Source organism: Talpa occidentalis, unplaced genomic scaffold (genome assembly GCF_014898055.3).
Source record: "Talpa occidentalis isolate TD23 unplaced genomic scaffold, MPIMG_talOcc4v2.1 talOcc4.4, whole genome shotgun sequence".
Lineage (NCBI taxonomy): Eukaryota > Metazoa > Chordata > Mammalia > Eulipotyphla > Talpidae > Talpa > Talpa occidentalis.
Window position 1 is genome coordinate 110202040 of NW_023604295.1, and position 262455 is coordinate 110464494.

General features: G+C 36.3%; 2 protein-coding genes across 11 annotated transcripts; both read left to right on the forward strand.

Moving 5' to 3' along the window:
* Positions 1–12798: 12798 nt before the first annotated feature.
* On the forward strand, positions 12799–222170 carry LOC119257792 (pro-neuregulin-1, membrane-bound isoform). 10 transcript variants are annotated; one of them, XM_054700846.1, is made up of 13 exons: positions 12799–13103; positions 54727–54904; positions 65636–65757; positions 75661–75711; positions 77945–77995; positions 190313–190442; positions 202682–202740; positions 209273–209296; positions 213951–214053; positions 215639–215765; positions 217643–217773; positions 218477–218683; positions 221365–222170. In XM_054700846.1, the coding sequence occupies exons 1-13, from the start codon at positions 13016–13018 to the stop codon at positions 222014–222016; spliced, it is 1923 nt and encodes a 640-aa protein (XP_054556821.1). In that variant the 5' UTR covers positions 12799–13015; the 3' UTR covers positions 222017–222170. The 10 variants fall into 10 exon arrangements, with proteins under 10 accessions (XP_054556821.1, XP_054556825.1, XP_054556826.1 ...); XM_054700850.1 differs by lacking the exons at positions 202682–202740; positions 209273–209296 and adding exons at positions 202014–202081; positions 220839–220980 and having other exon boundaries at positions 221365–221404; XM_054700851.1 differs by lacking the exon at positions 209273–209296 and adding an exon at positions 220839–220980 and having other exon boundaries at positions 221365–221404.
* LOC129146771 (uncharacterized) lies at positions 109297–109860 on the forward strand. Its single transcript, XM_054700852.1, has one exon. It carries the CDS (start codon positions 109569–109571, stop codon positions 109752–109754), a length of 186 nt encoding a protein of 61 aa, XP_054556827.1. The 5' UTR covers positions 109297–109568; the 3' UTR covers positions 109755–109860.
* Positions 222171–262455: the final 40285 nt, after the last annotated feature.

Here is a 262455-nt window from a genome sequence, read left to right on the forward strand (position 1 = left end):
CTGTATTTGTATTATCCTTCAAACAGAAGTGAATTTTTGGACCACTTAAAAAAATAGAAATTTAATAATGCAAAATTAGCTAGTCCCAAGAAGTGACTCTTCCCAGTGTGGAGCACTGAAGCTTTTATTGGATTTACTGTAATTCTACCGTAGTTCAGTTAATGTTAAAATCTAGAAGTGTGATTGAAGATACACAAGTCTAATTAAACTTTAGTTCCATCATCACAGAATGTTGATGTTAAAACATCTAGTGGTATTTATTTATAGGTTTTTATCCATGTCTAAAGGAATATTAATGTTTGACCACATAGAGAATTTCATCAATATATCAATCAATCTGGAAATTTCAGACCACAATCCAACCATGTCCTTCAGAATCAGGGGTCAATTTGAGAAGATTTGGCTCATTATAGTCTTTCATTATTTATTATTTTTTTATTATTCATTTCCCCTTGCCTATATAGCTAGCCTTGGGTTGAGTTAATGCATTAACATGTTGTATTTTAATGAGTATTCTGAGATTTTTTTAAATGACTTTGGTTTCTTGGAATTAGTTAATGTATACCACAACTTTTCTTGAAAAACTCGTTTTAGCCAAAGTCGCTTTAGGGATGTGTTTAATGTTTTAATGAGGTTGGGGAAAAGGAGATAAGTTCATCTAGTTACAGTAGATGAAATCTTGTTGAGAGGAAACTCTTCTAAATGGCTGGCTATAATTTCATTCCAACTGATTTTGTGAACTAGAAATATTTTACTCTGCTGTTCTATCTCCTAAAGAAGTTTCCATTTCAGTTTATTTATACAGATCAACAGGGTGGAAAAAAAAAGAGCAAAAACAGCACAGTTAAACACATCTGTAGATCCATGCCAAAAATGTTGCTGCTTCAGGACCATGGACCTTCCTTAGGAACATGTACACATTTCCCTAATGAATCTTCAGACTGTGATATATTTTTTAGCTCAATTGTTATTATTTATGTCTGCCATGAATGAGTATCAACATTTATATAACATTCATCTCCATGGCAGGTGCTTTATCTAACTGATTATTTTGGCAGAAAATGTATACAAAAATATCCCTGTGAGAAGTAAAAACAGGCTTCCAACCTCCAAAGACAGAAAAACCCACAACTATTCAGATCCCCCCTGGACCTCTGGACAAGGATCATAAACCACCTTGGAGTGTCTGTGAGTCTGGCTGAAGCTCAGAGAGACTTCAAGACAGGAAAGTCCACAAATAGAGGAGTAGATTTCTAAATTTGGTTTGATTTCCCCTACTTGTGAAAATTTCCATGTTACTTCCCTTATGCTTTGTTTTATCCTTTCAAAGAAATAAGAGCTTTATAACCTAAGAATGTAAAATATATTGTAAGAGAACTTTTAGAAACTGGAAAGCAACTTGGAGGCAACTTGTCCATTATTCAGCACTGCATTTAACATGAACAGTGTAAAGGCTTGGAAAGTATAAGTGACTTCCAAATCCATAGAACTAGGAAGTGGCAAATCTGGGAGAGTCATTCCAGATTCCAAACGTTTTTCTGTTTGTCATTCCCACCTAACTACTACTAAAAATCGTGTTGTCTGAAGCACTGCATAAATTAAAATATTTTCATTACTGCATTAGCTTACTTTTGCTGTGTAACAAATTGTCCCAAATTTAGTGCCTCCACTCAATTATTAGCTCCCAGTTCATTGGACAGAAGGCTGGATATGCCATAACTGGGTCCTCAGCTTAGACTGAAATCAAGGTGTTAACTGAATTGTATTCTTATCTGGAGCTCAGATCCTCTTTCAGGCTTATTCAAGTTGTTGGAGGGATTCAATTCCTTGTTGTGGGATGGAATCTTGTTCCTTATTAGCTGTCAGCCAGGGTCACTTTAAGCTCCTAGTAGCCACCTTCAATTCTCAGGTGTGTGATGCTCTCATTACTACTTCAAAAGCTGCAGGATGATCTTTCTCTTCAAGAAAGCCTCAGTGCTCCTTGAAAGAACTCACCTGATTAGGTCAGACCCACCTAGTAGAACCTCCTTTTGATTAGCTCAGAGTTAGCTGATAGCCTAGACACTGGAGTGGTATCCCTTATTATTCATAGGACCAACACATGCTCAGTGGGAGGGGGTCATACGAGGTGTGCACACCAGAGACAAGTGTCTTGTGATTAGAACCAGAATTCTGCTTACCGAATTGGTAATATTCCACTCATTCGTGTACTATCTTTCCTTGTTACCTCCTTTTCCCTTATGCTGCTTCCCACTAGACCATTCTAGTTATATTTCCTACAGAAAACCCACAAGGGAATGATAAGAGGTAGTGAATTTGGAGTAGTGAGGTGAAAACTTCAAACCCATAAAGATGTATGATTTTTACTGGCTTATGTATTCTTTGTTCTCTTAAGTATGAATGGAGTGGGATAATTCTGAATTATCTAATCAATGATGACTGAACTGTGAAATGAACTACCTATTTTTTGGTCATAAAGTTCCATTTAGCAAAGCTGGCCAGGATTCAGTGATGGCTGGGCAAACGGGCTGGGTTGGTATGCAAAGGGGCAGCTGGAAGTCAGGGCATAGTGGCCACCAAAAGAGCTGCCATAGCCACAGTGCCCACTGGAAGCTGGGCTCTGTGGCTATGGTGAGTTCTTTTAATCCTACAATGACCTGCTGCAATAGATATTATAATCCCCATTTTACAGGAGAAGAGACAGCTGTGAAGTAGCAGGGTAAGAATTCAAAGCTCTACCTGACTTATCAGTTCTTTCTTAAAGATAGGTATCTCTGCCACACTTCCAGCCAAGTACCTGGCAAAGATTGTGACCCTCCGAGGCTCTGAGGACATATGGGAAGAAACAGGGAGATGATAGGTGAGGCTGGTAAGTGACATGCATCTGCTGGGAGGGAAATATCTCAAAAAATCTAAAAAGAATATCAACTACTTTACTTCTCCCTTCCAGAGTTTTAAGTTCAGTTTTCAGGAACCAAAATGAAAGCTATACCAAATACTTTTCTTTATAGAGGAATTTACAAATGAGGAATTAATTGAACATTGTAATACCTCATTATGATCATTCATGAGTAATAACTGTTGGTATTCTATCAGTTTTTTTAAACATGCGGAAATAAGGCATAGAGTAGGTAAAGGGACTAAAGTGGACTTAACCTAGTCTTGTTCTTGAACCCTGCTAACTGTATCTTTGATGAACAAATCAATTAAGATACAGATAATACAACTGATGAGCTTGGAAAAGTCATGGTTACTTTGTGACAGTACGGTTTGCCTTGGCATAAAATGTTAAATTTGGAAAGATTTCAAATCCCTTCAACTGAGGTTCAATCACTCTGAAGTTGAATTAAATGCAAATTGTGAATTCTTTGAGTATGCTGATGTCTACTTTAAGGTGATAAGCGATGATTGTTGAGGCATCATTGCTGCATAGCAGGGGGACTGACTTGAAAAGAAATAATTATAAAATGTAGGTGCTAAATTGGAGATACATATAAAGAGGACACATATGTAGCAGCAATTGTTTCTATTGGGCGCATCAAGGAAAAATAAAAGAGGTAAGTTTTGTGTTAGGTCCAGAAGGAAGGGTAAAATTCTATGAGGCAGAAAGGGGGAAGAAAATTCTAGACAGAGTTAAAGGTATAGAAGTAAGAAAATATATAGTTTATTGTGACCAGAGTACATGGATTGCCCAGGCGGAGATAAAAAGAGGTTGGATATTTATGCAGCACTTAAATTGGGGAGGACCTGGCTATCCTTTAAAGAGCATCTTCAACTGTATAGAAACAGGAATCCAATAGAGGTATTATGTAAGGAATGACAAGATAATAGCTGTATTTCAGAAGATTAATTCTGATAGCAGGAGGGAAGGCTGAACCAAAACTAAAACAAGAGGATAACTTACAAAAGTCCAGTTAAAGAATGAATGACAGCGGCCCCAGATTGGAGGAGCAGCAATAGAGACAGGTGCTGAGGGTACAAGCTGTCTGAACTAAATGTGCTCACATTGGGACACCAAATGGCTGGAATTGAGGGAAGAAAGGAAGATGTGATAAAGGATGATACAGAATTTCAGATCTTGAACTATATCTGGGTTTTTTCCTTTTTTTTTTTTTTTGGAGGGAAAGGAGGCATGGATATTAACAAACAATATTTTGAACATTCTCAGTTTCAGATAGTTGGAAATAGAGACCTGGTATTGAGAAAAGTGTCAGGTGTTGATAGTTCATACATGAATGAATTATGTACATTTGCGGTAGTGGCAGTGAGTGACTGTCAGAGGATTATCATGCAGTTAAGGAGAAAATAATTTTAAATACTGGATTATAAGTCAGCATTTAGAGACAGGTAGAAACAAAGAATTAAAAATAATTGGGAAAAAGATAGAGAGAAAGGCTGTGAGATATAACTGAGTTGCAGGAAGAGGTTTCAAGATGATATGTGTTCCCATGTTCCTAGGCATAAGAATTAAAAAGAATACTTCCTATGACAGGAAGGCACTGATGGAGTTGTGAGCAGTTTCTTTAGATTGGTGGTAAATTGGGAGATAAGATGGATTCCTTAATCTGATAAATGAAAAAGCACTGAGTGGTAGTAAAAGGAAAAGTCACAAGAAAGTTGGTTTTTAGTTTGTTTTGTTTTGTTTTTGACATCACTTCTTAGTTAGAATGGGGGAAAGTAATGTTCATAAAGAAAATTGGGTCATCAGGTTGACCCGGTATTAGAGATTGGCAGGGCAGTAACAGCAGTAATGAGGTGGGGAAAGAATTGAAAATATTTTCACAAAAATTTCTTACCTAAGAGAAAAAAATAGGGGACTTTAAAAGAAAAAAATGAATTGAGAAAACATGTATTAGGTTCTTTGCACTTCTGAGATAAAACTATAACATTGATACCCCTACTAAATCCATACTGGTATAAATCCTAGTACATAGCTGCTCTCCTCAATCTGCTTATTATCATGAAAATAAGTGAGAGTGGATTTCTCCTTTATCATGTTAGACTATCTTAGAAAAAATAGTAACAATGTTGATAAACTTGCATTTCCAAAGGAAGATAAATGCCACCTAAGTAAAAGTGATTCTTCTTCCTACCTCCAAAAGCAGGCCTGATTTTGTTTGTCTAGAAGACACAAGTCTTCACTGGACTGACAGAATCTTTTGTGCCAGACTGTATCTGCTTTATGGGAACCCAGAGATTTCTGTCCACTCTAGAACTGAACAGAAATCACTCACAAATGCTAACACAGACATATTCCTAGACAGTTGAATATCTAAGTTCCAGGATCACACCCCAGAAATTTTCAGGCCCCAGATTTCCCACACATTGAGTAAGACCCGAGACAAAACCAGAGTTCCCTGCATCATTAGAATAAGGTGGTTTCCATCTTGTTATCTATGGGAAAGAGTTGGAACAAACCCAATCTTTATGATTAAGCAGAAAATACAACATTTTCCATAAGACTGTAATCTTCTGCATGGTTGGTCACCAGTTATTTTTTGGAAAGTCATGTGGTTTCCTTCAAGTTAGCTAATTGTTTTGCTAAATCATCTTTTAAAGAAGACTTGACTTCTTGAGTTGTTAATACTTATGAAATTCTTTCCCCCAATGAATGAGAATTGAAAGATATATACTTTTAAGCACACACATACACAAACATTCCCAAACAGAGTGTGTTGAAAGTTGGTCTGTTGCAAAGTAACTTGGATTCTAGGACTGGGTCCAGGGGTGGGGATGGCTGCAACATTCCGCTGAGAACTTCACTCTTGGCTCTTTGCTCAAAACTAAAAATCCCTAGTCAAGTCAGATATATGAAGCATTGGGATCTAATAGAGGAGGAACTGAAAAAAAAAGTGGGGGGGCATTCATAAAGATTTAGTAGGAAAGTTAGAAGGAATTATGTGGAAAAAAAGGAAAAAGAATAATTGTGGTGTTAGTATGTGTCAGGCTAGGGACAGAATATCATAGGTCAGAGTTTAATTTCATACAGCCCAGTTATCATGATAACATTATGAAGTAATTTCCTATATACTAAGATCTGTTTTGGAGATGCTATTTACCAGGTGTCTCTTATGGGACATACAGAAGAAAAGAGTTGATCTGTTAAATTACTCTCCCTGTTCAAATATTTGAAGTACTAATTCATCACCCATGGCATTAAATTTGTATTTTAACATCGTTATAAGTTTAACAGGGGTGAATCATTTCACAGTAATGGATAAAGTGCCTCTGGAAGGGAAAGATGATGTTAACTTTGGAGAGGATATTGGGGAATGATTCTTAAAATACATGGAAGCATCTGAGTCTCTCGCTAGTTGTACATTAAATGTACACAGAATCTGAATTCCAAGTATGTGCAGAAAAATCCCTTTCTATCTGCTGTATGGTTATGGATAACAGGAAGGGAAAAATATTAAAGGAATTAAGTCCAAAATAATTCTAAGGTGGTTATTATGGGCAACTTGCTAAATAACTATTTGCAGATGTACTACTAGAATGTGAAGTGAAAAATGATCTTCTGGGGAGAGGAAACTTACACTGTATCCAGGTTAGGAAAGGTGTTTGTTTGTTTTTAACTCTATTAAAAAACAATTCTTTACTTTGTTGTTTTCACCCATTATCACTCTGTCAGAAAATTCTTGTTAAAACCCAACTATTTCATGGGTCTCTCTGATACCTCACAAAAATCCACAGGAGGAAATGGAGCTCATAAATGTAAATTACAAGTGAAACTTGTAGAAATGATTTAGGAAAAAGCATAATTATTTTTCTTGGGATTTTACCATTTCACAAAATATAGCACCTCATCTCTAAAGTACTGAGAGATGATATTCATTAGTCAATATTTTTATTTTATATCTTTGTTCTTTGAGAGACTTATTTCAATAGAATATTTTGTTTTAGTATCATAAATGTCAATTTAAAATTTGATTAAATAGAAGTAAGCACACCATATGTATTGCCTTATATACATATGAAAGTAATTCTTTTTATTTCCAATTATTCACCAATTAAAAGGTAATGGCTATAATGAGATAGGCACAGCGCTAGAGATAAAACATAGAACATGAAATATTCACTATCTTTGTCCTCCAAGGGATGACCGCCCAATGGAAACAGATTATTGTAAAGGAAAAAAAAAACCACAATGACAATTACATAATTACAAACTAGAAGGCATGTTAAAATGGGAATGCAAAAGTGTGATGGGAGATTAAAAATTTTTTTCTAAGGTGATGGAAAGCTTTCCTAAACAACTGAAAGTCAATTAGAGTCTGAGTGATAAGTGAAATCAAACAAAGTATGGTAGATGTGGAAAAATCCAGGCAGAAAAATCAGCATGGGCAAAAGCTCTTAGGTGCAAAGAATGAAGAGCTTTAGATGCATGTTGTAAAGAGGTCTCCATTCAGGCAGCAGAGAGAGTGAGAGATGAAACAGCCAGAGGAAGCTAGCGTCTGGCACAACCTACCCCTTCAAGGGCACTGGATGTGGTTCTGGGAAGCTAAGGGTGACTGGTTGTGATTTGCATTTCAAAATGACTCCTCTGACTGCTGTCTGGCAAAATGAGGGAGGGAGCAAGAGTCCAGAAAAAAAACTTTACTATGATCAAAGCAAAGAACGAAGGCTCAGTTTTTGGTTTTGGGTGGTACTTAGTGAAGAGGGATTAAAAGAGTCTGAAACAAAAATGACAGGGCTCGCACTTGGGCTGGATGCAGAAAAGGAGTCAAAAATGCTTGTTAGAAAGGTAATTAGTAATTTATTGATATAAAATGGCAACATTAGAAGCAGACTTTTTATATTCATCTTTTCTAATTAGATCATTCTATGCAAAACTACACAGTGCTTGCCAGGTGCAAAGCATGGTGCTGGGAATTCTGATGGATAGCTATATGAAAAAAGAGGGTTAAAGGATAATTTCTCTCTTTTATAGGGTCACATTTAAATATAGACAATGAGTCTCATTTCCATTAGAGGAAAGAAAGACAACTATATACCCACACATGTATGGCTATATATGTGTGTATATATGTGTGTATATATGTGTGTGTGTATGTGTGTATATATATATATATATGAGGTATTCGTGCCACATATGCATCTGAATTAAGTATGTGTTGTGAAGAAATTGAGCAAGACAGGATAATTAATGTGGAGGTGAGGAAAATAAAAGGTTGTATGAAACTATATTCTTCTTAAAAGAAATTAAACATAAAACTATTATGTCCTATATCTCTAACTTATTACAGAAGACACTTAAGATGCTGGCCCTGCTTATCAGATAGTGCCCATAAAAAGAAATTAGATACTGTTATCCAGTTTAAATCCACTTTATTTTTTTTAAAGATTCATTTTATTTATTTATGCATACAAGAGCTGGGGTGTAGGCCAGAGGTGTATGTGTGGGGTGAGAGGCAGTGAAAGGATTCACCAGAGACAGAGTGGGGAGCAGAACAGGCAGACTGACGGAAACACACTACTGAGGGGAGCAGTGGGTGAGACAGGACAGGTCTGCTGTGCCATGTGGGTTAGCTCCCTGGCCAGGGATCAAACTCATGCTGCAGTGGCTGCTGATAGCTTCATAGTGCTGAGACTTAACCCCTTAGGCCACCAGGAAGGTCCACAATCCACTTTAAATCTATGAAGTATACCTACATTCATGATTAAGCTAATCATTAATAATGAGAAAAAATAAAAATAATAATCATCGCTGTGTAGTAATTTTTAAAAATCACACAAGCTGGGAAACAGATTTAATTTTAATGTTATTTGGCATTACCTTTTTAGTTTTTTTTCCTTTGTCTTTTTTAACTTACAATTTTGTTACCCAACTCTCTTTGTAACAGAGTATGCATAATTTGTAATTTTGTTAAATACTTGCCAAATGTCACAGAGGACACCATTTCCAGTTTGCCAGGGTACCTTGTTGACAAGTCCTTTGTTTAATAAACTCAACTTGTATGTTATTCTGGTCTAACTAAACATACACAGTAATTGCTAATCTGCAAATTATTAAGGCACTTACCATCTCAATTTCCTCGTACCAGTTTTGGTTTGTTTCAATTTTGTATGTATTCCTTTTGATCACTTGTTAATGCCTCCTATTTATAGTGAACGTATATGAGAATATTACTGAATCTCTAAGATAGTATGTAATTGTTGCTTACCATTACTATAATTGTGCAGTGGACTATGCAGGAGGCTAATGAAGCTTACTCTTCAGAGCCACTCGGTTCCAAATACCTCTTTAGCATTCTTGGACCTAAATTTGTATTATAACTTTGTGTTCTTTTTCTTAACAAAGATCCCCCAAATTTAGGAGCTTCAGACATGAGAAAATATATCTGGTCCTATTTTTCATTTGTGCTGTACTAGTTAGCTTTTAAATCTTTCTTGCAATATTTTAGCTTCACAAGAATCAGAGCATTTTTTCTCCCTGTTTCTCTACTATCCAGCCTTTAGTTCAGTAAGTGCTTGATGAGTGAAGTGGTTGTTTTGGAACAGGCTCTGCAAACACACGTGCATCTTAACTAATGCCAAATTTGCTGCAAAATTTTTTAGAAGGAATCTTTATTGAAATTATCTTAAACTACTTCATCCATAAAGTTAAAATTAACTATTTCCAGAATTCTTAATTCCCATTACTGTCAATATGCACAATAGTTTGCAAAAATGCAATCGATCTTCACATTAATGTTCTTTCATTTAAATATTTTTTCTTTCCTTTAAAAAAATTTCTTGGGAGTATTTTCCAAATGGGAATTACTGAGAAAAAGAATATATTTGGCCAGCGTTTTAGATTCCAGGCATACTTCTAAAATTTAAGTCTAGTCAAAGAAAAAAAATGTTATGGCATATGATTGCATTTATTTTAAACTGTCATTTAATATAAGCTCTACATTTTGTCTTTATTTCTCAAGCTGCTTATTTTTCAATCTTCACTCTAATTTTTAGATATTGACATTTGTTGATAGATTGACATAAGATGTTACCCAAGAACTGATATACCTCTGTGATGCATGCTCTATGAACTGAATAATACACAAATTAGTGAAATTATACCATGAAGAAGTGTCATCAATTGAGGTTCATATTTGGATTTGCAAGAAAGCAAAAATATTTTTCATCCTTTCGCCATCCCTTTTTTGGATCATTTCCAAGGTTTTTTTAAAAATGAAAAAAAAAAAAAAATCGTTTGCCACTTTCTGACCAGAGATGAATAATTTAGGAACAATCTCAAACTCTTGATATACTTTATAAATGTTTTAACCATTGTAGAAAGGGACAATTTATTTGCTTAATATTTTAGCCAGTCATAAATTACGTAATAAAATAACCCTCTGAAAAAATAACATTAAATAGTACTACAATAGAGTCCTTCAAATGGAAAATTTGTAGGCTCTTAGAAAAGTGTAGGTTTTTCCATTGTCCTCACTGAAAAATTACTGAAATAAAGAATTAAGTTGTTTTGTGAAGTAAAACATCTAAATACAAAGTAACTGAAATGTAATTGATTTATTATTTTTGGGGGTGGTTCTTAAATCTTCTTTGAATTGCAACATACACTGTTGTTTTATATCCTTGAATTCCAAAATATGATGTACGTTAAGATGTAGCTCTTGTAATGCTAAGCCCTTACAAGGTTTCATATCCTGGAGATAAAATGTCCTTGTTGGAAAGCTCCTCTTCTCTGAATTTTGCTGTTGCCTGCTTGCTGAGCAGTGGCCCCTCCTGGGAAAGCACAGTTATGTCAGCCAACATTCAGGCTCCATTCTATATTAGACTATGTGGAATATTATAGTGCTATTCAGGTATATTCAGAATTTTTTCCTGATTTTGCTGTTTTTATGGCCCAGTAAAACTTATATGTGAGACTCCATTTTACATTTGACTCTATGAATTATTATAGCGTTTTCCAACTATATTCATAATCCTTTTCCTGATTTTGCTATTTTTATGACCCAGTAAAATTTATATTTGGTGTTTACTGGAAGGTTAGAAAATATCTGGAATCAAACTTAAAAAAAAAAAAAACTAATGGTGGCAATACTGCTAAGATATCTTTTAATAATTAAACCGTCAATGCAATTGAGAATAAAGTTATACTTCTTTTAGGACAGTTTTAAAAATGGGTATTTTTGCTACTCCATGCCTACATACATAGCAAGGAGGCACCCCAGATTTCACCTCTATTTAAATTGTGGCAATTAGGAACCTTAATGAGAAGGCTATGCTCAGGAAACAGACCAGTCATCTTCACCCACACAGAATGGAAAATCAAGAGCAAATCACTTTTAAAGAGGAGCAAGTAAAACCATACATGGATTGTCCTTCCTCATGTTGTAATAATCACAGAAATTTATCACTGCAAATTAACACATTAAGTTAGCCACAAGGGTGACATAACTGTAAGAATGTTTTCTCTACATGAGTCTGGATATTCAGTGGTGGGGATTACTCTGGCCCTTAACTTTTGTCCTCTGCAGCGGGTGCCAAGGTTTTCTGGATTTCACTGCTCTTTAGAATTCTCCACCAGAGGGAGGACAAGCGAAGGAGATGCAGATTTTCCCCGCAGTTTGAAGAAAGTTTGAATTCGACAAAACTAGCATTAATGATCCTTAGATCTAGTGCTGTCTCTCCATTGTACCTCTCCCTAGCTGCTTTCTCACTCGGGAAGAGTGACTCCTCGCTACCGCAGTAATAGTCCTGTCACCTTCTAATGGGGGGAGGGGGGGAGGTTATAAGTTCCTTTGAAAATTAGGTTGTAGTGGGAGATACGTTCACAATACCCCCTTTGAAGCGACCCGGTTTTTATTTATTTTAAGAAAAGGTGAAGAATTGAAATCTGACAGGAATATTGTTGGTAAACAAAAGGCACATTTTCCAGAAGCAAATCTACGATGCTGGAACCATTAACCATCTTTGGGGTTTTCCGAGTCCTTTCAGTGTACCCAGACTGTCTTGCACTCGCTTGCACACAAAGTTTCTTGCTGCCCTGTGTGCGCGTGGGGTTTTTCACTATAGTAAGAATGGAATGAACCCCAAACTCTCCTGGGAAGACGGCAAACGTTCCTGTCCTTCCCAAGGGTTTGCAACCCTTCACTTTGGGGACAGGTGTGAGAGTTCCAAGCTTTTTCTACAACATTTCTTCCCATTAAAGGAAACAGACCCGCACTCTGGGCGCAGCCGGGCAGCGCAGGAGAGCCGGGAGTCAGAGCCCTTGGGCGCCTCCCTAGGTCTTTGAATCTCCCGCGGCCGCAGTAACTGCTGCGTCTCGGCGCAGCTTCCAGCGACCCCTGTCGGGGGTTCCCGGCAGCCGCTCCGCGCGCCGCGGTCCCCCGCCCGGCGGGGCTCGGGGAGGGAAAGGGGCTGCGTCCAGGAGCGCCGAGCCCTGGCTCCTCCCGTTGGCGTGTCCGCGCCTCGGGGTGGGGGTGTGGTGGGGTAGAGAGTGGGGGCGCGGCGAAGGGAGGGTGAGAAGGAGGCGCCAGACTCCAACCTGCGGGCGGGAGGTGGGTGGTAGTACGGCAATTGAAAAAGAGCCGGCGAGGAGTTCCCCAAAACTTGTTGGAACTCCTGGCTCGCGCAGAGCGCAGGAGCGGAGAGGAGCGGAGCGGCGGAGGCTGCCTGGGTGCTGCGAGCGCGGACCCGACGGTGAACGTCTCTCCCTCCTCGGGCTGCGAGCGCGCCGACGCGGACACGGCGGGAGCCCGCGCGGCGGGACCCGAGGACTTGCCTAGGGGACGGGAGCCGCCCGGAGGACCGGGACGAGCGCCTGACGGGGAGCGCCCGTCCGTCCTAGGTGGCCCGGACCGCACGCCGCGTCCTCGCCACTCCCCGCAGGCGACAGGAGCCGCCCCCGCGCAGCGCGAGCGCCGCAGCCCGGCCACTCGCTCTCCCCTCGAGGAACAAACTTTTCCCAAACCCGGTCCAAGCCTTAGGACCAAACTTGTCACGCGTCCCCTTCGCCGGCAGAGCGTGCACCTTCGCCGTCCGCGTAGAGGTGCACTTCTCGGGCGAGATGTCTGAGCGCAAAGGCAGAGGCAAGGAGAAGGGCAAGAAGGACCGAGGCTCGGGGAAGAAGGCTGCGGCGCGCGGCCCGAGCCCAGGTGAGTGCGCGCAGCGGCCAGGGAGCCGGGACCCTCCTCCATCGCTGCGGTCGCCTCTCCCTCGCCCGCCCGCCCCTGCGCGCGGGACCCTTGGCTCTGCCCCCGGGCGTCCGCGGAGCCGGGCGCTTCTAGCCCGCTCTGGGGCCGCCCCTCACCTGAGCGCTGACCCCACTGCGGCGCCTGCACCCCGCGCAGAGTGAACTCCGGCCGCCCAGGCCGGTACCCTCCGGGGGGTCCAGGCGCCCCGAGCTCCCTGCGCGCCCTGCCTTTTCCCAGCGCCTCTCAGCTGAAGCAGCCTGGGAGGCTGACCCGGAGTGGCGGAGCCGCGGCTGGGTGCGCGCGTGTGGGGAGCCTGGAGGGCTTTGCATGAGTCCCGGCTGCCCTCTAGCGAGAAAAGCCAGAACGGGGCTCCCTGCGGTGTGCCTGGCTGGGAAAAACCGGGTGGTCGAGAGAGGAAGGCCGTGAGGGCAGCCGCAGCGCATCAGTATTTTGGGTGGAGGGAAGCGGTGTGGGGTCGCCCTGCGTGCGTCGGTTTACCCAGATGCAGCCCTGCGGCGCTGGAACTCCGCTCAGCTGAGAGGGATTCCTAGCGGTCAGCGAAGCTTGTAAAAGTCTAGTGCAGTGCCAGGAATCAGGTCTGTCCCAAATAAGTTTTCAAACTTTCGGCCTAGCCGTTCTATTTGTCAGGAACTCTGAATGAATAGGGGAGACTAAATAGGGTTAGATTATGTTCCCGAAAAGTAACCTCCATAAAAGTTAATGTGAATTCTCAATTCAGTAGCTTACGGGTTATATAATAAATAGAATGAAATGGCAGCTGAGGCTTTGTAGAGACAAATCTTATGTTTGATAATCAGACTATAGACAGACATGAATGACAGTTTCACCTTAGATTACCCTAAGAAGGGCTGATGCTTTAGATATTGCCTGAGAGAGAGGAGGCATCCCAAATAAATGTTTATGAGTGATTGAGAGGAGATGCTAAATAAAAAAGAGAGGGAATGGAAGAGTATGAGAGCTTTCTGTCGGCCTCTAAAATTCACAATTGTTAATTGACTCACATGCCCTAAGTCACTAGGGTCATCCCCCCAACAATTTTTGTAAAGCACTTCTGAAAACTATGGCTGAAGAAGATAAGTATTTGCCTGCTCCTTGCAGGAAGAAAACAACGTTTGCCTAGTCCTCTTTATTGGCATCACTGATAGCCTTTTAGAACCTCGCTTATTGGCAGAGACCTTAAGCAGGTTTTGAGCAAAACAGAGATTGAACAGAGGGTAATTGTTTGGCCACTAACATTCACGTGTTTTCTTCTATAATAAGATACTGCTGATCAGATTCACCTTAATTACCTTTCAACAGCCCTCATGAAAGTGTATTGAAATTTCCTTACTTTTACCCTATGTTTTGGAGATAACATATAAAACATTTCATTCAACAAGATATAAAACAGGGAGCTGGATTAGCATCCTCCCTAGAGAAAAGTGATTTTGTCACCTCTCCTTTTGAAGGTCATCATAGTAAATAAAAGAGATCATTGACTAACACAAACTTAAAGTCCCAAGAGAGTTATCGGGGGACCCCTTGTTGCATTTGTGATGGTGTTGTGTCCTGCCTGCAGAAGTTTCTTGTCCTCTGTAGGTGGTCTGATGGATCAAGGAGGAGGCAGTGGTTTGAAATAGCATCCCTTGCTGGTAACAGGTTTGCGTTTTGTCAAGGGTTCAGAATAGCAATGTCTTAACACAGGCATTTCAGATAAGTCTGTAGTTCTGTGGGGGCGAGATCTATGAACAAGCAAGCATTTCTGTGCCATGCAGATCTTATCTCCTAGGTAGGCAGCTGTGTTGTGACTACCTAATGTTCCCTCTTGACACACAGTTCCAGAGCTTTCTTGGGGACTCTCACTTTGTCCTCTAGTTCCACAACTGTAATTCCCTGTAAATCAAGAAAGATTGACATTGTCTCTACTGTCCTCTGGAAAAATGGGGCATACTTGTCTCTAGGTTAGTTTTTAGTATATTTGTTTCTATTTTCTGTCAGGTAGTAATCTTCTTTGGGGGAGGGATTTTAACTCCTCCAGAGCACCTGGCCCTTGTTAAACCATATAAGAATATTTGCTTTTCATTTGAATCAAAAGGAATGGTCAACTTGAAACCAGTTTTATAGAAAAACATTAAGCAGTATTACTTTGAAATCAGTGTTTCCTTCCTTCCTTGTCATTTTCCTTGTAATGGTAAGTTCCAGTGTACTTTTCCCTATCTTAGGGGAATAAATAACTGATAGTCATCATAATTTGTGGGAGAAGGATATATTTCTTTTTCAACCTTTTTGAACTCTAATTTGCAGCCATCTGAAAAGGAACAACCTCTAGAATCACTTCTGATACTACCTAAAATATTGCTACTCGCCATGCCAGGCCAAAATAAGACTTGAAAGTTCACCCATAACTGGAATAGCTCCTGTGGTAGTGCTCTTCCATCCAAAGTTTTACCCCTTTCTTAGAACAGCCACTGAAACTCTGTGTCCTTAATGGTACGCATGCAACAGCCAAGCCTCTTTGGAAGTTATAACATGACTTCTTCACGACAGTCAGGGGAGGCAGAGTGCTGGGACTGCTCAGCCCCTCAGCCCTGCTGTGTGCTTTCATTACATGAAGAGGTATAAACACATCTGTTGGAGGGAAATTTTCAGGGGAAAAAGACTTCTTTAACTTACATGTGATATGTATGACTGATACATGATACATATATGGTTATGTTTCATAGCATCCACATTTTTGTACAATTAACTGAATATCAAATTGCACACTCTTGGGACTACAGATGTTCAACAGAATTATCTATTCCATAATAATGCCTCTAATAGGTCCCAAGTCCTTGGGCTCATTGATTCTTCTTTGCTCAAAATAAGCGGCCTCAGCATAACTTTGGATTTTGTAACACCCATCCATGTACCGAGGGCCCTGTAACATTCTGGGCCGGACCTCCCATATTCCAGATTCTTCGTATTGATCCAGCTCAACACTTTTTCCATTGAAACCTGAATTACAAAACCAGGGCTGATTTTATTTTTATTTTTACTTTTTCCATTTAGTGTTTGTCTGTAAGCTTCCATTATAAATCTGTTTTTTGATATATTTTTTTCTTGCACAAAAATATTGCAAAGGATACTTTTTCCTCTTAAATGACCTGAAACAACCCAGTTATCAAGTCTAACCCAGTTCTGTTATGTTTTCAGAAAAATGTTGTATTTTTTCTATGTTTTTGTTGCAAAAATACATCATGACTTTTCTAACAACCCAATAGAAGTATTGGGTCTCCCTTACTCCCAGCAAAAGAGGCATTCATGAGTATAAGTAATGGAAACATGGAGAAAGTTTAGTATCCCAAGTGGTCAGAAGCTTGCCATGGGCTGCCCAGATGACATCATTCACCTGTTTTGTTAACAACATGGCCCCACAGGTTGAAGTGCTTATAAACATTCTTGGATATAAAGTGCCCTGTCACTAACAGGGAAGTGTTTGTTTACAGAACAAGAAGAATGTCCAGTGATCTTTTTCAACTTGGTTACTTGTAACCACTCATCTTATGTAATTATTTAAAAACATTAAATATTATTTATAGAATGAAAAAGGCCTTATTTTGAAAAGTTATTTTGAAGCAGAATGAGGTGGAGAAACTTGGGATACATTCTCATATCTGCAAAATGATAAAATAACACAGATGGCAGAAAGGGGAGGAAAAATATAATTCTATATCAGAAAATATTGAACTAGCATGAGGACAGTGAACACCATACTAAATCTCAGACATTCTGCTGCATATTTTTATATTTATTAATAAGGGAGCTCCTTTTATTGACTATCTCACCATGTTCCAGGCAGGATGATAGATGACTTGTGTATTTTACCACCTGTAAAATACAGGTGGTACAAAATACAAAATGCCCCACTGTTAGGCAATAAGAGGGAGGATAGTCTAGTTCTTAGCTTTGTGGTCAGATTGGCTGGGTTTAAATCCTAGATCTGCTCCTTGGACTGTATTCATCAGAAAGTTGCTTAATGTTTCCATGCCTAAATCTCCTTATTTGTAAAACTGGAATAATAATACTATCATTATTATTATCACGACTTTATGATGAAGTTTAAAGGAGATAATCCATGGAGGCTTTCTAAACATTGTCCAACATGTAATAAATACCCAATAAATAGTAGCTCTCTTTACAAAATTACTTAAGAAACAAATTGTCCATCTTTGCAAATACTTGACGTAGTTTTCAAAAATTTACCTTTTATGGTAGAAAATAATTCAGAGTTGGCCTTAGATTAGAGTAAGTATAAATATTAATATCTACTACCTGTAAATGTAGAGAAAAGTGGATAAGTATGTCAAATACCATAACTGCATGTATGTATTATGAAAACAGTCCTGAATTCAGTCTAAATATTGAAAGTAGAGTGAGGTGCAACATAATTTTATCTCTGGCAGAAAAATGTTGAGGTTTCAAGCTATGAGAAGATTTTGAAACATGACTCTTTTCCTGGCAACACTCAAGAGTTGGTGCTTGAAACTCACTTTAATATATAGAATGCAGAATCTTCTCTTTGAGGACTAGTACAAATTGCAGAATTGAAAAGTTAATTGTATATTATCATGCTCTTTGTTATCATTTTATCCAGTATAACAATACATTGTTATACAATATAGGTTCACAATATATGTTCACAAAATCGAGTGCATGTGTCTCTAAATATAAACATAATACTTAATATAGTAAATCCACATTTCTCATCATATTCTTTGCTCTCCCTCACTAGAATCATTATATCCAGTAAAGTCCTAGGGATGTGATTCTTACCAAATCAGTGTTCTGTTGACATTCTTAAAGTAGTACGAAGTTAAATTTGACTTCAGCAGTTAAATTTGACTGATAATTTATCATATTCTGTTGTGACAGAAAAAAGTAAACCAAGTATTTTGGGAATATAATTTCATTTGCTCACAGAAGCAGATAAATGGAATGCCAATATTTAATCAATTCTAAAACTCTTGTCTTGACAAACAGAAAGTACACAAACCTAAGTCAGAGAGTATTAACATAAAAAATGGATTTATTTTAACCAAAGGAAAATAATGTCTATGAAATATGCCACTCGGGACTTAAATGAAATTTCCCCAAAGGAACAAGTAGTGTCTTGGATTCATCCTAATCGTCTACACCTTGTGTGTCCTTACATTAGTTTTATTAGTTAAAAAAAAGTAAGCTACCAAAATGCCAATAGATGTCAGTATTTGTTGCTTTAGTAAAAGTGAGGTGTTTAAAAAAAAGACAGCTTCATGTATTCTCGGTTTTAATAAGCATAAAGCTGGCTCTTTTCAAAAGTTTGACAATAATATCTTGTATTACCTTGTCTACCTATATTTTATTAATGAAAATATATTGTCATATTCCACTCTTCTAAATAATTAAAAGGTGCCTCTAGTGCATCTGTAGCAGTGGATTCAGAACATAAGCTGAAAGTGCACTTAACCAGTATTTTTTACTTTTTTAAAAATAAAGAAACAATCATTTGTGAATATTGTTAAACCTTGGGTTTATTTTGCATTTTTAAACTATAAAATTTAATTATTCATGTTCCTTATATCTCCTTGATTAATATTGCACAAATGTATTTTTCTGTCTAACTCATGTGAGATCTGTGGAGACCTGCCCCTGGAAGGCCAGGAGGATCAAGCTTTTCTTCTTACCAGCTTTCTCTGGCCTCCAGAGGGTGCTCCAAGTGCATCACACTGCTATTCCCCAAAGTATGACTCCTTTTTGCTTTTCTTTTTTTAAAGTTAATGCACTATTCTGGACAATCTATAGGAAGAATAGGGTCCTGATTTCATCAGAATTAACTGCCTCAGCTTGACCAACTAGCACAAATTTGTTCAGAATTCTAAGTCAGCATGTTCTAAAACATTCTGATGATGAAAATACTGTATCAGTTTGCTAGGAGATGTCTGTGAGGTCAGTTTTTTTTTGAAGACTTATTTTATATGTTTATGCACACAAGAACTGGGGTGCAGGCCAGAGGTACGGGGCATGAGAGGATTCACCAGAGACAGAGTGGGGAGTAGAACACGCGGATCTACCGAAATACACTGCTGAGGGGAGCAGAGGGCAAGACAGGAGAGGTCTGCTAGGCCGTGTGGGTTACCTCCCTGGCTGGATAGCATCATAGTGCTGAGACTTAACCCCGTGCTCCATCAGGGAGGCCCACTGTGAAATTAAATTTAACCAGCGCCTCTGCAGAAGCCAGCATCTTTTAAGCACTGTTCAGTTGCCCCCTTACAGCAATTTCTTCAAATAAATTTAGGGTACCCACAAAGAGATTTAGTCATATTTAAAAGTCCTACTCTGGCATTGCAAAATTCCACGTGAAAGCATCAACATTGAACAGAGGGTCTTTACTAACATATGCCTTTTCATTTCCACACTGTTCCCTCAACCTCTGGCTAAAATGTTCAACAACCCTGCTTTGATTGACTCACAATTTTGAAGATGAGTTTGAATTACTTATTTTTTTTTGAATCATGGGCTAATATTGTACTACTGTCACATAGACCCTGTTATATGCCTATGATTTATACCTCCCCACACTTGCCATTTTCACTGTGGGTTTCTCCCATCATCATACTCTCCTCATTATAAAGTGTAATATTGTTCACACAGTTCCTTGGACCAAGAGAAGTATTACTGACGGGAAGTAGCTTTTGCTCTGCAGAGTGTCCCAAACCTTTCATTTCACAGGTTCAATAGGCAGCAGCTGGCTCCTCTGGGCAGCTGTTTGGTTTTAGTTTCAAGGATATGAGAGTCAGAAATGTTTTATTGGGCTGAATATGAAACTGTTGATTTTGTAGGTCATACATGACTGAATATTGTTAGTCATATAGTTTAATATTTGGATTCACTTTAGTAGTTTGACTTTATGCTTTATGTGTTATTTAAAATAATATAGTCATGACAACTTTAACAAAATTCTTAAAAGTTCAATTATATAAGGTTAATGTACTGTATATTATATATCATATATAGTATATATTATATACTGTGTGTTTTATATTATGATATATATTTATTGTGTAGTATATATATTATATATATAATGTGTATATATATCATATCTATATGCATGTGGAGTCTGGTCTAGGGAGCCATTGAACCAGTGGCATATTTTCCAATAAATAGAGTGGTCATGTGCTTTTCATGTAAAATGAATTCAGTATAAAGTTAGATAGTTGCCAGCGGACTTGTATTTTCCTTTAGAGAAAAGTAGTACATTTTTATCACAATATAAAACTTTTAATTTTATTTTACCTGTTAGCAAATTGATGTAAAGTTTTATTTAATGTATTTCTACAGAGATTACAGAGATCTGAATAAGAAATATTGGTGATTGGTGACTAGTTCTGGCTTTTTTGGTGGAATAAAATATTTAAAATGATCTGTCCTCAATTTAACAATACTCTATCAACTTTTTTTTAAATAGTTTTAATAATGAAAGTGCATGTCATTATGAATGGGCCTGTATTTATTGATAAAATTAAAATTTAGTTACCACCATTTCTTTGAAAGCCTCTGTGTTTATATTTGTGATTTTTTTTTTTTAAAGATTTATTTATTTATTTATACAAGTACTGGGTATAGTCAGAAGCTCGGGAGGGTGAAAGAATTCACCAGTGCCAGAGCGGGCAGCAGAACGGGCAGACTGACGAAACACACTGCTGAGGGGAGCAGTGGGCACGGCAGGAGAGGTTTGAGCGCCATGTGGGACCCTCGTCAGTGGCTGGGCATTAAACCAGTGCTACAGAGACTGCGGGCAGCTTCGCAGCCCAGCACTCAACCGCTGTGCCCCTGGGGAGGCCCTGTATTTGTGATCTTAACTCATCTGTTGTTACATATAATCTCACAATTATAGACACAGATTGCATTTTAAAAGATATGGCTGTCTCCTTAGCTACTATTTAGATTTAGTGACTCTAAGACCAATCTTTAAAATGAAATGTCTAAATGCCAATTTTGGAATTTTTTTTAAGAAAAAATACATTTTACAAATGAAATGTTTTGAAGACTGAATGTCTTCTTTTTAAGGACTCCAGAACTGGAAGTTAAATTCCGATGTCTTTCGTGAGTTTTCAAAAAAATGTATTTCAACCTTGTGTTAAGGAACCATTTGAATATTATGCATAGAAAACATTTCTCCATTATATGTAAATTATTATCATGTTGTCAGCCATACATATTATTTATTTATTTAGCATAGATTCCATAGCTTTAGACCTCTGGTGAGAGTTGGGTATCAGATATGTAACACATTTATAAAAAGTTTAGCTGGACCTTCTCAACCTGTGATAAATCTTGAACTTCGGCTAAAAGATAATCTCATTTTTGGAGACTAGGGGAACACTGGCAGTGATGATCTAAAAAGTGGTGCAACAGTAGGTGATATTTACTTGTATTTTGAGTAACACACACACTATGCTCTTAATGCCAATTAATTAACCTTAATTAATGCCAATTAATCCTCTAGCTGTAACTTTCTCATTCCTTTTCTCCCATGTCTTTAGAGCAAAGGTAACTTTATTGCATGTAGTTCTAGTAGAGAACTTTGAATATGGATATTTATAGAATAAATGAGTAAAAATCATCTCCATGCACCTTTGCTGACTATTTTGTTACCTGAGTTACAGGGATAGAAAATTGTTGTTTATGAATTGATTTAATTGAAGCATTGTACTGTGATAAACTTACTATAAGTTTATTGTCTGGCAGAAATTTTCATTCATTCATTAAGTAGATGTTATTTTGTACACATGGGTCAAACCTGCTTTTTTTTTTCTTTTGAGATATCCTCTCTTCTCTGCCCACAGAGTGACAGTATTTGTGTTATGCACAACATATCACTGTTTAAAATTACCATTTTCTTTGCATTCTTCTCTTTAAATTGTTTTCAATAAAAATGGGGGACTTCCTTTGAAGTTCATAAAACCTAGATTTTTATGAAGTTATAATAGCAGTAATATTGAAAATTATTGTCATCTCTTTCTGAGAAAATGAAAAGTGGTATATTTCCTCCAGTGGGATTAGTTCAAATACAGAAATAAGTTGTGATTATAATTTGCTTTAGTGAAGCCACCTTGCTTGTATATTTGGAATCTTCCCTGGAGCAAGAGGTAGGGAAGGGAGTGAACTGCTCAGCATTATCCATTTTGGAATATATATACAGGGATGATGGAAATGAGCTAGTGGGTTTGTCAAGAGAAAACCAACTATTTGAATATGGAGCAGAATAGAAATGAGAGACTTATGTCTTAAGGGCTGGGGTTTTTTGATTTGGTTTGGGTTTTTACATGTTGATTATTTGTGTGTTCTCAGTTGTCTTTAACCTACCTTGGAGGAGAAATGTTGATTGAAGTAGTTCTCTTTATATATTTTGGTATTTGAAAGCAGCGCTAGAGTTTTAAATGTTATGTATTTTTTTTAAGATTTATTTATTTATGCATACAAGAGCTGGGTACAGGCCAGAGGTGTGGGGGGTGAGAGGATTCACCAGAAACAGAGTGGGGAGCAGAACAGGCAGATCTACCGAAATACACTGCTGAGGGGAGTAGCAGGCAAGTCAGGAGAGGTCTGCTGCACCATGTGGGTTGCTCCCTGGCCAGCCTGGGATCGAACTACGGCTGCAGAGGCTGAGGATTTCTTCATAGTGTGGTGCTTAACCCCTTGTGCCACCAGAGAGGCCCCAATGTTATGCATATTATTTACACCCCATCAACAAAAACCGAGATCCACTGCCAGATGGTAGGTAAGAGAAAGGTTCTTAGCTTTCCTCAGGAATTACCAAAGAAAGGAACAGTATAAAGAGTATAGTCCCTGAGATCTCTGTGGATTCATTGTCCTCTCAGATGGAACCTACGTAATACTCCATTTACCCAGAGTGCCTCTAAATTGGACCATGCCTAGGAAAAATACCACCTACAATAACCACAATAAAAGTTCAGTGAAAACCTTACCTCTGAATTTGGTGACAGTGGTTACTCTCTGTAAAGTAGACATGATTCAGTGTGGCCCTCCACCCTCAAGTAGGGTAGGCTTACTTTATTCTACCTGTTGGAATAATGATGAAAAGGCATTCATCTTAACTGCCTTGCCATATGCACACCAGTTTGGGACTAAAATACCCTGTAGTCAGAAGTTGTAGTAGCAACCGATTTCCAGGACCCTGCATCTAAATGAATACCTTGTTGGGGAAACTTGAGACATTATAGGAATCTATGAGAGAGACAGCTGTGGAAGATCTGATGCTTTTTTGTTTATCATTTTAGATATGTGATTTTATAAAGTTAACAATGACTTCAATGCAGATGCCTTTTGGGATTTGTTCTGAGAAACACATGAGCAGCTGGATGGCACAACTCCAGTATAAGGCAGTTGCTCTTGATCAACGTAAGTTACAATTGTAGCAAGAAAACACTCATCCCTTATGATAAATAAATGGTCTTGCACTCCTTAAGTTAATTCTCAAAGAGAATTTGGAAGATTTGGTGTTAGTGCTAGTATGTTAATTTGCTATAAAATACAAAAGATATTACCTAATGCCAAAGTTATAAGGATCTAGTTTTTGATTATGAATGTAGCAGCTTTTTGTTGAAAACTCCTTTGATAAATTCAGCAAATAATAGCTATCCTTAGAATTGCCATGTTTTGGGGGCCTCCCCTGGTGGCGCGGTTGAACGCTGGGCTGCGAAGCTGCTTGCAGCCTCTGCAGCGCCGGTTCGATCCCCAGTCAGTCTGTCTGTTCTGGTCCCCGCTCTGACTCTGGTGAATTCTCTCACCCTCCCACCTTCTGACTGTACCCAGTGCTTGTATAAATAATAAATAAATCTTTAAAAATCTTTAAAAAAAAAACTTGCCATGTTTTTGTAGTACATTCGTAAGTAAAAGCCTCCTCTTCAGGTAATCACTGGTGGTTTCATGGGAGAAGTCACTATTTCTGATCATGGTCACACAAAGAAATAAGAAATGGAAAATGTACATATTGATGTACATAGTCAAAGTTTTAAGGACTCAATTTGCATATCGCCTGAATGTGTGGTTATTCTGTTTTTTCAATTACTTTCAAAAAGTATTAGTAATTAATAATAATGTCTAAAGTTACCTTTTAAATGTTGAGATTAATTTATTTTTTAACATTTATTTATTTATGCATACAAGAGCTGGGGTACAGGCCAGAGGTGCAGGGGGTGAGAGGATTCATCAGAGACAGAGTGGGCATCAGAACAGGCAGATTGACCAAAGTACACTGCTGAGGGGAGTAGTAGGCGAGTCAGGAGAAGTCTGCTGCGCCATGGGGGTTGCTTCCTGGCTGGCCTGGAATCAAACTTGTGCTGCAGTGGCTGCGGATAGCTTCATAGGTTGTGTCTTAACCCTTGCACCACCAGGAAGGCCCCGAGATAAATTTATTTTTGATGTATAATCAATTTTATTTTAATGTATTTCTTTTGGGTTACTAGTCCCATATATTTCAAGAGCCCGTATCAATGCTGAACCATTAAACTAAAGTTATCAACGAATGTGTATAAATAAATAAAAAGGTGACTGTTTATATCCTACCACCTTATTTTCTATAATTCAGAAAGTATTTTGTTAATTTGAATATTTTACTTATTGGAAATTTATCCTTTTGTTTTTATTTGTAGGATTTGGGTAAAACAATATTCTATTTGAAACATTTTAGGAAGTCATTATCTATTGTAATTTTTAGAACACAAAGCATTGTCCTTACCCAGAGGAATTTTTGAGTGGTCATCTATGTACTTTTTAACATTTTATATCTTTAGACTATAAATTGCACAAAGTCATGGCTGTCTTGTCCATTACTAGGGGTAGGTCCAGTGTGGGGAATATAGCTGTTACTCTTAAAAATGTATTCAGGACCTCCCCTGGTGGCACAGGTAGTTGAGTGCAGCGCTGTGAAGCTGCCTGCAGCCTCTGTAGTGCGGGTTTGATCCCAATCGGCCGGCAAGGGTCCCACATGGTGCAACAAACCTCTCCTGTCGCGCCCACTACTCCCCTCAGCAGTGTATTTCATCGGTCTGCCTGTTCTGTTCCCTTTCTGTCTCTGGTGAATCCTCTCACCCTCCTGTGCATCTGGCCTATACCCTGGTTCTTGTATAAATAAATAAATCTTTAAAAAAAAAAGTATTCAGTGATTCAATAAGTGACAGTATTGCCAATCTGCTTAAAACAATGAGTTGTGGGATTTAAGGATAGCAGTTTAGTTATTATGTTGCTATTAGTTAATAAGACAGTACAAATCACTAGTACCAACATTTTATGGGTTTACTCCTAAATTGACCATTCATTGTTTTTTTCTGGCATATATCTGCACAATTTATCTTAATGCTCAAAGTAAATAACAATCAGCGCTCAGTTAGTCAGACTAATGAATAGAAATTATTTCAATTTACAGTTCTTGCTAACCCTATAGTATCTGTCTTACATTTTATCTTAAGTACATGGAGGCAGTTAAGAAATTAAATGGATGCCAATTAAGGAGTTAATATTTATGAATTCTTAAGACCATTGCCTGGAACATAATGTTCGTTATGTTAAGAGTTTGCTATATAAATAAATAACAGCTGTTCCTGGTAAGTAATGAAAATAATCTCAAGCAAGCTTAGTACTACCTAAAAAGTGAAATCTTAAGTATGACTGCATTAGTCTTGGGAAAAGTCATATAGTATTAGAATTGAAAGGGTTATTTTAGAGGTCATCTGCTCAACTCACAACTTTTTAGATGAGGAAAATCACAAGGTCCAACAAGAGCATCAGTCCTAACACTAGACCCTAGACATCCAGATTGCAGTGTCAGGATCTTAAGTCATGATCTACACTTTCAGAATGGCCCTGTGTGTGAATTCAACTGTGTTTGGGTATGGCTATTCAGTCAAGTGAAAAAACAGTATATCTCCATGCCAACAAATAGCAGCTTGGGTACAGCATTCATATGATTTTAATTATTTTTGGGGTTGCAACAAATTTAAATCCTCCAATCCTTTCTACTTGTTCCTTGTTACCATATCTTGTATCCAAGTGGGAACAATAAATACTGACTGAGGAGGGCCTCCCCGGTGGCGCAGTGGTTGAGCTCTGGGTTGCGAAGCTGCCCACAGCCTCTGCAGCGCCTGTTCGATCCCCCGCCACCAGTGAGGGTCCCACATGGCTCGCAGACCTCTCCTGCCGCCCGCCGCTGCTCCCCTCAGCAGTGTATTTTGTCAGTCTGCCTGTTCTGCTTTCCGTGCTCTTAAACTCTGTTAGTACTGACATTTGAATGCAAGAGGACCTAATAACAAGAAAGATCTCTGTGAGCTGACTGCGTTCCCTTTGTTGAAATGATAGGTGTGCAAGGAAAAAAATAAAGAATCTTGAACACTTGTGCCTTGCCAGCTGCTCTGACACCAAGTCACTCACTAGTATTTGTGAGCCACTGAGTAGTCACTGATCATGGTGACATTTTATCACTAACAACCTGAATTATCTTTGACCCAGAGGCTTAGGGGTCAAAGGCCTTCTAGTCCATATTAAATTTGCAGGTTGGTAGTTCAATTTGTGTTAGGGAGTTTATGTATGTGTGTGTGTGTGTGTATTTGGGGAAGGGGGAGGTATGTAGAATATATATATAGAATATATATTCTATATGTAGAATATATATGTATGTAGAATGTATGTATAGAATATATAGACGTAGAATATATATTTGGGAAATATATGTATTTATGTATGTAGAATATATATAGAATATATATGTATGTAGAATATATATATAGAATTTTGTATACATATATATTTATATTTGGGGAAGGGGGAGGTATGTAGAAGAAAAGAGAGATGTGGTGCATTTCCCGTAATCCTTATATAGGATTACGACGACTTAGTCTAGATGTTTATTTGTAGGATTTTTTGTTAGCATCCTAAAAGAAAGAAAGGTTGCCACACTCAACACCCTGTGGTTTTTGTCTGGGCCTCGCATGATGTGTCCTAAAGGTTACAGGGAACCATCAGTAAACCAGAGCTTCACAGGAGAATGACTCCACAGGTTGTAGCAGGTAGGAGCTTTGCCTTGAGGAAAATGAAGATCCTTTGAGGGTAGTAGAAACTCATAAAGTTTGCTGATTCATTTCACCTGGACCCATTAATGAGGGACTTACATCGTAGCTACAAAGGGACTGCAGAGTTCATTTGGAGCTTATTCAGACAACTGTGGATTCCCAGCCAGTCAGGGATTGAAAGGCTCTTCCAGATCATAGCCAGGAAGCACTCCCAGGCTGGGAGAATGGAAGGGTTTGGAAGCCTGTGAGAGAGAGACAGAGACAGAGAGACTAACAAACAGTCTTTGGGGAGGAAGTGGTAAGCAAGAACCTTGGTGAAGGAGCTCCAATGTGCTGGTGTGGAAAGGGCACTATTCAGAGTGGTGGTAAAGAACGAGGGGGACGAACTCCATATGGTATTGTCCATCATTTACAATGGTGTGGGCTTTATATCTTTGGCTAATAGTTAAAATTAATTTATGATGAGTTGTACAAAAGGAAAACTGTGATTCAAAGTTTGCAAAATTTTGAGTAATGCTTTCTTGTTATGTTTTCACTCAGAGGCATTCATAGTGAATGCTTTTCTAGAACCCTAAGATATTTGCAAAAGAATATCCCTATCAAGTCTAGGCAAGTAATAAACTTATTTTTGGGAAACAATCTTCTACAGAATAATTTTTGATGGGTGATTAATGAGTTGGTTTACTTATCTTGGAAAACACTTAGATTAACCCACCTACATAAGGTGCTTATAAAAAATCCCAATAAGAACTGGGTATTGGGTGTGAATTGTAATCTCTCATATACTTTTAATTTAGTGGTTTCTTTAATGGTGTATAATGCAGTTAAAGTGATGGTATTAATATTACTAAGGAGAAGAAGTGTATGAAGAAGTAGTAAAAAGATAAAGACTACACAAAGTTTTTGAGAAGTTCTTACCATATTTGCGTAAAAGAATTATAAAATTATGTAGTTCACTCCTTAGTGGTTTATATTTTTCAGATTTAGTGTTAGTTCCTCTCCATCCATATTTCTCTCAGTATGATACTCTCCTTTATTTGTTGCTATGAGTTCTGTTTGTTTTCCAAAGATGACCTCCTGCACTAAAATTTTTAAATTTTTTTCATTTTGCTGATCAACTTAATGAAGGATCATAATATTGTTAATTAATACATTTTATTGTTTTCACTGTAGCAAGGCTGAATTTTCATCATGGTGTTCATTGCCCATATTTGTCTATTCTCCTCTTGCTCAAGCACATAATTTATTAGAAAAACAACACACTCTTAAGTGTATTCGGCAACTGTGATTATTATTGTGAACATGTATGATAAATAACCTTAATTGTTTTTTTCACGTGAAAAATCACCATTATCCACATATAGAAAAATAAAATACATTGTAGCATTTCACAATTGTAATTAAAGATTTACAGATTAGGTGTAATGTACAAATGAAGCATATGGAGAAGAATATGAAAGGAAAACTTTATTTCTGAAAAACTTCATCTAAAAGAAAAATTATTGAGCCAGCATCAGGCGTTTCATCCATGACCTAGAAATATATTTAAGTGTATCATCTAGAGGTCCATTTATTAGTAGGAAAGAATCAATCCCACTTATTCTCTTTCTTTGTGGCACAGCTCCAGAAAGGTATTTTAATTGATTGGTGGGAAGATTTTAACACAGACAAAACTTATAAGCCAAGCGCCATTATTTCTAGTACAGTGACTTTACCACATTATTGGGTAATAAAGCTAAAAGCTGCCAAATGTTTTAGAATTATTTTCAGAAATTTATATCTTCTTTGTTCCCATTACCTTGAGAAAGAGTTCAGAGAAAGGGCTTAGTCAGCATTCAATTATGGTATTAGATAAAATATACAGGTTGGTCTAACACCAAGATGCAACTAGTTGTCTGTGTACTTTAATCAATCAAGAACTATTGACAAGTTAGTTGTCATTCTAATTGCCACTTCTTTGAAGGTAATGTGCCTTTCTTCTCTGGATGCTTTCAAGATTTTTGTCTTTTCCCTTCCCCTTAGTTTCTGTATGATGTATTTAGGAGTGGGTTTCTTTTTATTTATCCTGTTCAGGATTCACTGGACTTCTTGAACCTGTAAATTTTCCTTATTCTGGGAAATTCTCGCCCATAGTTCTTCAAAGATTTCCTCTCTCCCATTTCTTTCCTCCTTCTAAAATTTTAACTCAAAAATATATGTTACATATGTTTGTCCTTCTTATGCTAATCATTTCTCTTGACCTCTCTTTTAAATTTGCTCTCATCTGTCTCACTTTGCTGCTCTGCTTTTTCTGATTTATTTTCCTCCTCATTTGTCTCTTTGGCTATCTGTATCAGTCTCCTTCTAAGACTGTGCATTAAAGTTGGTTCTTTTTCATTTCTAGCACTTCTATTTGGTCCCTTTTCAAATTTTCTAAGTTGCATCTTCTATTTTCTGGTCGCCCCAAATATTTTCATGTTGGTCATTTATTTCATTTAGCTGAGTGAGCATAATTGTTTTATAATTTGAGTGTACTGATTCAGCATGTGCTGGTTCTCACTCAGTGCCTTATTTCTGTCTGTGCTTAACTGTCTCTAACTCTGTTGGTATTGTTTTGAGGCATTCTCAAGGCATAGGATGAAAGTACTCCCCCAGTGACCTCTTCTTGCCATCATTCATGAAAGTATCTTAGAATGTTTTAAGGGCCGTGTACGATAGACTAAAATAGTTAGCAAAAATGTCCTCACATTTGAATGCCAATAGAAGAAATTCTTATTCCCCTTGAACTGGCAATAATTACTTTTGCTGCTGTTAGAGTTCTGGACAAAGTAGATGTGACACTTATGAAGGGAGGATGGGGGAAAGACAGCTGCTGGATGGGGGGAGTGACTGGGCTCTGGTAATCCTATTTGGCAGGTTGGGATTTAGATTTATCATGATGAGATTTGGACTATATCCTGGGCTAACAAAGTAGTGTTAAAGTTAGCTCCAGGTGTTTCCATTATTCTTAATGCCTGTGTATTATTAAAGCAAAAAATAATATGCTTTAGGATATGAAGGAGAGGGATTTGGTCACTAACTGCTCAGAATCACTTATGTGTTGTCTCTTGACAATTGCTCCTGCATGTTTAAAACACACCATATGTCTCCAAGTGCTTGTTTCAATAGTAAAGATTCCCCCAAGCAAGCTGTTATCACTTTTGTCTTCAAGAGAATGCTAACTCAGTGAATCTCTCAGTGCTTTGTATTATGCTGCAGAATTTGGACTTTGTGTTGGCATATCCACAAGTTTCTAAGTTAAACTCGAGTTGAAGAAATTTTAAATCATTATGCTGGTTTTAAAAATCTCAAGTTCTACCAAATTATGGATGATGGAAATACACTTTAGAAATATGTCCAAATAATACATGATGAAAATTGGAGCACAATGATACAGTACATACAAGGTACTCCTGATTGTTGGAATGATGGTTCAGAACTTTTGGAATCAGGGTCAAAAAAGATGAAGGGTAATTGTTAATACCATTTAGGTCAGGTTTTTATAATGCCTTCTGCTCATATTTTCTTAATCCAGTGCTGTAGAATTTTATAGGTGACTTGCCCTCTTTTTTAAACCTCTACCACCAGGCCTTGTTGGTTGAAGCTCAATGTTGGTATGAAGTTGTTATGTGAGTAAGAGGAAGCTATTATTATTCTATGAAGTAGTTAAGCATTTTTTATTCCTGGAGGAGAGGTTATATATTTTCTTGGACATGTAATTGTTGCATTTGGTGGGGTCTACAGATGCCCCATGACTGACTCATCCTTGTCCTCTTTCAAGTTCTCCTTACCCCTGCCCAAACACAAAATCAAAGGGTACATACTTCATTGAACTTTGTAATCATCTCTGCAGAATGCTGTTGGGCCAGATTGTAAACTCTTGGATAATTTTTTCTGAGAATAAGTTCCTTTCTGGGCAAGAATATGACTACAAGTTAAAGTGAAATTGAACTGTAAGCATCTTCGTGGCAGAGAGTGTGTTTTAAAGAGCTATCCTAGAATCATGCCTTTTATATAGTTAGAGCTCAATCAATATCAAACAGCAAAGGATTGTAAAATTGAATAGATTAAATGAATGAAGTTAGAAGTTGTGGAGAGAAGTGAATCCCTGCTCTACTTTCTGCTGCACTCCACATGTCTGACTCTTGGCCAAGTCTTCTCCATGATACCTTTCAAGGAAAACCTTTGCTCTCCACCTTTACCACCTCTGCTTTACTACTTGCTTGACTCTTTGAAAACTGGCTGTTTTCCTTCAGCATTTACCTCTAACCATCCGCACTTACAGTTCACTCAATGCTTCTGAGAGAGTTAGTATCTAAAATTTGACACTACCACCAGACCTGAGAAAGTTAGTGCCTAAATTTGAATTTGACCATGATGATCCCTCTGTTTTACAGAACAGTACTCTCTTCCTTTATCTGTAGATCTGAATTTCCTATTCCTGAGGTTTACATTGTAGCGCCCCTCAAATCGTAATCTCACTGCAGAGTTACTGGCCTTTCTTTGCCACTCTCTCCAAACTCACACTGTGCTTCACTGTCCCCCTAACAGCATGGTGTGGTCATTCTTCTGCACCACTGATCTAGTTCTTACTTTTCTTTAAAATTCAACTTATAAAAACTATAAAACCTATCTAGACTCTTTTGCACAATTACATCTTCCTCTGTGTTTTCTTAGAGAAGGCCCTATCTCTTTCTTCTCTACCTCTGTTGTGATGCTTTTTGAAAAGTTGTTTTTTTTTTTTTAAATCTATTACCCAAGCCCTCTCCTGATTAGATCTTTCAGTACCTTAACACAGTATCAGCATGAAGAAGATTCCCCATAAATATTGAAAGAATGAAAGTATCAAAGTAGTGGTTGTTTTGTGAACCACTTGTCCTCTTTGCTAAAAGTTAACCTTGACGATTACTCATGCAGTCCACTCTACTATTTATAATCTATTGCTCAGATTCCAATAATATACACGTTGTAAGACCCACATCAAAGTCACCTGAAAAAGCCTCTCTCATTCTGCAAAATGCAAGTGTTCTCCTGGTAAGGAAATCTATGTCAAGTAGCATTTTTGGTTTGGCTATTTGTGCCCAAGATTCTGTTAAAGGATATTGTTATATCCTTCAGATCTTTTGACATCATCCTCAATTCTTTGTTCTGTAGTTTTAGGAAATTAAAATTAGGTGTCGTTCTGTTAGTAATCTTAGGTACTTTTAATACCAGTTGTTCTCTACAGGTCACCATCAGTTCTGTGTTATCTGTTGTATTGTTATTCCTCTGGGCACATACAATCCTATGTGGCCTCTGGACCAGTAGTATCTCCTAGTGTCTTGTTGGCAATGCACATTCTCTGGTTTCACCCCTGACCTCCCGTCAGAAATTCTGGAAGGAGGCCTACAAATCTGTGTTGTAAAAAACACATCATGTGATTTCAGACTTCACCAAAGTTTGAGGATTATCCTTGTGTAGACTCATATTCAGTATAAAAGTTCACATGTCTGAATAAATCAAAAGTATTCTTTGAAATTAATATCTATGTCTGAGAGACTGCTATGATTATATAGTTTCAGCAAATGGGTTCAAACTGATTGTCACATACAGGCAGTATCTTGTTAGTACAGGGAATGAAAAGAAAACAAACCAAGGATAAATATGCATGTGAGTAAACCATCCAACAGCCACATAACATAAAGCAGAAATGAAAATCCTTGACAAGGAAAAAAAAAGCCTTTAGATGGTATCTCATGAAAGTGCTAAAATTATATGAAAGACCAGGGTGTTCTTTAAGTATGTGTGTGCCAGACATATATGTGTACACAGCCATGTACTGTTTTTTTCATGATTCACTTACTTTAGCAATACTAAAGGGATAATGGGATGTCTAGGTCAAAACTGCTTCAGTGGAAAACTATAGTCTTATTGTTTTATTTTCTGTCTAGTTTCCTCTTTAAAAAATAAAGTTTTTACGGAAATTCATCATATTTGATATCTGTCAGAAACAATATATGGACTGTTGTTATTGCAAGTGAAGCACTTACCCTTCCTTTTTTTATATTCTCTTTTTCAATACATTGATATTGTAGTTCTCAGGGTCATTTTCTCCTGCCTTATAATTCTTCAGGAAGACACGTTTAGAATCTCTTAATTACAGATTAATTATAGGACATTTATACATTTGTTCAGATAATTATTCAGCACCTATTATGTTCTTTGCACTGTGTAGATGCTGGAAATAAACACTTCTTACCAATGAGGAGTTTATATTTTAATGATATTCTGAAGTACTTTTAAACAAAACTCTTAGTTACAGACATAAACTCTAAGAAGAGGAATTCTTCCCCTTTAATTTTTTTTTTTTTTTTTGTGTGTGTGTGTGTGTTACCTGGCTTGAACCTCATTCAGCTCATCAGAAAAAATTTAAGAGGTAATTTCCAAATAAGTATTTTGCTCCACTCTATTATTAAGCTTTTTAAGATGAATAAATCTCAACCAGCATATTTTCAAATATAACATCATTGCTAATTAAATTTCCCAGTTAACTTAAGAATTAGTCAGAGAGCCCCGAGTATCAACTTTTGACTTGAAAGAACATTTTTTTTTAAGATAAAGTATCACATGCAGTAACTGAACAATTGATGATTTTAAATCTTTCAGTAATCAATGATAAAGCAATTAGACTAATGTGAATTATGATTATAGGGTATTGGTAAAGGACAGGAATGTAGGTGGTTAATATCAATGTGCATCCAGTTCATCATACCCAGAAAGTTAATCTTTGAAACATATCCCTAAAATGTGCTTTGCTTATGCCTTACTTCATACGCAAGAAGAGTATAATTTATATGTGAACATATACGTACATATAGAGATAAACACGTGAGCTGTGACTGTTTAACTCTATGGTGAGAAAATTGAGTTAGGGTTATTGAAGGTAAGAATGATCTTGTCATAACCTTTATAAATATTTTTATAGGCAATAAAATAAAACAATAAAGACAGTACTCCTAATTAAAGATACATCAATGACATCTGTATTTGAAACTAGTAATAATGGGTGCTGGGCTCTATTATTAATTTCTGTTTGGCATCCCTTACTCACTAGAAATATTTTAGAATCTTAGTTACTTTGTAGTTTGAGATGCCTGTAAATACATTATGCTCTGTTGTAAATAATGTGCATAAAAGGAGATTTTCAGCACCACCTCATTTATGGTCTGGTCCTATATCCAAGTAGTAGTGTCATCATGACTTTACAGCTTGGATAAACAGATACTGACTAGTTGCAAGGTTTTGATTTGCATTTTCTTCATCAGTTCTACCTCAGTGTCTCCCCACCTTCTCAGTTCTAACTTTTTATACAAGTTTTAGATTATTTCATCTTCACACAAGTCAACAAAGTTCTTTGAAAAGAACTCCTAATTAGTAAATAACCACATATGCCAATAACCATATATGTCCCTTTATTTAAATTATAAATGTATGTGACCATAAAAATAGGCAGACAGTGAGCTGGAATTCAGTCCCTGAACTGATTCCAAAACCCATGAATGGATCTCCTCTTTATGACTTGCCCTTTTCCTTCATCTTGTTTTTTTCTATATTCTTAATGTTACCTCCATTTCAAAATTTATCTCTTTTCTGACTTCTTACCTAAAGTATTTCATCCTAGTTCATTTCTATAATTCTTATTTCCCCTTTTCAAAGAAACCCTGTAACATTTTAGAAATACAACTTGTAATACTTCCTGAGTTTTCTAAAATTTACAAAACTAAACTAACTCCTCAATTTTTGATTTTTGAAATCATTAACCTTTTCCCTGAAAATCCTCTTTACAAAAACTCAGTGTAATTTTGTAAATAATCTCAGAGTGCGTGAAGGAACAAATTGGGCAAAATGTTCTCCATACGTCGTAAGTAAGGTACAGAAGTCTAAAATAATAGCTTAAGGAGTCTCCTAATATAGTTTCTGTCAAGATTTGATTCATTAAGTCAATTTCATTCTTTCCAAAATAATAATCCATTGTCACAGTTCCAATCCTGGTATAATTCCTGCTTAACTACAGTGCACTAACCCATTGTACACCTAAGACTTATCCCAGGTATTCTGACTATAGTTGACAGTCTATTTGGGGCATAATGACTTAATCTCTCAAATTTGAACAGGATAGATTTTATAAATGACTAAACCAGTAATAGCAAAATTTCCCCTGTTGGGGAGATGCAGTTGTTAAGGTTCCAAATGGGTGAGACATTTTATGATTATGTCTCTAATTTTGCAATCTACAGCTCTCATTTCTTCTTGGTAAGTACTCTCATCCATGGGTTATCAGTCAAGGTTTGAATGAAACAGTTCTCTTTTCTGAGGAAAATCATCATCAGATAAAAATATATTTATATATATTTATCAAAGAAAGTGGTCATTCACAACTCTGTGATGTATTTTTTTTTCTTACTTTGAGGTTAATTTTCTCACCTACCTATATTTCTAGCCTATATATCCCACCCTCACTTGCAAGCAATTTTTTTTGTCTGAATTTGGTAATTCTAGCATTTATCACAAGCATATCATAGCTTCCTCTGCTTATCTGGCTGGGGTTCCTTTCACGTTTACAGATCATATTTGGTCATTTGTGTAATATACTTCATTCTTGGACCTCCGAGCCCACATATATTATACCCGTTGTATATTCTGTCTTTATGAAACCAACCAAGTCTCATTGCTAGGTGAAATTCTATAACACTCTGTGATAAACTTATTAATACTCCAAAATAGGGGCCTGCAAACATTTTTGTAAAGAACCAACTTTGCAGTTTACTATGAAAGCAGCATTGACAACTTATGAACAAGTATGTGTGCCAGTGTTCCAATAAAATATTATTTATAAAAACAGATGGTGAGCAGGGTTTAGCCTGAGGGTAATATTTTGCCTACCTCTGCTCTGTAATATCCCTTGAAAAGTTATTATCTTTTCAATATCCTGCCATAAAGTATATGTCCTTGTTATTTACTGTAGCAGTTATTTTCTGTTTTTCCTTAACTGACATTGCTTATATTCTCCACCCAGTTCTGTCATTTTACTAGAACACAGGGTCCTCTTAAGATTTTCATCAGGCCTTTCAAAGGCCTTTGATAAATTGGCTCAAATATAGTTCCCAGAAATCTCAAATTCAGTAATCGATCAGATCACAGAGTAATCTTTATTGTAGACAGTTTATATTCTCACATCTGCCATCCACCTATTGACATTTGTACATAGAATTGCTGGACTCCAATTCTGTTCAGAGTGCCAAGTTGGAGGTCTCCCCGGTGGCGCAGCAGTTGAGCTCTGGGCTGCGAAGCTGCCCTCAGCCTCTGCAGCACTGGTTCAATCCCCGACCGCCAGTGAGGGTCCCACATGGTGAGCAGACCTCTCCTGCCGCGTCCACTGCTCCCCTCAGCAGTGTATTTCATCACCCTGCCTGTTCTGTTCCCTGCTCTGGCTCTGGTGAATTCTTTCACCCTCCCGCGCTTCTGACTGTACCCAGTGCTTGTATAAATAAATAAATAAATCTTTAAAAAAAAAAAAAAAAAAAAAAAAAAGAATGCCAAGTTGTTGTCAGAAGACCAATTATGCTTCTACCTTAAAGGAATGGAGTTTTGAGCTATTAGGGAAGACCAGATGTCTCAGGAACAGTGATGAACACTATACTAATTGAACTCTACACAGCAGATTATAAATTCTTTTCCTTGCTTCCCAACCAGGAGCACCTCTAAGTCTAGCTCATGATCCTTCCCCAGGTTTCACAATTGACCCTTGTCTTATGCCCATTCTGGTTAGACATACCTCTCTGACGTGGACTTCCATACTGGGCATTGCAATCCCTCATGAGGACTGTTCTTTTCTCTTTCTTCTTCCTTTCCTAAGATGCATGTTTTAACTCAGATCATATATAATTGCCCCTGTGGTTGACCTACTTCTTTCCTACACTTATGACTGATTTATAGGAGACTAGTTTCAGGATCACTGACTCTGTTTATTGCCTAATTTCTACTTTAAAATGTCTCTTCTAGGAGGGTTGGGAATGGGGCTGGCTGCTGGGATGGAGGTAAAATTGCATTTTGTAGTGGACTGATTGAACATGGGTAGAGAGAAAATAAAATACTGGATTTATTCAACTAAATGAATAAATGGATGTTTGCGCTCTTTTTTCAAAGATAGTTAGTTCTCACAAAAGCCTAGACCTCAAAGGCAAGATCTAGACTAGAGATACCTAATATCTAATAATAATCTAATAATATCCCCGGTTGCCTAGGAAGTAAGAAGAGTGAAAAGTAATATTCTTGCAAAGGTTGAATGGTAACACTAAGGTAGGCCTTGGATATCCTAATGAAGGTTAAACTGGTTCTGATGATAAGTACTGACACCTTTTTATAATTCTACATAGCATTCTATTATAATTCTAGTATACCATTTATAAAACTACCATTTCTAGATCTAGCCATTCATATCCAAAGACAGGCATATACTAATTTTATAGAAATCACAAATATTAAAATTGTCTCTTCCTTTGTGTTAAACCGCTTTAAAAATCAGGGGAAAGTATTTTTAAGGAACCTCTATATGAGGTTTTAAAACAAATATAGTCCTGATTAATATAGTGTTCTTTGAATTAGTCATTTAAATAGTATGAATGTACTCTTACATAGAGAATAGTTTACTTCTCTTAACACATAAAGATGGATACAGGTATTTGTTTAGGAGATACTTTTTGGAATATCTTAATCTTTTTGTTTCATTTTATCTCCTTTTTTATTTTTTTTAATTTTTTGAAGTGGGGTATGGGCCAGAGTCATGGGGAGGTGGGGTCAGTGAGAAGATTCACCAGAGAGAGCGGGGAGCAGAGCAGACAGATGTACTGAAATACACTGTTGAGGGGAGCAGTGGGTCAGATAGGAGAGGTCTGCTGTGCCATGTGGGTTGCTCCCCAGCTGGCCTGCCAGGGATCGAACTTGTGCTGCAAAGGCCGCGGACAGTCTCGCAGTGCTGCACTCAACCCCCTGCGCCACCAGGGAGCACATATCTCTTCTTTTTTAAAAAAAAAAAAAATTTAGAAACCCAACACTGACTCTTGGTTAATTATTATTTTGGATATAAAGAGTTAGAATTAGAGCCTTGTAGGTAGCTAGGCAGATACAACCCATTATAGTCTTTGCATAAGAATTAAAAAATTCTACTGATTTACAGTTGTCTTTTTTTGGGAAATTCTGAATGTTTTCAGAATATAAATTATGTTTTTACTTTAATTTATCTAGGACAGTAAACTTTTAAGCAGTTAAAAAAAAGTCTTTACTAGAAAGACTCAATAGAGTAGGTATTAACTCAAATTCAAAGCCACTTTTGGAGAAGACTGTTGCCCAACAGCATTTAACATTTCTGAAAACGCTGTACTCAGACCACCTATGTCAGAACCACCTGGGTCCCATTTGAAAGAGCCAATTCTTAGGCTTTTCTCTAGAACTAAATCTGAATCTGTTGACGGGGCCTATGAATTTTCATATTCATTTTGGTAAATTTGTCTAATTGACCTATAACTACACAAGGTTTGAGCACCTCTGCCTAGGGCAGGGGTCTGTAGGACTATTGAGAGAGCCCTGTCCTACTTACAGATGTATCTGCTGTAAATCCATGCTTGCATTCCTTAAGAATTCATTTTGCAAAGTCACACCCTAAAAATAACGGGGCTTCTGTGGAAAGTAGGACTAGGTGAAGAGAACTCAAAACTTATGGATCTATAATTGGAACACCATCCAGAATAATAATAATAATCTTATTTTTAAAAAAACTACAGCACAGTTACAGTTCCAATAATACTTATTCTTAACAATTTGGTTGACTCTTTATACTCTTATGCCTTAGGCTGTGCTCATTTTGCAGACCTTCATCTGCACTTTCTTCTAGCAGAGGTCAGTATTTATTTCATAAGCTTTTTTTTTTTTGACTAGTACATGGTATAATAACATTTATTACAAAAAATGGGGAAATGTCTTTGAAGTTCTTATCTGTACCATAAATTTCCCCAGATTCTTGAAGCCACTGAAACCATGATTTGCACTGAGAAAAGCATGTATATAGGGTATCAGTTTTCCCCCCTAATATGTTCAGCCATTAATTACTAAGCTGTCCCTTAAATTGGATGAAAGTTTGTCCCTCAGTGCTTCGAATCATTAATGTACTGGTATCAGGACTCTGTAGAGGGTCTGCTTACTACATAAACACTGCTGTAGCAGAACCACTATAGAAATTTTCTCTCTCTCTCTCTCTCTCTCTCTCTCTGCCATCATGGTAAAAATCTTGGTTTGAGTTCTCACAGATACTTTATAATGGTTAAATTAAATAAAAGCAGGCCACTGCCTTGCTGGGAGACCTTTTTTTTTTTTTTTTCAGAGAGTGCTGCTACTATAGTTGTTTAGAAGTGTGGCCATCGTGACCTGTCTATAAACTTGTTCTAGGCTAGATTCTTAAATGTGATGTTTCTATGGCTTTTAACTTATTTCGGAATGATTGTGTACTCTTACGGATGGATCCTTGTTCAGCATATTTGCTACCTGCTTTTGTTCCATTCCACAAATTGCCTCTGTGCTATGTTAGATATTTGAGGCATACCAGAGTTCTTCAAGAAATAGCTTTCTTTAGAAATAGATGAAACAAAATTAGGTTAAGATGTAGTAGGGATCTCTCTGGTGGCACAGGGGGTAAGTCTCAGCACTACCATGCTATTGCCACTGCCACCTGAGTTGGATCCCCAGCCAGGGAGCTACCCACATAGCACAGCAGACCTCTCCTGTCTTGCCTGCCGCTCCCCTCAACAGTATATTTCAGTTGATCTGCCTGTTCTCCTCCCAACTCTGTCTCTAATGATTCCTCTTAGCCCCTGCCCCTGTGGCCTACACCCCAGTTCTTGTATGCATAAATAAAATAAATCTTTAAGTAAAAAAAGAATTAAGATGTATTATTCTGAAGGAATAGATTTCATTAAATATCAATCCAGAAGTCAGTGAATGTAATGTTAATCTATAAAGCCTTCTTTTGAAAACTTTATTTGTTAAAACTCCTAAATTATTATATTTTCCAACTATCAAAAAATACCGCGACTGAAATAGTAAAGTCACTAGAAAAATACTTTAACTGCCAAATCTAAGTATATTTCTACCATTATTTTGGTTTGGTTTTGGAAAATTTTATAAAAGTCCTTTCTTCTCCCCCCTCCTCTTTTTTTGGTATATCCTTGCCATTGACATGTAAGTATTCATAAATCATGTTTAACTATAAAATTTGTTCAGTGACTCTCTGCTCATAAATTCTTGGAATACAACATACAAAAAGAAGACAGGAGCTTCCTGACTCATTTTGGAACTTAACAGCACTAAGAGATGATCTCACCTCTTCATTTTATGAACAGGAAACTGAGGCCAGAGACAAGAACAGGCGTCTGGGTCATAACTATGTGGGGTCAGTCTTGGGGGTGAACTTTAGTTCCTAACCTTCTAATGTTTTCAAGTCTCTGTGCCTCAGTCCATTCTCTGGTGTGAGACTCTCTCTTGGACCCTGAGAAGAAGATGAAGGTGGGTGAGGTGAGGTCCAGTGAGTGATCCTGCTCACCCAGCCCTATCTGTTTTTATGTACTGAAATCCTATATACCATTGCATGAGATAGAGTTCCACACTTGTTAATATTGAAAATCAACACAGTTAATCTCTTTGGTGACTCTATTAATTTTCTAAAGCTGCTGTAACTAATTACCACAAACTTAAAAGCTTAATACAATACACTTATTATCTTAGAGTTCTATAATGTAGACTTTCATGATGGGTCTTACTGAACTAAAATCAAAATGTCCGCAGCGCTGTGTTCCTTTCTGGAGGCTCTAAAAGGGAATCCATTTCTTGCCATTTTTCCTGCTTGCATTCTGCCTATATTCCTTGACACAAACCCCCTTCTTCTGACCTTAAGTATAGCAACATTACAACTCTGACCTTTCTTATTTGACTGACCTCATCAAGGAAAAATTGCCTCTAAAAGAATTCACATGATTAGATTGTGTGGCCCAGATAGCAGCACAATCTTCCCATCTGAAGGGGAAGATTAATCTTAATCTCATATGTAAGATCCTTTTTGCTACATGGCAACATATTCACAGGTCTTAGGAAATAGGATTAGATATATTTGGGAATCATTTAGACATCTTTAGAAATTTATTCTGCCTGCTGCAGGAATGAATATGTGCTTTCATTGGTCTCAGCTCTAACTAGGCAGTCACTTTAAAAGCTTTATATTAATTTAGGAAACTTCATAAACTGCTAAAACATACAAGGACTTACTTAACATGTCATAAGATTAACTACCAACATTGTTGAATGTTTGCAATGTGACACATGCTGACTGCTAAACGCTTTGTCTTTTCTTTTTAAATTGTTTTAACAGCCATATGAGGTAGGTTATATTATAATCTCATCTTACAATTTAGGAAACTGAGGCCTGTAGACTTTAATAATTTGTCCAAGGTTGCACAGCTAATATACAGCAGAGGAGGACTTGAAATTTAGTTCTGTCTGACTCGGGGTTTTAACCAATATACTTTGATACTTAATTTAGCCCTAAAGTTGTAAAAGTATAACATAGTAAAATGAAGTATTGCCAATACAATTTATGCAGAGTGCTTATCTATTAAATAGTTGTTTTTACTGAGAAAAATAGAGTTACCATGAATAAAAGCTTTCAAAATGACATAATAGCAAGTGAATAATGTTTCACTGATTAATATTTGTTGGTTATATGTAAATTTAGTGATCAATTCCCAACTTAGTGATCAATCCTTCTTTTAATAGAAAAGAAGGCAAATTGAAATGGAAATGGAATCATATTATATTCTAATTGGTTGAAAGAATCTCTGTGTTCTTCCCCACCCCATAACATGAACACCAGAAGGATAGGGACCTTGTTTGTCTTACTCATGTCTATATCTTGAGTACTTACAGCTGTGGTAGGCATATAATAGACATACAATAATATTTGTAGAAATAATGGAAATAAGGAATGTCTATAAGAATCTAAAGCCTGTTATCTATATGAATGAGGCAGGATCTGGATACTGGTTGGATTCCAGAAGAAGGTCTTTTTAATCAAGATTATTCTAATGTGTTTTACTAAGAACATATCATATAAATAGGTTACTATTCTATAAATAAGAAAGGTAATGATAACCTTGGCAGTATTTTTTTAAATACATCTTGTGCATTAGAGAGAAAAGCTTTTGATGTGGAGATTTTGAATCACAGATTACTTATTTCTTTGTTCATTCTTCTATTCAGCAAACATTATAGAGCGTTGTGCTAGTTAGTAGGATAGGTGAACAATTTAAAAAAATGTTCCTGACTTCAAGGAGCCATCTGTCTCCTGAATGAAATAAATACCTACAAAGATATAATGCATTATATTTAATAATTATATTTAATAGAACAATGATGGCTTTATGAGAACACAGAAGAAGAACACAATATACTCTTCAAAAATACATAAACTGAGCTCATCACTTTGCCTTTTTTTTTTTTTTGAGGAGGGGGTAATTTTTTTTTAAAGATTTATTTATTTATTCATACAAGCACTGGATACAGTCAGAAGCACGGGAGGGTGAGAGAATTCACCAGAGCCAGAACGGGGAACAGAACAGGTAGACTGACAAAATACACTGCTGAGGGGAGCAGCGGACGCGGCAGGAGAGGACTGTCGTGACATGTGGGACCCTCGCCAGTGGCCGGGTATCAAACCGGCGCTGCAGAGGCTGCGGACAGCTTCCCAGCCCAGCGCTTAACCGCTACGTCACCAAGGGAGGCCCCGAGAGGGGTAATTTTTATCTAAGGAGAGTTGCAAAGATAAGATATAGAATTCCCATCTGCCCTTCATTCTGCTCCTCATTCCCTTGATATATTGATCAAAATTTAAGAAGTTAACTGTTGTAAAATACTATCTCCTGAACTGCAGACTTTATTTCAGGCTTCACTATCTTGAATTCACCTTTTAGTTTATGAGTATGAATATGTTTTATACATAATAGGCTAAATAGTAGTAGTAGAAGAAATGAGTAAGCCCAGGGTAGGTCATTGGTGGTCAAAGTTGCTTTCTCTGAAGGCAACTCTAACAATTTAATCATGAGCTCTGATATTTGTACCTTCCTTTATCGATATGTTCATTTCCATCTATGAATGTAATTAACTCTTTTTTAATCTGCTATATATTTAGAGAAAAGCTAATCAACATAGTACTTTGTATGTGCTTAACAGTGTCCCATTCAAAGTGTAGGCAGTGCCCTTATTCTGTGCTCCATCCTTTGTAAGAAAGACTATCTTATATAGGAAGGACTGAGACTCAATTGGGTTGATTGAGTCAAGTTGAAATTGGAACCCAGGCCTGCATAACTCCAAAGCTGCTGTTTTCCTCCAATATGCTGTGTCCCTAGTCATTTTCCTGTGCAACTTCTTAAGATAAGAACTTCCCAAATTATACTTCTTATTGTGCAAAACTTCATTTCTTTTTTATTCTAAAATCACTTGCTTTATGCTTCAAGGATTTTCCAGGCATTGTGGTATTCTGCAGTTCTGAAAGAATGCTTTTGCTCTCTATAAGACTTTATGACTTTAAAGACCTAATGATTTCCTTTCTTGTACTTCCTTTTATCAGTCTTCGGGATTCTATAATGTTTATTCTGTTCCTTTATACTGGCAGCCCTTCCCTTTGAACATTTTAGTCACCTTCTTGATAGTTTCTGACTGCTTTATTTTTCCTTGTTTAATGGCCAAAGCTATTTGCAGTTTTTCAGGTGTCCATTGTGTAAATTTGTGCCATCAGATTTATATGATTTAATATTTTGTAACTTTTCATATGGGTTTTAGAAAATGGCAATCAAGTCAGCATTAAGTAATTATAACTAATTTTTGTAAGTTGCAAAATTTTTCCACCGCAATCAATTGTTGATTCAATTTCCACAACTTTGTGAAATAAATAAGGCAAATACTCTCTCCTTCACCCTTTTATGCATAAGATTGTTGAAGTTCAGAGTAATTATGTGACTCTCTAGTCTTACAAACCAAACAAGCACTAGACCCTTGGTTTCTGAGTCCCCATTCTTATAAGCAGAGACTGCTAAAAGCTTGAGACTGAAGTATAGTGTGTTATGTGTCAAGTTTAGTAATTTAAATTCATGGACTAGAAACTATTAGCATAGAATCTAATTAAACTTCCTTCTAAATAAAAACAAGCAAAATGTATTTCTAGTCGCATGCCAGTGTCCCTGTGGAGGCAATGAAAGCCAGATTTTGACATGTTATGTAAGCTTCATTTACGTTTCCTTTGTGTTAATATTTGTGAATCTTTGCTTAGAAAAATTTATTGCAGTTTAGAAATCAGTGGGCTATCTCTCAGACCATGTGGGAAATAGTCCATTTTCAACCTTAAACAATAATTTCATATATTAATTTTTATGGAAATAAGGGAAGCAAACTGTGAATTCTTAAGTTCTTCTTATTGTGATTTCTTTTAGTGAGTGGTCTGAAATCAGACAGTTGTTGGATTCTACTCTTAGAACTTGACTTCCAAGGAAACTATATAGAAAAGTATAGTCTTGTAGTGCTGTCAGATAGGTCACAAAATTAGATTACTTAGATGATCTATAGTCTAACAAAGATCTTCTTGAACAACTTCAATTTGGCTGTTCACTTTCTTCAAATTCATGACTCTGGACACCCTAGGGTGCGAAATTTGCCTTCCCTGGTCTTTCCTGTGGGATAGAAAGAAAACAATAAGGATCTAATTGCTAGGTTATCCTTGGGCCTGCTTTAAAATGCAAGGAGCTACACAAGCTTTAAAAGCATCAGAAAGTCAAAGTTAAGAGTGTATGCAAGGCTGGTTATTTTAAAGCTTAGTAAACAAAGAAGAGAGTTTTAGCTTTGATCTCTGGCCTCAGTGAGTCCAGAAGGCTCCTGTTCTTCCTGGCTTGTACCTTTTAGTGTCATTCGGTTTAATAAGTAAGTTATCTCTGAATAGAAATGAAAAATCAGAAACCTGTGGTTTCTAGGAAGGTTTATCTGCCTAAAAAAGTAGTAATTATTAGAGATCCTGAAAGGACACCTTTGTTTCATGATTAGCTCTGCTAAATTTTCTTCTTTTTCACAGAAGAAGTAAGTTTTAGATGGCTATTTGAAAAATAGATCATGGGACCTATTATTGGTAGATCATTCTGGAACGTTAACTTATATGCAGTGCTTAAAGGTTTTCATGTAGCTGTCATTATTTAAAACTAATTATAATCAAGTACTAATTTGTCTTACCTACCTAGGAGTATTATCCAGTTTAAAACATCTAAATAAATTTCTTTTAAATGAAAAGAGAGAATTTTAGCGCTATCGATTAATTAAATGATTATAATTCAATATGAACAAAGAAATAAAGGTTACAAAGACAGATATTAACACCTCAACATCATGGTAAACGCAAATTTACTTAAGAAATCAATACAACAGAAGGGGAAAAAACCCATTATAATAAGAAAATAAATAGATATCAAATTTTCAGTAACTAGATATTTCTCCTTTTCTCTGTTTAAGTGATATATTCCCATATGGCAGCTGTGTATAACAGATGAAGGGAGGAAACCCTGCTTTTTGACAATAGAAAATATCACATTTATAAAGCCATGTGAAATGAAATTTGCTATACATCAAGTAGGTCAAAGAGTAGTAGATCCATTTTTAACCCTGAGTATTGATAGCCTTAAATGAAGCTTGTGGGACATCTTCATGTCTCTGAGTAAGATGGTCTTATAATTGGAGGCAGCTGTGGTGACAGCATTAATTAGGCTGTCCTGTTGAACATTTACCTTAAAGCTGCTGGTGACGGCACTGTGATTTACTCCAACATTCGTTTCACGGTGCATTGCATTTACACCTTGAAAGCACACTGCTAATCTGTTAAGACCCTCTTGTGATTGTGTCCACACTTGGGGGCTCTCACATTTCAGTCAACACCAGAGTGAGATACAGTGCAGTTCACCTTGTGGCATTTACTGGATGACAGACAAATGTGCAGTTCAAAAATATTTTTAACCAAGTTCAAATATTCTGCCTGAGATTATTTTCCCAAAAACAATCAAAGTAGCTCAGAAAATTTGACAATTTTTATATATACTTTCTCTCTCAGGTATTTTATTTGCACTTGGAATATACATAGAAGTGATCTGTCACATGTTGTATGCCAGGTTTTATCAGGAAAATGTGATCACTATTGATATACCAAAAAATTAAATCTCATCTTTGAACTAACTGTAAACATATCCAGCATAGCAAAGAATTCAATTTATTGCCTACTAGCTACGCTCATGAGTCATACTTCCTGGTCCAGATACTGACTCCACACTATGCCAGATGTGTGACTGTCAGAGGGTTGTATTCTCTTTCTGTTTCATTATCTGTAAATTGGGAATACGGATAGTTAACATATCTCCTGGAATTGTACTCAAACTTAAAGGAGTTCATGAACATAAGTGTTCTTAGAACAGTAGCTGAGATCAAGTGGACTAGAGGAGACAGGAAGGAGCATGACTCTGCTTACTGGGACCTCAGCTAAAGCAGGGTTCAAGTGCAGAACACTCTAGCTTTGATGACTAGATAAGAGAAATACAGGATCACCTGAAAATTTCAAAGTCAAGTCAATACTCCTTATTTGACAGTCTTCCAATTAGGTGTACATTTCCATTTCATTTGCATTATATCACAGAGCATTATCAGAGCCTTAACCCACTGAAATTCATAGAAACATAACAATGTCACAGTGTCCTGTCATCTCAAATAATAAAAAGTCCTTTGAGAAGCTAAGTGGCTTCTAGGATATTTTTTTTTTGTGTGTGTATCTGGATTTCTTCTTTGGTTTACCGGTATCTTCTATATCCTTCTTTATAATTATTCATTCAGTGAATACTTGAGGTCCCTGCACTACTATGATCACCTCTATCACCATCAGCACTAGTCTAAGCCCAAATAGGGACCATGATGATTAGCTAATAATTGCTCCTATCCCTTCTTTGATTCAGCAGGCATAAATTCCTTAAATAGCCCTCTTTGTGCGCCTTTGCTTTTTAAATGCATCTATTGAATAATGTACTTAGATGTAGATTGGTTATTTCCTATAGTCTTAGAATATATATATAGTTTTTTTTTTTTTTAAACTGGACTAACTGTGGCTCATGCCTCAAACAGAGCATTTAAAACAATCTTACTGTTAGTCAACTGTGAGAAGATTAACTGATCAACTCCATGTGTAAAAATCTCCACCAATACAAACTGCTGTGTTTGGGGAATCAAAGTTAGCACTGGTGAGAAGCTGACTCTGACTGCAGAGGCATCAGCATAGTGAATAACAGAAGTAAAATGCTGAAATATTGCCCCCAGTTTCATTGTTTTATGTTGTATAATATGTTTTATGCATATGTTATGAGGATTTTCGGTATGCTCATAAAGGGATTATTCAGTAGTAAACATACACATAAATTTCATAAGGAGTTGGACATGGAACTGCTAAAATGGTATTTCTGGAGTTCAGCTATCTTAAATATACAAAATATATTCCCAGAGCACTTACTAGTTGTTTCGTTTGCTGCCAGTGATAGTCAGCTTGAGAATATTTTATAATAAATTTCTGAATTTATAGTGACTCTCACAAATGAAGGCACCCACGTATTTTATCTCATCCTCCAAATATTCATGATGAATACACAGGAATAAATAGCATTTTAGCACACATCAAACCAGAATAGAACAATCTATCTGAAGGATGATTTAGCTGGAGCGTGGGGCAGTGTGAGCATTAAGTCACCACAAGTGGTGACCTTGTTGGATGTTTCTTAACTTGGGATCACTCACCGTATCAGTAGCAGTGATTTTCTTGTAGGGAGTATTCTGAATTACTATTGCCCCTAGAATGTGCTGCCTTCTACATGGCTATGTTTGCAAATTTAAGTCTGATAAGTACCCTTTTGTACTCAAATTTGTGAGTGAGCTTGAAAGAGATGATCAGATGGCAACGCATAAACTTTTTCTCTGTCTGTGACCATAATATTCTTTTTAAGATGGTGCAATGAGGGAAAAATATGATCAGTAAAAGAGTTTGGGAGACTTAGCTCAATAATTTATTTACCTTTAACATGACTGTAAAAATAGGACATCCTTCTTCATGGAAGACTGATTGATGATATTCATGTGGCTTTCATTAACTGACATAGTTGTCAGTCACCAGTTTTCACATGTGTGATGGCAAATTTTTAAAGGTTTTATTTAGGGAAGAAAGATTTCACTGGGCTCACAGCTGAAAGTTCACTGTTACCTGATAATATTTTTCAGCTTTCCTGTTTAATTTGTTCAATGTGGTTAGGCTCATGAGATTAACTACATACTCAAACATGGATTGTTAACGATATGAGCCAAACTTTGCATTGTCAAAGAACAGAAACAGCTTATCTGGTGTCATGCACTATCAGCCCATCTCAGCAGCAAGCATATGCTAAAATTTGTTTCCTGTTCTTAACAATGCAGAACAATATTTGATATAGGAGCCCTGAATATATTTGAAAAATAAGTGCACAGTGGCAATTGCAAGAGGAGTGCTTAGACAAATAATCTTTTTTACAAATTGGCTTTCCTCTGTCACAAATATGTAGTCCCACATTAAATTATTGGAATAAATTAACATACTGCCTTAAATTTTGTGGTCAGAATGTAAAATAAATAATTTTGGGTTACAGCCACAATTTTTCTACATCGAATGAGATATCAAATAAAATATAGACTTTTTAAATATACCTGGTATACTCACTTGTGTTGAGTTAGTTTGAAGAGTATTGTTTGTGATCTTTTAAAAGCCTCTCAAATACTTAAAGGCTGTAAAAAGAAGCACCTGTAAAATGTGTGGTATTGCTCTGAGGGCTGTTGAGTTTCTATTTTAAAAGGTTGATCTTTTTTGCACTTTACTGTCTGTCTCTGTTGATACATTTCTGAGGGTGTGGATACATTCATATTAATGTCAAGCATGTTTGAAATAGAATTAGGCAAAGACTACTTAAAACTGGCTCTATCATTAAATTGTTCCAGGGTGTGGAACTACTCCCTCTGTAGAAACACACTGAAAGCAAAATTATGAACTGTGGTAGACCTAATTCAATTAGATCATGCTAAAGCCTCAGAACACTTACAGTATTTGAAGCATTAACTTAGCATTGTTTGTCTTCAACCAATTTTTAATTAACTGACTATTAACTCTTAGGCAAGAAAGAAAAGCAAGCAAAATTGTTTTGTACTTTTAAAATTCAAGTACTCACTTAAAAAAAAAAAATCCCAAGTTTTGAAACTACCCTAGGCTTACAGAGTTATACCTGAGTATTGGAAAATACTTATAGTGAAGTAATTAGATTTTTTCCCATTAACTAAATGAGATTATTTCATGTGAAAAAACCTTATGTCAGCAAAATATACATATTTGAAAAATGTATTTCATTAATATACAATTCTTACCTGATAATCAAATGAAAGAAAATTTAATCTCTTGAAAATTATCTCATTATGAATAGATAAGAAAAATCACACAAACCATATGTGCTTAATTTCAGTTTGTATTTTTATGAAGAACTTGCGAAATATCCAGGTCTATTCCATTATTTTTGTTAAATGAGAAGACCAAGAATTCATGTCACTGCCAGGTCTTCTGTAGTCTTGAATCCACAGGGGTGACAACAGATGTTTGCATGGTCCTCTCTAAAATGTACCATTGACAGAGGACCTCCCTTGGTAGCACAAGAGGTTAAGACGCAACCTATGAAGCAATTTGCAGCCCCTGCAGCACGAGTTTGATCCCCAGCCAGGAGCTATCCACATGGCGCAGCAGACCTCTCCTGTCTCGCCTGCTGCTCCCCTCAGCAGTGTATTTCAGTCAGTCTACCTGTTCTGTTCCCCACTCTGTCTCTGGTGAATCCTCTCACCCCTTCCCCCGCCGCACCTCTGACCTATACCCCAGTTCTTGTATGCATAAATAAATAAATCTTAAAAAAATGAAATAAAATGTACCACTGACAGCAGAACACCCATTGGCCAAGAATGAAGTTATGCGACTCTTGGTGGTCTTTCCCCATTTATGCTATAGTGAATGTTGAGTTATTCCTTGGAAGAGCTGTTCTCTAAAAAGATGGCTATCCTTATGTCATAGATGCTTAACCCGGAACTACACAGCAAGAATATTATCAGAATTAGACTTCTGGGGATACAAAGTCAGAGTAAATGTGAACTTCTGACAAAATTGAAACTATGTATAAGAGTGAGAAAATCAAGCTTTTCAATATAGATCCATCAGGACCCCAAACATCAAGTAATGTTTATGATGGGCTCAGATTAAGGAGTGACTGTTTCAGCTAAGAAAGACCTTACATCTGAAGATGTCCGCCTCATTGCAACACTTCATATCTTTTTTTTTGGTAAATGATTTTTTTTTATTTATTTAATGTTATTTTATATATTTTTACATAATTTTTCATTTTTGCACAATGTATGCATTTTCATCTTGATTATAGTCCCCAAGCAATTCCCACCCCCCTTGTTTTGATCCTACTCCCTTCTCCCCCTCCCCTGTAGTATGTCTCTGGCTTATAGTTGCTTGGTGATTTTGATTTTTACTTTATTATAATTAGCCAAAGGACACAGAAACTTAATTCAAAAGGGCACCAGCACATCATATCTTAAGAACAAAGGACGTATTGACACATGCACCCTCAGAGGAAAAGGATAGCTGTTGACTTGCCAGATAAATGGTTGTGGGTTTTTTTTCTGCCAAAGGACCTAGTGGAATTGATCCCCAAAGTCAAGATTGTGAGGTTAAACCATATGAGGATTTCAGTAACGTACCACTCACAGAATTTAAATAGAGGATATAATCTTAAGAGCTACATTTGTAATTTATAACTCAAATATACCTGAGACTCTTCTTCATGACTACAACCTTAATGAGACTTTTAAGTACATAGTGAAAACTCAAGACTTTTATTCAACTACAGAAAAACTAGATGAAAAATGCAGGAATACAAAATACAGGCTCCTTTTTTCTGTCTGTGTATATGTATATGCATACATGTATTTCCATATTTGCTGAATCATTAGACATTTAGTTGTAGACATCATGACATTGCATCCTAGATACTAAAGCAGATACCACCAAAGAACGAGGATATTCTTCTATGGAAACACAATGTAATGATGACACCTAAGAAATTTATTTTGATATAATACCTTTATTTAGATTTCTCTGATAGTTTCAATAGCATCTCTAAAACTGTTTTTCCCGTGAAATAGGTTCCCATTGATAGCTATTCATTTTACTTATTTGCTCTCTTTAATCTCCTTTAATCTTGATCAGTTTCAGTCTTCTTATAACATTTTAAAGCCAAGACCATCTGTTTTGTAGTTTATCTCTTAATTCATATTTTCTGATTATTTCCTCCTCTTTGAAATCAAGATTCTTAATAAAGAAATAAAATTAAATAAAGGAGGAAAGGAGAAGGAGAAGACAGAAAGGGGGAAGGAATGAGAGAAAGAAAGGAAAAGAGATGTAAGCAGAATTTATGAAAATGGAATATTACTCAGCTGAGATAAACTCTTGCCATTTGTAAGAGCTGTTTTGTCTCTCCCAGCATGGAATTGGAGGGGATTATGTTAAATGACCTAAGTTGGAAGGAGGAAGACAAATGCCAGAGACACAAAAAGGAACAAACAAAACCAAAGCAAACAAATGCTAGAAATCTGACTACACAATAGAGGCTACCAGAGGGGTAGGAGTAGAGAGTGAAAGTAAAATGGGGAGGGGGCACAGTGGACAATGATGAGGAACTTTGCATATCTTGGTGGTAGGTGTGATGTGGTAACACACACCTGAAGAGTGTGATTCTCTACCTCTAAACCAAAATTATCCCAATTAAAGAAAAAGAGGCAGAACTACAAAAAGAATGTTTACTTAAAGTAAAGAAAACAAAGTCTGGTAAATTTATAATCAGACTATTAATAAGAAAATTTATAGAGTTGTACTTTTGGGGAGTTAAAGGCACTTGAAATACTGTGTTTAGAACATTTTGCTGAGAAGCAAGGGAATAAACAGTTGGAGTTTTGGTTGTGTGCCTAGTTAAATGTAAAATTCAGCAAAAATAAAATTTCAAGCTAGTTATTTTGATCTATATATAAAATGATAGACAATTTATTTTTCTTAATATAGGTAAACCAGTTGCTTTGGTACCATTTAGCTCCAGCAAATTTGTTTCTTTAAAACCCTTCACCAGACTTAAAAAATTGAAACATGATCTTAAATAGTTAATAGGAACATATAGACACTACTCTAGATAGATGAGAATTTAGTTTGTTTTTAAAAACCTCCAGATTCATGAATCTCATGGTTAAAAAGAGGAGTCCTATGAAAGCTGTTCAGAAAGTAAATCTTATTTTCAAGCTGTCAAAAAAAAAGAACCAGACAAAATCACCAGGTATCAAAGGCTAAGAACAGCTGAAATAAGTTTTCTAACTTGCCACTGAATCTCCACATTAAATTCTTGCTCCTCCACCTCATCGCTCAGTTCCAAATAAATAAAAAGGGGGACAGGTAATTGTAGGAGCACTGCTAAGAAATCACAAGGCGTAGATGGTTTTGTTATAATTTATTGGAACCTTCACATGCTCATTTCTGACATTTTTTTGATTTATTTGGTCAGGGCAGAGTTGTAAAATAACAAACACACCCTGAGTAGGAAAGGTACTCCATTTCCTGTCCGTGCCTAACGTGGTTCTGATGGCTGTCCTTGGAGTGTTAGTTGCCATACTCAGTGAATAATTGCACACAGGATCAGGGAGGTGCAGCCTCATTGCCTGGGTTTATGTTCACTGACAGACTTCCTGTTAATTCCCTTCTGCAGCAGAAGTAAACTTTGTAGTTGACTTTTCTAAGACCCAGTGGAAACAGCTTTCTTGAGATCTTGGGTTCTTTGATGGTGGCTATTAAGTAAAATGTTGTCTTCATTATGCCTTTTAGTTTTTATTATTTTTTTTAAAGATTTATTTGTTTATTTATGCAAACTACTGGGTACAGTCAGAAGCGCAGAAGGGTGAGAGGATTCACCAGAGCCAGAGCGGGGAGCAGAGCAGGCAGAAGGACCGAAGTACACTGCTGAGGGGAGCAGTGGACGGCAGGAGAGGTCTGCGCGCCATGTGGGACCCTCGCCTGTCAGCCGGGGATCAAACTGGTGCTGCAGAGGCTGTGAGCAGCTTTGCATCCCAGCACTTAACCGCTGCGCCTTTTATTTAAAAAAAAAAAAAAACTTTCATTATAAAAAAAACTGCACATACTATATAGAAATTTATATTAAATTATCCTGTGTTCCTTATTGCTTGACTTTGACAAAGATCAGCTTCTTGGTAGTTTTGTTTCATCTCTTTCATTCTCCATCCATATTTTATTTTGAAAGAAATTTCAGATGTTCTATACCTTTTGTCCATTGTATTTCGGTAGAGAATAGACACTCTTTTAATCAGTCTTCCATGAAATAAAAATGATGTATAGGTGTTTTTGTAAAGTATTCTAGAAGTTAATGCACAATTTAAATACTCCCAGTCTCTGCTGAAATTTAAAAGAGCTAACTCCTATCAAATTCATAATTTGACCAGAGTGTGGTAGTCATCTGGAATGGTCATTCATTGTCCATGGGCTAGCAGCTTTTGGTCCCATAAAAGTGAAGTTACCATAGAATTTCTGTCTTCAAGCAAGGAATGTTGTTCAAGAACATGAGTTCTCTTTGTTCTTTGGGCTACCTTTGATTATGCTAGGATACTCAAATTCTGACTTTCCATTTATATAACATGAACAAGTTAGTGACTTCTCTGTTCCTGAAATTAAATTTCCCCACATAAAAAATGGGCATGATGACTGTGGTGCCTGTGCAAAGAGCTTTGATGAAGATAAATTGTGATCTGGAATGTGGAAATGTTTTAGAAGCAATAGTCTGGTTACTCCTTGAGTGTAGGATTTTGGTTCTTTGACATGATCAATCTTCAGGATTTTAATGGTATCAGATAATGTAAAGAGAGGACCTGTCTAGAATAATATTTAAAGAATAGTTTTTATAATTTAGCTCCCACTTTCTCCCTAAGTACTTTCTATTTGGGCTTTTTATTTTCTCCAAGTTGAGATCCATTTTGGCCAGACCCCAGCCCCCCTCCCCAACCACTCCCCCCACCCACCCCTCCCTGACAGCAAAGCCTTTGGGAGTGGTCTTAATTCGGCTCACATAAAATTAATGTTTCTCTGAAAAATTACTGGCTGATCGGAAATTTTTCTTTTTCTTTTCTTTCTTTTTTTTTTTTAGCTTTGCCTCCCCGATTGAAAGAGATGAGAAGCCAGGAGTCTACTACGGGCTCTAAACTAGTCCTGCGATGTGAGACCAGTTCCGAATACTCCTCCCTCAAATTCAAGTGGTACAAGGATGGGAAGGAAATAAACAAAAAGAACAAACCATCAAACATCAAGATACAGAAAAAACCAGGGTGAGTATAATTAATGCATATAATGGCAGAGACAGTGTTTAGCAATAAAATGATTTAAAATAAAAACATGGAGCCTGGGCCTCCCCGGTGGCGCAGCGGTTGAGCGCTGGGTTGCGAAGCTGCCCGCAGCCTCTGCAGCGCCGGTTCAATCCCCGGCTGCTCCCCGGCCACCAGAGGAGGGTCCCACATGGCGCGCAGACCTCTCCTGCCACCCGCTGCTCCCCTCAGCAGTGTACTTCGGTCCTTCTGCCTGCTCTGCTCCCCACTCTGGCTCTGGTGAATTCTCTCACCCTCCCGTGCTTCTGACTGTACCCAGTGCTTGTATAAATAAATAAATAAATCTTAAAAAAAAAAAAATACAACATGGTTATTTAAAAAATAAATAAATAAATAAATAAATAAAAACATGGAGCCTACTACATAAATTTGTCCTCAGAAAACATGCTATATTGTAAATGAAAAGGATTTTTATTACATAATTAACAGAAATTGTGTCATAGGAAAAAAATTGAAGTTTCTGAGTCTTACAATTTCTGGATGAGGAAAGGAAGTTGGGGAGTTAGGGACGGGGAAGGGGAAGAGAGAAAGGGTAGGAAAACAGCACTTCTGTTAGCCATTTGTAATCGTGACAGGTTAGATCCTAAAATTAATTTTTTTAAATAAGACAGATGCCGTTTAGAATACCAGTGCCTTATATAATAAAAATCTTGACTTCATTGTAAAACTCAACAAATAACTAAATTTCCAGAAAGAGAATAAAATTGTCGAATTTGAACTATTTTCAAGTAAGAGGTTAATACATATAATTACACCAAATCAGAGTTTTTAACTGACAGTTCATTAAACTACATCACCACTTCAGCAGTTTAAAAAGTCAGGTATGAATGGATAATAACACTCTTAAATTTCCCTGCCCTCTGAGGTTCCCCTTTTAAAAGGCTTCATGTGATTACTGTGACATTTTTCATAGGTGCATCCTATACCTACTCTGAAATGATGCTCCTATCTGACATGCTTTACTTTTTATTTCCTTATTTAAGAAATTATTGTAATATCAAACTACCTTTTGAGATAAAGAGAGAGATAAGCATTTTGGATTTTGTAAATAGTCCTTTCATCAGTGGGACATGGATAATAGAGGCTCCAAGCGCAAAGATTATATTTTCTTTACTTACACTTCAGAGGATTCTTGTGAAATCCCAGAAATGGTAACAGCAGCAACAACAAAAGAATCTCCTCTTGTACTTTGATTTTATAGTACTTCCATCAAAAAGTTGTCAAACATTTGTGAGCAAAGAAGACAAAGTGACTCTAATGGAAATTCAGTTTAACCTTATCAAAGTGTTTAATTGCTATAATAACCATAATTAGGGATTTTTCCTACTTTCCCTGTTTAACTGCTTTGCTATTCTTGCTATTGATTGTGTCACAAGACCTGTGGAAGAATAATAAAGTGTGAGGGAAAGACTGGGTATCACTTTCTATAGCAGGTGGTACCTCAAAGACACAGAAAATAATGCTATAAGGTAACTTGCCATTTTTTTCCATAATCTTATTTATTTTTTACAATACTCCCATAGGTAATGATGGTAGTTGAACTGATATGATGACTGTGTAATTTTGCATATTAAGAATCTAAGGGTCAAAAAGCAAAAAGACACACAACTAATGGGAAATTAAGCTGGAATATAAATTTATTTCTTGGATTTTTTAATCCCTCATTCCTCCTTAAAACTGCGAAACATATATGCTTAATAACCTATGTGCATGTGGGAAGGGAAGGAAATAAAGTGGGTGAATTGAAAAAGTAAGTACAATTCTTATACAGAAGTTTAAAAAGAAAAAAATTAGATATTGGGTTGAAAAATTGTGGGTTTTTTTCCATCATTTAATCAAGTTAGTAAGAAACTAAATTATATGTATATTCAGACAAGTGACTCATTTATTTCTAATTGGCTGTCAAATTATATCAATAATACTTAGTTCCCAAAAAGGTCTTATGCTAAGAATATAGAGCAATGGCTAAAGCATAGGATTATATATACAGTATCTAGTTCAGTTTCATATAAAACTGTGCTAGAACACTCTTAGAGATAGAGAGCTTCAGGATTTTTTTAAAGCATGCCACAAATTATATTTTATTATAGAGCAATCTAATTTAGATATCTATATACAAAGAACATATTTAAGCATCATAAAAGAATACATAGAGGGACCTCTCTGGTGGCACAGGGGTTAAAGTCTCAGCACTATCAAGCTGTTGCCAACCACTGTGGCATGAGTTCAATCCCTGGCCAGGGGGCTAACCCACATGACAAAGCAGACCTTTCCTGTCTCCCTTACTGTTCCCCTCAGCAGTTTATCTTAGTAAATCTGCCTACTCTGCTCCCCACTCTGTGTCTGGTGAATCTTCTCACCCCCTGCACCTCTGGCTTGTATGCACCCCAGCTCTTGTATGCATAAATAAATAAAAATAAATCTTTAAAAAGCAAAGAATACATAGAGAGAAAAAACTCAGTGTGCAAATTCAAATTTCCAGCAGGAAAATAATTGTGGAGACTTATTTTTGGACCATGTGGATATTGCTGTACCACATACAAAATAAATCTTATCCACATGCAGATATGTAGCAGAGAGAGCTTCAGGATTTTTAAGCAGCTCATGTATTAATATTTGTAAATAGTGGTCTTTGAGATGTTACTATTTATATTGAGGAAATTCTGCTTTATTTAATTCAGGAGATAAAACAACTTGCACTTTATACATAAAATACAACTAAGTATTAAATTGTATGTTACTGACACTAAGTGACATGAGAGTTGAAAAGGGTTGGGGGGTGGGGAGCTTGAGAGCTTAAGGAGGAGCTGGGAGGTGGATTTGACTCTACTAGAGAGAGAATCCCCCTGTGGCTGTGTGGGTGAGATGGGCTAGGCAGTAACCGCAAAGGAGCAGAAGCAGCAATCAGTAGCAGCCTCTGTTGGAGAGCAGTAAGGCCAGTGGTCTGGGCATTGGTGAGCCTTTACTAAACAAGCTGCTCAGACCCTCAGCTAATGGGTGCACAGAGATGAACAAGTCATGCTCTTTGCTCTCTAGAGGCTTGGTCTAGAGGGGAGAGATGTGTCAACAGTTAAAATAATTTCAAATTATCTGATAATGATAAAAAGAAGATGAAGGAGGGAACCCAGGTAAGAACTAAGGAGATGGGGTCTCCCTGGTGGCACAAGAGATTACAACAGCTTATGAAGCTGTCCATAGCCACTGCAGCATGAGTTTGATCTAAGACCAGGGAGCTACCCACATGGCACAGAAGACCTCTCCTGTCTCACCTGCTGCTCCCCTCAGCAGTGTATTTCAGTCAGTCTGCCTGTTCTGCTCCCCACTCTGTCTCTGGTGAGTCCTTTCACCCCCTGCATCTCTGGCCTGTACCTTATATGCATAAATAAATAAACCTTTGGGGAAAAAAAAGAACTAAGGAGACTTTCTTGATAGAAGGGGAGGAGGAGCACAGGACAAAGCACAAAGGAGCAGAATAAGAATGTCCAGAGAGAAGTGGGTGGATTTGGTAGAAAAGAAGCAAAAGAGGCACAGTAGGACTCTGGTATAGGACTGTGGGTGCGATGGATGTGGTTACACATCTGTGAAGATGGGATTCTGTATTTCTGAATTATATACAGTGTTGTAAATCACTGTGTCCTTAATTTTTTAAAAATGGGTTAAAAAGCAGGAACAATAAAAAGTGAGTTGCCTAGAATGAATGATTTTGAAAGAGTAAGACTTTTTACATAAAGTGGGCAGCTGCTTGTTCCATGATCAGCTTATGAGGTTTTAGAACTGGATATATAGTCATTCCTGAAGTTTCATCTTTTTAAAAAAATATTTTGTCAACTTTTTGTAAGACTAAAGGACCAACCTTAATCTAAATTAATTAACATTTACAAGGTGCTTTATTATTTCAACTTATCAATATTATGAGCATGAATGTTATTACTATACCCATTTTTTAAAAAATTAATGTTTTGAGAATGAAGGAAGTTTAGTTTCTTAGTGTAAAGCTAATGTTAATGAATGGTAAAAGCTGAATTTGAAATAAATCTGATTGTGTCTTTTCATAACTACTTGCAGTTTTGCTCATAACGCATATTTAGGCCTAGGGTAATGTCTATGATAAAAAATTGGTATTTTTCAGTTTAATCTTCATATTGATGTTTTTGATTACTAAGATATTCAGACTTTAATGGTTTTTTTAGTGGTTACTTAGTTCATTGATCACCATTCCGAGGTGAATTTTGTGAAGTTTAAGATTTTACTGGGATTCTCTTTTTTTAAGGTAAAACATTAATTCTTTTCAAATCCCTAGTCCAGGTTTCCTTTTTACACTTTATAATCTAGATTTTACATAGCAGATAAAATTTCCTATTCATCCCTTATTGTTTTGAGAAGATTCCCCACCAATATGCAATTGCTATTATTTTGTAAAGTTTTAATCCCTCGTTTTACCCCAGCTCCTACTCATAAACTACATTCTACATGTTATTACTGTGATTTTGAATTCACATTTGAGTCTCTGTTTGTTTTATTTGGCTAAGCAATGAGTGGGACCAATTAAAAGAAATGGAAACTACCCTGGTGTTATGTGTCTGCTTATACTTTTTTTCCTGTTTCCTTTGCCTGGTAGATGATTTTGATCAAGAAAACTAGCTAAAAAGCTTGGTGTGTGACAGGTTCATATTTTGTGGCTGTCAAACTGACCTCATTTAAATATCTGTTCTAAATTTGCCTTATCAAAAGCTGACTTCCGATTTACTGGCATGTGCATGCACTTTTAGATGCTCTCGGTTTTGTCTGAGTTCTTATTTTCAGTTCTAATATATTTTAATTTTGTTTAGTATTGGGTGGGTGGAATGGTGTACATCTGAGGAGATGTGACCCTAATCATATACAGTGAAGTAAACTGATATTACCTCAAAAAAAAAAAAAAAAAAAAAGGAAAAGAAAAGAAAAGAAGGAAAACTAAAGAAAAGGAAAGCAAATTAAAAAACCAGGGATAGGGCCTCCCTGGTGGTGCAGGTGGTTGAGCGCTGCACTGTGAATCTGTCTGCAGCCTCTGCAGCACAAGTTTGACCCCGCCAGCTGGGGAGAAACCCACATGTTGCAGCAGACCTCTCCTGACTCGCCCGCTGCTCCCCTCAGCAGTGTATTTCATCAGTCTGCCTGCTCTGTTCCCCACTCTGTCTCTGGTGAATCCTCTCACCCTTCCGCACATCTGACCAGTACCCCGGTTCTTGTATAAATAAATAAATCTTAAAAAAAAACCAGGGATAATAAGATAAATCTCTAAATAAATAAATAAACAAACAAATAAATAAATAAAATGGGCCTTAATTGTTTTTTTAAATTTTCAGAAAGAATTTAAAGGAATTTTCTCTTCTGTTGTTAACTGTTGCTGTTGTTTTTAACTCAGTGATAGAAAAGTTCAATACACTTTCCTATTCCTTATTAGCTGAGCAGCTCTGGCAGGTCATTTTAACTTTAGATGTGAGAATAATTACCCTAGATTGAAAATGGAAATACCGAGGGTATATTCAATTTCTTTAGACATTAATTTCCTTAGATATAAAATGGGAATGCCCAAGATCTATTTCATATGGTTTATATGAGACAAATGTTGTAGTATGTTGCGTCGAGTAACACCACACTGATAAAGACACCGGAGTCGTGGAGCAGGCTGCGCAAGGCAGGGTGCTGCTGAGAGCAAGATCCTGGCTGTTTTTATTGATGGAATAATCACAGAGCATCATCCACGTGTGTTAGGAGGACAAGGAGAAAAGGATGGGTAAAACTAAGGAATGTCATATAGGGCTTGGGGGGACATGAGTCTGCTGACCATGTTATCAGCTTGATGACCAAGTGTTGTCATCGAAACTACACCGCAGACCCCCAGTCATGGTCCTAATCTTATCAACAAGGCATTCCACTGATCAGCTTCTGGGGCCCCTTGTCATACATTGATCCTCGGCCCCCCAGGAATTCCTGGTCATACCTCCTGATGTATAAGAGTCGGAAGTAAATTTATGCATCCATCCTCAGCCCCCCGGGCATTCCCAGTCATACCTCTTGATGCATACCTTTCACAGAGTGAGCAAGCTTTCTGCTCTTGATTGATATGAAGGGCACCTTGTAAGATTTGGCTCATATGGCTGATTGACCAGTTCTGAAGGGCAGTTCTGACCTTGTATAGGAATGCAGAACTGCAGGTAATAACCATAATGATGGCTGAGCAGGTCGCTTAAGTCTAGCAGACCCATAGCAGTACCTGGTTGTGTAGCATGTGACAGTTGCCTAAGAAGTCCCAGTGCCCTTCTTTGCCTTTCTCATTATTGGCTGTACAAGAGTATCTGAAGCAATATTGAGTACACACACACACACACACACACACACCCATGTAGGATTCCTTAGAATTCAAAGGAATGGAATTATATAAATGAAAAAGATCTTCCCTTTATGCATGTAAGTTCCTTTGCTTTATAAACTGTGGTAAAAGAATGAAGCTAAATAAGAAAAACAAATAGTAGCTATTGGAATCTTGAATCTATCTTGTAAGGGAGCTATAATTGTAAAAACAGTTTGCTTTTATTGATATAAAAAAAGAAATTAACATTTAGAGCTTTAATTTATAAATGCTCAATTTATTTTTGCTTTTATTATTGTTTCTTATTCTCAAAGTAGTGCCTGCTTATTGTAAGAAATCAAAATATTTCAGGAATATAGAATGTATTTATAATAATAGCTAGCACTTATTGGGAACTTACTATATTTCAAGCACTGCTTGAAGCACTCTACATAAATTAACTTTCAATACTTAAAGAAAATGAAAATCCACTGAAACGTTTTAATCCTTACCAGATTCCCAGATAACTTATCAACTGAAGAACTAAAAGTTAATTTTATGATTGGAAAAGGGGTCAATCATTTTTCAAATTTAATGTGGTGCCTCAAAGGAATAAAATAAGACTATTGTATCCATATTTGTTAAAGCCCCAAATCTTGTCGCAATATATAATTTTCAAGAAAGGGCTGTCTATTTCTACTCTCTTCATATTTCTCTTTCCTACTGGGGGACCCAAGAATTGTAGAACTCTTAAATTATTGTTTGAGGAGCTTTAATGATAATCTAGATCATTGTGTCCTGAAGAATCTTCAGTTTCTATTGAATTGCAGAAAGAGTTGCCAACACCTTTGACCTGAATACTTTCTCTCTTTGTGATTTTAAATATGAAGCTCTGATTTAAGCTTTCATTTTAAAACAGGATTGTTTTTTGCAAGAGTAGTTGAATCTGTTACAGGGCAGGGAGAGGGACACCCCAGACCCGGCAAACCTGACTGCTCGAAATAGGTTCTGCCATCCGCCACATCAACACAAAACATATGAGACTTTAATGGGAAGGAAATTTAATACAACTAGGAAACAATACAGGAAAGGCAAAGAATCTAGTTTCTAAATCAAGCACCGAAAGTTACCCGTCCCCCCGTGGGTAAAACTCCATCCAAATGGGACTGGCCCAGAGCAAGGCTCCAAAGCCTGCCACAAGTCTAAGGCATCTTCCAGTGGGGACCCACAGAAAAGCATCAGAAACAACCAAACAAGTCTGGAGGGAAAAGAGCAAAATCAAAATTAAGACAAAAACTGCCATTGTCACCTCCCCACGGGTCTCTCACCCACATCTGTGTCACCCCGACCACGACCAAAAGGCAAGCACAGTTTTTTCACGTGTCTCTCGGCTCCAAGTGCCTCCTCCAGGTCTCCTTCTGGCTCCATCCTGCTTCCTTCCTTCCTCAGTCTCCTCTGCAGCTTCTTCTTTTCCTGCTCAGCTCCACCCTCCCTTGGGTGGGGCAGGGAACCTGGAACCTCCCCCTTTCCTGGGGACCACCCTGTTACAAAATCATTGCTCTAATTGTATCTTTGTATAGAGATTTCTTTAAATTAAAAGTAGCTCTCTAAAGTGAAAAGTTAACTTTTCCACATGATACCCTATCCATTTTTGAAAGCTCAAAAAGTTCTACCTTATAATATCATCTCAATGCTTTTTTCCCTGTAAGCTATAGCTATAGTTTTAAGAGCCTTGTCAAATAATTTCCTTTTCCTTATGACAACCAGGAAAAGTATTTAAATAGCAGCCTATGTCTTTTTCATAGCTGCCTGCAAGTAGGACCCCTGATTCTTTAACAGTCTTCTCTCTCTCTTTTTAAATTCTTTTTTTAAGATTTATTTGTTTGTTTGTTTATTTATTTATTTATTATTTATGCATAGGAGAACTGGGGTGTAAGCCAGAGGTGCAGGAGGTAATAGGATTCACCAGAGAGAGTAGGGAGCAGAACAGGTAGATCTACTGAAATAAAGGGTGACACTGGAGAGGTCTGCTGTGCCATTTGTGAGTTAGCCACCTGGCCTAGGATCCAACTCAGTCTGCAGCGGTGATAGTGCTGAGACTTAACCCCTATGCCACTAGGGAGGCCCCAGAGTCTTTTCTTGTGGTAAGATTTGTAGATCTGTTCAATTCTGATCACCCTTTTCTAAAGCCCTCAGATTATTGATATTTTTTCTATCAAATGCCACTTCCAAACATAATTCAGTATTCTAGATGTAATCTAGCTGGTAAGCAGTGTATCGAGACTTTTATCCAATTTGATTATATACTGTTTTAATATTAATTTGGCAAAACAGTGCATCAATTTCTTTTTTCTGTGTTGTATGTAATAGTTGTTTAAATGGAGCAATATTAAACTCAGTTTACTGAAATCCTTTTATCTGCATTTATTATTGTCAAGTCATGTCTCTACCCCATCCTGTATTTCTGCTACTGATTTTTGAGCTTGGATGCATTTGTTACGCTTATCTTGATTAAATTGAATCCTAGGCCTGGACCATTGATTTTCAGTCCTAAAATTCCCAAGGGTGTACTCTACAGAATGTATTCAGTAGGCTCATATCATGTTTGCTTTAGTACATGTTTGCATAAAAACCACTAAGAAGAAATCTACTTCACTTTGTTTAATGCAGCATTTATTTAAGCATAGAATTTTCTCTTTTGTGTGTGTGTTCTCTCTCAGCATATTTTTTTTTTTAAATCCGGATGCTTGAGTTCTTTTTTTTTTTTTTAAAGATTTATTTATTTATGCATACAAGAGCTGGGGTACAGGCAAGAGGTCTGGGTGGGGGTGGGGGTGGGGGTGGTGAGAGGATTCACCAGAGACAGAGTGGGGAACACAACAGGCAGACTGACTGAAATACACAGCAGAGGGGAGCAGCAGGCTAGTCAGGAGAGGTCTGCGTCATGTGGGTTTCTCCCTGGCCGGCCAGGGATTGAATTCGTGCTGCAGAGGCTTTGGATTGCTTCATAGTGTGATGCTTAACCCCTTGCACCACCAGGGAGGCCCCATAAATGTTTACTATATTAGGTCGAGTAGTATTATAGGGAACACTTTTCAGATCTACTAGGATAATTTTGATTTTCAGAACTATTCTTTCAAGACTATGTTAACTGTATTTTGATTGCCATGTTTCTTATAGTTCAATCTTGTTCCATATTTAAAATACTATTTGCACTGGATCAGGAAAGAACTCTGTACATATTATCAAAGACTCTTCCTAGATTTAGATAAATAGGGGAAAAAAGTATATTCTTGGAGAATTGTAATAATCTTAGGGTGTTGTACATTCTTGGGATAATTTTGAGGCTTAGCAATTAATCTGACTTGGTAATAGTATTATATGACAAGACACTAGAAAATTCATGTAAAAGCTAAGTAGGTATAATTTCTAGTAGGGTTCACATAATTCTGAGTTGTAATCTGCTTCCTGCCTTCTTTTTTTCTTCTTGTCACCTCACAAGAACCCAGGCAGTCAGTATCAGGCTACAACTTAGGAGGAAACTTTCAAGAGATTTTAGTATCTGCTAAACCAATTCCAGTAGTTCTGAGTTTCTAAATCCCAAATACTACTTAAATTATAGGCTATGTGCAACAGTAAAACATAGACATATGCAAATTACAGTGATGCCTGTGTTCAAAAACAGCACTGAATATTGATTTAATATTCACAGTTTTATAAAGGCGTATGCTGTTGCACTAATATTTATTTCATTATTAAGAACCATTTGTGTCACACTGTGCTGTTAGCAATGAGAATCTTAAGGAGAGACAAATTCCCTTTCTTTTGGAAGTGATAAATCCTCTTCATTCAAAATTAATATAGTTCCTTATGTTACTCTACTGAGAAAGAAGTATAGAGCATTCTTATCAATTCTAGCCTTCATTAAGTGTCTGTCATTACCAGTTTGGTAAGAAATGATTTTACCCTTTTTTATCTTCCTCAACCCTAGTGACTGATGACATTTAAGTGTAGAGAGGAAAGAAATTTTTCAATTGGATTGAAAAAATATTTGAGACATAATGTGGTTAGTGGCGGTGATAAAACAATGAAATTTCCTTTAAATTATTAATATGTGTGAAATAATTAAGACCTTTCATGGTAAAATTTAAATGATGCATTCCACTTTTAGTCATGGTAAAATCATACAATTAAATCTATGTACTAGTAAGCTGTGTTTCAACATAGTATGTATAGAGTGGGGATGGTGAGTTTGAGAATTCTGAAACTAGAGGGAAATATATTTTGATGTTTGTTGTTTTTCTGTGAAATGTACTTATACCAGTTTGGTCATAATCTTATAGGAAGTCAGAGCTTCGCATAAACAAAGCATCACTGGCTGATTCTGGAGAATATGTGTGCCAAGTGACCAGCAAATTAGGAAATGACAGTGCCTCTGCCAATATCACCATTGTGAATTCAAATGGTAAGAGATACCCACTACATCCTATTTCTCAATCTGCAAGAGTAATAGTCAAGATATGTGTAAAGATACAATAAATTTCATTGTAACAAAATAACAATGAAGGGAAAACATGTATTTCAAGAATTTTGTGTGTACTCCATAAAGCTCTTGACTCCATGAAGGGCATAGACCTGAAATATATATATATATTTATGTGGGTTTTTTCTTTATAAAAAGGATTTGAATAAAGTCATAAATAGCAGAGACAGAATGGGTTGCTAAAAAAAGATTATACCTTCCCTTTATGTTATTCAAGGAGGACAATTAGACCTTTTGCTCTGTCATTAGTGGATATGTGGATATTTATGTGTGTGTGTTTATATATAGAATACATATGTATATAAGAATATATGTATAATGTACTTGGTTATCAGAAAAGACATGATGCATATTTTTCTGTTTCTCAAAGAAAAAATGTGTCATGACTTTTCCGACAACCTAATATATATTTACATATATGTGTATACTATGTTTGGATATATGTACATTGTGTGTTATGTGTATGCATAAACAAAATTCAACCCTGGATATTTTTATATTTCTATATGTTTTTAATATATCTAATTAATTTTTAATATATCTAATTAATTATTATATTAACATTTAATATATCTAATGTTTTTAATATATCTAATTGTACATAGTAGACAGTTAGGCCCATTAATTTTTTTAGGCCTACTAATTTTCAAAATAACAAAGCCTTGGAGGTAAAGAATTTCCTACTTAGCAGCTTCTGCTTTTCTAAGTATAGTGCCAGTTTTTGTGACACTAAAGATGGACTTGGAGATAGAAAATTCCAAGCTGCTTTGTGTTATCTCAAGAAAGTAAAAGAACCCACCTGGTGGTTCTCTGTTGCATAGTACCCCAATGCTCCCTAATTTGGAGTTATCTATAGTTACAATGAGCAGTTTGAAATAATAAAATACTATTGCATGCTTCTTTTCTTTTCTGAATTATGGCACGTAACTACTGGCTTCAAAAGCCCCATCATCTATTATAAAACCAAGCCCAATTGCAGTGCTTCTAGTCGGAGTTGAGAAAGAATGTCCAATACAAAGGTCTGACTTACTAAAGTGATAGGTTAAAAAATGAGGTCAAAAAGGGAAGATTAAAAGTAATTAAAGGGTTAAATCCATAAGAGTTTGATTTAATAGATGAGGGAGAAGAGAGCGAGATCAAAATATGGAGCAGGATTGGGAATATCCAGGCTAATTCCTAGTTTTCCCAGGACTCCCCCACATTCTGCTTCATTGCAGTTAATCAAAGTTCATTACTTTCACTTTAAACACCTCCATCCATGGGGAGTAAAGGACAACCGTGAAAAGTAGTAACCATTACTTTTTTTAGGAGCTATGTTTTCAGTTTAAAATGTAAAAATCACTTAAAGTTTATATGAGTAAGCATGACCTCCCCCTACTCTTTAATCAGTACAGATTAAGCAATTTTGTATTTTGCTAGTGTCCTTTTACCCCAAATGGATTTTTTTGTACCGTGTTTAAAACTTTGTACCATTATTGTATTGTACCATGTCAGTTGTCACAGGCTTGGTTCAGTGCATCTCATGGTTAATAGTATTAAATTAGGATTTTTGACACTGGATTGGATTTGTGTAGCTATGCATACTATACAGTCCCAGTTAGTTGTCATGGTCTCACCGAGTGCTTATAGTGGTATTATATTGATTCTTCCATGTTTTCTGATTTATAGAACTAGGCAGTGAATTATTTATCACTATGTTGTTTCTGGTAAATGCCCATAGGGTTTTTTTAAATTAACTTTGGGGTGCCAAAAGTTTGATTATATGACTTTCACATTTCTCACAGGTGAAACATCCACTTCATTTTTCTGTATTAAGTGATTCAAGTCTTGGTTTAAGGACTCAAAGTTGAATGGACAGTATTGACCCATTAAAGTATACAGAGATAAAAGAGATGCCTTTGATAATGAATCTTTTTTTACCTGACAAGAATAAAAAGAAATTTATGGAATATTGTAACAAAGTCATTCTTTAGGGAAGGGGCTGTTATTGACTTATTGAAAGCATCTGAAGGAATGAGGAATCTCAACAACATTGCAAAGTGGTCTTGCTTCTTAGTTCCTTCTTAGTGTTAGAAATAGATCATTCTTATCCTGTCTTCTCATTGTATTTAAAAAGAAACTGCGACCTAGATTGTGTCTTAAAACAGATACAGTGGAACTCACAAGAGAAAGGGCACAGGAACCTAGGTTTCTTTCATTCCTGGTCCAGTATAACTGCTCCATGTGTGATAGTGTTTGCAAATGTTTACAGTAAGATTGTTGATTTGTGAAAAATAGAAACTGAAGAAATGGTGTGAGGCATGAGGAGAGAAGGATTCTATGGGGAAGAATTAGACTTACCTTCATTATAACTGGGTCTCAAGAAGATGGCACTATACCCAGGACATCTCCAAGAATTTAATACACAAAGGGAGTTGGTGACTCTTCTAACGACTAACCTTTGAATGGTTCTCAAATACATTTTGACTCTTCTACTACTTCTTTCACTTCTGCTTTTAAGTATGCTTCTTTATTATTTCCAATTTTGACCTAACGTGGCCATAGTCTTATTCATGACTCTTTTTAAGGCAATCTTTAAGTTTTAATTCCTACTATATGATTGTCTCCTTAGTTTCCAAATCAGATTCCCCAAGCAAGAATCTGGTTGGCAGAGTTTATTGTGCCACACGACATGGAGAGATCTAGAAAACTTACAAATCATCTGCTTCTGTTAGATGACCCCCATGGGCTCAACCAGAGAGAGTGAAGCCAGAGAAAACATGGTAACCTAGAAACGCCCTGTCTCAGAGGCTGTTGGTGGGACATGCTGCTTATTGGAGCCTGTGGCTCCCCAGGCACCAGGATTAGCAAAACCAGTGTACTGTGCTTACTGGGAGATTCTATTTTCTCCCTGCACCTGAAGCTTTCATTATAATTCAGTTGACAGGAAAATATGTAATCATTCTGATCCTTCACCTCTTCCATGGCTATCAGTAAGTTTGCTGTGTTGCCATATGATCGTTAAAGAAGTCGTAGCCTGAGTCCTGAGCTCTGGGGGCTCAGATACACTACCTTTATGTTGTCATACCTGTTTCCCTAGGAATTTGGGCAAAGGATTCAAAGAAACATTCTTTCAGAGAGAAAAAGAACATCCACTGTGATAGTAAACTGCCATATAATTAAATCATTTCTTATTTCTTCCTAAATGTTTATTGAGCTGAGAGAATGGAAATCTCAAGAATATCTCTCCCCCCTCCACACACTCCTATAGGGCCCTAGGGGAAAAAAGTCTTAAAAATAAGAAGTGTTATCAAAATATTATATTATGTGGAACTCCCCTTGAGATTTGAATTTATGTTTTCTATGAAGTGTCAGTAATTTTATTTCTATTGCATGGTCTCAGTCCTATCTCCCATATTTCTGTAAGAAGTACACAGTTGTGGTTTGATCATTTATATAACAGGTTTCCTTGATGAATGAACCTGATATGTTGCTGCAAGCTAATTATCTTGATCATCCTATGCAAAAAGGTTCCTTTTGATTTACTTAAATTCTCACAGTTGCCTTCTTCATGCTAAGATATTTAGAATATTTAGATATTTAGAAGAGATAGCAAGAGTTAGGGGAGACATGTACAGAATATTTTTCTTTTCTCCGGAAAAAAAATAAGAAAGAAAAATTCACAAGATGACCTTGCTATTTGACACCATGTTTAATTCTGTTAAGCCAGCTCTATAATTATTAGAATGAAATTAGCTTAGATAATAAGTCTTCTCTCCAATATCATGAACTTTCTGCAATGAAACGCATTGTTTAAATTTTCTTAGATTAGCAAGATATAAATGACTAAAGAGCTAAAAAAAATTCCCCTAGAATCACGTGCATGAGTAAAACAATTGTCATATTTCCACTGTTTTCAAGCATTTAGAAAAAAATCACACGCTTAGCTGGTCACTTTTTTAAGCTGCATTTTAAAATTTATAGGTTTTCAAATGCTTTTTAATTCCTACCATAGTTGGAAAAAATAATTTGTCATGTAATGGACAGATATAAATCTGTGCAATCTACTAATTACTTCTGGGACCATGTAAGTCTAATAATGTCCAGTTAGGTTTGCATGTAAAGACAGCTTTCATAGGCAACAATCATTACATGACAGATTACAAATGCATTCCTTTCATGAATTCAAACACGACAGCTTAAAAGGCCGAATAGACAATATGTACCCAATTCATATACTGTATGTTCATTTTTTATTTGTATTTTATTTGACTTGGTCTTTATATAGGAAACCTTAATTTAGCAATTAATTCTTAGTTAAGAAGCTCCATGAAAACTCCTGGGCATCAGACTAGGGAAGAGAAAAATAGACCTAACTCGTTTTCAAATAAATTAAGTACTGCTGTGTTTTAAAAGATTAATACAGGATAATATACAGCTAATCAATCATATCTTCTACTAGGTTCTCTTTTTTAATCAGGAGAAAAATTATTTGAGTGAGATTCAAGATCCCAAAGGAGCTATTGGACTCATAGCAATAAAATAGCTGTTTCATTTAAGATGAGCAGAAAATATTATTTCCATAAGATTTGATTAATAGAGCAATTGATCCTTTAAAAAAATTGGCTCCTTTGGGTAACAGACTTAATCTCACTGTCTCTTCCAAATTGACAATGCTGGTGAAAGTGCCGCAATATTGGTGGCCATCCTATAGTTATACGTAGAAGCATGTGAAAATATGTTTTATAATTTATACAGCATTCTCCATTGATGGTGTATTATATAGGACTATATATTATATAGACTAATAAGGAAAAGCAGTATGAGGGAATAATCTTATGTTTTCAGTGCATAGTATCCACTGACAACATTTATTTATTTATTTATTTATTTATTTAAAGATTTATTTATTTATACAAGCACTGGGATACAGGCCAGAGTTGGGGCAGAGTGAGAGAATTCACCAGAGACAGAGCAGGGAGCAGAAGAGGCAGAAGGACCGAAATACACTGCTGAGGGGAGCAGCAGGGGACAGGAGAGGTATGTCATGCCATGTGGGATTCTCGCTGGCTGGGATCGAACCCGCGCTGCAGAGGCTGTGGACAGCTTCACAGCGCTGCGCTCAACCCACTGTGCCACCAGGGAGGCCCGACACCATTTATTAATTAAAAAAATTCTCAGCTGTTGGGCCTTCCCGGTGGCACAGCGGTTGAGCGCTGGGTTGCGAAGCTGCCCGCAGCCTCTGCAGCGCCGGTTCGATCCCCGGCCGATCCCCAGCCGATCCCCGGCCGCCGCGAGGGCCCCACATGGTGTGCAGACCTCTCCTACCGCCCGCTGCTCCCCTCAGCAGTGTATTTTGTCCGTCTGCCTGTTCTGCTCCCTGCTTTGGCTCTGGTGAATTCTGTCACCCTCCCGCACTTCTGACTGTACCCAGTTTTTGTATTTACTATTTACATAGTAAATAAATAAATAAATCTTTTAAAAAAATTCTCAGGGCTTCCCCCGGTGGCGCAGCGGTTGAGCGCTGGGTTTCTAAGCTGCCCGCAGCCTCTGCAGTGCCGGTTCGATTCCCGGTTGCTCCCAGGCCACTGGAGGAGGGTCCCACATGGCTCGCAGACCTCTCCTGCCACCCGCTGCTCCCCTCAGCAGTGTACTTCGGTCCTTCTGCCTGCTCTGCTCCCCGCTCTGGCTCTGGTGAATTCTCTCACCCTCCCACGCTTCTGACTGTACCCAGTGCTTGTATAAATAAATAAATCTTTTAAAAAAAAATTCTCAGCTGTTATCGAGTAAGCACTCATTTTGTGCAAGGATTCAGACACTCAGTGATGTTCCTGAAGTCATCTTTACAGAACTAATAAGTAAATATGCCCATTGTCTTTTTTTAAGATTTATTTTTATTTATTTATGCATATAAGAACTGGGATGTAGGCTGGAGGTGCAGGAGGCCAGAGGATTCATCAGAGACAGAGTGGGGAACAGAACTGGCGGATCTACTGAAATACACTGCTGAGGGGAGCAGCGAGTGAGACAAGAGAGGTCTGCTGTGCCAGATGAGTTAGCTCCCTGGCCAGGGATCAAACTCATGCTGCAGTGGCTAGCACTAGCTTGATAGCTCTGAAACTTTATCCCCTGCACCACAAGGGAGGCCCCTAAATATGCCCATTTTTAATTTAAAAAATGACTTAGGACACAGAAACATTAATTCAAAAGGGCACCTGCACCCCTATGTTTATAGCCACACTATTTACAACAGGTAAGCTATGGAAACAACCCAAATGCCTGAAAATAGATGACTGGATCAATAAGTTGTGATACATATATGCAATGGAATATTACTCAGCAATCATAAAAGATAAACTCATGCAATGTGCAGCAACATGGATGGAGCTGGAAGGGATCATGCTCAGTGAAATAAGCCAGAAAGAAAAAGAAAAATACTGAATTTAGGAAACCTAAATAGGGGACCAGGAAAAAGACTAATTACAACAAAGTGAAAATCAAAATCAGCAAGCAACTATAAACCAGAGACACACCACAGGGGGGCGGAGAAGGGAGTAGGATCAAAACAAGGAAGGGTGGGAATTGTATGGGGAGTATAACAAAGATGAAAATGCATACATTGTGCAAAAATGAAAAAATGATGTTAAAAATATATAAAATAAAATTTAAAAAATGACCTAGTCAAACTTTTGTATGCAAGATAATGACCTATAATTTTAGAATAACAGAGTCACATAATTGAATGCTTAAGTACATACAAACACATTACATATATGTTTGTATGTATACTTGTATGTATTTGTTAGTTATATTCAGTATATTACACTCATAGTAAATCTCATTTACTCCTGTATTCATAATAATTAGAAAAATTCTTTTCCAGAAGTTATTATTTTTCAGACACTGCAATTTTTTTCTTGAGTCAAGATCCAGTTTACTGAAAAAAGCATTCAAACATTACAAATTTATTGATATTCCTTATGTTTATATGCCTACTCAGCATAAGTTGCTCAGCTGTGTTCAATTCCTGATGATCTAAATCCTCTTTATTTTGTGCTAATGAAGGGAACAATCCATTATAAACTAACAAATTTTATACATCAAGTTACTGCTGGAAAAATAATTTGCTGAAATAAATATCAATGAGATTACAAGATTTATTAATCTATAATTATAAAATTATATGCAAAATTATTTTTAATCACCCAACAAAAGTTATTTTCTTTTAATTTATGGATCATCCTAAAACATACATAAAAATACTCATTGAGTGATTTTAATTAAGAAAATATACTTTTCTTATTAGCAGGATTTTTGGTATGCATTTCAGTTATTTTTATTAATTTATTTTTTTCTTGGTGCAAGATTCTTCTAGTATAAAAGTGTATAATGTCTGAGTTTGTATTTCCACCAGGTAATTCAGAAGGTTTTAGTTCAGAAACATAATCATTAAAGATATTTTAAGGTCTCCAGGATAAATATCTAATTTTAGGAAGAGAGGTTATTTTAAGTTATCTCTGTGTAGATACATCTTTGTACTAACCTCCTGTCCTGGTATTTTTATGTCCTATTCAATTAAAAAGGAAACATTATGGTTTACCTTTCCTCTAATCTGAGCTCTTTTGAGCTAGAGATAGAAAAGCTCTGATTTTTTTTAGGAGGGGGAGAGTGAGGATGTGGGAAGGTCAATGTCAACCACTACTTAGTCTATCAAAAATAATTGTGAAAAGAGTCTTGATACGCATGCTGGTGTTGGGACATTTGCCCCCCTCTTTTGATCTAATCTTCAGCTGCTCCTCTAGTCTGGCTGCTGTGTCATTGACAGGTCGTGAAGGACAGAATGAGGAGACATCTTCTAATGTGAGCACATTATTTGGAAATGTGGACCTTCTTCTAGGTATTCATAAAAACAAATACTGTGGATCTTTTGGTTAAAAAAATTCTCCAGGATTAAATATTCCCAAAGAAGAACAATACTGTTTTTATTTTTTTTTTTTAAAGACTTATTTATTTTTATACAAGAACCAGGGTACAGGCCAGATGCATGGGCAGGTGAGAGGATTCACCAGAGACAGAGTGGGGAACAGAACAGGCAGACTAACTGAAATGCACTGCTGAGGGGAGCAGCGGGCAAGACAGGAGAGGTCTGCTGCGCCATGTGGGACCCTCGCCGGCAGATTGGGATTGAACCCACGTTGCAGAGGCTGCGGACAGCTTTACAGTGCGGCTCTCAACCACCTCTGCCACCAGGGAGGCCCAAACAATACTGTTTTTACCACCCAAATCAAGGAAGTCAGTTGTAGCTACTTCAGAAACAGATATCACCTCCTTAACATTTGAGAACATCCTCTTTGCTGCTTGAAAAGTGCAAAGGCTGCCAATAAACTCCTACATACTGATTCCCTTCTTCCTGTTTTTCTGGATTTAAGAGCCAAGGTTGGCTACTTTGTTAATTTGATAGTAATCTCACATCTTGAATTGGTTTGTCCTTTCAATGCCTGCTTAGAGAGGACTACCTATACTTCATTTGTACAGAAAGACACAGGCCTGTGACTTTGTCATATTTCTGATTTTTATGCATTCATATTTAAACTGATGCTTATTTTTAAACATCCTTGTTGCATCTTACATGCCATCTTTTTATTTCCCATTCCACAAAACCTTTTTCCCCTAGAGAGGAATCTGAAGAAATATTGTCTCTTAAATAAATTTCACTTACTAGGTTAGTATTCCCATGGAAACACTAAATGGTCATATCTTGATTTAAAGATTATTACATTGATCATGAACATTTCTCATTCCATGATTAACTGGCTATTAATTTAAACATAAAATGATAGCTTATATAACTTGCTTAGGATTTTTGTAGGCCCCAACTACTATAATATGTGTGTATATGTAATGTATATGTGTGTGAATACATATAATTCATAATAGATTCAGCTTATCTTTTTGTCCTGATTATTAAATAGTAAAATTAGGTAATTTTGCAATGTTTATACACACAGTGAGGCTTCAATGATATCCATCATTGTAACTACATCTTTCCTGGCTTCATAAGATACCCCTTACTTGAAAATACTAGATTCTAACAAAATGAAGCCCTTTTCTGAAAGTCTAATTCTGTACTAACCACACAGAATTAGAATTTAGGTAAATAGTATAATCTCATTTATTCCACATAAAAGGGAGTAAGAAATCAAGTTTAAAGTCTGAACACAACTATAACAGTTCCTGTGATTATGTGTGCCCATGTGTGCTTCCTTTCCTTGAGATTAGGAGCTGTTTCCTTACTCTGTATCCTCCCCCATGTAGACTGACATGTGTCTCATATAATAAGACCTCCAGCTTTGTTACCATTGGCAGTTTTATATAGAGTTCAATGCTATAATTTGATGTTTTTCATCAATCAATACTAGAACCATTACTCGCTTTTGTTTTTGAACACAAATACAGTTTTCCAAAGATTGTTGATCCTATAGCTTTGATTTCTTTAAAGTTCTGCTCTTTCTGCCTACTTCTGCCTTTCTTTCTGACAAGCACTTAGCCTCTTTGCCATATGTGCTCCTCCACTGATTCCAGTGGGGACTGTGAATTCTTGCTAATTATTCCAGCACAGCTCATCTCATGCTTTTTGCCCAAGAAAGAAGAACTAATCTGGATGGTAGTTCTCACTTGTCTGGATGCATTTTTCACTCTCTGTGTGGATAAAGCCTGGGGTCTCATCCCCTGTGGCAGTACTTCCATTCTTTTATACCCACTTTTAGTTTGAAGGCAGGCTGTGGAATTGACTCCCAGCCTCCTGATTATACATCATAATATCCTATCACCTTTTCTCTTTTGCAGAGATCATCACTGGCATGCCAGCCTCAACTGAAAGAGCATATGTGTCTTCAGGTAAGGAAAATAAGCTCATCAAATTTTACTAACCAAAGTGACACACCTAACTGCTGGCTGCTCCTTCTACTAATCAAAACCCTTCTACACCCAAATTTCAGCTGCTGTTCTTGTTTTCTGCAACTCTGTTTCTCTTCAATTCATCCTGTCTTTTTAGATTTTACTTAAAGTTCTTGCTCTCCCTGAACTTGGGTCTGAAAGATGCACGAGAGAAAGAATTCTAATCTAAATACAACTTTGTAATATTAGATGAGTAAAGAGACATTGGGATATCAAATTCAGTTTTTCTGTCTTTATAGGTGCTTCTCTTAGCTGCCTCTGTCCTCTCTCATCTATCAGAGTTTATTTCTGGATAATGTATCAATCTCTGAGCTCTAGTTGTTGGGCTTCTAATGACCACTTGTGGTCACTAAACTTAAAAGAAACTGTTAGAGCCTGACTTGAAAAAATTTTAATTTGTTTCTCATTTGTCTATAAAATTTGTTAATAGAAAGAACTGTTAGAGCCTGACTTTAAAAAATTTTAATTTGTTTCTCATTTGTCTATAAATTTGTTAATAGAAATTATAGTCTCAGTAGATATTAGATGCCTAAAACCCAACTCTACTTATGCTGCCTATATAACAATAATTCATCAATATTTCCACTACCTCTGAATTTAATTAATATATTGTGAAATGTTTTTAACTTTTTTCTTTATCCTATGTAAATCAATACTTAACAGAAACTTAGACTATTTAAAATTTAATCTTTAGTAGGAAGTGAGTTTTTGGAGATCTATTAAAAAATGATCTCCACAATGTAATATTTTTGAATGGTACAGTGCAGTTAACAGAAATTTTACATCCATATAATAATAAAAAAATTGTGAGACAATACATTCTTATTCTTCATTTAAGAAATGAGAAAACTGAAATATTAGAAATGTTAAATTATATATATCAACAAGTAGAAGAGTATTCTTTCAACTACTCCATGTTTAACATTTTGGCTTTATTAATTTTTTATTATCATTTATACTTTATTAAAGTTATAGGAGACTATATATTCCAACACAGCCTTTTTCCATCTTTCACTGTTGTTTACTCTTCTCTTTGAAGTCAGTGTTCATAATTATGAATTCTAAATTCTTCTCTATTCTAAACTGTTTTGATCAAATTTGGACATCCTGCTAAGATGTACCTATTTATATTGTAGGGTAGTATGATCCTGGGGTCTGAGAGGATCTAATTTTTCTGTGATAGAGATAGGGATAATGATAAAAACAGAGATGGAGGAGTAAGGGAGGAAAGAAAAGAAGAGGGAAAAAGAGATAAAAGAGAAACAGAAAAGGAAAAATTGTTGCATTATCTGAATTTCTCCACCTTTCGTTCTGGCATTTCTTTAATGAGTTCAGTATGAATCTGAGCTTTTACATTTATGTGGTCCTTATCTTTGGGATTTGGAGTGACTATTGTTTTAGGATATCTGACTTGACTCTTTACAACTTTCTGGTTTCTGAATTTCTATTCTTTGATATTAAGTTGCTCTTATATTTTACTACTAACAATGTAGGTTCCATGCTTTTTTCTGCATGAGTTATGTTTTATGCTCTGTCTGTATGCTTACTTAAAGTTTCTCCTTCCTTGACCTTGCTACCTAAGAGAATCTTGCTACTCACACCTCCAGTGATAGTACTTTGTATTTATTTAGCATGTTTTGTTTGGTCCTGATGGAATTGCTCTAGTGGACTTTGCATGAACTTTATTCAGCATTCTGTTTGGTCAGTATGTTTATGCGGACCAAGTTGCCTAAAAAATTCTCACTTATTGTTTTCTCTATGCATGAAAGTTGATATTCTTTCTGATTATGTGGATTATTGTCTGACTTCACATTTCTTAAAATCAAGACCACTTCTAAGAGAAGGAATTATCTGTCTCACCTATAGTTTGGATCTGTTCAGAGTAGTATTTCTAAGAAGTTTATGTAGCAGATGGTGTGTGGGAATATCCGTGCTTATGAATCAACTCCATTTCCATCTTTTTTAAAAGTCTTCAGGTTGAGACTACAGAAATTTTCCTTTGTGGTCTTTGGATATTGCATATATCTTCCTTTGATTGGAATGCTTCAGCTTTTCTGTTGCACTATTTTCTGGTGCTCATTTTTTAGATTATACCCAAACCTGGCAAGTTTCTAATTTAAGAGTCCAAGCAGCATGACTCAATAAAACCTCGTTCCACTTTTATGTTTTATAGAGTCTCCCATTAGACTATCTGTATCAACAGAAGGAGCAAACACTTCTTCATGTAAGTATGTTTAAATATTCTGCTCACTAGTCTTTAACCCAACACAATGTCTGCCTCCAGAGATCATGTTCACGTTTACCCTGTAACCTTATTGAGGGTTAGTGTATTGAGTATGGGGGCAAAATGGTGTTTGCTTTTTGGAACACAAGAGTCCCCTGCTTTGTTTTGTGCAACCAGATAACCCTTCCCCCTAAGATATACATGAATTTGAAATGATACATGTGTGTTAGTTTGAGGATAATGTGGTGCCCTCAAATGTAGGAAAATGACCACATAGCTTCTGAGGCCTAGTTCTAGGAGAGAAATAGAGAATATTATGGGCTTTTGTTTTTTTTAATGTCTTGATAACTTCAGAAACTGCCTGTGGCATGATACCCAGCTGTTTGGGGCCTCTATTCCAGAGCTCCTCAGTTAACATATAAAGTCCGCTGTGATGGAGATGGGAATCTATATATAGATGCCCTTAATTCAAATTCGATAGCAAGTGACTAATTATGAAAATGTTTGAAAGCAAGTCCCCAGGCAAGATCTCAGATTAGTTTTCATCTGTTTAATGTGAAATGTGCTTTGTGCTCATGGAATTCTACAACTGTTAGATTGATTGGTGCTTTGTGCTGTGTCAGGGGAACATCAGAAATTAGCAAGGACTAGTAAAAATAGTTTTAATACTTATAAATTGTGAATAGCGTAGTATTAAATTTTAAGATCCAACAAGGGAATTATCAAACCTTCAAAATAAAACATAACTGCATAGTTTTCTCCCTTTACCTCTTTATTTAAAGCTATTTCTGGGTTTGATAAATGCTCAGTTGTTACAGTCCTACCTGGAGAGTGTGTTTTAAGAAACAATTTTCTTTTGCTATTAGCATGGGGAAAAGAGGGTCTATACTTTTGGCAGCTTCAGTTGTTTTGTCAGTCTGTTTACATACAACCAGGTTGACCCTAAAGCTTTGCCCTTCAGGTTGCTTTTGTGGTACCAGAACTGTAATGATATGCTAGAAACATATTTTTCATATTATGAAGTATGTTGTTTTGACTACATTTTAGCTACATAAAGCATCATTTAACTGCATTGACACTAACAATCTAGTAAGATCTAACAGGAAATGAAATGCTAGGAAGTACTAAATTGGCTTCCTCTGTATTCTAAGGACCCTCATTACATACTCCAAAATGATAATCCCTGCTGGGGAAGTTGGGATATTTGTTATTTAATTCTATTTATAAAAAGATTAGTATAATTACAGAGATTCTAGCTAACCATTTTAAGGAATCATGTTGAGCTTTGTTTTATATTTTTAAGTGTTTATTATACAAAAGCAAATACCAAGTTTTTCTTTACTGGCACTTTGTATGGGAATAATTTCTCCGCTGCGTGATTCATTGAATAAAATTATTGAAACCTTGTAATTGAAACCCTGCATGCTATCATTAATGGGGCGATGGATGCCGCTCTTAACTGTTTCTGAGCAGTTGGGAATGGAAGAAATAGTTCTTTTGAATTTTCATAACTTAAGGGAGCTAAAAAGAATCTCTTGTTTTACATTTCCACTCATTGCAACACTGTTGAGAGAAAAATAATTTTGAAATCAGACTCTTTAACTCTCAGCAGAATTAGTTCCTGATATTTGGTAATGCTTAAGAGTAAGAAGGAAGGCTGTGTGTGCTATTATGTTCAAATATTTCAGTGTGCTACTTTCATATATCACTCCCTGTTCATGGTAGGCTCTCAGTAAACATTGTTAAATTGACAAATGAAGGCATTTTTTAAAATTTCATGAAAATATGCCCTATAATTTGAAAATATTACCAACAGCGGGATAATTCTAGGTCCACTCTTGGTTAGAACAACAAATGCAGTGTGAGGCACTCACTTAAAGGCAGCATCAGGTAGAACTCTGCATTGCAGAAGAACTGTGATGTAAGCATATCTCCCGTCAGTAAAGGCTGAAGGTGACATTTGAAGAATCAGTACCAGCAATAAGCTGGACTTAAACAGTTCAAAATTTATGCAGACGTCAAAGGCCTTGGAAATGTTCACATGAGTCAGAAGTAGTAGTTTTGAAGAATAGGTTTCCTTTCACTTTATTTTAGCAAGAAAAGAGACGCTAGCAAGGCCTTGTACTTGACAATGAAACCTGGCTATTAAAATGAAATTATGTCTGTGTGGACTACATGCTCTGAACTATTGACATTGGTGTTTTCTAATATAAATTTTGAAGAGTCTTTCTAAAGTAGTTTGGACACAGCAAACATATTATTATAACAATTTGGTGTGATTTTCGGGTCAGTGAAAGGAAGGAGAGACAACCCTGTGTTAACTTTTACTTCTATGGGTACAAATGTAGGCACCTAATAGGGAAATGCTTGGTCCCTCCCTGCCAGTCCTATTTTTGAGCATCTCACTGCTGCCTCTTGAGCTGGGTCAGTAGTGTAGGTTAATGTTCTTGGTCTTGCTCCAAACACTGCCTGAAATGCCAGCTCTGCTAATCTCCTGTTTTTCCCCAAACCTCTGCTTGACCTCAACATTTTCCTAGTCTCCTCTGTAATTCATGTTGGAGTATAAAAAGCAAAAAGAAAATAAAAGTTGTCAACCCCTATTTATCCTAAATAATATTGCTAATAATTTAGTATAATCAGTATTTTCTTTTCTAACTTTCTACTTATTCATCATCCTTCTAACTTAATGTATCATAAAATTTGTTCTCAAGTCATTAAATACTAACAGGGTTTATCTTTAAAATTAATTTTTTTAATCACTGTAACAAAAGCAATAAAAAAATTGCTTTTGACTGGAGATTTTAAGGGATTTATTTTTCATCTACAAATACCTCATTTACTTGTGCTTCCTTATGATTTGCTTTTCCTCTCATTTTGTATATATTGATGAATTATCAAAGTTACCGATCCTTTTGTAAGGCCAATTTCACTATTTTTCTTTTGAAACTTGCAGCTTGCTTTGCATATTATTTTTAGAGTTCTTACATATTTTTAAAATTTCCTTGTAATCTCTGGATAAATAGCATCTTTTTCTTTTCTTTATGGCAAATGAGCCATCTGTGACTTAAAACATACAATTTGCTAAATGACTGTCCTGTTACACACAAGTGACAGGAGTCACTTTTTAGAAGTACTTGAACCATACAAAACATTCAATAGGACTATCTTGTTCCTTTTTTATGTAGAATCAGCAAAAAAGTAAATGAATTTTTTAGAACAATTCAGAATGACTTCTCTCAGAAGTGCCAGTTGCCAGTGACTCTATTTTACAGACAATTTTGTCAAATGCTCTAGAATAATACACTTGTTATACAAATACTTCACTGAATTAAATATCATCCATTCCAATTTACAAATGAAGGAAAAAAATGAAAAGTCTAATGAATAGTAATAGGAATAAAATGAAGATAAATTTCTAAAAAACAGTCTTAAATAACAATGTTTCTAATAATAATAATAATAATAGTGATAATAATGGCAGCAAACATATACTGAAGCCTTCCTGAGTGCCAGGAGATTTACATGGATGATGACTCATAGTTCTTACAAGCCTTATCTATATTACAGATGATGAAACTGTTGTATCTTATCTAAAGTCACACAAGCAGAATTCAAACCCAATCAATATGTTAGTCTGTTATCATACATGAGTTTTTGTTGCCTCAAAGAAAAAGCCTTTAATGTTAAAGGGAATGAGATTCTGTGAATGGACTACATTCTGTGAATGTGGTCTTTGATACATGATCAGGAGTATTTGTGGTGGATAAAGGTAAATGCATTCCCTGAGGCAACTCAGCCCCACATGGTCTCTCTGTGGCACACTGAGGCGTGCGTGACAGGAGGTGAGGTGAAATGGAAAGACTTTGGATGAACTCCTGCTCTCAGATCTAAATCCTCGTGCTGTAAATTACTGTGTAACCATAGGCAAGTTCTTTAACTTCTTTGAGATGGAGTTTCTATGTCTGTAAAATCTTATTTATCCCATAACTATATGGGGTTGAGTAAATGAATGTGTCATTTAGCCCAGCCTTTCTTTTAGGTGGTCTCCCTTATTATGGAAGAGAGCTGGTACCTGAAAAGGCAACATGGCTCTTGGAAGAGAGAATAGAAATCAGGGGCGTCTTACTTGAACATTGCAGGAAAATATCTTTATTGTTGGAGGAGGAAAGGAATTTGTGATTTCCAACCTAAATGATGATGCTGAAAGCTATATGGCAAGAAATTGCTATGCCTTTTCCAAATACTGCATATTCATTTTAAAAGGACCCATGCAGGAAGTCTGCTTTGAAATCTCTGAATGAAATGAATGATTCAGCCTTTAATTTGGCACTTTAAAAGAAATGGCTGAAGGAAAAAAATCTTTCCTCTGTAGAGACATTTGTTATAATGAGATACAGCATTTCCAGTTGGGAATAGCACAGTAATACGTATTGATTAGATTGGACTAGTCTGCTTGTCCATTGGTGAGATTTAGGGCTACAGTTCTTATATTCCAGCCTCTGCTATAGCTGACTTATCTCCTTTAATAGTAGAGAAAACTGCCAAGACCTTTGCTAAATGATTCACAGCTGAAAAAATGGCATTTCAATTTCAGATCTTTATTGGTGTCAAAATATGAACTCTGTCCTGTCACCCATAACTTGTAATTGAATGCAAATTGTGTTTCCAGATTTTTAGAAACATGGCATTTTCAAGGGTGTGGTGACTGTCTATTGTAGAGAATGACAAATTATCATGCATCACATAGCAATAAAAGAATAATTTTAAAAGGGAATTTACACAACTGGTATTATATCTATTTTTCTGATTGCTTAGAAAGTTAGTTCTAGATTTTTAGGACACTACAGTGATGTGGAGCAAGAGTAGGGTCTTATCTATCACAGCCATCCACATGTGCTGGCAAGCCACTGCCTATGTGTTCAGTTCATAGTTTTGTGAGTGAGTATATCTTACTTTATTTTACTTATTGTGCTACCTGCAACTAAAGTATCATTCTTCAATTCTGTTTAAAGTCATTTAATGTATGTCTCTAGTGGCCTTACACTATTGGACAAGATAATCTCAAGACTTTTGATAAGGCTTATAACTAAATCATAGTTAACCATTTGTATTTAGTTGAAATTAATATTTTAGAAAATTATTTTGAACTGCATAACTATATTCATGCTCTCTCTCTCTATATATATATATATATAACTAACGTTTATATCATACTGTATAATTTATAAGGAATAATTTCGTGTTTTCTCATTATCTGCACAATAATCCTAGGGTTTAGATTTCTTCCCATTTGTTAGATAAGGGACTTGAATTTGACATATACAAATTTAAAGACTAAGTAGGTGGTAGAACAGAAATTTAAACATGAATTTTTTTAAAGATTTATTTATGCATACAAGTACTGGGGTACAGGGCCTCCCTGGTGGCTCAGGTGGTTGAGCATAGCACTGTGAATCTGTCCACAGCCTCTGCAGTGTAGGTTCGATCCCGGCCAGCCAGGGAGATACCCACATGGCATGGCAGACCTTGCCTCTCTCACCCACTGCTCCCCTCAGCAGCATGTTTCAGTCAGTCTGCTTATTCTGTTCCCTTCTCTGTCTCTGGTGAATCCTCTCACCCTCCCTCATATCTGACCTGTACCCCGGTTCTTGTATGTATAAATAAATCTTAAAAAAAGAAATGGGGTACAGGCAGGAGTGTGTGTGTGGGGGAGGATTCACCAGAGACAGAGTGGGGAACAGAACGGTTGAATTGACTGAAACACATTGCTGAGAGGAGCAGCAGGCGAGACAGGAGAGGTGTACCACATGTGGCTTAGCTTCCTGGCAGGGATCGAACTCGTGCTGCAGTGACTGTGGACAGCCCTATAGGGCCGAGACTTAGCCCCCTGCACCACCAGGGAGGCCCTAAACCTGAATTTTTTAATTTCAAATTGCATAATCTTTTATTACAAACTTTTATTGGATCCACACAGCTAGTTTAAGGGAAAGCCTGTTTGTGTGCTTTGGGGCTGGACATGGTGTGGTAACATGCATCTGAAGAAGTGGGGACCTAACCTATACTTCTAAAATAACATACTGATTGTAAACCAACAATTACTCAATCAAAATAATACAATTAAAAAGATTATAAGGGCCTCCTGGTGGCGCAGTGGTTGAGCGGTGGGTTGAGAAGCTACCCACAGCCTCTGCAGCACCGGTTCGATCCCCAGCTGCTCCCCAGCCACCAGAGGAGGGTCCCACATGGTGCGCAGACCTCTCCTGCCGCCCGCTGCTCCCCTCAGCAGTGTACTTCGGTCCTTCTGCCTGCTCTGCTCCCCGCTCTGGCTCTGGTGAATTCTCTCACCCTCGCTTCCGACTCTACCCGGTGCGTGTATAAATAAATAAATACATACATAAATAAATAAATAAATCTTAAAAAAAAGATTATTAAAATGTATAAATAAATAAATAAATCTTTAAAAAAAGATTATTAAAAAATCCCCAGAAATATAATCACATTTATATCACTTATTCCAAAGTCAACTTTTACTGAAATAACTCTCCTTAATGAACAGACAATTAATAGTATGATAAAAGAAGGAAAAAAAGTTGGTCTTGAATCATTCCAGTGATTTGTTTTTTGGCTTTGTTGCTGTGTTTGGGAATGATGTTCTCAAAGTCTCCTATTTCCAGAGATGGAATAAACTTAGACCAAGCATATTAATAGGAATTTAATCTTCCTCAAACAGGCAAATCTTCCTCAGTGGTAGTTTGTTTAATGGCTGGGATTTTTGTTTTGTTTCCTTTGAATTATTCCAGGCTAGTTACTATGTAGTTTATTACATAATGTCATAAATTCTGGAAATTATTTGTATGATCACCAGATTCACTAGCTGGGAAAGATCTTACTTGAAGCAATTATTTCTCAGTATTTTGTTCTTTGGGGAGCTTTTGCCTCAAAAAAGAAATACTCTCTTCAATTTGTATGTGTGCATGTGTGTTTCTTTATCTTTTTCTGGAGGGTGGGGTATCATCTGGGAGAAGGAAGGACATCTTTATTTTTCCTGTTTTAAGACAATTTTTAAAACTGTGGTGGTTTAATGATTAGGGATAGATCAATGACATGGATTACTATATATTATACTATTGAATTTTTCTTAATGGTGAACTGAAGGCAAGAGAATGGAGACATAGTTATATACTAAGAAAGCATCTAGGAAGACAGAGTGTGCAAGATTTTGATAAATTTACTTATCCTGAACTTGGAGTATTTTCTTAAATCTTTGTTTTTTTTCCCCCAAGTTGCCTAGGATCTGAGAAATAGCAAGATGGGAACAGAAGCCTTTATAGGAAAAGGCCCTGGATGCTATAGGAGACAGCCCCTCCTCCAACCATTCTCCCATCCCCCAGAATGAAGAGAATAAGATAGAAAGGCAACAAGATAAAGTAGCAAAACAAATATGAACAGTGATTTGTCTAGGAGCTTTTCAAATGTAAGTGAAAGAAATTCAACTCCAAAGAGCTTAAATCTAAGGGGAGTCTATTGGCTTACATAACAGGCCCAATTTGATCCAGAGACCCAAATGATATAATAGGGTTGTTTCTTAGTTTTCATGCTTTGTTTTTCTATTCATCCTTAGTGGGCTTTCTGCCTAACAGGGAGATAGCTGCTAGAAGTCCAGACCTTTATCCCCTCTGCTCCGGATCTAAAAAAGAAAAGAGTATGTACACATTATTTAGACAGCAAATTTTAAGGAAAAATCTGATTGGCCCTGCTTTGGTTATTTGCTGCGACCTAAAATAATTACTGCATTCAGGGAAATTAATGACTCCGGTTGAGCAGGCCTGGGTCAGATATCTGTGCTGTGTGTGTCTGGGTAAGAGAAGCAGATGCACTCAGTCCTAAGGGAACTGTATGGTATAATATCCATACAGAGGGGAAGGTTCTCTACCTAAAGAAGATAAAGATGATCTAGACAGGCAAAACTGGCACAGTCCTGTGCAACTGATAAGCAGATAACACTAGTAGAACCAGGATATAGACACTGGTAAGAGAACAATAAAGAAAAAATGAAAGTAGTTGTTATTGAAAATTCTGTTAAATTGGGCAGACAGAACTAAAGCAGGGTTGCCAATTTACAAAAAGGAATGAGCTAAAAAAACTGAAGACTATTGAAATGCTTTTATTAGTACCCATGCACACATTTTAATCATTCTTTGTAATGCCCACTTCTCTAATTCAGGAAATTTTACTTACTTGAAGAAAAATGATTTACAGTTTGCAAAGTAGAATGCAAGGCAAGTATTTTAAGATCTGTAAAACGTTCTGACTTTGGAGTTAAAAGTCAAAGAGAACTTGATCTAGATTTTTCCTTTGTTAAGTCCATGATTAATTAGATTTTGAAAAATTACTAGTTTCTTTCACCATAGTAACTGTGTGTTGATTAGTAAAACAAAGATACTTAGCCTATTCAAAACTCAGCAGCTCTTATTGAAGTGTAAGAAGTCACAATAATCAAGACTTTATCAGACTCAGACATCATTTCTGAAACCTAAAGGAAATAATTGCAATGACTCCCTGCCTTGAGCAGGAAGAGGAGAAGCTGCTGTGGCACATCTGAAGAAACCCATGTCATATGTTTCATGGCAGAACCCATTTAAAATAGGCCTATTATTCCAGCAGTTCGTCTGTGGACATCTCCCAAGTTTCTCCACCCTATTATTGATCTTTTTGAAAATTGTTGATGTTATGGAACTTAACAATATTTTCTTCTATGTATTTTATTGTTGCTTGTCTTACAGCTAAATCTTTAATCCATTTGCATTTTATTTTTGTGTAAGGTGTGAGTAATCCAACTTTATTCCTTTAGGTGTGGGTTTCCAATTTTGCCAGCATTATTTGTTAAAGAGACTACCTTTTCCCCATTTTATGTCCATAGATATTTTATCATAGATGAGTTGCTGGTATGTGTGTGGATTCATGTCTAAACTTTCAATTCTGTTCCTTTGGTTCATGTACTTATTTTTGTGCCAATACCATATTTTAAAATAATGTATTACCTTTGTTTTTCTCCTTTTTTCTTTTTTTTCCCATGTTGATGGGTTTATTTACCCAAAAAAGCATTATAAATCTCATATTGCAAATTATAATATAGATGATGTACAAAAAGAGTAAAACTAGGATTTTCTTTCTATACAAGTGTTATAGGACAGGGAGAGGGGCAGCCCAAACCCCGCAAACCTGCCTATTCTACATGGGTTCTGCCATCCGCCGCATCAGCACAAAACATAGGAGACTTTAATGGGAAGGAACTTTAATAAAACTAGGAAACAATACAGGTAAGGCAAAGAGTCTAGTTTCTAAATGAAGCACCCAAAGTTACCCGTCCCCTCGTGGGTAAAAGTCCATCCATATGGGATTGGCCCAGAGCAAAGCCCCAAAGCCTGCTACAAGTCTAAAGCATCTTCCAGTGGGGACCCACAGAAAAGGGTCACAAACAACCAGACAAGCCCGGAAGGAAAAGAGCAAAATCAACATCAAGATAAAAGCTGCCATTGTCACCTCCCCACAGGTCTCACCCACATCTGTGTCACCCAGTCCACAACCAAAAGACAAGCGCAGTTTCTTCACGTGTCTCTAGGCTCCATGCGCCTCCTCCAGGTCTCCTGGCTCCATCCTGCTTCCTTCCTCAGTCTCTTCTGCAGCTTCTCCTCTTCCTGCTCAGCTCCACCCTCCCTTGGGAGGGCAGGGAACCTCCCCCTTTCCTGGGGACCACCCTGTTACACAAGGACCAAGTTATTTTGTGACTAGACAACAGACTTGTTTTAATCTTTTTTTTTTTTAATTGTGGTAACTAGTTTGCAGTGTTGTTTGTGTTTTAGAGGTTAGCCCTATTCTTATTAAAATGCATCTTGCATAGGTGGTGCCTGGATATTTAATTCTTTTCTTTCATAAAGGTGCTGTTTATACATAGTTAAACTAATCATCAAAGAACTGCTAGAATGGCATTTTTCATTTTATCTCTCAGTCTACCAGAGGTCAGCAAAATCTTAAAAACCAATTATATGGGCAGTGTGGGTTATAGCCTAAAGCTCAACTCATATTCATTCAAGTCCATAACTATCTCTTATTTAGGAGATCCAGTGTTTCAGTAGCTTGTTCATCAAATGTGAGCTCTAGTCTTGTTCTTTACTCTGATGTCTTTCAATGAATAGTAAATGTTTTAAAGAAATGTGACAAAGGGGGGGGGGAGGAAACTTTGATAAATATTTAAATGTTGCAGGAACTTCTTTTTGTAATGCTAAAATTTTGAACTACTGACCTCTTCATTTCAATAGTAAGGGAAATTAAAACTTAGGTAGGGTTAGGCAAGTGGAAACTAAAGCCAAATTGCAAGTGCAGGATGGATTTAGATTAAAGTTCCATGACCCTGCTTTCTGCTTTTAATTCTTAGGACACTGTTGTCTTTCCCTCTCTTTAATTTAAATAAATAATTAGTTAATGATAATTATTATTAGACCTGCTGAGTTTGCTAGGCAATAGCATCTCCTGCTGTGTCCCAGCATGGTGCTAGGAACTGTGATGTGTATTTCTAGGAGGGGAAGGTGTGGGGGGGAGCTGGTAGTTGGAAGAGTGAACAGAAAGGAATTTGGATGGAAAGAATTTGCAGTCAAGTGGAAAGGTTAATCGTGGTTAATTGTATGTGATGACGCATTATCATAACACAAAGTAGAATATGGGGGTGTGAGGCAAAGTTTTAAATCAAATTGTATTTTGAATAATATTACTTAAAATAGAAAATACTTATGTACATTGTGTATATGACTTAAAAGAAAATATTATTTGGAGTGATACCTTTTTTACTGTTGTCCTTTTATAAAGTAACCAGCTGCTTTTGTTTCACATTGAAAGCTCAGTCATTCTGTTATAGGGTAGCCCCGATACAAAACGGGGTGCCTGACTGTGGGTCCTCACCTGTGCGCTTAAATGGACTTATCAATACTCTACTGCAGGCACACACGAAAGTTTAATAAAAGGTTTATTTGCAAGGAAGGGCAAATGAGGAAATGTACAGCTCAGGGAGAAAAATGGGAGACAAAGTTTTAAATGTGTCCTACACGATCCACCGATCAGGAATCCCAAAATGGCGCTCTGAGAGCTGGCCGCGAGCCTGGAGCCGTGAAGCCAGGAGGCGAGCGACAGAGTGAGAGACCCCAAGGCCCACGTGTTTGGTTTTTATACCCAACCTGGCTGTTTAATTCCACCCTCAGGTCCCAGCCACCTTCCCTTTGGTGGTGACGGGATTTGTCTTTCCCAATGTCCTGATGGCTTTGGTCTGGAGTGGGGGTGGAGTCCACAAAGCCTGTATGGGATTAGCCAGGACATCCTTTCCCCCTAACAATTCTACCAAAAAATCAGAATCCTGAAATGTATCCTATTTAGAAAAAATGATAAAATTCTGTAATCTACCGTTAAAAGGAGAAGACTAAGATTAAGAGGTATCAGACGTTAATTCATACTCAATAGGGTTTTGAAAGTAGCCGGGGAATTTTAAAGGACTTAGAAATTTCACAGTATGGTAAATTGAATTACGATTCATTATCAGAAACTTACCCGGATACATAGGTGAGCTTGCAAAGATATGATATTTATATGAGGATGTCGTTTTTGGCGTCAGTGGGATTGGAGTGCAGGGCCCTTGGGTTCACCGTGGGAAAGGTTTCACCAGAGCTCCCGTTTCAGCAGCACGTGGTGGGTTTCCCAGGCGAGTTTCTCCACGAGGCAGAGACATTGGTTATATTTAAAGGGCAGGTTTATTAGGGAAAGGGACAGAACAGTAAAAGACACTTGCATAGACACAAGCACACAGGAAGAACTGCCCCGAAAGGGACAGGTTTGCTAAGAGGGGCCTGCATGGTTGCAGGCGGGCAGCCTTGAGGAGAGCTGCCTCCGCTGAGGGAGGTCAGTGAAGAGAAGTCCCTGCATGGTACAGGTCACAGGCAGGAAGGAAGCCTCTGCCTTGCAGAGGGAGAGAGTTGGTGAAAAGCACCTGCACAGTGACAAGTTGCAGTGGGAGTGCTGCCCTGAGCCTGTGCAGAGAGGGCACTGATAATCGTCCTTTTCTCTTTGGGAGGGGCTCACTCCTCCCAGGAGTGGCCTGTTTGTTGGTGATTTTGGATAACTAGGCAAAACTAGAAAGAGACCAGAGATTCCAAAATGGGCCCAATCTGCATATCTTTACCCTCAGGTCTGTGCTCTACTTCCTCTAGCAGTGTGATCCTGCTTGGGTCTTATGCCTTGTGATAAGGCACTGGTGCCTAAGGGTCCCGACCTCTACTGCTGGGTTAATGGTCATGTTATTTCCCTTGACCCCCACCTCCTTGTGTGAGTCAGGTTCTGGTCTTGGGGCACCTCCTTTCCAGTCTTTTTATTTTTGTCTTCCATCAAGGAGATGTTTTATTAAGTTACCTGGACATTTCTTAAATAATTTTTTTTATTATTTATTTTTACTTTCTGAAGACTATTGAATTGACCCAGAGGTAAGAGAAGGGGTAAACTTGAATATATATCTAATTATATTTTGAGTGACACATACCATACAGTAAATTTAAATTATTAATCAATTAAAATTATTGAGTATTAAAAATTTAATTTTTCCTTTATGATGATTCCTCTCAATTATTTTGGATGTCTTCAGAGCAGTGATTGACAAGAAATTTCTATGTGATATGATCCATTTTTCAACTACAAATTCCCCTCTTTAAAATTAAAATATATTAAGAAAAAGTCTGCAAGAGAAAATATTTAAATGTTATATACAAATATACATTTTAATTAAAGGATCTATTAATCAACCTATAATAATTGATGCCATTTACAAAAATGTAACTCTGAAACTAGATCTTGGTTATTTATAATTCTCATTCTACAAAGCTTTAAGAAGGAGGTTGCTCCACCCCCACCCCATAAAAGGTGTGAAAATCTAACTTCTGATGAAATAGACCATGAGGAACCATCTTGTCAGAAGGGCATATTTATAGTAAAATGTGATATGAAAAAAATATGAAGAGGATTAGCCTTACATATATCTGAGAGAAATTATTTAAGTGACTGTAATAGTTTTTTTGGTAAATTTAGTACATTACTCTTTAGTTGATCCAAGTGGATTCATTTTCTTTCCTAAACTCATAGCAACTTCTAAATTTCAAGTCCCTGATGCTGCAAAGCAGAAATACATCTTTGTTCAGATTTTCCTCAAGCTAACTGTGAAAAAATAAACCATAGGAGTCCTTGAGTGTGTTTTAGGATAAATAGATTATGGGGGCAGGAGAATTACCTTGTATGTGCAAATGAGACTGTGTGTGTGTGAAAACAAGATAAGCTTTTGGAAGGAAATAGGTGACTCAAGGGCACATAAGAGGTTTATTGGAACCTTTAAAAATGTTTTTCCAGTGCAGGTAAAGGGAATTGAGATTTAAAACTGTACAGATTAGTGAAAAAATAAACAAAAATGAAACATAACATCCACAACACATATATACACAGAAACAAGAATTATAGTAAAATATTCTTGTTCTTTTAAGCATGTAGAACATTGGATGTGACTGAGTAAAAATGGTATGAGGAGTGGGCTGATAAAAGCTTCTGGTAGAGAAATAATCTTCACAAAGAATAGACTCAGCTATCGTTTCAATTTTCAAAATGTCATACATAACTCCCACTCTTCCCCTCCTTTTTTTTTTAAGATTTATTTATTCATGCACACAAGAGCTGGGGTGCAGGCCAGAGATGTGGGGGGTGAGAGGATTCACCAGAGACAGAGTGGGGAACAGAACATGCAGAATGACTGAAATATACACTGCTGAGGGGAGCAGCAGGAGAGACAGGAGAGGTCTGCTGTGCCATGTGGGTTTCTCTCTGGCTGGGGCGGATTGCTCATACTGCTGTGCTTAACCCCTTTCGCCACCAGGGCAAACCATTTTTTTTAAAGATTTTTTTTTTAAAAGATTTATTTTTTTAAAGATTTATTTATTTATCTTCCCCTCCTTTTTTGAAGAGACCTCGGTATATTTAATTAAATTGCAGAGACTTGGATATATTTTATTAAATTGATTCTCTAAATATATGAAAAGTGTTCTTTGTCCCATCAAGGAGTAAAATCAAATTCTTGATTATTTTGTTGTTATATCAGATGTTAGACTATCACCCATCCCCAGCAGCAAGCTCTTGGTGGTCCTATAGCTCTTGCTTTAAATAACAAACTTGCTATTTGTTCAACTCTGGTGTGCACATCAGCCCCACATCAGAATGTAAGGTCTTGGGAAAGGAATTTTGTTGCATTTGTGCTTGCAGTTTTATAACATATCATTATGCTTATGCCCAGGAAATATCTATTAAATGAATATAAATATTTATTAAAATATAAATATCTATTAAATTAATATAAACATTAATAGTGAGATGATTGATTTTTAGTTTATTATTTAAAGTTGTACACATATATAATTATAAGAAAAATCTAAACCTTAAATCATGAAAAAAGATGTTTAAATATTTACAAATCAAAGTTTAAAAAGATAATATATTTTAGATAATTTTGAGATATAATTTTAGATAATTTTTAGAACATTTTGAGAAGTATTTCACAGTCTGTATGCTGGTATTTTTAGTTTTGTTTCCAGCTTTTATATCTGGAAAGTTTCTTCATTTCTTTTTTTTTTTTAAAGATTTATTTATTTATTTATTTATTTGTTTGTTTATTTATACATACAAGCACTGGGTACAGTCAGAAGCGCGGGAGGGTGAGAGAATTCAGCAGAGCCAGAGCAGGGAGCAGAACAGACAGACTGATGAAGTACACTGCTGAGGGGAGCAGCTGGCGGCAGGAGAGGTCTGTGCACCATGTGGGACCCTTGCCAGGCGGCCTGGGAGTGAACATGCGCTGCAGAGGCTGTGGGCAGCTTTGCAACCCAGCGCTCAACCGCTGAGCCACTGGGGAGGCCCAAGTTTCTTCGTTTTATAATAATTACTTGTGTTGATGGTGATCCATAAGAATCATTTCTCCTTTGATAGGATTATTACAAATTATCTGAAAATCTATTTAAGTGGTTGATTACTATTCTTGTGGTGCTGAAGAGTTGTTTGAGATTAAAGGAATGACACTATAGCATTAATAAGGTTGATTTTTATTACTTCTAAAAATAAAATTACTACTACTAATAATATCTTTTAATGAATATCAATCATGTGTCAGGTACTTTCATCTGAGAATAGATATTATTAGTTCTACTTTATAGATGAGGAAACTGACAGACAATTCAGTAGTTGTCAATGTCACTTAACAAATGGTGCCAAAAGCATGGTTCAGCCCTGCCTTCTGCACCTCCACCTCCCAGGGATAGTAGATGTAGAGAATAAAGGCAAAACCCTCAAAGGGCTCCTCTTCTGACCTCACAGTACTACTCTAAAGGGCAAGTAATCATGGAATCGCCTTTCTAAATGGTGTTTTTCTCTAATGAGATTATATAGACCAAATCAATTCTGTGAATCAAGGTTCCTGAGCAAGATACAGAAATATATACAGGAAATTTTGGGTACCAAATTATATTTGGTTGACCCTTGGATGATTTAGAAGGAATACCATAAACCTCTCCTCACTTCCCCTTCAAATTCTCACACATGATGGGGTGGAGAGAGAATGATGAGCATGTTATGGTAGATGAAAGCATTTAGTAATCTGAAACTTGTATCATTTAAAGAAAAAAATAATCATAATGTGTGATATGTAGCCTAAACTGCTTTGTTCTTTAACGGTAATTTTCAGGTCAGTTTTGAGATGTAGAATAAAACCATAGCTCTTTGTTTAAATTTCAGATTTCTGTGGAAGCTTATTTCATTTTAATAATCCCTACAGTAAGTTTTCTTTTGTATGTGTGTTTAGATTGACTTATTTTGTCAGTTTTTAGGTTCCCCCCCAGCCCCCACCCTAGGCAAGATGGCATTCTCATCCCCTGCTGCTATTAACATTTTAAATCATGCAGCCTTTTGTTGCACAATGGTGCAAATTCCAAGTGTCTGACAATAGCACAGAAAATGAAACTTGAATGGCATTATCTAAAAATCTACTTAAAGCCGTGACAGGTATTTTGTCTGTAGCAATATATAGTCTTGAACACATGAAGAATAAGAAATTGTGACTTTTGGGGTTTCTTTCTTCTTGAAATCAAAGGGGGGAAAACAATTTGTCCTGGTTCACTAAAACCATGCTATGGATTTCTAAATAGTGTGGACAATACAAATACACAATTAACTGTACCTGAACTTGAAAGCTAATGCTGTACTCTATACCTATTTTATACCAGTTTTAATTTTCTCATTGTATATAGATACTCTAGCAACATTTTACAAAAAGGAATGTATGACTGTAATTAAAAAGCAAGCACTCAAGAAAGATAAGACACAACGAATTAATTGGGATTTCAACTCTCCTTTCTGCATTGACTGCAAAAGCTTGGTGACCTGAATTGAGCCCACCAAAAGTGGGCTCAGGACTTCCTCCAACCCCCAAGGCTCTTCTTTAACATTTGTTATTACTTAGCTATTTTATTTGGCAGGGATCCCTCTATCTCATCTTCTAATGCACTGGCATGGTTCCTATTGCCAATAGCTTATATCTTACTACTGCTAGGGTAAGCGGCATAGCAGAACTTTCTAGCCTCTGCATCCTTATAAATAATGCATCTGGTTTCCTGTAACTACATGAACCCTTAGACTTTGGTAGGCATGTCTTTGTTAGTCAGGGTGAAAGAGTTGGGAGATAAACGGTTGGGGAAATAGTTGTAGGCAGTTATTATCACTGATTAGGACCTGACTCCATCATGTATGCATTAATCACTAGGTTAATGCTAATGGAATGCTTATGATATTTATAGTAGACATAAATAAGATATATTAAAGAAAATCTTTGCTGACAAAACTGCATGCTTAATTTAGGCAGATACCAGTTAAAGATAATACCTAATGCCCAGGTAGCTGGATGGTATCACTAATGGTTGGATTCGAAAGGAAGAAGGAAAAAATGTTCCATTTATAAGTTAATAGCAAAAAAAAAAAAGGAATGTCTATCATACCTTTCACTTCACAGTGTTTATCAACTTTGATAATTAAAAATTAATGTTTCACTTTTGAGCATCAGAGATATCAGTATTTGAATATGTGAAACCAAATTTTAAAAGAGAAATCTTTTATCAATGTCTTTTAAAATGTACCTTTAGACAATGTTAATATAAAATAAGAATGTTCCACTGCAATATATACCATTTTCTTCACAGACAACCACCATTGAGCATTAATAGGATGACAGTGTTCAGCTTTAAAAATATGTTGTAAGGATAAAATTTTTAAATCGATTTATATATTGAATGAGAAGCAGGTTGCTCTAGGGCCTTGTATACTTTCATCAGAATTAATTGAAATAAGGAAACATCATGTTTCTAACTAGATAACAGATGATGTTAATCCTGATCATTTTATTATTGATTTCTTTAATTACCATCAATTTATATCTGAACATCAATTCATATTTGTGAAGATAATAGCTTCTAACTTTAATAGCAAAACTTACTTGGGCACCTCCAGCATCTGCGATGTCAGTGATTTTGTAGGGCCTATGCAACTATCAAAATTGTCAGTCCAAATATTTAACACATACTTCTTTAAATCATATTGAACTTCCTAGCCAGTGAAACTGGATTCTACAAGCAGCTAGTTTTTAAATGAAATTATCAGATCTATATCTGCATGTATGTAATATAATTTTCTGTTTTGATTTTTTTACTACTCTGTTTTTTCTATTTCAGATTGTCAGAATTTCTATGAAATTAAAACATTCATGTAACAATTCAGGAAATTTCGTTAACTATACTTTAAAACTGCATTATCATCACAAGTAAATAATCTTCAGTTCACATAAAAGATAATCATAAAATGTATTATTTGTTTATTTTAATCCACTTACCAAAAAATATCATGTCAACAAGCCCATCATCAAATTACTATTATTGCCTATTCTATTTTGGTGCATGTTTTGTTTTCATGGTAACTGAGGATGAATTAGATGGATTTTTTTTCTGTCTCTGTCCATTACTTCCAAGTATCTCTTGCCTAAGCATGGTCCCTTCTGGAACGGAACCTCTGCATTCTTATTCTTTGCTAGTCAAAACAAAACTCTATCAGAAGGAAACATTTCCATAACTGGATCCTGATAGAAGAAAAAATCTCAGAAACTTAGACACACATTTACAATAAACAGTGTTTCCTTTTAAAAGAGACATCACTATGATGATGGATCTATGGTGGTGGGAGAACCTCAGGGACTACACCTGAGGTTTACTGTACAAAAATGAGCAGCAATGCAAGAAAATAAATAAATTTTAAAAAAAGAGAGAAATCACTCCACAGTGTGTCTACCACACAAATAGAAACTATTATAAGACTATGGCCTCTCGTTTCTGAAGTATTTGTCTTTGTACCAGATTGGAATTAAGAAAACTAAGCCCTCCATTATAATGTAACACCATTAACACCATGAAGCAGGAACCATTGCCATCTCTTTCCCCAGTGCCCCTCCAACCTACTTCTCTTAGTCCTATGTAGGACCTTTACACATATTAGACACCATCAATAATTGTTGAGTAATTGAGTGAATGAATGAAAAAAGAATAAAGGTATACATTTAAAAAAAAGATCAGGAAATCTGTGGCAGAAGATGCATTGCATGAATGCCAGACCTTCCCTTTTCATTTATTTGAATAATTTTTATTTAAAAGAAATTTTTTATGTTTATTGAGATAATGTTGATTCACATAACAGTATGTCTTAAGGGTGTAGATTTACACTTCTACAACTGTATGCTATTTCACCACACCCACCACCAAAGCCCCAGTAATTCTCCATTACTCCCACCTCATCACATTCCCCATCTGGTAGCTTTAACCAAAGTCCAATCTGCTTTTGTCTTACTAGATGCCTTAGATCTATTGTCAACTTTCTAGGTTTGTCTTTGTCTTTGACCTTTGGTTTGGTTTCTCTCTATTCCACTTATAAGTGAAACTGTCCAGTATAACTCTCTCTCCTCTGACTTATTTTGCTTCCAGCTCCATCCATGTTGCTGCAGTAGCATGAGTTTAGTTTTTTTTTTTTGATGGCTGAGTAATACTCCATTATATATAAAGACCACCTTATTGATCCATTCTTCTGTTTTGGGGCATTTAGGTTGTTTACGTATGTTAGCTATTGAAATAGTGCTACAATAACCATAGAAGTGCAGGTTTCCTTTCAGATTAGTGTTTTTGTTTCCCTTGAGTAGATTCCTAGGAATAGGATAGCTCAGTCGAATGGCAAATTCATTTTTAATCTTTCGAGGAACCTCCACCCAGCCTAACATAGTGGCTAGGCATGCAAATAAAAATGACAAGATGCCACCTTGCACATGTGAGAATGGCACATATTAAAAAAAAGAGAGGGAGAAGCAACAAGTGCTGGTGAGACTGTGGGAAAAATAGAACCTTTTATATTGCTGGTGGGAATTGAATAATTTTTGACTTGCAGTGGCATGATGTTTTCAAATAATGAATCAATTTCTTAATAAAACTGAAAGATAGAAATGGAATTCCCCTGCTAAACTTTGAGGTTATGGCACATATAACCTCACCTTGTTTACCTTAGAGGGCATATGAAACGAGGGGCATCACACTGTTTATAAAGTTTTTTGATTTATGTCCTTATTGGCAACATCATTTAATGACTTGGTTTGGTTTCATCATGACCAGAGTTAAGTCACATGGCTTTATTAAATGGATCATGTAAATTAAATTCTGGTGTTGGGAATAAGTGTGCTAATCTGACAAGTAATCTCTCCAAAGTGGAAATTGTAATATGAACGTGAACATACACATTCTCATTCTCATATTTGTTCTTGTTCTCTGCTCTCCCTCCTCTCTGCTCCTATGTCATTCTTGTGTGATATGTATATGTATGTGTGTGTGTATGTGTGAGATATATATATATATATATATATATATATATATATATATCTGACCTGCTTCTGTTTTTCTCAGTCTTCTATTTTCCAAGGTGACTCAGACCTTACAACTCATAAAATTTGAATCATGCCCGCACTCTTGGCAGATAACCTCACTTGCTACTTCAGAGAAAAGAGACTGTAGGATGGAACTTCTTTTTTATTCCAGTTGCCAAATCTATAAGCCCCAGGAAAATGCCTGAAACATAAGTAGCCACTTAGTAAATGTCTCTTGGATGGATGCATAGATAGACATTTAGATAAATTAACATGTATCTAGGGTGTTTAGTAATGTTAGTTCTTTTCATTATATATTATATGGTAATTTTAAAATCTGAAATCTACTGCTTTTGAGAACCAGGTCATCCTGAGGTTTTTCATTTTTCACCTGCCAGTCTATGAAAGTAAGTTAGTTTAAATGCTGAACAGCAAATTTCCTAATTTATCCCTATATGTTGGCTGAATTACAGTAATATCATTTCATTTTGAGTTGGACAACTCATGCTTTTACTCCTGTTTTTTTGACTGCTGGTGTATCATAAAAATAATGATTTTGTACCCATTTAACACACTTTTGCTATCCATAGGTTATTTTTAAAATCATCTCCAGGAGTACAGTTAGCTTTGAGCCTGAAATGACTAAAAATATTTTACTTTTCATTGTGCTTTCATTTATTTATTACCTTCATTTATTACCCAATGACCTCTCTCTGATTTATTTGTTGGTTTTTTTGTTTACATCCCCAAATGCTTAATTAAGTAAATTGTAAATTGCTTGAATAGTAGTGATTATATCAATAGACTCTTTGCTTTAAGGGTACAATTCATGAACAATAATTTAGCTTTTGATATGCCCATCCAAAATTTTTTTCTTTGTATCTTTTTGTGAACAAAAGGGAAGAATGAGGGGGATCTGGTTATACATGATACCTTTGATATCAGTCAGTAGTAGACTGCAGTGGTAGACATTTAGAAGGATATGATAAAAGAAGAGATTGAACTAAATCCAGGTATTTAACCTAGGGTTAAGGGGACTTAACCTGAGGATGGGTTATTTGTCTGACCTCCAGTGACAGAGTCATGGCAAATCTCTCAGGGAAGAATTTTTGAGAAACATTTCGAAAGATTTATGTTTCATTCGAGAAGCTTGTCTAAAAAGCCTCTCAAATCATTTAAGTTAAGCCTTTCCTTAGTATGGGAGGTAGTGGGGGCAGAAAGGAGCATATGGTTGAAACTCTCTGCATTGCAGTGATATGTAAAGAAGTACTCTTCCTCCTAGGTCAAATTGCTCTGCGTGCCTCTTGCTGTCAGTGACATGATTTAGTTATATTCAGATGCTTTTAGAGGGACTTTGTACTGCATCATAAATATTTAATAGTTTTATGAAATATCTGTATGCATAACTGGTTGAGAAATACAGCTCACCCGGCTCAACCTACACACCAGAGCCTTTGGCCATGTAGTGTTAGCTGACCAGTTGGCCACTGAAAAAGGTATGTTCAGGATGGGAATATTGTGTATTTTCCCCCAACAGAATGTAGCTGTCTAACCCTTCTGATTTTGTCAGTAGAGTATATTTAATAATTTCTCTAGTCATGTAATTCATAGGTGTTCCAATTCCCTAGTGATTGAGCTATACCATACAGCATAGTATCAATAAATAAATGGAATGGGGGAAGGGTTAGGAAAACTCTCAGATTTTTTTTTTGCAGCAACTAATGGTAGGCCATACAGAAATATCTCATTGTCATGAGATAATGGTTCAATTTATATGAATATTGTATTCTTGACATAATTTTGAAGTTAATCTTACAAATGAATTCCTAAAAGTAAAAGTGGTTAGGGAAGGTGGGAGGGGGAGTGAAGGCTCAGTGGAGTAAGGGAAGTAGCCAATTTACTGAATGTGGAATTTGTATTTTATTCTGTTTGTTTGACATAGGCTAAAGGCTTTTTATAATAAAACTTCCAGCAGTATATCAAGGTGGGATCTCTTGTCATATACAATGGACATTAACAGTCATGAAAACGTCTGTTAATTTTTTTTCCAGCATTTTATTATGCAGTTGTTATACATACAGTAAAGGAGAATGAATTGTATGGTAAATAAACTTACATGCATTATCTAGATTTTAAGTTAACATTTTGCTGTATTAGCTTTATAAAATATAAAATATCCATTTATGCATCTTTCAACTTTTTATTTTTTAATGCAGGCTCATTAAGTTGTGCATGTGAGGGCATTTTACTTTAAAAATCTCAGTATGCATGATCTATATGTTTTACTACATTTTTTAAAGGAATATGTAGATTAATGATTATGTCAACAAATAGAATATGGGTTTCTCTGGAATGAGTCATCATATTTGGACCTGGTATTTTCTGGTCATCAAATTTCAGAGTATAGCTCAGTCCTCAGCAGCATTCTTTTTCCTATTCCTGACAATCACTCCTCCACTTGCCCCAGTTGCTAAGCTGAGTGGACATAGCCCCATCTTATCACTGTCAGATATTGGCAGTCCTTGATATTATGCATATTTGAACTATTGCAGTTATGTCAGGCAGATCCCTTGCGCCACCAGGGAGGCCCTGTCAGCTAATTTCTTATCTCCATCTTGTTCTCAGTGAAAATCGGTGGGCTCTACAGCTCATACAATATGTGTCTTCACAGTGTGATGAAATGCTGTTGAAAACAGAATGAAAATGTTAGTACCAGTTCCTGAGTAGCTTCCAGAAAAAGAGTCTGAATATTCAGTGGAATGGTGACCAAAATTGGTCATGCAAATATTAAACTTTTCAGTAGAAACAGTCACAGTTAAAGGTCAAAGTGAGACATTTCTATAGACATAACTCATGGCATTGGTGGCAGAAAATCTAAACTGTCCACTAGACTTAATGAGTCTATATGTAACTAAAGAGCTTTCCTTTGTAGAAATGAGCTGAAAGGGGAGGAGTGATAAACCCAAATTCTAGTCTTGACTCTGAAATTAATTTTGTTGTGATTCCATGTATGTTATTTTTATCTCCTGGGACCTTTATCTTCTTCTAGAAAATAAAATTAGTGGGTAAGGACCATTCTAGCTCCTACCTTCAGTTAATGAAAAATTTAAATCTAATTATTATTGAAATTACAGTTGATCTTTGCATTAAGCCTTAGTCCTTTCATGCCAGATAATGTCTGAGCTAAAAAGAAAGGAGATAGAAAAGACAGTCATTCTTAAATATTCCTTTAGCAACATAGTGTGTGGTTTATGTTACAAAGTTTTGCGTTGTGGATCAAATCACAAGATAGTTTTGACTTTCAAATTTGTATTTTTAAAGTGATAAAAGTCATAGCAATGCAGAAAAAAGTTTTCACCTTTGACTGAAAAACAGCAAAAAAAAGTATGAGGCTGGCATTTCATTTTAAATGGAATGCTTCTGCTTCTGTGCGCATCATAAGGCTTGTGACCTTATTTTGCCAGTTAGGTGACTCACTTGGAATGCCAAATCGGTTCGGGAAACTGCATATATTTTTATTCCTTCTCTTTTTCCACTTTGCTGCAATGTTATTTTTTCATTTTGGTCAGCAACAATGAGAGAGAACTGGGTAAATTCAAAGAAAAAATGTATATGGTGAGATATTTCCTCTGGCTGAACTTTCAGATATAAATGTTTGGGCTGTATTTGAAAGAACATTCCTGATAATTTCTTTCCTCAAGAGTCATTTATTCTGAGTAAATTGTAAGGTGTTTTTTTTAAGATTCATTTATTCATACAGGAACTGGGGTACAGGCCAGAGACATGGGAGGGTGAAAGGATTCACAAGACAGAGCAGGGAGCAGAATAGGCAGACGGACCAAAAACACTGCTGAGGGGAGCAGCGGGTGAGACAGGAGAGGTCTGCCGTGCCATGTGGGTATCTCTCTGGCCGTCCGGGGATCAAACACGTGCTACAGAGGCTGTGGACAGCTTCACAGCGCTGTGCTCAACCTGCTGCGCCACTCGGGAGGCCCAATTGTGAGGTTTTTATACATGACTTTTATGATGTCTCAGTGCTTTGATTAGATGGGATCCTCTTATAAGTAATTTATAACTGCCTTCCCATGTGGGTCATCTCATGTTCTACAGTTTCTATTTAGAACAGAAGATTTAAAAAATATGTTAATGAATTTCTAAAAAATCTATAGACGTGATATGTTGTGCCACACACTACATTTCTAGATTGATTCAGGGACCAGTTATTCGAATTTACTGACAAGCACCTGAACTCTAAACAAACAGCTTACCTAAATATGAATCAGATTCACTTTCATTGTCAAAATCTTGTACCTTTATATTTCTTTTAAATAAGATTATACATGCACATGCACTTAAAAATTCAGCTTATTGCTTGTATTTTTGTTACATTTACCACAAGACTTAAAGGTAAAACAAATAGAAATTCTCTCTTAGCTGTACTTCTCTGCCCTGAACTTAATATTGACTATTAATGAAATAGAGGAAAGACATTTATTCAGGGTAACTAATACAACATATATCTATAACTCTAGTAAACACTATGCCTGGCCTTCCATTCATATAACATCAGAGCATTCATTATAAAGATAACTTTCCTTTTGGTTTTTCTTCTTTCCATCACAACATACATACACATGAGCAATTTAATGTTATTTGCATTTATTCACATAATATGGCTATCTGGAGTAAACATGTATTGAAGAAAACTTAAGTAAAATTTCTCATAATTTATTCCTCCTTCTTTAGTATAGTTTCCATGTTGATGTACTCATTCAACCAAAACATATTGGGTACCTTCTATATGCCAGATATGTTCTGGGTAGTAGGGGTATAGTTGTAAAAGTGGACATGAGAGCTTATGTCCACTTTGCTCTTATGGAACTCACATTATGCTTGTTAGTTTGTCACACTTTTCATTTTAAAGGAAACTGAAGAAGATACAGATGTGTCTGAACAATTGCCAATGTCCCTCATCCTTTGCTTATATTTCTACTACATTCTAAATAGGGAAAAGGGAATGAGGAAAATAATTGGAAATGATTTTTTTTCTCTTTGCCCCCATCCAGAGGTAATATTTTAATATATAAAATGAAATTGAGCTACAATTCTTTCCTCATTTTCTCATAAAACTTCTCTTTTAATTGAAAGTCTCAATGTCATATCAGTTTATTGTATATTTGTGCCTTTGAGTTCCTTCGGGTACAGTACTGCCTCATCAACATCAATTCAGAGTTCATAGTTTATTAATAATTGTCAGGGATTTAATGTCATGTGAAATATTGAGATTTTGTAGGAAAAAAAGGGTAAACTGTGCATAACAGAGTCTCATTATTTTAGTGCAGTCCACTAGTAAAACTGGTCATATATATATAATATGTTTTCCTTTTAAAATTAAATGTTGAAGAAGCTGAAACTATGAGTGTCCAGTGTAATTTATTTTTATTGAGTTGGAAATAAGAAAACTAACCACTTTAAAGTGAACAATTCAGTGGCATTTATTACAATGTTGTGCAACTACCATCACCACCAAGTTTCAAAACAGGTCCAATTGTTTAAAGAAAAGTGACTTGTAAAATTGAAATGAATATAAACTGTGTTTGTACATAACTAATGATTTACTTATGGAGAGTGAGAAATTAATAAGTTCTGTCAAAGAAAATCTCATTATAACTATCACAGTTAATAAACATATCTTCCTATATAAACTTCTCACACCCTCATCTTTGAGATCATTTGCTGTATCTTGAGCTATAAAGGATCTAAACTCATAATGAACAAAATGTGCCAGAGAAAATTGATTATCTTGTTACAAAAGGAAAACACAGAACCATGGTCAATATCAAATATTTGATTCAGCATTTCACGAAACTTTAAAAACTAAGTCAAACTGCCTTCTGTGAAAAATTTTTCACTGCATAAAAATAAAGTATATCAGTCTTTTCTCACCCTCAAGGAGAAAAGAAAATAATCTGCCCAGTAAGGTAAAGTGAGTTTCATCTCATCTATTGAGCATTATGAATAATGTAGAACATCAAACAGTTTATTTACTTTGTCCTAAGAAAACTCTCCTGTTTAGCTAAAAAGAAAAAAAAATTATATGAAAAAGTTAAATATTGTGCTTCCCTGGTTGCATAGGGCTTAAGTCTTAGCACTGTTTACCACTATGGCCTGAGTTCAATCCCAAGCCAGGGAGCTGAACCACATATGGCGCAGCAGACCTCTGCTGTCTCATCTGCTGCTCCCCTTAGCAGTGTATTTCAGTAGATCTACCTGTTCTTCTTCCCATGCTGTCTCTGGTGAATCCTCATACCCCCTACACCTCTGACCTAACCCCCTATGAAAAAATAAAAAAATTAAAAATTAAAAAAGTTAAATATTGGTTTATTCCAAATTTTCCATTCCTGAAATAATTGGTGGTGGTTAAAAGTTAGATACAGTAGGGTCACAGAACTTTACAAGAACAAGGTAAATTCATATAAGTAAGGTACATTTGTGAATAATCAGAAAAATTAATAAGGATATATCTAAACTGGATATTAAATAATTGAAAAAAATGAAAGGGAACAGAGAGGCTGTTTTAGATAGATGGGTATGAAAAAGTCTGTTAATTCATTAAAAATACCATAATCTGTGTAATTCAATTTCAATTGAAAATAAAACCAAAAGAAATGTAAGTGTTGGCTGAATACTACAGCTTTAGGGTTGGGGCAGGGAGATACTGTTAGACCTGACCTTCAAAGAAATTGTATTCTTCACAGTACCACATACATGATATAATTAAATAATAACAACATTGTGGAGATGTGTTCCAGTAATGGTCTAATTAAGAATTGCTGGGTGAGTGACTTGGAAGCATGACAATCCCGTGGAAGAGCTGAGACTTGAGCCAGGACAGTTTTTATTTAGGTGGGAAGTAGTGAGCAGGTTCTTCGGAGGGAAGGAGCTCCTTCTCCTGGGAGGGAGCATTGCTTTTAGGTAATTTAACCCTGAAGCTTTCTTTTGAAAAATCCATGATGTCAGAATTCATTAGGAAATAAATCATTATCATTTATACATTGTCATCTCCAAAGATCGTAATCCAAAAATCAAATTACTGCTGTCATCATGGTATTAGATAGCAACAGTAAATTAGATGAAAAAACAACAGTATTAGATGAAAACATAAATTCTACTTTTTCAGTCATAAACTTTAGGATCCAGGATAAACTATTTGATGGATAATGTTTTCAAAGTAAAATAGCCAAAATATAGAAAAAAATGTAAAAGAAAAAGTAAATCTGGGTAATATGGTCAAAATCAAAATGACATTTACCATCCTTTTTCATTTGCTGGAGCTATGCTAAATACTTCTCATAATAAAATAAATAAAGTTAATACAAAGCTAAAAACCTACCTTGTATCAAAATATCAGATGAATTTGTGTATTTTTTTATTGGGTGCTGTAACAGGATTTTTTTTCTTCATTGACACTAGTTTAAAAGGAAGCTAGACTATTATTAAAGTGGATCAGAAACACAAGTGTATTCTGACTTTGTTCTGCCAAAGTCCATTGTATATTGCTGTGTCTCCTCTTGACCCTGGTTGAGTTACTGGCATTTACTTCCTTACATTCTGTGATGGATTAATTGTGGCTGCAAATTCTTTGTCATTCCCTGCATTAAGATTAATTTCCCCTGTCCTTGAATCTCAGTGGGCACTGTGACTGCTTAACCAATAGGATGCTGTGCAAACAATTTGTGGTTTGCAGTGTCAGTCTTTAGGAAAACTGACAGCTTCTGTGTCCTCCCTCTTGAGATGCCTGCTCTCAAAACTCAGACGCCATGCTGTAAAAAGCCCAGCCACATGGGCAGGTCACATACATGTTGGTGCACCAGCCCCACCCAGCATAGTTCCCAGCTGACATCTGGGATGAACAGTCATGTGTGTGAGCCATCTTGGCTGTTTCAGCCCAGTTGCACTCCAGCTGATTGCAGCCCCAGCTAATACCAAATGGAGCAGATGAACCACTCAGCTGAACCCAGTAATCCTGCACTAGTGAGATATAATACAATGGTTACATTTTAAGCTATTTTAAGGCAATTTGTTTCAATGCATAACTGAAATAGCTTCCCAAAGAAAATCCTGGAACTGGGACACTAAACTATAAGTAGATAATATGTAAATGGCTTCTGTATGATTTTTATAACTCCTGAAAATCACTAGGCAAAATTTTGTAAGTTCTTTTATTTTAGAAACTAGGCAACTTTTAGTTTGTTTACCAATTTCATTAATGCCTATTTCATTTTTACACTTTCTGGTCCACTTATTCTCCTACTGAAGTGACAGGTATACAGTACATAATCAGATGCATTCTTTTGGTGAAAAAAGAGCAGCAGTGTTTATTAGTAGAAATAGCACGTCAGACCTGTGTTGAAAACTTGAGCCTGTGCTTAATGGCTGTGTGTACATGGCTAAGCTGCCTAAGTTGCCCAAATCTGTTTTTTTTTTTTTTTTTTCATTTTCAAGATAATACATACTGTAAAGGATCAGTGAAGATGTGAAATGATGTGTTAACAACTAGCTTAGTGCTTGGCACATAGTTGAAGCTTTTATTATAATGAAGGGAGTAGTAGTATGGTTCTGAAAAGATAATAAAAAAGTATCTTTTACATATTTTATAGGAAATGGTAATATGGGTGTTTCTGGGATTTGGGGGTTGGAATCTAAAGGGTTAAAGTGATATGTCCTTGCTAATTTCCTTACATAGAGGCAGTCACACTACCCTTCTTCGTTTCTTGATTGCTTTAGAGAATTTGATGAGGGGACAAAGGCTACTTCTGACTCATAGTCCCAAGGGTAGAATTCCTTGTATATACTTCGTATTCTACTCCCTTTCTGCAATTACTTCTGCCTTCCATTTTGGTGGGAAAAACTTCATAGAATGCTCTTTGCAAGGTGACCTTAGCAACATCATGCCCCAGGATTCATGGAATACATCTCCAGGCATAGCGCATACACAACCACTCTGATTTGTGTAGTCCAGGAGAAAGAAAACTGTAGCAGCCCAAAGGATTCTGTCTCTGATGTGTTTGTCCTAGTCTTTGTGTTATATATTGCTTTCCTTTGTAAGTGTTAGAATCTAATATGACAGTGCAGTGTCCAGTAATTTCTTTGTCTACTTAATATGATTCTTATTAATGACTAAAGTGAAGTGAGTGGTTCTTATTGGTGCAGGTTAAGGATCACTTTTCCTAACTATACCTGCCTGACATACAGTTACCTGAAGCCCATTTTGGTTTTGAAATTTTCATGACCTTGGTCTTGAACAAAATGCCAATTTATTACATTTGAGTGCAGAATTGAGGTGTTAAGTGCTACATATTTAAACTGGGTAACCTTTGAAGACATTATAAATTCACTTCATTTGGCATATTTACTTGCTGACCTTGTTTTTTTTTAATATTTAAACATGTTGATTATTAAAATCATAATATCTCTCAGTTTGGATATTGTAAATGCTTCAGTATAGATTTTCTACAATATGAAATTTCATGTCTATTCCTAGAATCTTTAAGAAAACTCTCACAGCTTTATAAACAAATAGTTAATGCTAGGAAGTAGGCGTAGGAATCATTTTAAAATTCTAGTTCCCAGTGTGCAAGTGCAGGATTAGAGAGGTGAAATTAAGGATAACTCACTTTGTCACAACCTTTTCAAAATCATAATTAAAATTATGCAAACTGGTTTAGAATTTGTAAGGTTCTTTTGTTACATTTTAAGGTAGCAATACTGTTTGCACACTTATAATTATAGACTAATTTCATTTTGTAGAAAATGATATTCTTATCTCATGCACACATAAAGCTTAAAAATATTTCAAAACAGTGGAAATTGTGCTTTACAGAACATAATATGATTACGACAGATTTTCTCATGACAAACTCTGAATTTTATTGCTTCTGGAATTCATATAATGGCATGCAGTGTAGATTTAAAGAGTTTTTAAGACTCCCATTGACACAGGTGAACAAAATGGTTCCTTGGATACCATTTGGGTGTCCAGTCACAGTAAAGCATGGATTAAGGGTTCAGGTGCCTGCACTGTGTGCTAAAATGCAGTGAACTGGAGGTTCAGGGGAGTCCGTGCTCCTTATTAAGGACAGTGCCTTTATTCCGGTATTTTAAAGACTGCTGAAGAGGGGAAAAATCAGCATTCAAAGGATCTGTAAGGTAAAGCTACTGAAACCTAACCCAAAAGGCAAGCTCTATACAAAACTCTTTTTAATACTTGCAGTGCGGTTATAGCTGAGGACATGTGGTATATATTACAGCGTCCGGGGAATTCAGCCTCCGCAGTGTGGAGTCACCATGAAGGCTAATTTCATAATGAAGAACTAGTACCTTGGCTCATCTCGTAGCTCTGTTTCTTACCAGTTTTTCTTATTAGCTTGACCTCAGTCTAGGACTGCTGTGGGTGGGTGGGGGAATGGAAATTTAAAGGAGACCAGAATGGGGAATATGAACCTCTGTCCCCTCCCCACACCACCCCCACTCCTCCAGCATCCACTCAGCACTTGGCACTGGGCATTACAATGTCTTACCCACTTCTTGCAAAAAAGGCTGAAGGCAGAGCTGTCCATGGTTAGAAAAAATATTCTCTTGGTTGAAAATCAGGTAATAACAGTCCTCTTGGTGAGTCAAACTTATTAGAGGTCTAAGGCAGGAATGCTATCTCTCAGCAGCAGGCAGGGAGAAATTGCTGTTGAAAAGCTTACCTCTCCAGGGAGGAATCAGATATCAGACTTTGCCAAGCCTCAGGTCCAACCCATAAGGTCCCACCTACCTCCCCCGCCCCATCCCAGCTTTGTTAGATTGCTAGCATCGATCGCTGGCTTTTTCTGACCCAACAGTGGGTGAAGGAAAAGAGAGCCAGCAAGACTAAAAACAAGCAAGGTGGGGGTGGAAAACTCAGGCAGCTTTTTCAGAAAGAAAAAGAGAAAGGGAAGAAGGGGGTGGGGGCCATGAGGACTAAGCTTAACTGGTGTCTGCCTGCTTCTCTTTGATTTGATGGCCTTTATTCCTTCTAATTGGATAAAATAGGAAGTCACTGGCAGTCCTGTGATGCTGGGTATACTGATTTTACTCAGACCAGCCGGCAGCTCTAGAGTGTGGCTATAGTGGGGGTTGGGAGTTGGGGAAGGGAAGAGAGAGAGAGAGTGAGAGAGAGAGAGAGAGAGAGAGAGAGAGAGAGAGAGAGAGAGAGAGATATCTTTGGATGAGGAGTGGAAAGAAAGACTGTGAAGAAGCCAAGAGCTGCAGAGGAAGAAAGTCAATGAGCGCTCAAGAAGGACAAAGAGGAGTGGTTGGGGGTGGGGGTGGAGGCAGGGCAGGGAGGGGAGTCACCGCCCCTCTTGGCTGCACTCTTGCCTTCAGATCCCCTCTGTGATGGTACTGTTTGCAGTGATGCTCGGAGGGCAGGCACCTGCTGCTCTGTAATGATTCAGCCTCTTTCAGCCGTCGCGTTAACACAACAGGATGCTGTTGCTACTGTCACTGCTGCCTCTACTCCCGCCGCCACTGCTGCTGCCGCCGCCGCCGCTGGTCCTGCTTTTGCTTTTACTTCTCCTGCATGACAGTTGTTTTCTTCATCTAAGCAGACAGCAGCTTCAGATGCTAGAGGTGAGAAACATGCCTTTCAGTTTGGGCTACTGGTTTACTTAATCCACCATCAGTCAGCTCGGCTTCTATTTTGGCCCCATCCTCTTGACCAGCCGGGATGGTTTGGAGAAGCATTTAAAAGAACTGCAAAAGTGGCCCAGAAACAACAGTAAAGAATTACAATATACTTTTTTTTTTTTTTTTGGTAGTTGCTAGAGGCGTTTTTTCCTGCCTTCTTCCTGAACTCCTCTTGCTTTTGATAATGGCCTTGGACTTGGATGACTTATCGATTTCCCCCTGTAAGATGCTGTATCATTTGGTTGGGGGGGGCTCTGCATGGTAATGGACCGTGAGAGAGGCCAGGCCTTCTGGAGGTGAGCCGATGGAGATCTATTCCCCAGACATGTCTGAGGGAGCTGCGGAGAGGTCCTCCAGCCCCTCCACTCAGCTGAGTACAGACCCATCTCTTGATGGGCTTCCAGTGGCAGAAGACATGCCAGAAACCCAGACTGAAGATGGGAGAACCCCTGGACTTGTGGGCCTGGCGGCTCCCTGCTGTGTGTGCCTGGAAGCAGAGCGCCTGAGAGGTTGCCTCAACTCGGAGAAAATCTGCATTGTCCCCATTCTGGCCTGTCTGGTCAGCCTCTGCCTCTGCATTGCCGGCCTCAAGTGGGTATTTGTGGACAAGATATTTGAGTATGACTCTCCTACTCACCTTGACCCTGGGGGGTTAGGCCAGGACCCTGTTATTTCTCTTGATCCAACTGCTGCCTCAGCTGTGTGGGTATCATCTGAGGCACACACTTCACCTGTCTCTAGGGCTCAATCTGAAACTGAGGTTCAAGTTACAGTGCAAGTTGACAATTCTGTTGTGTCCTCTGAACCTTCAGTACCACCAACCCCGAAGAATCGTGTTTTTGCTTTTTCTTTTTTGCCATCCACTGCACCATCCTTCCCTTCACCTACTCGGAACCCTGAGGTGAGAACACCCAAGTCAGCAACTCAGCCACAAACAACAGAAACTAATCTCCAAACTGCTCCTAAACTTTGTAAGTAGAGAGAGAGAGAGAGAGAGAGAGAGAGAAATGTTGATGATAAGGAAAAGGGGTGGGCTTGAGGTCCTAAAAGATGTTCTCTAGAGCACGAAGGGTTTCCTTTCCTGCTTGCATTTTAATTGCATGGTTTTGTTGAAGCTTATCACGTGACTGGGATGCGCAGGGTGGCATCGAAGAGATGAGTAAAAAGATCTTGTAAACTGCTGGTATGAATCAGTGTCCTAACAGCAGCTCCCTCTAGCCAGATCGTTAAGTCAGAGGTGGGAGACTCAAAACTTTAGCTTCTGTGAGTCATTCTTGAATTTAAGTTAAATCCAGTTATTTCTAACACTTTTAAAAAATAAAACATCAGATCAGCCTTTATTTTTTCTGTTATAAATGTGACTCCATATAGCAATGAATGTGATTTTGTGTCTTTCTCTTACCCGTGGTAGACTGCCTGTCATCTCTCTCCCCTTTTTGTTACCCTCCGCCTTCCAGCAGCCCCGATCTGCCTGCTATCCTTTTTTCCCTGCACTTTCACCCCCTTCTCCCCACATTTGTATTTTAATTGATTTTTCCTGATACTGCATCAAGTCTTGAGGCAGTCACAGTGCTCATCTCTCATTAGCAACTGACTCTTGCTGTCCTGCCCAGATTGTAGTATCGGGTACTGAGACTTAGGAGGAGCAGCTTTATTTTGGTCAGGACACGGTACAATTTCGCATGAAAGGCTTTTCCCAAATGAGTCTTGTCTACTATAATCAAATGCTTAAATAGTTTCTTTGGCAGTCATTAAAAAGTACATGATCCATTAGTGAGGTACATCGTTTTTTAAAGACATGTGTCATTTTTGCCCGTCAGACTGCAGCAGCCCAGTTTAATAACCTGTGAGGTAGGAGTGCCCACGCTCTTAAAACAATACAGAACAATGTAGCGCTGTGTGGACTGGGTCATCAGTGCTTTATAAAGGAAAGTGGACAAGGATGAAACCATTACAGGTCAGACCCAGATTATTCTAAACATCCATATAGAAGGGAAGAGTTTTTGCTAGCTTTTTAAAAGAACATGTTTCTAATTTATTCTTCTCTCTGTCGTCACTTACTTTTTGCCATTGATGACTATTTCCTTAGAAAAAAAGTAAAATATCAGAGAATTTGTTACTTAATAATATTTAAAATCTCTTAAAATTAAGGGCACATCCAGGGGAAGCAATTCTGTGATGAAATACTGTTTCTGTTTTCCTGGTAATGAAGAATAAAGACTATCTTTTCCAGACATTATGTTTGATATAAGGCAGAGTCGTGTATTATAGAAAGAAACCCAGAAAAAGTTCATGTGTGTTTGTGATTCAGTATCATTTCATACACACCAGTTTTAGTGGCAAAGATTTTTTAAAAAGAGAGGCTTGTTTTTCAGGTGTAATTAGGGAATAACCTCCTTTCTGCAGACACTGCTTTGTATCTTTATCAAATCCCTGAAGCATCATTAAAGATCTGACAGACATCACTGCATTGGCTGCCTCTTCCCACCTGGCAAAGTGACCGGGAAATAATACCCAGATGAAATGACAGGCTATAAAAAGCAAGTACAGATCCTGCAAAGAGAAGCAAAATTCACCATGAAGACAAGGTTACTTTGTCTTTATCATTTTAAACTTAATTCTCTAATTAAAATGTGCCTGGGTAGATTTGTTTGTCCAGAAAAAGGTAGGAGACCCTTTGAAAAACTCTTCAACTAAATTCTATAATTTTGCTCATCTGAGGAAAACAAGACATGTTCTGGTGTAGGACCATGTCAAAGAGTATCTTGTGATATTTTGAGAGATTATTGTTTAAGGTAAATTCTTCTACGTATTGTAATAGATGATACGATCCATATCGTTTTTCTTTTCTTGTCTTTTTTCCTAGCCAGGGCATTGATTTTTGTGGCATTTGCATTGAGTGAACAAGATTTACGGCTGCCTAAAAGCATTGCTACTGGCCAGTTCTGGCCAGACACACAGCTGCAGCTTCTGAGTGCGCTGGAGATAAGCCTGGAAAAGCAGTCTGGGAAGTGGCTTTCTCCTGAAAAGTTAGGGGTAGACACTTGGTTAACACTTTACCACCAGGAGAGGGTCCTGAGCAGGACTCCCTTTGTTAATTTTAGAGAGGGACTGGTCCAGAGAGCTTTGCTTTCAGACACTCATAAGTGGTTGTTTTTGTTCAAAAAAGCTTATAGCTATGAAATGAAGGATATCAAATAAATTAAAAAATTTTAAATTATGTTCTTTCACTTTTTTTTTTCTTCAACTAAGAAAATGTTGCTTAGTCACAGAAAGAACCAGAGCTGTCCTTTCATCGTGTATGTTTTTGGATTTTGTCATGAGCTAAGCTAAAGTGACATATTTTAAAAGGACATTATCATATCTGAAACATGCTCTTCAGTGGCTTCAGGACTTTATTCTTCCTTTTCTCTCTGTCTCAGCATATTCAGCATATTATGCACAGAGCAGTAGCCTTCAAGGTCATACTCTGTTGAGGGCTAATTGATTCTTCTTTATTCTGGAGCCTGCAGAGAGTGGAAGAGAGACAATCCCAGTAATTGTGTCTGCTGTGTTACTCCCCAAACCCATCTACTTAGTAGTATCAGGGTTTTATTCTATAACTACTGGAATGACTCCTTCACTGATGCTTTTAAAGTTAAAACATTCTTCACCTTTATTATAATAGAAGGCAAAATAAAACATTTTAAGTTGTCTGTAGGTATAGTGGCTATGTCAGATGTCCTAAAATGGGTATGTTTTTTATAAGGCAATGTAATTTCGAGTTTTTACTATATTAACCTATGCATATATATATTATATATATATAATATATATATATATATATATATATAGCTTTTAAATCTACGCCTGGAATTTTAAAACATCTATGTGTATAATACACATAATGTGTATGTGTTTATATACATTCATCTATATATACCTATATATTTATTCTAATATTTTTCTCTGTGTGGTTAGTGGGTTCCTACTACAACAATTGTGACACAGCCATGATTATATGTTTCATTTTTTCATAGATTCACATTATACTTGAACCATTATTTTGTGGACTTTTTGTCTGGGCTTTTAAATTTTTCTTGCCCTGTTCTATATGGGAAGAACTAATTCTGGGAGATTGCAAATTATGATTACTATAAAAGGGCTGATTAATTAAATTATAGTCAGGAAACTACAGTGTCATCTTGAAAGAAAATATATTCCTGGATGGGAGAACCTGCTTGACAACAGACTCTTGCATTCAAGAATGTGTTCATATTTTCATCTTAGGCCCCATTTATTTTGCTTTGTTTTATCTATTGTCACCCCAGTGATGATGTGATTCAAGACCATTTAATAAAGCTCAACATACCTAATTGAATATACCAAAGGATTGCCTCCCTTCAGTTTAAAAGCAATATTCATTTTAGGCCTACTAGATTTTTCTAATTCCTTAAAACTCCACTCGAGGGTATTTCAGAGTTATTTTAAAAGAACTTTTGTCGTTCTAGCCATACTTAATTAAAGCCTAAGACATTAAAAACTGGAAGAAATGGAAAGATACCCAATTTGAGCCAAGTGATTTTATAAATTTACTGATAAGGACACGCAGATATTTTGAGTTAGGGAAATTCTTTAATTTAAATTCATAAAACTCTGACAGGTTTGAAGTCCAAATTAGTTAAAAACAGAGTAGTGTCCTGTTTGCCAGAATTTAAAGCCATACTGTGCTGATTTTTCCTCTCATCTTTCCCTGTTTCAGAGAGTTAGAGCTGGACACTAACTCAGGTGGCTTAACTGACATCTGACAGTTAGGTGAGCACTTCAGGTGGGAACACTGGTCACACATGTCAACTTCATACTACTAAAATTGAATTTTCTTTTCACCTTTTTATTTCTTTCTTATTAAATTTTCCAGAGTGGTGGTCTTGTTCCTTTTACTTTGGTCCTTTGTACACTGTTAAGCTTGCTCTTGAAAACAGTTTGGCTTCTCTAGAATGAACTCCTGCCTAACATGCAACAGGTGCTGTCTGCCTCTCCTTTCTGCACATAAACTGTTTCTCTTCACTCCTGTGTGATACCCAGATCAGTTACTCCCTTCCTCTCTCTTCCCACCCTCTCAGTTACACTGAATCTTCCTTATTTTTCTAGTTATGCCATTTGACTTTTTTTGTATCAATATTTCATTGCATTCTAAGATAACATCTTCTCCTCTTCCCCCCCACCATATAACTTCATTACATTTTAGTACTGACTGTATTTGCCTATATTACAAAGATACATAGGAAAACATGTCCCTGACATGTGAACATTATACTGATTTGTTATTGTTACAATCATTCAAACTTCTGTCCCTCTTTTTTATCTCTCACTTTTATCTTAGTATGTTCTATGCCAATTTCTCAGCTGGTACTCTAAGTGGCACATGACAGACAGCTAGGGAATTCAAACGGGATACAGTCAGGCATGTAGAGTTCATACTGCCAAAATTAAAATTTTGGTGAGTACAAATCAGCTTTTCTGCATTGCCAGAAAACCATTGTCTCAAACTTTACATCTTTATTCTTCCCCCTTCACTTTTTTTTCTAGATAACACCTCAGAGTGGGCCTCCCTGGTGGCTTAGGGGTTAACTCAGCACTATCACAGCTATGGCCTGAGATCAGTTCCAGGCCAGGGAGCTAACCCACAGGGCATAGCAGACTTCTCCTGTCTCTCTTGCTGTTCCCCTCAGCAGTGAATTTCAATAAATCTACCTGTTCATCCCCCCACTCTGTCTTTGGTGAATCCTCTCATCCCTGGCCTATACCCCAGTTCTTCTATGCAAAAATAAAAATAAAAATAAATAACACCTCAGAGCTATCTTTTAAAACATGAAGGAAGACATCATTTGTAGATTGAGAAACTAAGGCATAAATAATTATGAAATCAAGCTAGAAGCTCTAAGAACTAGGAATACAACTCTTGTTCACTCAATCTATTAATCTTCTGTTAAACCGTAATCTACAAGGTCTGCTTTTATGCTCACGTTTCCATTTCTGTTATTTTTGCTTCAAGTCAGTGTTTCCATTTCTTCTCTGATTTTGTTTCTTCCATTCAATGAATATATATTAAGTATCTGCTTTGTGTCAGGCAGTCTTCTAGACCATCTATAAGACAATGAAAAAGACTAGAGTCCTGGCAATCATAGAGCTTAAATTTTAAATGGATTTTATGAATTTAGTTGCAGAACTCAATTTGAGGTACTTCTTCACTTTGCTGTATATATACTCTCTGAACTCAACATTTCTTCTCTTTACCGTCTTTTATTCACATTTGTATTTCCTCACTTGTACTTCCACACTTGTACTTCCTCTAGGACTTTCCTCTTCTCTATCTGCTGAATACTTGCCCAGCAATGTCCTTTATCTTAAAGTGGTTCCAGTCATATCTTTGCTTCCAACAAGCTGGATGACTTTAAGTGATTCATATCTGTCCTTTATGGCACTATGTAAGCAAACCCCTGGAGTAGTTAGAAAAGTTACATCTATATTGTCCTTTTACAGCACTGCCTTAAAGGGAAATATATACATAATTCTAGCAGGTAAAGATTGTAAGATTATTTTCAGATTCCAGAAAGCTGATAGCTGCAAGCAGTTTTGTTTTTATTTTTTGGTCATATTTTCTTTTTATTGTTTTGGCTTATAAAACAAGGATATTAAAATATTATCAAGGATTTTTAGTTTCACTGTCTAGAGAAAGGTTAGAATCTAGCAACGTTACTTAGTTCTCAGAAAGAACTTGGGTTCTTTTACCAGCCACATGAAGAGTTATTGAACAGAAATAAATAGTTAATGTTCAGTACCTGAAACCATGTTGCAGTCTTTACTGCAGTAAATTGCAGTGTGTGTTGTCTGCCATGTGGAGTGTGTGAGTGTGTGTGTGTGTATAAGCATTCAAGGTTATTTCAGAACAATGTAATTCTTATTCTATAATCATAGAATCTTATCTCCAACTTTTGTAGGAATTATCTGAGTAACTTCCCAAGTGAGGAAATTCAGATCTTGAAAAGTCAAATCATTTGTTTAAGGTGATTATAGCTAATTTAGTGGCAAACTGAGACTAAAACTGAAATGGTCTTTTTCTTCACTGCTCCCTGATTTATTTCTCCAAATTGGTTTTCACATTAGTATTCAAATAGTATATATTACCTTAGTTTAAATGACTTTGATTTTCCTGTTTATTATTCAAATTTTAATTAGTAATAATTAAATCACAGATATCTTTACTTAGAGAAGAGAATTTCCCTCCACAATTTTCATCAGTATAGGGCACCCCTTTGGAAGTTGGACAAACTTCTCCCAACAATATAATACTGGGACAATTTTCAGCTCTCAGTTATCTCAAATGAAATGTGCAACTTATTTAGAGGGAATTTTGTTTCTTCTTAGTGGAAGAATTCAAACATGACACTGTTTAAGAATAAAGTGAGATATTGGGAAACACCAAATCCTAGGCCTAAAATATTATAAATAAGAAGCCATTATCAATTTCTCTTTCTTTCTATTTTGACACCCATCCTTGCTTTATTCTTTTCCTCCTTTGATCTTGACAGGATGGCTTTTTTAAACAATGTTTAAAAGTTGGGGGAGGCCTCTGAATAACTTAATGGTAAGGTAAGAATTGAAGAGGGACAGAATGAAGTAGAAATATACTGGGAATTTGACATCAATTCCTTGCTCAACAACTTAGAAGCAATTTGACCTCCAGCAAATCACTTCAACTGAGATTTAGTGTTCCATCCAAACGAATGGGGATGTCAATACCCTAAACTCATGAGATTGTTGAGGACTAAATAAGTTACTCTGTGAAAAAAAAAAAAATCTGATATAAAGACACAACTTAAGAAATATTAACTTCCTTCTTTTATCTATCAGGATTCATTTATACATGGATTCATAAAAGTTAACATTCTTGGGAGTAAATTGTAGGGAATCTTTACTGGTGAATTACTTTGTTATCTCTTAGAATGATATAGAACTTTAGTAATTTCATGAGCCTTAGTGCTATAAAAGGAGTTTTTTTTCCCCTGTAAAAATTGACTAGGATACAGAGATTATTACTCTTTGGGTAATGTTCAGAAATCATGGTGTGAGGGGCTTGTAGGTAGACTGATAATGGTTTGTTAGAACGACAGGTGGTTATTAACATTGTCTTATCAAGGATGGACCCTCTGTGAGAAAATAAGGGTAACAAAAAGGAATCCACACAGTTTCAATATACTGCTGAGAAGATCATGAATCATTCTTGATCTGAAAGAAAATTGTGATCACCTAACTCCTCATTGTTTCAGATGGACATTTCCAGATCCAAAAGATGGGTATTAAGGTGAATTTAGCATTTCACAAAACCCATAGAAATAACAATATACATAAAATATTTTTAAAAGCTAAATTGAATGTAGAAGTTAGTTTAATTTTGTTCTCATATATGTATATATATACACATATATATAACTATCTACACATTACATCCTGTATAAAAAAGAAATGATTTGATTATTAATAACTAAGTATGGGTAAATAAAATCATTTAAATTGTGAAGGAAAATTTTATATATCAGTAAACTTGGAAAGAAAAATACAAAGCTCTAGGTCCCACATCTGATTTTTAGAGGCCTATAAAAAGTAGAAGAGAAAACAAAATTGTCATAGGAGTGGAGAGTAATTACACCTCAAATATGTACTGGAGATTCTGTTGCAATGAACTTAAAAAAAAAAGGAATCTTGCTAGCTGGATTATTGTTTACAATCATACAAAAAAGAAAAAAAAGCGCTGCTGTTCTGGATATACACTTAGGGGACTTTGATTTTTTTTAATATTTTTAAATTTTTTTTGCACACTAAATGATTTTTCTTGCACAGAGATATACTTTGTAAGCTTGTCATCTACACAAATGTATAATATATGTTTTATATTTATTCTTTAAGGTAGAGCAGGAAATATGCTTTGGTCATTTTGATTCTTATTAATTCAAGTGTAATAGATTTGCTGCAGAAATTGAACTCTAAATCAATATTGGAGCAATGAGGCAGCCACTTCTTTGGGGAAAATACTTGATAACCATCTAGTGTGGATTTTACCTGACTGTAGGATTTTTCTGACTATACAGTGGAAATAAGCTGATAGACCCAATAAAATTTGTTGAAATACAATAAAATGCTTCCTAAAGTGAAGCATTTTTTATTCCTCATCAATAATACAGAGTGTCAAGACTTGATTTACTATACTTTTCAGTGATATGCACTTGTTTATTTGAATTGAGTTTATTTGATTTAATCAAATCATTTCTCTTTTATACAGGATGTAATGTGTAGATAGTTATATATATGTGTATATATATATATGAACAAAATTAAAATAACTTCTACATTCAATTTAGCTTGTAAAAATTTTTTATGTATATTGTTATTTCTATGGGTTTTGTGAAATGTGAGCGTCTTTAGGTGCTGTTTTCCCAACCAAAGGGGAAATTTTGAACTCTCTTTTAAGCTAAAGTTAGTACAGAATTTAGTACAATTGCAATTCTCTAATAAGTCTTTTCCATAACTCATTTTATCTTAAAATTTCATAATTAAAAAAAAATCTCATAATTTAAAAGTAAACCAAATGTCCATATATTCATATGCATTGGGAAAGAAGATGAGAACATCACTGAAGACAGTGAGAGTTGCAACTAAAAAGAAAACTGAATTAATAGACAAGCAAATGACACTGGAACTCACAAGTCTTAATTTTGTTACCTAGGTTGGTGTAGGATGTTGATGTAATTTTATTTCTTCAGCTTTCCCTGAACCACCTTCCCTTATTACTTTCTCACTTGCTCTCCTACAGATACTTTTCTCTTTACTCTGCTCCTCATACTTTATTTCTTCTTCAGTGGTCTTACTGCATGCTGCTCTTGGTTCTCCCATGCCATTTCAAAACCTGTGTCGTCAGTGGTTATGCAGCAGATGGCCCAGACCTGTGGTTTCTTACTAGATAGGTTGGGGGAAGAGAGTGAGTGAGACCTTAACCACAGACTGACCACGATTAGCTTGATGACTTTCATTGTTGCCTCTTCCTTTGCTAAGTAACAGGAAGTATTTGTTTTATGAAATATGTTGGTGTCACAGCAATAAAAGCCCCATAAATAAATGGAATGATCTAAGAACAGTAGAATTGAACTCTTGTTAGCTTTTGTTTGTAATCCCTTGGTGGAACTTCCTGGGTCATAATTGCTGGCTCTTCTGGGAACAAAAGGCATCACTAACCATTGATTGTTACATGATGCTAAGTATTGCCTACAAAGCAAATCTTAAGAATGATTAGTGGCAGCATTCAGTGTTACAGCTCTGATATCTCCTCACTGTAATCCTTAAAGCAACTGGATTTAAGTTTTTCCCATAAAGCAACTTGTGATTTTTCAAAAAGAAGAGCAAAAGTAATGTGAAATATGTGAAAACTTCAATTTACAGTGAAAACTAAAATGTGACATAAAAGAACTATATCAATCTTGTCATGTTTCCACTTCAGTGATAACACAGATATCTAAATTAACTCTTGCCTTGGAAGTTCAGCTTCACATGTCTATGGATCTGTAATTTTTGTTGATCTGTTTTCTAGAACAGAATCATGGCCTGTACATGTACAGAATCATGGTCTATACACAATCATGGTCTGTATGTTCCCTGCTTCCTCAGTAGATTTTACCTAAAAACACTGCAATCAATGTAGTCTTAGGTTTTTCAAACTCCTAGGGAAATCAGTTGTTCCAAATTGTTGAATTTTCTAAATAGCAAATCATTTGCCACTTTGATATTTTAATTTTATACATTTGAATCAAAATCTTCTAATGCTCTATACTACTTGTTAATTGGCGTTTATTGAATATAGCACCAGTGTTGGGTGATGTGATATCTTGAGATAGTAGTGGGATGTGTTATAACTTTCTTTAATTCTGTGATCTCATTAGGACATATTGAATTACATTAGGAGAACTAACCTCAGGCTGATAGATATTTTGAATATGTATTGGTTATTGTATAATCACAATTAGAATTTCAGAACTTTAAGGCATCAGAAAGATAATTTAAACCAAATCTATTTTTTTAGCCCAGAAAAACAAGCTCAAAGATGTTAAACTTCTTGCCAGATAATATATAGAACCATAAAACTTTTATGGCACTTTTATGTATTTCATGCTTTCAGTGATCAAGCCACTTTGCAATCCATGTGTATTAATGAAATAGTTTTACATGTTTTTTTTTTTAATTTATGGTTCTTATCCCCTATGGGATTCATAAATCAAATTTTAAGTTGGTGAAACATTTAGATAAAATGGCTTTGATGAGGTTCTCTCTTTGAGAAAATGCGTAAGTTTTTGTGAGGTTATTTTGATTATCAAACTTGATTCTTGCAGAGTTCTAGTCAGCAGAGTTCAGGAGGAGAATAAATGACAGATGAAGACAAAGAATAAATATTTAGTTCTCTTGGTGCTTAGATTTAGAGGGCCTGAATTTATTCCCGGATATTTTGTTTACTTGTTATTCCTTTCATATATTATAAGATGGGTGTAATAAATCTTTAGACATTGATCACAGTGCATAGTAGGAAATTATTTTTTTAACATAGGAACTTTACAAGGTTAGTGAATGTACTTTACTGGCTCTAGTATAAATTCCATTTGTGAAATCTTATGATTTATAAAATAGAACTTATGTCATTTTCATTTCTCAAGCACACCACAGCCAATAGCTGGAAAACACATAGTAGCTCATAAATTTTTCCCTGCTATCGAAAGTCCTACCACAACAGGACCCCAAACTTCTCAACTAGCTTAACACCAATCACCCCTCACTATCTCCCACATGCATGTGGACCATGTTCTAACCAACTGGAACTCTAACAAGAATATTATTTTATTCCCCCAACCATTCTTTTGTTCATTCCATTGCTTCTAGCTTAAGAATTTTCTTCCCACAATCTCTCCTTTCTCAAATGATGCTCAGGTATCAAGCTCACCTTCTGAATCGGATGTGGGTTCTTTCCCTATAGAGTCCCACAGCATAATTTTTGTGCCTCCACATGGCACTCACCACATTTGGATGGGTGATGTTTTCATTTGGATACTTGTTAACTTATTCATTCACACTAGTGAAATTGTCCTGAGTTAATGTTACAGCAGATTCATTTTTATGCTCTGTACAGTTCCTAGCAAAATATTTTCTGTGAAATAGTTGTCTCATTCTGTATATTTTGGGGAAAAAAAAATCAGGAATATTTGGAATAACTTGCTTATGGCAGCACAGAAAGTCAGAAAATGATCTGGAACCATATTTTAAATGTATGGAATTTTAGTTTGCAGGAATTCAATGTAGAGTTTAGTCATTACAAATTTGATTCTGGGACCTTTAATACATGATTCACAAAGTCTGTATGTGTAACATATTTTGAAAAACTTACATCATAGAGTATAACAGTCTTTAGGTGATAATTTTATTTTATGATAGTGTAGTGGTGAAGATCAGATCATGTAGAGATTAAAGAGTGGGAACCGGTGTGCATGAGTTCGAATCCAAACTTTTGTCTTTGGTTTTGTGAGAGTACAAATTATATAAGCTATTTCTCCCCTAATTTCCTTGTCTGGGAAAAGGTGACAATGATTATACCTCCCTCTTGAGCTTATGATAAGGATCAAATTAGTTAATGGATATAAAGTGTTTATATTAATCCCAGGCACATAAGCATTAACTACCATTACTATGTGGTTTTAAAAATTAGTGTTTCCTCTTACACCAGTAAGAAAGGCATGTATCAAAAAACTATCAACAACAACAACAACAAAAAAAAATTAGTGTTTCCTTAAATTTCAAATTTTGATACCTTCACTATTGCTATAACAGCCTTGAAGAAAGGGATAGAAATTCCAAATGTGATATTGACAAACCATCATTTTGTTTTGGTTTGTTCATGTGGTTTTTCTTCTATGTGATTTATACCACAATTATATCTCTTTGTTCTCAAAAATTAGGAGCGCTGAGAAGGTTAATCATCATTCCAACCTGTCATCCAGAAATAGAGCTACATGGTTTAGATGGTTTGAGAAAGTCATCCTTAACAACAAAATGCCATCTATTGCTATTATAGCTGAGGACAGTCACATGCATACGCAATTAAATTTATGGTTGTGACTTCTTACTCTGTTATAAAATGATGTGCAGGTCTACAAGGAGACAAAGAGCTTCCTGTAGTAGTTTAGAGAACAATTACAAATACTTTGAATTCCATAGTGCTGTCATTTTCACAAGGCAGAAATCTACTCATTATCTAGATATAGTCAATAAATTAATGTGATGATTGTAACTATTCACAATAAGGTAACAGTGATTTGGAAGTATCTGGATTTTATTAAACAGGATCACAGAAGAACCATTGACAGTTTAAAGATATAAGAGCTCTTTCAAATAAGTTGGTCAAAATATTTTGCTTTATTCCTCAGGAAACCTAGATAAAGAAATATGAAATGATTGAGCCTTACACAATTTCATAGTTAGAAACAGATATTGGTCTAAATAATGGGGATGCCATTCTTTGTGCTTTTTTTCAATATTTCATGTGCCTTTTCATGAATAAGATGCTTTTTTTAGAGCTGGATTAACTTCATTTCTCCTTTTCATATTTTTTATTGCACGCTTAATCAATAGGCTTGTTCCAGGTATTTATCTCTAAAGAGAGAAAACAGACAAAAGAATCATACGTAAGCAAACAATGTACTGTTTTAGAAGGTGGTTAAGTTGGGTGGAGAAACACGGTCCTATAATATAGTCAAAGTGCTGAGGGAAAAACATGGTGGTTTTAAATAGAGGGCAGGCTGACCATGGGGAAGGTAACAATCATGAAAGATTTAAAAGAGGTAAGATAGTTAATCATGTGGGTATGTGGAGGAGAAATATTCCAGGCAGAGGAAATGAGCTGGAGCATATAGGAGAAACAGAAGCTAATGTTACTTGAATGTAAAGTATTAAGAGATGATTTCAAAGAAGTATTGAAGGCATGATCAGGTAAGACCTGGCATACAAGCAAGACCTATAGGGATGGTGGCTGTCCCTCCAAGTGACATGGGGAGTAGTTGGGAACTTTTGAACAACAGTGTGACTCAATATGTTTTAGGTTTTAAAGGGATCACTAACTGCTGTGTTGAGAATAGATTATGAAGAAAGATAATGGTAGAAGCCAGAGGACCAACAATGAAGCTATTGATATAATCCAGACATCCTTGTAGGAGTGAGATTTAAATATATTACTGAATTATTAGATTCTAAATATTTTGAAGATGTATTTAGAATGATTTAATCATGGGTTGGCTGAGGGGAATGAGAAAGAAAGGGGACCAGGATGATTTCAGATTAAGTAGTTGAAAGTATGAGGGTCTCATCAACTGAGATCAGAAAGTTTAATGGAGGAAGGAGTGAAATCATTTGCTTAGTCTCCCCATTTCATATATATTAAATAAGTTAAGCTTCTTACCAGAATTAGGATTGTGGCCTTTATTTCCTTGTAATGTAAAATAAGACATTCTGAGATTCCCTTATAAAATCAGTATGATTATGAATGAACAGATGTCATCAACATGAAGTAATAGTTAAAGTGGATTCAGAGTCATTGGGCTGGAATGCTCTGTAACCCCAAGCAAAATCTACTAAATGTGATGAAATTAAGTCGTGGAGGATGTTGGACAGGCTTCCAACAAACCAATTTATGATTCTTTTTATGATTTCCTTGTAAGCAATCTTGTTTGTTGTTCTGTGTTCACATTTTGTTGAAGTTATTCCCCTTCCCCAGAGCATCTTACTCTGTCCCTCTTTCAGCTCATTTTTGGTCATTTAAAATTTTAAATTCAGGAATCTAGTCATATAGTCATATAGTTGTCTTTATCTCCCAATTGTTATAAACACCTTCATAAGTGATAGCCATAATTTTCCACCAATATCCCACCTGTTCTGCTTGTATGCCTCTGTTCTTAAAGGTCAAAAATTTTTCCTCTCTTTGTGTAGGTGCTTCAGACATTGCCAACTGTGGACTAGATTATCCTTGATTATTAAACTGAAGTTCTTGTGTGTTCTGGGTATAAGGTTTTTTCCATTTCTCCATTAAGCTCTCAAGTTTCTGTTTTTATTATAAAAAGATGCAACACAAATGGAAAATATTTGTTTTATGTCTCAAATTTCTCTTCAAGCTACCAAAGTGACATTTTTTTGTTTCACTCATTAACTGTTCTATGCTTCACATTTTGGAGTAAACAGGCTGCAAAATGACCAAAAAGCAGTCAACAAGAGAGAAGAAGCAGGAAAAGTCCTGGATAATCCACTTTATTTTCCTTATGGTCTTACTACACTGCAGACAGTGTGATGCTCCCCTCACTGGCTGAAGTAGAGGTCACTCTTTCAAACATGCAGTGTTACATTCAACCTGTGTCTGCAGTCTATTCATATCCCCGCCCTCTTTACATCCCAAATTGTGCCCACAATGCAAGGACTCATTCAAGTTCTCCTTCTGTGTAGATGTTTCCTATATTCTGTGGTCATCATTGAACTCTTTTCCTTAGTCTCTTTCCCAATCACTGTTGTTATTTTAATACTCCATTTCAAGATAGTCTCACGTTTACTTCACTTTCTACATAAACTAGATAAATATCTCAAAAGCTTTCTGCTACTAAGTCATGGGTTCAGAGTATTGGGATTAAAAGAGACTGATAGTACTGGTTTCTGTCTTCTAAGTCTTCATCTAGTTAAAGATATAAAACATATGCCATTAACGAGAGTACAAGTAGTGTATAAGTAGTATGTGGCATAAATGCCTAACAAGTTTGAGGTGAAAGAAAACTAGTGGATAAAAAAGAATGGCATCCGAGGCATCTTCATATAAAATGAATACTAGAGGTGGTGGTGGACATGAAAAGATATTATGCAAATGTGATGGGTGTAGGTATTTCAGGTAAAAGGAAAGACATAGGAAACATAAAATAAGTAGATCAGTTTGATTGGTATGAAGGAATTTCTTGATACCTAACACGTATTAAGCATTATAGGCTCAATGTTTTATACATACTATCGAATTTTCACCCAAAAATCAGGAGCTCTTTCTTATTATCATCTCTCTTTTAGAAGAAACTGGGTGGTCCAGCCATTAAAATAATAATAAAGGTTATGATAAAAATATTAATAGAATGTACAAGAAAGAGTGGAAGGAAAAGTTTTGGTGTAAGAGACACTAAGAAGATATAATTCCACAAGACTAATTGAAGGTAGGGAAGTAAGGAAATGATTCTGCACACATTGGTGATTTAGTGGTTGTTAAGTTAATGAACCTCTGAATGATAAGATCATACATTTATTCAACATATACTTTTAGTTCTACTAAGTCGTTATGTGTTTATTAGTGTACAGAATCAGTATATTAATGATAGGAAGTGATTTCTGCTGTAAATTCCAGGAAGCATTCACTGCTTCTTCCTGATGGGACTACTCAATTAAATTTAAAAATTAAAATGGATAGAATACGGAAGTTAAAAGCATTTTTATTTTTATTGACATAATTCATTAATCAAACAATTAATCAGAATGCTTTAGGGGTGTATATCCTTTGTAGTCACCAGTAATTATGCATTGAGAAATCACATATGGAATTGCATGCTGAACCTGTATGTAATGCTTTCTATATACACTTTCTGCATAGTAGATCTATACCATGCAACTTAGCATGACACACTCCTTTCTGTTAGTGATGCTATGTGACTTCTCAACTGAAACTGTACAATTATTACTAAAAGAAGGTAGAGAAAATTATTTCTGCAAAATCATTGTTAATTTTCCCTCTTTATTTATGGAATATGCAAACAAAGATTTACATTCATGAAATCCCACAAGTTAATTCATTTAATTTGTTCAAAATGTGAACTCTGAAGTATTGCAGTTAATACAAGATTTTGTCAGGCTATTAATAATAGCATTCTCAATTTGTAGCTCTTTCATCCATGTAATTTTAGTGATATATGTATTATGTTCTAGGGAAAAGAATATTCAAGCTTAAAGAGGCAATCAATATGTTGGTACATTTATTTCAAAGTTGATGAATGGAAAGAGGCAATATGATTTCTGTTTGCCACTGTTAAAAAACAAACCATTGATACCAGTGGTGTATCAAACACATGGTGACTGCAGATATAAATAATTAATGTTAGAAGCATTTCCTTATTTAGTTGTTTATTTAAAGCAATCATTCTTGCTAACATTAAGCAGCTGTTGTTTTTAAAATCAGAGTGAAAAATATATATTGAAAATAGTTCTGGTGGTTATAACTATGTATAAGATGAAAAATTTGTGCAAAGATTTGAGAGCACTATCTTAAAGTAATAGATATTTAATATTTTTTATCCAAAAAATGCATTCCCATTTAGATTTAAAATTCATTTAGTCATGCAAAAAATATGATTCTATTCTTTCTTCTCTGCTGTCTGATCTTATGTTTACTGAAAGGGAAATTATTTTGTAAACACTTCTTTTACTTTTGCACCAAAATTTGTGTTCAAAGCAGTAGTTTAATAAATAAACTGAATTTCCCTATTATAATTATCCTAATTATAAAAATTAGGATTTATTTCTACTTAATTCTCCTTTATACTTATTGAATATGTAAGTTAAAGGATACACCTTTGCAGAAGGATATCACAAGGAAGTGCTCAGATGAATGTGAGGCAGAAATTAGAGGTTGACCATTTTTTAGAATTTCAAAATCTGCTCTTTGGTGCCCTGCTTTCAATAAAAATGGAAGTCACCAGAAACTCCAAGTGAAAAGCCCCTCTAGGAACAATGCAAGCAAGAATTGATGGACTTTCAACTATGGTTTTCAAGCTTGCAATGGAAGCAAAATCATTCAATCTATTTTTGTTCCTCTAGAGTGAAAATTAAAACAATGGTATATATATTTTTAATTTAGTCAAATTTGTGAAAATAGAATATTGCAAGGAAATATACTGATAGACATAATTTCTTTAGCATATATTAAATCTGTTTCTAATAGTACTGTGAGTTTGTGAAGATGCAATAAGCACCTGCTAGAAAGATCATTTTAACTAGTGTAAAGACTCAGAATATCCTTGCTTCTTTTCTTACCCTGTTTGATCATTTATAGGATGTCCCTCATTCTTAATCATTAAATGTCTGGCTGATTTTGATGACTAATGCACCAGACTATTTCAAACAGACTATCAGTTCTGAAATGCTGTTGCCTCTTGAATTTTTTATAAAAAGAGTTCCATGCCATTTTCCCACAAATGATAATGATAGGGAGAAGGAAGCAGGGACTGTTATGCTTGTCCTTTAAAATGTGGGGTCTTGGTGAAAAGCCCACATTCCCCTTCCTCAATTATTTAGTCCCTGGGAAGAGTCCCAGCCAGGATTTCCTGGTAAGATTTATTGTGCTCTGTGTTGTCAACAAAGTGTTTTCTCCAGCTGAGCTCATGGAAATAATCCAGTTTGGATCACTAATGCATCTCTAGTAGAACAATACGAGTGTAGGTGATGGAAGTGTTGGCCCTCTTGGTTGTGTGCCAGCTGGTACAGATCTAGTGGGATGACTGATCTCATTGGAGAGATTTCTGGATGACCTGCTTCACCACACAGTCATCTCACCTGGTACATTGGGACTGCTTCTTGCTTCATGCATGCCTGTGACAGTAAAATCCCAATTCCTGTTGGGGATAGCTAATGATATCAAGCACTATTCTTATATATTTTTTTGGTCTGTGTTTCAATTTCCAGGGCAAAAACATTTTCTATTTAAACTCCATGCAATAACATTCCTATTTTTTTAAAAGGATTTATTTATTTATTTATACAAGCACTGGGTACAGTCAGAAGCGCGGGAGGATGAGGGAATTCACCAGAGCCAGAGTGGGAAACAGAACACGCAGACTGATGAAATACACTGCTGAGGGGAGCAGCGGGCACGGCAGGAGAGGTCTGTCGCGCCATGTGGGACCCTCACCCGGCGGCCAGGGATCGAACTGGCGCTGCAGAGGCTGCAGGCAGCTTCGCAGCCCAGCGCTCAACCACTGCGCCACCAGGGGAGGCCCAACATTCCTATTTTTTGAGTAAATAGGACATATCTTCTTCTCTATAAGCATTCCTGACTCTGTCAGATCTAATACTTGTGGTTAGAAATTAAAAAAAGGCACAAAGATGTTGATGTCAAAATCCTTATTTTTAATTAATATGGATCCAATTTCTGTTAACAACAATAAAGTGATCTCCCCAGTCCTTTTTATTTAGTAACAGATTTCCTTGGGTTATGCAGAATAGAATTATCTCCTTGATATAACTTGATAAAAAATATTTTCTTTCATATAAGGAAATAAAGTACCCAAATCTTGCAGGTAGAGTGTGCTGTGAATACAAGCAGGAACTCAATAATGTTTTGACAACTGAATCCTTTCTGGGAATTGCTTAAATCCCAAAATATCCATGCTGTCACACTGCTTATTTTACATTGTTCTAGATGTTTGTTGTCTATTTCTTATTCACAATGAGAATATTTTCTATTCAAAGGAATTCAATGGAATTGATAAAGGGCCAACGTGAAAATTATAGGGAAAAAGGTAGAAAGCAAAAGATAGAAGAAAGCATGTATACCACATGATGTTTTTGCCAATTGTGTTGATTCGGACTCATTTATAATGTAAAAGATGTGTTAAATCTTTGGCAAGCATCTTTTTGTTTTCTGCTTGCTGAGGTCTACTCCAGTCCTCCTAGCTTCCCCCTTCCTTACCCAAAAGTAAATAACAAAAGAATTCCATAGCTCAGTAAATCCTGTATTCTGTAAATATAGAAAACTTTTCATGCAGCTACCAGAAAAAGAAATATAATGATGAAAGCTACATTTATTTGAATTGGTCAGGATGTTTAAAACCCAGTAGCTCGCTGTGAGAGAAGTAGATCAGATGAGTAAAAGTCAGATTGGAGTTTGGCATTTGGAGTTAAGCAGCTTTTCTTTGCTGTGTACTGACATTTGAGTTAATAGAGTGTTTTCTAGTGGATTTCTTTAAAATATTACAGTTTACCTGACATTTGGCTAAAAAAATTCATTACTTATTTTGGAGAAATTATTGAAGTTAGTCTCAAAACCATTTGTTTTCAAAACCATTGTTTTGCCTCATGGTGTGTGATAAAGCAGTAATGTGTGATTTTCCTAGCCAGTTTGAACCTTAAACCTGTCACTCAGAAATAGTTTACTATTTCTGTTATTCTTATATTCATAAGAGAGGGTTACAAGAGTGAAAATTGCAAAAGGAAGTGACATACAATATATTCTGATGTAGCTCATCCCATCCCATGGAGTTGTATGTATTTACCAAAATTCTATCCAGTCATGTATTCAACTTGATATCCTGCTTCTTGAAATTTAATATTTCATTATGAGCATTTTTGTCATTCAGTGTTTAAACACCTGAAATTTTTGTAATTGAATCAAGAATCAAGTATTCCTATTGATTTTAAAGGATGATCTTTTTTACATGAAAACATTTTTAAAGTTCCTTCTCTACTCTTTCTACACTAACCGTACCACACAACTCAAGGCCAAAGTGGAGCTGCTTTCACCAGTTCATCAAGTGCAGATATACTTAGGTCTTGAGCTAAGGGGATTTTGAGGTTGAACGGCATTCCAGTGTGAGGGTCAAAAAGAGAGAGGAAGGACTGCAAACCGTAAATTCATTCAATTTGGAGCCAAAGAAAGTTCTTGCAAGCACAGTCTTTAACTTTTTTTTTTTTCCGCTGACTTCTTTACTTTTCAGCTGACTCCACAGGCCCTTCCTTCTCCTCTCTTTACTCCTAAGAAAACAGCTGTGGGGATGTTAGTGGTATTTTTGGAATGATTCCATTCTTATCCACCACACTGTCCCCAACTCCATCCTCATACGCCCATCAGAATTTTACATCTCTGACAAGAGAAAAACATGTCAAGTTATTGGAAATTGTAAATGTTATGCCTGTAGAAACTGTAAAAATTCAATTAATTTAGTAAAGCTCAAATTGTTTGGGTAGACTCTTAAAAATATTAAAGTACTTTGAATATATTAATTATATGCACCTTATATTATCTTAGAGATAGGGCATAGAGAGCATTGACTGAGGAAGAGAAACATGTCAAAGTCATTTTATCCTTGAGAGAGTGAAGGCCCAGAGAAATTCCCTGCTTTGCCTAAAATGACACATCACACAATGAGAGACAGCGCTATGGAATCCGGAGAGCTATGGAAAACTAGCAATGACAAGATACTTAGGAAGCTTTTGCTATTTAATTATTTTTAAAAAGATTTATTTATTTATGTATACAAGAACTGGGGTACAGGCCAGAGTTGTGGAGGGTGAGAGTATTCACTAGAGAAAGAGTGGAGAACAGAACAGCCAGACTGACTGAAATACACTGCTGAGGGTGTTATAGGGCAACCCCGATATAAAACGGGTTGCCTCGCTGTGGGTCTTCGCCCGCGTGCTTAAAAGGGACTTATTAATCCTCCACTACAGGCACACACAAAAGGTTAATAAAGGTTTATTTACAAGGGAAAGGGAATTAAGGAAATGTACAACTCAGGGAGAAAATAGGGAAATAAAGTCTTTAATGCATCCTACCTGATCCACTGACCTGGAAACCCAAAGGCACTCTCCGAGCTGGCCCGGCGCTGTGAGCTGGCGGAGAGCCAAAATGGGGGATTCCCCCTCCAAAGCCCACATCTGGCTTTATACCAAACCTGGCTGCTTAACCCCACCCTCAGGTCCCAGCCACCTTCCCTTTGGTGGTGATGGGATTTGGAGTTCCCAGTGTCTTTTGGCTTTGGTCTGGAGTTGGGGGTGGAGTCTACAAAGCCTGTATGGAATTTGCTTTAGGACATCCTTTTCCCCCAAACAAGGGGAGCAGCGGGTGAGACAAGAGAGATCTGCTGCACCATGTGGGTAGCTCCCTGGCGGGCCAGGGGCCAGTTGCTGCAGAGGCTTTGGCTAGCTTCACAGTGGTGTGCTTAAACCCTTACATACTAGGGAGGCCCTTGCTATTTAATTATTGCTTCTTCTCTCCTAACTGCTGTATTTATGAATTTATTTTTATCTGTTAAAGCAAATTAAAAAGAAAACTCATCCTTGACTAGATCTAGTTATAACTATTTTGAATATTTTTAATAAGACAGAGGGTATTGGAAGTGGATATTGGAAGGGAGCTCGGTGACAAAGGCCAGGAATGATTTTGCTTTCCCTTACTGCTGCTTTTATTCATCCTCATCTTTTACAGTAATTTCTGTTTCAGGATTCCTTCTGCTTTTTAGCAGGATTGACATGTGTGCCTTATTTGGAAATGCAAGGACTGATTTGATTAGAGACTTCTTGCATCAGAGAGATATCTTGCATCAGAGAGCCTTTATAACAAATGAGAGTGCTGGATTAGGGGTCTCCTGGGGATAATTTTTGATCTGCACTATAGGGAAAATCTTGTCTTAATTAATTAGAACTCAAATGAAATCTGTGGAATATGGCCATTTTCATAATCAACAAGTTGATTTTTTTTTTCCTAAAATGTTTTAAAAGTAATAAGTAGCATACAATACATTATCAATTTCTTGATCTCCTTTTCTCACATAAAAAAAAAAGTCCTAAAATTTGAATCAAATAGTATCAACATTTCAAGGATACCTTAACAATGGATGGTTTTAGTAAAGTCCCTGAATCTTTCTTTAAATGTGTTTAAAATGCCTTTATTAGAACAAAAAAAAAATGGTTAATGAGGCAATAAAAAGCAAACTAATGTGATATAAACAGGTTTATATAATTGGAAAGTCATCATATATACTTTTAATGAAACAGAAAGATACTAGTTCCCAGCTTACTTTTCCAAACTCCCTTTTGGTACTAAATTGTTCTTAATAGAAATGTCTTGTCCTTTTCTTTTTGAATTAACTTCTCCTCTGCTTGTCTTGAAACCAGAGCCATTCATTCTGACCTCTATTCCAATATGTCATTTTCACCTTCTACTTTGCTATTGTTAAGCATTTTTATTCACTACTCCTAGCATCTTTTTTATATTTATTGATCTCATCTCTCAGATGTACTCCTTATATTCCCTCATTGTAAGTATATCTTAATGAAAAATACTGGAGATTTGGAACCCCCAAATTGAAGTTTAAAAAAATTAGCCCACAGTTGTTTATAAGTGCTGCACTGTAAGTAAATTCAAATGTCCACCATTAATTGGTTAAATAAAGTTGTGCTATATTATAGAATGGCTATTTATTTATTGAAAAAATTAATTCACATAGTTATACAATGGAAGATAATGCTTATTTTGCTTCTACTTGAGTGTTTTTCATGTTAAGATCATAAATTATCTTGCAATATTGACCACTCTTATGTTATCCTTGTTAAAATAACAATAACAACAGTAGTGGTTATGATGTGATTGTTACTTTGAGATATATAGCCCAAAGAAACAAGTGGAAAGAGCTAGGAAAGGATTCAAGTACTCCTGATACCGTTTCTTTCTCTTCATAGGTTGGATATTGAAAGGACTTTTTTTTTCTTCTGTCAGCTAGCCACAAATGATAAAGTAATTATCTTGTTTTATAAAACAAGAATGTGAAAATTATTTTCATTCATTAAGCTTAAAAATTAAAGATTGTATTTGAGAATAATCAGTGTGACTATGGTATACACACACACACATTATATAAGTACTATATACATGTTTTATATATATATACAAGTATATATATAAAATAACAACAAACCAAATAGATGTTTTAAATTGATTGGGATCAGATAGACATCAAAACAAATTATTTCAAAGCAGCCAGATATCTCAGCAACTGAACAGACTCTGTCCATTGAGTCAATATGATTTATTCATGTATCATAGTCTGTTGAGTAACATCTCTTTCAAAGCTTCATAAAATTTTCAATTAAATTAATTATTATATTAATAGATGTGGCACTATTGAAAGAGGGATGAGATGGTAGAGTTTATGCATCAGTTTATCAGGTAAGACATCTCTCAGAATAGTAATAGAATCTAATATTCTGAACTGTCTAGTTTATCAATAGTTGAATAAATTAAGCAACATCTGTGCAATGAATGATAGACATAACAAGTAATTAAAAACTGATTATGTTTTACAAAACAACTATCTTCTGTTTATACTTCCAGCATTTCCTTTGATGGGTTAGAAGAATAAATAGCAAAATATAATCTTAAATTATGGCTCTTTGATAGTAGGAAATGGATTTTAAAGAAACTATTCAGTTCTGTATTCTCTCCCATGTGGTCCATTCCTATGGGCCAGTAAGTCTGACACCTATAGGAAAACAATCTACTCATGGTAGTCAGCTGCCATGAATATGTGACTGTCTCACACTCTGAAAATCATTTGTGTAGCTCCATGGCATTTCTAAGGACCTATGAATCATATAGTGAACTGGAAGTGTACTGTTTCAAAATTGAGGCTATTTGACATTGCACCAGAATGACATTTGAGCTGAATGTTCTTTGCCCAGTGCCAAAAAGGTATAGAGGAAACTTTTCTCTCATTAATGTAAGGTTTCTTTACATGAATGGGAAAAAATGCTTTATCACACCTTTTCCATAGCTGAAATTTACTGCATTGTGATAAAAATTGAATAAAATAATCAACTCATTTTAGTATATTTTACCCATGTATGAGTTCAGTGTTCTGCAGATACACATGAAGTTCAAAAGTGAAACTTCCTGTGAAGCTTTCACATAGAAGCATCAATTATTTGTCTCTATTTCTAACCTTATAGTAGTATCTTTGAAGTCCTAAATGTAATTTTATATGTGTATTTTCTTATCAGTGCAGTTCATTCTTAACTAAGGAATTACTATTTTGACTTGTTAAATGTCACCAATGTGATAAAATCTTCTTTCATTTTATTACACATTTGTTATCATTTGATGTCCAAGATAGGCACTAAGTGAAAAGTAATGTTTATTGAACCTGAAGAAAGAACATGTCTAGTTCATTGGTCATGCTAGACAGTTCAGGAAACTTTTTGCCTGAATCGCTCCTCTCCTTGATTTCAATTCCCTCCCAGTTTTAGAGAACTTAAGGAAATTAATAGTAAAGGGTGACAGCAATGATGGTAAAACAATGTGTTGTTCTGAAGGCTTCCTCTCTAAACTGGCAAGTGACAACTGAAAAAAGTTTGGGACAGTTTTATTCAAACCTCGAGAAACTGTTAAAATAAATTCGTTGATCCTCTTTTTAGAGTAGATGAGACAAAAGCAAATATTAAAGATCCAAAAGATCCAGGCAACGAACATACCCAGTGTCATATTGAAAGAATGCCTTTTTTATTAATAACATACAATGTTGAAAGTTATAATAATTCAAGTTGTATTTCTGAGAATTACAGAAATCATAAAAAATATTAATATTTCTCTGCCCCTCTCCCCAGAAGTTTTGAAAGTTTATTATTTCATTAATTTGAGGTAACATTGGTTTACATAACCAGTGTTATATTATTCAGAAGTATAGGCCCACACCCCCTCTGATGTGCATCACACTCTACCCACCCCAGAGTACCCGTATAACTTCATAGAGCCCCCACCCCACTTTGTTTCCACCAACCCTCCTCCCCTGCCTCCCTGTTGGCCCCAGGTATTTTAAAGTTGAGGAAACTAACTCAGAGATGTTGAGTGGTTTGCCCTTGATACCATTAAGAGAGTGTGATATAACTTCCCAATCTACTGTTACATGCTGCACTGAAGTGCTTCTCAGTCATATCTGTGGACCAAATGTCCACTGCACAGTTGGATATTGTATTGTATGAGATGTCACTGCAAAAGTGTAAGAATGACAGACCTTAGGGGTGCATCCCCTGCCTTGTACTAGTTTACAAAAAAATGCAGCGAGGAGAGAATGTCTTTCTTAGCACTGAATTGGACACAGTACAGAGCCATGGTATTATTTATACCATTTATACCACTGTCCATAGGAAAAGTAAGAGCACATTCACATATGTTCTGGTAGAAAATTACTCAAGTGTTCTCTGTCACTCACCCAAACCACACTGTTTTTTTTTGTGAAAATTTTGAATTCATCATGTTTCATCTTTTTTCACTAACAAAGAAAACTTCCTCCACATATGCTCAATCTTTTGTTGAGCAACAGCTATACTCTAGAACTATTTTAAGTGCCTACAAGGAGAGGCTAGAGAGAAGGTATTTGTGTTTGCTTGTGTGATTGTGTGAAAGAGAAATATTAAAATAAAGGGAGAAATAAAAAAGCTTTTAATGAAAGCAGACATAGCTAAAATATGATTTATTATTTAATTAAATTAATAGGCGTGCTTTTGTTTGTGAAATACTCAAGAGTTACTTTTACATGTTAACTTCGCTAATCCCCAGAAAACCACAAGTCTGTCATTGTAGGTTAGTTTGCATTTCCTAGAATTATTAAACTTATTACATAAAATGAAATTTCTATTGTTTCTCCATCCAGTTGACTACAAATCAAAAGAAGCAGGGATATGTATATATTTTTCAACTCTTTTCACTGATTTGTTTGATTACATACTTGAGAGCATGAGACAATAGTAATAATAAAATTTTAATTATTATCATTTTAATACTCATAGTGGGTGAATGGTGCTGTGAAGGTCAATATTGCAGTATAGCCAAACCTATCTCTCTCATTCTGGTGTTTCAGTGACCACCTTAGTGATGTTACACTAAGGTGTTACAAAAGTTGGTGATTTCTGCTCTTTTTACAAGATGGCCTCAATTGTTTGGGGACAGTGCAAATGAAAAACACCTGGAAACTTCTTTCTTAAACACTAGTCATCGTGAACCACAACACCAACACAACATGACCACAAACAGAGCTAGAGAGCTTTTACTCATTTTGCTACATGGGATTCTGCAGTATTTTGCTCTCTAGCTATCCCCTTTAGTGGAAGATTTATGGGGTTATCTTTTTACAATAATGCCCCAGATTTCTCTATATGGCAGAAGTTTGTAGAGCTACGAGTTAGATTAAAGTCTCCCATTATTGGCTATATGACTTTGGCAATCTATTTAAATGTTAACATTTTTTTTTTTTTAGCCTATAAAATTGTTATATTTCTCTCGTGAGGGTGAAATGATGTAGTGAATAGAATTTTGTAAATTCTAACAATGGCTGACATTTAACCAATACTAACTATAGTTCTATCATATATTCATGTATTTAGTTATGGTACCTCCATGTGTCTGAGGAATGTCTGGTATCTGGTATCAGTTGTCAGTGTTATATTGCAGTTACTATAATGTGGTACTTAACAGGAAGAACAGCAATGAGCATTTAAGGTCAGTCCAACTTGTTTGTCCCAAATGTCTTCCACCATCAACAATGGAAGAGAAGTAGACTGTAAGTGTGGGATTTGGGCCCCTGCTGATGTCAGTCTATTCAAGTGTAGATGGTCAAGCCACTTAATAACACCTATATTAATTAAATTCATTATCTTCTTGACTCTACTGTAGTTCTATATAATATAGGGATTTGTTCTTACTTCCCTAGTGCTTTGCAAATGCTAGATTCTCAGAGAATAATTGTTTAATGAATATCTTTCTGTTTATCAGAAGACTGTGGAAACTAAATCATGTCTGAAATAAGTGGCATAAGTTGGTATATGTTGATTGATCATATTCTCCTGAATAATTTTAAAAGTTGTTAGTGAATACTTAATCTCTTTCCCAAATATTGCTTTCCCTCTCTTTTAGTTACATAATTAATCCAGATAATTTGAACATTTTAGCCACCTCTCTATAGAACATTACAGATAACTTTTAAAATAAGTTGTGATCCCCTCAAAATCTTTATAAGTTCTAATAATTTAATTTAACATTTATATTTTCTGGAATTTTACCTGTATACTTTAAAAGTACTTTCTAATTCCCACTTGCCTTGGAGGCCTTTGAGACCTCGTAACTAAAAGCAGAATTTATCATCTTCTCCCTCCAATTCATTCCCCCATAATTACTTATATGAAAGTTAAAAATAAGCACACTTCTAACACTGACCAAATTTTTTTTCCTTTGATAATGAAGTATTTTCTTTTGTGAAGTATATCTAGTCACATCTGTCATAAGAAAATAGACTTTATTGTCTTCAGCTGTGTCACTCCATATTTTCAATTTAGTCAAAAATCCTATGAATGCATTATCTTTTCTACATAGATCACTTAATATTACAGACAATATTATACTAGCTCCTGTATGGGTGAATCAAGCAAATTGAATGTTTACTGAGAAGATGGTCATAAAATATATCTATTTTATACCTTTAATTATATTTAAATCCTTTTCAATTGAAGTGGAGCATAAATTCACATTTTGTGACAGTCCATTGTGAAATCTCACTGGGCTTTTTCCAGCTAATGTTCTAAGCCACCTGTCTTGAAAGGGACTACTTAGAAAGGCAGAGCAGGGGAGGAGTAGTGAATGTGCAGCAGGTTTGGGGAGGAGAGACAAATAATCAAGTAAATGTCACCTGAGGTCTAAAGATTGCTGTCAGCATAAGATATTTTGGCTGTTGCTCCTATACACTAGATAGACTTGTTTCCCAAACTGACCTTGTTTGAAATGTCCAGTATAGAGAATTCATTCTGTGTGTAATTAAGGATTCTTACAGTGCTCTTCCCTACCATTATAAGGTGGTCAGCTTTAACGAGTATGCAGAAGTAGTCTCATTATATTTGGGGCTTCTAAAATAAGCTCCTATCTTAATCATTTGCTTCACCTTTATCAAAGCAATTAACATAAGAATAAAGGAGGTTAAATTAGACTTCAGGGCTTTGGTAAAAATAATTAATATCTTTTCACCAGTGGGGACAAGAAGTAGATAACAATTTTCATTATTTTATTTGAAAATGATTATCACAGAAGCAGCAGATTAGCGCAACGATAACCTATCCCAAATGTGGTATCCTTTAAATCTATGCACTGAAAGAGATTTTAATAGCACAAGGTAAAAATTTTTCAATTATTGGTGAACTGAGCTGTGAATAAAACTGAACTATTAAATACCAACAATTGCTTGAGTAGGATCAAAAATATAAGAAAAAATGACAAAGAAAAAAGGAAAACGTAAGTATACTCTGTCACTAGTCAGCTCTCTGTTCTAGATGATTGGAGACTGATTTGTATTTACATGTTTATTTTTGCATATCAAAGGCGGCATGTCCTGTAGCCTTTATGGTTTTCAGAATTCTAGAGATATAAATGCCAAGAGTTTAAAATGTATTGATTAATTGTTCAGTAAATTTGTAGCAATATGTAGTACATGTTTATTTCCTAGCTAGTAGTATAAATGTCATGTAACTCTTAAAAATTGGAATTTGGTCCATACCCTTCCCTTTATGGCCTGGTGACCATCTTAGCATGGTAGCTTCAGTTGTCATACTCAAAAATAATTAAACATTTGGGCCTCCCCAGTGGCGCAGCGGTTGAGTGCTGGGCTGCTAAGCTGCCTGCAGCCTCTGCAGCACCAGTTCAATCCCCGGCCTACTGGAGAGAGTCCTACATGGCATGTAGACCTCTCCTGCCGCGCCTGCTGTTCCCCTCAGCAGTGTATTTCGTCAGTCTGTCTGTTCTGCTCCCCGAACTGGCTCTGGTGAATTCTCTCACCCTTTGGTGCTACTGACTATACCCAGTGCTTGTATAACTAAATAAATAAATCTTTAAAAAAAAGAGTAGACTTATTTAAAAAAATAATTAAACATTTAGCTCTCTCAGAAAAGTCATTTTTAATTTTAACCCTAACCCACTGACAAAGTTGAATGATTTCCTTTCTCCCCCTACCACTTCCCTATAATGGAAGTTTACACTGCAGGATACACCCCTATTATTTGGGATTAGTTTGATTATTTGAAAACTTATAAACAAAATGTTCTGATGTTTATTTTTTAAGGAAGTTAGTCAAGTCTGTCAATATAGTTTTTTTTTAAGTTTTTTTTTCTTTCTTTTATAGAGGCATGTTTTATTTATTTGTTTGTTTGTTTGTTTTGTTTATACATGCACTGGGTACAGTCAGAAGCGTGGGAGGGTGAGAGAATTCACCAGAGCCAGAGCGGGGAGCAGAGCAGGCAGAAGGACCGAAGTACACTGCTGAGGGGAGCAGCGGGCAACAGGAGAGGTCTGCGCACCATGTGGGACCCTCCTCCGGTGGCCTGGGAGCAGCCGGGGATCGAACCGGCGCCGCAGAGGCCGCAGGCAGCTTCGCAACCCAGCGCTCAACCGCTGCGCCACCGGGGAGGCCCTGTCAATATAGTTTTAATTCAACATGTAGGGAGTAATAGCTAAATTTCAGCCCAATCTATTTCTCTGGTCCCATATAATGACTTCCTTGGGAGAAAAATAATAAATTCAGATGTTCTTAAGTTGAACACGCTCATTTTGGTCAGAGTGAAGGGAATTTTTGCTAATGCATTTGTAAGAATATTTATTCCCGTAAGCCAGTCTAAGTATCCTAACTTCTAAAAGTTTTTACTTTTCTTCTTTCTAATCTCTTACAGAAAAAAATTTTCTCTTAAAGAAAATTTAATAGCTTTCAAAAATAATAAAATGTCATGTTATTTTAGACATTGAACATGTCATTTCATAAATTAAACTAACATTTCACTTTTTCGCTAATCCTTCAGATGTAGTTTTGATTGCATTTAACTACGAGTTAAAATACTAAATTGAATTGGGTATAGTGTTTTAAAACAATTAATATATTCTTAGTAAAAAGTTATTGTTAATATGTTTCATGGTTGGTTGACTAGAAATTATCTCTAGTTCCATATTTTCAAAATCAATGCACTGTGGGTGGGATGGTAAATTCACTAATTTAGGTCATATTAACCACTGACCTAGACCTACTTACCTAAATGCTCCTGCCTGTCCAGGCTTGAGGCAGATCTCAGCACAGGGGAATTTCCATTTTTAAACTGGCACTAAGGGATTGTTGGGGATGCTGGATTTTTAGTGGTAAGACCAGGAAAATCCCAAGCCAGCAGTAACAGTGAATCACCCTACGTGCTCACCACACAGTGTATTTCAAATGAATCTAGTTTGTGAGCCATTAGATGCCCCATGAGAACATGATTTCTGTGTTTAACATGTAGATTCAGCCATTGATGACTGAGATAAAGGATTTTGCTTAATGAAAGCGACAGATGGTATAGAGTCCCATGATAATGTTAACATGACAGCAACAATGGTAACCATTTTATTGATCAAAAGACAATCTTTGAAAGCCTTAGACAGATATGACTTGGTCTGAAACCTTTCTGGATATCTAGGGCAGAATTCACCTTTCCTTCCTTTTTTATTCCCAGTAAAAAGTAACTTCTTGTTTATAAAATAAGTAATTATTTTATCATTTGTGGCTTGTTAAAAAAAAGAAAAAAGGTTTTTTTCCTATACTTAGCCTATGATGAGAGAGAGCAATGGGTGTCAGGAATACCTGAGTGCTTTTCCAAAGTACCTACACCAGAGTTTATATAGTGTTTGTAAACTTCACCATTCCTCTCCTACTAAACTGTAAGCTTCTTTAAGAGAATAACTTCTTTTATTTATCTTCTTACCCCAAGCATCTAATGTTTGTATTTTCTACCTTCAAAATAATACAATAAAATGCATGGTATTTATTATCCCTATTTTATTGATGAGGAACACAAAGATCCAAGATGTTATGTAACAAGCATTAGAAAACAATGTTAATAAATGATGAAATCAAAGATGGAAAATCAGATCTGCCTAATTGCAAACCCATTCATTCACTTTCCATTTCTCTGTATTAAATAATGCTAGACCACATTGTTATATCAAAACTGTCCTTTCAGGGAGGAGATTAGGAATCAGCAATATGAATGAAGCTGTGTTAGTCTTGTGATAGTCACTGATTAAGGTTTTCTGGTAATCTCCATAATAGGTTTTATAGATAATTGCTGTGGAAAAGTGACTAAATATAAAATATAATCAGTGCTGATATGTTTAGACAGGAAAATTAGAATATGTGCTACAGTCAGAAATAAAGCAAAAAGGTCTCTTTGCTTGTATAATCAATAAACTTTTAGGGGAGACACAATGAAGCAGCCCTACCTTAAGAAATTCTTTCTTATAACCTTAACTTACTGTGTCCTCTTTCCCTCTCCTGAATCTCTTCCTTTACATCACCTTTTAACTTATTACTGAGAACTGAAGATAATAAAATGTATCAATAAAGTATAGTAAGACAGCATAGGTCTACAAAAAAGAACATATTTATACTAGTACCTCTTCTTTTACAAAGTGATGAACTAATAAATAAACAAAAAAGGAGTTTCCCAGCTGTTTGGATAACATTTGTAGACAAAGTTTGATAATTATTAGATTTGGCATATTGTCATGATACAAATGCTGCAACTTGGGCAAACTGAGGATATTTGCAGGAAACTAACCATCTGAAAATAAATATGTATAATGATTTAAGTATGTAGCATGAAGACAAATAATGACCCATTTAATAGGGTCCTCCATGCAGATGTGGTAGGGACTTTAAAGACATCACAACATATTTTCCAAGAATTAAATGTTTAATATTTCAGATCTCAGTGCAAAAGGAAATAGAGAACTGAACATGTATTGAGTAAATACGTGCTTTGTGTACCTAATAGTGTGGACATTCTATGTGCAAGGCATTGTATTCTAGGATTGTATAAAAGAAAATTATGATCAGATGAAATGTGATAATATTTTCATTTGCTGTATTTTACATTTTGAGAAAAAATTGATTATATATAAAATATGTTATAACAAAATAATTGAAAATGGTCAAAAAAATCAAAGTTACTGGAATTCCTTTTTATAAGTAGCAAGGCATATGGAATCTTAGAAAGTATGCTATACTGATTTTATTAAACCCATTTTTGCATATTAAGTAACGCTGACAAATATGTACATTTTCAGCATTTTAACTTAAATATCTGATTTCAGCAATTTAGCATAAGTCTTCATGCCTTACTTTTTTACATATTAGGAAAATAACAACTTTTTTATATTCATCTATCTTTACATGGTGTGGATAATACATGAACTTGAGCAATTCTGAGAAGCTTAATGTTTTTCTTAGTCAAATTCTACAATAAGCCTGGAAGAAATAAAAATTACATCCTGTTTAGCTCCTACTGTTAAACTAGTAAAAATAAATAGGTAATACAGTAATCAGTAAAAGTAGACTAATAATTGAACATACAAAGGTCAAATGATGGACTTACACCCCAGGAAATGAACATCTGTTAAGTACAAGTGCATCCCACTATTGAAAGCTATATTCCATGATATAGTTCCACAATGTTTTTTTTTTTAGCTTTGTTCTTTTTCTTCAAAATTGAATATGCTACTAGCTTGTTTAAATTCAGTCTTTATTTATCATTTAATATATCAGTATTATATTTATAACTAACATAAAAATGCACAAAGAGCATAAAATACTCAAATGTGAGATGCCTGTATAATAGGAGAATCAAAGATTGCCTGAACCTAAGCCATCAATAACAAGTGAGCTTTTGAAATTCTGAATATTTCAAAATAGTTTTTCAATTTAATATAATAAATATCAAATGCTTACATATTTATGCATCAAGCGCATTGTAAGGGTTTGGTATATGGCATCCAGTTAATCCTCATAACTGGCTAGAAGTTTGGTTCTATTACTACCTCTTTTTGAAATGAGAAAATTGACTTACTAAGCTAGTGCACAGGAGATCCCATGTAGTGCTTCCATAGCCCCTATTTTTAGCCACATCACACTATCACAGAGAAGTCCAAAGAAATATAATAAAAATTGGGCCTTCGTGGTGGTGCAAGGGGTTAAGACGCAGCACTATGAAGCTGTTAGCAGCCTCTGTAGCATGAGTTCATCCCTGGGTGACCAGGGAGCTACCCACATGGTGCAGCAGACCTCTCTTGTCTCTCCCGCTGCTCCCCTCAGCAGTGTATTTCAGTAGATCCACCTGTTCTGCTCCTCAGTCTCTCTCTGGTGAATCCTCTCACTCCCACACACACACCTCTAACTCTACCCCAGTTCTTGTATGCATAAATAAATAAATCTTTAAAAAAAGAAATATAATAAAATTTAAACTTAACGCCTTGAGAGAGACTTCAGAGGACTTAGGAGAGAGAATGTAAAGAGCTTTGCAATACTTTGTAGTTTAGTATTACGTGCAGTTCAGGAGTTCAGAGTTTTACAGTTTAATGTGGAAAGAAAGAGAGAAAATAAATGATACATACACATCACATGCAGTATTGTATCTGATTAGACAAATCAAGGGAGGTCCTGAGTGAAGAAAGCATTTTGAAAAGTAAAATTGGTGGAATGGAAAAAACATTCCAAGGTTCAGAGGTAGAAAAGTCTGCTGTTTTTATATGGCAGGGAAGTAAGTAATTTCAAACAAAGAACACTTGTGGAAGTTAGAGAGGAAGGTAAGACTTGGAATCAGAGTTAGGGCCTTTTTATAAAGAATTTGATATGCTAGGTGAAAGAATCTGAACTTATTTGAATAAGTTATTGGAGACACTGTGATGATAATGTTTAGAAGGAGAGATTGGAACACTTTGCTTATTAACTGAACAGGCTGTATAAGAACTATATACTTAAAGAATATAAATATATTCTCAAAAGGGAAATGTTTAGCTTAAAACTTGAATTATGTACTTCATTCTACCAGGGAGAAGAATTGTGTATTTCAGTTATGTCCCACTCAAATGGACAATGTATTTTTCTCCTCATTTTCTAAATAACTCTTCATATGCTTGTAAATAGTTAATCATTCTGTACCAACTTTTATCATGCCAAAGAAAATCCAGTATGATAATATCCAAAATAACTTATTTTGTATCTTATAAATATTTTCCAAGTGTCTTTAGTTTCTTTCCAATCATCCTAAATAAGGAACTTAGATATTATATAGCACATTCATGAGAACTAAATTTATTGTCAGTTAGTGACTGGAAGTATTTGATAATATGCCAAATTATACCAAATTCTTCCTTTTTGCATTTACCAGTATTGACTTACAGCATTGACACTGTAGGGAGAGATTCAGGGTAGAAATTCAGGAAATACTTGGTCAGATGGTTCTCCTGAAACAGTCCTTTGTGGAGAGATGACCATGTTGAGAGTGGGGGTGGGGGTCCTGCTTTTTTTGTTTGTTTGTTTTACCAATTAAAAATGTGGATTTTTTCAATAAGGTACATAATACTTACCTATGAGGTCAACCAGACAAAAAGATATGTTCTCTCATTCTTGGACAAGTCATGCCCTATTATCATGCCTGGAGATTAATAACAGATATACTGATACTATTTTCATTAATCACATCAAAACCTAATTTAAGTCCACTCTGACAGCAAATATCTTTTTTTCATTAGTGTCTGTATCATTATTTTACTTGTCTCTACTTAAAAAAAACCCTGAAAGTAATCTTTTTTGGCGTTTAGTTGATTTTCAACTCATTTTAACATATCATCCATTAATTTGTTGAATACCAAATCCTTTGAGTTCATATTAGCTTATGCCCACTTATTTGTATCTAGAATCATACACAAGCTATCTTAACCCCAGTGACTCAAATGAATAAAAGTCTGGTAGACTCATAGCAACAAATTGACTTCTCCCCTTTTCTTTTACTTTTACTTTGCCTTTCCTTACTTCATTTTGAAAATTTTTTCAACTAGTTATTCTCTCATTGGTACAATAATACTAGTAGTACATTCAGTACAATACTGTGTGATTACTCATCCTTATTATATATGATTGTATTTTCATCCCAAGAATAGACTTGGATATATTCTAGTGTATTTGAGAAGAATAATCTGTAATGTGAAAAAAGACTACTTTCTTTTATAGCACTTGTGTGACACTATTGAGCATTATGCTTCCTAGTGACGAAAAATGATTATGTATGATTCATATTATTTAGGATTACATTTATAAGAAACAGAATTAAAATTTATAGTAATTGAATATTATTTTTACTTCATTTTCTCTCACCATAAGGTGTGTCTTTCTTATGTTTGGGCAATGTGATTGTCATATATATACAAATTTTGTTGTTTCTATTCCCAGTGAGAAAGAAAGCAAATTTTATTTATCTTTTTAATTAATTAATTTTAATAATACTTTATTCTTTTACTTGTGGTAACAGTACAATTCTCCCCATCAGGTATTGCCACCATAAGGTACCCATCACAAACTCACCCCCAGTCCACCACCATAATCCTTTGTGCTTCCTTCTCCTAACCACCCACAACTCCCATCTCCTTGTTTAAGTTCTGTAGTCATCTTTCAAGGATTAATTATTTTTGATATATAGTTTTGTGAGATCTTATTTTCAATAGGACATCTCTAAAAAGATTTTGTTATGCTTAAAAGATGTAATAAGATAATTGAAACTTTGTCATGAATAAGTTAATCTTATATCTTTAGTTATATAATACCAGCTTCTGATGCCCACTTTTTGGAACATTGGTCCCTTTCTAAAAGTCAAATCTCATATGCCATGGGGCTATGGACGGCTGTTTTGTCACTGTAGCATCTCTAACAGTTGTTATGGAGAATGTGGCAGGTGCTGTTTCCCAAGTATACTCTTATTTATTCTATGAACAAAATATTGGAATCACAGGTAGGAAATAAAAACTGTTGTAAATCTGTAAGTTATATAAAATTTATGTGAAAAACTCAGGGCTCTCTTTCAAATAACTCTTCTTTGTAACAACTTACTGTAGAATAAAAATATGTACCTTATTTACATTGATTTATGGAGCCTTATTTTGACAAATATGTAAGGAAATTTATCGATAAAACTTGGAACTAAAAGTAAAAATCCTAATAGTGATGTCAATTAATTGTATTATAATTTAATCTTAAACTTTCATCTTTATAATAATACATGCTATCATGGCCAATTTGAGCAGGCAATTTTAATTTACATCTATTGGTTAAAAGCTTTAGCTATTGTTTATGCATAATAAGAATTCTGACTTTCAAAAATTGGTTTAAAATTTTTGGATCAGCTCTTTAAAAACACATATTGTTGATAAATGTAGACACACTTGTGAACTTTACCATTTCTGCATTTTTGACCAGAAGCCAACAGAGTCTATTTCCATGTTTATTTACTCTGTTTTAGTGTGTTATGTCAGTTGACAGTATTCAGGGCTTGTGTTGATGTAAAATGCCATAAAACAAGGAAAAGAGGCTATAGAGCTGTCAGGGAGCCTCAACCCTGCAGAACAGCAGACTTAAGAAAAGAAAAGCATTTGTAGAAAGATTCAGTGTTAGTCTTTGGAAATTGACTTTAAATGCAAATTGGCCCTAACTTCACAGTCTCTGGAACAAAAGGGAGGGAAAGGAAGGAACCACCAAAAAGACTGAATGCTCTTTTAGGCATAGCTGTTTTCATGAAGACAAAAATAGGATCCCATTTGTTCATTCACAATAGATGCTCAGACTCAACATTCTACCATCCCCATGTTTTATTGGCTCCTTCAGTGCTCCCAGAAGGGTCACCTCATTCTAACTCATCTTAATGTTTCCCCTCCTTCTTACACAGGAAAGTCTTCCAACCCTCCTCCTCACTTTGTAGGGTTACAGGAAAGACTTCCTGTGAAGCTAATCTCTTCTGTTACTTTGGTACCTTCATGCTGATGAAATACTGTTATGTTTTACACAAGTTTGAATTGCTACTGTCTCCTGCTGACTCATCATGCACTGTAGCCAGGAACCTGTTCTAAATCCCTGCTACAAATCCTTGGTCTCTCCTAATTGACTTTGTGAATAAAAATGAATTCTAGAATCCCTAGGTCAGAGGATCAAAGGAACAAACCGAAAGGGGAATATCATTTTTTATTTTTGTCCTGCTATGTTCAGATACCCTTAAACATTATCTACATTTAAAGAACATATATATTTTTCTACTTTTCTTCATATTTTTTTATTTTTAAGAAAACAATGTGAGGTATTATTTAATGAAGTCATTTGAAAACACCATATCATTATGATCATTAATGACTTCAAATAAGCATGGAGAGAACCTCTCTGATGATCACATTTGAATGGACAACTTAAATCAATGCTTAATATTGATTTTTCTTTTTGACAACACATATCAATAGGAACATTTTATTGTGAGATATGTAGTAAATTAATTGTGAGAGCAGAGAGGTAATTAGGGGTAGGTGGTATCAATTTTTGACAGTTTTGACATTACTGACCCTTTTGAAGGAAAAAAAAATCTTTACATAGACCCTAATTGAAGGTGAATCCAGGTGTCACCTTGATACATCCTTTGCTAAAGAAGATTTTTGAATTTGAGATCACCATAAATCCACACATAGTTGTAAGGAACAATACAGAGAGATCCGTGGGTGCCCTGCAGTGCTGGTTTGGGGTGGCAGCCTACAATATTCTACAACAGGATATTTACACTGATTCAGCAAAGATGCAGAGAATTTTTGTCACTACAAGGATCTGACTACAAAAGAACAATTAAATAGATTTTGAAGAAAATCATCTGTTATTTTTTTTAAAGATTTATTTATACAAGAGCTGGGGTACAGGCTAGAGTCACGGGAGGGTGAGAAGATTCATCAGAGACAGAGTGGGGAGCAGAACAGGCAGACAGACTGAAAGCACTGCTGCGCGGAGCAGCAGGCGAGACAGGAGAGGTCTACCTTGCCATATGGGATTCTCCCTGGCCAGCCAGGAATTGAACCGGCGCTGCAGAGGCTGTGGACATCTTCAAAGCGCTGCACTCAACCCGCTGCACCACCAGGGAAGCCCAATCATCTATGTTATTTAAAACAAAATAGTCTTATATATGCACAAATTAACAGGAGTTTACTGGAGAAATGATTTGACCAGAAGTCAATGAGTTTGAATTCCAGTCTCAGCTCATCCATTGCATCCATTTTGATCACATTTGAGGAGCCACAGTTGCATGTGCCTTCATTTATTATTGAAGGGACTTTATCTAAATCAGTGATAATCAACTAAGGTGAGAGTAAGTGATGTCTCCTTCATTCATGAAGATTTGTCAGAATCTTGAGTTGGAGGGGCTTCTGATAGAGCCTCACTCCCCCTTCTCCTCAGTCCCCACCTCTACCATGTGCAGATTCTGGTTTTCCCTCAGACCTCTAGGATTTGACTTCATCCTCCACCGAGGATTGCTTATGAAAACAATGAAATATGTCTACTAGTGATTTGTAGATACAGTTTTTCCAGCTACTAGCTCCAAACTTCTCTAAGATACTTGTCAACTTTAAATAACATTAAGAAAAAAAATTCTACAAGGGACATTGGAAATCTTTCTGCTTTATAACTCCCAAGTGATAAAAATAGAAGTGATAGAAAAAGTATTTAATCTGCTAGCCCACTTCACATTTGTTTAAGAAGAAGGTCTTCTCCCAGAAGGATGTTGGAGTGAGGGAATATGAGGAAATGCAGTTCTTATTAGGAATAATCATACTGAAATTCTATCAGATCCTACAGAAAAAGTCACTCAGCATACGCATGTGACCCCGTCTGATAACTAACTTATAGTTTTTTCTTCTATTTTAGAAGTAGATAGTTTTTCTGTAACTTTGATGGTCTATCTCCAAAACAGATTTACTATAAAATTATAGCATAAAAAGATGCTATTATTTTTTTATTATTGTAATTTCTGTCTTTAAATAATTCTTTGCAGGACTCCATTTTTATTATTATTAAACCTCCTTAGTTTTATAGTTCTTGTTAATACTAACCCTGATTATGGCAGATGCAAATTACCAATATGGCGCTTTCCTTAAGGAGCCAAAACATATGGCAAAAGGAAAAAGAGAAAAAATCTAGGATTTCAAAATATACCTAATTCATATTGAAATGTTAAAAAAAAAAAAAAGACATGAGTCTAAACTGAGAACCAAACAAAGAGGCAAGGAAAAGAGAAGGAAATAAAGGTTTTCTATATGCTGTAAGGGATGATGTATGAAAGAAAAATTGAAGAAAACCAGAAACAATAATAGATGTGTTTTCCAAAATGACAGCTAAATGAGATTTTTGGACCCATACTAGAGTGAGCCAAGTCAGGGAGGTAAATCATGGAGGGATGGGAAGAGAAAAGTATTGGTCCATGTGTCATCTTCCAGGTTTAAAATAACTCAAAAATAAAAATTCCTTACCTCAATAGAGGATTATTTCTGGCACATTTGATTGCAATTTAAGAGACCTTCAGAGCCAGAGGAAGGCAGTATAGACCTGGGTACCCACATTCAATAAGGTCCTCTGTTTCATAAGACAAGTGACACAGCTGTCCTAGGAGATAAATTGTTAGTTCTCCAGTAATGTACTGAGGAAGGTCTAAGTGAAGGAGCCCCAGAGATTGTGAAGCAGATCAGCTCTGTGCATGAGAGAGTCCAGGGATGACTCATAGGCAGTGGAGGAAATGTGTCCAATTTATGGACCAGGTTCAGAGTGGTACATGTGACAAATCATTTGGTATTAATGATACAGTGATATCACAGAGGACAAGAAGCATAGCCAGCTACCACTGAATTAAGGAACTGATTTGTATTAACCCTGTGTATGAATCTGGATTTAAGAGCCTTGTGGTGCCAGCTGCTAAATTCTTTATATAATTTCATTCCTAAATAAGTGCCAAATTCAGGAGTCCTTGGGATTTGTTGATTTTTTTTTAACCAATCCTGATCCATATAAAAATATGTCTACCATATCCAACCAACATCATCATACTACTCTATATCAATAAAACAGAAAAGATAATATGGATCATTAGCAGAAAAGAGTTGGGGAAAAGTTACAAAGAATTGGTAAAACTTAAATATATATCATTACCAATATTTCAATAAAGGGTGAAACAAAATTGTTCTGGTATCATCCATGAAAATTTTAGATAATTTATATTAGAAGGATAGCGGCAGATAAGGATGGATGGATAGATAGATGGATGGATAGATGGATGGATGAATGGATGATAAAGTGGCTGTGTGTATTGAAAGAATAGGTAACGGAGTCTATTCTCTAAAGTAACTTGAAAGTGTTGTGAAAGGAAAACATACAAAGGAAAAACCAGAAACCACATATGGGATTAGCAAAGTTGAGCATGGACCTGAACACATTGTGAGGAGGAAGAGCTATTAAGGAGGTTGTCAGACTAGACAGATGATCCATTACCAGTGGAAACTCAGAAGCTCGAAACAATTAGCTGGTTCCAAGAGCCTCTCAGGCAGGGACATAGCTCTGAGTGCCTGGAGAGACGATTCAAACCCATGTAGAAAAGGGTATTGCTTCCTACACAATGATCATGAGAACATCACCAGGCCCAAACCACAAACTTGTCTTGTGAACAATGAAGCAACTTGTTAAATTTAAGATAATCCTAGCTGTAGTCAACCTTCAGCTCGGAGTACTTAAGGGTACAAATTTCTTTAACAGTGATAATTGTGCTAGACTTTTATTATCAAAATGAATGAAAAGGAAGTCATTACAGGTATTATAGGGAGGAGGAGACCTGATATCATTGCTTTTAGAAATGGTATTTTTCCATGTTTTATGCCACCATTATCCCTAACAAATTTATCAGAAACAACATAATAAATTGTTTAAGAATATAGACTGAACACAAACTGCTATGTTAGATTCTTGTCTCTACTTTCTTATTAGCTATGTGGCCTTAAATAATTTATTTAATATTTTGGGGCCTCCGTTTCCTCCTTCTTAAGGTAGAGATAAAAATAACACTTCAGAGTGTCACAAAATTTAAGTGAGTTTTTATATGTGAAGCACTTTGACAGTACCTGGCACAAAGCAAGTACTACCTCCCCCAGCATATCTTCCTTATCTTTTTCACTTCCTTCTGTTAACCCTCTCAGTTCCGTGGGGATGAATTGGAAGTCACATATTTACTATGTATGGGGAAAGATGAATGAGGGATGGTTACATACTGCAGGAGAGGGGAGGGAAAAAGGGCTTCCGGAGCATCCTGGCTAGTACTCACTAATATGAATAGGAATTTGCTCTGGTGACACTCAGAAATGAGAACCATGAAGCACAGGACAAGGTTGAGAATATTTTTAATGAAAGAAAAAGAAAGAAAGAAGTAACTACAGTATATAGAGACTTTATAGCTAGGAGCTACTAAAAGAGGTGCTCTTTAGTACTCATTATAATTTTCAAGTACTTTGTGAATTTTCCTACTTGTGCCACTTACCTCCTCCTGGAATTCTTTGCCACAGGGTCAGTTTCCATTAACTGGCCTTATGCCCAGCTTTCAAATCCTGGAACCAACGTGCATTTATTTCCTGCTACAGGGATTTGGTAAAAGCTACTTTTCATAAAAGCCATTTTTTTTAATTTTTAAAAATATTTTATTTTATATAATTCTTATAAATCATTTTTTCACTTTTGCACAATGTATACATTTTCATTTTGGTTATATTCCCTATACAGTTGCACCCCCCCCTTATTTTGACCCTAATCCTTCCTCTCCCCCCCCAACCCCCACAGTGTGTCTCTGGTTTACAGTTGCATGTTGATTTTGATTTTTACTTTGTGTTAATTAGTCTTTTTCCTGGTCCCTTATTTAGGTTTTCTAAATTCCTGCAATGAGTGAGACCATCCGGTATTTTTCTTTTTCTTTCTGACTTATTTCGCTGAGCATGATCCCTTTTAGCTCCATCCATGTTGCTGCAAACTGCATGTGTTTATCTTTTTTGATTGCTGAGTAATATTCCATTGTCTGTATGTACCACATCTTCTTGATCTAGTCATCTATTTTTTGGGCATTTGGGTTGTTTGCATAGCTTCACTATTTACTATTGTAAATATTGCTGCTATAAACGTAGAGGTGCAGGTGCCCTTTGGAATTAATGTTTCTGTCTCATTTGGGTAAATACCTAGGAGTGGAATTGCTGGATCATATGGAAGCTCTATGTTTAGTAAGTCAAGAAATCTCCACATAGCTCTCCATAGTTGTTGGACCAGTTTGTACTCCCACCAGCAGTGCAAGAGAATTCCTTTTTCTCCACAACCTTGCCAACATTTGTTGTTGCTAGTTTTTTTAATATGTGCCATTCTCACTGGTGTAAGATAGTATCTCATTGTAGTTTTGATTTGCATTTCCCTGATTACAAGTGATGTTGAACATTTTTTCATATGCCTGTTGGCCATTTACATTTCCACTTTGGAGAAGTTTCTTTTTAGCTCTTCTGCCCATTTTTTGACTGGATTAAAGCCATTTTTTATTGGCACTATTTGTCTTATTAGACTACAAACCCTTTGAGACAAAAATCCTGTTATCATCACCATTTATTATTTTCAAACTTCACCTGTCTGCTTCCTGTACCCAATCTCAACCCCTTCTACAGTATGTACACCAAAAATGTTTGCTGAAATATAATTGAATCCTAAATCTATATGTGCAAAGAATTTTATTCCCTGATAAAACTTCCAGAGAAACTTTTTAGAAACCCCAGTAGACCCAGTGTAAAGATAGTGACAGCTGATCAACAGTGATTTAAATAACATATTAAGTGTTTAAGTAATGGCTTTCTTAGGTTATTAATTAGTGAAGATAAATATATATTATCTTCTCTGTTGCATTGCTTTGGTACTCTGTGAATTCTGCCCCCCACCCACATTTTTAATTGTACATAGGAAAGCACAGCTTGTTGCTGGTTCATCTATTTGGCATTTGAAATGCTGAATTACTTTGCCTTGCATTTGTGTCTGTATTGTCTAGGCTGTCCCTTGTCCCCTCAGGTCATCACACCATAATCTTAAACACAGCATGTGCCTTGTGGCCCAGATGTTTTCCAAGAGGGAGTGTTGCAGCCAAGAAAAGCAAGATAGTGTCTTGAATACCCAGAGGGGTTGATAGGACTAAGAAAGCAACTGTGCAGCCAAGTGTATAGCTGTCCAAGAAAAAGTGAGCCTATTATTTGTATAGTTGAAGTTTTTTGTGATCAAATAGTAGAATTTAAAAAAAAAATTTTATGATAAGATCTTTCACTTTACTGATCCTCATAATATCTGCTTTTCCTAGCGTGGACCCGGGCATTCGGTCATCTGTAGATAAAACTAGGTTTATAACAAAGTAAGAGAAACATAAAGGAAGAGTTCATGGGCTTGCATTGTTTCATATTGCTTCATTCCATAAATGTGGCATGCTATAAATTATCCTCTTTCTTAGTGCTTGCAAGTAACAGAAAGAATGAACAAAGATTGCTTCTAGAGCTATGCTCAGATGGTGACAATATGAAAAAATTGTTCTCTTGTTCATGTCTTTATCCTTGACAAGGTTTGCTTTTGTATTTTTATGGTGAGCAGGGATATCTGCAATTGTGTGTGATTTTTTTTTCTTAATAGCTAAGTTATATCGTTTTAGGGTGAGGAGCCCTGATGGATTACAAATCTATTAAAAAAGAAACAATGTGGTAGTGTTACATCTTTATTTTCATATTCTCTTATTCACCAGTTCATCTCTTTTTCTTAACTGTTAGTGAAGGTCCTGGTCTTGAATATTAAAGAAATGTAAGACTCTATGTAATGTCGTGATAATGGCTTGGTGAATCTTCATCCTACATCTTGTCTCTAAAAATGCTTTGGCATCTGTCTTAAGCATAATAACTTGAATTATATCATTGTCTGGCTTAGTCTAGGAGAAAGCAATAAACAGGAAGCCACTTTGCTTTCTGGGGTCTATCTGGGACTTTAGGTCTGTCTTAGAAAAGTGGTTTAAGATGCCCATAACCTTCCTCAAGCCAACTTGGAAACAGCCTCAACTTCCCGATCCTGAATATAGTATGACCTTGAATGAATCAGGCTCCAATGGAGTTGCCTCATGAATCCTGCTTTAGATCCCAGTGCTCCTCATTTTCTTTCAAAGTGTCTGAATCCCTGTTTATTTCAAATGAAATCCTATTGTTTTGGTTTGAATCAATACAATCAGATTTCTTCTTGTTGAAGTAATTATGGGACCCCAGGAACCCATAATTCCATTGTCCCTGTGTTGCACTTGCCCTCTATAGCAGCCTCTGTGGCAACAGTAATGACTCCTGACCCTCCCCCCACACACACAGCAGTGAGAGTGTCTGCTCTACTCCAGCCAGACTGGACCACTGTACTTGTCAATTTAACATGGCAGCACTGTTGGGCAGCATGCACAATGAGGACAGCAGAGGTCCAGAGGTCAGATTGCTTTTTGCCTTGTGTCTTCTGCTTCATTGCCAGGAAGATATTGCCCCTCTTACTGCAGGACATTTAAACCAACATTTTAGGTTCTACTTGATTTTCTTCAAGTTCTAAAGTTATATTATTACTAAATAATATGTGAAGATGAGCCAGGGCTCAAAGGATTAAGCCACTACCTATTAATTATATTAACTATTAATATCCAGATTAGGAGCAACTTCATGTTGTTTCAATTCCATGTCAAAAAGCCCAGGGAGGTATACACAATGACCCCTTTTTAATGTTTGAGTAACAATAAAACCTGTGAAAAATGAGGGCTCTTGGTACTTAAGCTTGAGGCAGTCACCATAAAAGATTTTCACTTATATTCCCAGGAGAAGTGTCTGACTATGCCTTTAAAAATTACATGGAAATGTAGGAATTATGGTGTCTTCACCTGTCCCTATATTAATTATTATTAAGCATAAACCCTTCCATCCCCCAAGAAAAATACAATCCAAAACATCATTCATACAATTTAAAAGGTGACATGAAGATTCTTTTTTGAAGATTCTTTCCATCATTCTACTCAGCCTCGTGCTCCATGTCATTTCACTCTATTGAAAATATTCCCTGAATCATAACTATTTGCCCAGGATTTCATTTCAACACTTGCATTGAACATGCTATTGTGAAACACAGAATCTGAAAATGGTCTAAGGCTCCTATTGCAGCCACCAATTTTTTACAGACCAGAGATAAAGATATTCATGTTATAATGTTGAACAGTTTCTTAAAAGTAGTTATGTACTTTTGTTTAACTGATGCATACTTTGGGGGAAAAGATCATTTCTAAATAGTAAGATTATGCAAAATTTAGTTAAGGAATAATTGCAAAGTCAGAATTGTTGGTGTGATTCATTTGTAAAATTATTTTTTCCTATTTGATATCAAGTTAGGTACTAAAGAATACTTCAGTGCCGTCCTTCTGTTAGCCTTTTTTGCTAATGGTTAGGCTGCTTTCTGCCTTATAATTAAAAATAAGTGATTTGAATACTGTTTTCTCTAAAGAAAAATGATACTGATTTATTCACATGATCATCACGTTCAGAGCTAGTGGCAAAATACCTTTATTGACCATCCTCTGTATACATAGCAATGTTCTAAGACCAGCCAACCTTTGAGTACTTATTTTCTATTTCGCCTTCTTTATTTTCACAATTTAATTAGCCTCCAAAGCCTACTTCTAATATGCATAATGACTTTAAGTATTTTCTAAATTCAATTGGGTAGCTATTTGTTTGTTTGGGTTTTTTTTAAGTGTTCTCAGGAAAGGGTCAGCACCACCTATTACATATATACTATGAGAATTCAGCGCAGTTGGCTGCTGGCAACAGAAGTAAAGATTTATTCTGTGTAGCTATTTTCTAGCCTGTTGGATGCCAGCCAGTTGCCTAATGGATCATGAGTGAGTCAGTTTCATTCAGCCTCTTAGCAAAGTCAATTTGTCCAGCAGCACACGATTTTCTGTCATGTAGGGCCTTCGCCTGGCACTGCTGTGACAAGCACAGTCTAACTGTTTCTGCATCTCTAGATTGCAGCTGGTTTTGGCTCCTGAAAGCTGGTCTACAAATTCAAACTCCCCTCTACAGAAGAAAAATGGTATAATCAAAGCTTCCTGGAAAAATTAGTCAAACTCTACAATTCGTTTATATTCAAATGTGGGTCACAGAACAAAAATTTGTTAGGCTAATGTTTGCACGTGCAATGAAAATCAGCATTTGCCTTTTGAGTGCTTCAGGTCCAATTGCTCTTTCTACTTGAAGTTGCAGAAAAATAATGAAAGCAGGGTACATCTGGAAGGGAGTAAATAACATTTGGCAATAAACCTGAGTCACAGCCTAGTGACGAAGATGCAGTGTGACTCCTTTAAAGGAAACCTACCCAGTGTTTGGGATACAAGGCAGTGACTGGCAGGAGGTGAGATAAGTATTCCGTCCCTTCTCTCTTTCCTCCGAGATCACCATGTGTGGAGTTCTCCACCAGGGGTCATTCCTAAGTCCAGTTAGGGAACTAGAAAGGCAACCACCACTTGTCAGGGTTTTAAAATACAAGCAAATCGCCATATTCCTTGTGGAGAGAGCCCTGTCACCAAGAGCTTTTGCTAGTAATTGTCTTGGTTGGAAGTGGCAAAAAATTATTATTGTTATTTTTTTTTTGCTTAAGGAATATATTGAGGAATAGGATGCTTTTTGCACATACATATAATTTTAGAACAGATGATAATGGAAAGAAATGCTATTCTTTCAGCTTATGATTCTGAGGACGATTTAATTTGTCTTCTGCAGGTCACTCATTTTTAGGTGAATAGTTTTTTTAAAAAAATCACATTTCTTAAATGGCATGCTAGACTCTGGTGTTAGGAATAGGAGACAAGGGCAACATGATCTTTTTAGACAGTAGTCTCAATTTAAAAAAAAAAATCATTAGTTGGAAAGTACTAGGTCCAGAAAATAAAACTGCAACATTTGTGTTTCCCTTGGGACACTGTGATTAAATATACTTATTACTGTTTTTCATTTTCTTCTACTTAAGACAGCAAAATCACAACTGTGTGAATCATTGTGGAATAAGAAGTGATGGTTCCAAGGATAAGAAGAGTTTTTATTGCATTATTAAATATATTTGTTAAAAGCATGTAAAAGAGAGCTTAGCTGCATAGACTCTCTACTTTCATTTTCACAAATAAGAACACTTTATTCTATTCATTTTATTTAACATTGTATATAATGACACATGCCTCATGCTTGTCTACTTCCCCCTTGCCTTTTGTTTCTTCCTGTCTAGCCCAAGAACAGGTTTTTGAATGTTCTCAGCTGCGTGTTCTTACCTGCTGCACATCAAGCACATTCTACCAAATAGGACCTAGTTTGTTCTTTGTACTCGGTTGGATGGTCATCACATCTGCTCCCCCTCTCAACCCTAGAATCTGTCTGTTCAACTCAGATTTAAAACATATATGCCTAAATTCTATCCAACACTTGTTACTGTCAATTTTCATCATAATTTTACATCCTACCTTGCAAATGTCCATCCTAAGACTTTGCCAATGTTCTCATATCTGTTTTTCCCTCATTGATGAGAATTCCAATTTGTTTTCTCTTAAAGAGTCTTTGATATGTTAACTATATTCTGACATTTCTAAGATTGTTAGTATTGTTACTGGTGTGACCCTTGCAATGTCCCATTCAAGAATGTAATGAGAACTCGAGACACCTAGTGGCAGTGAGGGCACTGCAGCTTATTGAAAGTGAAAGCAAGAGACAGAGCTCCAGGGAAACCACTCCAAAGAGAAGAGACCCCTCATCTGGGGCCTAGTTGGGGACTATAAGGGCAAGGGTCTCAGTTATCTATGCCTTTTCTCCAAACATTTTTTCTTTGCCCTATTTCTTCATTAATTTTCCTTTCCTTTGGTTGGTCAGATACACTGGTCACACTGTCCAGTGAATTCCCATTCTCTGGGCTTGAGCTTTCGTGAAAATCTGGCATATACCTAAACTATACTCAAATATACCCTGAGCTCTCTAGTGTCCACATTGGGTGCAAGCTGTTTTGTAGAAACACAGAAGATGGGGTATCGTGGAGGCCAGCAGCTTCCCTAGCTCATGGTCTCAGTAGCGTGCTCTGCTTAGTTCACTTACCATAGAATTGAAGAATTATACTTGTGACCAGACACCGATGGGGATAGGGGGACTCATCGTTTGTTCCAGTTGTGACTAGGGGTTTCTCTATCCCCATCACGGTATTTCTAATATTTAGTTTCATGACTTGCTACATTTTTTACAGCATCATTATGGTATTTTTCTTGCTGCCCCATCATTGCACTAGATCAGTTCCTTACTTTTCTTTAGAGCATGACTAATAATAATAATGTCTGAGAACTGATCTCATATTCCATATTTTAATTGTATAAAGCAACTATGAAGACCTTCACTGACAAAATCCTGAACCTAAATGAAATTAGATCATGTCTCAAAGAAATCTTCTGTGAAAAGCAAAATGTGTGGGTGTTATGAACAAGTGACATAGAAGATATTTGCGTGCAGCCTACAACACTCATTCCTCAGACAGCTCCTACTCAGCATCCTTGTAGTTAAATGAAAGGAGCTTTGGGGTGTGTCTCGTATTCATGTTACAGATGAGAATCCTAAAGCCCAGCGCTAATAAATTATTTGTCTGAAATCCCACAGCTGGGGTCAGCTGAAGATAGAACTGAGGCTTCCCCCATGCTCCTACTGCAGCCCTCTTTAAGGCAACTCTGAATAGGAGCAGGCACACTGCCTGTCAATCAGGTGTTTAACGGCTACTGGTGTTTCAAAAGGAGAGGGCAGGTGAGATTTTGGTAGACTGTCAATTTTGAAATGCTAAAATTTACCCGTATGATTGTGAACTCAAGAGTTGCCAAACAAAACTGAAGAATATCAGTGTATCTTTATCACAGTTTTATGAGTCATACAGATATGAAAAAATCATTGTATCCTCTATATACTGTATATAGAAGAATCTAGATGGGGAAACAGGGAAGAATTTCTATACCTAAAATGTTCACTATAGGATTAAAAAGTAGATTTGTGAAAATCATAGGCTCTTTGAGACCCAGTTTGAAGGTAGGTGATTAGACATTCACTGTGTGCCAGGTGATGGCACTCTGCAGGGTGTACTTATGTCTCTAATCCACCAGTTACCACATGATCAGAAGTACCTCTCTTTTTCTTAATATTAAAATTATCTATTAACATTAAATCTTATCTAACAAAAATCAGATGCTTACAAATGAGACTATTTAAATAATCAGAGAAGGCAAAATATTGTGTGTCCCTATATCAAGGTAGAATTCCCAAATAAGGATATAATCAAACAACTCAAAATAATCCAAGAGTGAAGCAAAGAAATGTCCACAGTACTCTAAGTCAGTGTCTCAATGCTAAAAATCCGACTGACTGGTCAATGAAAGCAACCGCAAAATTAGATGATTTTGACTCAAAAGAATGCATTGGCCTTCTTTCCAAGAGTGTTTGCCAGTTTTCCATTTTAGTGTTTCCCCTTTTCACCCTGGCCCCAGGTGGAAATGAAGATGTTTTTTCATTCGTTTTGCCTTGAAGAAAGAGCGTTATGTCACTGAACTATAATGTGAAGGAAACTATTATCAAAACCAACATTCTGAAGACAGGGAAAATGAAAAGACTACTCATGTCTTAGAAGAGCCTTCCCAAGAATTGAATCATATTAGATAATGTCATGACCCTCTTCACTTTAAAAGTTCCTTAATTATCTATGAGAAGGGGAAAATATACATCATGGAAATCTACATTTATTTTTCCTTAGTTAAAAAAAGACATAGTGCTCTTCAACTGAAAGTCCTCTCAGTTTCCCAAGTTGCTTTTCATTGACATTTAACTCCTCCATGTGCAGTAACTCTGGGATACTTCACATGTTAAACAGACACTAGCATCTTGAAAATTATCATCTTTTTAGAATTATGCATTATATTAAGAAGCCTCAAAAATGTTCCTACTTCTTAACTATACCTGCATTTTTAAAAAAGTTTTTGCAAGTTCATTCAAAAGGAAGATGGTAGATAGTAAAGGCTCATGATTCCTTTCCAAGAATTTAAAAATGCACTGTCATTAATCTTTGAAGAGTATTTTGTTTGTCTCAGTTGTGTACTTGATGTAAAGTAATACAGTAGAAGTTCTATAATCTGTAAGATTGAATGGATATTGTCTGCATTCTTACCATCTAAAGAACTAACGTTATAGTTAGGTTAAACTTAAGCCCTGGAAGAACAATTTCTCCATAGACACTGTTGAGAAGAACTGAAGTAGTGTATGTGGGCTGAGTGTGAATCTGTTAACTCTGTTGAAGAAATGCCATGGCAGGTCAGAGGGGACAGTATTGAACTAGACATCTGTTTTGCAAAGTTTATACTTTTCATCATGCGTAATTCAGAGAAACTCTCAATTTAATTATTAAATGCTTCCTACTTCCTATCTAAATTGAATAGTTCATTTTCAACTTGAACAAATCAGAGGACTGTTTTGCACCCAACTCTTACTTCTTTGTTTTATAGGTAAGAACCTGGAAAAAAATCTTCTCTCTTGACTGATACAATAATGTAGAACTACCCTCAAATGTTAACTCCTTCCTGGGTCTGTTCTAGTCTTCCAGAATATTTATGCACTGCAGTAGAATTTCAACAGAGCTACATGACTCTCCAAAAGAGAGAACTGATTAAATTTAGAGCTGAAAAGAGGCCTATATTCAACCTGTGTATGTATGAACTAGAACTGTCTAGAATATAGCAAGTGGTAACCAATCAAAAGACACAGCAACCAGTGTAAAATTCTCTTACAGAAGTTGCAAAAGCAGATTTTCCTAAATCAGAGAAGTATGACTTTGTTACTTTTTATAGCCTCTGAGTTGTGGCTTAGACTTATTAAGATTTAGAAAAACAAATCTGAGTGCTGTGCAATGATACCTCAGTATATAATATGGAACAATCTGTTAGACATAAATGTGCTGAAAAGAAAGCAGTGATTTTCAATGAGTAAACACATAAGTGAAACCCATAGAATAAAATTACCTTTTTCTGTAGCAGTCAAAGAACAGCTGGAAAATAGAGGCATAGAAAGAGTGAACCATCAAGAACTACAGATTGGTGATTCAGCTGTAGAAAAAGTTCTTTAGAGGGGAGTTAAGGGGCAGACAGGATCTTCTAGCTCTCAAGTTGCTATATGGTAATATGTCCACATTCCAGCAAGGACATTATAAAACATAAGCACAGCTTTAGGGTGTTATGGTTGCAGCCATGCCTTCTCTCCTTCTGCTGGAGGAAAAACCCAGATGGTAAAATGTCACAGGCAATAAGGGGTCCAAGCATCTATAGGAGAGCATCTATAGGAGAGGGTAATGTCAAAATAAAGGCCTCGGTAGAGGTCAGTGGGAGACTTGGGTAAGGAAGCAAAATCCCACATTTCAACTTAACTCAGGGTGGGCTTTGTGGGAGAGATGAACAGGACTCTCTCGGCTTACACAAACTTACCAAGATACTTTGCAGAGAATTTCTAGTCTGTCCTTTGGACCAAATATAGCACGAAGTGAAACGATAATACTGTCCCCATGTAACTGTTACAGAGCTTTCTTTACAGCTAGGTGTGATTTCCATTAGATATTGTATCTAACCATTATCTTAAGATAGGACTTTGCCTAGATAAGCCAAGGAAAGATATTACCTACCTTGTCCTTCCACAAGTAAGGCATCAATTTCCTGAAAGAAATTCTACAAGTACAAGTGCTCCCACTGATAAAGATCTCAAAGTTCACTCATAGTTATTTTGCCAAGTGTATTTAAATGCGTTAAATACATGATGACTATTTTCTATTTCATCCCTGTGAAGTGGGTTTTCTCTTCCTATGAGTGTGTTTGTCCTATGGTCAATTAGTTTGAAAGTATGTATGAGTACTTTTGTGTGGACAGAACTACCACACAAGTGTAATTCTGCCTTTAATTAAGTAATCATTAAAAATGAAACTTGTCTACATCTTCCTATTATGTAGTTGACAGTGACTGAGGAGCTTGGTTTGCCCATGGTGGCACAAAAATGGAATCAGTAAATTAGAGCAGTTGTCAGACCCAGATTCTGATTAGTTAAACAGCTTGCTTGGGTTAGTGATTAATGCGGTTGTATGGAATGAAATCTGCTTTCCTGGGGAAGTCACAAGAGAACCTGTAATGGAATAGAGTTATGTGACAGTTGTCCAATTGTGTGAACCATCTTTGAACTAGTCAAATATAGATGTAATTTAATTTTGGGACTTTGAAAGACGACTTGAAATCTAAGAGAACAAAATTTTCTGGTTTATTTTTTTATTTTTGTTTTATGTCACCATTTAAGTGTGATTAGTGCAGCTTTTGGGACTATTCTTTTAGAATTTCTTGCCTTCTGCTGTCTTGAGCCTCTATTCCTGAAATGTGCTAACACTACTAATGGTTCAAGTTTTGCTGTAACGTCAGTATGTAAATCCTTATTCTGTAATATAGGGGTTTGTTTGGCAACAGGACAACAAAGTATTTAAGAAAATACTCAAATGCACTTATCTTCCTTTCCCAGGATTTAATCATTTAAGATATTAAAAAAATTGAACGAGCTTTTTGTGATAAGTCACATACTATAATAGTCATCCTTTAAAATATACAATACATATTTTCCATTATATATTTACAGAGTTGTTCACTAGCTAATCCCAGAGCATTCTCATCATCCCCAAAACAAATCTCTTAATCATTAGTCTTCGCTTCCATTTCCTCTTCCCCCTACTCCCCCATCACCTATTCAAGTTATTTTTGAAGCAGATGTTATGATTAGAATTCTGCATCTGTCTTTACTGTTTGTAACTAGCAAAAAATTTATGAATTCAAAATGCGTTTAAATCAAGAAACAAGAATGCCAGGAATGGTAACTTGCCCCTGAGTGGCCAATTTTCACTGTTAAAAAACCCAATTTCATTATCTTGGAAGGACAGTTGATTGATAACAGAACATATTACACGAAAGGGCCAGTTTATGTGAAGGCGAATTTAAAATATTAATTGTTTTGGTTTTTAACTGGAGTAATTCTGAATTTTCAAAGGGTTTCGTATCTCACTAAATGCAGGATTTCTTAATTTACCAAAACCTATTTTGAATTCGACAGAGCTGCCAACAAAAGAGAATGCGTTCAACTAAAAGATGAATGAATCACTTTGCTAAATTTGACCAAAATAAATTGACAAAAAATTATAGATTATTTGTTATTTTCTGGAATATTTATATATTTTTGTCCCACTTTACTCCATGAAGGACACACCTTGAAAAAGAAGAGACTCTTGAATTGAAACTCTCCAAGTGAATTTGGAAAGTTCATAAACTGATAGAGGATACCAAGGCCATGAGATCACATAAATGACATTTCCTTCAGATTTCATCACAAAGTGCTTGGAATTATTTTTTTTCTTTTTTCCCACAAATCGAATGTGCTTCTAGGATAACTTTTATATAAAATTAACAGCTCTCATATAGGAGACTTGGTCTGGATACCTAGTGTCAAAATGGAAAATCTTTTCATTCTCTTTCCTTTTGTAGGAATAAAAGTAACTTAAAACAAGCAACAAAATCAGTAAGAAAGGGATATTTAAAGAAAGCATGTCCTGAGTGCTGTCTTTAAGGCATTGATCAGAGACTGCCCACATATTAAAGTGCCTCTTGTATTTGCTCTTATTTATTTCTCTCAGAAAGCTCATGGAGAAACGTATGTTTCTGAAAAGTGTATCAGTCTAAGTTCATGGGCCCAATGGTCATTTATCAAATCGTACCTGTAGAAAAGTCAAGTGAGCCTGCTGAAACAAACATATATTTGGTCATTTGCGCTGGTAGAGAGGAACTTTCAAAGGAGAATGAATTAATGGGTGGGTGTTCTGAATGTTAGTAATGTTGTAACTGGATTTTCACTTGCAAAAATTTTCTGTCAGCTCTTGGAACTTGAAGAAAAGAGGAATCAAGGAATGAAAAGGAAATATAAGGTCACTGAGATTATTTTAATTAGCCTTACATTTCTATTTTTGCCTTTTCTTTTCTCTCTCTAATGGCTGTTTTTCCCAATAATAATGCCAGCAAGCATCAAAATTATCCAGTGTACCCTAAAAGTGAAAATTGGCTTGCATTTGATGTTGATTTGCCTTAAATGAATCAACAATTTAATTTTGTAGTACTTAATTGTATTTCTATTTCTTTATAGAAATATTTTTATATTTGGGTTTACTCAGTAATGGTGTTTATCTTAGCCAAAGGATGGGTGCAGGTGTAACATTTGAACACTATAGAGAGGTCTTTCCAACCCCTCTCGCCTTATTTTTCTGGCCCTGAAGTCCTGTAGGACTTTTAACCTGAACACCACTACCTGTAAGGGAAGGGATTGCACTGACTCTTGGATTCTCCAAATTTTCTCCTCACTCTATTGGGACTGAGTGTCATAATAAATACTATTATTTTTGAAACATTCTTTCATCTCTGATTTTCTAAGTGATCTGAGAATGCTATAATCTGCTTTGTCTCATAATACCATAGAACTATTCCATGGATAGTTTTTTAAAATTTTTATCATTTTCACAAATATTTGACTTGGGCTGTAATGCCATGTTTATAATTCACATGCAAAGTAATACAGTTATTCTGATTCATAGACTTTTCTAATGGGACCTGAGACATCATATTGGAAGTTAGGAAATTAATAACAGGATCAACAAAAATCAGGGTTTTTTTCTCCCTAGTAATAATAGATCATAAATAATCTTTTGCTCATGAAGGTACATGTAAAGCCAATTTTTGGATTAGTATTCTTCACTGTACATCTGATAGTCTCAAAAAAAAAATAGGAGTGGATATGTGGTAGAAGAAAAGTGAATTTTTCATCAGCTGAATGTTATTTGTATCTCTTTGAAGTAGCATATTACTTGGAATTTAAAGAAAGATTTTTTTCATGCCAATCAACACATACAAACAAAAATCACGTGACATTGAAAGAACTGTATTAATTTGTCTTTAACTTCTACCTATTTTTCTTCTAAAATAGTTTCTTACAGGACTTTCAGATTGATGGATGCTTTTTAAAGTAAGAGGCAGCTGCTTGCGTTTTTTTCATGTTCGTTTTTAATCAATTGATCAGTAAATAAAATATAACTTATTTTCTTCTGGTCAGTCTACTTAAAAGAAAAAATATAGAAATGAAAATTATTTATATTTTTACTTATCTGCAAGTTGTGGCTCCCTTTTTTAAAAACAGTGGTAACACAAGCTGTACTTAAAATTTGGGACCAACACAGGAACATTTTGCCTAGTATTTGGAACAAAGTATTCACACAACTTAAAGCTTATGCTCTAGCCTTTAATTTGGGGACTTATAAAACAATTAATGGGTGAATACCTATGATTGTCACTGAGATTGTTTGACAACACATTCAACCTTAGAAAAAGTGATGTCTTCTTAGGGAAATGCTCGTGTAGTGACTCCTTCCTGGTAAGGATGTTCTTTACCATCTTTGTCCTTCTGACTTTTGCTTGTGCTGATTGTGGAATGCTGATTAATTTCAGATTTCAGATAAAATCAGCAAAAATGGAATATGCTGAAAAAGTACTTATAATCCAGTGACTAAAGAACAGAGCTGTGGCCCTTCAGTAATAAAGAATGCTTCAGAGGAAATGAGTTAATTTAACAAACTGCTAGTTGCCTACCAGCCCTCTCAGCAGAGGAATGATATATGCAAGGTGTGTTATAGAAGAATGTTTTCCTTATTTTTTTTCCCTATCCTCCATCTCCTATTACTCTCTGGTAAGGCAGTAAAGGTGGGGAGACAAAGTAAATAAAAGGTGTGACAGACTGAACTTCTGTAGTGATTTGTTGAGATGGATTAAATTAATTTAGAGTTGTATCTTCAAAATGATCATTTGTTTTTATCAACAGTCTATTTATAATCTAGATATTTTCATTGGAGGGATAGAGATAGTATCAGACTTCAATCTCCTAAAGTTTATTAAATTGTATAAGTAGCTTTGCAGAAAATAACAGTGAAGTAACTTTTGTATCATGGACTAGAAGATCTGCATGTCCAAATAGACAAAGTAAGAAGCAAGTCATCACTTATTTTAAGATGTGGTGAAAGCAAAAGGAACAGTAGTAGTTCAAAATCTATATTAAAAGGCAAGATCTGGCTTCCCAAGACTCAAACCCGTTTTTCTTTTTTTTTGTTTACATAATATAGAAATTTTAATTAAAGAGAGAAATGTACTAGTTCAGGTAGAGTGACATTTGCTACAAATGACAGTGACTTGGTGTGGGATGGTCTATGTTGATTTGGTTTGGGTTAACACATACTACTGGACTTGGGTTGTGAATTTTGCTTCCCAAATGCTTGGCAAACATGTTAAGTATTTCTGAGAACATACCAATTGATATTGATTGTACTTTTTCTCCATCCCTACTGTCATTACATTTGTAAATTTTTCCAGAACTGTAATTTTTCTGTAACATTAGGTATATGTTCTAGAAGACTTATTGGCTACTATTTCTGAATCAATACCCTCACACTGTTGGGGTTTTTGGAATCTGTGGGTTTGGAGTGCGGAGTCCTTGGAGTCACTCTGGAAAAGGTTTCACCAGAGCTCCCCTTTCAGCGACACATGGTGCGTTTCCCAGGCGAGTTTATAGACACAAGCCGGCAGGAAGAGCTGCCCCACAAGGGATCGGTCAAACCCGTTTTTCATTTGAGAAAAAAGATGTCTGTGTGTTGCCTGCATTTCTATACAATATGTCTGCTTCTTCTAGGCTTTTCTTACTACTACTATCTTGAAATTAATGGAAACATATTAAAATATTTCTGCTTAAAATTTCACAGAGATAAGTATTCTTCAAGTCACAGTACAAATAAACTCATATTTATCATTTACAGGCAGGTTTTATTGGTCCTGCTTCATTTAGTTACTACCACCCCCATTCATCTGCTGATGGCCAATAAAAGCTATGAGAAATCTCATCAATGAAATTAGTAATCTGTGGGGACAGGCATGCAGTGAATGCCTGTCATTCTAGATTTGTGATCATTGGGATGTTGCTTTTTATGGCCATTGAAAATATTACTTTAACTCAATACAATATAGACTTGTTTCTATTGTTAAGTATATTTTAAAATTCTGAACACAAAAAATGTTCTTTGGCAGCCAAATGAATTTTTAAAAATATTTAGCAAAGTGTAGCCTTTAGGAATTAACAGCATATTAAGTGACTACATACTTTAGCTGACTTCTGCTACATTTAACAAATACTGTCAAAATGACAAAAATTTTCTTTTAGAGATTTACAGAAGTAGAAAATTGGTGAGGGACATTCAATATTTTTCCTTTTGATCTATTCTGTTTCCCACCTGAATGTGCACCAGTTACAAAATTGATGCTTGAAATTAAGGTGAAGGTGTCATCTCTGACATCATGTTAGAACTTGCTTAAATATGAAAATTATTGAGATTAGCTTTGATATTTCAAGTTTAATCCTCTCCAAGTTGTAAGAAATCTGGAATGGCTTAAAGTACAATCCTGCCCTCCATTGTGGTGAGTTCCACTGATATACATTGGTCAACAGGTCCATGCTTTCTTTACTTACAAGGATGTGCCCAAGCTACTAAGGCTTACCCATTTCATCTTTGCTTAGCTCTACAAATGTTTTCATATGTTCAACTGAAAATTGGTTTTCCTGTAGCTTCCATTAATTGAACCCAGTTTCCACCCCTTAAATGTATTGCACATGGCCATTTGATATATTTGAAGACTAATCTTTTCCCCATAGTCTTCTGCAATTAACACTAATTTTATATACTTCCTTTATAGGATAACATTTGAGCCTTTACCAAGCAGATACCTACCCTCTTGCTACTTCCATTTTGCCAGTGTTCTTTCTAGTCTTTTCTGTTTGAAGATTATTTCTTATAATGACTGAGTCAGTGGCATACATGTAGCTAAGTAGGAATATGATGACCAAACTATTCCACCTCTTCTCTGGGTCTCCAATTCAGGCATCGAGGTAGCAGTATTAGTAGCATATAATTGAAAAGCTGTTCATCTTCATTTTTCTAGCAATAATGCTCAGTAATTATCTTCTACTTTGTGGCACTTGAGTTGAGAACAGATCATTCTATTGCAAATTCAGCCTAATTTGGCAGCTTTAGATGTGCTTTTACCTCTTTATTGTAGTGAGGCTATATAGTCTCACTCACAGACAGAATATTGTTGAAAACCTAAGAATTTGTGCAGTACTATCCCTAGAGTGGAGAAACAAACTTTTCCATTGACAGTAGTATTGATTCCTAAGATATTATTGCCCTGGGGCCTAAGTCTGGAGACCATCCACACACAAGGAATGGAGCAAGAAGGTATGTGAAGAGAGAGTGAGGAGTTGATTTTCTTAGCTTGTAGTGAGTTTTAATTGGAAAGCTTCCCCCCACCCACTGTGGTTCAATCAGAACAGAAATAGAGTGGAAATCCCTAAGGTACAGTAACAATATAGCAGCGTAGTTCTAATCTTTTTTGCCAATTTAATACAACCAGCTTTGGGACTGAATGAAAAAAATACAGCCCCATAGTTTGTTGTACGATAGTGTGGGTCTGTGTATGTGTGTGTGGTGTGTATGTTTACATCCTTTTAACGAAGGAAATGCTTAAAATGTCATATGCTAGAATTGCCACATATATTACAGGACATCCAGTTAAATCTAAACTTCTAGTAAACAATGCTTAATGTATTAGTTTAAATATGTCCCAAATATTGCATGCAACATACTTATACCAGAAAGTATGTATTGTCTATATGAAGTAGGAATTTCATTAAATCTCCTATGTTTCCATTTGCTAAATCTGACAATATTTCTTTCAATTAGAACACATCAGCTAGTGAATCTTAATCTACTTCTCCTAGGGAAGGAAACTGTGATTAAAAGCTACAGATTATTAGTGACAGAAGGTGTCTCATCCCATCTTGGATAGCCCCCCTTAGTGAATCAAACTGGAATCAAACAAAAGAACTTGTTCCTAGGATTTTCCTTGTGTAGGTACTGTGGCTCAGTCAGACAGATGGTATTTTATAAAATGGCCAAGAGTGAAAGGAGACAGAAGGTGAGAAAAAAGTTGTAAGTCAGAGAGTATGGTCCAAGTCAGGAACATCAAGTTTATTATTATTAAAGACAAAAGGGTTAGTGTAAAGTATAAATTAGAGAAAAAGTAAAGGAATATTTGGAGCCTTTCAGGAGCCAGAACATGAAGGAGTGAGTGGGGAGGATATAGTGCACAGCGTGGACAAAGATTGGCCTGGTTTTAAGTACAGGAAGAGAGTAGATGCTCATGAATATAAGGGATGTAAACTGAGTTAATAGAAATTTCTTTGCAGAGATCTGATGTAGCAAAATGAGATAAACTGGACGGGTAAAAATGATCCCAACTAAGATGTAGATACCTAGACTGGCTTCAGGTTTGCAAATACTAAATCTATGTCTCTACAGGATCTGAGCTGATAAGAGGGTGTTAAGATCAGAGGTCTGAGACTGTTAGGGAGAAACTCATCTTGAATGAAAACTGTTGAAGATTTTCAATTGTTAATTATATTTTACAAATAGATCATATGTATTTGCATTTGAAAATTATGTATCTTCCCTCATTTATCTTTCCACTACTAGATAAATGGGACTGGTAAATTGGCAAATACCAAAAACAATATACAGCTTTCTTATTTATCTGAGACACTGCATGATGTGTATGATGTACAACAGAGCAAGCCAAATGGAATGATTTTGGCGTGGTGCCTGGGAAAAGGATAGCCAATTAACTTTTTAAGAGTTAAACTACAAAATTAAGAACTTGAAGAATTGTGTGAGGGGTGTGTGTGTGTGTGTGTGTGTGATCTATATTGTATGTGATCCCCAACATTATAGAATCATAACAATATTTTGAGGAAAACTTGAACAATATATCATTTAGGCATGTTGGACTCTAAATAAGACAAACTTGGTAGATCCTTAAAAAGATTTTAAAAAGTCCTTTTGATAGTTGTTGAAGGCTACCTGAAGTAAAGAGGAAGAATTGGTTTTCTTTAAGAATTTTAAGCTTTTTCAAATAATAGTTCATGAAATATTAGTCTCACTTCTATATTTTCATTCAGTTGTACATTAAAATTCATAGTAAAATTATTCCTATGGAATAGGATTTCAACAGAAAAAGCTTTAGATAGGAATCTTTTTATTTCTTTATAGATAAAATTATCAAAGTTAATACAATTTTAGTTATTTAGTAAATTTACAAAGTCCTATTGTTAAACCAGTTTTTTTTAATTTATTTCATTACTATGTGAATATTCTGGAAAAGTAAAAAGCAATTCATTTATAGAGAAAACTACATGTTAAAGAAAAGTACTTGGATGCAATGCTTATTCCTCACATGATGAATGTTATTTTTAATTCATTTAATTGGAGTAATTCATAACCAATTATTAGTTACAGAAAACTTTTCATTCTACTTCTGTAAACATGCATTGTTATATTTAAATTGATTGGTACTAGTAACACAAATTACCTTAAAATCAGTAACAATGATTTCTCAGTATAAGGAGTATGTACAGCGTATAGAGCTAGATTCTCAGTCTTTTGTCATACTCTTGAGAAAAAGATAGGAAAAATAGAAGTCATTATAGCAAAGTGCTTCCTCAAAATTGTTTTCAGATCAATTCAGAGTAGAAAAAAATTAGAAATTGTTTTGATCAAGTTTAATGTAAAATCAAGTGTTACCTTTGGCTGTTCAGGGAATAATACACATATATATTTCATACCCAGTAATATTTAGAATTAAAAGAATGGATTTCTAAATTAAATGTTAAAATAATTCAACTTTGAATTTCCCATTAAATTTATATTATACAAAAAGGATTTAAGTATAGCTTCCTGGTGTTTTGAAGCTTTGCACTTCAAAACAAGCACACATATAAATATGTCTGAGTGTATTTGTAAATAGTAAATATTATTTGTGTTTTGTTTCTTTTAGAAGGAATGTGATCTTTGTTAAATTAAGTTGTTGTTACAGCTACCTTTCAGAAAAATGGAGTTATATATATACACATTTATATATATATTAAATAGTGCTAGTCCAAGCTTTAAAAAGAACAATATCTACAACTGTTAAGTATTTTTCTTCTCTCATTAAAAACACTAGAGATCCTCTTGTTTTCTGCCCATCATCAACTTCTGAAGTTAAGCTACTTAGACAACTTTTAAATAAAATAGTCTCTCATTATCATAGGCAATATGTAAAACAGTGCATTATTTGTAATAAAGTTCTAAGGGTTACGTCACCCTTATTATTCTTACATAATACACACAAAAAAATCTTATAAGCTTTGATTTCCTAATTTATATTATTTTATCTTATTGTGATCTGTGATAGTTTTTATGTTCTTAAATATTTGTTTCTGATTTAGTTAACACAGATTACTGAGAAAACCTTCAGAAAAAAAGAAGGAATAGTAATGAAGAGAAGGAAATAGATTATTCAGCTATCGCTAATAGAATCATGATACTGAGTGTTCTGAATTATAGAAATGTCAAAGGTCTTTCATATTCTCACTTAATGTGAAAAATTCTTAAGATCATTGAAAAAACTATGAATTGATTTCAAAAGTGGGGTCAATGAAATATCAATTATATGCTAGCTTTTAATTTGTACATATAAATAAAAATCCAAGGCATTCCCCAGATTCTCAAAGGAGTTTGTGAACCTCAAAATAATAAGAACCACTATTTTAAATACTCATAATACTCATGTGGTGTTTTGGAGAGTACAGGGACTTTCTAATCAGGGATCTAAGCTTGAATCTTTACTTCAGTTTTCCATCTGTAAGACATTGCAAACTCCTGAATCTCTCCCAGACATTGTTTATTTTCTGATAAGTGAGGGAAATAATACAGAACATACAGGTTATTGTGAGAGCTCTATGAGGTCATGTGTATTTTTTCCCTGTCACATCCTAGTCACTCAATAATTGTTATTTCCTTTCCCTCAATACCGTTCCTTGGAGATAATAGGCATAGTTAGCTAAAACTAGGTCTTAAGATGAGGCTTTCTTCTCTTTTGCTTTTTATCACGCATGGGTATATGTCTAATTCTGCATGCAGGAGTCAGTTTTCCAAGACAGCTTTCAGTGGGGGATTTTTATAATGGAAAGCAACCACACAAACTACAATATCACCCATGGTGACACTTGGCATTTATGTGGGTTTTTTTTTTAATAAGGTAATTTGAATTATTGCTTTTTCTTTTTATTACGGGGAGGAAGAGAGGGAATCAGAATTTTGCCTTTTCACTCTGCCAAAACTTCCCTTTCTGCCTTCAAAGCTTTTCTCAAGGACATTAAACACTCTTCCTAATTACTTTTTATTGATTTCTTGACATTTCTGCTCAACATTGACTGCTTATTTTTAGGAAACAAAGGATGCTAAGCTAAAAATGTTAATGGTGCATTTGAAAGTCCAGAGTTCAATGTGTTAGTCATGTCTCACATGCATTAGAGTTGAGGAACTGTATAATACTTTCGCTATTTGCCTCAGTTGCCTTATCTCACTGTAGAAAAAATATAAAATTCTATGGTTCTCAGATTACTTCATAACTTTGAAGTATTTTGAACCAATCCATTATTTACCCTAAAATATTTCAAATTTAAATAAGTAGAAATAAGACTTGGCATAGTCAATTGATTAAAAAAATAAAAATTGATTTGAATAGAGAAGAGCCTGATGAAAAATTAAGCAAATTAGTTCTACTGTATGTTCTCATTCCAATTTTGCAGTCATTCTCCATTAGTAAACACTTTAATTATGTCTGCTGCTGTTGTCTGACTTATAGAATTAGTTTTGTTAGGGATATATATGTAATGCAAATTTGATTAGATAACCCTTACATGTAACTTAACCAAAAGAAAGCTGTCTTACATTAGTTATTTAAAATAATCTGTTTTTGTAAGAGTTGCTTATTTAAATGACTTCATTGTCAGAATTTATCTTTCAATTAAGGGTGCTACCACTGGACCCATTTTTAAAATCATCTTGTAAGTGATTTTTATGTTATATGAAAATGAAGTTAAAGAAAAATTATCAGTGGCCAAAATGAGCCTAATTTCAAATGTCACTGGAGATTTTTTTTATTTCATATAATTTATCTGCATCTCTCATAGATATACCTTATTTTCTTTTCTTCTTATCTTTTTGCTGAGTGCATTCAGCTTTTAAAGGCTCTGGTGCTATTAATCTTGCATTGAGGTCAATCAGAGATCTCATGCAAATATTAAATTTTGCACAGGCTTCATAACTATATTTAGCATCTCATTTGGAATAGTTCCTGATGCCATAACTCCCCAATGATGTTTGTAACTCAGCGTATTTATATTTGTATGTGCATTTATAATGTGTATATGCATTATGCCCCTGACGTTGGCATTATGAAAAACTAAAAGAGGTAGATTTTTAAAACTCCAAAATCGTCAATAAACGAAAACTAAATTACTTTCCTGAAAACTTTTAAAAACGGAAATGAGAATAATTTGGATGGAAGTTAAATAAAATCCAGTGTAAAACTGCAGCCCTGGATTGTCATATCAGTGAATTTCTGATAACTTTCCTAATTTAGGCAAAACTATTAGGAATCACTTTAGTTTTCTAGTTTTGAGGAAGCTAAACAGAAAAAAAACAACTTTTGCTGTGAAACAGATGGCAGAACACTAGATAACATAGACTGAGTATTTTTCCTGAATTAAGACTAAAATAGCATTGCTTTAACTAATATTGACCTCCAGTCTTTTGCTAAGAATGCATAATCTAGAAGCAATATTTTAAGTTCCATTTCCTGACATACAGTTTATAAATAGAGAAATAATAAGAAAGCAATACTTTCTGGAAGGTAGAAGTTGTCTTCTTTAGTAGGTTGTGGGAAGAATGTTCATTTTTGCTTTTTGTTTATTTTCAACAACAGGTCACGTGTAGTCCAGAATGAAAGAATCATAACACAAAATGCTTTAGTAAACATATTAATGGTCAACATGCCTGAAAGTCCTCTTTATTATACTGAGAACATGGGCATGTCATTTGCGTTTCCTTTTCTTAGTTTAGTTTTTTCATCTGTGCAAAGGATACAATGTTACCTATTTCTAAGTGTTGTTGTGGCAACTCCAAGGCTAGACTACCTGGACACTAAAGATATTTATTGAATCTCAGTCCTTCTGTTCTTTGCTAAGAATTCTAGTCCATTGATCATGCAGGTAACTTTTAGTTTCTTCAGTATTTATTTCTCCTCTAAAAAGAGGGACCAGGAAGAATAGAAGCAAAAGAGATATTTATTTATATTATCCATGCCAGATAGACACAGAGCTAGGTGAATGTGATTTCTACTTCAAAAGACAAAATTGCAGTAAAAATGATGGAGTGTTTATGATATAAATAGGAAGATGTTTAAAAAGAAAATGTAGTATCTGGAGAAATGTTCCATTTTTCTGTCATAAAATGTGTTCTCTCTCTACTTCTTATTTCTTTTATGTTTCATATTTGTCCTACCTTGAAGATTACTTTAAAGTTAGAACATGATAAAAAAAAAAGCATGCCCATTAAAAATGGTAGTTGTCAGCATATTTAATGTGCCTTTTGATGTTTAGCTCTTGCCTTCATTAAGATAGTTTATAATGGGTCATTGTCTGAAAAAATGACAATTAAGAAAGAGTAGATTTATTTCTTCTATGGTAAGAGAGGGAACAGAAGAGTTATTGTAGTCCCAGAAAGATGGCAGTACTTTTTTAATTGATTTACCTCTTGTTTACAAACTATATAAAAATTCAGTATTATAGCTTCATAAATGTATAATGCACACCACAGAGTACCAACATTCCAGTACTTTCACCACTATCAAACTGACACCCCCTACCTGTTCCACCCACCTTCCTTCCCCTTCTCCTCTGGTAACCACGATTTTGTTGCCAAAATTATGGTAATCACAATTTTGTTGTTTAGTTTTGTCAGTTCTTTATAGTCCACATGAGTTAAACCATCTGCTAATTATTTTTCTCCTTCTGATTTATTTCCCTTAGCATAATCACCTAGAGTTCAGTCCAAGTTGTCTTAAAAGGCAACATTTAATCTTTTTTAATGGCTGAGTAAGTACTTCATTGAGTATATATTCCACATATTCTTTATGATCCTTCGATGGGCATTTCAGCATTTCCATGACTTGGCAATTGTAAATAGAGATGGCACGGACTTTTAAGCTTTCACACTTAGTCGAACATTGGACACAAGAATTCAACTGAATAAGAAGTAACCCTGACATGTCCCTTTTACTTACGTTTTTCTCTTTGACCCAGTAATGACTCTGATGGTTCAATTTGCTACACTCCCTAGAAACCATATTCCAAACAGTATTTTGTAGACCTTACCTCAGTTCTTACATATGAATGGATCAAGACAGTATATTTGACGTCCGTGCTCCTGGGACAGAGAAGAGCAGTTTCTATCACAGGTAGTGAAATTCCAAATTAATGTGTTAATTTTTTTTTTCATTTCTCAATTTTATTTCCATTTGAGATGATGTATTTAGTGGAAATTGCCTGTAAAGAATCTAATAACCTTATATAGAATGATAACAAGCCCTATGTGTTATTATCATTATTAATAATATGTTTGACAAAATAAGTTGAAGGTTAGGGAATGAGAGACATGTGATGGGAGATTTAGCTTTGTCTTCCTAATTAGCGGCAAGCATTCAAATTTTGAATAAATTTTAAGGCACTTGTCTGTATTTTAAAGTATTCTGAGGGGAAAAGAAATGTTAGACATAGCAAGTTGTATATTTGGAGTCAGTAAGGGCCTGTCAACTTCATTAAAATGATAACATCGCATCTAACTTTGAACATGTCATTATTACCTAATGAAGTGATCAAATTTAGCTGAGCATTGAGGGTATATTCCCTTCATTATTTTGGTTATAAAATGCGCTGAACATTTTTAGGGTAGTTATAACTAAGACTTCAGTGCCACCCCTGCTATTCTTCTAATAACTTATGATAGTGATGGATTTTGTCGTCTGAACCTCTGCTCTTGTGGTTCTTGATTTAAGAACAATTGGAACTTTGCTCTGACCTATGTCTGGTCACTGAGCAAACATTTTCATAAATGGAGTATATTTCTTATCTCTAGAGTTGGATTGTTCACAATTTCTTTCACGCAGTTCTCAAATGGTCAGCAGTGTTGTCTAGAGCCTGGAGCACTGGCCCATAAGTCAGAACAAGAATCAATTTCTAGCTCAGTTGCTTCAACTCTTTTCACCTTTGCATATATACTTATGTGCCTGTCTCCAGAGTGTGAATCCAGCATCATAGTTCTCTTTGCCCATTTAATAGATTACATTGCATTAGTATTTTCAATTTTGAGGGAGTTCCCTTGTCATCATATTGCTATTATAGTTTACCATAGATAATTCCAGTTTCACTTTAAGATTGAAGCTAGACCTGCCCATAAATTGCAATTCTTTGGCCTAGCTTTTAGCCCTGGCAGTCTCCTGCTCTCCCATACCTCCACGATACCATGTATTTTCTTTACTTTCCCTCTGACATAGGTGGGCAAGATTTTTTTAATATGTATGGCCTGTACTTTTTGTAGATATCACTATGAGTATGCCAATGCCTAGCTCTGAGTTTGGAAGAAATATTTTGACACTGTGCATTCATTTATAATTTCCATCTGTTCATCCATGTGTTCTGTTTGTTCACCTTTGAACAACTAAAATGTGTCATATGCAACTAAAATGATTCAAAAATGAAATGGTCTTCAAATTCTGAAAACAAACAAACATACTATGAAAAATAAAAACAATGACAAAATGTTCAAGCGAATATGTGGAGGCTAGAATTTGGCAAAGAATAAAACTGAATTTTTAAAAATGTAAAGAATATTCTAGTAGTATTAATAATGCAAATAATGCATTACTTTATATTCAGGTTGCTAAAAATTTTATTTAACTTTATAATGAGCTAATATCAATTGATTAGGCTGAAAACAAAATATCTAAAAACAAAAATGGGGAGAAAATCATGGGGCTCTTGAGCACTGTCCTTGCTCTAGGAACTCAGCTTTAGATTACAGGAGTGGTGGGATTTAGTTGAGGACAAAATAAACTACATCCTTATTTGCCTTGGAACCTTCAGCTCCTGTCATCTCTTCTACCAAACAAACAAACAAACAAAGAAAAATTTAAAAAGATCAGCCTTTCAGTCAATGGGTGCCAGAAATCAGTTTGATTTTTCAAAGAAAGGAAAACCCCAGTCAAAAGTACACTCTCTCCTCTCTCTCTCTCTCTCTCTCTCTCTCTCTCTCTCTCTCTCTCACACACACACACACACACACACACACACACACACACACACACAGAAAAAGTGCACACTGCTTTGGCAGATGGGGACTTAGTTCCTAGATCTAAAGGCTGTGATAGATCCTTGAAGCCATTTAACAGATTCTGATCACCTTTAAATGGAGAACACTATGAAGTGGCAATAGATTGCTGCATTCTTATTACATCTGTCTGGTAATTAAGATTCTTTTACATTATCTTCATTTCATCCACAAAATTAGTGTAATTTCTGTAGTACAATGACTCATTGCCCTAAGTTCCCTAGACTTTGAGGAAGATTCAAGCATTTGAGTTTCGGGTGTATAACATTAGGCCTTAAGGTATAGGCCATTAAGAAGGGTGTATAACATTAGGCCATTAAGGAGGAGAGAGCCCCTGTAATTCATCTCTGTTAAGAGACAATTACAGCCCCAGGATTAACTAGCCAACACACCAGAAATGTGTGTAATCAAGAAAAATCTGTGACTCTTTCAACAAAAGTGTTCTCTATTTCAAAAGTCTTTAGAAATAAGGATTTCTTAAAAGGAAAGTCATGAATAAAACAGGTCTTCTTGAAGAGCAGGGTCAGTGCTCTAGTTTCTTATTAACAAGGTCTCTTTTGCCCAGTTAGGCCTTGTTTTCTGCTTGGGCTTATAACCAGTGCTTGCAGTCTTCTGTGAATGCTCTTGCAGTGGGATTCAGACACCTATCTCTCCTGCACATATCTCCTCACTATGGTTGCCACTGACTTCTGTTGTACCGAACTGGAAAATACCTCCCCAGGCTTTGACATTGCCTATTTGAGTAGAACTAGAAATGCAAATTCCTACCAGAATTACTATTTAGTGTTACAAAGCATTTGACTTCTTGAAAGCTTTTGAATAAATTAAAATCTCCACTGAAGACATGTCTACAAAAACTCCTCTCCAGGAACTATATGGTAATATGAGGGATGAAAGCAAAAAAGAAGATGTGATTTGGCTTTGCGTGCTTGGTTTTTTAGGTGGCTTTGTAGGCCAAGGTTCCCTGACAGTTGCTGTACTGATTAGCCACAATGCCCAGCTTTAAGCTGTTTTCCTGATCATCGTTGGGGTATGAAGCACTAGTAATAGATGGAAAGAGCAAAGATCTTTATTAAACACATACTTGCAGTGTCTACAAAAATGATTCATGTTTTAAAAGGGGGAAGCCCTCAGCCCTTCTGAATTATTATAGCTCCAGGAGATGGAAGTGTTTTATTAGTCCTTATACACACAGATATATCACTATCAGGATAAAAACTAATTAAATTACTACTGAGATCCTAAGTGTGTGGACCTTCTTAATACTCCCTGTTTCTGGCAATTCAAGGAAATAACCAGACAGGCTTAGATAAGACCTTGACCTAGACGCCAGCTTTTATTTATTTTTTTTTTTACAATGTGTTTCAACATGCCCCTTTTCAAGTTAACTATAAGCAGGATGATTTCCTTTGAGTTTTCCACTAACTGGATAATGCTGTGTGTGTATATATATGTATATATATACACTCAAATAAATATATGTGTGTATATATATATATATACACTCAAAAAAAGGTACTCATTTTTCTACTGTCAGCATCAAACCTTGTTGTTTAAAGGAAAGGAAACAGGTGCATACAATGCACTCCTTTTCTAAAGTATATAATATTTCCTTTTAAATTGGAGCCATATGTTCAGCATCTTAGAATCTTCATCTGGCCTAAATGAAATGTGTGTGTATATATATATATATTCTCTAAGGAATATTATTCAGGCTTCTTGATTCTATTCATCAAGGAGACATGGCTCAAACCTGAAACACTTGGAAGATAATGTCTGTATTGCTCAGACCCCACTTATCCACACTTCTATGGAGGTTGTCTATGGAAAAGACTGAAAGTTTAGATTACTCAAAACATTTTTCAGAAATTATTTCCGGTCATGAATATGGTCCCATAACCTTTGGGAACATTACTACCTTGACTGAGTGTGGAACTTATAATTTCAGGTCAACAATGGTGTTTTCTACTATTAATAAGTAAGTCATATCAGCAAATATGTGGTATCATCAACTGGAAAAGCAATATTTAAGTAGTCTGTAGATTTTTAAGTTTATCAATGAGCATTGAGTATTGAGAATGGGTCTCGGGTCCTCTGACTTAATATCATGGGTATTTCCTAGGTTGTGTAAAGAGTAATGAGGAAATGTGTGTTAAGCAGCTTGAATATCTTAGAAAGAGGTGCAATACAAGGTGTTAAATACAAATAAAATCCAGCATTTAGTCTTGGCCTGATTTTAATGGATGTGTGTATACATATATGTGCATGTATATAGAAAGAGCTCTCTGTGTGTGTGTGTGTATATATATATATATATATATATATATATCTGTATATGCATATAAACAAAATAGTGTCACTTTTTGAATATACATGTTCCTATTCCTTTCCCATCATTGTCGTGCTAGCTTGAACCCTCTTCATCTCATCTAGACCTTTGTAACAGCTTCTTCACTAGTTTCCTTATCACTGTATTATCCAAAGGCTGTAGAACAGATCAATTAATTGTATTAATCAGGGCCTGACTAAAAAACCTAATTTTCATCATGGCCTATAGATTAAACATTTATTCCAGCTAGGTTAGCAAGGACTTCTCTGATCTGAATGTATTATTATTTTATAATTTCATTAACCACCTCCCTATACATAATCCATCCAGTCAAACTGACCTGCTTCTTTTTCACTGAACATGACTTTTGTTTTTCTACCTCCCCAAGTTCATTTGCTTTTTCCTTTAATGCAATGCCTTCTCTGCCAAACACGGACCTTATTCCCAATTCTAAATATATAACACTCTAGAAAGTAGACTAATCCAGCCTTTATGGAAAACTTTGTTGTGGTTTCTCAAAACATCAAAAATAGATCTCACACATGATCTAGCTAGCTCTCCCACTCTTAGGTATCTACCTGAAGAATACAAAAACACGCATTCAGAGCAACATAATCAGTCATATGTTAATTGCATTTACAATAGTCAAGTTAATAAAAAAACAACTAAATGCCAATGGTAGATGAGTAAAGAAGTAGTATATACACACCGTGGAATTACTACACCATTGTTTAAAAAAGGATGAAATCTTGCCATTTGTGACAACATGGAGAGAAGTGTAGGGGATCATTCGAGGCTAAGTAAGACAGAAGGAGAAATACAAATATTGGATGCTTTTCTGTATATGTGAAATATAAAGAAGCAAAACAAAGGAACAGACAAAAGGAAACCATTAAAAACCATACAATCTTACTGCAGAATTGAGGCTACTGGAGGAGGGTAGGGTGAGGAACAGAAGGGAAGGGGAAACCAGTGTATTCCAGTCAGGGATTATTACTTATTATTTTTGTGATGGACGTCGTACAATAACACACATTTAAAGAAATGTGGACCTGGGCCTCCCTGGTGGCGCAGCGGGTTGAGCACAGTGCTGTGAAGCTGTCTGCAGCCTCTGCAGTGAGGATTCAATTCCTGGCTGGCCAGGGAGATACCCACATGGTGTGGCAGACCTCTCCTGTCTCGCACACTGCTCCCCTCAACAGTGTATTTTGGTCCATCTACCTGTTCTGCTCCTTGCTCTGTCTCTGGTGAATGCTCGCACCCTCATGTGCCTTTGGCCTGTACCCCAGCTCTTGTATAAAAATAAATAAATTAAAAAATAAAGAGATGTGGACCTATATCCTAAAACATAGACAGTGTTGTTAACCAACATTACCTCATTAACTAAAACATATATTACCTTTTAAAAATACTTTCTATTCTGCACTTTTATTATTAGACTCATACTTGGCTGACCTAATTGATTTATAGTTCCTGATGCTAATATGAATGTTATCCCCTTATTTCATTGGGGATTTTTTTTTTGCTAGTCAGTATTGGTATTCAGTGATTTCATCTCCAAGTAATAATTATTTTATCTTCCCATTTCCTATAGTTATATAAAAAACATTTATTCATTCTTTAAACTTTCACAGCTATGTTCAGTAATAAAAGTGGTAGTCAGCATTCTAGCTTATTCTTGACATTAATATGGAAATTCCAGAGTTTTTATGTTAGTATGATTTGGTTGTTGGATAAAAATATAATTTTTTAAAAAAATCATTCCAATTTTACTTTATGAAGATATGGTTTGAACCATCTAACATAACATTGTTTTTTTTCACATTTTATCCATTTTGGCATATTTTAAAATATGTACACATATACATGTAAATACATATACATTTTAAAATATGTACACATATACATGTAAACATGCCTATTAAACATATGTAAATACAAAGGTTAGTGTAATTATGTCCATATAACCATCATCCACTCCAGAATTTATCAGTTTTGTTTCATCTTGATACCACTCACTTCCCTCTAACTATTTCAAAGCAAACCCCAGACATCTTATCATTTAATATAGAAATGTCAGTATATACATATCTCTAAAGATAACGACTCTTTTTAACGTAACCACAATTTGACAAATACACAAATGAATGATAATCCCTTAGAAATATTAATTATGTAATCTGTTATAAATATTATAACATTTATAGCAGTTTTCTTTGAATGAGGATCCAAATAAGTTTCACACTTTGGGATTGGTTATCTCATAACTCTCAAATGTCTACAGTTTGGAATTTTTCTCTTCTTTCATCCTCTTTGTCTGTCTCTAGCTAGCTCTCATTCTCTTTGTCTTTGTTTACCTGTTTTAATTTTTTTAGAAGTCAGGTTATTTGTCTTGTAGAGATCTTCATTGACTGACTTTCGTGACCACATCCCATGCTGTCTTTAACATACTTCTCTGTCCTATGTACTTTCTGTAAGTTAGCTGTTGTATCTGAATGTTTGATTAAATTTGGGTTGTGGGAATAAGAATATTTAATAAATAGTTCTATAGAAATTGACTTTTAATCACATCAAATGTTGCTACAGTGTATTTGGAAATTACTATAGGGCTTTGATTTTTTTTTTGATAAGTGATAATTTTCTTAAATCTGATGAATAAAATAAAGAATTTACCTCTTTGTTTCTATCTTTGACCTTTCTTCTACTTTCATTTCTAAATGTATTTTATGATGAATAAATTAACCTATGTCATTAAATGTCACATGGTAATTTCAGCAGCTCTCTGAATAACTGAATCCTTGATCAGTCCACTTTGTTTTGATTTGTTTTGTTTGATGCTCAAAACTTTTGACTAATTCGAAAAGTGACAGGTTAACATTTTCTTTGTTGGCATGACCTTCTCCCACCCAAGTTGATACTGGTAGAAAATGCAGGATGTGTGCCTTCTACATTTAGCTGGATGAGATCTATAAATATATCAAATTAAGTCTGTCAGGTGGACTGCTAATGTTTGCTTTGCAGCCTAGATAGATTTTACTTCTTTAAAGTAGGTATAGATGGGACAACATTAAAAGGACAGCTTGAAAGTTTGTAGATTCTGGAAGTTTTATATTCACATAAAGCTGTCAGTGATTAGTAGAAAATATATAGCAGAAATGCAATTGGCTTCTTAGTTAGAAAAGATTGTTGGCTTGGTGAGGAAGAAAAGGCAGCTTTCTTGTAACTCCTCCCTGTCAATGATCCACTGTGGGAAGAGTTTCCCTCTTCTTTAAAGAAGTTATGACATCCTACAAAGCGTTTGTGTCACTGATATGTAGCTCTAAGTAGTAGTAGACTGGGATGATTACACTATGTTAGGGGTGAAATGTGCTGTCAGAAAAAAAGGGGAAAAAAAGCAGCTTGTATGTTTGAAAAATAACCTTGCTTGACAATTTTATTTTTCTAAGGATAACACTATCTAGTGGCACCGAATCACTGGCTCAGTGGCTGCTGGGAACTTAGAATCTGCTTTCTGTATAGCTACAAATGAGATCAGTGTTACAACAAAAATTATAATTTTGTTTTATGAGAAGAAACACCCAAAGGTCACTTATCATTTTTCTGAAGAAGGAAGAAATAATATTAGGGTCTGCCCAGTGAGTTTGTAAGGGAAGAGGAATCTAAATGCAATCTTATTAACCTACTTCAGCCCCCATATACATTTCACAAAACAGAAAACGAAAACAAGCATTTCCTAATTCATATACATGACCTTGGGCAGGCTTCCCCTGTGCACTTTTATGAATTTTTTTCTAAATCTATTTTATTCATATCACTGAACTTTTCTTTGGAAATTAGTATCCTCTTTTTTAAACATTGGCTCAACTATAAAACATGTTAAGATTCTTTCTAGTCCACCGCTGTGTGGGTTTATAATACCAAAAGCCAAGGTCATCATTTAAGTCAGTTAACCTCCATTGGCCCTTGGTATCACTTTGTTCAAAGAACAAATTGTAGGTAGTCTAGGAAACTTTAAGTGCTTCTACTTTATTAGCTAAGTCCTCAGGAAGATGAAGGAAAATGTTCTGATTCTACTTGAGAAAATTCTGTTGCATTTATGGTCTTATAATGATTTTTCTCAAGCTTGCTTTTTTGTTTCTTCAGTGGAGATGAATGATTCTTTAAGTCATATATTGGCTCTGGGAATCTCCTGATTACTACAGGTTTCTTTTATGTACTGTCATTTTTTCCCCCTTTTCAAGTACCTATTTGCTATTCATCATAGGATAGAATTATTACTCAGAAAAAAATGCCAACCCAGAATGACAATGCTTCTGTGGTTCTGAGCCTGGCTCTGGACTTTCTTTGGAAAACGAATTGTTAGGGGGAAATGATGTCCTGAGTTAATCCCATACAGGCTTTGTGGACTCCACCCCCACTCCAGACTAAAGCCATCAAGACTCTGGGAAAGACAAATCCCATCACCACCAAGGGAGGGTGGCTGGGACCTAAGGGTGGAGTTGGGCAGCCAGGTTGGATATAAAAAAACCAAACACGTGGGCCTTGGGCTCTCTCTGGCTCGCGATCGCTCGCCTCCTGGCTTCACCGCTCCTGGCTGGCGGCCAGCTCTCAGAGCGCCATTTTGGGGTTCCTGATCGACGGATCGGGTAGGACTCATTTAAAACTTTGTCTCCCACTTTTCTCCCTGAGCTGTGCATTTCCTCATTTCCCCTTCCCTTGTGAATAAACCTTTTATTAACCTTTCACGTGTGCCTACAGTAGAACATTAATAAGTCCTTTTAAGCGCGCGGGTAAAGACCCACAGTCAGGCACCCCGTTTTGTATCGGGGTTGCTCTACAACAGAATGACTCTGCCTCTCATTCCCTTGGCTTTTATGGGGGCCACATTAGGCAGCACAGCTTTTCCTACTCAGCTCTGCTCCTGAGCATCATTTTCTGGAGCCACATAAGCTTTTTTTTTTCCCCAGTAGGAGTTCAAAGTGCTTCTAGCACATAACTGCAGAGAAGCTATATTCTGAGCAAGAATAATAATTTCAATTTGTTTTTTAACTGGGAAATCAAAGAACAAGAAAGCATGCAGATTTCTAAGTACATAGGCATTGAAGATATCACAGGTAAGGTTTTAGAATCTGTAATTTTGTAGCAGTTGATAGTTTCATACTGGAATATAAAAATTTGTATATTTCATTGAGAGAACTACAGTTATTTAACTTCCTGCCAGTATCATTAAGTCCTAAAAACTGCTAGTAAGGACTCATTCACTCAGGGAAGTCAGGATCATTAAATTCTTTTTGGGGTAAACATTCACGCTAATTCCTGCTAATTGTCAAAGAAGAATAGAGTGGCTTCTTATCAGCAATTTGAATTTGTGTAATGGCCCTGGTCTATTGGTGCTGTCTACTTAGTTGATAAGAAAAACACCACTTAAAACAAGCAAGAAAGTAAGCCATCCTTTCCAGCATTGTTTTCTTTTCAGCCTGTCTTCACCAGAAAAAGCCTGGCATTCTACAGGAAATATTGTGTGATTCCATGGAAAGAAATATATAATAACAAGTAGAGAACACTTAATTACTCCTCAAATTTTTATTCTGCACATTATAAAGGTGTACAATTGTAATTTCAAAAATGTTGCAAGAACATTTAATTTATGTAAATTGTAAGTTCAGTTAGAAATATTAGAGAATTAGGGAATCTTTGAAAGCTGAAAATAATAACACATTCAAGCTATTTAAGTTGAATTGTTCTTCAACTTTATTTCATCAGCAGATTTAGTGGTTACAGATTATTGGCAAGCACTTATGGTAAAGTTAAGATCAAGTAGATAGTTGATAACTTCTTAATGCTTCACAATCATTCAATGGTTAGCTCTCCAAATTAGATCATATCTATTCACATATTATAGAATAATTTGCTGAGAAACAAAATTGAAATCTTAATTAATACACATTTCCACAGTCCAGACAAAAATGTTTTCCCTTTTTTGTTCTTTGTATTTATGCCATAAATTAGAGTAGCAATATCATACGTTGGCATGCAGAGTTGCAATTGACAAAGCATTTTATCAAATTTTACAACAACACTGTGATATAGCTCGTCTTTGCATTTGAATGTATTTAGGAAGGTAGCAGGACAAGTCACATAGCTAATTTATTGTCAGAATTCAGCCTTGACCCCAATTCTTTATTAATTCCACTGTTCATTTTATTCTATTGTATCTATAAGGGTCTCCTTTTGGGAAGAATTGTCCATTCTTTCCTTTTTTAACCCCCATAACTTTAGTTTTTATAATTATATCTTAATAACATGACTATATCTGACTGTATTGGTGGTTGCTACTTCATTTTCCCCAAGAACTTTCTCGTTATCAAATATCCTATTTATACTTGTGATCTCCAAATCCTTGTGTAAATTCAGATAACTTTCCAGCCTGCTGGGTATCATCACTAGTTCTGACCTGTGTTGCCAAGTAGACTAGGTCAACACTAGTGACCAAGTAGACTAAGCCAAGACTAGTGAAATACTCCAAAGTATATTCCCTGATAACAAGTCCCTGCTTTGTTTTTATTTCCTTCCTTCTTTCTCTCTTTATAATATTATAGTTACTGACACGCCAAGTGCAGTTGGGACAGTGTTTAAAAACAAACCTAAGAGTGGTAGAGCCATATTTACCAGTATTAAGTGAGTGAAATCTGTCCACCTACTTCCAGGAACAACACGGAAGGTCATCTTTTATAAATTGAAACACTATCTACAAAACCTTTAGCTTTAGCTCTATCTAATAAACTCCTCCCAGCTACCCAAGAGTTTGGTTTAAGACCCTGCTTTGTCTGTTTTTGTTTTTGTTTTTGTATTATTTTTTGGCAGAATTACCAAATGGAAACTGACTGAGCAGTACAGCATGTGTAAGCCAAAGAGAAAGGCTATCACTGCAAAATTTATAGGTCTGGTTAAGACTCTGCACTGCATTCAGCTAGGGAGAATAAAAGGAAACTTGGGGAAATCTGAAGGATGCATATATCACCATCTCCATCCCAAGTTCTTCTGACAATTACAACTTATTCTTGTGTTTGGCTGTTGGTTCAGAACAGCTGTACCCAGTCAGTTCACACTTCGCATCACCTGGCAGTTAATTGGTGCTTTAAAATTCCACAGTCATTTTTATTCTTACTGCTGCTAAAGGGTAAATGTGCTAAGCACAATAGTCAAGACTGTATTAGGTGGTTGCTACTTCATTTCCACCCAGAATTATTTTATTATCAAGTGTCCCCTTACTAGTTTCAAGAAATGATCTAAGAATTTTCAAGTGAATGTATCAACTCCGTGCTGCAGGGTAGCATTAAAAGGATATTCATTTCAGTGAGCAATATTTTAAAAGGGCTTAGAAAGGGGGATTGTTTCTAGTTTTGACATACATTTATTAATGTTACCTATTTTGATATCACAAGATCATAAAGTCTTTTTGTTGAGGAATAGGTGTGATGTGTCTGCCTCTTTCCTGTATCATTGCTGATCTGTATTTTTAATTTCCATATTATGTAGAATGTTTGCTTTGGTGGGGAGCGGGGTTGTTGTTTTTAGTAAAAGCCTCAGGATTTGGTGCAGTATTTGCTGCTCAGCTTGGGTGAAGGGTAATCCTTAGCAACCTGTCAGGGATTCAGAGAGCACTGGGGGCTGCTTGAGGCTCAGAGGTCCTCTGCAGGAATGGCTGGTGACAGCTCGCCGCAGGTGGTCCGTTCAGCACTGTCGCCTGGGACAGCAAGGATTCCCTGCCTAATTTGTCATCCCATAGAATGCTGTCAGCAGTTGAAAGTCTTAAGCACAAAACCTTTAACATTTAGGACAGTCTTCTTGATAGTTTTTTAAAACAATAGTCATGTGTAAAAATATTAATACACACCACCCAAGTAAACAGTTTTTCACATGAAAATATTATGTTAAAATTATAGATATGATTTATAGAAATGTTGTCTACCCTGTGATTTTATAAAACTAATGGTCTAGATTATGTCCCTGTCTTCCTGATTAAGATGTGAAAGTATAACTGATAAAGTAAGGTGCAATCGCTTCTGTTCTCACTCACCCTGATTCCTTTTGCTTAACTTGTAGACCATAGAGACTTTGAAATGCATTTTGAAAATGACTTTTTGTTAGAGTAATAAAAAAATCGACCCGTTTCTTAAATATCCATTGTAATGATTCAATAATAGCATGTGTCTTTTAAATCATTAGATTTCCATTGTCAGAATTTTATCTGATTGATAAATACCTTTTCTGCTTGCCCAGGAATAATACCTGCTATTTTTCATTGAATCCCAATTTTGTGTCAATCGCTGTATCTAGCTTATTTATACTCTCTACAAAAGTCCTGGAAGAGTGCCATTACCCCTTGCTTTCTAAATGGGAAAATTGAGGATCTGAGTTATTAAGTGACTTGCTTGAGGACACAAAGCTAGCACAAGATGGGATTTGAACCAGATCTGTTTACAGAGTACAAGTCATTTTCACTGTCCTTTACTGTTCTCATAAAAGCCATGCTGAGAGAAGTGAAATTGTCCAAAAACCTGCCTTAGACAGGAGAAAAAGAGGCAAGAGAGGCCTTGGGTAATTCAGAAACTGAATAATCAGATGTTGAGTAATCTGATCTGGTAGAGTAAAAATCAAGCAGAAATTGGTGTAAAATCAAAACAAAACGTGGGCTTATGACAGAAATGAAAAAAAGGCAAAGGAAAATGGAAAATTAATATGACAGTTCAAACAATTGTAAACAAAGGCATCTGAATTTCACATGCAAATAATAAAATAGAAAATTCAAAAATAAGACAAAGGATTAAAAATCAGTAGGAAAGGGTCAGTAGCAAAGAAAAAAATTGTCTAAAGATGGATTTTTTTTTCTGAGGCAGCAAATAGAATCTTCACTAGCTTAACATTGGTTTTGCTTTTCATTCTGATGACATCAGTTATAAACATGCTGTGAATTAGTCTGGTTTGGCTTGAGAATAGGCACTGCCTGTAGAAGTTCTGATACCAAAATCCTTAAGAGTCTCAGGGCTGGGCGTTTTGGCTGCATTCAACCCACACACCTAATGCTGACCGCACAGTTTCATATAACTGTGAAGTTTAACAAGAGATTCTCAAGCTCATCCCATGAAGATGTTGCAAATCAAAATTAGGATTTGTTTCTACTCTTAATTCAAAATGGGGAAATTCTGTAGTGCTTTATTCTGCACTTGCAGCAATATTAGAAATCCTCAAAAGTATGACATTCTGACGTTGCATAATGTTCTTCTGAGTAGAAATTGAAGTAGAATAGCCATTTTGAATAGAATGGCTCCTGATCTGTATGTTGCTATATATTCAATTATTAATCCTTTCATTAAGAACAAATAAGCCACCTTGTATTTTGGCTTTCACTACACATGATATCTAAAGTATTTTGTCCATGTACATATTAAATGTGGCTTCCAAAATAATTAGTGGCCATTAAAAATTGATAACTAAATTGAATTTCATTGGCATAGCTTTATATTATTAATCTTTTCTGGAAAAACTTATGTCTCCAACTCCCTAAGAAGATAAAATATTAGTTATTAAAAATGTTAAGCCCCTCTTCCTATTTAATTAATTATCAGGAATGACCCTTTTATAATTTAATTATACCCCAAAAGTACTTAACTTCTTTGCTATTGTTTATTTATTCAGCCTAAATGTCTAATAAAGTCCAATGTACCTTATATGAACTCTTCTTTTTAAGAGAATTTACGATTACAGCCTGCTTGGAAGAGCAAAAGATAGACATAAACCTTTCCCCTTTATCTCCTATGCAGCTACATCTACATCTACAACTGGGACAAGCCATCTTGTAAAGTGTGCAGAGAAGGAGAAAACTTTCTGTGTAAATGGAGGCGAGTGCTTCATGGTGAAAGACCTTTCAAACCCCTCAAGATACTTGTGCAAGTAAGAAAAGAAATCCTCTGTGGGGCTTGTGTCTCTAGCTGCTTGTTCAGATGACTGCCTGTTCTGTGATGTGTTGCTGCTGCTTTTTCCAATTCCATTGCATCCTGTTGAATGATGCTGCTTTATCTGTAGAGTGTTTTGAAAAGTTCACACCATTTGTCATGTCTTCTGTTAAATCCAAAATTGTGGTTTTTTGCTTTTTTCAATTATTTTTTTGCCTTCATGTTGGTAAAGTTATTTCCCTTGTGGTTTTCCTCATTGTTGCCTAGAAGAGATGTACAAATATCACAGAGGCTCTAACTGTTGATACCTCCTTCTCCATCCTGTGTATGAATGAAGCTGTAAAATAAGATAATGTTCCTTTTTACCTCAGTGGTCACCTGCAAAGTGAATAGGACAACTAAATGAAGCAGAAGGGCAGAAGACTATGACACAGCTGTTACACTTGGCATTAGCTTACTGTTTCGTAACTAGTTTTAAAAATGGAATTCAGGTTGATCTCGCAAATGAAAAAAAGTAATTGCTTGTGTTCAGAAGTGCGTTTAGTGTGTGCAGCATCATTGGGTATAGAAGGCAGAGTGTGCTTTCATGCAAGGTAGCTATTTATAGATAATTTCAGACTGGCACTCTCTTTCCAATGACCTGGAGGAGTTGATGCACCATTTAGAAGTATCACTTTTATTCTACCTCAATAGGCAAAATAAAACAATGATATTATCGGTGCATTAAATATTTAAGCTTTGTGGTTAAAATTAGTTGGTTTCATTAAATAGGACATGTTTATTGTGCCATGCATTTTAAGTCTACACTTTGATATTTCATCTGTATATGGTATCTGGATTCATATAATTTGATCTAAAAAATTTTAAATGTCTCATTGAAATGATGAAAAACACACATTTATTTTTCAGTTGATTGGTAGCTTTGTCTCATTCTAAAGTCGTAGTGTTGTCCTAAATGAGAAAAAAAAAATGCCACCATAAAAATTGTTCTCCCACTGCAAAATATTAGCTTGTGACTTAAATGCTTGGAAAGTAGAGCAACTTTGTCATGCAGTTAAACTAAAAAAGAGCAGTTAGCAAAATGAAAACCAAGGCATAAGAAATAGTTAATAAGACCATGTTCCTTTTAAGCATTTTGTAAATAATATACAAATAATCTATGCCAGTTCTAAGCAAAGCTTAACTGTTTTAAGTAATAAAGTGTATCTAAAGGACACATGATTTTAAATCTTAACACCATTTGGTAGATGTCTTGTTTCTCCTTGTGCTGTGCTAGACATCGAACCTCTGTCGTGTCTCATGGGCACATGTGAATAAGTACCTCCTAGTACCTGCTTTCTTGTGCTCAAGAGCTTTTCTTTTAAAAGTGTAGAAATAGTGCCAGGAGAAGACACATATTGGTGGTTTTATAGCTGAATTTTATCATTCAGGACAGTTTGTAAAAGTCAATAAAATCTATTTGAGGGAACCAAAGACTGAGGATTAAAAAAGAATACTAATCTTACTTATAAAATAATCTCCTTCATACAGTGAGGTAATAGGTATAAGTATATCCTGACTAAGTAACATTCTTTCCAAACTTTTATAAAATGAAAGAATATGTAGAAAGTTTTTTTACTCAGGTCTGAATTATTTCATGGCTCTCAATGTTTATGGTTTTAAAATTCATAGACATTCACTTTTTGATTATCGGGTTATTCAAATTTAATTCCTATTTTAAAAAAAAATTAGGATTGGCCAGTTTCAGTCTGGTCCTACCAACTTGCTATGAATACAACACAAGCACAACACCTCCTTAGTTATCAAAGTGAATTCAGATGAAGAAATTATTAGGTTCTTATCTAAGATTTTCTCTGATCAAAATATAAAACACCAGAAGCTAAGAATTAGAATCTGTAAAATATGAAGTTCATTTATTTCATAGGGGAAATCTTGTTATTCTGTCCCAATCTTAGGCATACAATGTAATCATGTTTTAATAAATCTCCTTGACAAACATTTAAATTATAGTTCCTTAAATCATCTTTATAACAATTGTACCCATATTATCTATGTCTCATATTTTTTAATTCTCTAGAAAAACATCTGAGACCACTATATTTTAATTATAATAATGAAACATGATCATTTTTCATCATAGCCTTTGCAGAGATTTACAAGCTGAGTGAGTACATATGATAGTTTCTGAATTCCTCTAAGGAACCAGTGCAGCTATTTTCCACATATTAATTTCAGCTATTCTGTAGCCCTCCCACATCCTATACAAAAACATGCAACCACATAAGTGCCGTTCATTTGTTCCATTTTGGTATTGTGCCAACAACTGTAATTTTTTTTCACCAACACAATTTTTCATTAAATTGTAAGGCAATCCAGAAAAAAAATGCTATATATTATTTTAGTCTTGAAGTAAAATGTTTGTGATTCCTCTAATAGTTATTAAAACAGCAAACCATAACAGAACACTCTGTATCCCCCAAACTAATTATCTGGTGGGATAAACTTGTCTTCTAGTTCTCAGTAAATTGCCATCATAATTTTATTTTGTTGATTTTTTTTTATAAATAGAATCTTTCAGAAAAGTGATAAAGCGTATATATTGAATCTTGCTGGAAAGAAAGTCTTTGACGACCATGATTTTGATAGCTTTTTTTCCCCTTTTGGGACCTTTTCTTTATTGATGAATTAAAGTAAGCCAGAACTTTGAAGGAAGGATTGGAGTATGTTTAACCTCCAAAAGATTTCAAGTCTTTTTTGTTAAGTGAGCATGTGGTCAAAAAAAGTCCCCGTATTGAAAATATCTGTAGCATTAAAAATAATCACTACTCAGAATTGAAACAAAGGCACATAATATACCATGTCTTATGATAATATATTGTTCACTAGACCACTTGAATAGAAACAGAAAACATAAAAATGTTGTATTGGCTCATCATGGTCCTGTCTATGAAGCCAGTTCATAGTTTCCATATGGTCCATCTGTCTAGAGCAAAACATTGCTGAAGCATGAGCCACATCATTCAAAATGAGCTCTGTCCTGACTAAAGACATGACTCAGAAACACCACAAGCATGGACATTTCCAAGTAGTCTCTCTGGTCACCTAATCTACTGTTGTCTTCTTGGGAGTTGAAGTAGAAATCTTTACAGCAAATCTCTTTTGTTTCTCTGTTTAGAACAACAAAGTATTCCAAATGGATTATCCATACAACAGTCAAACACTTCTCTGCAGAGAGGTTGGCTGCTTACTTGAACTTCCCCCTGGGGACTGTGTGGGAATTTCAGTGGTGGTTCTCATCTTTTGAATTTTCTTTTTTCTCTATAGTAATTTCAAATTTATCCTGGGGAAAAATAGTTGTTCTTCCAGATTACATAAAGATGAGACTCATCCCATCACTTGTCCCACAATGCCTCATGTTATCAGGTAGTTCAAAGAAACTAAGCAATTTGCATATGAAATTGTCTAGATTTTCCAATTTTCTTGATCCCTTACTTCTTGATATCTATTCTTTTGAACAGTTGTAGTAAATAACAATTTTGGAAGATATTAATGTAATGTTCTTGATCTAAAAGTGATTTTATACCAGCCTGTCTTTATAAACCCATCAGGCTATCCCAGGGACAGATGTGACTTCCCCATGAAGAATTTAGACATTTAACCACTAATTTCGGTGAACAGTCTAGAATCTTTTCACTTCAACTCTCTGGAAAATATCTCTATTTATAACATAGAGTTAATATGTTCTCTGAATTTTCTCATAGGGAGACAGTGAAATTAAATAAATTCATTTCTGGTAAAGTACTTTTAACTCTGGGGAAGAAAGATTATTTTCCCCCTCATAACAAAAAGTAATACTACATTTACTCTGTAGATGATGGGAAATATATACACATATATATATAAAACAGGTAACATCACAACAAATATAATAAATTCAACCAAATAAATGAATATTAACATTTGTTTGTAAAGCAACTACATCTATGTCAGCCATTTTTTTAAACACAGAGAAAATATAAGTCATGATATCTTGTTCCTAAGAACATAGTCTGTTTAGGAAAATGAAGTGACTAAAATAGGAAGTCAATTAGAGTGAATATATCCCAGGGGATACAAGGCAGGTTATTATGGTAATGAAGTTAGAGAAGACTTTGTAGACATCGTCATCACTATGGAATCTCTTCTGTATGCAGCAGACATTGAGGTTGCGGTTATCTGTGAGACAGGGTGACTTGCAGATCTTAGGCCAGCGGCTCCATTGTGTGAAGTAAAACAGAAAAGCCAAGTTGGACAGTAGAGTCAATTTATGAACTGTGAAGGCCAGGCAGAGGACTGTGGACATTGTGATACCCTGCACGGAGTCACAGTGCCTTCTGGATCCGGAGAGTCGCACCCTGAACACAGTGGATGTTTAGGGAAGAGAGAGACTTCCATACAAACTGGAAAAATGGAAGAAAAAGTCAGACACTTGGTAGCATTAAAGTTTTATAAAATACTGGCATCATAATAATGATTATGATAACATTTATAATGCTTATTAGTAGCTAGATTAACATAATTAAACAAGGAGATGTTGATTCAGATTTGTAGTTGTGTCCTGCAGCCTTATCATCATGACTGTAGAAAAAAATTTGGTATAGATAAGAAGGTACACATTGGATCAGAGTTCCCAGCCCATAGAACAGACTGACTCTATTCCATCTCCAGACCCAGAAGAGTTCATTCCTCCAAATGGGTGTGTCCTTGCCTGTGACACTTCTCTGTTCCTAGATGCTGTAACATTTAACAGATACTGAGGCATTTTGTGAGAGATTCTTGTGGCTTAAATCCAGATAATCAGCTCTTCAAATGACCATGTCTTAGATTTTGCCTGTGTTTCTCATGTATCTAGAATCTTGCTGTGTGCTAACTAGGTATTTAATAACTCGTTTTGACTTTCTCTCACCTATGTATATTGAAGGAAATCCTTTTATATTTACAGGAATTAGTTCAGTTTGTCTAGATTCAGGTGCATTGACAGAGTTCATCATAAATTGCTGCTTTTTCCCTCCTAAAATCAACTAAGCAGCTACCTCTACTTTGAGCCTCTATGAGGTATATTTGGATTAGCTTGAAATGATGAACAAAACCATGCTGAGCTCTGTCCTCATGGAGTCTATAGGCACTAGTGATAACAAATATATTTCAGGAAAGTAATTTAATTATGAGTTATAGGTATGCCAAGTGCTATGGAGGCTATTTAGGGACCTAAGGGAATGTATAATCAGGGGTCCTCAACTAGCCAGAGGCAGAAACTCTGTAAAATAAAACTATAGGCAGCCCTTGTCTTGAGAAGCATCTAGTCTGTTTAAAATAAAATGCATAGTTTTGAAATATTTACTTTGTATGATGTAAGTAAAAAGTGAATATTTAGATGTTTCGTTGTAAACAAGGTTGGTGGATAGAGAAAGCTATAAAGTTCTGAATTGCTAAGCAGTTTGATGAGGCAGGGAAGGGCTCAAATTAGCAGCCACTATGTCATATGTCATGATGACATGGTCTTGTGGGGGATGTAGATTGATCCCATATCCAATTAAATTGTTTGACCCCAAACTTAGGGACACATCAGGTAGAGTAAACAATAGCAAGGGTTTCAGTCTGCAGATGAGCATTTTAGAACAAGCTGTGCAAACATACTTTTGGGAAGGGCACCAAGGTTCAAATAGAAGGGGTTAACCCATAAATGTTGCCACTCTCATTTTGGGGTTTATGTCTTAGACACTAAAAAACAACATTTGAGAGCTGGGAAAACTTAGATTATTTTCCTCAGTACCTACCCACTAGTCCGGTGTGGCCACTATATGTGTACAATTATCTCATGGATTGAGTTGTAGTCCCCAGGTCATAATAAAAGGAAAAGAGAGGATACATACAAGCTGATCAGTAATGCAGAGGTATGGGGTTGGAGCTGAAGGAAATGTTACTGGAACATTTTAGATTTAATATTTTATTTAATGATTTTAAAGAAGGCATTCCTTTGAGGAAATGAATGTCTTTTGCAGATGATGCCGTAAAGAACACTAAAACACAAATTAGAAAAGCATATTCAAACCTCAAGAAACTTCTCTTAGAGGTAGATAACAAAATAAGATTCATCTTGGAAAAATGCAGACTAATAGTAACAATACATTTGGGAAAGAATAATCTACAACACAGATACTCAGCCAGTGAGTGGGCGTGCTTCAGCCAGAATGAGGAGCAGGCTTACTGGTGGGTGAGAAAAGTCAGTGTTTGCAATATGATATTGTGGAAAAAAAAGACCTGCAGGATTTGAGGTAGCATATACACTGCCAACTCTAGTTTACACAGAGTGAGGGGAAAAGGCTCTAATGCCTAACACAAATGTACTGCTTCCTCAGTATTTATTTGTTAGCATTTCTATTATTTGATACTTGTAAACATAGACACCAAAGAAATTGTTTCAGATGCTATACAATCTGAAGGAAATACCACAGGTAGTAATGAGGTAGAGCAAAGAGGCAATAAGGACTTCTTTTTTAGACAAGATTTTTTTAAATTGTTGAACTATTTCACTGTGGAGTTATGACTTAAGAGAAAGAAAATAGCAGATGTACCCCTTGTTTCTCTTCTCCAGTCTGATCAGGGAGGGCCTGATGGAAATTAATAATGCTAAGAAATAAAGGAAAGAAAGGAAGGGATGTCTAAGAGTTATTGATAAATTGAGCATAAATTTATAAAGACTTAAAACCATTTATAATGGTATAGAAAATTAGCCGGTTCTAAAGAAGTAAAAGTTTCTGAGGTTTGTAAATATCATTGAATGTGTTTAGAGTTTCACTGAAAATGGGAATGAATTTACCCAATTAGAATATTGAAGAGTAAACCAAAAACTAGATGAATTCTCAGAATACATCAGTTTATGATCAATTACGTACATAGGAAGCATATCCAGATAATAACAAGGGAATAAGGCTATTATGCAGAAGTGTGAAAGTGCAGAAGATCCTTGGTTAGTTGATTGCACTCCTTTATCAAATACTCAACTGGTATTTTAGTAACAGTATTTAAATTTGAGATAGAGTTATTATTAGAGTTCTGGAGTCCTTCCCAAATTCCAAACATAATGTTTTCATTTTATTATTTAGGAGATCGAGTCTGTGAGGAAGGTTCTGTGAGCTCCTATAAAAAAAATTAAGTCTAAAGAACAGAGTATGCCATAAACCATAAAAAGCAAAGACAAAAGTTCAATATTGACCTCTACTTGGCAGATCAATGGACTGTATGATAGTCTCTTTTGATACAATTTGTAATTGAACACTAGGCTCAGTTTAACAAACACTTTATGTCAGGTACTCTGCTGAACATTTGAGACACAGTGATTAAAAGATAGTCACTGTCCTCACAAACAGATAATCACAGCACACATAGGTCAAGCCAGTGACAGAGCAGGGCTGGGTGCTGTATGAGAGACAAAGGGGGACTCCTCACCCCGGGCAGGGAAGTGGGGAGATGGGGAGGTGAAAGGTAGAGTTCAAGGAAGGTTAGTTGGAAGAAGCTCCAACAAAACCGACAATGAATTTTCATCTTAAAAACAAATATTGAATATTGTTTACCATGTGAAGAGCAAATGCTAAAATTTTAAAAAATGCATCTTCTATCGGTGGGAAAAAGTATATATTTAAGACAACTGTATGGGCTTGATTATCATTCAAACAGATTGATCTAAGAAGTAAAATTCTTGGAATTTGCTCAGACTCTTGCCAAAGCATATTACTCAAAATCAGATTAATTTCCCAGGAAAGTGATCAATTGGAGGCTTAACATGCAATGCTAATATACAAATGTGTCAAAAGTCAGTCTCCTTCTTTTAGAGGTGATTCCATAGAATTTAATCAGAGCTTATAGATCAGATGAGTTTTCATTTGTACATACTTTCTGTACACAATCGATGCAGTCTGCAGTTTGCTTTTGCGGAAGCTACCTCAGTTTCCGCTTCCTTCCATTTGACTTTGCAATAACTCTAGATGTCCACGAAAGTTGCATATGACTGCTATTGCGACACATGTGAATTACTTAGGAATAGATATTTCCAATTTGTTTTACCTTGTTTGTTTTACCTTGATTCCATGATTGTCTTAAAGTCTAGTCTATCAAAACATTTTTAAAGTCCTTGAGTTCTGTCCTCACTAATTGGGAAAGCATTCAGAAGTGATGTCGGCATTTTTGCACAGTGATTCCATGGGTTAAGCTGAACATTGGCTCCCAGAATCTTGTGGTAAAAGAGACTTTTGATAATCACTTAGTCAAATTTATTTATTCTGTCACTGAGGAAAACTAAATCTTAAGCCAAATGGGCTGCTCACATACAGATCACAAGACATATTGGAGAAGGTTAGAAGACTTTAGTTTCCATCTTCTAAGGAATCAGGATCCCTAATATCCTAACAATATACATACATATTTCTTGGGGATCTTGTTTCAGCGCAGATTTTTATTTAGTGGTTCTGTACTGGGGCTGGAAATTCTGTGTTTCTAACTAGATCCCAGGAGATGCTGGTGCTTTTAGCTCATGGGCCAAACTTCAGATAAAATAAGGTTTTGCTATAAGATAGTTCATTTCTGAGTGAAGATAAACATTAGTGAAAGCTTATTTCTGGTTCAGATATAGCCAATAATTCCTAAAAATATTGACATATCTTAAGTAGCTCTATCTTTACTATACCAAATATTCTATATCATCTTATGATAAATCAACTATCATCCATCCCTTAACACCAGTTTCCTAGAATGAATCATTTTAAAATTATACCAACTAGAAAATTGATTGGGTAATATTTTAACCCCCCTTACCTGGCTGTCATGTGCCCTTTGATATCAAACCTGGCATGTGACATATACAACTTCTTAATAAATGCATTCCTTCACTTAAGGAACTCATGATTCAACAATAATTTATTAATTTCACTATATTTAAAATAATACATTTCTCACAACAAATGGTTCAAAGGTTTTCTCACATACACATGCTCATACACGCACACACACAAGCACATGATATTTACATATATTACACCATGTGATATAAAAAGTTTAAAAGGGCTAAAGAGGAAAAAAAAAGTTCAAAAGGGCTAAGAAGGTTTAAAAAGTTCAAAAGGGCTAAGAAGGAAAAAGAAAAATATCAGATGGTTTGACTTATAGCAGGAATATAGGGAAAACAAATAAGACATCAGTGTAAAAAAATAATAACAGTACAAAACACAACAAAGCAAAAACGGACAATTATAAATCAGAGACATACTGCAGGGGAGGAGGCAGGAGAGGGATCAGAGGGCGTGGGGAGGAGCACAAGGGACTGAGGGTGATGGTGCATGGGGGCATTGGTGAAGGAAATTCTATGGGGACTACACCTTGAGGGGGTGGGGGAAACAAATATTGTTTAAAAATGAACAATGATGAAAAAAATTTAAAAAATATTAAAAAAATTCAAAAGGGCTATATCAACACAAGATGTGTCTTGTTAAGATTCTTAACATTTTAATGATCATAATTATACTATGAGCTTATTCAAGTAATCAAATCTTGAAATCTAGAACTTGCTAGTGTTTTATCTTGTAGTCCATTCTTCCTAAAGTAGGAGAGGTAAATGCACCAAATCACTTGACTGCATTTTTTTGTATTGAATTTGGTTTTAAGGGAATAAAAAGATCATCCTTATAGTAAAAATGAACAGTGCTATTCACTTTTTTATATCAAAAAGATAGCTTTTTTAAAAATATTTATTTATTTATTTATACAAGCACTGGGTAATACAGTCAGAAGCGCAGGAGGGTGAGAGAATTCACCAGAGCCAGAGCGGGAAGCAGAAAAGGCAGACTGACGAAGTACACTGCTGAGGGGAGCAGTGGGCATGGCAGGAGAGATCTGCGCACCATGTGGGACCCTCACTGGCGGCCAGGGATTGAACCAGCCCTGTAGAGGCTGCAGGCAGCTTCGCAGCCCAGCGCTCAACTATTGCGCCACCGGGGAGGCCCAAGATAGTGTTTATTCTTATTCTCTGCAAAAGAAAGTGTATAAATCAAAGGATATGCTTCAAAACATAATTACAATGAACTGATACTTTACATTGTGGTTCTGGTATTAATGAACCATTGACAGTAGTCATGACCACAGAGGTTGAACATCTGTAAGTATATTTACTTCCTAGAACCTTTCAATAACTCATATATTGTTGCATAATATTGGGTAAAATGAATCCAATCTGATTTGGTTTAGTGACTAGAGTGAGAGAAACAAAAATAGCTACTGTAAAGGACTTTTGAATTTAATCACAGCCCCATTGCTTGACCTTAAGAAAAATATTATACCACGATTCCAGTATGTTGATGGGTAATTGTAAGTGAGTAAATAAAATGTAAATTTTATACAACTCAAAATCTCAAAATAGTTTTACCTTAAGTGTAAAAATGACATCTATATTAAGTACTTCTCTAGACAAATGGCTAATTTTTTTAAACGTATTTGTCTTTGATTTGAAATAATCGCATGAAGTGAAATTTGTACTAATAAAAATCTGCTACTACTATTTTTCAACATTAAAAATGACAGCTACTTTGTAATCTTAAAAAACCAGCAAGGAATGTAGTTTTTTTTTGGTCTGTTATCACCAAAGTATGAAAGTGCTTGCCTGCTAATGTAATTTGATTATTTAACTTATCACATAAAAATACCTATGAAATAAATACAGTAGTCCCCCCTTATCTGTGACTTCACTTTCCAAGGTTCAGTTTCCCCTAGTCAACCACAGATTGAAAATATTACATACAATCAGAGCTTTTGAGAAAGAAAAGACCACATTCATATAACTTTTATTATAGTATGTTGTTATAAATATTCTATTTTATTATTGTTAATCTCTTACCATGCCTAATATATAAATTAAATTTTATCATTGGCATGTATGTATAGGAAAAACATAGCACATACATATTTTTGTTAATATTATATTAATGCATATATTAATATATATTAATATCACATTAATATATATAGGGTTCAGTACTATCTGTGGCTTCAGGCATCTACTAGGAGTCTTGGAATGAATCCCCTGTGGATAAGGTGGGACCACTGTATGAAATTGAGTGTACATAAAATAAAAGACTCAAGATCATTTAAATATTAAAAGATTATAGATGGAACCATGTAAACTCTTACCAAAACCAGAGTTTTAACACAATATGAATATCAGTAGCAAACTGGGAAATAACAATAGGAAAATGACTTAGTTGCCCCGTCCTTGCCACCCCCTTCAACTTTTCATCCTCACTGTCATTAACGTCAGTAAATTTATCTTTTGAATATTGAAGCAAATACCAACAAAAAACGTATATCCACAGTTTTCATGGGACATTGTTTTCTAGATGTGTTATCCTTTCCTTTTGTTATGTTTTCTTCATGCTATTCAGTCACCAGGTCATTTGTAGGAATCACCATATTCCCTAGGAGGAAAATTGCCAGTCTGAAAGTTCAGTATCTTTAGCATTCTATTGCTTATCACATTTTTGCCCTCTAGGTGCCAACCTGGATTCACTGGAGCGAGATGTACTGAGAATGTGCCCATGAAAGTCCAAAACCAAGAAAGTATGTTAAAATAATCTGAAATTTGCTTTCTTTCCCAAACTACAGCAACAATCACTACCACTTGGTGCTTTTACAGCTCAATTATAACTGATTCCTCTTGTTCTAATTATGGTTTAACAACTCTGGATATAGCCCATTTAATATGATGGTGTTTAACTGTCTTTCAGCATGGGCCCCAAAGGTCATACATTTAAAAGAATTATCCATCAGGACAGCCAGTGATGCTGGCAACCATGATGGGCAGGCCAACCAAAAAAAAAAAAAATTTCCTTCCAATGTTTTTGACCAAAGCTCTCAAATGGAAAACTGAGATGAGCAAGATGTCAGCTTTAATTGTAAGTGGCTCCCTTTGAAAGAAAGCAGTCACATAAAATGCTTGGATCTTTATCATACAAACCCATACAATATTTTGTCCAAATGCATAACCCTTTGGGGGAAATGCCAGAGTTTGAAAGCCATGATTAGGACAAAGATTCAGTTCCTGAGCGTGAACTCACCAAATTCAGTCAAATGACACTGAAGGAGCTTCTTTCTAGCATATATTCACCTCTTCTCTTTTTCTCTGTTTTTTCTACCATTGTTTTTTGTTTCTTCTCTCAGGTGCCCAAATGAGTTTACTGGTGATCGCTGCCAAAACTACGTAATGGCCAGCTTCTACAGTACGTCCACTCCCTTTCTGTCTCTGCCTGAATAGGAGCATGCTCAGTCGGTGCTGCTTTCTTGTTGCTGCATCTCCCCTCAGATTCCACCTAGAGCTAGATGTGTTTTACCAGATCTAACATTGACTGCCTCTGCCTGTCGCATGAGAACATTAACAAAAGCGGTTGTATTACTTCCTCTGTCCGTGATTAGTTGGCTTTGAGTTACTGATAGGTATGTGAGGCTCCGGATGTTTCTGGATAATGTGATATAAAATGATAGTCAATATCAAACAGTGCAATTATAATAAAGGCATTTAAAAGTCTCACTTTTATTGATAAAATAAAATCCTTCCACTGAACAGTTCATCTTCTTTATAAAATGACAACATCCTGAAAAAGATGTTGCTAAGTTGTAACTGATATGCACTTGAAATGATGGTAAGTTCATTTTGGTTGAGAATGTGTTATTTATAACAAATAAACATAATAAAAAGAGTTCAGATGTTTCTTTTCATTAACCAAACAGTTTGCATTTAGGTATAAAAAAAGACACTGAGTAGGAAAATTTAAAACAAACATTTCATGGCAAATGAGATATGCTGGCTTCTGTTTCATTGCTTAGGAAACAAGTGAATCAGGACTAGTTTTAAACAAGCATTTATTTATGTCAGCATTTCTTTATGCTCATTTCAATATTTTAGGGGAAACAGTTGTTTTTTAAATTATTTGCTTTGTAATATGAGTTCACTATTAAATATATGTATATATATACACATTTATTTATGTGTGTATATATATGTGTGTACATACATACGTATTATTAAATGCAGAAATGGGATATCATGATTAATTTCTCTGGCTTTATGAGGGTTTGAATATCATTTCTAAAAGAACTGATTCACATTAAATGTAATTGTATAGATATCTAAACTACATATTTGTCTTTCCATCATGAATTGGAATACAGCTTTTGATTCTGGAGCTTTCAAAGCATTGTTTTTAAATGAATTCTATTTAGTTATCCATTTAGATCAGAGGTTGAAATCTCTTTTTGTAATAATCAAATGAGAAATAATACCATCACCATCACAACTACTTGACTCTGCTATTGTAGCATGAAAACAGCCACCGACACTGTATAAACTGATTGCATGGTGGTTTGCTATGAAAACTTTATTTACAGAAGCAGGCAGTGAGGACTGCCAATTGCCCAACTAGAAAAGTTATTTCACATAGCTTTTTGCAGTATAAATTTGCAAAACACAAGAATTAATGATACAAATTAATCATTGAAAAACAGATTTACCTAAGAAAAACAGATTTACCTTTATTCAGATGCATGCAAAGAATAAGATTTTTTCCTCCTTTCAACAGTCATGGAAGAATAAATTCCATGGAAAAATAAAATCCATATGCATTATGTGGAGGTTAGAGCTGTAATATTCAATCACTTATTTAGTGAGGTAGTAATTTTATGTATTTACAAGGGATATACATCAAAAATTATGTTCTAGATCATTTTTATTGTGAAAAAATGGTAAATCATCATAGTTAATTTCCAAATACAGTCTTTATTCACAAATCCTTAAATAATATGCATATATTGGGCAGAATTTTTCTTAGCTATAGATAAACTTGTTAAAGGTAAATAATATGGAAAGTAAAAACAGGAGAGAAATAATAGAATTTTATTTAATATATTAAAGTGATTCCTTTTAGAAATGTGTGTATTTAAATAAAACTAGATTCAGCCAAACTGGCAAGAAAACTATACTTTAGAATTCAATGAAAATTATGAACATTCATATTCTGCTGAAATGTTCAGTGTTTTAGAGTGTCATTGTGCCTTGAAGACTGTTGGGGCACTATATAAAATCTTGTAAAACTGTAGATATTCCCCAAACAGCAAAGCATTTTAGATATGACCGTAGTAACCAGAGAAAATATTCTCAACTTCTCTTTTAGACCCTTTCACTTTCATAACATATCATTCAAAAATAGCCAGTATGTATTTAATCAGAGTGTGACTCTTTAAGTACATTCTTCAATAAGTGTGCAGTGATGCTTTTAGAAGACATCCAAGAAAGCAGCATTCATATTTAACATGATTTAACAAAGATTGGTAGGAAGCGCACTTAGGAACAAAATTCATAATGACTGTGCATTATGCTGCTTCATGTCTGAAAAAGCAAGAACTTATTATCAGAAACCGTTTACAAAGCTGTCTTGCTCAGAGTTAATTTTCTAATCTCTATGTCTTAATTTCTCAATTCTTATTTATGTAATCTCCCACATAGAAGGTAGGAAAAAAATTTTTGCTACTCTAGGAACTTTATGTTCGGTAGCAATGAAGGCTGCAAGAAGGATTTAAAAAGTCACCACAGTGGTAATTTTTAAAATGTAATTATTTATTCATAAAACATGAGAAAAAAATTTTAAAGAAAAGATATCCCCCAGCTTTAAAGAGAAGAGAGCAATTAACTTATCAAACCATATTTTAGCTGAAGAATAACATTCTAAGAGAATATATAATTTTAAAGTGTTTATTAACACATAACTTACATTATTAGTGTCTGATGCAATTTTATGGTCAGTGTCCTATGGGGCACTTATTGATTTATAATATATATGTCATATAAATATACACATGATGTATATATATCATTTGTATGATATATATATAAAGTCACTTTAAAATATGAAAGAAAGGAACAAATGTACATTTCATATGACTTTCTTGCAGGCAACATTTGTTTTGAAATAAAACATTTATAGAACTTTCTAGGAAATACTGTCAAGATTAATCAGCTTCAAATTTGACCTATTGACAGAATTCCTACTTGAAAGGATTGTGTGTGTATGTGTGTGTGTGTGTGTGTGAAAGTGTACAGGCAATCCATACTGATTTGTTGATTTATAGACTTCATAGGGAGAAAAAAATGAAGGCATTCACAGCTTCAATAGCTCGAGGCAGTATGAAGCAAGTATGTCATATATATTAACACACAGTAAGAAATAATCACAAAACAGCACAAATTATAGAATATTGCAAGAAAGTACACTTTTAGAACATTTAGACACATTTGAGAATGAATAAACCTATATAGCAGATATCCTTAAATATTCAAATATTCAAAACTATTGTTTTGAATCATAGGTTAGTAGTGAGTAAATCATTTGTGTAGATTTCTAAATGCTGTTAGTAGATTTATCAAGCATAGACATTTTGCTGAGAGTAGAATAAAGGCATATTTAATCTATGACAAAACTGTAAATCCCAACTGTGTGTTAATGAAATTGTACTCTGTGTATATGTGTGTGTATGTGTGTGTTTGAGTGTGCTTGGTGCACATGGAAACTTGGGAGCCAGGGGAAAGACTCCTGTTACATTCCCAAGAGCTCAGTGGCAATATGGATGCGTATGTGTGCGAAAAAAAAAAAAAAGCCCTACATTTGTAAAGGTAAGTCAAAAATTAAAATCAAACACTGAAATGGTCCCATTTAGAACTGGCAGTGACTGAACTCCTTCAGAAACCTCAGGGTGGCAGAAAGCAATAATACACATATGTCTTTCAGATTATTTGCTTAAGGAGGTCCAAGATATTAAAGAATAAAATCCTAATTGCCTTCAAATTTTAACAGAAACCATAATTGCATGTATGCATCACTTTGGTAAAAGAAAGTTGTTTTATTGTTCTTTTCTCTAATGCAATTGAAAATTTAAATTAACCTGCAGGTTAATCAGTTTTCTTCAAACAATTATAAAATTATAAAGCAGAGTGAGTCAATATTTAATAGTTTCTGAAGCATCTTAGATTTAAATTAATTTTTTATATTGCTTACTGCACAGCAGGAAATCACATGTAGAAAAGAAAACTAGATTGTTTACAGTAACCTTTGTGTTTTTGAATTATTAATTTAATTTGAAAAATGTGGTGTCTAGGCTGAAGTTCAATAGGAAGCATATGATACATAATGAGCCTAAGCCAACATTAGATTAAATAGAACAGATAGAAAGCAATAACCTCTTCATAAAATGAAAAGTATTTGTGTATTCTGCTTTTCTTGTCTCACAATGGAAGAAATGTAGCCACCAATAGTAAAAATAAATTAGAGCAGTATTTGCTCCAAGTCTAGAATGACTGATGCATGTTTCCTCTGCTTGTTTCCTTGTTAGGGCTTATGGCCAGAAGAGATTCCAATTTTAAGTACCAATTTCCCTTTGAATTATTTGAAATTGGAGCTGCCTGATATGAATGACTTCCCATGAAATGAAATTATAGTTAGGCTCACAGACTTACCTATAAACTGTAAATGCAGTCATATGTATGCATGGGCATGCTACTAATTTTATTGAAGACCTAACCAAGCTTTCTACGCAACTAATATAGATCATTAGCAGTGTTCACGTAGGCATGGAATAATGATTCTCTGGAAGGAGTTTCTGCAGTTCCTCCTGATTTTAACCCTTAAATTATTACTGATTGGTAGGAGGAAAAGGTGAGAGGTGGAGGGGGTAGTAGGGAGAAAAATTAAGCCACAGCCTCATGGAAATGTGTAGGGAAATTTATTATCACTTCATTGGAAAATGAGTTTTTGCACCTTGATGTGCCAAAGTTCATATGAAAGAAATGAATGGGAAAAAAAATTTCAATTTGCCAAATTAAGTGTTGCACAGAGGCAAGAGAAATTTGTGTGAATTTGAATAAACTTATTTTGCTGTGAATATTGTGCAACCAAATTAACCCCAAATTCTCTGTCTTTGAATTTGTGAAAAGCTCAGATTATTTGCCTGATGACTTTGGACTCTAGGCAGAGGGAACTTTCTATTAGATTGCCTCTCTTGATATTATTAATGTAATTCATTTTTTTTTTAAATCCGGAAAGCTTCATTTCCTTAAGAGGTGGCAAGATTATTTAAAGTCTAAATGACTGGATCTATCCCAGGAACTTTCAGAGTTTCCTGGCCATGAAATTAGTCAAAAGTAAACCTACATGCAGTAAGTGGTCCAAGGTAAATCACCAGATGTGTCTGTTCTCCAAGCTGGTAAACCCTTGTGCTGTTGGCCCACTTATTTCATGCCTCTTTTATGCCACAGCATCATTCCACAAGACATGCTTAGCATCATAAGCATCTTGTCAATAAGAAATAAACTTGCCCAAAGTCACTAAACAGGAAAATGACAGAGGCAGGAACTGAAGCCAGGATGACTCCTGTACACTTAGTGTCACTTTTCCCTGCTCTTTGTGAAGCATTTTGGCCTAAATTGATATTTTAGTAAGAGAAACACACCTCTACTGAATATTCTAAATTCAGGAGATGCCTTGCTATATTTTTTAACTGCCCTTTTGTCTCCCTGATCAGTGATTAAGGGAAGAACTATAGACCTCAGAACCTTGGCTTTCAGAGTTTTCTCTGTTTTTATCCCACCCGCTTCTCCACCACACATGCATAGACAGCGAGTTCATAAAGGTCATTCATGATGATAAATTATTTTTGTTGCAAGAACACAAAGTGTCATTTTATTATTTTGCTTGTTTTTCCAATTTCCTCATTTGAGCCTGTGAGAGTTCTGCCAGTCCTGCATCGTGGTGCCTCCACCATCAGTTCTTCCAGGATGGGCCTATGGGCTCACACCATGGGGTTCCCTTCCTTCAACAGCCTTGCAGATCCTCTGAGCACCTAGGCTGTTCGTGCTCATCTGGGCTTTGGCACTCAACCCCATGGACTGATCAGAAAATTGATTCTCTGTTTGAGAGTAATAAAATTAACTAAAACCCCAGGAATTATATTCTGCCCCCCCTTTTTTAATTTGAAAAATCGTGACTTTGAGATTTGTCTTGTAGCACATAGAAATTATATGAATAAAATCTGGAAGTAGGCTCCAGTGCCCCAATACCCTGTCCTGCTTTTTGGACAGAAACATTTGTTGCTCTCTGTGTATGAAATATGCTATGCAAATGGTGGAGAATGGAAGTTAGGAGAAGAGAAAGAAATATCTTTCAAAAAATAGCCAAAACAAAAGGAAGTATTAGAGCATGACAATCAACAAGTGATGAAAAATGTAAATCCAACATCATAAAATTATCAGACCACATTACTATCTTCTTGGCTTCTGTCCCTGGCTCTGCCACTGTCTGTGTGCCTATGGGTAAAAAAAGTTCCCCTCCCTGAAACTTTACGTTAAAAAAGAGGGAAATGAAATAATATTGTGCCTTTTCTGATTATAAATACTAAGCTGCTGTTCCCAAATAATGTAGTATAGAGGACAGTTCACTATACAACTTCTCCCTCAGTAAGGTCTTTTAAGGGTTAATAAAGACAGTGTGCTGGTATTTGCACACCTCTTTAAAAGAGAAGTTCCCTCTGTGGACTCAAGGAGGCGTACCTGAGCACTGCTTCCTTAACCACCCACCATTTGTTCTGTTCAGTGTGCACGCACAGAGAGCCATAATAATCATGTGTAATGTGTTTTGGAGTGCAGTGTATTGCTCTTTTCTGAAACTTTTTCCCTTTCTTTCTTTTTTTGTCAACTTTCTGCATTGGCAGAGCATCTTGGGATTGAATTTATGGGTATGGACCAATCATCATTCCTTTTAGCCTGCAGAATTTAGAGTCTCTGAGCTGAAATCTTTTTCCTTTCCTATTCTTACCTTTCAGTTCCTGACTAATTTCCTTTTTCTTTAGAAGGGATCATACAGCTATAACAATGATTTCTCTGCTTTCAATCTATGATTAGTTTGAAATGTTACTTAGTGCAGCAGCATTCCAAGCTTCACTTAGGGTTTAAAATCATCTCACCTGCTGCAAAATCACATAAATCCCACATTCCTTGACCCATTGATTGGATCTAGTGATGCTGTTATTTCAGAGCTGGAATAAGTTGGAGTGGCTGCAGAGAAACCAAACCAGGGGCCTGAGGACAAAAGAAGCTTTAAATGCATTAGCTTGCAAACACACCACATCTTAGGCTAATAGGAATTTGACATACAATGTAAAAATCATTTAATGTAGTAACACAGAATGTCCTTACATTGCAACACAATATTATAAGCAAAGACTTGAACTACTATGATTTTCTGGAACTACTCAAGCACTACTCTAGTCAACTTCATTATCTAATGAGCAGGGAAACAGAAAACAGAAAGAAACAAGCTTGTGCTGTTTTAAGTGGAAATTCTAATGGAATTAAACTCGAGTCGCTAAGATTAACCAGACAAGTAATCAAATGGAAAATTTCACACGGTAAACAAAATATCTCCTATAAATATATGAATTTGGGACATAGTCCTCTCAAAGGTCATCATCCAAAGTAGTCGGGAGAAAAAGCCAGTCTTGGGAGAAGGGGGACGTGGTGCCACATTCCCAGAGGCTCCAGAGTGCAGGCCAATGGGCTTCCTGACACTGCATGCAGCCTTGGGGCAGTAGCTCCACAAAGCAGGGTCCTGATTAGCTGAATCTGATCCCCATCCAGTTGGTGTCAGGGACATCCTGCTGTGAGCCCCCTACAGCTGCTGCTTGCTTTTGGATGATAAAATCGCAGTCTCAACTGAGGGTCCTTTACAAATTTGTGGGAAATGAGATGCTTGCAAGCTAAAGCAGTTACAGGAATAGAAACTCAATGAATTGCCCGTTCCTCCCCAAAAGGTCTAGGAGAAAGCTATTCACTTCCCAGGAAAACCCCCACAATTATGTGATGATCCTCTGCATATCAGAGATCATGTCCCAGGAGAGAGAAGCCCCTGGTGTCTCTTGGGCAGCATGTCACTTGAGCAAGGAGTTATCTGTTCAGTTACTTCCCGCAGGACAAAAACTGCCCCACTTCTGAAAAGTTTTATTGGCCTTTCCTGAAGGGAGATGGAAAATGACCCCCAGGCCCCTTATCCCCTTAACAGCACCTTTCCCACTTTAACATCTAACTGTAGAAACACATATTTCAATTCCCAAACAGTGACATATATATGACTTCTCCTTCAGTAAGACCTCAAGGGTTAGTATAGCAAGTGCTGCCCACCTCGTAGACTGTAGTCCCAGGGGAGTCAGTGTACTAAAAACCAGAATGTTCCCTCCTTAAGGAAAATCAGACATTAAAGGTCAAATAAAATTGAGACAAACAAACCCTCTGTCTCTTGGCCAGGTCAAATGAGACAAAAACGTGCTTGATCTGGTTCACTTCAATGCAGCCAGCCAAACCATGGAGTAAAGACTCGGAAGCATTTCAAGTCATTAGGGCAGTGCTGCCAATGGCCTGACAGCTTCTTTTCAGTGCTAACTCTAATTTGCTCTTGCCCTATTGACCCAGGCACGCTAGGGAAAAAATAAGGGAGAGGGGTGGTGAAAAGAACCCACTGTTTATATTATTGTTCATCAAGTGTTTCTCTTTTGACACATTCATATTGTGGGGGGGCGGGGGTTTTACCTGATCTAATCAACATGGGAAGATAAAAGAGGATTTGGACAAGAAACACTTAATGCCTTCAGCAAATGCTGATGTGAATGCAGAATCGAAATCCCATGTCCGGGTTCTGCGGGCCTTGGCTGTCATTGGTTCACCGAAGTCCATGTGCTTTACTGTCTGGCCTTTATTGGGCCTCCTTTTCATTTTACGACAGATTTTACTAAAAAATGAGTAGACACTCATTTTTTCTGCAGAAGAGAAAAAGAATGAATGAGTTGCTGTACATTATTTGTTCAAACCCCAAGTCCATCTATTCTTTTATAATTTAACAACCCCAAAAAGTATCCGAAGATCCCTGAGAGTCTGCATAATGCCTTTCCCTGCTTTGTTCCTGTATACAGGCCATTTTTCATAGTTTGCAGAAGCAATTTCCTGACTTTTTCTAAAGATAGAATGATAAGATGTCAGCACTACCAAGCCCTAACTGTTTTTAAAAGAAAGAAAAATAGGGCAGGCAAAAGAGGACACGATGAAGCAGGGTCTCTGTTTTCTTGGCAACAGTACTACTCTGTTTCTCAACGTAATCATCACAGCTGAAGGAGACCTGCTCCACATCCTGGGTCCCTTGGAAAAGGACTGAGGGGTGGGGGGAGTTGACACCTCTCCTTCTTAGACATAGACTGACCCCTGAAATACAAGGAGGAGGCTCCGATGGCATCAGCTCACAGATTAACACCTCATAAAATGCAACTCCCAATCCTGTGGCTGGGGGGACGGGAGAGGCCAACACATGCAATTAACACACGAGCATTCACATCCCGAATCCTCATTTCACTTCTGCGGCACAGACACATGGCTCCACTCCTGGTCCACTGTTTCACCGCAACGCCAGCTGCCTTGCTTTCTAATTGTGGCTTCCAAGAACCCACCAGCCTAGGTTAGGCGTTATGCTGTATGGGATAACCCTTCCAACTTTGCATCCACCTTTTCTTCCTGCCCTAGCATCTTCCCTCTGGTTTTCTTTTATTTATTTTTTCCTCCCTTAGTATCGGGCATGCTGTGCCAGGGACTTCAGATGGCTCCTTCTCTTTGAACCTTGTTTTCCCCTGTACCTGATTCCTCCCTCTCTCTGTCATTCTGTCAGTCTGTCTGTCCTCCTGGTTTGTTTTTTTCTTTCCACTTCCAACCCTTTTGGTTTGGTTTTGTATAATCTCTGCGGCATTCTAGTCTTTTACCCGCTGACTTCTCCTTCTCCTCCTGTTAATAATCAGTGCTAGATTAATGTGATTTGACGATGTTCCTGACCTGTTAACTGGAATTTGATTACCATGGGCTTGGCTTGTAGGAAATGTTTTGTTTAATGATAAGGTCTACTGTATCATAGAAATTAAAATGCACTTTTTCATTTCAAGAAAACTTCCTGCAAATCACCCTCTGTCAATGGGAAAAAAAAAAAAGGCGTGGTTGCTGAAACTGAAAATGGAAATGGAAAATGTTCCTTACAGCTTCAGGTTGATGCCCAGAAAAGAGACCTTCATTTAGATGAAATTTCCAGTTCTTTACCAGCTTACTAATCAGAATAGTCTGCTAATTGTGCACTTGTACAAGTGTACAAGTACAGCTTAGTCTGCTCATTGTGCACTTGTAGAGCACAATTAGTGCTCTTTCTTAGTGAACTTGTAATTCTCCCAAGAAGTGTAATTATAATGGCTCGTAAGGGATCACCTTCACCATTTAATCAGACAATCTTGTTAAAAACCTGACCCTACATTATATCATTATATCATAGAATAATCAAGCTATCCCCTCAAAAAAATCCAGTTTGCAAATAGACTTCTATGAATAAGAGACTGGTTACATTTGGGATAGTATCTTTAGGTCAATGTTCTAAGCCTCCCACTTCATTAGTGTAACCTCCATTAGCCAATTTGCCAAATTGGTCAGTGCAGGGATGTACAATCTAGTCCAAATTGTGCATCATTTGTATAAAGTGTTTCTTTATACAACCATTGGGTTGTCAGAAAGTCTTAACATATTTTTTTATGTTTTCTATGCAAAAAGGCACCATGACTATTCCTACAACCCGAGTAAATGAAATCACTAAATACAATGGTTGAATAATAATTGCCCTCTAGGGGACAAATCTTCATCTTGGACAAGGTCTGTCCTACTCACCATATTGAGTTTTCTCTGATACAGTACCCTGTGACTCCAATTGTGTTACTTATGATCACATTTTATTGTTAAATCATGGAGATCCTGCCTCAATTTAATTGCTAACTACAAGTCAAGTTCATGTTTGCAAATGTCTTTGAGGTGTTTTTTTTTTTAAGTTAGAAATGGCTTTTTGTGAAGACCACTGGAATATAAAATAGCTGGAAATAAATGAAAGGGGGAAGGATGGGAGGCTGGGGTGTGGGTCGTCAGGAGTACCAATCCAGCTCTTTCGTGGACATTGATTCCTGTTGTCTTTGCAAGAGATTGTCTTTAAAAAACTAGTTTTAACAATGTAGTTATTTTATAATTAATGTTTATGATTTGCCAGTTTAATGCATATATATACCTAGTTTATAATTAAAATAATTGATAGTGTATATATATATATATATATATACATATTTATTGTCAGTGACCTTAGCAGATTTTGCTGTGAATGTTCAAAGTAGTGCAGAGTATGCTGTCCCTTAAGTATGTCTGCAGATGTTATGAATTGTTACATATTTATTTTCTTGTGAATATGGACAATGTCATACCGCATGCTTACTGTTCAGTTTTAGTCCAGGAAGCTAGAAGGTGACTTTGGTGACATCTGCTCTCATCCCTTTCCAGAAGCGGAGGAGCTCTACCAGAAGAGGGTGCTGACCATCACTGGCATCTGCATCGCCCTGCTGGTGGTTGGCATCATGTGTGTGGTGGCCTACTGCAAAACCAAGTAAACTTTCCTCCTCCACACCTCTCTTTTCTTAGCCCTCAGAGGGCTTAGCGGGCAAGGGCTTTGCAGAAACTAGACTCCACCGTCTAGTCATGAAAAAAAATTATGGGGATCAGAGGGAAATTTCTCCTCATTCTTTACACTGAATAATCCATTTTGAGAATCTTTCCTAATCACATGCATTACAAAGCCTTGACAGTCTGAGGAAGACTTCTGATAAGTGCCCACAGCCCCATGACTGGAGAAGGGTCCTGGGGACAGGCTGATAAGTGCCCACAGCCCCATGACTGGAGAAGGGTCCTGGGGACAGGCTTGTGTAGGAGCAGAGGTGTGTGTTTACCATGTACCTGCACACGCCACATTCTGACAAGAGAGTGGTAGGTACAAGGTACATTTGTCACCTCATGACTGAGGTCAAACCCAATTTGGATTTGGGAGATAAAGAAAACAGTAGTATTTGAAATAAAGTTTTCTGAATATTGTGGTGATTGTTCTCCAATTACATCTAATTAGCTAGTTCAAATCTTGTCAAAGTGAGATGAACTAAAGGAATATCATGAGGAAAATAAAGCAAAATTTGCTTTGAAAAATACAAGAGGAAAAAATTAAAATAGATATTATTCATTATGTTTAACCTTTTAAATTGGGTCCATACTAACAGTAATAATTTCTGTATGCCATGAGTTCACTTTACTGGTCGCTCTTACATATAACTTCCACTTCAAGTTTGAAATGATATTAATTAACAGTTTTGGGTTTTTTGTCATTGTTGTTGTTTAATCACATAATTCTTTCATCTAAATTAACCATTGAAAGATGATGATCTGAACGTTGCACTGAGGAAAAAGCCAATATACTTTTATGGCATACAGTCAAGGGCTCAATTGTTTTTTTGAATACCCCGGGATTCAGTGTGTTGCCAGAATTAAGTGATGGAGATAAGCCTTCATAGAATTCACCTTTGAGTATTCACAGACTCAGTCTTAATATTTCAAGATTCAATTGTAATTATACAAAAAATATTACTAGGCAGGATCATGTTACAGTTATACCAAAGTTTACTGGCAAAAAATTATACTTCTTCACTCATCTACAATGCTATTCATGCATATGATGTGTAATGGATAGATTCAACACTAACTGCATTTTCTTAAAGAGATGCACAGGCAAACTCTAAATGAATTCTCTTATAGAGACCCACAGGCAAAACTTATCAATTCCACCTCAAAAAATGATGACCTAGGACAAATGACCATCTGTAAAACTTAGACAAAGATGGATTGATTTGAAAGTGGGTTTGTAGCCCAATATCAGCTTGACTGATGTCATTTTCTCCTTTTCCCTGATCCTTCAGCAGCCTGGTTAAATTTTTGTAAGAATTCCATCGGCTTCTTAAATCTATTTACTTAGAATGCTTGATGCCACTTCTGCCCAAGGCAGCTTCTGAGATGGAGTGGCAAAAGCCTTTCCCTCTCCTTCACCACCAGTCCACTGCCTTGAGTTACATCTTGGTGGAATGAAGAATCGACTGTATTAAGAAGAGTAAATAAAAGAAACAAATAAACGCTTCCCTTCTCCTCTCCAGGAAACAGCGGAAAAAGCTCCATGATCGGCTTCGGCAGAGTCTTCGGTCTGAACGCAACAACATGGTGAACATAGCAAATGGACCTCACCACCCGAATCCACCCCCCGAGAACGTTCAGCTGGTGAATGTATGTTGACTCTGGCCAGTGGAAAGATCTGAGCATCCCTCCTCAGTTCAAGCACCTTGAAGTTTATTTTCTAAAGCTCTTAGGCTCTTAACTGCTGCCATTAATCACCATGGCTTCCAGGAATCCGAGGTTTTGCCAGGAGAAAATAATGGGAACATTTTTAAAAGTGGATTTGGTTACTGTAAAACCAGCACATTTCCTCTTATAAAGTGTTCATTAAGGGGTTGGAATAATAATGCTGGTTTTGTTCTGCAGGAAAGTCATAATTGGAAAGAAAGGAAGAAAAACATGAAGAAAAATAATAAAATTAATGATACAAGAATCAGAAGGAAATGCTTTATTTTTTTATAATTTGAATATGAAAGCTACTCTAGTCAGTCTATAATTGATTAATACCAAAAATTGAGCTGAAACTTTAGAGTTATTTTTACTAAAGGCATTTCACAATATCTCATGATTTACTGATTCTGATTTACAAGGGAAGAAAGGTCAGGAGAATTATCTAACGTGCTTCTCAGTAGCAAAACTACAAGAATATAATACTTTTTTATTCCCTGGCTATTTCTAAGTGATAGCAAACCCTCCAGATGAAATATGTCTTTAATCATTCAGATGCTTTGTTTAAAATTAATCATATATTCAGCTTTAAAAATATAGGAGATAGGAGATTGTGGAGTCTTTAGTCTCTTCTAAACCTTCCTTCTATTATAGATAAGAGCCAGAGCTGAACTCAAGTTTCCTGATTTTTGGACTCTTGCTCTTCCTGGTGCACCCTAATTCTTCCTGTTTTCCTCATTTCTCTCCAATGTTTATCTTTTTTATAAGCAAAGATTAAAATTATATTGTGGTATCATTTTCTATCCTATAGAAAAATGAATATTTTTTGTGAAACCAATATGTCACAGTCCCAAATTCAGATTGGTGGTTACTAAACAAATAGCAAGTTTTATAACAAAGAACTTCAGGAGATTTTTACAATAGATGTTAATATAGTAACATACTTGGTTGCTTTCTTCACTCTACCAGTGTTCATTCCAATGTTCTGCAGAATTCATAAGTGTACACCTATAACCTGTCACTGTGTATGTATAATAGACGGGAGGCAGAATGACTGCCTAGATTCCAGCTGTGATTCAAGATGTGTGACTTTGGGTTTTAACCTTTCCAAAGCCTATTTCTTCATTATAAAGACAAACGAAAAATAATACCTACTTCAAGAAGTTCTTATGAGTATTAAACAGGATAATCTACATCAAACACTTATCTCAGTGACATTTAGTGTATCTCAATAATAGTTAAATATTATTTTAATTGGATTCACTGAGCATATATAGCCTTCCAAGGAAAAGTGAAATGGTACACAGTTGAGAAATCATTCATTTTCTTTACCATCGTCTCCTTATAAGTTTTACTTTCTTAAAAGCTAGATTTACTTTCCCAACGGAGCCACATGGAATAGACTTTCCCCTAGGAGGACCAACTAGAGTTTCAAACACAATTCAAGTTGTATATTTTTTGGGTTTCCAAGAACGCATAAAGTTCTATAGAACATATGGCCCATCGGTTTTATTTAGGCCTTTCTTCATGTTCATTCCTTTTCCTGATATTTAACTCAATCCTGCAAACTCTAACCACATTTAAAACAACTTAAAAACAGTCCTCTCTCACTGATAGAAGGACCTACATGTGTGCATACCCAAAGAGTAATTCAAGAATTTAATTCGTTAAAAGGCTGTTGTAGTACGAGTAGGGTTTGCCATTGGTCGATGGAGAAATTGAATTTATTATTAAGCTTATATATTGGAATGGATTTTTTTGCTTGGTGTTAGTGTTTTGATCTGCATTAATCTTCAAGTTGTGTCTCTTTGTTTATCCAGCAATACGTATCTAAAAATGTCATCTCTAGTGAGCATATTGTTGAAAGAGAAGCAGAGACGTCTTTTTCCACCAGTCACTATACCTCAACAGCTCATCATTCCACTACTGTCACCCAGACTCCTAGTCACAGGTATGAGAGTTTTTAAAATTTAAATGACATTTCTGCAGTATGAATTTTTCCACATAGTCTTTTGCTATCGTGGCCTAAAAACGGGGCAGAAGACACAGTCGATGAGGTAAAATATAATTTAGACAGAAACAGACTTTTGACATCAACTGGCTCTACCTCCTAAATTGCTTTAATTTGGGTCTTAATTTTTCCATTGTTATGAAAGGAAAAATAATTCCTTCCCTGCAGGACTTTTGTTCACCATTTCAGAGATTATCCTTACTCATGGCCTACCATTCACTAAATTTCTACACTAGGAGAAGTTTGTTTAAGATGCTATGTGATCTCTACTCAGAAGTTGGCTTCTTCTGATAATTAGATTGCCCTGGCAAATGCATGTGAGAATTATTTAAGATGTTGACCCCTAAGTTCTCAAATGTCCTGGTGAGTTATAGCCGAATGTATGTTACCAAGGGTAACACTTGACTTCCAAATGCAGCTAAGAGGGCAAATGTTTCCTTAACCTAAGCCCCATAAGATTAGAGAGACTCTGTGATTGCTCAGTTCATAGTGGCATTTGATAAATATGTTCGGTGGATGCATCTGAGACAAGTCATAGTGAACTACTGATACACCACTCATTAGAACTATATGACCAGCTCTTTTCATTTCCATTTTTGTAAATAATTTAAGTATATCTCTGTCTCTCACCTTTCCCTTCTAGCTGGAGCAATGGACACACTGAAAGCATCATTTCGGAAAGCCATTCTGTCATTATGATGTCATCCATAGAAAACAGTAGGCACAGCAGTCCAACCGGGGGCCCAAGAGGACGTCTTAATGGCATGGGAGGACCTCGTGAATGTAACAGCTTCCTCAGGCATGCCAGAGAAACCCCTGACTCCTATCGAGACTCTCCTCATAGTGAAAGGTAAAACCGAAGGGCAAAGCTACTGCAGAGGAGAAAGAATCCCAGTCAGAGAATCCCCGTGAGCACCTGCGGTCTTACCTAAGGAAATCTACTCTAATGAGAATAAGGGGCAGCAGTTGCGTGTTCTAGGAATGCTCCCAGTTGATGGAGTCATCTTTTTGTGTGACTGAACTCATTTCTTCTGAGCTTCTTGCATCGTCCCAGTGGCTGACAGGCAACAGACTCTTAAAAGAGCTGGAATGGTTTGATGTGGAAGGTGCAGCAAACTCGGAGTTCCTAGCTCTGACCTCAGGCTCTGACCCCCTCTGGGTCTCAGTTATCTCAGTTGTAACTTTAGAGAGATGGCGTCAGTGTTTAATAAGGACCCTTCTATAAATTACAGTTTGCCAGTTATCCAAACACTGGTCTTGCCGGCCTCGTGGTCTCATGTGTTAACTCTTTCTTCCCTTCCAGCCTCAGTTAAATCAAATCAAGGGCTATGTCACTGCTGACTGTCACGGGGAACAACTGCTTGTGTTCCACCATATATAGTCTCCCTCTCATGAAATTCCAAGAAGGGATAAATAAATAAATCTCTTTGATGCTGCGTCTGCAGTCTTCACAGGTGGTTTTCAAAGCAGATATTGCCATTTATTAGCCCTTAATTATAGAATGTTTTGACTTTCTTCTGGGATATTGGATGGGGTTGGGGGAGTTACAGCAAAGGTAAAATAAAAACCAGAGAAAAGTAAACTCTAAGAGATACTTAATAGGATACTGAATTCATAGATTCTCTTTATCCATTTCACTTGAACTGGAAGAGAGTTATATCCAACAACCACTTCTAACACATCAGTAGGCTGTTAACTTGTTTTCAAATCCAGTAGGATTTTGTTTGCTTGTTTGTTTGTTTATTGTCATCTCAGTCTGATCTTGACCACTGGTTAAAAGGTTTATGCAATATTCTCCATGCTTATTGGCAGTTACATGGGTAGAGATAATTTTGATAGACTCTTCCAACTCCTGGACAAAGAAATACTTACAAAAAGGATGACATTTCTGGGCTTACATGTCATATAAAGCCTGCTGATCACTTCTTCAAGGGCATTTTTCCAAAAATGGTATTACAGATTGTTCTGTAATTCATCTGTGAAAAATTAGACATGGTCCAAAGTTGCCTTAAAACTAGTCCTAAATCATTTGATTATATCTTTATGTATTAATGAAGACTATCTGTCCTAATTCAGTCATTTTTGAAACTTGAAAAGGAGACTAGGGATACGCTCTTTTTTCACTGCTACATATGATGTCTGTCTTTAAGGGTTGGCATTTCCCTGTTGTCACAGGCTTCCTTGCATATCCCAGATATTATCTAAGACTGCAAAATATACCTGAACCCAGAGATCATGGACAGGAAAGATGAATCATTCTTACGTGTTGATTAGCACTTCTCAAGAAGTTTAATTTAAGTATCCCAAAAGAAAAAAGTCTGAAGACTCCAGCCCCAAATATTTCAATCTCTAGACACATTCCCATTTTAGACACAGCTAGATCTCACATCCATATGACTCTGAATCATGACTGAAAAAGCAGGAGAGTTAATAGGTTTCCTGTTCCTGTTAGGTAGAGTTCAGATGATGGTGTCCTGTGTCATCACAGGTCATGCCAAATTAGTCTCTGTGAATGTCAATGTGAAGAAAAGAGTCATTTAGCGCTATGCATCGGTAACATTTTTATCAAAAGCTGAGAAATGTGACTCTGAATAAACCACATTCTTTCTCAGTACCTAATCCGGTCTTCTCATCCTGGGAGAAGATGTCTGATATGGTAAAAGCAATGCATTCAATGTATTGATGACCAGATTCACCAAACATTATCAGACATAGCATGACATAAGGTAACGTGGGACAGTCAGCCCTTGAACAGTCACAAAAGATAAGCCAAAGACTGATGCAGACCTGGGTTTGGGGAGAGAGGTAGACCAGAGATTGGGCCTATCTGTGAAGCCAACGTAAGATTCTGTCAGGTTTGCCTTTGAATGGCTTGGTCACTGGGATAGATAGTAGCAAACTGAGTGTTAAGAAGTAGCATTTCATGGAAAAATGAAAAGCACTCAAATGTATTACACTGTTATCAGGAATAAATCTAAGTTACTATGCTCTTTTTTTTTCATGAGACATAATCTTATAGCTGAGCTAAGGAGAAACAAGGCACACAGAGCCAAATGCATGCAGATCCAGCTATCAGCAACTCATCTTAGATCTTCTTCCATTCCCCATTTGGGCTTCATTCTCTAAGACCCCTTGGCCTTTAGGAAGGTATAGTATTTAAGAAATACTTCTTTCCCTTCCAAATCCCTGAGCCTCAATCCTTATAAACTGACAGGTTTCCGGGAACTCGTGCCCTTTTGTCCCGACTCACATGCTGTTATTTAAAATCATGCTGAGCTTGAAAATCCCCAAAGCTTTGATGAGCTAGACAATGTAGCTGATCTTTGCATGTACTCCTCTGAGAAAACTCTTGGCTATATAATTTTAGATTCCAAGGGTGCTGAATGTCCTAGTTTAATCATCAAGAAGTACACAACAAATAGAAATTCTTTGTTCTCTGATTACATAATATCATGACCTCTGTTCCCTTCCCTCCCTGCAATATGCCTCTTCTTCCACCACACTTATGCGGGGTATTCTGTGCTCACACAGGTATGTGTCAGCAATGACCACCCCGGCTCGTATGTCACCTGTAGATTTCCACACGCCAAGCTCCCCCAAATCGCCCCCTTCGGAAATGTCTCCACCTGTGTCCAGCACGACGGTATCCGTGCCCTCCATGGCAGTCAGCCCCTTCGTGGAAGAAGAGAGACCTCTGCTTCTCGTGACACCACCGAGGCTGCGGGAGAAGTACGATCACCACCCTCCGCAATTCAACTCCTTCCACCACAACCCTGCACACGAGAGCAACAGCCTTCCCCCTAGCCCCTTGAGGATAGTGGAGGATGAGGAGTATGAGACCACCCAGGAGTACGAGCCAGCTCAAGAGCCTGTTAAGAAACTCGCCAATAGCCGGCGGGCCAAAAGAACCAAGCCCAATGGCCACATTGCCAACAGGTTGGAAATGGACAGCAACACAAGTGCTGAGAGCAGTAACTCAGAGAGTGAAACAGAAGATGAAAGAGTAGGTGAAGATACACCTTTCCTGGGCATACAGAACCCACTGGCAGCCAGTGTTGAGGCAGCCCCTGCCTTCCGCCTGGCTGACAGCAGGACTAACCCAGCAGGCCGCTTCTCTACACAAGAAGAAATGCAGGCCAGGCTGTCTAGTGTAATTGCTAACCAAGACCCTATTGCTGTATAAAACCTAAATAAACACATAGATTCACCCGTAAAACTTTATTTTATATAATAAAGTATTCCACCTTAAATTAAACAATTTATTTTATTTTAGCAGTTCTGCAAATAGAAAACAGGAAAAAAAACTTTTATAAATTAAATATATGTATGTAAAAATGTGTTATGTGCCATATGTAGCAATTTTTTACAGTATTTCAAAATGAGAAAGATATCAATGGTGCCTTTATGTTATGTTATGTCGAGAGCAAGTTTTGTACAGTTACCGTGATTGCTTTTCCACAGTATTTCAGCAAAATCTCCCATATATTCAGTTTTTGCTGGCTTCTTGTGCATTGCATTATGATGCCAACTGGATGTATGATTTGCAAGACTTGCAACTGTCCCTCTGTTTGCTTATAGTAGCACCCAATCAATATGTCTTGTAATGGCACATCCATCCAAATAGTCTTCTCTTTTGTATGAAGTTTTCTTTTGCTTTCAGTATATGAAATGAGTTGTGTCTACTCTGCCAGCCAAAGGTTTGCTTCATTGGGCTCTGAGATAATAGTAGATCTAACAGCATGCTACTATTAATTACAGCAGGAAACTGCATTAAGTAATGTTAAATATTAGGAAGAACGTAATACTGTGATTTTTAAAAACTATATTATTAATCAGAAGACAGCTTGCTGTCATTAAAAGGAGCTACCATTTATTTTTATTTTTTTCTTGATCAAAAGCAACAGTTTGGAGATAGCATAGGCAATGGGTTCTGGCTTGCTATCCGAGTAAATTGAATACCTTATAACAGGACTCAGTTTCACTCTCTTGGGGGGAAATGATACAGCAGCTCATCTAGTTGATGATCAAACCATGGCTGGAAAAGGTGCAATCATTCCTGACTTGTACTTTTCACTGACTGGGGGATTAGTGATTATCGTGTCTTCTTGGTTCAAGAAGGGAAATGTGTAGCACAAATTGTCCATCTTACACAGCATACTCTGCAATTTGTCTGAAATATGTCCAGAGTGAAATGTGCGTGTTGTACAATATAGTGGTTACTTGATGTGATAGAAAACTATTTTCATCATAGAGTGTCTAGGTGTGAACTTACAGAAGACACAAGTCAAGAGTAGTAGTGTAACTTGGTTATAATTTTTAAAATTTTGTTGCCCACTCTTTCTCATTATCTTTTCTCATTTTTCAATGATGTCTTGATTAGGTCATAATGATGCATGAACATTTTTGTCAGGAATGGCCAACGCGCATGAGATTTGTGATTAGTAAGAACTTTCCATGGGTGATGATTCATCAGGAAATGTCAGTACTGTTGGAAAGATTGCACCTTTACTTGCAGAAGAGATCCCCACCTGTGTGCAGACCTCTCAGGTTGCAGCCTGTATGACCCATTTCCTCTCAGTTTTCCTTTTTTGCTTTACTGTCACCAAACAGCACTTAGACTGGTCTAAATTTTGCATGTTCTTTGTGATTGCAAATCCAAAGAAGTCCTACAGGAAATAACATTTGAAATAACTGCTAATTCAGAAAAATAAGATAATCATTTTAAAATGCAAGACCCATTGCCTGCTGTCTGTCAAATCCGGCTGGAGCTCTATATAGCTTCCAGTTGGCCTCCAAGGAGCCATTTGACAAAATGGAAAACAGATAGCAGGAAGGGTCAAAATAATGGTCATGAAGTTAATGAGAGTAACTGCTTGTTTCAGGTGAACTGAACCTATTTCTAGTCACCAAATTTCCATGCTGAAATTAAAGTGACATGCAAGTAGGTCTTATAAGAATAGGAGGCTGGGCATGAGTCATGTCAATAATCCCCACTTGTTTCTATAATCCACAGAGATGCCTGTGTGCAGGTCCTGGAAGTTACAGTATCCCAAGCTGCCTTCATTGTTCATCTACCACTTTCTCTGTGCCCAACAGTGTCCTCCTTTGCTTTTTAACTCACACTGAGGTACCTCTACCAGGCCGCACAAGTTGCACTGATTTCCTAATTCTGTAGAAATGAGTAAACTCATAGCAGGAGGAAGAAGACAGTCAACACAGGGGTTCTCTAAATCATTCTAATATTGCCTTTGAAGGTCTTGACTCATTCTTAGATTGTTTCAATAGTGAAATTTCTACCATTAATTAAAGTTCTAAAATGTTTGTTTCAAATTCTTCAGGCACTGGAATTCTCCATTCTGGAGAATTTCAGGAATCAGTAAAATTTTCTGTTAAAAGCAATGAACAACATTTTCCTCGGTATGAAAATTGCTGTAAATTTTCTAGTTGCAAATATATAGATTAAACTTTAAGACAACTTGCTTTTGGTCACATGCAGAGGTGGCAAATTAGTTGGGACACATTTCCATCTGTGAAACAAGAGCTTTTCTTGATTGGTTACCAGCTGGGGCCACCATATTTGTGATGCAGGGACACTTCTGTGATGTTGGCTCTCAATCATCCCTGCATTATAAACTCAATCAGTTCGATGGTCATCCAAAGAAGGAGCATGACCTGATTTTCTCAGTGTATGTGGAATGCTTTTGTGGGTTTACAGGTAGTGGAAATTGCCCAGAAATTAAACAGCAACTTCATTTTCTAGGTCAGAAATCCTATCTCCGTGAGGAGTATGTAATGCAGCATAGTTTATGCAAAACTCCTTTTTCTCATCCAAGATTCCTTTTCTGTCCTACGCTCCCTTCTTGCTGGTCTGATGCTTTTTTCAAGAGTGCCTGCACAGCCTTGTGCTTTCTACAAAATGGCACTCTGCCTGAGTGTATGTGAATGTGTCCCAAACACCAAGAAGCCGTATCTTCCTTGTTTAAGTGTGACTGTCGACAATAGTGGAATTTATCCAGGGTAACTTGCTCGGTAACTATTCCTTTCTTTGGCCTGAGGTTGAAAGGTGCGTGGCTCACATTGGTGAAAATAAGGAAGGTCTGGTCTTATCTTTTAGAACTGGCTGCGTTCCACCAGCCACAAAGATTTCTATCCACAAAGGCCCATTAAACACTGCAGAGAAATGCAGACAAAAGGAAATGGCCACATATCACAAGTTCTATTATATATTCTTTTGTAAATACACAATGTACATTACTTGGATGTTTTCCTAAATCATTTACTGTCTTTATGAGTTAATGTCAGTTTGCTACTCTCTCAACTTAGACTGTGTAACATTGTAAATAACATAATGTCCTTTATTATTTATATTTAAGCATCTAACATAGAGTTGTTTTCATATAATTTGAAGATAAATGTCAAAAATATGTTTTTTTTGTTTTTCTTTGCTTTAAGATTATGTATCTTTTCCTTTTCCTTTTTTAAGAATAATTTATTGTTCAGGAGAAAGATGTATATGTAATTGAAATTATTTGAAGAATGCACATTGAAGGCCGTGAGGTACTGATAAACTAAAGAATTTATTATCCAAAATACTAAGCAATAAGTAATTGTGATTTATTTAAAGTTTTGTTCATTTTCCATGAAAGACATACTGCAATAAAAATGCTACTCTGTGGAGACCTGGGAGTATTGCTCAGCAGACTAATGTCTCAGTCTGTTAGACCAGCTCCTGTCATCCTACTGTGACAGCCGTGCTCATTTAGGAATGTCGGACCCCATGATCATCCTGTCTGTCCATTGCTTTTGCCACCCTGCCTATCTTGACATCCCTGGCCTGTTGACTCTGCTTACCACTGTAGTACCCGCTGAAGGGCCAACAGCCAAGCAATACAATACCCCCCTCCCCCATCCACAATACCATCCCAGAGAGGACATTTAGGACATGACTGCGTGGGTCCCAGCGACTGCTGGGAGTGTCACAATGACAATCTGATGCAGTCATGAAAGGAAGAACTTACCAGGATTCCAATAGTCTGATGGCCCCTATGACCTAAAAGACGGCCAGTCAGAACCTGGCCTTGTCAAGTTTCAGCAAATTATTTTCTTTCAGGCCCATCATTTATTGATTCACAGTTTTAAGGGATGAGAAGGCTAACTTGGCTTCTTTCCCCTCATTCTATCAATAAATCAAACTAAACTCCCATCTTACTTCTCAGGGAGGGGCCCATGCATGAGAAAATTCCCACATTATAACACTTAGTCATAGAAGCGAGGATATTAAGTTTATTGAAATTAGCCTAACCAAAAGCCATATTTTAACAATAGATATTTGCATGGAAGGTACTTTTTATATATTTCAAGCATTTTACTCGTTATTCCAGAGAGGATAAGGGCTTCTGAAGTATAAGGAATAGAGGTCAGCAATTCCTAAGGGTTACACAGTAGCCTCTTTTGGAGTTTAAGGGTATGCTGAGGTTTCCCATTAAAGTTCACCTCCATCTGCGCATATGATTCCTATTACCTAGTAATAGTTCCACTAGGGCATCATTGCTAAAAGTCTGGATGTCTAGGAGATACAAATTATGGCCTTTGACTGTGTTAGTTTTTACTATTTATATTACTGAATTTTCAGAGCTATTTAGAATCCTCATAATTGTTTATGAGGATTTGGTTTACACATGCACACACATATGCATACACACACACACATGCACACACATGATATCCTGAAGCTGCTACATCCTTTCAGATTTTCTATCCAGCCAACCAGCCACTCAGCAAACCAAGGAGTGCATAGACTATTTAAAAATTAAATACTGAGACACTTTTGTAGCTTCAAGTTTGTGCTGAGGCTTTAATCCACCCTTCCCCAGATTGAAAACTCACAAACAGCAGTCTTAGTAATTTAAGTTAAAGTCAGGTACCTATGATCTATTGATATTTGAAGCAGAAGCTTGGGTGGTGAAGGGTAGGATGGAGAGAATGAAGATTCATATAGAGCCAAATTGAAAATCTGGAAAATTATAACAATTCTCCATTCACTTCAACCATGTAAACTCCTGAATGTCACACCAAAGCCAGTTCTGCAAACTAGCAAACATTCTGTCTTTCCAATCTTATATACTTCCCCATCATTCTTTGTTATCTGCCCTGATGATGAGTGACAAGAGGACATGATGTCAGGTATTTGCGTTAAATAGGCATTTCTGAAATCTAGAGATTTAGGATACTGGAAGGAGTAGAAATTTTGATGATCATATGTGAATCACTTTGCACTCTCTCTGGCTTGCCCTCTCTAAAACAGATGGAATAAAATAAATTTATGAGAACTATTACTCCAAAAGATTAATTTGGTGATAAATAGAAATGCTTTCGATTTTAGGAAAGACAGAAGCATCCTACTGCTACAAGAAGTGGCAATATTCCTAATCTAAACAACAGGTTGTTTTGGACAAAGTAGTCCGACCCTGCATTGAAGGTACCTTTGGGCTCCTGTTGACATCCAGGACTGCAACTGTTGGAGATTTCTGGTGAGCTGTTGGTTTTGAATTTCAGGAAGTTCAGAAACATCACCCATCAGGGGATAGGTAAAGGATTTTGTTACCTGGAGGACTTATCATGATCTACCCCCTTCTTTAAAAATCAGACCAGGAGAGGGAGACCAATAATTCCTGGGGGAGAGACAGAGAATGGGTAATAGTTCTACCCGGGATCTTTCTCTAATCTTCCCCATCAAACAGACTCATTGAGACAATTTGATGGAGGAAAAGACATCTCTTGCCACCCCATAGTTTGCTAATGAGGCTAGAGAATTACCTTTGTAGATGTGAACATCTCTAATAGCTTATGTATAGGTTTGCTCATATGCAGAGAAATTATTAAATATGAATAATATTGGGCAATATTTTGTGGATTAAAACAAACTTATTTTCTTAACCTCGTGAGATGCAGTTATAAGAAATGATGAGGAAAATTTAGGCTCAGGGAGGGAGGTTAGAAATCTTTCCTTGGAGCTACACAACCAGTAAATTGCAGAGATGGTATGTGTACCAAGGTTTTCTGACTGCAACTATTTCTACCTGTTGTGCTCCACCCATCTCCCTGACCCAAGCACAAACAAGTCTTTCATTTTCAGCCCTTCCTTACATGTATACTACAAGTTGTATCCAAAAATAAGTTTCTATTTGAAAGAATCTAAGCCCTTCTGACTGTAGCTTTCTAAGGGAGTTTGTAGCCAAGGGAATGAATTCACAATTTCAATATGTAGGTAACATCCTGCAGGGAGAGGAGGAGGGGCTTTATGCACAGCACACTGTAAAATTTCCTCCTCCAGGCTTACTTTCTAATCTCTAACACAGAAATCCAGGTTGTTACAAGACTCCTTCCCCTCCAGGTTCTTAAGTTTGGGAACCTTAGTTTCTTAATTCCAAAACAACACATTCTGCACTGCACTACTGATTAAATATCTTATCATTTCTCCAATCTAATGCCAGTAAGAGAATTCCTTTTCAATAATAACTGTTGATATGCATTTTGAAGTTGTATTTTAAATAAATTCTTCATGTATTTTACAAGCTTGCTTCTTATAAAGCCATACTGTGTCATATCAATTCTGCAATTTTAATGACTTATTACCTTAGTTTTCATTACACTTTCACAGAAATTGATAGACACATGCTGCTTTACAGAAATTTCATAATACCACCTTCAAATTTCATTGCAAATATTTGTAAAAAAACAAAAATAATCCTTAACTGATCTGTGCATACCCGTTTGCCTTAGTTTGTATCCGGAATGTTCAAACATATTCTATTACTTTAAATTAAAAAAAAAATATTGTAATCCAGGCAAAGATCAGAAGATGACAAAATTGGAGTAAGTTTTTAGATTAACTTCTAAATGTAAGAACTGCACTGTTTATGAAGACTTCTCACCAACTACCATCATCTATCCAATAATTCTTCAGATTCTGCTCACTCCATATATAAAACAGAATTCTTTTCTTTCATCCTGGGTATGAAGCAATGAAGAATTTGTAGATTAAAACTTTTTGGATTCATTCCTTTTTAGTTTCATCCTACATCAAAAGGGTAATGAATGATTTATTCTCATGATCTCCACTATTAAGCTTGTGGTATAGGCATTGTTAATACCAGAGAATCTAATACATTATCTTTTATTTAAGTATTTTTTATTTAAAAGGTATTTTATTGAAAATAATCCTAACTGTAATTCCCTAAAATATATATATAGATATATAGATATATATATACACAAGGACATTTTCTTATCTTTTAAAGAATTAATCTAAATATTAACTTTGTAACCTGTTAATTATTAGTTACCACCATGAGTTAAGCTATACTTGTTTTCTATTCTGTGACTTTTGTTTGGTGAATCCTTGTCTACATTAAGCCTTTCCTTTGAAGTGAGATACTTCCAGGTCTTCCTCATATGAAAATCAAGCTGGAGTAAGTTTCTGGAATCCTGGAGACCAATTTCTCACAGTTGAGCCAAAAGGGCTCAATTTTCATCTTTTTTGGGGGAAGGAGCTTTAATGGTTTATACTTTAGCAGCAAATAAATTAACAAAACAAATTATTTCTCACTGGATCCTAGACTCTCCACAATGAAGTAAAGGGAGAGAGGAAATGTCATGGGCAGGGACCACTTGTTTTAAGCTCCTCAGTTCCCAGGAACCAAATTCCTTCCAATTGTGAGTGGACTTTGCTGCCGTCACTGCTATAAAGAACTTGTCCTCCCTTCAGAATAGTCGTCTTCTTCTTCTTCTTCTTCTTCTTCTTCTTCTTCTTCTTCTTCTTCTTCTTCTTCTTCTTCTTCTTCTTCTTCTTTTTAAACAAAACAGAGACTTCCTTTAGTTGGCTCTTAAGAGTCCTTCTTCTCCCTTCACTGATTCTTTTCATTTTAAAAGATCTGAAGTTGTAGATCCATACAACTTCACATGTTGACTAGAAATTTAGTCAAAAATTATGGGGCTTAGGATTTCAAATAATTCTAATAAACTAAGAATTCTTCCTTGGCTTGTTGTAGGCTTATTAGAGAATTCTAGAGTAGAGTCAGAGAGTGTCACATCTCTTCCATTATTTACCTGACCAAACACTGTCACAACAGGAAAAGATGCTAACACCACCACACATTTTGGTTTCCGCTCTGTCTGAGGAGTTAGATCTCTAGCCAGGAGTATGAGGGAAAGACCTTGGGTCCTTCCTATGAAGTTGTTAACACAGAGTTCTTGAGATTTAGGGATCTACTCAAGGTCAAAATCATGTCAATTATCAAGTAAAGATCCAACTAAGAGAAATTATCCCCTTACCTGGCTAAGAAAACCACATGTTACCCACTGAGCAAGCCAGAGCCTGCAAAATCCTCTAGCTTTCTCCCTTCATACCTAATTGGCGACAATGGCGACAGTGCCACTGCTAGGCCAAGCAAATATATCCCTCCCTCCCTTCCTTTAGAGCCACACTGCTTCTGCCACTGGGCAGGCCCTCATCATCTCTCACTGGACTCTACTCACCTCTTAACTGATTTACTTCAACTCCTGTGGGCAGTCCTTTACATTGTGCTAGAAGATTCTCTCTAACTTGCAAAGTTTATCCTATCATTGTCTAGTTACCCTTCCATGCTCCTCATGAAGCTCCTCAGCCTAATCTAGGAATCTTTTCACAGACTGTCCTGCTCTCATGCTTCACTCCATCTTATGATTTTCTATTTCCCAAACACACCACACCAGTGTTTATCAAACTCTAGTCATTGGCATATCAACTTCATGATTATTACCATATTCATGTACCACCTGTATTATTTTTGCATATTGTTTTTTAATTGACTGCATTTTTAACTAAAATAAAGTCATTTCAAATGAAACTTTGTATCAATGCTGTGAATGGAATACTGCAATCGTTTGCCATAATTAAAATAAAACTGTAAAAAAAACAATAAAAATGAAGCAATGTAATTAAATTCTAAGAAGACACTGTTTTCTGCTAACATATCTGAGCTGAAACCTATTTTCTGACAAAATGGGAATCAGCAAGTGTTAGAGGAATGGGAAATCTATCTGGGAAACAGAATGATTTACTCTGTGAATCAAATGGGAATGAGAGGGAGCTCACAGGGGAGTTATTTCTACTCTTTTATTCAATGTTATTTAATTATAGATCCTAAAATCATTTTGGATGTAACATATACTCCATACATCTTCCATAACCACACACTGCTGTGCACATTACCTCCTTTAACTGAAACGCCCTTCTCCACTTAGCCTTCTCACAAACTTCTTCTACCCTTTCTCTGGGTAAAGAGAGCATCCTTGTCAGAGAATCCTTCCCCAACGAATTTCCATCTTTCCCAGAGGGCAGATGCTCCTCCTCTGCCAGCTCATGCACACCATGTATTCTTCTACACAGTATTTCCCATGTAGTTCATAATTTTTAGTTGCTTAAATTTCTCCCTTAAGGGATCATGTCTTGGAGCGCAGACACTGTCCTATTTGTGTGTCGTGTCTAGCACAGTGCCTGGAATATGATAGATGGAAGATGTCTAGAGAATAAATCACTGGCAACTGTGATTTTTCTGTTTACATAGTTGGCAAGCATGTGAGGAATCTAGGTGACAGGCGTATTTAAAAGCCAAGATCAAGAAAACAATAGCCTGTATGGTGGTAAAAAAAGAATCATATGAGAGTGCCACCAAGCTTAAATCAAGCAAAAATCATGACCAGAAGTCAGATTAATTTAAAGGATGGAAGCTCCAAGTTTAGACTATACTTTAGTGAGTGAATATATTACTATTCCAAACACTTGTTACACCTGATTTTGTTTCCCCCTTTATCCAAGATCCCTGGCTTAACAATCAGCACTTTTTCTCTGTACTCCTTTCTTCCCTCTTACTTCTTGGCAAGGTTTTGAAAATAAATAATTGAGTGCTGTCAAACTAAGTGAAAAAAAATCTTACAAAGATGATTTCCACATTATCTCATTAAAACCAACCAAAGTCCCCAACCATTTGAGAAGATAAAAAGAGAATCTTGCATATAACAAACTTTCAAAATGATTTATAAATGTACAGGTTGAGTAAAACATTTGAAACCAACACCCTATATAAGTTAGTGGAATATATAATTGTCATTCGGGATAGAATAGTGATTTGTAAGACTAAATTCAGTGATATTCTCTAGATTATTCTTTTTCACAATTGCATATATAACTAGTTGCAAGGGAAAAGAAGGACATCTACCTTCTACCACCTACAACTTCTTTTTCCAACAGTTTACCTAGTTTAGAAGCTTTATTGATTAAAAATCAATCGATCTAATTATCTACATAAAAGCAAAGCTTTTGTTGTATTGATTAGTTTGGTGACTCTCAAGCTGATCCCAAATTTAGTCACCCAAAGATTGAAAGAATATAAACCATGTTGTTATTTAAGCATGACTGGCTAAAATACCAGCCCAATAATATACTACCTGTTCATCAATGGAATTTTGGCTACTTTAAACGTCAGAGGAAAGTCAGTTAAATTTTAAATGCCTGGAAATTTTTGAAAATTTCTGCTCAATGAAGTGATCATTGACATTGAGTTGAAAAATGTTACAACCCTGCCAAACTCAGTGAGGTCAGAGTATCAGTGCTCTTAAAATGAGGTCAGTGGTTTATTTCTCTTATGAAATCAATGTCTGAGCCATTCAGAACAAAGCATTTTGAGGCTTAGAACAATTCCCTTACAGCTTGAGTCTATAAAGTAACTGGGCCCACCTTCAACCAGCTGCTAAGATGAAGACCTGAAAACAGGAGTTGCCAGCCCCTGTTGTCATTAAGCCTTGCTCCTACTCAGGCTTTCAAGACATTGAAGGTAATACAAAGACTAGAACCTTCTACTCTTTCATGCTCATCATACTCATATATCTACATTCCATTTTGGAAGATGACAAACTTGTGGCCTTCCTAGAATTTGCCTACAGTATGATACAAGAATAAATGGTCTAAAGAACATAAACTCTAAAACCAGTGAGATCTAGGTTTGAGTCCTTCCTTCCTTACTTGGGCAAATGTGGAAATTTCACATCCCTGAGCCTCTTTATTATCATGAAAATTAAATAACATTTTTATTATATATGCAGACTGTTGCATGATGCTTTACCACATAGTAGGTGCTCAATAGATATTACAATTTCATGGGGCCGATTTTATTGTGTAGGAAAGCTAGCTTATCTGGCAGTGAGAAGGGGACAGAGAGAGTTCCCAAGCTTAGCAAGTTGCTAAACTCTGGTTCATTCTGCCCTGCCTGACTGTGTAGAACACCCCTAGGGAAGGATATATGTCATCAGAAAGCTGGATTCCAGGCTTGGCTGCCAGCATGGGGTTTCCTTTTACTCACCCAGCTACACCAAAACACAGGAAAGACAAACTTACTCAGATTTGAGTTATTCCAGTAGAGCAGATGTTTCTTTTTCCCCGAGAAGAAAATAATTTTACAAATTCACAAATGGAAATGACAGTTTGCTCTCTCCAATTAGCAGGAGCTAATTTAGATTTCAAGGTCAATGTATAAGGTGTATTCCTCCTTCACATGCCCAGAGCCTTGGCTCCACTCCCTCTCTGGTTTTGAGGCTCAGCATCCCTGTACACACTGTAAACAATCAGTTTCCATTTTAGGATGTCATGTCCTAGGGATGTGCTGCAGTCCCCATTTTGAGGAAATTGATGTTTGGCATACAATGAAAGGTTTCACAAATTTTGAAGGTTATGGCATAGTTTTCTCCTGCCTCGTAGCTTAATTTAATTATCCCTCCTATAATAACTCAGCAGCAGAATGGGCTCCCATTTGCCCACAGGCAACTTCAAGAGCAGAACAAATATGAGATATGCCGAATGACTCATCAGCTGATAGAAAATGCAGTGAAACCTTTTCTTTTTCAACAGGATCAGTCAAGGTGACAGAGAATGCTTCCCCGGGAATAGACACCTGGTAACTGTGCATCTACAAGATCATTTTAAAATATGCTTAGTGTGAAGTCATCAGCAAAACCACTGTCTGACCTTGAAATTATGCTGCCTCTGCTGGACCTTGACGACACTGATGGAGGCAGCTAAATGCAGCCATATGGGACCTTAATCAAGTATGTCTGCCCCCCACAGAGCAGCCAGGACCTTTGTTAGCAGGAAAATCCTCTGGGCCATGAGGCCCAAGCACAAAATATCAGGAGACCAAGATGTTCTTTCTTATATTGGCAGGTGCCAAGTTACTTCCTGCTTGTGCATGAGCACAAACTCTAACATTGATTATCCTTGTTGGGGACACTAAACCTCACAGATTTCATTTTTCAAATATGAAAAAAAAAATCAAAGTCCTGAAGTCATAGGATGCTTTAACAGCTATGTTCAGGCTGGATAGAAAGGCATCCTTGTGGGAGCACAGCTTTTCTCTGGTTCCCTTTTACTTGCTATCTTCACAAAGACAGACTAAAGTGTTAACAAATTGAGTGGGAGCAACATGATGAAGATTTTCTGTTAAGATGGAAATAAGGGAAATTTTAGACAGATGACAAATGACTTTCCAAGAGACTGCCTATTGCCAGTCCTCCCACCAAGAACAGAGCAGCAACCTAAGGTAGGTGTCAGCAATGGCCTAGGAGACAAGGCTAGCTGATGTGGTAGGTTGGGACATCCTCATCCTTCTTGGAGAGTCAGAAAGGGGCCATTATCTGCTGCTGCTGCTGACAGCCAGGGCCACACTGCCCATTAGACATCTAAAATCAATCTCCAGACTATCTTGGACCTTAACCAGAATTAATCATCAAAGAAGCCAAATTGAAACTTCAATCATGTACACAAAGCTCATTCTTTTATTGAACAGACTTTTGCTAGGTGTATGTAATATGCATGATACTAGGCCAAGAGCTGGTGATACAAAGAAGAGCAAAATGCATCTCATTTAAACACAGCTAAGCCTTCTGAGAGCACATTCTAATTCTGGAAACTTATGTATAAACAACTGCAATGTGACAGGTTAAAGAGGTTTTGTTTTGGTGAGAGAACACAGGATTTGGGATTTTCCATCATATCTTTTATGGCCAATTCTGCCCCAGCATGTTGTGTGAACTCTGTCCTATTACTAAATCTCCTGGAGCTAAGTTTATTTACCTATAAAAGTTGAATAATCTTTTTTTAAAGATTTATTTATTTATACAAGAACTGGGGTACAGTCAGAGGCGCAGGAGGGTGAGAGAATTCACCAGAGACACAGCAGGGAACAGAACAGGCAGAAGGACCAAAGACACCCCTGAGGGGAGCAGCAGGCAAGACAGGAGAGGGCTGCTGTGCCATGCGGGTTTCTCCCTGGCTGGCCAGGAATTGAACCCACACTGCAGAGGCTGCAGACAGCTTCACAGCGTGGTACTCAACCTGCTGCGCCACTGGGGAGGCCCAAAAGTTGAATAATCTTAAACGGATTTTTAAGGTTACTAATATATATATATATATATATATATATATATATCCAAATTATCATCTGGCACAGAGCAGCTGCTCAGTGATCATTTTAATGGGAATTTAAAGATCTTGTGATAATGATGTTACAAAGTGCTATGAAAACCAGGAAAAGGCTGGTTAAAATTTAGCCAGGATTTAGAGAAGTGCTGCTCACCCACCAGGCAGTTGGGTAAAGATTACTGAAAATGACTTTTCATGAGAAAATGTCCAGAGAAGTGAAAAAGCAGGGTCTTCTCAAGTTGGAGTGGACAGTGGGGTGGCAGATAGAGTTGACAGTAGACTCAAATTTAAGGCAGGTGTGGCTAGAACAGTCTAAATTTTGCAATAAGATCATTATGTCAGGACCAGAGGCAATTAAGAAAGAATCTGAAAGTTCAAAAATAGAGTTTGTAAAATTAATTCTGGAGACCAGGACACTAGAACAATGGAGTGGGAGGAGAGAGGGCAAGGTGGAGAGAGAGAGACAGACACGAGAGACAGAGAGAAAGACACAGAGAGAGAGAGAGAGAAAGGGAAGGAGCAGTCTTAGGAGGTGATGGCAATGAGGCTGCGTGATAATGATCAGGGCCTAATCTGGATTTGCTGCAAGGAAGACGGAGACTAGGGGATAGAGTGCAGGGAATTCATGAGATGGAGGGAAATAGACTTGATGACCAAGTAGATCTGAGGTGTGAGGTGGGAAAGAATCCAAGAAGTCATTGAGCTGGGGCTTTGGAAAGGTTGCCAACATCTGTTCTGAGAAGCCCAAGGAAGCAGTCTTCAAGCACTTACAGAAGTGTAAGAGCAAGAGGCTGGGATAAATCCAGCACTGCATCAGATCCCGATTATAGCCATGGGCTGAGCACTATGTGGTGCTAGACTTGCATGGATATCTTCCCCTTATCTTCCAAGTAAAACTATGGGCAGGCATTTTCATTCACATACTGAAGATGAGAAATTGAGGCTCATTTATGTTCTGAGTCTTGGTTAATGTCGTATAGACAGCAAATGTTAGAGCTGGAAATCAACCAAGGTTTGCCTAGTGCCAAAACATCCTGCTTTTAACCACTTTGCCCTATTGGTTCCCCTTCCAGAGATGCTTATCTCATAGGATTCAGTGGAAAGCTACTTAAAGACATCACTCTCTGTAAATAAAGACAATTTCTCTACAACAGATTATAGTCCTTGGTTTAACAAGTAAGAGATAATTCAGGTTGTCTCCCTCTTTCAAATTATTTTCAGTACAGAAGCCAGGTACGCATAGTCATTATATTCATGTATTCTGTATTACACCATCCTTTATATATTCATATATTCATTTACTCATTCACTCAACACTTACTGGTAGCATCCTATTTATTCTCTAATCTCCTGCCTGTGATAAGCACTTTATCAGTTGTTTTTAGATATCTGGGATGCTTTTGGATCCTCTTCTGTTGGTCTTCTTCATCTTACAACCCTCCATGGAAAAGGTGTTACCTCTTTGAAATCCTAACAGTTCCTAAACTAGATGAGTCCCCTTCATTTGTGGAATTGCTGAAATTGCAGGTGGCCCTTATTAGTACATGTCCTGCTGAGGTGAGTATGTAGCTCACCATTTTTAAGTTAACATTTGAGGAACTATGTTGTAATCTGTCCCATCAGTCTTCTGGTAAATTAAGGTTTTAGTCTCAATGCAGTCTTCACAAAAAAGATTCGAAGGATAACAAGACTGATGTATGAGTAGGTTAGGGTGCCTTGAGTATGGCTAGTTCATTTATAGAACTTGGGGGTTTACAATATTAATGCCGCTAGATAGTTTACCCACATATTCTCGCCTGTTTGGAAATGAGACGTTGATGCTTGTTTCAAGAATTGGAGGATCTGTTCTCCATGTAAGTGTAGCAGTGGAAAACAGTTTGTGTGGCTCTCAAAATATACTCACTCAAGCAGATAACAGGAGCAACCTGATCATTGTGAATGAAAATCCAGAGGGGATGTTTGATATCCCTGCTCTATAAATTGCTCCAACTTCTTTTAGAGAGATTGCATCACTGTTTTTTGTTTTTCAGATGATCAGCTGCAGCACAACTCTTATCAGATGCGTGTTTATGGCTGGCTTCCAATTAGTTGTGAGCTTCTAGATGCTTGAGATGACACTGGATTCACCTTTAGCTGTGCTTAGTGCAGCACCTAGAACTGAGAAGTCCTTGATAAAAATTGTTCAGAGCTTAAGGCATCTCTGCTGACAGGGATAAACATAAAGGTGTACAGAAGAAAGTATTTTAATTCACTCAAGATTCTTTCCCGCACTAGTCTTACCCAAGATAAACAACAAAAGAATATATTTGTTGAAGGGGTGTGAGAAGGTGGCTGGTTTTATAAATGAAGATGGATTATAACTTTAAAATGTTGTTCTTCACGTGTCTAATATATCATTTTAAAAAATTCTTACTAAAGAAAGAGTAGAGAGAAGGATCTGTGGTCCCTTCAATTAATGTAATAGGGATCTCAATTTAAGTATAAGAGTCAGTCATGCCTGGGCCTGTCTATTGAATTGGTGGGAGCAGCTGCCAGAAGCCTGTTTGCATATGGATTGAGGGTCCTCTTGGGAGAATTCTCATTCTGAAGGAAGAAGTTGCTTGGCAACAAGAGTTTGACCATAGAGACAGCCTTACCCAACAGAGGAGCAAGGAAGTCTGAGTACAGTGTGGTGTCTGTCATCGGATCTCTCCCAGCTGGATGACAAGAATAAATGCCTAAAGTGCTATGAGGAATTGGGGTGGGGAAAATAAACCCTCCTTGCTAATATTTTTTTAAAACACTGGAGTACAATGTAGTGCTTCTGGAGCCATCAGATGAACTAAGACATAAATAAATGGAGCCATTTTCTCCTTACTTCCTAAAACTCCATTTAGGCATGGTGACTTCATGAAAGAATTTGTGTCAGTCTGTGGCAGCAATAGTACCAGGGGCGACTTTGATTACCAATGAAGCCTAAGACTGCGGTAATATCCACATGATACTCAGAGAAATATGTGTGCACTTGGAATGCATCAGCAGAAGAGATAAAATGATACTTAGAGAGGGCTGATGGCAAACTGTTACAGTAGTTTAAGGGGTAGCTGTGCCCAGGAGTGGCCAGGAGAGAACTCTCACAGGATTCTGAAACACTAGTATAAGCATAATTAAAATAACAACTGCCCCTGGATTTAACAAGAGGATAACTGTTCACTAATTATTTAATATTCTTATTTTTATTTAGTAATAATTAAAGTTACAATAATGAAACTTAAATTTCAGCCTGTCTTGAGTATCAATCCTTGATTCTAAAGGGATGGATGAATTTTTTTCCTTGAAACTTGGGTTTCCCATTTCAGTTGAATTACTATGCTTGCAAAGTCATTGCCAATTTGGCTTTTCTATTCTCAATTGAATTATTTTTTATTCAATATGATGCTGTCTTTAAATGAATTATTTTACAAACTGAGGAATCCTGCATTAATTCAAATATTTAGGTAATGTTTAAATTTTTCCCCCAATTTAATCACATGGGGGATTAAGTTAGCTTATAAGAATGCAAAACAGGGCCTCTCCTGGTGGCACAGGCGGTTGAGCCCAAAGCTGCAAAGCTGTCCTCAGCCTCTACAGCGCCGGTTCAATCCTGGCGGGCCGGGGAGGGTCCCACATGGCGCGGCAGGCCTCTCCTGTCTCACCCGCTGCTCCCCTCAGCAGTGTATTTCATCAGTTTGCCTGTTCTGCTCCCCACTCTGTCTCTGGTGAATCCTCTCACCTTCCCACGCATCTGGCCTGTACCCCGGTTCTTGTATGAATAAATAAATCTTTAAAAAAAAGAATGCAAAAACAATTTGAACATATTAAACCTCCATATATTTAAATTTTAAATTGGTATTTCAACTGTACCTATAGTGTAGATTATTCACATATTTGTTTCTGCAGTTTCCAAGCTCCTGTTTTTCAACAGAGTTTACCATCACCCCCACTATCCAGAGAGAAAGCACTATGATCTTAATTTATGAGACTGAGATGTCAGTGCTCAAAGAGGGCAAATGATTTCTCTACTTTGTAGCTAAAATTGCTATTTGTTCCTAATTTGTGGGCTTTTTTCTCTTTTCTCCTTCTTTTACCTGATTGAATAATACAGAAAGGGTGGTTTGGTCTTGCAAACCACAGTAGATTTCCTACACTCAATGCAACAAATATGTGTAATATGCCTTAAGGAGTTGATAGATCTCTGCTAGAGTAAGGAGAGGTTAGTGACTGGGGTGCCAAAGTAAGTGACCACATTGATTTTAGAAGTAACAAGAAATTAATAATAGTAATTAAAATTATCTATATATCCCATAAAGCTATATATTTGCTATAAAGCTTAAATTTTAACCCATGTTGAGGACCAATTCTTGATTCAAAAATAGGTGGGATGATTTTTTCCTTGAAACTTGGTTTTCCTGTTTCACTTGAATTACCTCCCATCCTAAAGGAAAACATTATAAATATGTGAAACAGCAGCTGGATCTAGAGCATGTTCTTTTTGTTGATGTTGTACATTTTACTGTTGATCATGAAATGCTAGGTCTGCACACAAATTAAGAAAAGAATTGAAAGGGACTGAATTATCAAATTATTGCTGTATGACAGGTGAGGGCATATATTATCTCATTTTGTAGAGATATTGGTAAACTTTATTATTTTATCTTTTCAGAAGCTACACTGAAAGGTGGTGACATGTAATATTTTATAATTTTGGAAGGCAAAATTGTAAGGGTGGTTTGTAGGAGCTTCTCAGCTGGTGAGTGAGATTACTTAGTATTCCTCATTCACATCTCAGTGGCTTTGCTCTATTCCTATTCACATGTACATTTCATAAGACAAATTTTAGGTATTAATAGTGTTTGAAATTCGATTACCGGTGAAGGCCTCTGAATGTGTATGTCAAGAATGTCAAGACTGTATCAAGACTAGGTATTCTACCTGAAGAAAGGAAAAAAAAAAAACACTAATTCAAAGGCATGGATGCATACCTACATTCATTGCAGCCCTGTTTACAATTACCAAGTTATGTAAACAGCCTTAAGTGCCCTAGGACAGAGAAGTGGATTAGAAAAAATGTGGTTTATATGCATAATGGAATTCCATTCAGCTATTAAAAAAAGAGGGACACTTACCATTTGTAAGAACATGGATATAACCGGAGAGAATAATGGTAAGTGGAATAAATCAGGAGAAGGACAAATACTAAGTGGTTTCACTGATACGTGGAATAAAGAGTCAGACAAAACCAAACCAATAACAAAAGCCTAGAAATGTGACCATGGAACTGAGACTACAAGTTGGGGGTGGGGTGGAGAAAAACACAGGAGGGGGGCCACTAGAGTTAGCCTTGGTGGTGGGTGTGGTATACTGATAAAGCATCTCAGGAAGTCTAATCCTAGAACTCTGAATCACATACAGTGTTGTAAATCAATACTACCTCCAAAATTTAAATAAAAATAAAAGAATTTTGGATCGATTTTAAAAAGAGAGAGAATGTCAAGACTACATGGAACTATTAAAAAGGCATCTGAGGCCAAAACCACGAATTTATTACGTGTTGGAATCCATATCTGTTTGATTCCTAAGATCATGTTTTCATTATAACATACTATTTGCCTACAAGTATTTTTGCATGCCATGAACAACATAATTGAAAACTACACTTAGAGCAAAGAATGCCCAGAAGCTGCTTGTAGGGTAAGGAAAAATGTCAGGCTTTTCTGCCCTCCTGCCATCAGGATAGATGATGGATCCTTGAGGTCCTGAATGCATGCCTGATGGCGGGCACCTGGAGTAGGGTGTGGGCATAGGTAGTTGGGATTCACCTGGGCTAAGACTGGGCTTTTAAGGGCGGCATCACAGGGACACCAGCAGAAGCCGAGAGAAGAGAAGCAGAGAGAATGCCAGAGAGAGCCCAGAGAGGGCCCAGATAGAGTGAAGACTTGCCGGCAGCTGGGAGGCCTGCCAGCCTCCCCCCGGTCCCCCAGCACCCCTGCCTGCCGTGTACCTGGTAAATCTAAATAAAAGCCTGCAAAAGCCACTGAGGACTCTGACTCCTCCTTTGCCAGGTCTGCTGGATCAGAAAACCTGCTCAGTGGCCTGTGCTGCCACTACAGCAGCTGAGGAGCCAAAGCATCTCCTTTAGCTGCGAAGGACTATACAACTCAGAATCATTCCTGGTCTGTGACTGTGTCCATTGCAAAGTGCCCCTAGGGCTCACGGGGCTGTGTGCGGATGATCCCGGACAAGCAGGAATAGCATATCTCCCTTCACCCAACGTTGAGGAGAATTCTTTCATGGCTCTTTCTTCTCTCCTTTGACATCAGAGCACTGTGGTTTCCTCAACAGTGCCTGAATCTGTGCAATGAACATTAGGACCACAGTGAGGGAAGGGAGGACTTGAGTAGGTGGAGAAGCTGCCTGCGGAAAGCAAGCAGAGAGAGCACAACAGAAAGGAGTGGAAAGAGGAAAAGGGTGAGTGATATAAGAAGCTTCCAGGTCCAAGTGTGTAAAGCAAGGTTTTTATTTTTTTTTCTTTCAGAGTTTGGGATGAAGAAAGAACACTTTTGGTACTAGGCAGAAGCAGACAGAAAAATGAAAAAAAGAAAAATGAATTGTGGGATTTTTATGCGTATTTACTAGCTATAATTCCTTTTTAGACTAACTAAAATGAAGGTATAATTGCTTTTCTATTACTTTTATTCCAAGAGTGGTGTTTCTTTGACTACCACTGTGATAATACTGAGTGGTGGCTCAGATACTTACAGGTTATCCTTAGAAACCACAGTAGTGTGTGCTTCTGTGATAAGAAACCTCCCACCTTCACCTGAAAAATGTTGAAAGAACACCAAAGCTGAGTTAAAGAAAAGATGGCTTCCATGTGAGAGTTTATGGTAGTTACACCCTAAGCCCAACTGGTTAGGCTCAAAAACACTGGGGATGGTTGTGTTGCTCATTAATGAAACCTGAAACTTTCTCTTTTTTTTTAAACATTTATTTATTTATGCATACAAGAACTGGGGTAACTGGGGTACAGGCCATAGGTACAATAGGTGATAGGATTCGCCAGAGACAGAGTGGGGAACAGAACAGGAAGACTGAAACACACTGCTGAGGGGAGCAGCTGAGAGACAGGAGTGGTCTGCTGCGCCATGTGGGTAGCACCCTGGCTGGGGATCGAACTCGTGCTGCAGAGGCTGCAGATAGCTTTGTACCAGGGTGGTCCCCAGGAAAGGGGGAAGTTCCAGGTTCCCTGCCCCACCCAAGGGAGGGTGGAGCTGAGCAGGGAGAGAAGAAGCTGCAGAGGAGACTGAGGTAGGAAGGAAGCAAGATGGAGCCAGAAGGAGACCTGGAGGAGGCACATGGAGCCTAGAGACACGTGAAGAAACTGCGCTTGTCTTTTGGTCGTAGACTGGGTAACACGGATGTGGGTGAGACCCGTGGGGTGGTGACAATGGCAGCTTTTATCTTGATTTTGATTTTGCTCTTTTCCTTCTGGGCTTGTCTGGTTGTTTCTGACCCTTTTCTGTGGGTCCCCACTGGAAGATGCTTTAGACTTGTGGCAGGCTTTGGGGCCTTGCTCTGGGCCAGTCCCATTTGGATGGACTTGTACCCACGAGGGGATGGGTAACTTTAGGTGCTTCATTTAGAAACTAGATTCTTTGCCTTTCCTGTATTGTTTCCTAGTTGTATTAAAGTTCCTTCCCATTAAAGTCTCATATGTTTTGTGTTGATGCGGCGGATGGCAGAACCCTATATAGAATAGGCCGGTTTGCAGGGCTGGGGCTGCCCCTCTCCCTGCCCTGTAACAGAGTCACAGTGCTGTGCTTAACCCCTTGCTCCACCAGGGAGGCCCATTGTTTTTTTGTATATTTTTTTTTAAACTTGGAACTCTCAGGTTCTGCTTAATCTCCCAGAGGCTGGGCAAATCTTCTACAGAGGTATTTTAAGGTTATTAATGAAACAGGTTTTTAAAAGTTGTTCTTAAACCTCACTCATTTGTAATAATATGTATATGCACTCTGAATCACCAGATAATGAGAGAAAACTACAGGATAGATGGAGATGACTAGGGTACCTATCACTTAGGTGGGTGTCTGGTCTGTAGGAGATGACTCTTGGGTAGAGCATAAACTGATTATGAGTGAACTTGCTCTACCAGCAGAGATCGGAAAAGCAGGCAGTAGCAGTCTCTGGTGCTGAATGAAAATCAGACAGTGTGACTTTTTGTCCAAATTCCCTCCCATCTTTTTCCAGCTCTGTGCTTTCATGACCCCCCACCCCGCCCCCATAGGTGGTGATGCATGACCTCTACCTCATCTTCAAGGGCTGTTTTGTGACTTGGAGTTTACATCCTGCCGCTCTCCCCACTTTGTGTTGGTCCATAGCTAGTGACTTCTGCCACACGGGTGCAAGATCTCAGCTTTTTTATATTCAAGGAGGGACAACAGTCTGCAAGATCACTTTTTCAGAGCTCTCTGTGAGAACAGGTTGAGACTGGGACTTCATCAAGAGCAATCTTTCTTATTTCACTGCTTTGCTTCCTTACTGACATCTGGGAGTCTTCCCTTAACTAATCACAGCACCTAAATCCTTAGTTCAATGCCTGCTTCTGGGACAAGGCAACCATAACAGAATGGTCAATGATTTGGAGATACCATGTTGATATTTGGAGATAATAGGAAGTGATTAGCAGAAATTATCAGCAATTATTGTTGCTATCATATATTATCTCAAGCCAGCACAGGTTTAAGTAAGTGCTGAACCCAGGGAGTGGGCTTTCCAAACTTTCTGTGGGGTCCCTGCCCAGGAAAAATGCCATATGACCTTCAATTAAGATAGCTGTGTCATGTAAACAGGCAACTTTCTAACATAAGAGTGTGATATTTTTAAAGCACAAATTATACATAAATGACTTTAGAGAAAATGGCTTTATTTGAGAAGGAACTAAAAATGACACAATTTGTTAGAGTTAAGGAGTGCAGAGAAAAAACATAGTACAGGGCCTCCCCGGTGGCGCAGCAGTTGAGCTCTGGGTTGTGAAGCTGCCCGCAGCCTCTGCAGCACTGGTTCCATCCCCGGCCGCCGGCAAGGGTCCCACATGGCGCGCAGACCTCTCCTACCGCCCGCTGCTCCCCTCAGCAGTGTTCATTGGTCCTTCTGCCTGTTCTGCTCCTCACTCTGGCTCTGGTGAATTCTCTCACCCTCCCGCGCTTCTGACTGTACCCAGTGCTTTTATAAATAAATAAATCTTAAAAAAAAAAACAACAACACAGTACATGGACAATATGAAGCCTAAGACTTAGAAGACTTGGGAAAATCATGTGACAGCTAAAAATAATTGGCATGAGTATCCCTTCTCTGCTTGCCATAAACAGTAACTGTTAGAATTAAATAATATGTGGAAAGTCCTTTATAAACCTTACAATGCTAATAAAACTTGAAAGAATAGCTATTTACTGATTTCTCTCCTTTTTATTAGGATTAAATCATGTTGAGATTCACAAGCACACTAATCTATTGCCCTTTTTAATGGTGACTTCAGGGATGATTAGGAATATAAGATTGCTAGGTAGGATAATCTAGAGCAATACTTTTACCAGTGAAACCTTTTATTGAGATATAAGCTCACAACAATCTTTTTTATTGCTGGTTAAAGTATAGGAAATATTGAGAGAGCCTCTTACCAAAATATTAGTTTTTTAATAATTCTAAATTATCTTAATTGTTTTCTTAAATGAAATATAGATTTCCTTATTATTCTTTCAATTGACTTGTTGCCACCTCCCTGCATGAAATAACAGATTCATCTTTGAAAATGATGAAATCTATAACAAGACCAAGACCCTAACCATTCCTACTTGAGAGAATTGTTGGTTCACCATATACATATCGGAACATATGTATGGTCTTGGTAATGGTAATGATGGTCTAGGTAATGATGCTTCATTTAATATTGAGAACTTAGTTGTATGTCAGATAATAAAGCAAAAAAAAGGTTCAGTTATATTAAAATATAATCCCTCTTATAAAAAAATATTTCCTATGAGTTGAACAACTGGAGAATGATCTTAAGAAATATCATAGTCATTAAACTATTCATTTGCCAAGAGTTCTAATGAGATGGGAAACAATCAAAGTACATTAACCTTTTGATGTCTATTATTTTATATTAAAAAATTTTATATCATATACTTCCTAACCCTGTATGTGTAATAGATACTAGAAAAATATGGTAATATTACTATAGATCAAATAACATGGGTATTTCTGGATGGAAGGATTATAGGTGATATTTACCTTCTTTATAATTTTATGTATTTTTCAAATTTTCCACACTGAACAAGCATTCATTTTTTAATGATAAAAAACCATTTTTTTATGAGAAAAATCCAGTACCATCAAAATGTGTCTAGTTTGGGTCTAGACTTGAATGGAATTGGACAAAGCTATTTCTCCTCCCATTTTGTATCTTTGTATATGTTCTATTGGGGCCTAAACTCTGTGAGAGTAGACACATTCCTGTCTTTGTTGTTCATGGCTGCATGGCTGATGTGCAACATGGAGACTTGCATGCATCAGGAGCCAATAGATAGGTGTTAAACAAATGAATAAAGGTGGCATGAATAGCAAGAGCTGGCTCCTCAAGTTAAAGAAGCAAACTGTAGAGATAGATGAAATTAAGACTAGCAGGGATTAAAGACCAGGAGGTAATTCAGATTCAGCATGGCTGAGACCGAGAAAGGAAGTCAGAGGACTTCTACCTTGCACTGAGCCTCCACTGTGGGGAAAACACCATCCAGGCTTGTATTTGTACAGCATCTTCTTTTCCTTATGGCATAAGTTGAGATGCTTGTTATGTTTTTCCATGGATTAATGGGAACTCTGAAGCACCCTAAGCTTTAGGGAATTGTTAAAGTTTCAATATTGCAAAGGGAGTTAGCTTCTGGAGACAGTGTTATCCTTCCCCAGGAAGCCTTCTTTTTCCCTGTGGTTCAGAAGCAGTGGTCTTGAAGGCCTAAGTAGAATGACAGACTCTTAAGAGAAACAGATGTCACTGAGTTTTTAGAAAAGGATTGACATGATGTATGGGAGCAAAGGATTGACATGATGTAATCAGAGCAAAATGGGAAAACATTCCTATCCCTCCTTCTCATCTCACCTAATGCTACCTTTATAATTCTTGAAGCTTCTACATTTCTCACACTTTTGGGTTAGTGTACAGAACAGCTTTGGTAAAATGTCATTGTTAACTGGCAGGGAAAATCCAGGACGTGTAAGTATTAGGATAAGTTGTTAGAGTAAACTTTTGAAAAAACTAGACATGTTTTGTTTCATTGAATTCAAAAAATCTTTTGTGGAGACCTATTAAGTAGTCACTATCTAGGCTCTTGATACACATTATAAACAAGACACATATTATCTATACTATTTCTTACTATTCTTACTATTTCTGGATAGGAGAAAGGAGTGATCATTTTTGTTGTAGGCAGGAGAAGATAGACCAAAATTTGTAAAAGGAAAATCACAAAGCAGGATTTAGCTGAAAAAGGAACGCAGGCCTCCCTGGTGGCACAGGGCTTAAAGACACATTGCCAGACACAGTAAGAATAAAGGAATTTAAGAGGTACGTGGAATGGCATGACAGTTAGGGAGGAACATAGACAGGGAGCTTGAACACCTCAGTTTCCCAGTGAAGTAGCCTCCCCACCCTAAAGCAGGATGACAACATCACGTTCCGTTTCTGGTTACCCACAGCCTGGGAAAGGAATCTGCATAGTAAAACTTCAGCACAAATCTTGCTCGTATGAGAAAAATGAGCTTTGATTCATTAACAAAGCAATTGCTGCTACATACTAATGATACCATTTCCAAGTCCTGGTCTTTTTACATTAATGTGCCCCATGGTGTGGATTGAATGATACAAAAATGATTACACGCTTTGGAGGTACTTCTGGGTTTGATTGTTTTATGCCATGCACCACTTGTTTAGATTATAAATTAACTAATAAATCTGTATTATTTCTAAGTTTTAGGATTGAAAAGTCTTACTTTTTTCTATGATATCAAGCTCATGCAACTCTTTCTGATGGCAGCCAATGACCATTAGTCTATTCACTTCACACATACCTGGTCCCCAAAACCACCACTCATCTTTCCTAGTGATTGAAAGATTATGCCTCTAGTATTATGAATAATTTATCCTAGACCCAATGTCATTTATCTCAGCTTGTAACATACTGTATTGTACACGATAGACTCAATATTTATTTCATATTAACCAATTGTTCATATATTTTGACTCTTCTGTAGGCCTCTACCCTTGTAAAACAATCCAAAATATGACAAAAAGTAAAATTATGTCAAAGTGTGTTCCCTATGGCATAATGAGAGTTGTAAAAAAAAGAGGGAGGGAATCAAGTATACTGAAAAAAGAAATTATTTAAATAAACATATATCCTTTTAAATGATGAAATATTATACAGCCATGGCAATTTTTTACAATAACAGGGAAAGATGCTCATGCTTAAGCATTATGGAAAACTCTACTGACAATACATCATGTCAATCCTCTTCTGAAAACTCAGTGACATCTGTTGCATTTAAGAGTCTGTCATTCAACTTAGGCCTTCAAGACCACTGCTTCTGAACCACAGGGAACAAGAAGGCTTCCTGGGGAAGGATAACACTGGCTCCAGAGGCTAACTCCCTTTGTAATATTGAAACTCTGAACAACTCCCTAAAGCTTAGGGTGCTTCAGAGTTCCCATTACTTCTCTTTCCAACACATTAGGTTGACCATATTTGCCATTTTTCTAGACAAAACTGGGACAATATTTATCTGATTCAGCCTATTAATCTTGCTCATCTTGATGCAATGTAAAAGACTCTTGGAAAATACTACCTATCAAAAACAAAAGGGTAGAATAAATCTATACTTACTCCTGACGTCTGATTTTCTTTAAAAGAAAAACTCGTAATTAGAGGTATAAAAGTACAAGTGAGGTGTTTTTGTAAAATAGGCCTTTTCCAAGATGTCAGATTAGTCAGGAAAACATTTAGTTCCTGAAAGGCTTAAGTATATAATATGAAATAAATATCAACAAGACCTTTGCTAAGACTGAACAAATTGTTTTCATAATTGTTATCCTATTTGATCCCCTCTGCAATCTTGTAAACTAGACATCATTAACTTTTTGCAGTTGTGAACTGATTCATATAATAAGCTGATTAGCCCCAAATTTAAGAATAGTAAAAGATATCTTATTTGAAGGCTTGTCAAATCTTGGGAAATGAGCCATACTCTAGCAAGCACTAAAATTTTGTCTGACTTTTCTTTTTGCTTCCAATTTCAGCTTCTCCTTATACTAACTTGAGTTTCACTTTTTAAAACTACAAACAGGAGGAAAATTCATTTCCAACATGATGTAGTATGGAGGTCAATAAATCCCTTCCCTAACAGGAAGTATCAAGCTGGATAAAACTGTCAAAAACATCTACTTTAGTACCCCAGAAATTGACCAAAGGATTACAAAAAGCTGAAAAACATTTTTTTGTCAAAGCTCCTGAACTTCAGGTGAAAGCAGCATGAGTCTGTGGTATTGTCTAGACAGTTTCTATGCCTCTGCTCCACCCCAACTCTGTGGGCAATGATAGTCGATCCAGAGCATGGAGACTGTGAAAACCAGCACCTTTGCTTCCAGCACCAAGAAAGGCTGACTGGGACCTGATTTTTTTTTCCCGAGATTTATTTATTTATGCATACAAGAGCTGGGGTGCAGGTCAGAGGTGTGGGCAGTGAGAGGATTCATCAGAGACAGAGAGGGGAACAGAAGAGGCAGATTGACTGAAAGAGGGGAGCAGTGGGCGAGTCAGGAGAGGTCTGCTGTGCCATGTGTGTTTCCTCCCTGGTCAGGGATTGAATTTATTCTGCAATGGCTACAGATAGCTTCATAGGGCTTTGACTTAACCCCTTGCGCCATCAGAGAGGCCCCTGACTGGGACTATTTTAAGGCATTATTCTTGGTAGCAAGTGAGTAGGGACAGCAAGTGGCCCCAACAGTCTGAGGTTGTGTATACAAGGATACCAGAGCTGCAAACCTCCTCATGGGAAGTAATGGACCTGGAAGTGTCTGGACTTGAAACACACCCACCAGTCACATCAGCCCAATAGCAGAGAGAAAACCTTACTGGCACAGTATTGAACAACCACTGACCACCTTTGGCTGAGTGCCAAACTATGTAGAACAAAAAATTGTCAGGCAAACTTAGAAATGAAAGTAGATCCACTGAGCGGAGATATCAAAAGCTGTTATTGCAGGGGAGAAAGACTTCTGAGATTTAATCTAGACAAGGTATTAAGCAAAGTAACAAAACAACAACAAACCTCAGAAGAGAAAATCAGAATACAGAACCACTACAATATTTTATCTGAAATGTCCCCAATATTTAACAAGGAATCAGAAACATGCAAAGAAACAAGAATGTGTGACCCATATCAAGGGGAGAAACATCAGTAGAAACTGTCTCTGGGTCACTCAGATGTTGAATTTAGTGAGCAAAGACTTGAAAGTTTGTGTTATAAATAGATTCAAAGAACCAAGGGAAACAATTTTTGAAGAATTAAAAGCATGACAGTGATAATGAATAGAGAAACTCAATAAAGTGAAAGACTTAGAAAATTCTTGAGTTGAACTGTGTAATAGCCAAAAGGAATAATTCTCAGTGGGCTCAATGGTTAATCTGAGATGGAATGAGAAAGAATCAGTGAACTTGAATATAAATAATAAAAATTGCTAATCAGAGACAGAGCAAAAGATACTAAAACAAAAGAACAGAACATCACAAACCTGTGGCAAAATCAAGTATTTTGAGAAACATGAAATAACAGCCCCTAAAGGAAAGAAATAAAAGCTTAGAAAAATGAAGGAAGGATGGCTGAGATTTACCCAATTTGATGAAAAAATTTACTCCTCTCATAGGTATAAACTCAAAGAATCTCAGCTAGAATAAACACAAAGAAAGCCACATTTAAGATACATAATAGTCAACCAGGTGAAAGCCAAAAGAAAAGAGAAAAATTTAAATCAGAAAAATAGCACATCATGTAAAGGACAGTATAATGTATGTGACTTCTTGTCTAAAACCTGAGGAATCAGGAGACAGTGGAATGGTATACTCTTTGTGCTGAATAAAACATTAAACCAAAAAACCCTCCCCCAAAAAACTATCAATCAGGATTCTATATCCAGAAAAATATGATTTAAAATAAAAATAAAAGTGCAATACAGACAGTATGAGATAAACAAAAGACTGTATTGCCAGCAAATCTACTTCATAAATTAGTATTTTAGGCTAAAAGTAACAACTTAGACTTTTGATTCTGAACCTTGGTAATATGGGTATGCTAAAAAAGTTTTAAAACATTACTCCTGAAATTTTTCTAATTTTCATTCTTTCTAAAAGTGCATACATTTAGAAATTAGCTTTATAAATATAACTATTGGAGATAGGTAAAGAATTGTGTTCAAGAGAAAAAAACCTCATTAGATCACTTTCCTGATTAATTGTAGTTTTTATTGGAAAAGTATCCTTCATTGTCCTATAGACTCTACAGTATCAATAATTAAGTAGTATGTGTATTAAGACATCAATAGAAGTTTTTTCTTAAGGAAATTCGCTTACAATATATGAGAGATATATTAGTACTCACACATATATATAAACTATAAAATAGAACAGCCCTATTATAAATAAAAACTGTATTTAAAAAATAAATAAATACATGAAATAAAAGGACAACCAAATGAAGTTTTTGCCAATAAATAGAGACCGTTCATCTGTCCATGAAAGTTCTGCATCAATTTTGAGTTTTTGACATCTGATTTCTGGAATGGAGGGAGGAACCCACAAGCCTGAAAACAGTGCAGAAACATTACACCATCGAAAAAGCTGGGGGCGAGGCTACCTTCAAAAAGGCAACATGTGGGGTTTAGATGGAAGCTGAAAGGAGAATGAGAGGTGACAGGTAAAGCAGAGAGCCGGGTGGAAATCAGAGGCCTAGCAGGTGGCATGCTTCATCACATTCAGGGGGTTTCAAAGAGCAGAGAGTGTTTTCCTTCCACACGACTGCTCTGTCCTGTGAAATATCACTGCTGACTGCAAGGACTACTTGAGAAAGATTCCAGGTCACAATTGTTATTGTCACCTGCCTTGAAAACAGCTGCGGGTCACAAGTGCATGTGCATGGTTGTCGTTTTATGCTCTTACTATAGAAAATAAACATTCACAGGGAAATCCATCTGAAAAGCATAGGAATAGGAGGAATTCCAAATCATTTCCAGCACACATCTCTACCAAGATCTTCCCCCAAATACCTAAGATTACACAATCTCTGCTTCGATAGAGCATATTTTTATAAGAAGCAATAAATATTCATTTTGGGAAATTTGAAAAGATAAAAGAGTAGAAGGGAAACACTGCCTGTGTCCCTATCACCAGAAGTAGCCATTATTAATATATTTATGTAGATTCCTATATTTTTGTTTATGTAATAATCTGCATTGCAGAGTTGTGATTATAGCATACACAGTTTTTATGATCGCCCTTCTTCATTGATTCATATGCATTTTCTATGGTATTATAAATGCTTGGTAAACATCATTTTTCATATTGCCTGATTAAAATCTTTTGTTCCCAGTTTTCTTGCTATCATAAATGATACCGCAATGGATATTTTTGTTCAATGAATATTTTTGTGCATTACTATATTTCCTACATATTTAAGAATATTTACTTAGGAGAGTTAAAGTGGAAAATGTTAATTTTTAAGGTTCTTGACTTGTATTTTTTATTTTATTTCTAAATAGCTGTCATTTACTTCTAAATGACATCCCCATTGTCAATGCTGGTGTTCATTTCACTCTACTCTCAATGGCACTTTTGTCACTTAAGAATTGATAGTTTTGTATTCTTTAACTTAATTCAAAGATATTAAATATTTTTTTTAAAAAGCTAGTAAAACCTGATAGTGCTTGAGCATTAACTATGAACTAAATGTCTTATTTTTTCCTTTACTTGCCTAGTAGGTTTAGGTTATGCCTGGTTAACAAATGAGTAAATAGAAGCACATAGAGGTTAAGTAATTAACCCAAGTTTAAATGACTGACTGGAATGCATACATAATTCTAATTTGTTTACTAACTTATCAGTCTTATCCATCTTAATTAAAGGTAAGATATTTTTGTGTTCTCACTTCTACCCATTCCAGGGTTTGTCTGCGTTCTCTTTTCTTGTGCTTCCTCCTTTGTTTGGCTATGGTAGACAACTATTCATCCTTAGTCCTGAAATATCCCCTCTCTGGGAGATTTTCTGAGTCACCCTGTTCCTTAAGTAATTGTAGGGTAAGGAAAACATATCAGGCTTTTCTGCCCTCCCCCCATTAGGATAGATGAGGGAACCCTGTGGTCCTGAATGCATGCCTGATGGTGGGCACCTGGAGTGGGTACACCTGGGCTGAGACACTGAGTTTATAAGGGCGGCGTCATGGGGACGCCAGCACAAGCCAAGAACGAACAGAAGCCTGGAGAAGAAGAGAAGCAGAAAGAACGCCAGAGAGAGCCCAGATAGAGTGAGGATTTGCTGGGGGCTGGGAGGACTGCCAGCCTCCCGGCCCCCCAGCACCCCTGCCTGCCATATGCCTGGTAAATCTAAATAAAAGACCTGCAAAAGCCACTGAGAACTGACTCCTCCTTTACCTGGTCTGCTGGATCAGAAAACCTGGTCAGTGCCCTGTTCCTGTCCTTACAGTAATCCTCTCACCTTGGTGGATCTACAGTCCTGGCAAAAAAATTATAAATAGTTTAGGGGTGCTTCTATCATTCAAACTAAAGTACAGGCTTAGCTGGTGTAAAGGCAGGAATGACACTGAGCAGGTTTTCTGATCCAGCAGACCCGGCAAAGGAGGAGTCAGAGTCCTCAGTGGTTTTTGCAGGTCTTTTATTGGGATTTACCGGGTACACAGCGGCAAGGGTGCTGGGGGGCTGGGAGGCTGGCAGTCCTCCCAGCCCCCAGCAAATCCTCGCTATATCTGGGCTCTCCGGTGATCTCTGCTTCTGTTTCTTTGCTTCTCTCTCGGCTTCTACTGGTGTCCCCGTGATGCCACCCTTAAAAAAAGCACAGTCTTAGCCCAGGTGAAGCCCATCTACCTAGGCCCACACCCTACTCCAGGTACCCGCCATCAGGCATGCATTCAGGACCGCAGGGTTCTGTCATCTATCCTAATGTTGGGAGGGCAGAAAAGCCTGACATTTTTCCTTACCCTACAGCTGGAGCAGAGGAAAATATGCTAGCCACTCTCTGACTTCAGCCCTTTCCAATTTGTATCTTCTCTCCCTTCCATTCGCTCCTTTTCTGCCATGGTGGCCTCCATTGTGAAGACTTGTTTCTGCCCACATTACCTGCATGGACCTGTGCTGTGAGGAATGTCCCTCTCTGGCTGTGGTCGGATGTAGGTCACGTCCAAGGTTGTCCCAGACCTTCCTTAGCTCCATGAATGACTCTCTTTGTTGTTTCTGGTACTAAGATGCTTCTCTCCAAGTTCTACCCATCAAATCAGAAATATCAGAGCAGGAATGATTTTTCTAAAGTTCTCCAGGTAATTTTAATGTAACCAGAGCAAGGGCTCCTCTTTGGAACTATTGGTCTAGCAGCTTAGTCTGAAAAATGGTTTTTAGTCACAGGCTGTCATGCTTTATAGAGAAAGCATTCTGATCAGTCAGAAGATCTATCATTCCATCTTTCTGTAATTACATATCAGTAAAAGGAAAAAGAAAATTAGCAAATTAAAAAAGTATTAGAAATGAAAGGCCTATAATGATAACATTGCCAATTATAATAAAACTAGTGTAATTGGGCCTCCCTGGTGGCACAAGGGGTTAAGCACCACACTATGAAGCAATCCTTTGCATGCGTTCTATGCCCAGCTGGCAGGGAGCAACCCACATGGTGCAGTAGACCTCTCCTGTCTTGCCCGCTGCTCCCCTCAGCAGCATGTTTTGTCAGTCTGCCTGTTCTGTTTCCCGCTCTGTCTCTGGTGAATCCTCTCACCCTCCCGCACATCTGGCCTGTACCCCAGTTCTTGTATAAATAAATAAATAAATCTTTAAAAAATAAACAAAATAAATAAAGAGCAGAGGGTTGGCATAATTTCATTAATAAGCTTTATTTATAAATATACACAAAGAACTCAGCTTTAAAAATCTCTGAGACATTTAAGAATGTATTCAATGCTGACCCAAAAATGAAACATTCAAAAATAGAAATGATGTAAGCCATGTTTACTAACGAAAACAATTTAAAAATTAGAAGATTTTAATCACATAAGCAGGCCATTGGTTTTCCTTAATTCCAATCTATTTTTTTTTAAAAAAACACAATTCCAAGTAAACCTTAAGAAGCAGGAAATCATAAGTAAAATTGCAATGACATATACTATAAGGACAAAGGAAGTTATAAATTAAGAATACTTTGTCAGTCACATAAATGCTTCTTAAACCTAAAACTATCTGAAGAGTATGTATTTTAACAAGAAAGAATTAAAGTAAATAATCTCACAACATTGAGATTTTTCTTTAAACTGGTAAAAAAAATTAAAATTAACTTCTAGAATATTATGAAGGTCAGTGTATGACCTTCATCTAAATACTCCTAATACATTGGAATAGAATGGAAATGCTGAAAGAGCAATGGCAAAAATCTAATGATGACACTATGAGATTATACTTTTTGTATCTCCTTTATTTGTATGACAAAACATTTCCTTATGGAAGTCACGTCAGTTGACTTGACAATAATAAATCAGTATAATCTGCCATGGCATAATTTGTATTCTTTGAAATGATTGAAAATTGGTTGATAAATTTTGCTGGTAAATTCCAGGCTTCATAGGTAAAACAACTAATCTATAATTATTAAGTTCCCTCAGCAATTTCATTCTGAAAACTTCCCTAGTGGGTATTTATATACATTTATAGTAATCTCAGGTTATTAATTTGAATGTACACATACACAAAATGCACTGTATCATGCATATTGGACTGATATTCCTCTCTCTTCCAAGAAATTCTATTAACTTACAGTATTTCTAATCACATTTGCAATTATCTTAAAAACCCTAATATAAAGATTGTCAGGCATGATAATTTCATTAATTTCAGTCAATGTGCAAAAGTTTGGTATTTACATACTTGAATAATTGAAATAATCCCTTTTTCTGTATTCTCCAATATATTTTTTCCTCTTCTAATTTTTTTCTATCTTATCATTGCTAGCAATGCGCTTTTCCTTTGGTTATCTGTCATGACCATTTATTGGAAATTAGTACTTTTTCTTACTTTTCCAGGGTACAATATTAGTACCTATCTTTCAGCATTTCAACTGAAAGAAAGAATATCCTTTTTTTGATTCTGGTCTTATACTTTAAATTACCAATTAATTTTTTCTATGTGTTCATATTTTCTACCTTGTGTTAGAGTCGCATACGTTCAGTATATGTGTGTTTAACTTCTACTCCAAAATTGTGAGCTCCTGGGGGAAGATTTCATGTTTGCCTTATTTTGGTATTGACCTTGGCATGTGTAACAAATATGTACACAAAAATAAAGTATAGTACTTGCACATACTACCTGCTAATTGAAGTAGTTAAATGATGAAGCAAATGGTGCCTTGCATCTTTTGCAAGCGGCTTTCCCATTCCCATTTTTGCTTGTCCTTGTTGAAGACATACTCTTTATCCTTTACTGGGTTTGACCACTCAATGCCTTAAAGATTACAAATACTGTTTCTTGATAAAATCTATGTTTTTTTAAGAGTTGGATTTGACAGTTTTTTACATTAACAAAAGAATATGGGAATAATCACATCTCATTTTCTAAACAATGAGTTAAAACTTCTCTCCTCAGCCCCAACTACTATGTCACTTGAAATTCTACAAATTTTTTATATAGTTTGGTAATTATCAGTGGTTTTCTAGAAAGATTTAGCCAGAGGTGTGACTTTTTCAGCCCTTGATTGGAAGGTATCTTTGTACCTATATCAAATTGGCTTGAACTGGACTCAAAAATGCAGCAAACAAAATTGTTCTTAAAAAAAAAAAAAAAAACCCAAAGAATGAACCAACACAGAAAGTACATAAACTCTCATCTTGTAGTATGAAGTGGCATTCCTGCACCCATACGGACTGAGCCTGTGTGTTTTGCAAATGCACTGGTATGATGCTGCAGTTTGTAATGCCAGCCTCTCACAGACACATAGTCATGTCTGGACAAGCCCGGTCCAAGTTTCCATTCTTTGAAGAGATGGAAAAATTAATTTTAGCTTTTTACACTCTGCTGTGTTCTAAGGATCTTGGAGATTGATCACAAACGCTGACTAATACGTGGTTTAAACCAGGTTAAGATTCTGATATTAACCTTGGTACTTGATTGTTCAGCAGTATTGTGACAACTTTAGCCAGAAAAAGACTCTGAGTACATGTTTGTTTGTATATACTCCCCTAACCATGGGATCAGTCTTTATATAACTTCAGTAATTATTCCTGCAGAATCCACCACTCCCCCCAAATTCTTTTATGTATATCCAACACTGGCTTCACAAACCTAGATCAGTTCCCTAAGAATTATCTACTTTTTTCCATTAAGGAAGCTCAGATAAAGAAAGAATTATGGATTAGCCTATTGGATTTGCCCAAACGTATGTAAAATTCATCTGTATCATTCCATCTATTTGAATTTTTTTTATTGGTCACTGAAACTGATTTCCAATTCTCTGTTGAGTTGCCTGCTATTCGGCTGTCTGTACAAAGTAGAATTTATGTACTTCTGTGTACCTTCCTTTTATGTTCATTCAGTGGGTAAGTAAAACTTATTCTTGTGCTTACAGAATAATTTACATGAAGAACATTTAACTAGGCACTAGGATCTTCTGAAATTAGGAAAGATTACTTTTGCTGGGCTTGTTTGGAAGAAGAAAATTTCTCTAAAACATTTCTTAATCTCAGTAGTAGGGTCTATCATTGTTTAGCAGATATTTCCTCCCCATTCCTTCTGCTATGGAAGAATTAGAACGTTAATGTGGGATTTGGACACACGCATGGGCAGATGTGATAGCACCCGCATTTGCACTAATCCTCTTGCACTCCTTCCCCCACAATGAAACAACGTGCCCTAGAAAATAGCTGCTTTTTCATCCTGGCCTTGATTAAGAGACACAGGGGACAAATCTGAACCTGACTTGTTATCTGGAGAATGCTGACATAGCTGACTTGCAGACCAGTGTATAAGAAACACATACTTGTAGCTGTAAGCTTCTAAAGATTGGAGTTGTTTCTTATGAAGTATTTTCACAAGGGTCATTTGAATCTGGGATTCAGAATTGTTATGGATCAGTAACTGCCTCCTACCTCCCATTTTTTCACCTTTCTAAATGGAAAAGTTTATTTTCGTCATCCTGGTCATGTTTCACCTTTATATAGTGTGTGTCTGTTTGTGTGTGTGTGTTGTTGCATAGACCATTGGGTATTTGTGAGTATTTCCTGCACCTTCTAATTCCCTACTACATTTATAAAGCAACCAGCAGTTGAAACCCTCTCCTGGAGTCCTTCCTCTGAGTCCAGCATGTCACACATGTCCTTTCTCAGGAGGATAACTGAGTCCACATTGAGGACAGTGCCACCTCTATGCTTCTAAGTGTTCACTCATGGCTTGTCGTGTCAGGTTATGCTCCTTTGCATGGTGGACAAATTAATGAATTGTCCACCACAATGAAGGAGAGTTTATTACAGGAGTATGAAGATACTTTCTTTTTAGAAATATATTTAAAAATTACTTCAACAGGCTAAATAAAAACAGTCATCTCAAGCGGTACCAAAATGGTACTTGATAATATTCAAAGTTGATTGCTCAAGATACATCGGGAACCAATGAGCATTTTCCCACTGTAGTAAAGATATCATTTTTAATCACCAGTTGAATCAGCATTCTTATAAGAGAATGCAGAAGCCTTCCATTTAAAATCGGTAACAATATTCAGTGTTACTAGGATGACTTAAACTGTTCAACTTACATGAAGCAAAATAAAATAAAATGTGAAGCAGAAATAAAAAGCATAACTATTTGCCAATACATGATTCTGTAAAAAAATTCTAAATTTCAAATTTAATTCAACCTTGACTAAAATTAAAGGAAAAGTCAGAGGTTACACGGTTTTTATTAGTTGAATCTTTGAGTGATTAAAACATCTAATGAACAAATGTATCAGAATATCGTACACTATTACAACTTGTGAATATATATAAGGAGGAGGGCTGAAAAGTTTTAGGCTTACTTACCTTGAGATTCTAAAATATACAGACAAGAGGCAGGTTAGGGTGAAGGCCCTATCTAGCAGATTTTTACTTATTTTGTTTCTTGTCATATAAACATTGAAGAATTATTTTGTTTGCAAGAAGCTCTCCTATGACAGTCTACTTGAAATTCAAAGAATACTTATACAACTATTAACCTTGAAACTAAAATATTTGCTTGCTATAGGAAGCTGCTGTCAGTTCTTTTTCATGTACCACATGAAGTTAAAATATCAATTTATTAACCCTACAGAAAAAACTAAAAACCTTGTTCTAGTAAGAAAAATTGTAGATATAGGTTAACACGTTAGATGTAAAATGAAAGCATAGAATCTATTAAACAAAGACCATGTATTCACGTTATTTTAGAAGAATGCTTTTCTGAGCATGAAGAAATGGATGAGGTTTGATCATATGAAAATAAAAAAGATCATGTCAAAAAGTGAAAAAATGCAAAGCCTATATTTAACAAATATTTTCGGTAATATAATTTTTAGCAAGAGATTCAAATAAAAAAGAAAATATCAAAAAAAATAGATTTCATACGTCTTATGTTTCTAATAAATATAATATATTCAACCTCAATACAAAGCCAGAAAAACAAAAACTAGATACTACCTTTCTCCTACTGAGTGATTTTAGAGTTGGTATATTGTGCATTGCAATGGTGCTCTGAAGAGGCATTCATACAACATTACTGACAGAGAGTTAGGTACAGACTTTCAGGAAATAGATTGCTAAGCCTCTCAGGAGAAGAAAATGAATTCATATCCTTTCATTTGCAGATTCCTTTTGAAGAATTAAAGTTAAGTGCATAGACAAATACATGGGAATAAACTACTTATCAAGTTTATATCATCATTGTTTATAATGGTAGGGGTAAATAAACTAATGGTCAGCAATAATAAAATGATAAAATGAAATATGACCTCTCCAACTTGACTATCATAAAACTATTAAGAATTACTAAAGCAGGGACCTCCCTGGTGGTGCAAGGGGTTAAGACACAACCTATGAGGCTGTCCACAGCCACTGCAGAACAAGTTCGATACCGGACTAGGGAGCTACCCACATGGCACAGCAGACCTATCCTGACTCAGCTGCTGCTCCCCTCAGCAGTGCATTTCAGTCAATCTGCCTGTTCTGTCCCCACTCTGTCTCTGGTGAATCCTCTCACTGCCCCCACAACTCTGGCTTGTACCCCAGTACTTGTATGCATAAATAAATACATCTTTTAAAAAAAAGAATTATTAAAGTGCATTTGACACTGCTTTATGATCATAATATATGAAAATCAAGATGCAGAATGTGTGCACAGCTTAATAATATATATATTAAAATTCTATCTAAACAAAGTATTTTTTCACTGGGAGGTAGAATTATTATACTAATATACTTATTATTCATTTTTATAATTTCTAAATCCTCTAATGAATTTCTTTGTGGTGAATGAGCAAATTTTCTCACCACTACTTAAATGTGCAAAAATCAAGCAAAACTAATTTTATTTTCATTCATTTGTTTGTACATTCATTTATCTGTTTGCTTATTTCCTTACCTTTACATCTGTTTCCTCACAATTCCCTTTCTCTTTATCTTCTTTTTTAAGTGATTTCCCTCATTTGATAATAATTTCCTTCAAGTGAACATTCAACATTTCAGACTGAGCCTCCCATCGTTCTCTTTCCCAAAACAGACTATTGATGTACAGAGTCTTGCGCCCTCAGGATGATGGAAAAAGACCCTCATATCTTCAATTTACTGTGGTGTTTTTTCTTGCTCTCTTTTTTTTTAAGATTTATTTATTTATGCATACACGAACTGAGGTACAGGCCAGAGGTGCGGGAGGTGAGAGGATTCACCAGAGACAGAGTAGGAAACAGAACTGGGCAGACTGACTAAAATAGACTGCTAAGGGGAGCAGCTGATGAGACAGGAAAGGTCTGCTGTGCCATGTGGGTCAGCTCCCTGACTGGGGATTGAACTTGTGCTGCAGGGGCTGTGGATAGATTCATAGTGCTGAGACTTAACTTCTTGCACCACCAGGGAGGCCCCCAAGTTCTTGCTTTCTTAAAGTAATGTCTGTGTGAGTCTCTTTGTCCATGACAATCTATGGAGGATGGTGGCCCCTGCCTGTGCATCTCAGCTCACCCTGAAAGCATCCATTACTGGCATCTGCCTTTGGGAAACAGGCGGTCTGTTTTCTCTCAATTGGTTAGAGCCCTGCTCCTAATTTCTGCTCTTAAAAATGTTAAATAACCTTGAAGTCTGCTTAAATTTGTCATTTGGCACTTCCTTACTACATGGATACATGCCCTACTCCTAAGCGAACCAGCATCCTCAGCTACTTTCCATATCTCTTCACAGAGAAAATGGTATTTTCCGGATGAATTCTATGCTGTGTGGAAGCCAAACAAGTCTCCAAGGAGATCAATTTAGATCATGGTACTTATTTTACTATTATTATGTTAGTGTGGAAGCCACCTGAAGAGGTGATCTAATCCCAAAGTCCTAAATGAGCAAATAGAATTTAGAAAAGTATAATAGATACTAGAATAAAAGAATATAAAATGCATGGCATTTCATAAATATAATAATCATTGTACCTTAATGGGGGGGGGACACTGTTACTTCCATTCATGCTTAAACTGCACTATGAATTAATCTTATATCCTTCACCTAACAATATCTTTGTTTCACCAGTTACATTCACTGTGTTTATTGTCCAGGCACAAAACTTTATGAAAAACACTGATCTTTCAGTGATCTTGATTTCCCTGGGACTTCACAGTCTTTAGCTCTGAAAGTCCCACTTCCCAAGAACCTCTTCGGTCTCAGGCAGCCTGGGATGGCTGGTCACATCATGCATTTGAATATTCACTCAGTAAATTAGTAGATTACTACTTACAAACTGTTTGTCTAGACTATTGGTAACACATCCCTATTAGTTCCTTCTCTAAGTTTTCAGGAGCATGTATCCCTCTCTCCCTTCCACCTGCAGTAAAAGAGACTAGAGACTCTTGACCCTTGATGTGAAAGATTTAAGACAGCATTATAAAACATCATTTGGGGACAACTCATGTCTTCAGTGCTTGAAGATTATATCTAAAACTCAGAGATAAATAGATTTGACTGCCATTTATAAAGCTTTATTTTCAATTTTCTTTTCCAATTTTATTGAGGCACAAATGACAAAAATATAATATATTTAAAGTGTACAATGTGACTTGATGTATGTGTGACTAAGCTGAATATTTTTTACTAAGCTAAATATTTTAATACAATATTAAGGACATTTATTATTATTATTAATAAAATATTCTTTTCAAAAGGAAAAGTAGAGAATTGATTGTTTAGTTGCACATGTTGGCAATGTGATATAATAAATATCAGCTTAAGTTTAAACATTTCCTGTTCTAATTCTGTTTTTTTCCTCTGTGATATTTGAAAATTCACAGTCTCTTAAAACATAATTTGTCACACCAATAAAATAGTCTTAATAACTTATTGTGAAGAATTGCTGGGAAAATTAGAAATAATGTATGTCAATTGCCTAACTCAGTGCCTGGCAGTTACTATGGGTTCAGTAAAAGTGGGGACATTCTTTGTAATGTTGGGTTCTTGTTAAGGTTTTGGTGATTCTCATTGTTGTGCCAGCAAGCACAGGGAAGGTTCACTGTTGATTCAGATGGAAGACA

Coding starts and splice junctions, on each gene's coding strand:
- LOC129146771 (XM_054700852.1), top strand. CDS start 109,569: ATGCTGTTGCTACTGTCACTGCTGCCTCTACTCCCGCCGCCACTGCTG.
- LOC119257792 (XM_037526015.2), top strand. CDS start 110,074: ATGGAGATCTATTCCCCAGACATGTCTGAGGGAGCTGCGGAGAGGTCC. Junction 209,297..213,950: donor TCTTGGGATTGAATTTATGG/GTATGGACCAAT, acceptor ATCCCTTTCCAG/AAGCGGAGGAGCTCTACCAG. Junction 218,684..221,364: donor GACTCTCCTCATAGTGAAAG/GTAAAACCGAAG, acceptor GTGCTCACACAG/GTATGTGTCAGCAATGACCA.